The sequence below is a fragment of the Syngnathus typhle genome, linkage group LG8, assembly GCF_033458585.1.
Source record: "Syngnathus typhle isolate RoL2023-S1 ecotype Sweden linkage group LG8, RoL_Styp_1.0, whole genome shotgun sequence".
NCBI classification, from domain to species: domain Eukaryota; kingdom Metazoa; phylum Chordata; class Actinopteri; order Syngnathiformes; family Syngnathidae; genus Syngnathus; species Syngnathus typhle.
Window position 1 is genome coordinate 4,056,779 of NC_083745.1, and position 285,864 is coordinate 4,342,642.

The 285,864-nt window shown below is 44.6% G+C and overlaps 10 protein-coding genes and 1 long non-coding RNA gene across 25 annotated transcripts in view; 6 read left to right on the top strand and 5 right to left on the bottom strand.

Moving 5' to 3' along the window:
* The first annotated feature begins 23,293 nt into the window (after positions 1–23,293).
* On the top strand, positions 23,294–60,153 carry sorcs3b (sortilin related VPS10 domain containing receptor 3b). The gene is made up of 29 exons (XM_061285629.1): positions 23,294–23,332; positions 23,388–23,432; positions 33,804–33,935; positions 37,215–37,282; positions 39,956–40,055; positions 40,751–40,909; positions 41,005–41,078; positions 42,502–42,566; positions 43,170–43,288; positions 45,848–45,937; positions 46,113–46,292; positions 46,386–46,532; positions 47,743–47,845; positions 48,576–48,652; positions 48,741–48,832; positions 49,741–49,848; positions 50,113–50,230; positions 50,432–50,565; positions 51,016–51,129; positions 51,241–51,412; positions 53,979–54,165; positions 54,442–54,575; positions 54,810–54,933; positions 55,110–55,222; positions 55,854–55,988; positions 56,144–56,243; positions 57,031–57,136; positions 57,232–57,392; positions 58,969–60,153. Exons 1-29 carry the CDS (start codon positions 23,294–23,296, stop codon positions 59,031–59,033), a joined length of 3,261 nt encoding a protein of 1,086 aa, XP_061141613.1. The 3' UTR covers positions 59,034–60,153.
* A 2,949-nt stretch (positions 60,154–63,102) lies between these two features.
* Positions 63,103–122,980, bottom strand: LOC133158003 (VPS10 domain-containing receptor SorCS1-like). 2 transcript variants are annotated; one of them, XM_061284761.1, is made up of 28 exons: positions 122,839–122,980; positions 121,158–121,238; positions 115,588–115,695; positions 85,435–85,502; positions 84,719–84,818; positions 84,301–84,459; positions 81,724–81,797; positions 79,431–79,495; positions 78,925–79,043; positions 78,515–78,604; positions 77,383–77,562; positions 75,871–76,017; positions 75,684–75,786; positions 75,262–75,338; positions 74,664–74,755; positions 74,439–74,546; positions 74,058–74,175; positions 73,788–73,921; positions 72,307–72,420; positions 71,846–72,204; positions 71,442–71,575; positions 71,254–71,377; positions 70,803–70,915; positions 70,284–70,418; positions 67,607–67,706; positions 67,397–67,505; positions 65,639–65,793; positions 63,103–64,736 (listed from the first exon to the last, which is right to left on the bottom strand). In XM_061284761.1, the coding sequence occupies exons 4-28, from the start codon at positions 85,491–85,493 to the stop codon at positions 64,678–64,680; spliced, it is 3,027 nt and encodes a 1,008-aa protein (XP_061140745.1). In that variant the 5' UTR covers positions 85,494–85,502; positions 115,588–115,695; positions 121,158–121,238; positions 122,839–122,980; the 3' UTR covers positions 63,103–64,677. The 2 variants fall into 2 exon arrangements, with proteins under 2 accessions (XP_061140745.1, XP_061140746.1); XM_061284762.1 differs by lacking the exon at positions 122,839–122,980 and adding an exon at positions 121,611–121,726.
* On the top strand, positions 122,886–131,344 carry add3b (adducin 3 (gamma) b). Its single transcript, XM_061284764.1, has 14 exons — positions 122,886–123,074; positions 123,973–124,117; positions 125,594–125,745; positions 126,150–126,230; positions 126,462–126,611; positions 126,764–126,907; positions 127,249–127,347; positions 127,422–127,595; positions 128,037–128,297; positions 129,126–129,242; positions 129,362–129,451; positions 129,519–129,642; positions 130,051–130,146; positions 130,249–131,344. The coding sequence occupies exons 1-14, from the start codon at positions 122,886–122,888 to the stop codon at positions 130,473–130,475; spliced, it is 2,049 nt and encodes a 682-aa protein (XP_061140748.1). The 3' UTR covers positions 130,476–131,344.
* Positions 125,873–142,085, bottom strand: smndc1 (survival motor neuron domain containing 1). 5 transcript variants are annotated; one of them, XR_009715118.1, is made up of 16 exons: positions 141,931–142,085; positions 141,448–141,567; positions 140,999–141,141; positions 140,457–140,621; positions 140,221–140,374; positions 139,889–140,039; positions 139,596–139,668; positions 139,363–139,437; positions 139,266–139,293; positions 137,110–137,431; positions 136,754–136,817; positions 135,929–136,080; positions 135,457–135,637; positions 130,210–130,427; positions 128,316–128,404; positions 125,873–127,279 (listed from the first exon to the last, which is right to left on the bottom strand). XR_009715118.1 is itself a non-coding variant. In XM_061284769.1 (7 exons), exons 2-6 carry the CDS (start codon positions 141,565–141,567, stop codon positions 139,902–139,904), a joined length of 720 nt encoding a protein of 239 aa, XP_061140753.1. In that variant the 5' UTR covers positions 141,931–142,085; the 3' UTR covers positions 139,465–139,668; positions 139,889–139,901. The 5 variants fall into 5 exon arrangements, 2 of the variants coding, with proteins under 2 accessions (XP_061140753.1, XP_061140752.1); XR_009715117.1 differs by having other exon boundaries at positions 139,596–139,743; XR_009715116.1 differs by having other exon boundaries at positions 139,596–140,039.
* Positions 133,612–139,126, top strand: LOC133158007 (max-interacting protein 1-like). Its single transcript, XM_061284767.1, has 5 exons — positions 133,612–133,970; positions 134,949–135,054; positions 135,265–135,294; positions 135,993–136,107; positions 137,141–139,126. The coding sequence occupies exons 1-5, from the start codon at positions 133,742–133,744 to the stop codon at positions 137,555–137,557; spliced, it is 897 nt and encodes a 298-aa protein (XP_061140751.1). The 5' UTR covers positions 133,612–133,741; the 3' UTR covers positions 137,558–139,126.
* Positions 142,086–142,629: 544 nt separating the features above from the next.
* Positions 142,630–145,333, top strand: LOC133158006 (alpha-2A adrenergic receptor-like). Its single transcript, XM_061284766.1, has one exon. The coding sequence runs from the start codon at positions 142,965–142,967 to the stop codon at positions 144,057–144,059; it is 1,095 nt and encodes a 364-aa protein (XP_061140750.1). The 5' UTR covers positions 142,630–142,964; the 3' UTR covers positions 144,060–145,333.
* Positions 145,334–148,658: 3,325 nt separating this feature from the next.
* bnip4 (BCL2 interacting protein 4) lies at positions 148,659–150,826 on the top strand. Its single transcript, XM_061285197.1, has 6 exons — positions 148,659–148,847; positions 149,114–149,288; positions 149,365–149,422; positions 149,777–149,871; positions 150,043–150,192; positions 150,279–150,826. Exons 1-6 carry the CDS (start codon positions 148,802–148,804, stop codon positions 150,319–150,321), a joined length of 567 nt encoding a protein of 188 aa, XP_061141181.1. The 5' UTR covers positions 148,659–148,801; the 3' UTR covers positions 150,322–150,826.
* Positions 150,827–151,067: 241 nt separating this feature from the next.
* On the bottom strand, positions 151,068–156,283 carry ppp2r2d (protein phosphatase 2, regulatory subunit B, delta). Its single transcript, XM_061285196.1, has 10 exons — positions 156,053–156,283; positions 155,693–155,767; positions 154,322–154,419; positions 154,058–154,223; positions 153,881–153,993; positions 153,623–153,800; positions 153,334–153,498; positions 153,082–153,251; positions 152,848–152,939; positions 151,068–152,728 (listed from the first exon to the last, which is right to left on the bottom strand). The coding sequence occupies exons 1-10, from the start codon at positions 156,057–156,059 to the stop codon at positions 152,449–152,451; spliced, it is 1,344 nt and encodes a 447-aa protein (XP_061141180.1). The 5' UTR covers positions 156,060–156,283; the 3' UTR covers positions 151,068–152,448.
* A 12,671-nt stretch (positions 156,284–168,954) lies between these two features.
* On the top strand, positions 168,955–242,224 carry ebf3b (EBF transcription factor 3b). 9 transcript variants are annotated; one of them, XM_061285128.1, is made up of 16 exons: positions 168,955–169,091; positions 169,275–169,431; positions 169,533–169,596; positions 169,708–169,763; positions 171,173–171,246; positions 174,439–174,507; positions 215,144–215,225; positions 216,952–217,093; positions 221,622–221,755; positions 221,824–221,950; positions 231,785–231,873; positions 237,288–237,353; positions 237,550–237,721; positions 238,033–238,218; positions 239,190–239,357; positions 240,332–242,224. In XM_061285128.1, exons 1-16 carry the CDS (start codon positions 168,961–168,963, stop codon positions 240,361–240,363), a joined length of 1,749 nt encoding a protein of 582 aa, XP_061141112.1. In that variant the 5' UTR covers positions 168,955–168,960; the 3' UTR covers positions 240,364–242,224. The 9 variants fall into 9 exon arrangements, with proteins under 9 accessions (XP_061141112.1, XP_061141116.1, XP_061141113.1 ...); XM_061285132.1 differs by having other exon boundaries at positions 239,190–239,279; XM_061285129.1 differs by having other exon boundaries at positions 221,625–221,755.
* Positions 175,323–269,511, bottom strand: mgmt (O-6-methylguanine-DNA methyltransferase). 2 transcript variants are annotated; one of them, XM_061285139.1, is made up of 5 exons: positions 269,460–269,511; positions 267,519–267,667; positions 257,483–257,649; positions 252,994–253,133; positions 175,323–175,713 (listed from the first exon to the last, which is right to left on the bottom strand). In XM_061285139.1, the coding sequence occupies exons 1-5, from the start codon at positions 269,475–269,477 to the stop codon at positions 175,642–175,644; spliced, it is 546 nt and encodes a 181-aa protein (XP_061141123.1). In that variant the 5' UTR covers positions 269,478–269,511; the 3' UTR covers positions 175,323–175,641. The 2 variants fall into 2 exon arrangements, with proteins under 2 accessions (XP_061141123.1, XP_061141122.1); XM_061285138.1 differs by lacking the exon at positions 175,323–175,713 and adding an exon at positions 246,926–250,324.
* Positions 269,512–279,902: 10,391 nt separating this feature from the next.
* The window catches only part of LOC133158641 (uncharacterized), a 19,374-nt gene continuing 13,412 nt past the window's right edge, over positions 279,903–285,864 (bottom strand). The window contains exons 6-7 of the long non-coding RNA XR_009715259.1: positions 284,977–285,047; positions 279,903–280,051 (exon numbers count right to left, since the gene is read on the bottom strand). This is a non-coding gene — a long non-coding RNA (uncharacterized LOC133158641). The remainder of the gene's footprint in view (positions 280,052–284,976; positions 285,048–285,864) is intronic.

Consider the following 285,864-nt stretch of genomic DNA (forward strand, 5'->3'; position numbering starts at 1 on the left):
ATTTTGTGCCGTTAGCCTGTAGTCTGGGAGAGTACACTGATTTCTCTTAATTATTTTTTTGACCTTCACTTTATCTGCTCCAGGCTTCTTAGCGCAGCCCCCGTCACTTGTTTTAGCCACATGCCTGTTGTTGATTTGGATTGATTTAATCCGAGTGTGTGTTTACATGCGGCGATGAAGTCATTTTTACACTGTGAGTAAAGACAGATGTGCTGACGACAGATAACGTGGTGAGCATGGACGCGCTGGACGCAACGACGCCCTCCGCACCTCTTTCATGTTACACCGCGACTAGGAAAGTTACCAAAATGAAAATACTCTATTTTATGTGACTCGTTTAAAAGATAAGATCCTACACAAAGTGTGCGGGAAAAGATATTAATCACTGGAGATTTACATTAAAACAGATCAGATGTTTTGCGGAGTTAAAGGAAAACACGAGTAAATTAGAACAATGTGTGCGGATGTTTCAAATGATATTGCTGAAAATAAACAGTGTTGCTTCATTATAACTAGTGAAATGACCCCACAGGGTTTGGAGAACCAAGTGAAAAATGTCCATTGACCTCTGATGCATTTTGAAATGAATCGCTTTATGATGAATCCAGACCTGATATTAACAGTGTTTGAGAGCAGAGAGAACAGCTTGATTTTGACGTTTTCTTTTAAATTTCTCAGTCATTTAAATTTGATTTATTAAATTATTCAATTAAAAATGTCAAGAGTTTTATTTTCACTTAAGAGTGACTTTAAATGTTTGTGGCTATACTGTATAGTATGTAATTAAAAATATGCTGCAGGATGAAGAATTGAGACACAAATATCAATGAGGAAACTTCATTCAAACCTCTAAGATAGCCAGCCGTACTTGAGCGGCGGCGTATCTCCTCCAAGAGGTCAACTTCACAATCAGAATGTTTTTTTTTTTTTTTTTTTTATTATCCCCCCCCGGCAAAATGTGAGCATGGTCACTCAGGTGCTGATTTTCAGGTGTCTTTTACTATGAAATCCAATTCTGCTCTTCTGGCTAATGAGATTTTTTTCCCTCATCTCTCTCCCCATGGAAGGCAATTAAACAATATACCCTGTGCTCCTGTTCCTGCCAATATCCAGCAGGCACACATACACGTACGCACACTCAGAGAAGCACCAATTAGTTTCTTTCTTTTTGCATAGTGCCTTTTGAAACGCATGCAAATGAAGGTTGTGACAAATTAGCCGGCTCTCCCTCTTATGGCTCGCAGCCCCAAGAGGTACCAACCTGCAGCACTCTATCTTTTCTATTGGACTCATTCTTTCACGAAGCAGTCAAATTGACTTCTTTCTCTTTCAAAAGGCGCTCAGCTTGAAGATCTCAATCTGTTTTGTCCTGTTGTTTTGAGTCAATACTGTTCCCCCCCCTCTCTCCCAGTGACAGGAATCTGGTTCATGCAATGATTTAGCCCCCTCTAGTGTGTGAAAGGACGTGATGACGTCTACAATGCATTCTCATGTGACTGCTTTAAATGCTTTTATTCAGATTTTGCAAACACCACAGGGGGAAAAGGACAGTAAAGCACCATGAGCAATCAAACATATTTTTGGAAGTAATATTGGATTATGGCAAACATTTCATCTGAGTCCATCAGTGCCCCGAGGAGCCATTAGCCTCCCGCGGTTTTTGCTCTGCTGCTTTTTGTCACATCTTTTCCCTTCTCCCCACATCGTCGAAAAACACAAGGGGGCGCTATACAGCAACGAAGCCATTAGCTAATTAGTGGGGGCCTCGTAAAGGATTATATTTGAGCTTGGATAAAATTGAAAACAAACTATTTGGACACATATTTTCTTCTTGGTCGTCTTCTTCCAATTTGCCCTTGCGCCACTTTTCCCTTTCTCTTGTCTTTCTCACTCCGACTTGTGTGCAATATGCTAATAAGGCACGCTCTGGCAACTCCCTGGGTGAGGATCACTTATTAAAAGCATAGTTGGGAGGGTTTATGTAAATTGGGGCAAATCAAAGCATGCGCTAGCCCATTTCTAATGCAAGTGTTGTAATAGTTTATTCCTCATATTGCTTTTTGTTGTTGTTACTTTCTTTTTGCCTTCACCTCAGAGTGTCGCCAAGGCCTACTTTGAACGCTCGGATTTATGTCTGGCCGTGATGCAAACCGTTTGCTCGTCTGCAAAATGGAAAACTTTCATTTCCTGTCGAGTGGATTGACAGATTTGTTAGGAGAAAAAGACGGATAATATCCGCCGCGGCCGAAGGCTGCCACGAAGTAGTCTGACACAGACACTGATTAAGCCTCTCGAGATCTGAGGAGATTGTGGGTCTTAGTTGGGAGATGAGGGTGAGGGTTGAATAAAAAAAAAAATACAAAAAAAAAATAACAATAAAAAAGAAGAGGGCTTAGGAACAAAAGTGCAAATTGGATTGGGCAGGATAAAAAAAAAAAAACGTCCTATGGGTGGTCGCCTTTAGCATGCTGTGCAAACATCATTTGCGCTGATTTGAATCCAGACCATTAGGTAGACGCTTCTTTTTTTTTTCTGGATGTTTTTGAGGAGAACTGTCACTTCTTCCCAAATCAGCTCTGCTCAAGTATTGTAATGAAGGAATTAATTAAACCTCTTGACACGCATACGGGCTTATATTTATACCACTGTAATGTGCTTGGCCCCCTCCTGGCCCCTAGCTCACCTCGCGGCGCCCTAATTTGGATTGCAGAGGCCAGTCGGTCATGTTCCATATTTACATTTCTACTGTCGAGGAGCAGAGGTCAAGCCTCCCTCAGGCAAACGTGCACACTCGGCAGTCTTTGTTTGGGTGCTGAATATTGCTTGGTGGGGTTCTGCCCCCAACCCCCACCCACCAGCCCGCTTCGCCGGCCCAATTTTCAGACATTTAGATCGAATGACACTGCCTCACTTCAAACCGAGCGTATAAATTGATTAACTAGATTGAATTTTTGTTTAAAGGCGAGAACCAGTGCAGTAGCTCCCACGTGAGCAAAAATTGAGTTTACATAAAAATAACAAATGGATTTGTATTCGCATGCTACGACACGAAGTGATCAAATGAAATTTGCAAGTGTCGGCGATGAAGTGCTGCCTCCACAAGTGAAAATGCAAATCAGTTCAATTAGCCGATGCTGGCTTTTCTAATTATAGAGTATTGAGTATCTGCTCACTTTGTCGCTCGTGCTCCACCCCCAGTCGTCATGGCAACAAAACGCAACAGTATAATAAATAGATATCAGATATCCTGTCATTCTAATAACCTTTTATTTTATTTTAAATCGTTAACATGGATGCAGAGAATGTTTCATTCTTTTATCTTTGCGCTCTGACGGCAAGAATGTAATCTTTTACAAAGACGACAGTTCGAAAGCACACATGACTCCCTAACATGCATATCAGATAAAATAACAGAAACTCCCTGGAGAGCGCTTTCTTTTTTTTTCTGTTTTTTCTATACGTTTGAACGTACAGTCCATGTTCTAATGAGATAGCGTGAACCGCATCATGGCGTATTATTCGAGATGTAAAGCCTCCCTTGGGGGTGTTGCTGCTGCTATACAGACATTAAAAATGGATGACTTATAGTTGACACAGGGAGGGAAAATATTTAAATAAGCTTGCACGGGCCAACCGTGACGTGCTCCTGTAGTCCCGAGAGGATTTAGTGGGGAAAATCAAATGCAGTCTTTGTATATTTAAAGCGGGGCTATTGTACTTGGATTATAAATCACTTCAGACTTTGAGTGGAAATATCGCTGAAAAGTTGCAACGATTTTTTAAATTTTGGCCAAAACTGAGAATATTCCTCATAATCAATAATGGAAATGGAAATTTCCCAAAAATCGGCCAATTCATCAAGATTGCATCTTATCGGTTCCGCTTCAGAGTCCCAAAAAATTATTCTCTTGGGGTTGAAAATCGTGTCAAGTTGATTTTAGTTCCGAGTGATTCACCACAGATACCGCCAAAGCGTGTTAATGTCAAAAGTTTGGACTTCCCAGGAGAATTATTTGATAAAAATCTAAATGTATAACTCAAGCAAAGTCCCCCACTGGCTTTGTGAAAGAAACTGTGGGGGATTGCCAAATCCAGCCTGACACACAGAAAGACCTTTATGACGGGAAAAACGGAATCTGAGAGTTCAGCGGGGAGGGAAACTTCCCTGACGTGAAGTCAGAAGGCTTAATATAATTGTGATTCTAAAAATCAATTAGAGAGAGAATAGAAAATGATTATTTGCGCTCCTGCCTGCTGTCTTCCCGTCATTCATTCACTGGCTTACTTTCTATTTTAAATATGAAATGATCGTACTTCTCCGGCGTGCCCGGCAATCTGCGTTAATGAACTACTTTTATCATACACGCGAGTGTGGCATATTGACTGCACTCACGCTGATATAGTTACACAGAATCAGGCCGACGTTAGTGACAAACGCAGTTCAATAACGTCTCTGTCTGGATGAAAGCAGCCCCCCCCCCCATATAAAACCATCAGAGGGCAATCGATGCGCTTTCATCCCTGGGACGGAAATTGCACTCATAAGGCCGCAACTCTGTGACGCCCCCCCTCCCTATCCAAAGTCAAATCATTAACATCAAGCTCCCGGGGAAGAAATCAAAATGTCAGCCCGCTCCGGAGTCTCGGGGCAGATGATGATCGTCGCCATTCCTCAAACACTTTCATTCTCATCGCATCAGGCGTCGCAGCCCCCCCACGTTGCTGACTCTTAACTGTATTCAACGTGGCGAAGGGCTCCGTGCTGGGCGCGACGCGTGTTCAAGAAGTTTTTGAAGAATTATTGAACATAAGGCCCTCTGACGTTCCGCCGTACTCGGAGACAGGCGTTATGAATAATGGCTACGTATTCCCCAAAGGCCTCATTACTTTGACTCCGTAGTTACGTCACAATAAAGCAAGTCGATAAAAATGTTGCCTCTTGTTGACGGAAATGGAAATTACAGGTGCTTGGAGTTAGGTGGTCTTCCGAAGTGAACTTAGCCCCGTGAAAACGGTTAGCCCGGGTTCACGAGACCTATTTGCCCCGACGTTTCAATTACGAGTCGGGAAGTTATTCCGTTAAGCCTTGAGAATTCACCGCGATATATTTTACATGCTTAACGTTTTGGTGCTGACCCACTTTTGGGCTCTTTAATGATTCACTGATCCAGAGTTCTTGATGAATCCTGACAAACTTCTCCAGGCTGGTAGCAGTCTATTCAATTCGTTGCTTTTTATATAGTGTGCAGTAAAGGGAGGAAAGTTTTATTAAGGCCATTTTCATTTTCAGCAGTCTTAGGAGCATGTGACTTTCACACTCAAATGGACTCAACGGATCCTTAAAGGAGCAACCACAATAGGTGGACTTGTTTTTTAAATGCAAATTTGCAGTTTTCACCAAAATAAAATAAAAAAGGTTTTTAAATTGGTACCTTCAATTTGATTTTCAAGAAACCACCGCGCCCGAAGAACAACAACCAATGCGTGACTGACGAAGAATAAAAAAAGAGAGATTAAATTAGAGGACAACCAACTTCAAGCAACAGTAGCAAATGAAAAAATATTATTTTTGGTTCAAGCGGCAAAAATGCGAAACTGACTTCAACTGTCTAACCCTGAAAGCACAGTGTTAGCTTGATGCTAACAAGAGCATGCTGCTATTACTCACAGCCATATAAAACATGATCAATTCAACAATAGTTAATAGTTAAAGCCATTCCGAGCTGACATATGTAAGTTTGGAGCGAAAATCAAAAACCTCCCTTTGCCTTGTTGTTGTTTACTTCATTATTTGACACTCTTAACATGGCCATACGACATTTCCCATCTTTTAAATGTCAAAAAATAATCAAAAAGCCCAAAGGTCTCCTCCTCCCGATAAGCTTAAAAGCAATTCAAGCCGTCCTTTCTCGGAACAGCGCGAATCAAAGTCAAACCGCAGAATCGGAAAACCGGTTCATCATTGAAGGACACGAAGCTTACGAGTTGAGCAATTAAAATAATTTAAAATGTTCATGCTTTTGATCATCTGGCATTCAGGGTAAGTCCTATATAAGCCAAGGCCCATCGTGCATCCTACCAATATAACAATGCATGTACGTATAAGCGCTATAGACAAATATAAACGTGTCTCTGTGTTCGCTCCAATCCAAACACAACCTGCCACGCGCGCATATATCATTTCTGAGAACCCATTTGAACTGTTTACTGTTGCAAAAGCAATTAGAGGATCTAAAAACACCATCTCCTCCGCTCAACACACAGCAAGCAGATGAAACACAATTGCTGCGATTATTCTCCAGCAACAACTTGTAATTATTCTAGTAAATCTTTTCAGCATTATCAACTCGAGAGCCATTACGCAAAGGCGCCGATTTGAGCTGTCAATCTGGTGTTGCCTACGCGGGAAGATGCTACATATTTACTTTAGAATCACTCATTTATACTGCGCCGACATCATTTGGTGACTAGAACATGTGTCCGCGAGGATCCGGACCTCTCGGTTGGAAAAAGCCAGGAATAACACTCCACTGCGTTTTGAAGGAGAAGAAACTTTACAAAGCTTCACTAGAGAGAAGGTTGCAATAAAAGACTCATAAAATATTCATCACAGTTAAATCAGAAGAAAGGAAAATGAAAATTAAGATGCTATTTCTCTCAGACACAATGGAACTTAGTTGGGCAACTATATGAAAGGGTGACTTCTTTTTTGTTCATTTGGTATTGTTTGGTATTTGTTTACGTCATGGAGAAACACTGCAATGTGCATGCCAGGCCAGTAGGTGGCAGTGTAACCGATTTCTTATCAAAGACAAAAACGAATGAAACTGCTTGATTGACAAATATTTTGTTTTCCTTTGCGCTTAAAACTCAGAAACCAGTGTCTTCAAGCTAATGCTAAGAAAGTTAGCGTTACTTTGTTTTCATTGGGTGGTAGTGTGGCTATATCGGCAAACCTTTAGTGTACTGTGTATTTCGAGACTCCAAACAAAATGAAACATTTTTACACTCAAACACACAAGCTTGGCTTTTTAAATCAATGTTGACATGTTTTTGCTTCCAGAGCTAACGTCTTAAAAAGAAATAATAAAAAAATAAAAAATGCGATGAGCCGTATGAAAACAGCTCGGGCCTCAGAGGACGACCCGACCGCCGAAGTGAGGCGACCGGCTCTGCTCAGCGACCCGAGCAGCAAAATGGCAATGCGGCAGAGCAGACGGTGGCGCCGGCACAGCTCGATCAAACAGCTTGAGGACTAAAAGGCCAAGACGCGGGACACAAATTGACTTGGGGTGCTGGGGAGACCACCGCCCTCCCCAGTCGGCTAACCTTTACAGTTTAGGGAGGCGTTTTTGGAGGCGTGCCACTGCCATTTAAAATCTATTCACAGTGTTGATACCTTGTACCGCGTATAAGACTTGTGCCTGATATGGCAACGGGGTGGGCTCACCTTTGCACAGGTGGAAAAAGTACTCAGATTCTGGGGGGGGGTAAAAAAAAACACTGAATACAGTCGGGAGAAAAAGTCTACACACCTCTGTTCAACTGACAGGTTTTGGTCATACAAAAAATGAGACCAAGATAAATTCTAACGTTTTTATCCCATCAATATAATCAAAAACAAATTCAGAAAAAATATCGAACATTGAAAACATATATATATTTGCTATAATGCTGGAGGAGACTAGTTTTACATTGTAATATCACCACTCGCCACTAGATGGCAGGCATTTCTTAATTGCACTTACACTAGGTCTTATGCTGCCTAGTTTCCCCCCCCAGTATGATTGATGAAAAATTGCGGCCTCCTCCGGCATTTATGTCGCTCATCCCCATGCTAGAGACACTTATTACAACCATGACCATTGATTGAACACCATCAGCACTATTTTTTTTTTTTTAAACTGCACAGCCACAGGCACTTTTTGTACCAGTCGACTATTTACTGCCACTCAGAGAGCTGCGCTTTACATAACATTAAAGCGAAGCAATATGGAAACTGCCTGATAGAGCCTCATCCGTCTCCTTTTCCCCCACCTCCCTTATTTTAAGAGCGTGGGAGAGGTCCACGCGCAATTAATCTCATAAATCTAACAAGTTTACGATCTTTTTATTTTAACGACGCGTGATGCGGAATTAATGGTCCGGTGCACTTAAAAAAAAAAAAAAAAAAATGTTTACACGTGCGTGCGCTAATTAGCGCCGGAGCCATTTGCAATGTAAATAGCGCACACTTGTGGCGATGCGTTTAAAACGTCAGCCAGACGTACGGCTGCCACAATGCGGGAGAGAATAAAGCGCTAATGTGCCGGCGCAGACATCTAAATAAGACCTGCCGAGAGAACATAATCTTCCTCTGCCACGTTGCCTCATATATATTGTGATGCCTCGCCTTGTTTGTTTTGTGTTTGGCTGGCTGCTTTCAAAAGGGAAATGATGGCGATATTTTCTCGTCAAGCGTAATGACCTCCCATTTGGAAATCTTAAAAGTCTGCAAGAGGGCTACGCGCCGCATTGTGATAAGCCTCCGGGCTTGAGCGGGCTTTATTCTTCAAGACAAAACACTTTTCAGGCAACACAAGTGCAAAACAAATAGAGTATTGATGAAAGCGCTACAAGCAAACAATGAGGAAAGACATATTGCGCCTTTAAAACAGTCTCTGAATGTATTAATAAGTCTGTGCCCTGGTTTTCCTCTCAATAGCGCAAGGATCAAGAATTATGGCACACTTTACACCCTTTTTTTTGGTCTTGCTGAAGGTAGCTGATTATAAAGGAGCTGGTCCTGCCCATGAAATTGACAGACTGTATTTCCTGCTACAAAAGTGAGACTGGCTTTTGTTACCATGCAACTGGGGGCAGAGCGAGTGAGAAAGTGGAAAAACGAGCTTCGATGCGACGCATGCAAAATTCACAGTGGACATTAAAAGTCTACACACCCCATTCAAATGCTATTTTTTTTTTGATAAGCCTTTTTCACCATTAATGCTGATATAGCTCAAGTGTAAGTAAAATAACTGCGATAATGTGGTTGCATTTGTGTACACACCCTATTATAATAGGGGTGCACGTGAATATGATCTATATATTGTGGGGCGAGTTTGTTATATTTCAATGGAACCAAGGTTAAACCAGGCATTTGTACACTTTTTATATCAACTGCACTTGTTTATGTTCAATCTGAACGGGAGTGCAGGCCTTCCATATAATCATCTAATTGTATACCAGCCATTAAAATGTCAATTTTCCGTAAGTATGTCAAAAACATATCTCGTTTGTCAAAAATACTGTGCGGCCATGGCATTACAACAGCTCCCAGCTGAGCCCTTGTACTCTACCAAGTACATTTGGTTTGATTAATGCATTTGAGATGTTTTCCTGAAGAGAAAAGGAAGCGAGTCCTAAGATGAAATGGCTTGTCGACCTCCTGAGCCACCGAGATGGCTTTACCTCCGCAGATGAAACCACTACAGTTCCAATTGGACCATCCTACGGCCTAATTGCTGCCAGTAAATGGACTCAAGTCAACTGAGGATTGCTTTCTGATGATTTGGCTCACTTTGATGACAGTAGCAGCCGTATAATATTTGTGTGTGGAAAAAGACAGGTAGCAGAACTGTAAGAGTATCAAGTGCTAAAAGAACGTCATTGTTAAAAGAAAAACGTTTCGACACGGTCAGAATCATATTGTTCTTTTAATACGTGTTTTTATTTTATTTTATCCCTAATATTTCGAAGCGTCTCGCTTTTTGAAATCCACTCGAGCGCGGACACGTCAAGGGGATGACCAAGTTTGTTGCAGCCGCTTTTGGAGGATGAAAGGAGCGAATCCATTAATTGAACTTGGTGAAGCAATTATGAAATATGCATGTGGAACTTATTGCGTCAGTGGGAGAAAAGTCTATTATTGTCCCGGCTGCTGGTTTTAGCATTGACGTTTTAATTGGCGATTCTCGGCAAGGCGGTGGTGGAAATACACTGGGAAAGTTTCTAGGACATCTCTGAAAGAATGTTCAATTCTAAGCTGGTCACATATACAACTGCACACACGCACATAAATACCTTTCTAGCACTTGAGAGGACGTACAGCATGTTGATTTCAATTCTCTTATGCCCCCAAAAGTAAATGCACCTCGCTACAAGCCCTCGCAACAAAATGATGATTTATGTCGTAGAAAGTGGACTTTTTGTCCTCAAAAAGAAGGTGAGTCCCCGCCATGTGCTTGCGTAAACACTTTATTGTCCCCACTACATACGGAATAGCTGCTGCGAGCAAACGCAGGCAGAGTTATTGAAATGGAGTCGACCGAGAGAGCTCGGCGACGCCGTTGATTAAACATTAAGGAAGAGATATAATGCCATTTTACCATCGTGAGCTATCCCAGCCCTTTGTGCTATCATTTCATCTTTGCCCTTGAACTCCGAATACGCGGCTGTCTGACAGCGCGGAAGAAATAATGATAATGAATTATGGATATGTCGCAACTTGGATTTGTCTTCATTGCAACTTGTGGAAAGTTGAGCTGGAGTACCTGCGGGTGTTGTCATGCGCCTGACAGAATAGCCTAGCACTTGTTAAATGTAGCTAACGCATATAGCCGGTAATAATCGGAGGTGGGTATAGTCGCCCAAAACTTTATTCCAGTAAGAGTCGTGTTACTCTTACTCCCATTCGGTTCATAACGTTACGGTACCAGATCGGTACTTCCGATCTTGCAAATGATCGCAAATTAGTTTACAGCTAGCATCCTGCGTAAAGAAAACTCAAGTTATTTAACGTGAACAAATAAGACAATATGCACCCGATTGAGTTGCGATAAAAGCAAAATTAGAGCATTTGAGAATGCGTTCAGATGAAGGTCGGTGAAGGTCAAGAAATGGCATGTCCCGCTCAAGCAACAACTGTAGGGTTGTTTGTGACTTAAACCCATGATCAGCACAACAATGAATTTGATCCTTGCCAAGATGTCCGCCGTTAACGTTTGTGTGCTGAATAGCAACAAACCCGCTCCTTTGTATTCTGTGCATCCAGCACACAGGGTGTTGTAGAAGCTAATTCTGCTATCATAGCAACTTGATACAATGAAAAGAAAGGGGAAAAAAAAGCACACAGTGAGGCTCATTTCAGCTACCAACTATGTTATGGAAGATAGAAATCACTCCTTCACATTTCAAACTCGTTTTCAGGGCAGTTAGAGCTCAACTTTTTCTGTCCGTTCATTTTGAAGGGAGCAGGAAGCTAACAGGAAATTAATTCGCTAATCATTCGCAAGATCGAAACCTGGTGCACAGGCCTAAGACTCAATTAAAAGTGAAAAAGTCCTCCAAATAACTTATAAAAGTCTCTCGTGTTTAAATTGTTAAAAAAAAGAATGTGTTTTTATTAGTGGTATGTTTGTCTTTTAAAAGTGAGCAATGCTGGCACATTTGAATGTTCTTTTTTTTTATTTATTTATTTTTTTTATAACACTGATCCTGCTCTTGCAATCACTCTTCACCGTGCAGCGGCGTACTTATAGATGCTTACTTATTTATTATTTTTTTTATGGTTGCATTTTCATTTCTGCCAGACAGTAAAGAAAGCGTGGTGCAAAATGAAGCGTGTTCAGAAGGAGCAGCGGCAGCATACATCCGCAGCGAGGACACCGCAGCGCTGTCCTATTGATCGCTATTATCTTAAATTCATCTGGGTTGCCGTAGTCGTTACCATATATGCTAATCTGAGGTCAAGCGTGTCTTTTTCCATCCATATGAATGATGTCTAAACTACGATCCGGATGCAGTCGGAATAATGCAGAAGATGAAACTTTAAGTTGAAGAAATATTTTATTTAGACAAAATGCAAATGTTATGAGAATTGTAAACTAAGTCAGTGATTGTCCCAAGTGTGGCGGGATGGAGGCTAACGCTAGCGGTTAAAAAAAAAAAAAAACATATGTATTTGCAAAAATGTATTACTTTCAAAAAAAGTACTTTCAAATACTTTGGTATTTTAAAATACATTCAAATGTACTTGAAAATACAGTCAAACATAAATGGAAACTTCTTGTTTTTGGCTAGCGATGGTTTCCGAAGTTAGCTTACTAGCCTGTTTCCTCACCATCTTCAGTGGATGACTGCTCTGATGACTAATGGTGTTACGGAATGACGGTCACTCTGTTATTTTATAAAGTAGTGATTACCCAGACGCTGTCATTTTAGCGACGTACAGTATATGAGTGACTTATATCGTCCGTACTAAAGGGACGCGATATGAAAGTGTCAAATTACATGTTTTGAAAATACTTTTCTCAGTAGATATTCTTGGGAAGACATTCTTTGATTTGACAGACGACAATGTTAGGGTGGGTCTCTCCGTGTATGAATATGCTGGCTAAATTGACCCCCCCCCACACACACCCACACACAAATACACACACCCACACACAAATAATATGGAGCTTAATTAGCATAAGCAGCAACGGTTTGACCTTGCAAACTCCAAATGACTATTAGTGTCAAGATTGAAATGTCTGCTGGTGTGTACAGTACTTATTTGCGTGTACTGTTTACACTGATGTGGAATAACTCCCGGAGGCCATGTCCGCACTGCCGCGTAAAAATAAAATTAACTTCGCTAATTATGTGTGCGTCCATGACGGAATTAACGTACCGTAATTTTCGGACTATAAGTCGCGTTTTTTTTTCATAGTTTGGGTGGGGGGGCGACTTTCCTATCTTTACTCATTTTAAACTGCACACAGGGCTGTTTCTTTGCTGTTGTTGTTTCTTTTTTCAAACCAGGTTTGAAAGTAGTTCTTTGTGACATTAGGAGTGTAATAAACAACAAACGTCTGCTAATATTTATAAAAATAATTCCCATGTGTGACCTTCACATCTTCAGCTATTTCAAGCATGTTAGTTCAACATATTGAGCACCACACGTAAACCTTTCATAGCAACGCCTCGTCCTCACCACGGAAACGTCTTCGTAGAACTTAAAACGCGGTCGGTCATGCGAGCGTCTTTTATTCGCTTGCGCATAGGAAGCGCCTTGATGAAGTTTGCCCTCAAACTCAATTAAAAGCATAATCATGCCAATAGAACAGACACAAGTCCTTGATTATATCAAGGCAGAATTTAATAGAGTCCCAGCATGGGTGGGAGTGGTGGCTTGCTGTAATTTGTTACAAGACGCTACATGGAAGAAAGGGAGGTGGTGTGTGTGTGTGTGGGGGGGGCTCTGACTCAGAATCTTTTTATTTTTTTTATGCTCCCACCAAGCGGCTATCCTCTCCCTTGAGGTGTTGTTCGACCACTGTAATCACCCCCAGTGTGTGATCTTGCAAGTGTGTCATATAAATGGCGAGTAGCGTTTGTTGTGTGCTACCACCCTACACCCCATAATATATCAGGGATCTACAGTAAATCCTGCAGGCGTGTGCAGGAGAGCGATTGGAATGGGGAGAGGGAGGGGGGATTTGGAGACGGGTGACTTGCTAATGGTGTAAGGAATAAAGCCTGAGAACAACGTGCAAGGAATGCACAGCACACACACATGCACGCAAAAAAAGTTGAAACTGAAGGGGGGGGGGGGGGGGGGGCGTGCACTGTGACCCGCTTGCTTGAGAAGTGGTCATAAGAGAGTTTGGAGCTAAGGGGCGGGGCTTAAGCTGGAGTTTGATAGGGCCCTACTCGATGCTATTTAGAGTCATCCGCTGCGCTCACCTGACTCCAAGGTCATCGGAAAGCACATTGGGCTTTTCTTTCGAATGTACATTTATCATCTTTGTTCATCCGGCACCATCCGAGAGTGCTTCCCTCCTGCAGAGATGAGCAAGAACATGTCCTTACTTCCTGGAAGCTGTGCACTCAAATATAAAGTTAATACAAAAAAGCAGTCAGAGAATGCAGAATTTATTTAGGACAGTTTTAAGTTTGATAACATTATTGGAGATAATTGATGGTGGATTTTCACATTCTGGGAAGATTTTTGGAGAAATGACCGTTAATCATAAACCCATTTTAAAAATAACACACACACAACACAAACTAAACAAATTGAACGTTAGCATTGTTAATATAAGACACACTACAGTCCGCCTTTTAAAAGCCGGTCGACTTAAAAAAAATATATAAAAAATAAAAAGCCTTATTGATTGTTCCTGTCTTCAAAACCACTGCGCCACAACATCAATGAAACATTGATGTCATGTTTCTCAGAGAACTTAATAAAAGTAATTAAAAAATATACAGAATGCAGAATGACTCACAGCTATTGGCTGTTCTTCCTGGGAGGGAGGACTTTTAATTTAAATGTTTGTGTGTGCGCGCACGTGTGTATGCAGCTTCATTTTATTTGTAGGCTGCTACTAAAGGAGGAAAAAAAAAATTGGTCCTTGTGTTGAACTTGTGTTACGCAGCAAAGGCGGGACACAAACAGGTGCCCCTTTCGAGATTGTGCTCAGCCGAAATGAAGCATTTAGCAAATGCTTACCATGCCGTGCTGCTCCGACTTTGTTCAGAGTTTATGGGAAGTGCACCGTAGTCTCGTAAAAGTCCAAGGCTGGAAAATTAAAGTAAAATATATAATAAAAAAGCCATACAAAGATAAGTTGAACTACAGTTTGAGCATTTAATTCAGTGATTAATTTGTGTACCACGAGGGGGAGCCCATATAGCCATAATGATACGCAAGATGTTAACAATCTGGATACGAAATGTTTTTTCAAGACCTGAAACATCCTCGATCAATTGAGCCAAGCCTAAAAAGGTTTACGATTGCCTACAGATAGCGGTAAAGCACTACATTTAATGCTGTCGGCCTGACTAAATGAAGCCCTTCACCTCACTTCAACTTTCCTTGAATATCAACAGTCATCAAAGTATTTGTACAATTTCATGTGTTCACTTGAAGTAAAAAAAAAAAAAAAGTGTTGCCTTGTACCGCTGTACATTTTCTCCCCTCATATTATGCAAGACAAAGTGCGAAAAGTAATTTCACCTCTTCCTTTGTATCTGATATTTTCCGCTAGATTTTGATGGCTCCCGAAAGCAAAAGTGCGCTCTCCTGACTGACAGCATTGCACAACGGGAGAATGAGAGCGAGTGAACTGGAAGCAGAAGTGTGATGGAGGGAAGATGGATTCTGTGCTCTCACTGGAAAGCTGTCACAAGTGTCCTCGGCACCTGTAAATATGTTTCTCACACACACGTACACAGACACAAGTCCAGACAGGAGTTTCCACCCAAGTGTGTCACTTTTCGATCTCGCCGTGCGAAAGAGCTCAGAGGACGTTGAAGGAAGCGCCTTTCAAATTAGTCCGAAAGAAAAAGTTTTAAATATAGCCATTCCCGGCAGGAAGGAGAGAAAAGCCTCACCTCACACTTTCACTTCCTGTCGCATACACAAGTGAGGAGACGTGACCGCCATCACGTCCGGACTGAACTTACGGAGTCATCCAGAATGTTTCTTTTGACAATTTTTTATTTATTATTTTTATTTCCAATGCGTTTAGCGTGCAAACGTCTGCAGATGATTAATTGCGCAACGTCAACGTCTCACTTTGCAGGCAAATGAAATGTGATCTCTTATTAGCTGGTGACTTTTCAATTCCAAGCAAGCATGTTGGAGGCATTCAGCCATTGGCCGAGAAAAAAAAATCAGGAAGCTGCGGGCAAGGAGCGTGCAAATGGGGGAGAATTTAGTAGGACCATAAAAATAATCAAAATTAGAGTTTTGTGTTCAAAATCTATTTTCTATTTAACATTTTAACTACAGAGTGGTGTTTTTGTGGCTCTGCTAAAGTGCTCATTGGATGTCCTTGAGTATACATTAATGGATTTCGCCGGCCGCAAAAAGACTGCCAACGTCCTGTATTAATTTCCTGGGAAATTCACATGTATTAAGGCTAGAATTCAGCGAGGGAGCGTTATTTTTAATCGTATGTGTAGTAAGTCTGATTTGCGCTCCAGCGTTTTCCAGACTGCGAGCGTAAGAATTCCCAGGACCTGTGGGAACCCCATCACATGCGGGTGCCTATTCCGTTTGTAGCTCCTTTGCCGTGCATCTTATTGGAGTGTCTGAAAATAGAGGCGGCTTTATTTTCGGGGGATGAAGGCTGCGTCTCTCCATTAGGAGGAGCCGCATCATGAGCGAGTGCCTGGCGTGTCCTTGGAGGCAGCTGAATGCCAGACGGAACCTGCAGCTTCTCTCGCAAATGAGACGGCCCCCACTTCACAGGACTAATGGCGCATTTTTTTGTAAAGTCGCCGGAAAAGTCACAAGTACATTGCAGCGGGAAGACGCCCTTGCGGGGTCAACGCCCGTCGATTGTCTTTAAGATGACGAGCGGGCGCAGCGCTGAGTACATTTAATGTTGGTAAATGCTAGCCGTCTATTCATAGCTACCGCCTGGAGATTGACAGAGCGTGAGAGATGTGGGATTGCGTAACGTGATGTTTGGCAATTATGTTAGTGGTCCAATTACAGGATGCCAGTGAAAAAGAAATACAATTCACAAAGACCATCTAAATGTGGCAAGATCGGCCATATTTGCCAATTCCCCGATGAAATGATGCACTTTTGCCCTCTTTCCTTCTTCTTTTGGCAGACTTCAGTCACTACCGAGAATCTAAGTGTCAAGGCAGTGATGAAAGTAACATCAAATTCCTAAGTGGCGTACAGTACATCAAAGAGACGTTCATCGCTGCAGGGGGTCCTTAGTTTGCGACGGGTTCGTGTCAAAGTCTTGCCGAAGAGGCCACGCTTGGTTAGCTCCAATTTTTCATTTGCTTGTTTTAAAGATATATATATATATATTTATTTTTTTAACAAATAGTTTGGGTAACATGACATTTCGATTGTACTAGCTTGCGCCGTATTATTTCTTTTAAATTGTTTTATATCTGTGGCAGAAACGTAACATTTTGTAAGCAAGTCCGAATAAGCCGTCGCTAACTGACACACATGTAGGGGGGAAAAAATCATAATTATGGTAAATATCTGAATGAAAATACCATTATACAGTAAAAAAAAAAAGTTGTACACCGAGACCATGGAGAATCACGGAGCCCCATGTTGGTACAGGCGTCCCTAATGAAGTGTCTGCGACCACACCCAACAAAATAGCCTCGACGGGTTCACAATGCTAATGCTGACATTTCTCTTTTCAATAACCCAAGCACAAAGAATAAAGCATTAGTCAAGCATTTCTATGAAGCGTATCAAACTGACCTTGGCTTTAAAAAAAAAAAAAAAAAAGCCTGTCTGCTCTGCATTGCATTTCTACTCAGGTGCTGAAACACCAGAAAAGCTGGCAAACTTTATAATGTCTTCCTCGCATCGTTTTCATCCCGTCCAGTTTTACTACGGGTTTCACGACCTGTAAACACGGCAGCTCGGTTCTCCATACGAGATGTCGGGAGAATCTTTGGAGCGTCACTACTAAGCCGATCTCCTCGTCTGCTAGCCGCCACCATTTGTCAACTGCTCTGCATTAATGTGAAAGGTGGCATTGGGGCAGAGCCATGTCAGAAAGGATAATGGCACACACAAATGAAGTGATGAGATCCCAACCTGTTTTTTTTTTTTTTCTTACCTCGCTCACTTGCACTATATGTTCCTTAAGGAATGATTTCAAGTAGGATGAATGATTAAACCTTCTTTTGCGGCCCATGTTGAAGGCGGAAAAGCTCTTATCTCTAATTGTGATGCATTTTATTAGGAAGACAAAAAGCACTGCAAAATCAAAAGCAACATTGAGCTCCAATATGACTCAGCTTCTTGGCAGCAAAACATTTCACGCTAAAGAGCTTATGTTCTAACATTTTAACATTTACAAAGACAAGATTCATTTTAATTGGCTGTCATCATGTGAATGTTTATTTGGGGTGGAAAACTAAACTTTATTGTGCTAAGCTCTTTCTAATGTTTTGTTTGAAAAAATATGGCTACATAATAATCGTAACTAAAATTGCCAATGTATCAATATGATCAATGTTAACCACATTTATTTGAACATTTTCAACAACAAGTTAAGAAGTTAAAGATATCAAAAGAGAATTAAAACTTGCAACATTAGCCAAAAATGTCCACGCTGTAAAACCAGCTCACGTATTTTACTGCCTGGAAGTCTGTGAGACACAATAGTGTGTCTATTGACTCCAAATTTGGTTGGAATTTCAAATTGTATGATATCAGTGTTTTAAAAAAAAAATCTGACGGCTCAAAAACAACAACAATTGACTAAAATGTATGCACACTGCCGCTTTTAAATCATGCAATTACATCTCAATGCTGAATGAGTGATTCCGAGGTGTGCTAGCTCGAGCGCGGATGTTCTCACTCCACTCGTGCATCTCTCAGGTGTTGGGATTTTTCATTTTTAACCTAAATTATACCCAGTCGGCAATTGCGTGGACAATACATCTTCATCTAACACCGTGGTGATTTGAGACGATATATCATGCAATTCTGGACTCCTCTCTCTCTCTTTTTTTTTGCCAATCAAATTTAAGCCCCTCTTTTCTTGAAACATCTTCCTCACCCCCGCCCCCCGGCTGTCCTAAAAGCCACGCTGGATTTTTTGGAACTGTCTCCGACTTCAAAAGGGGTGAGATGGAAGGGTGCAGAACGAGTGGTGATACATCAGCTGGCAAAGAAGTGTGTAGAAATGGACTTGAAAGAAGATGGATAGACAAAGAGGTGTGAGTGTGTGTGTGTGTGTGTGTGTGTGAGAGAGGTAAAAAGGCCGCGGGTAGGGAGCAATCGCCTCCTTAAAAGTGAAGGAGCCGGGATCACGTCACCTTTGGAGGCCTTTCAAAGTGTTCAATAAGACATCTCAGAAAAAGACGCTGCAGAGAATTCGGAGCAAAGAATCGATCCCCCCCCCCCCCCCCTTTCTGTCACTGAGCGAGGGAAGCCACAAGGAATCACACTGAAAGTCAGAGGAAACCCAATGATGGGGCCAAATCCATAATGGGGGAGGCGTTTCTCCCCCCTCGCTGTTGTCAGTATAAAATATGTCAAGACGATAAAGTGATACAAGCGTTTCTTATTTATGATGGTGGGGGGAAAGGGAAGGAAGCCCTCACCCCCCCCATCACTTTTCATTCCCAACACGTTCACCTTGCCCTTTTAATTTTCCATGTTGCATTCTAATAAATCTGCCAAACATCATACGAAAGCTAACAGGGGGAGAAGCATAAAGAGTCCGTGTCATGCCGCTTGTTAATCTAATCTGCGCCTATCGTTACTTACCATGCGGCCCTCCCTGCAACTCGCGCGCATATATTACTCCCACGTTACGTTCTGTCATCCCAAGCAGCAGCAGCAGCAGCAGCAGCAGCACCGATGCCCTCGAGATGGAGCGTAGTCATGCAAGACGATGTCTCAATTGTTGCCTGCCTTAGTAATCAGACAACTTGTAGATTCAGTCCATGTGGAACATTGAAAGCTCCATATATACCGTAAATTCCGGACTATCCATATATACCGTGAATTCCGGACTAGAAACCGCAACGTTTTTCCAAAATTTTGAACCCTGCGGCTTATAGTCAGGTGCGGGTTATATAAGGATTTTTTTTTTCGTGATTTTTGTGATGACTTGATCACTTTTATACTCTGCGGTATCTTGAAGAAAAAAACAACAACAAAAATACTATTTTGAAACACTACTATGGCTGCTGCTTATTCTGGCTGTGTTGCGTGTGACTATTATGAGCTTTAGTAGGATTGCACGCTAGGTGACCTGCGTCAAAGGGCTCTAAACCCTTCGTCACAGGCAATGTTTAGAAAGACATGTTAAAGTATGTTATTAAAACTTTAAAAAGGCTTTCTGTGAACGGTCTTTCTTTGTAAAAAAAACGCGTGTGCACGTGCGGCTTATAGTCCGGTGCGGCTTATATATGAAAAAAACTAAAATATCCCACAATTTTAGCTGGTGCGGCTTATAGTCCGGTGCGGCTTATAGTTCGGAATTTACGGTACTATAAAATATATATATTAGTCTTCCTGCTTGCACTGTCATTGTCTTTGCAAATAAAGTTGTCGCCCAAAGTCATTCTTGAAGCTGCATTGTTTCACCTCAACGACGTCCTCTAAATTTCACTCTCCAATATACTAATGGAATTATGCTCAAATCTCCGCTTGCTTTCATTACACTTAAGCGTTTTTCTTTAGCAATTCAACACTGGCCGTTATCTGCCTAACAATGGCGGAATCCATTCAGTGGCGAGAAAAAAGGCGCTAACATGTCTTTTCCCTTGAGGGGAAGGAAAGAGAAAAGGCTCCCTCAACTGTTAGCGGAATTACGCTAACAAATTGGATACGGTTCAAGTGAGATTAAAGGTTCATTTATACAAGTCAAACTAACCTTTGCATAACAATCGAATGTGTGTGTGTGTGTGTCCCAGCTTAAACAGTCGGATACGTAGTATCATTTCCCAAAGTGGGTCAGAAAATGTACAGTGCTTTCGGAAGCAGATGGCGTTTGCTCTCCGCTGGCGATACATAAACATCATCATTAAGATTTAATGGAGCCGCTTTCTAATTATTTCATCCTACCTGTTGGTCTCAGTATCAAGCCAGGATGAGGTGAACGAGCATCTTTTCTCTTGTAAAACACTTGCGAACTTATCTGCAACATTATTGATAGTGCGCTTCAAAATACAAATCAAACAGAAAACATAACTAGCGCAAACCTTAAGGCAAACTTATATGTTTGTTTTAAATCTCGGAGTTGAGATTTATGTCGGATGACAAAAAACTGTGATTGACTGCCAAACTGTTCACCATGCAGCACTTGTAACAGTTTTTATTTTTTTACACACAGAAGAAGCAAGCTAACAAGACTGTCGACGGGAGATTTCAGCACCAGTCGCCAACCACTGCGTCCAAGTCCGGACCTGCATTTTCTCACCTTTGCCGATCAGCGCGGAAACAAGCGTCACCGGCTCCATCTGGGTCAGTAGTTGAGCAGTGGGATTGTTCTTGTCAAAATATAACTGATGCCTGTACAATTCTTCCTTGATTGTAACACGGATGATGGACTCGACTGAGGTAAGAAAATAAATCTCATGAGCTCACTACCCCTCCGCAGAAAATATGATTTTTGTCCAAGCTGATGTGCTGAGTCCCTCAAATCGCAGCAATTACTTTAACGTAAGCGAAGAAAGCCAACATGGCCAAGCTATAAAACTCAGTTCCAAGTTGTCATAAATTAACAGAAGAATCCTTGAGGCCGAGGAGCTAATATTATAAGGATGAGGTAATATGCTCACCCGAGTATTTGCAATCAAACGTGAAAAGCGTTTGTTTGTGGCAAAAGCGAGCATGTCACAAATGCCGCGCGGTCGCTAACAGGCCGCACTGAGGACGTTTACGCCTGAATGGCAAACGAACCGAAATGTAGTCCTCCCAAAGAGATTGTAAAAAGACTATTTTTCCACTTGCAATAAGAAAAAGGACATTTGCTCTTTTTAACAGCGCCGGTATCGCCATCGAAGCAAGCGCACCTGGCTGTTGATAACCGAGCCCCCCCCCCCCCCTCGTACGCTAGCGCAGGCTGTCGGGATGATGGCCATTACGGCTGGTGCTAGTGCCTCCACCGGGATCGCTCAAGTGTTGCGACTAACAAGCTCGGCAAGGCAGACAGCAGATGCACAAATGGGATTTTTGTCCGGAAAGCTTTCGAGTTTGCTTCACAAGAGTCGCGGGCGGCCCGCCTGAGTTATGCGCCACCAGAATGAGATGATTGCATCTGATAATCTTGCTAATGATCTACACCGGAGAGAGGAGCACATAAAAAAAAAAAAATGGAGAGCCAACCACACTGCCGCACACACTGCCTGATGCACTTTCATTTTCTTTTTTTAACTTTGTACTCCACCCTGGAAGATGTGCGATATTCCTTGTTATCAACATCAATCCACCAGGAGATATGGCGGCATTCCTAAACACACTTTTATATCTTTCATACACAAGCGCAGTCAGTACTTTACTGCCTTTCCCTCTCTCGCTTGCTTCCAAAGTTGAATTCGGGTTTTTACAACATGATTCCAAGCAGTCTAGTTCAGTTCACATCACCATGGGAAGGCTCAGTAGAGTGAAAATCTGATCCGGCTTTGGTGAGTCACCAACCTCAAATGACTCGAGACTTTTTTGTAGTCGAAAGTCGAGTCAATGACGATCGTGACTTTTTCAGCACGGTACCTGTCGGCAACATTTCTAGGACTGGAGTCAGTGATGGACGAGCATAAGAACCAAATGGTTCAAAATACAACTTAGTATGACTGTCACTGCGCCTGTTTGTCTCCTCAACAAGTCGGATGGTTTCATTTTGGATTTTGTTAAACCTCTAGCAAGTATTGGAACCATCACAGGTCAATTAAAAAGCGGCAAATTCCACACACTGAAACTGACGTGAGGCATATTGCCGTCTCCTCACACGTTTTAGGTAAGCGATGGATGGAAGAGGCTCGTCTTCCTTTTGACAGTTTGGGAGCAAGCCACTTTATCTTTGCAGCATAATGAGTAAACAGAGAGCGATCACTCCAATTACCCCCTCATTGGCGAGGCGTTCCGGCGAGGGGCGGCCTGCGGAGAGACTGAGCTGTCCGCCGTGTGGTCGAGGTACATCAGTCGCACCTGCTGCCCGCAGCCTTCGCTTTGGATGAATCTCAATTTCTTTCTACAGAAAGGGACTCCCGCAAACACAAGAAAAATGGTGACCGAGATATGATCCCGGCAGGAAGGACAACGGCAGACGGCGCTTTTTCAGTTAACTTGACTTTCTCTGTCGCCTGCAAGATTAAAAGGTGCCAACCTCGTGTCAGCTGTTTTGGACTGTGAGATTTGAAGGGCTGTGAATGTTCTTTTTTTTGTTTTTCTTTTCTTAGTGCTCGGAAGGCTAATGCTATTTGCAACCCAGAGTTCATTAACCGGGCAGTACAAAAGAGCCTCGGAGCAATTGAATGTAATTAAGACTTTTTACAGTACCCCAACCTCCACTCAAACAAAGCGCAATTGCACCACTGTTAAATGACCAGCATGAGAAGTTGCCAAAATCAAAGAAGCACACACAGAAATGTGTCTGGTTGATTGTCACAATGGGAATGAAGAAACTATTCTAAAATGGAAACCTCAGAATCTGCAGTTTGCAGGTAGGGAAAACCTTTAACATGTTTTTTTTTTTTTTTTTAAGTCATACTTTGTACACCACAAAAGTAGTTACCAACTGACCAAAATGTATAATTATGAAACAATTCCAAAATATACAAAGCTAAATGACAAATGCAATTAAACTAATGCAACATGTGCACCCCCCAGCCCGACACTTGGTATGACCTACTGGCACGATCTGATCGGTGGAGACTCACCTGGTGACTTGTCTAGAGCATAAAACCAGGAAGTGGAGCTTCAAAATCTGTTTGGATGTCTGGACCATTTTCAGGTAAGCCACAATAAAACAATTAATATTGTTGCTTTTATTAAGAGAACCTTTGCTTTACTTCAATAATACATTAATGCAATGTCCATTTTGAATTGAATTATAAAACAGTTCCCTGTAAAATGCCATTGGGTGGTGCTGATTTGAATTCCCTCTTACTGCACATGTGCAAGAGGATTGAAGTCTGTGGTCTGAGGGCGCCAGGTTCATAGCTGTCCAATTTACATGAGCTTCTTGTTTGTCTTGTGTGTCCTGGACTGTTTACACGCAGGGAGCAATCTACTAATTTTTTGACCGAGCTCTTGTACAGGATCTCATTAGATTGTGCTGTACTTAATCAAGTGCCCGGTGAGGGGAGAATGTGTTGTGTTCATTTGATGAACGCGACTCCTTGGCTGGAGCCTCTTCGGTCACGGCGCGACATTGACGTTACGTCTCAATGTGTGTAACTCGCTGTTGCGTTATAGAATTACAAACGGTTACATTTGTCATGGTGTTGTTTGTGCTTGTTATCCTTGAAGCACACGCGTTTATCTCTCACGGGTGGCTGACGCAAACATGTTTTCATTTCCATGAAGTAACCACAGGTTTTTAGAATAAAATCCGACCCTTTTAGTGACCTTTCCGGTCCATTAGGGCGAACGACATTTTGAACATTTTGACTTGTATACAAGTAATTGTGTCTCTTAAGTGCCTGGCTACCAATTAAAGATCTGCCATTTTGTGTTATGCCAAAGGCAAAAGCAATATGTCCGCTGCATGTCCCGCAAGCTTATTGTTTTCTTCATTAGTGTAAAATTGACATCCTGAGAGGAAAAAAACAAAATCTTTTGGTACCCACTGTAGATAAAAACTGAATTGTTTTTGAAATGATTTTCTATTGCTTACTCCAATTTCCCAATGTCAATTACAGTAGTCCTCTGAAATAGCACTCTGAAATCACTCTGCCAGCCCCTCCCCTATTGGATGCGCTTTCTGACGTCACCGCAACGCCATTGTCGAATAAATACGATCAAATTTGCCCCAATTGTCACTTTCGTGATGAAGTGTTGCCTTCACAAGCAAAATAACAACCGATGCTTTTACGGTGTTTGCGAGCGCTGTGGTTACTGTTGGAAAAAAGTCAGATCGGGGTTCAAAACAGCTATCTGATCATCATGGTAAGGAAAACCATACTGGCTTTGGAACACCTTGTTGAAAAGTGTGGGCCACTCAAAAGTGATTCTTGATCTTGATATATTTTGACCAGTTGTCCGCTATTTCAAACTGTGGGGGAAGTCTGCTTGAAGTCATTCTTTTGAAATTGCAGTATTGATTCAGAAAAAAAAAAAAAACTGGAAATAGGCTCATATTGGAAAAAGAAGACTTGTGATGCTTTGCACTGTTTAGTACCAGGAGTCACGCTCATGCGTGACAGATCATAGAGGGAGTTCAAAGCTCTTGTTTCTGGAGACTTAACAAGTCCTGGGGCTTTTAGTAGTACCGGTGTAATTAATTTGAATAAAAAGTAGATGCGTCTCACCAGGAAAGCAGGTGGAGAAGCACGCACGCATGGCTCTATACGCTTAGAGCCATAACAACGCCTTGGTCGCAAATCTGCAACCAGTTGGGTTCACTGAAGTGGATTTGCAGTTTAGTGACAGCTTCAAACGATCCTGTCACCACAATGAAAAGGGAACCATTTCACAAATGATTACGCGTGTTTGTACGCCCACCCCCCCCCCCCTCCTCGCATTTACGCAATCATGCACTGATGCGGCAGCGAGGCTTCCTGCGGGCGCTCCCTCCCTCCATCAGCGCACCCGCTTGACGCGCGCGCAGCAGCAGTAGCAACAACAACAGCAGCAGCAGCACCTCCCCAACCGCTCCGTCACTTTGAGCAAGTCCTGGATGACACGCAGCGGTTCCTTGCCCAATGGCTCCTCTTCTCCTTTCACGCGCACAGACGCGACCGTGAATATTTGACAAGTTGCCACTGACTCCCCGGGAGGAAGAAGCGAGCACAATGGGACTGTGGTCGCATCCTACTTTCTTTCTTTTCTTTGCCCTGCTTCTGAACGCCTTTCACGACAAGTTTGAGGCTGAAGCAGGAATAAGTTCTGCAGCGATCAGGGGGTTTGACCTGCTGAAGTCCCGAGTTGGCCGTGACAAAACGCACGCGGGAGTCTCGGTCCAAGTTTTGCACGATAACTCCGGGCAAAAGTGGCGTGAAAAGACACGACTCGGGACCGAGCCCATTGGAGAAGAGGCTTTTTCCGACACAAAATATGTATTTAAAAGGAGCGTCCAAGGGGTTGCCAGCTACCGAACCGAATACCGGCGCGCGGGGGAAGAAACCAAAGGTTCTAACCCGCGACAAAGTGATCCCTATCTGGACACCTCCACCTTTGCGCTGTCGGGAGATTCTGCGCACAACCAGGCGATGGTGCACTGGTCCGGACACAACAGCAGCGTGAGTTTCACTTGACTGCCACGCGTAAAAAAAGAGCATGAAATTACTATTTTAACGCGATTATCCTTACCGGGTCTTTACGCACGGTCCTTGTGCGTAAAAGCGCATTCGACTCCAAAATCGTGCTAAATTTCCCCCCGATACTGTCTTGAAAGGAGCAATATTTGTTGTTTTTGTTGATGCACCATTTAGTCGTAAACTGGTCGACAAATATGTGCGCAATGCGTGGTTGTGCGTAAAGAAAATTGATTTGGCCGCCATTATAATCTATTCCAATTTAACGTGACTTTAAAATGTCCACTTAACCCCGCTGGAGAATTTATGACAGCAGAGTTATGGGATGGCAGGTGTTTGGGAGGCAATCACACTCCATTAATTATGCATGGCAACAATCAAGCAGCATCTCTCACTGTAACTCTAATCAAGACGAGAAAGTTTGACCTTTGGGGCCGAATCAATCTTACTTGACACGCGAGTCTCACTTAATTGATAGCCCGGGCCCTTCTTGTACCCGCTGCGAGATTTGTGTTAATCCTTCAGAAAGACCTCTTGCACAAATGGGTAGGAGCTCCTCTGCTTTTCTTTTCTTCTCCTCAGGTAATCTCCAAAGATCACTGGGCACAACTGTGTGTGGCAGCAACATTAATCAGGGGCCACATCTGAATATATTGCTGTCCTAGAAATGGCAAAAATAGAACTACATTACCCCCCCCCCAAATGCAAATATGACTTCACAAGAATTGAAATATTATTTGAAGCCACGCTTGTTGTATTCCGTTTTGAGGTTGACGTCCTTTTTATAGTGCCGTTGACGCATTATTTTCCCGTCGATAAATCCCCAAATGTAACTGATATGATCTGATTTGTGGGCCACGCGGTGAAATATGCGGTTGCCATGAGACGTCTTGAGCAAAGATGGCCTTTTTGTACTGTGGGGACGCTGCTCACTGGATCATCACTGATGGGCTTGTCACTCTCTCCGCACATAATTTTAGATTTATACACTCGGAACTCTTCCCGCAGTCCCAAAAGTGCTCCCGAGTCTGCGGTGGGAAAATTGATGGCTTTTTATGACTCCGTGTTGGAGCTCGGGCTACATCCGATGTAAATGACTGATAATATTTCCAATCTAAGGGGGGACATTTGAAGGAAATGGCTTCATTGCGGTGGTCCGTTCTTTTTCTTGAGGGGGGGGGCTTTGCCTTAGAGCTAAGATGTGATAGCGCACTGCAGGGGGGGGGGGGGGGTTATGACAACGCAATGGAGAGATGCCAATCAGTGTGCAAATCAGACTTTGAGCACGGTTTGATTTCTGGGATTGTTGGACACATGAAAGCACTCTGACTTTAATTGCATTGACTCAGGCTTGATTGGGAGAATTGATCAAGAACTCCCCCGTGACTTCATGCTTAACTGCTTGTGTGATGTCTCACGTTTATGTCCATTTAATGTACAGTCTGCATTAATTGGACTTCATTGGGCCAATTATGAGCGCACAAGGTCACTCTTTGGAGCTTTTGCGGGTCAAAAATGGCACATGATCTGAAAAATGGCAAAAATTCACAAACAAGTAACCCCGGGGAATAAGAAATTTCGCCCCCCTAACTCCGCCACGACTATAGATAATAAAAAAAAAAAGGATATATCAATTTAAAACAAAGAATAACTGTTTCTTAGTCTCTCTGCCACTGGCCCCTACTGGAGTGGATGTGCAATTACACTTTTTCTTGTGTGGCAACAATATAGAAGCACGTTCCTTGTGGGTCACAATTTGTTTTTTTTTCAAACTTAATCAAGAAGCCTCCACTGTCTCCACCAGTTGCCTATGCCCTAAATCAATCAATCCATCCCTCCAGTATGTGTGTGTGTGCGTGCGTTAAAAACATAGTCCAAAGATTTATGCCACGATGTGAGCTCATGTGCGTCATTAAATGTGTCAAAAAAATAGGCGCCACTTGGCTGCAGATGTCTTGCTGCTTGAATCAATATTTCAATCTTCTGTCTCGCGCCGACGCTCAGGAGCAATGATATGACCACATGGAGTTGTTTTTTTTTTTTCTTTTGAAGCACATCAGCTCATGTGGTTCTCAGGGGACTTTGCTGACTGAAACCCACTCAAGTAACACCACCTCACACCGTCCGTGAGTCAGGCGATCAACACGTTATTGGCATGCGAGTAAATTGCCGCCCCTGATGGGACTCGGCCGCCTTTACTTCTGCAAAGTGGGAAGGCCGCGATACAGATGAGCCTTATTGATAGCCTTGCCCTCTCTCTTGCCGCAATTATACTTTTATGTCGCACTAAAGAACGTCCACATATCTTTCCGACGGAGGCTCTTTATATTCCCGCGTGCTGGAAATGTCTGGTTTTGTCCAAAGGTGGCGCGAGTCAAAGCAATCTGTCAGCTCTCTCGTCTCTTCCCCACGCCGGATGCCGCAAATCCAGATGAGACGGCGACGACGCAAGCATACCCAATCAGAGCCGGGCTGTTTTTTTTTTTTGCATGTAATCGCGTTCCTATGAATAGACAATAAAAGAAGGCGGGCAAATGGCAAGGCACCGGAGGACACCTGTGTTTAAAGCCCGCTTCATTAGACAGACGGGGCCCGTTCCATTTAACACGCCAGGCCTCCTTGCACGGAGACTCTTTGATCCGTAAAATCAAATGGAAGGCGCTCCCAATTCACACAGGCGTCTGGCCAGACTTTTGGGTGGCTAACGCGGATTATGAAAAGTGCATCCAACGCCAATGTGTTCGGTCACAGCTCAGCTAAAAACTGCCAGTTTATTATTTAAATGGACATCACTGGTATATTTTTACTTATTAATCCTGCCTAATGTGTGAACTTTTCAGTTTACATGGCCTGGACCTGAAACTAGTTTGGATTCTGAATAGTTGATAGAAATCAGTGAGGAGGAGTACTTTTAACATTTCATTCCGCTCCTGAGACATCCTGTATTGGAAAATTGCCTTCGTGATTGCCGTCATCACCGGGATAGATCGCTTCATATCTTGACAACCTGAGCTTCACCTCCACAAGCTAATGAGATCCGGTGTCTCGCATTGTCAACAACGCTCAGTCGATTGAAGAATATTCATTTAACCGAATTGCAGGCACTTTAAAAGTGTCCAATCGCAGCGAGGAATCGACGAAGGAGCCGAGGGTCACTCACAAGTCGCGTCACACGTCAGACGTTAAAAAAGAAAAAGATTGCTATAAAGATGGGTTTAACTGCCGCGGGCCGTGATGGTTCCCTGTGGGTTTGTGATCACAGGTGACACCGCTGACATTACACGGGGCCATTTGGCACATTATCATCACAGCTATTGATCGGAGTCGACTTCAGTTTCTAACCTTGCAGAACATTCAAGCTTGGTAGTCAGTGGCAATAAAAAGAACCGTTTAGACACGCTTAAATCTAATCAAAATAACTGCTAAACTTTTTAATTGTGCTTCAATTCAATGCACATGCTGCTGCTGCATCCTATATGAGTGCCTTGGCCACCAGGGGGCGGAGTCGTCACAAATCCTCATTAGGATCCACTGCGAGTCAGTCTTTGCAGAGGATAAAGAATATGCGCATTTAAAAGCCGCTCAAGCGCGAAGGTTTGCGAGTTTTTGTCACGTAGTTTTCATCACTTAAGGTCGCAAACAATATCAGACATTCAGTTTTATAATTTTAACGGGCGTCAAAAGGTTTTCGTGTCACATACAATGTGTATAATGATTGTGTATAATAATTACAAGAAAGAATAATTTTGCATAACATCCCTTGTTGCTTCCTGGTGGTTGGCTGACCACTGACTGAGTGCTTATTTAGATTTTTCGCGTTAACGTAACAATCGCCAACCACCGGATAAATTTAATTGCAGCTGCCGAAATCATGATCTCGATTAAGATTCGATTAACTGTCTAGCCGCAGTCTCCAGGTGTTTTATTTTTTTGTGGTCCTGATGCATTACAGTGCTTCCTCTGGGTGTCAGCACATCACACATGTTCATTTATCCTGCCGGCCGCCGTCGAGCCTCGCGGGGCCTCGCTGCCCACTGATGATTGTAAGCCGCTGATGGAAAACTGCAACCCCAAGTTTTGAGGGAGGCCGCGACCACAAGACGCCACCGGGGTTGGCTGCCATAATGGCTACATTTGACTTCGATGATGCGGCTTCGGGTTTACGGTGACCCGGCCTTGCTCCCCCGCCCCTGTAGAAATTATTCAAAGAAACACCACTTTTATTTATGCACATGCACACGGTCCCTCTTTTCATAAATCATTCGTGCTTGGGGATTGCGTGCACGCATCACGTCAACGTTGTCTGCACTCAGACTAGTTTTACCCCAAAGTGCATATCAAGGTCTACCTTCAATTTGATGTTCACTGCTTGATTTGCTTCCGCCTCTGCACACATACTCACAACTCGCACGTTTATGCTTCAATTAATTAATCAAAGCCACGAAGCAGGCGCGGGAGCCTATTTGACAAGAATGCATGTGATTAATTAGTTTAATAACGATTGCGCGTTGGTCGGCGCTAACTCTGTGATTAGGTTGCGAAAACAAATTTATGCATTATTTTGATTGGGAAACTTGTGAGTTTGAAAGTCACATCAGGAGATGACTTCATTAAGGCTTGATGAGTGCTTGGCTGCCGTGCTGGATTTACACTTCAGGGCCCAATTCCACTTGAATGACTGGATTTCATTTTCTGGACCGGCTAACCCGTGTACATTTCAATAGACACATATATAACCGTAAAACTCTTTGTTCTAGGCAATGTGTTCTAGACACACACATTTTAAATATATATATATATATATATATATATTTTTTTTTTTATTTACCCTGAAATAATTTTACATCTTCCACTTTTTTTCGTCCGAAAAATCCAATTTGTCTCATTTTAACCTTGCAGTGTGAATACAGCCTAAGTGACTTTTTGGCATTTGCTTCTGCCGTAATGTTTAAACATGGCTTAGAGTTCTGGTATACACTATTTTTTTTTCATGCCCAAACTAACAATTGCAGGGGAAAATAATACTTTTTATATGCCACGACAGGGTGACTGACCTTAAGTGCCGCACAAGGCTTTAAAATGGATGACAACGATGATGATGATGATAGAGAGCTTCCAAACAGTGATGCATTAAAAAAAAACAAAAAAAAAAAACACAAAAGTTCACTCAATAGCTTTTCTTGGCACAAATCCTTTTAAATGACAGGTTGCTTTTGCTTTGAAAAGCAAAATAATTCCAGTTTAAATGAGTGCTCATAGAGGATGGAATGAATATGGATTTGAGGTTACTGAGATATGATGACAAATAGTAAATCCAAAGCTTTGTTGGCGAACAGCACGACAGACGCATTAGCCTGATGAGCGATTATTGGGCTAAATGCGATCGAGTCTTCATCAACAGGGATGTGGAGCCAATAAGCCTTATTTAAATAGCGCAACATATCAAATCATATTGAACTTCACTCATCATTTAAAGTTTTGCTGTGCAGTACAACCTCGAGAGTTGAATCAAGGCCAAACTAAATGTAAAGGGTTAATGGAAAGGAATTTTACACCATCTTAAAAGTATTGTTTACCTATTCACACATTATTTGAGTAACTTTATATGCGTTAAGTGCAGAAATGTGCTGTTCCTGGAAATGTCACTTTTTGTCGCGTCACCGAGTGCGATTTGCGCGATTATGATTGGCGTACACGACTATTAAGAGATGTTGCGTTTCATGTAATCCACATAATCCATCCGATTACTTTTTCATTATTATTTTTTTTTAATTTGTAACTCCTATTTTTAATTTTTTTTCTGAAATAAATCAACCTGAACTTTTAATGAAATGAGCCCTATTATGCTCCCACACTGATTGTAGCCATTTAAAACGACTGTGTAAGGACACCACTTATTTGTGTCCTCAAAAATGAAAAAAAAAAACTGTCATTGATAATCCTGGAAGGAATACTTCCCTTGACAACGGGACCCTCAAGTGTCTTGTTTTTGTCATTTGGCTGTTTGTCTGCAGTTGTAGTCATGTAACGAGCAAAAAATGAAACATCACAGTGAAAGTGCCAAAATAAATTAACAGGGAAAAGTAGGTCAGCCTTTCTCAAAACAATCCCCCTCCCCCCTCCACCTCTCTAAATATTGAAATAATGTGACCATTGTCTTGTGAACTCGAGTGCTAAAACATTTGGAAGCACCAAGTCTGAATTAAATAAGATTAATTTTCATTTTTTTTTTTTAATTTTTTTACAGTCAAACACAAACCAAAAAAGTTGGATGATCTCATAATTTCAACGCAGGAAACTTGTTCAAATTACAAATTGGGCAATTCAACAAAATATACAAAATTATTAATCATTTCTGTCTCCCTTTTGTCCCTGAGAAATATGTGCAATATGACGGCGAAATAAACATAGCTTTGTCTTCAAATTGATTTTGCACCTTTTGTTCGACAAGAAAGCCACGCAAAAATCTTTGTGGCCATTAAACCATAACCACTTTTGGTCGAGAACGAGACGGCGCAATCACATTGTTTAATGGCAGACTGTGCTTTTATTGTCTCTTGTTGTTGTTTTTTGCCCACAATGGAGCTGTCGTTGAAGTAGAATCCTCTGATATTGGGACCATTTCATCAATGAACCCCCCCCCCCTCCCCCTCCCCTCCCCCCGCCACATAATGGACTGAATTAATTGCTGAAGCCTCTCAAACTCAACGCCTCCTCGCTCAAGATTCCTAAGGATGAGCAAACGTACGCACAGCAGTCTCGGCGTCATCTCCCGGGACGAGCGTGAGGCTTCACTTGATGGAAAAAGCGCCTTACCCGTGTGCGTCTTTACCCTGGAAAAGTACACTCAATCAATTTGGTCCAATTAGCCTCCCTTCGATCACGCCATTTCGGACGCCGACATTCGATCCCTCCCGACGTTTGCTGAGCGACCCCGTCAAAGTTTATTAATGAAATCTATGCAAACGGATTCATTTGGAACGATCGTGTGACTTGTTGTGATATTCTTCAGGTGTGCAAAAATTATGTTAATGAGCCAGTTTACTCGCGATAGCCAGCCGTTGTGGAGATTACTTAGCCAAGAGGCGAGTGAAAGGTAACACGGTGAGGCGAGCCATGATTCTCTACCAGCTTGTAGTGTGTGATAATGGACACAAAGGCTCTCCGAGGATCTGAATTATTTAGATAACTCCACTTTTTTTTTTTTGTGTTGAATTTATTATATATTCATCCTCAATCAATTCCCTGCTCTGAAAACCATCAGTGGGTTGCTATTCGGAGCGATAACCATAGAGAGTTGATAATTCGTTCTTACAGTGCCTGAAGCAAATTTAGATTTTTATATTTGGTCAAGCAGAACTCTAAATGGGGGCGGGGGGGATAATTGGCATAATTAGATTTTTTCAAGTAAAAACAGCAAAGGCTTGATGATTGTCTGTCAGGAAGCTCGTGATTTATTTTTTTCCCCCCCCATCTCCCGTGTGGACATGGTAATGTATGGCAAAAATATCTTCTGGTGGTTCCTCCACGGTTTCTAGCTCGACTGCACCTTGAAGCTGCTGTGATGGATAGAAATGGCCGTTTGAAATCGGTCATGTTTAATTCAGTCCAGTCGCTACCGCTTTAACTAACCCAAAGTCAGCTTACAAGCGGGGTTTGATTGGCGCTTAACAACTTGAGGATTACTTGGTAGTCATCTGCTTTTTAGAAGAGGGAACAAGCTGAAGGCAACCCCGGAGAGTCTCTCCTGGAATGTTTATTCTGCGCCGTCATATTCATATACAGTTGTGCTTATGAGTATTCATGAGAATGTAAATGTGAACTTTTGTAGACGCCACCAAAAGTAAATAAAGGTTGCCATGTTTTGAGCGCAAAGAAGCTTGTATCAATCTCTCATCTCAACACAGGTACTCGTCCCCTTGGAAATTAATTTAGAACCTCGAGTTGGCGCCTCCGGTTCGGTCGGAAAACGACACGAAAGTGGAAGCAACGTTGACCACGACTTTTCTGCTTGGAGAAAAGAGGCAAAGCGCAATCAGGTGTTCTTTTGCTCTTATTTATTTTTCACTAGATTGGCCAATTAGCCAGAATTGAAGCTTTTTGAGGTTCCATGTGAAGTGAGTTGTTCGAGAAAGTGCAGCAACATTTTATTAATAGTAGGCAATCTATCCGATATGATTCAGAGCTAAATTGCGAGCCGTGTAGGAAAAAAGTGGTGTTGAGATGCCTCTCACGTCCTACCCAAAGCACTTTAAAAATTTGAGCATTTCTGTTTGGAGGAAGAAAAAAAAAGAAAAGGATTGCTGTTGGATTTTTTTTTTTTTAACGAAAGATTTGATTTGGTCCAGCAGTCATTGTGTTGCAGTGCTGCCTCCATACTGGCATGTTTTTGTAAGATGGTTCGGATGAGCGGCTGCGACATGCTTGTTGCCATGGAGGCTCTCAGCCCGCGGGGGGTCAAAGTGCACATGACTTTGACAGGCCTTTCATGTTTTTTTTTTTTTCCTGTGCATGCGTGTTTGTGTATTCCTCATTGGAATTGTGATGCAAGCGAGGAAGAAAAGCTGGCAAAGAAAGAGAAAAGAAAAAGACCAGAATAGCAGATTTGGATAAACGGATGACTTAAAACCGAACTCCTTGGAGGCTGCATGAGGGATCCCATCTGAAGAAATGATTGGCTGACTTTCCCAGGGCAAAAGCTCCCTTCGCGCACATCAATAAAACATAAACATAAATAAATGCCCCACTTTTGCCCTCACCGGGTTCTTATTTAATTTCATGTTTGCAAGTGAACAACGCGACGCATTGGAAATGCTATTTACCTTGAAGCCGTTGCGATTATACCGGAAGCCATTTTGGATTTGTTTTTCTCCCTTTATTCACATAAAAAGCCAGGCTGCCACAAAAACCCGTAGCATTTTGCCACTAATTCGACTTCATTTGTCATGTTGTTTTGTAGGCGCTGCTGATGTGGCCCACTTGCATTTGCATATATATTAGAGGCTCCCCATTGACCGGATATCTACGCTTACGGAACCTTTCCGTAAGAGTTAAGACATGGGAACGGTCTCCAGCGATGTTCTCTTGATGTATCCACTCAGGGACAAATCATGCAAACAGTCATCTGCCTCACTAGTCTGTCGCTCTCCGAGGTGGATCGTTGCTGACCCAATTCGAAAGGCCTCCGCTTCCTAATGAGCCCCAAACACAAACATGATGGCAGAGGATAGGGCTGAACGATTTTGAAAATGAATCCAAGTGCGGCCATCACGATTCAACTCACTGCCAATGACGGCTATAGACGTCAAATATCCATTTCACTTGGGCTGGCAGGGCATGAGTTAATATGCGATCATTTTTATGCAAGGTCCTCTGCCCATGTATTTTTTATAACTAACACTAGCTTTAAATTATTACAATAAACAATGTCATATTTATGATTCATAACAGTTTTATTCTCATAGTTGATGCCTACTCTACAATGATAACAGAATATCCATAACTTAAGACAGTTGAGGAGTTGACACCCTTTTTCATGGCAAAGGCATAATGGAGGTATTTCTTTTATTTTATAAATTACCTGAATAATTTTATATATTTCATTTATTTCTATTATATATATATATATATATATATATATATATATATATATATCATTTCTCTGGATAATGTTTGGTGTTTAAAAATACATTTTATTTTTCCAGTGCATTTCAATGGCCTCAACTATACTAGCAGTACTAGCAGAGAGATTTTGGGTGGAAGCTATTTCTACTTTTGTTCAGCCAACTTTGCGCAACTTTCCATTAAATCCTCGTGATCCAAAGCTATAAACGTAATCGTTAACAGTCACTTAATTTGTTTGCCGCTCTCGGATCAAATCAATTCCGCTTTTACTTCTGCTGGTTGCACTTAGGAGACAAAAGCCATCATCACATCTTTCCTCTGTATCACTTTTCTCAAAGCGGGCGTTTAGGCCCGACATCACAGCCGTTTAACCGAGTCTTTACACCAAATTGATTCCGACTCGGGCCCTCGGACCTGGCAGACAGGATGCGTTTAGTTATGCAAATGCTTATCTGTCTTTGCGATTGGTTAATTAACCCGTAATGCGTCTCGTCCCGGCCGAGCGCACGGGCTGCGTTTGAAGGCAGCGTGGCGGGTCAATTGTCTTTTTAACATCTTCAAAGGCGTCTTAGAGACACGTCTTTTGTTCCGCCGAATGCGCCGCGGAATTTTTTTTCAGCTTTAATGAGTCGTTCGGCAGGTCCCGCAAGGTTAATGTGTTTAAACTAACTGTAATTGAGCTTGCGACCCATCTTCCAGGCTTTATGAAATTTAGTCTTGATATGCCATGTTTCTCCTCCCTGATTGTTATTCCGACTCCTTCCTTTCCTCCGGCCTCTCTGTTAACACCCCCCACCCCACCCCCACCCCTACTCCCCCAGGCTTGCACTACTTCCTAGGCTGAGTTATGATCATCCCCATGGGGTGGTCTTTTATAATATCATTGGAGTGACAATAATGTGTTTGCAAAGCATTTCAGTGCCCCCCTGCGCCTTGGCAGCCTTTTACGATCCACAATTCCGACTCCCCAGAAAGGCATTGTCCAGAGAACATGCACAGCGGACTGGACAGCCTCCAATTAGCCAAAAGCATCACGTTCGGCTACAGATGAAAAGTATATAAAAAAGCAACACGGAGCCATCTTCATTGTTCACTGAACAATTATGTTTTGTGCAGACTTTTTCCCAGCCATTCTAAATGAAGCATACAAGCCGCCCGTGGATTCTGTTCACGTGCCAGCACGCTGACGTCGCGTCACAACATGAGCGTGCCTTGTCATTGGGATGCACTTGGTGATGACACTCGATACAAAAGACGAGGGTTGAATTGTGAGAAATTGACTTATATTATCTTAAAACTACATCAAAAAACGAAACAAAAAACATTTAATATACAAAAAATATATATTTAAAAATATATATGAAAAATAATGTATATAAAACCATATATCAGAATCCTGTGCTTCTTTCTAAAAACACCCCAAAAAATTATATTGTTTTTCTGTCAGGAACGGATGAATGGCATTTCAATTCATTTCAATGGGGCCAAGTGATTTCTTATAGGCGTATCAAGAATGATCCAAAAGTTGTCACTTTAAACCAAACTGGTGGATTCATACTGGGAATTTCACCAGATCTCAAATTGGTTACAGCTTTACAGATGGCACAAAATCTCCAATTCATTGTTGGAGGATTCACACTAAAACGGTCATCAGACTTCCTCCTAACTAACAAAATGCCTCTCTTTCGTTGCAGGTGATCCTCATCCTGACTAAGCTATACGACTTCAACCTGGGAGCCGTTACCGAGAGCTCTCTGTGGAGGTACGTTGCCTTGAATCACTTGGACGCGCAGCGAGGTGACGGCGCATCGCTGCTTCTAATCCGATAAACATGCAAAAGCACAAAGCGAAGGAAAATATATTCATAGATCGGTGCGCCATCCGTTGTGATTTATAGCTCGCACACGCTCGCCAGAGGATGAAGAATGAAGATACATAGGGAGCCCACATGACATATGTTTTAATAAAGCCAAGCAATTTGCTCAGTGGCGAACTGTAAATTTGCGAGCAACTTTTTTTGGGATGACTTTTTCGTTTTACTCCAATTAACTGTACGCTTTGCTCGACACCTGATACTCTCTGCAGTTGAGTAAATAAACTTCTTGAAGTATCGTGATCTGTCAGGAGTCGTAAGCGTTTGAAATCGGGGTGCGCGTGGAGCAGCGGCGGCAGCGACGGCGGCAGCAGATGGATGGCAGCAGGCTTTTTGTCCATTTGCACATTAACTTTGCTCGCGGGACTGACAAAAAAACAAAAAAAAAATCTGCTTCGTAGTGTGACCGCCTTGCATGCTGCTACCAGCAGCGCTCACACATCTGTCTACGCAAAGCACAAAAGAAAACATTCAAATTTCCTTTCAGTCATGCAAGTGCAACATTGCTGACATTTCAATTATAAAAATGAATTAGGATTTTGAAATGCGAGTAGAAAATGGTGAAAAAAAAATGCTAACATCTCAACAGTCGAGCAAACTATTTTAATGAATATGGAAGCCATGCACTCAGCAGTCACATCATTAGGTACACCCTGCATGATTATAATTAGGATTCTGTAATTCTAATGCAAATGATGCTGATTTAATCAGTCAGCGGGGGTATTAATTTAAAAGAAACACATTATGCATTATATTTTTTTAATGCAATTTAAAACAGTTCTCAGCAATGTTCCCCCCAAGCTGTGCGTGTGAGCCAATTGCCCACAGAAAATGTATGCAATGCAGTCATAAAAATAATAAATCAATCCAACCTTAGCTGTAATATCCTATACTCTCCATATAAACAAAAATATTTGGCGCATGTGGTTGACTTCGCAGTATAGAAAAATTTGCCCCCCCATAAAAAAAAATGCAATTCATTTCTACATTAATTCCAAAGTCATTGTTTTACCTGAAAAAAACGATCATGCATTTGACTAAAATAATAAATAAAATAAAACAAAAATGGCATTACATCACACCACCTTTTTCCTCATGCTGTCTGCAGCCACCCATTGTCACAAGTAATTGCGTCACCACTAGTCATTGTGCGCTACCGCAATTATATCGAAGGGCACATTTTTGCGTGTGCGCCTGTCGGGCTCATAAATAAGAATTCATTTCATCAAGGATAATGCCACAGAACTCAATCCAGACTTTTAATATGACCTCCCTCCCTCCCCCCCTGCCTTCTCACAGAATGAAGAGAACTCATTTCACTATGAACCACATCAGTCCATAGAGTTTCAAATGAAGATTTGTTTCACTAGAGGCGCTGCAAAGATTTACACTGCCCCCCACCCCCCCTTGAGTACAGAAGGCCTCTTCCATCACGTAGGTGTCTGCATCGCAACCTCCAAGTAAATTACTGCGCACCTAAGGCGCTCGGTGTAGGTGAAAAAAACAACACAGATATGTTATGAAAAGAAGTGGGCATGCATGATTTCTGTGATAAGAGCGTGAGTGATTGATGGCCACAATAGCTTCCAGCCAGTCGGCGGCGATATCTGGATCGATGCGGCGACTCGCACGAGTCCTCTCGCGTTTTCAACCGACTGCCTCTTTTCTGCTAAATCAACTCGGTGGTGCGATATCGTCACATAGTTTTGTCTCCCTCCGTCATTCCGACGTGGCGTCCGTCTGAAGGCAGCACTTAGCTTGCACAAATGTGTTTAGGGGCTAAGTCTTGGAAAACAATGTCAACAGCAAATGGGACACTTCAGATTAATGCACAGACAATGATAGCAAGCATTGCTTGGATATCTATCCAATTATGTCGGGAAATTATATTTGCGGGCACTCAGGTAGAACGGATGGTGCGGATTCATCGGGGAAGGGGGGGAGCGGGGTGGGGGGGGATTTTTGAGCATTGGGATGACAAGCGCATTTACCCTTGTCATGGACCTATGCACATGGAAGGGACATGGAAAAGTGACAGGAGTGTGTGACAGAGCGAAGCCCGAGAGATCATTTGTTAGCTTTTGCATGGAATGTTTTCATAATGTCACCAAGGAAAACCAAGAAATCGATTTTCATAGTGTTTAACGCCACTTCCGGTTGTTTAGTGTCAAGCGAAACAAAAAAAACGGAGAAAACCACTAAAACAACCAAAGAGTGGAGCAACACATATAGACAGACAGTATAACAATATACACACAGAAAGTAATTGTGAATATTTCTGCAACTTTGCAATTGTTTCCTTCCTGGAGCAGTCCAATATCTCCTGAATTGGAGCAAAAAAAAAAAAAAGTAATATCATAAACAAATAAACAAACATCTAATTTTACATTCTTTACATTCAGAATATTTGAGATACAATTTTATTTTTTTATATATCAAGCATATATATTGAACAAATTAAACTTGTAGCATGGGCACCATAAATATTCAAGAAAACAGAACAAGTTTTGGAAATAAATGAGCTTGTTTATTTACCCGCAGCTTGTGTTTTTTTGTATGCAGGTCCAGCGACTATGGGAGCACCTACACCAAGCTCAATGACAAAGTGGGCTCGAGGACCGTGCTGAGCTACCTTTACGTGTGCCCCACCAACAAACAAAAGGTCGTCTCATCCTTTGTTTTCCCCATGCCTTTTTTTTTTTTTTTTGAACAATTGGGTGCCTGAGAACAAAAGTGGGCTGAGAAAGATATTAAGTTTTATGACTGCACTAAAATCTGTGGGATTTTTATCTGAATGATTTAGTACATGCTAATGACTATTTCTTCTGGATCTTTTTTTTTTTAACAAATTGCAGTTCAAATCTCTCTATTATGAATACCAATGAGTCTTACAAACACACCGATGCAGCAGCGCCACAGCACAGCTTTGACAGTCTTTATGATTGGTGAAGCCTGCTTTCACGAGGGCGGCCGTCTTGGAACTGGGAATCAAGAATTAAGGAACTATGGGAATTAAGACCAGTATTCATTATTATTTGTTTGTTGCGAGAGAGTTAAAAAATGATTGGGAAACTATGCTTTTAAGCTAGCACAATAATTTGGAATGAATATCTTAAATTGAATATGTTTATCTTCGGTATTTTTAACTGACTGTCGTGATATCAGTATTAGCAATCTACAATTTGTGATTTTTATTTATTTTTTCATGATGTCGTGTACAAGTAAATTGTCAAGGTGCACTTGAAAACGATTCATGCTATCAAGCAATCAAAATGACAGCAAAAGAATACGCCTTCTCTACTTCTCAGCAGCTCAACCGCCGTAAGACAACTGTCGCTTCCCTCCTCTGTACTTCAGATAATGATGCTGAGCGACCCGGAGGTGGAGAGCGCTGTTCTGATCAGCTCGGACGAGGGGGCGAGTTTCGAGAAGCATCCCATTAGCTTCAACGTTCTCAGCCTTCTCTTCCACCCGGCGCAGGAGAACTGGATCCTGGCCTACAGCCACGATAGCAAGGTGGGCGAATTTGCGCCGATTGTCACGCTTGATTGCGGCGCGGGCCGCCGGCTATTTACTTGGCCGTTGTTGTAACCGCCGCTATTATCTCGCAGCTGTACAGCTCCGTGGACTTCGGGAAGAGGTGGCAGCTCGTGCACGACAACGTGATGCCGGGTCGATTCTACTGGTAGGATCAGACACACGTGTGGCAGCTTTAGTATTTTGATTGCGCGTTTCATATAGTGTGTTTTGCTTTTTGTTTGCCATGTTGTCACTCAAGTGCATTGTTTGAGTGCCAATTTAATCCATGCACATGGTAATAAGGTACAAGTGTACCTTCAATGCATGGTTGTTTTTTTTTGCGCAGCCATTTGAAACAGGTCACCTTCTGTTTATTCTCCTTTTGCCTTGTTTGTCTCCTGCTTTACTGAATGGAGATGTAATAGGCCAGGGGTCCCCAAACTTTTTCCTGTGAGGGCCACATAACCTTTCCCTTCTCTGATGGCGGGCCGGTGGCAGTTTGTAACAGAAAAAGTGTGACGATCGTAGGGGAGCTTAAAAAAATTATTGTTTTCCAGAAAGCCACACATAACCAAATAACGGTTATTTAATAACCCTTTCCAGGTTCTTTACAGAAAAAAAGTCAGGAAACAAATAATAACACTATTAATGAAATAAATAATAACTAAACCCTCTCTGAGTTCTTCACAGAAAAAACAGGAAATAAATAACTAAATAACTCTCTCTGGGTTCTTCATAGAAAAAAAAACATGGAACATTAACTTTCTGTTGTGCCATGCACAATCTTAACAGATAAAAGTTCAGCTCAGTTGTCAGAGCAGAACCTCTCTGACACATATGAGCAGTCTCTTAAAGTTCTTGTGTTCCTTCCTTATAATCCTTTTGTAGGTTCCAGTAGGCTTGTAGACACTGCTGTCTTTTTTGTTAAAGTTTGATAGTGCGTCATAGTCTGGAGTAAAATTTGTTGTGGCAATTCTTAGGCGAGATCCGAGGTGTTGGTCCGTTTACCTCGATCTGTGACGGGTAGATGTTGACGTTCATGTGGCTGAACGTCACGTCGCGTACGTCGAGCCAAATTGGCAACTCTTTTAAACGCTCGGCACTGCTTTACTTGGGCGACATTTTAACGGAAGGATTCCAGGGGAAGGTTTGTGGGTGGCTTTAGCGCAAAACTGCATCTGAAAGCTCAGCGCGCAAATTACAAGAATGCTGTCGTCACAGCCCACGCTCTAAATTCGGGACTGATACAAATAGAGCGCGAGTGCGCCATGTCCGTACACGCACTTGTGAGTGTGCACCGAGCTTTCTGACACGGCTTCCGGTAGTAAATGCGCAGGCGAGCGCTTCCCCATCTACTGGGGAAACGCAGTCATTGCAGGCAAAATGAGCAAAAAAAAAAAAAAAAGTTTAATAATACAATTTATTCAGGGTTGGCGGGCCAGATTAAACGGTCCCGCGGGCCGTATCCGGCCCGCGGGCCGTAGTTTGGTGACCCCTGTAATAGGCGCTCATTTAGTGGTTGGAACAACATGTTTTTGTGGCTGATTGCGCAATTACAAGACTCTCCATCTTCTCTTACTTCCCGCCAGGGCCGTAATGGGGCTGGACAGAGAGTCAGACGTGGTCCACATCGAGACGCGGATCGCCAAAGGCCGTGAGTGGCGCACGTTGTGGCTTTTTATCCGGAGCGATGTAGCTAGCCCGCTTCTTCGCCATGCTCTCCCTGAAGTGTCGTGATGCAAAATGGGAGGGGAGGGGGGGGGACTTGTTTTTTTGTCCGTTGATAGATGATTTTTTTCCGACTTTAATCGTCCCCCAGCGCGTCGCCCTTTCAAAGCCGCACGGCGCGTTAATGCGCAGTCGCAAGCTTTGTCTTCATTGGGCAGGTAATGCTCACAAGCCACATGTGGCATCAATGTTTATTGTGGGAGTCACTGCTGCATTGTTCACTGTGTGCTGAGCTTTTTAATTGACATCCACTTTAGAACCGGCACTGAAAATGCTTCCAGAAAAGGTTGTCTTAAATGAAGCTAACATATAAATATTTGAAAGGTGGGAGGAGCTTTTAGCCGCGTGCCTTTGAACTGCGAGGGAACGGCGCTAACCACTAGCTACAGTCCTGTAACATTTCAAATGTGTGTTGTTGTTTTTTTGCAAATTGTTGAATTCTGTAACATCTCCTGTGCATACAAGCGCGACTTGAGGCGAAACATTCGTAATTTACTCCTGATTGATTTCCTTTGGCGTCATCTCGCAGCTGCTCAGTACGTGAAGTGCAGAGCCCAGCGCTGCACGGAGGCCAACAGGCAGTACCTCTTCCCGGGGCACGTGGACACCAATTCGCTGGTCGTGCAAGATGAATACGTTTTCACTCAGGTCTGCGTGAATTACTTTAAAATTACTTTGCTCTTTTTATCACACTCCGAGGTCATCTTTACTCCCCGCCGCTATCTTTTTTCCCTTCCGCTCTTCATCCAATTCATGCTTTTCCATCAAAATCCTCATAATGGCTTCCCGAAACACACCGGTTCCCTTCTGTGCCTTTTGATCATGTTTCAACTCATCACCAAGGCAGAGTGTGTTTCCACACACAAAAGTGAGAAAGAAGCGGGTGAATAAAGCATGCCGTGTCCTTAATGCCATTCAGTTAACGTTTGACTCCAATTAGACAGCAGCCGTCAGGGCCATTATTAGAATTAAATTTTCCAGATGACCTCTGCTCTCATTGATTTTCACCCTCCTGTTTGCGGGCTTGATGCGTTCACTCGCGCATGTTACGCTGAATACATGAGACAATGGAATTCTAATTTTCTATTACACAGTTTTGCTGATTTATTTTTTAGGTGGCAAGGGCAGTTTATACTTTTCTAGTCTTTAAGAGAGTTTAGGTTCATCTTCTTGATTATGCAAAACTGTTTATTCCCTCATCGTCATGGTAACAAAAAACTTCCTTGGAACTTTTTCCGGAAAAATATTCCCAAGTGACTTTGTCGCATTTGTCACCTATTCTTTATCCTTGTCGGCCGATTGCTGACTTTGTTTTTCGTTCGTTAACTTTGAATTCGATTTGCGCGTTATCGTGCTCCGTTGGTTAAACAAACTGTTAAATTGCTCTATTTAGCGAGTCTGATTCTGAAGAGGGGGGGGGGGGGCAAGATTTGGCGTTTACACCCCATTACGAGACGTTCGCTCTTTCGATAATTGAATAGAATTGTACGGTATTGTCATATTATTATTTATTTATCTGGCCGCAGATGTAATCTTTTAATTTAAAATGATGTCGCAGGAAACGACTGTTTTGAGCGCTGACCCAGTTTCACTTCATTCGCAGACTTGATTGGAATGTCTACATCATAAGACTGGGAGTAAATAAATAAATAAATACAACCACGGCGAGTTTCAGAAACGCTCATTCGATAAAATTGCATTTAGCCCAGATGAAATTGCCAAGGCGACGCCATACGCCGCACGACGACTTTCCTGTGACTTTCATTGCCGGCGGAAGGGAGAGGGGGGGGGGGGGGAGTGGTTTGAATTTAACTTGACAAAGAGTAATGAGGTTATCGATTGAGGCTACAACCAAAGAAGCAGTCTTCAACACCTGCACGCTCCCGGGGGAAGAGAAAGAACGCTCGAGTGCAACATCCTCAAAAATGTGGCCCGAGAAAAGGCAACTCATTGATTTTCGATAGATTATTCCATTAGAGCCCTAATGTAGTGTGTAGGGGGGACAAACACCATCCTTCTACTTGATTGGAAAATAAGCAAGCGGGGCCGCCGTTGGCCGGGGCCTCCCTCTAAGTGGATGGGAAAAGTGCGAGTGCATTAAGGTCCTCCAGACACGCTGTAGATAAAGTCAACATCATTTTCAGCGCCACTTAGCTTGGGACTAATTGAGATAATGATGAGCCATTGTGTTGTGCTTGCCATTTTCGCCTCGCTTTTGACACCGTGTGGGAATATTTGGAGAGGCCGTCCTAAATTGCGAAACAAAAATACAGTGCACCTCCTCCAGGAGACGTCTTCTGCTCGGCGCCCTTGTTTCGCGGCTGCCTGAAAGTTCTCTCGCGTATGTTTTGAGACAAAACAAAGCCTCCTGTCCCATTTCTATTTTTTTTTCATATCAGACAGCCTCTATAGATCCAAAGTTGTGTTCATGTTATGTCAGGTTACCCAGTGAAGACATGAATTGCGTCGCTGTCAAAAGTTTAGCAACGCTACAGTTGCCCCAGTTGTTATTGACACCTTGAAAGCATCGGCGTCTTGTTTCGCCTTTCCAGCGACTTCTTCCACCACTCTAACTGTCAAACCTGCACGTCTCAAAGGCGCATTTTTTGCAACCCTCGTCGCGCTTTGGCGACGGGGTTTGTCACTTTCCTCGACGAGATCGTCCTCACGTTGCACCCTCGCCTTTGTTAGGCACTCCCGTAAAGAAATTTCAACAGTGGAACTCTTCTCGAGGGGCTTTGTCGCATTCTGAGAATCTACAGACAAGAAAAAGATTCCTTAAAAAAAAGCTTCAATTATATATATTCTGCATTTATTTCTGGGTTGCCGTATTATAAGCGTTGCCATGTGTCTTAAAGGTTCCGTGAAGTGAAAATAAACGACTTAACCAATAAATAAAATATTGGTTAAATATTTAAATTTATTTAAAAATAAATCCCACAGAGCACGGTGTTCTTAATCATCCTGCCAAGTTTGAATAAAAAAAACAAATACATCAAATAAGTCTTCAAAACTCGGGGAAAAAAATCAAGCTGTTGTGGGCGTGTCCACTGACTGCATCTGAAATGGGATCCCACTCAGATGTTAAATGTCAAGAATGAAAAAAATTGGTATCTGACATCGTGGGGCTTCTTCCCCAAGCTGCAACAACATCTTCTTTCCCAAGAGGTTATTTGATCTTTTCTTTCATGCCTTTTTATTTTCAAGGTGACCAAGACTGGACGGGCCAGCTACTTTGTATCCTACATGAGAGAACCGTTCAGACGCATGCAGTTGCCCAAATATTGTCTGCCCAAGGTATGTGTCGATAAGAAACACTTCCGCTCTAATCATGTCTTGTGTTAGATGGCCACCTAATACCAAAAAGAATCAATCAGTTGTTCCTTCAAGCTGAAATGAAATCACTGAACTGAATTGAAATACATCAATTACCAAGCTAACACGGCTAATGCTATCCCGTCACTATGCACAGGACATGCATATCATTAGCACAGATGAGAAGCAAGTGTTTGCTGCAGTCCAAGAGTGGAACCAGAACCACACGTACAGCCTGTACATCTCCGACTCGCCCGGCGTCTACTTCAGCCTCTCGCTGGAGAATCTCAGGACCACCCGGGGACCCACTGGAAACCTGCTGGTCGACTTCTACAAGGTTGTCACTTTGCTTGATTATTTTATTCTTGATGCTTAGAATTTTTAATGGAGATTCATACAACAATTTTTCCGAATGTACGGTCGTGTCCAGGTGGAGGGGATCAACGGCATGTATCTGGCCAACAAGCTGGTGGACCACCGCGTCAAAACGTTCATCACCTACAATAAAGGTCAAACGTGGGCCCTGCTGCCGGCGCCCGCCACCGACGTGGCCGGGAACGGCATCCACTGCGTGACGGTGAGCCCAGCACGATGCGCTCGTTCAGGTCGCACGTTTCACCCTCGTGGGATGCGCTCTAGATGCTTTTTGATTTACGGCCCAAATTTGCCGCGATGGGCGGGCGGGCGCTTTGGCTTCACTGCCACCAACCTCCCTCTAAGACCAACGGGGAAGCTCGGGCGCTGGAATGGTTTTATTATCCGTGTAAGTCACACCGTGTCATTAGGTGCCGTTTCTGGGGGGGGCAGACTTTCCATTAACCCGTGTGACTTCAATTCACCGAATGCAGTTGCGCCAGGCTAATGAATGTTAGATTACACTGAATTATATTACGAAGAATAGATGTGTTGCCACCGAGTCATCAGCTGATATATGCAACTTATTTCCTTACTGACACCGTATGTTTGATTTTTTATTTTTTTATTATTTATTTTACTGCTTCGTCATGTGGTATTGTGGAATCTCCACACTAAAAAAAAATAATTGCAGCCCATCAGAAGAACCCAACAAATTGATTTTTGTTTTATTTTTGCGTGTGGACCAAAAAGTGCACTTTTTTTTTTCCCCCAGTTGACCTTTTTGCTAAGCGTCATTAGCTTTGTTAGCACCACAGCCCATTATTCGCCTAATGTTAGCGTTTTGGTTAACAAGCCAACAACAGCATGCCATTATTTGGACACTAATGATGCTAAATCGCTGGCTAAAGCACACCCAATGGAGTGCAACTAATCCAGCGGACGACCGATACGTTTTTTAATTTTTTTATTTCATTTGTGTCGTTGTTGGTTACAGGATTCTCCATGAAATATGTTGTGTATTGAATTTCACCCAGAGCTTTATTTCACATTTCACTTTGTTGCAGCAATGACCTCAATACTGACCCCCGACCCCTGCCCCACTCCCCTGCACAGCCTGCCTTCACCTCAGTGGCCCTATTGATGTTTTCCAATATGCTACATAAGGAGTGGAAATGATTTTCCATTTCTTAGCGTCACATCCTGAGAGACTTTAATTACACGCTTCTTTGCATTAAAAAAAAAAAAAAGAAAAATTTAATGGCCTGTATTTCCTCATTGTTTTTTTTTCTGGGGGGCAACAAACGTGGCTTTTGTTTCTTCTCTCTGCTGATGAAGGCACGGCCGCTTCCGGTTAATTGCTGAAAAATGATACATAATTACATCCGCAGGTGATGTGACACTATTGTTAATCTTATTGCTTTTGTTGACAGCCTTTTTGTTCACTGCATCTTCATCTGGAGATGTCGGAGAATCCCTACACGTCCGGACCCATCACTAGCAAAAAGTCGGTACCGGGAATCATTGTTGCGACAGGTTGGCTATTTTCTTCTTGCTATTTATTTATTTGTCATATTTGATAAAATATGTTTTCCTGTCTGCTGATTTTGATTTACATTGGACCTCCACTATTCACCAGGGACAAAAGTTACGTAATTGACGCCTGTCATAAAGGCACTAGGGGGGAAAAGCACTTTTTTTGAACCCTTCAAAATCATGATGAATAAATAATATATATTAGAGAAAATAGCAAAAAGCATATTTTTTAAATGTTTGAAATATAAAAATCACAAGTGTGTGATGGGTCCACTGTATGATCCTGTTCCCATTACCTTCATTAAAATCCACATTTTGATTTAAGTATGAATTACACATCGTTCTTCGTCTTTGTTTTTTTTAATGCTGATGACAATGATAGTCATAAGTATTATTTTCCTTTACCATGTCACATTTAAGTTTTTAACTTGACTATGCAATGCATTTTATTTGAATCGATTTGTATTGGGTTATTTTTTTGTTTATACTTTTCTTTCATTTAATACAATGTGAATGTTCTTCAGAAAGCTTTTTTTTTTTTTAACGCAATACCACGCCGCCTCATTTTGCCTTCAAGCTTAAATCTCCGTTGACATTCTAAAGTTGCATTAATGTGTCCTCTGTTGGGGAATGAGGACGTACAAAAACTCACCAAATAATTCACTATTTTATCAGTTGATGCTGCATTTCAGTATATCGTGTCTCCCCCCTCCCCCCCCCTCCCAACTAGGCAATATCGGAACGGAATTGTCCTCCGCCAACCTTGGCATGTTCATAACGTCTGATGCAGGAAATAGCTGGCGACAGGTGAGCGTGCGCACGCAAATGCACGCAACGTTGAAAAAATAAGTATATGTCATTAACACAACTATTGTTTTGCCGCCTTTATGTGTAGATCTTTGATGAAGAGCACAACATTTGGTTCCTGGACAACGGCGGGGCTTTGCTGGCCGTGCTGCACGCGCCCACGCCGATTCGACACTTGTGGTGCGTACAGCTATTACTCAACAGGATGACAAAAATTGCCAGCGCAGAATTTTTTTTTTTTCCTTTCTTTTGGGCTAGATAATTAGTTTAGCCCCATCGTACACGACATTCCGTGTCCTTGATATCTCGCTTAAGGTACACTTTTTGTAATACAATGCAACTAGAGCACTGGGGTGGCTGCGGGGGCACCGCTCTCCCTCATCCACAAATGCAAGAGTAGTCATTCGAAAGGAAAAACTAAAATGAAATAACAAAAAAACCAAAATCAATCAAATAACTACTTCTACTAGTGCGGCCTAGTTGTTCCATTTCTGTCCTTGATTGTCTTTGAGTGAGGAAAAACGGTCTTCTCACACTTCAACCGGACATGGAGGATACGGAATAAATACTTTCCATTTTGCTGCTCCTCAACTGTCGCAATCATTTCCAGCAGCGACAATTCAGTAAGAGGCAGCTGCCCGCGCTAGGATGCGACGCCCTGAGTGTTTTTATGTAAATCTGACGTCCAAGAAGGTGGAAATGGGACGTTAGGAACGGCCTCCTCAGTCGCTCACATTGCGGCAGCTTTGTAACGTCGTCTACTCTGGCGCATGCCCGCCCCCTTGTCAAAAGTGATTAAGCTGCTCAAGAGGTGATTTCCAGGACGGCCCAAATCTATTTCCACTGCTACAACCTGAGTCATATCTCCCTTTGCGGGCGTTTTGTCACTTATACGCGGGAGGAACATTTATCCTTTAGTTTTTGACTGTCCTGAAATGTTCTCACCTTGAGCAGCTTCCCAAGTACTTCATTTGTTTGATACCAAACAAAAAAGGCGTTGATCATCTTCCACGTCCCCCCCTACCCTCATTTCTCTTGTTGTTTGATGTTGTGCTCCTAAACGTCGCACTCTATTGTGTCACATGAAGGATCAGTCTAGACGAAGGCAAGAAGTGGGACCGTCACACTTTCTCCCTGGCGCCTCTCTACGTGGACGGAGTCCTGATGGAGTCGGAATCCGACAATCACATTATCACGTAAGCAACGGAAACTTCCGCCAGTGTAAACAAAACAACCTCACTTTAGCTAGCGCAGGCCTAGCTTTCTTGAGAATCACCAATAAACGCCTTATTAGATAAATATACTTTATTTCATTTTATTCTGGCCTTCTGAACTCTGCCTAGCAACAAGTGTCCAGGCTAACATTTCATGTGAGGAAGAAACAACCAAAAACAGTTATGATCCAATAGTTATGAAACGATTCTCCCCATTTTAAATACACTTTTCACATCATCCCGCAGTTTCTTTGGACACTTCAGCCATCGGTCAGAGTGGCAGCTGATGAAAATCGACTACAAGGGTCTGTTCAGTCAGCGATGCATGGATGGAGACTACCAGACATGGTCCCTGCACAACAAGGTAACAACAGCAAGACTTGAGGCATTAAAATACTCCTGCTAGGAGTCAAGCAGCAGCATTTTGGGGACGCGTGGGTCATAATTACTAAAGTCAATTGTGGCCACTCCCACAGCACTGTAGCCCTCCCTCTCGCAGAGCCGCCAGCCTGCACTTGTTTTTGTTATGACACTGTCAACACCTTTTGATGTGTTTTTATTGAAGGGTGAGCTGTGCGTGATGGGTGAAAAGCAGATTTTCATGAAGCGTCGGCCCGGAAACCGCTGCATGTTGTCCCAGGATTACTCCAGGATCTATTCATCCGAGTCATGCCAGTGCACCGCCTACGACTTCGAATGGTGACTGCTTGTTCGCCCCCATGAAATGCGTGCAAATCTCCCAAAGTTAGCGCTAATTGCTTCGTTGACGTGTTTGCAAAGCGACTCGCTTATCAAGTAGACATTAATTAAAGACGCGCAGATCCTTTTGCATGCATTAATACAGTATCAGGTTCCAAGAGTCGCAAATATGACCGCTTTTTTTGACTCTAATTATAGTGAGAACTTTTTGTCGCGCCGCTGCGATTTGCAAATAGCTTATTAGAATACAATTAATAATGAATTGGCCAATTAATTTTAAATGTCTGTCAGAAATTCTGTTTGATCGGGCTTGTCTGACAATCTTGTTGCTATTTATGGCGTTAAAATATGCCGCTATGAAACAATTATAAAATCTTCCTCGTGATGTTTGGGTTATTTAGCAGGCTTTGTAAAAGTTGTCCTTTTTTTTTTATTTTTATCCGTGCGCAGCGACTACGGCTTTGAACGTCGCACCGATGGGAAGTGCTCCCCCGCTTTTTGGTTCGATCCAAATGGCGCGGCCAAAAGTTGCAGCGCGGACCAGAGTTTCCTCAACAGCACCGGGTCAGTGTTCCCTTACATCAAGTCCATCAAAAAATGAATTAAAAAAAAATTGGAAATGAGACACGAATTCAGCACAGGTTAATCATCATTGTCATCGGTTTGCTTTCTAAGGTATCGCAAGGTTTTGTCCAATAACTGCAAAGAGGTCGGAAGGAACGTGTATTCACCAAGACGACAGGGGTGTCGCTCCAGACCGCCTCGAGGCCTCCGCTTGACCACCGGCAGCGGCGAGCTCAGCGCCCCCGCCGGAAGCAACGTGACGTTCATGGTTCATCTCCAAGACGTAAGTTGCCGTGTGACACAATTTTCCTTATTTTGTAAAAAAATGATTATAATATTAAAACATTTTTTTTACCCTAGTCACTACTAGAGGACATAATGCTCCTCTCACGTCTAGCTCTATTTTTTAGTGTTTAACCAACCAAATTTTTAAAACTAAATATATATGTTGTGGTGCCTGACGTAAAATACGAAGCACAAACACTTCAATAATAGAATATGCATTTAAGATTTTACAAGGTGACAGTAACCTTTTTCAAAAATCTTTCAAAGCAAAAAAAAGAAATGTTAGCTCTCTTGGACGGTGTTGTTGTAATGCAAAAATCCAGCCTAGGGGGCGCCAGATGCAACATATAGTATGATGTCTCATGTTTGCCCGGTTCATTATGCCTGTTGACAAGTTCTAATTACCAAGTGCAAGCAAATTAGAATCTCCGATTAGCATCGCTAATCAGCCTTATGCACAGCGCAGCTCGGGATGAGGTGCTTTGAGTTAATCAGGTCAAGTAACTTGTACAACTAGTAAAATGACATCTAAATACACACAGCAACGTCATCGGTCCATTCATAGCTCACCTGTGTTTTTGCTGACATCGGGCTGCTGCTACTTGATTTCCCATATGTGCCCAATTAGGACTCTTGAACGTTTACGTGAAGAAGATGAACGCTGTCACGTTTGAGCACTCCACGATAAATCTTGTCTTCATCAAAGTTCACTCCCTCCGAGCATTTACTATAAATGAGAGGGAAAAGGCAAGTTGTAGTCATTATCTCGGTGAAGGTCGGCGTGGATTGATGATGTGTAATTAAAGTGAAAAAACACCCATACACATGGTAACGCCATGCGGCTTTGTCTATCATGAATAAACATTAGGGATCTTTTTAGCAGCCATTGATTATATTTTGTCTGAAAGTAAGAGTAAGGAGCCGGAGCATGCGGTGTGAAATTGCTTTGTTTCCTTTTCACTTTGAAAATTTCGGCAGCATCAATGCGCAACATGAAATTTGGTAGACTTGTCTAAAATAACTAGAGTCACAAAAAAAATCTCAAGAACCCACACTTGGAAATATACAAATAATTATTTCTAAATGTGTTTTGGGGGTAAGAAACCCTAAAAAGCATCTTTTATTCGATTTTCAAGCATGTCAAGACCTACTAAATTAGAATTAACAAAGTGATGTAACTATTGCTTCTGTGACGACGACAACTAATGATTAATGTTGTTGTGTTGTGAGCAAGCCTTTGTTTGGCCTCTTGTGGAAACGGATCTGGTGGCAGACAACTGGTTCTTCCTTGTGACCGCATTCAGCGTTTTGATTTTTATCTAATAATCTTATTTTCTGGGATATTTTCCTTGCAGCACAGATCTGGCGATCTTTTTTATTTTTTTTTTCCCGTTTGTTTTGGTTCACTGTTCAAGTGTGCGAATATTCCCGAGATACTTGGGCGGGAGCGAAACGTCCCTATTTATTTATTTATTTGATTAATTTATTAAAGAGAATATTATTAGGGTTGGAGCTGTAGAGTTTGCCAAGGCCCTCTTCGAATCATGTTCTGATCAATGAATGGCCCTTTTTTTGGTTTGCCCTTTATTGAAATTACATTTTTGTTGGAGAATTTTCTTTGTATTTAGTGTGAAATTGAAGAGGAAGTCTGCCATTTTGGTTGGAAGCAACAATTTGACCAAACTGCGGGGCTCGTATTTTGACAAATTCCAACTCTGTATTTCACCCAAGCTAGCCCAAAATAGAAGCTGGGCAGATGATTTGACGGATGATTGACACTCAACTGCCAAGCGCTTTCCACCTCTGCCATCATCTAATGTGGAATGAGCAGGTCGGCAAAGTTTGATGATGATCATTTCAGGGATTCGCCAGTCACTAAATAGAATAAGGCCTGAAAAAAAAATACTACTGAACAATTAATCGAAATTGACATCATTCATTTGTTTATCAAAAAAATATATAAATAAAAAAATATGGGAAAAAATAATTGCATATTGTCTCACAATCACAACATATTTTCAGTTTTTTTTTTTTAAATGCTACAGCCTTGGAATAAATTAGATCCACACAAAACTGTTTGTTGAACAAGCAGCCTTTTGGGCACACTCCAAATTTTGTTGCACACGTAAATGAGCCACAACTGGAAGCAGGTACACCAGACAGATGGTTGACACGCAATTGCCAAGATTTTGACTTTGATTTCATTGGATGAGATTTTACTTTGATCAGGTGCTTCCAGGGCCCGTTCAGCTCTGTTTGCAATTTTAATTACTTCCGATACTCTGAGGGGGCAAAGGGGGAAATATTTCCTTGCTGCTGCTGATTTAACCGTAAAAGACAGCAGCGAATAATAAAGCCTTGAGATACTTGGAAAATACTCCAAGCCATTTCGAGTTGTATTTTCTGACTCGATTGCCTGTCATCGTGTGTGTGTTAGCAGCGACAAAGCCTTTGTGACACACCTGAAGGGACGACTCGGGCCGAGCACTTTCGCGGCGCAGCGCATGGACGTGCTCCATTACAAGGCTGACAGGTGTTGCAACCCCTCCCCGCCCCCTCCTCAGGGAGACTCGCCGAGGACCAGCGTCCAGCTCGACTTCGGCGACGGCATCCGGATCACTTACTCCAACCTGAGCCGGGCCGACGACGGCATCCAACACGCCTACCGAGCCACGGGGATTTACCGCGTGACGGCGGCGGCCGAGAACAGCCTGGGATCCGACAGCTGTGTGCTCTATCTGCACATCACCAGTACGCCAAAAATCAAATACTCACACGTTGTCTCTTCTGCTTTTCACTTATTCATGGAGTACTTTTCAGACTTGGGAAGTAGCTCCGGTGTGCTGTGAGATGGTAGACTGGCGCAAGTTTGGGACCTGTAGTGGAAGGCGCCATGTTATTTGATGTTACAAATAATAAATAAATGAGTGCGGGAGACTCACGATTACAAATACATATGACTGAATACTATTCACTGGAATAATATATATTCCCGGACCCTAATTTGCATATGTGTTGCTACCACAGGTCCAGTTGAGCGTGTGTACCTTTCAGTTCCTCTGGTGGCTTCCAGGGGCAAGGAGACCAATCTCACAGCGGTGGTTTGGCCGAGTCACATCAGGACGTTGACTTTCTTCTGGTGGATCGCCAACAGCTCAGAGGTGACAAGCTCCGCCTCTTTCTGCAAATACGTTCGGCCCGTGTTCAGCCGCACCGCCTCCCTTTGTCGTCTGACAGTATTAGGGATGTTTGGGGATGATATATTTTTTTTATTTTTTAAAAGCCTCAGACAAAGGTTACCCCATTCAGCTGCTGATCATGGTCACCCCTGGCCCCCCACATAGCGCCGGCCCTGGATGTGTTATTGTCTTTCTGTTGTCTCGTTTCTAACGCAGCCTATTATAACGCTGGATGGGAGTATCTCGTTCACGTTCCAGAAGGAGGGAACAAATAAGGTCACGGTCCAGGTGGCTTGTGGAAGCACGGTGCTGCAGGATTCCAGGGATATCACCGTTAAAGGTTAACGTGCAACTTTAATTGGTGACATGAATATGCAACACATGTGGTCTGCTCGCCGACGTGGATGAAATGTCACAGCGAGCACACAGAAAATCTTGATGCCAATTAACTCCACGTTTTGGGAAAATGAGTCAAATACTGGCGGAGAAAACAAACGGTTTGTTTTTGTTTGCTAGAGTTTTTCAGGTCGCTGCTGCTGTCCTTTTCGCCGACGCTTGACGAGCACAATCCTGACATCCGCGAGTGGCGGGAGGACATAGGCCGCGTGGTGCAGACAGCCCTGTCACAGGTACGTCAACTCCCAACCGCGACTCGCCGGACCAGCCGTACCTCCCTGGGTCATTAGTCTTTCATGGTCATGTGCACCATCGCTACAGCGCTCGGCGTGTTTCATGGGCTGTGACGGAGATCTTGCCTGTTTTTTGGAAGGCTTCTTTTCTTACTTTATTTGTGATGACAGCAAGCAGACGTTGGGTACATTTCAATGGCTGGCAAGTTGTGTACCAGCCAGCTTTTACCGAGTGAAACTGATGAGAGGAAAGACGCAGAAAGTCAACTTGACAAGCTAGCCAAAAGGAGGATGTGAGGCTAGAAGAGACGGATGGATGAAAATGCTGCGGAAGAGGTGCAAGAGGAAGTTTTTGCGACTTTGTCGAACCACAAAAATGCATAATTCAGTAAGCAGACAACTTTGATCAAATAGATCGAGGCAGCAAAAACAAACCAGTGCGACAACAGTAATTGTCTGCCAGAGGCTAAACTTGTTTGCTGTCCAATGGGCTGCAGAAAACATCAAATCAAAAAGATTAAACCGAGATTTTTCTTTTTGAGACAAAATAAGTGGATTGCGCGTGTGCCTCGCAATTTGGAGGTTTTGGGATTCAAAGTGCAAAATAAATGACGTCATTTTTTGTTGGCAGGTTGCTGGCGTTCCCACCAGTCAGTTGCTGGTGTCTTTGTCTCCTGGACTTCCAACCACGGCGGAGCTCTTCATCCTGCCCGATGTGCTCACGCCAAATGAGCACAAGAGGCAAACGCGGGAGGAACTGCAGACGGTAGGAGGAACATATACTATATTATTATTATATATTATTATATTAATATATATATTATATTATAAAGTAAAATAAATAAAAAATATATATTAATGCATATTAATACCACTCACAGTGCTTCACTTTTTTTTTTTTTTTTTTATGTTTCTAAACAGATATCTGACACTTTTGTCAGCCTCCTCAACCAAGGCCTGGTCCACTTTGAGTTGAAAGTTGGCACTCACGTCAGCGTCTACATCACTCAGCAAACTTTGGGTACGTGGCTCTCTGACGGCACGTCCGCATACTCGACTTTCAGCCGACACAACGTGCGCATCACCGCGCACCTCTTTCTTTCTTATAAGTCGTCGATCGATGACGTGATGGACGGAAAGGCGTTCGAGGTCGCGTCGTTGTTAGCATATCGCGAAAGCACGTGAACGAGGTCCTATGTGGCTTTACCCTTTTCATCCGCCGATGGATCTGTCTTCATTTGTGTCGCCGTTCAAAGGCCTGCATCGCCTTTTAAGATGATCCCCAAAAGGTCACGCTTCATAGTCCTTCCTTAAGAAGAGCGAGAGGAGGGGGACAAATTTTGAATATCGCACGTCAGCATTTAAAAAGCCATGACAGTGCAACATGACGGACCCCGGGGAAAGCCTGCGGACAGCCGAGATGTTCCTTTTGCACCCCGAGGAGGTCAAATGGTGTCCGGCCCAGAGTGACACATGTGATGAGTTGATGCATCCGTTTTTGAAAGTTTTGTTGTCGTTAGAACACCATCAATCTCATGGTTGTGTTGTGAAGATATTGCTGCATTTTCAAGCAATGCTGGAATAATCGATGGTACTCCCTCACAGCAGCCAGCGGAGAAAAGCAGATAGGGAAAGGGCTAAATGTATTTAAAAGGCAATATAAATAAAATATTACAATTATAATATTAAAAGTTGTAAAATATTTTTTTTAAAAATCTGCCATAAAGATGTTTCTAATTATTTCTGCTCATCTGCACAATATTATTGAAAAAATGTAAAAAAATACTTTTTTAAAATCTATTCTCTAGCGCCGCTAGTGGATTCCAGCACCCTCCACAGCGGGTCGGCCATGTTGGTGATGATCTGCGTGGTGTTTGTGGGCTTAGCGGCCTTCTTCATTTACAAGTTCAAAAGGTAAGCCCCCCACCACAAATTTGGAAATCTCATCCTCATCTCCTTTCTCATCAAATCCTCTCGCGGTCGTCCTGCTCTGTGCCCTTCCAAAAAAGGAAAATCCCTTGGATCCACGTGGAGACGGAGGACAGTCGGGAGAAGGAACCCGAGATGATCAGCACGGTCAGTCAGAAGGACGACATGCCCAAAGTCAACCTCGCCGACTTTCCCTCGGAGAAGGACTTCACGGAAAAGCAGCTGGACGCCAGGAAACGAGGTACACCTGTTTTCTCTTGAAACGCCATCACTTGGCGAACGACAGCGTGGACACCGACGTGACAGCGTGAAATGGAGTTCGGGAACGTTTGTGACACGTTAATATGGGATTTCGAGTGAAGCTGTCGCCGCAAAAGGCTTACGACTGTCATTTAGTCAAAGCGTGCTCGCTCACAAAGTACACCTGCTGACTCTCAAGCAGGGGTGCTCAAACGGTTGAAATTTGACCCTTGTAATCTTGACAGCAGTTAAACAATGTAACCAAGGTGGGATTTAAAAAAAAAAATCAATATTTATTACATGTTTAATAGGAAAGAAAATTGAAATCAGTTCTTATGCTCATTATGCACACAAAAAGGATAAAAAGTCTAGATATTTTATAGTTCAACATCAAAATAATGTAAAAGAAAATTGAAATGGAACGGACATGGAAAAGCAGCTCGCGAGAATGACTAAGAAGAAAAAAAGGGAAGGAAGCTTGGGTGCTCTCACCACTGAGGGAGACGTGCTAGGCATAAGCATCATGCCGCCCCATAATGATATCCAATACATTAAAAAAAAAAAAATCTTAGCAATGCTTACTTTTGATTGACAAAGGGATTCATTTCATTCCTCTCACATGACATGAAGGCTGCAGACTTTTTGTTTTTTCTTCACACCTTTTGTAGTGCTGCTTCTTTCTTTCCAAGCGGTCGCCAAAGTGAAACCAAGCGACTGTTGTTGACGAGATATTTTTTTTTTCCCAGGGTGGAAGACATTTAATTTTCCTTTTCTTTTTTTTTTTCTTTTCATTAAATCCCTCAAGTCTCACTTTGAGTCTGCTTTTGAGATGGAAGTGTTTCCAATCAGGTGTGCCAGGAGCGTCAGATCCATCATCGGCTCACGCGGTTGCGGGGTCGCCCCTCGGATTACTAGACGATTAATAGCTCAGACATCAAAAGTGATTCCTTTATTGCTATCATCCACAAGAAACAGGTGGATTTCAAGTGTATTTAAAAAGTAATACTAAATATTTTTTTAAATGGCATCTAATTTGAAAAAAATATATATTTAAAAAATTAACTTCACTGGCTATTTCACTCTTTTTTTTCCATTTTTTAAATCAGCATTCAAACACAATCAAGGACAGAAATATCTTCATGACAAACCACATCAAGTCACACCTCAAACTAAAGGTTAGGATGAGGAGCTCGGTAGATCTGTAATCATTTTTTAGTATGTACTCGCATGTTTCATGTTCCCCCCCCCCCCACACACACACACTCTGGCGTGACTATCTTTGTGCTTTTTATTTTATACGCTATTATTACAGTCACTTTATAAATCTTCATCCTGACCTTAAGTGTGCTCACTACTGCGAGATTGTCAAGTTTCACCTTTCAAATGCGCCTGCGTCTGCACAATCCCAACAGCCTCACATACATTTATCCCCCCCGACCTCACGGGCTCGCTTTCAGCGACTCGCGCTTTCGATGGGCCACGCCCCCTCTCCATTTCTCGTCTTGATGTGCGGGGGAGAAGTTGTGAGCTTCACCTGTAATGACTGTTGCGTAATTATTTGTCTTCCTTCTTTTCAGGATCGATGGGGAGGAATATGGACAGAATTGTAACGAGGGAATATCCAAACTGTACAAACGTCTAAAGACACACACACTGTAACCCAGTAAGTACACAATGTTGTGTTTCAATTGTGCTGCAATTGTGTGCTTTGTCGGCTTCTCTTTTTGATAATAGTTCCTTCATGCTGATAGTCGCAATCGTTTCGAGTCATGTTTTCACACTTCCAACAAATAGAGTTGAGTAACAACAAGTAATAAGGATTCATATGCCACGCGAGAGTGTAGAAAGTATTTCAGGGAAACAAGGTATTTAGTCGGTATTTAGAAAAAAAATCTTGTGGTTAGGGCTAACAAATATAGTCAAATTAAAATATTTATTGGGCCAAAAACGCACATGACAGTGAACCCCTGTTATGTTTTACAGAAAGTTTTTGTCTAAGACGCTAGCTCCCTGTTTCTAAATTAAGAGGCAAAATGTGTTCACTTCCAACTGTTTAACTGTTTATCCCCAAATACATAAAGCATAAGAGAATCAAGCATTGAATATTTAAACATCAAAATGTTCAATCGAATAATAACCCCATGTCTAACGCTAACATAACAAACAAAATTCATAAACCGATGTCGAGCGATTGGCTGCTAACATAGCAAAACTGATTTTTGTAAACCAGCTATACTATTCAATTAATTTTTGATAGCAGTTTTCTGTCAACGAATAATTCACCAATGTGAGCCCGAAGGCACTTTGAGGCCAAGTGTAGCTTCAACACACGTGGAGCATAGCTCAGCTGAACAAACATGACAGACATTTTGTAACTCGACAAGTGTACATAAAATCAAAAGAAGGAATGTAAATCTCAAAACTTCATTTGAACTCATTCATTGTCTCCATGTCCAATGTCTCACTAATCAACTACTGTCAGCATTTTTACACTAGCATGCCCTAATTAATTGTAAAAATATATGTATAAAATATATTTAAGAGTATATTAGGGTGAGCAATTGTTCTCTGTCGTAGTGATTTTAAAGCTTTCTTGGCACATGAAATAAACATTAATGAAACACCTTGTTCTATAGTCCACTTGTGCAATGGCCAAGCAACGTGCATGATCTCTAATTATTACCGATGACTTTTTGTGTGTGTCCTTTTTCTTACTGTGAGTACATTTTGAAACCGTTCAGAATAAATGTATTTTTATATGGCACCGTTTGATTTCCCTCTATCATGGTTCAACAATAATAATGTCAAAAATGTATTTGTAACAAACCACATCAAGTCACACCTCAAAGTAAAGGTCATGGTGAGGACTCTCCAGACCCATAATTGCTTTGTCAATATAGCCTCATGAGATGATGTGAAGATTGAAAAACATGTTGAAATGTTTTTGGTTTGTTAAATAATGACTTGTCTCTTTGTTTGCTTACCAACAGCAACCTGAAGGTGCTAACTGTTCTTAATTCCTTCCTCTTTATCAAAGGCGGCCCGGCCCGGCCCGGCCCGGCCCGGCCCCACTTCCAGCTGAAGAAAACTTTTTATGATCTCTTTAAAGTGCTACTTTCTTGTGTAATTTCCTGCTAAAAGCATCTGAATGATATGACTTGGAAATTACAGCACTCAACGTCAACTTTGTTTAGTCATCTAATTGGACTCAAATTTTGCATCTAAATTCAGGTCTATCCTTTATATTTCCGATGAAAACATTTGACTTCCCCTCCACAATTCCTCAAAATATTTTCCTCACGTCAAAAAGGCTAAATTAACTTCCACACCGAATTGCCCTGCAGCCTTTTGCCGTCTTGCCACTCTAAACATCTCCCACCAATCTTCATCATTCCCGTCTGCCATGTGCGCCCTGGGAGCTTCTCGTAGACACCCTTGCTCTCTCTGTCCCTCTAACTGCTTGGAGATGTGCTGGCAGAGTGCAATCTAATTGAACGGCGACAACAATCGCTAATGGATGCTCGGCCGCCGTAATGTCTCACTCGATGAAAGGAAACACGCTCATCAATTCCGCATTGTGGCGCCGGGCGATTGCTGCGGGTTATTGTGCGCGGGACATTAGTCATTCAAAGTGCGACTCGCAGACTTTCTTCCCAGGGAACGGGATAATTAATTTGTCGCGCAGCGGGAGAGTCAGTGGTAGTGTTGGCTCGTGAGTGAACGATTCGTTCAAAAGAACGTTCAGTGAACGAATCACTTCCTAAAGTGACCAGTAAGTGTCAGTAATGCGTATTAAAGCTGGTGCCACCTCGCCGTAAAACAAAACGAAGAAGAAAATGACGTCACTTCCCGTTCACGAACGAGTCGTGAATTGCATTTCCCGTTCACCTTTACTTTTCACCGTTAATTTAATAAACATTAAAACCTGTTAAAACTTGTCTGTCTTATTCCTTTTTTTTTAAAATGCACAACACATGCATAAATGTATTACTTACACCTGAAAATGGTGATGTACCTAATGGAGTGTCCGAATTACGACACTGATCATACAGCCAATCAGGAAGTTAGGATAAGGGTGGGTGTGGCACTTTTCACTTCCACTTTTTTCCCTAATGAAGTGGCCTGTGATTAGGTGACTGATTCACAATTTGGTTTTGTCTGATATCAGAGATTAAATAAAGAAAACCAACTGGCTGATTGATTTGTTTTAATTGAGAGGAAAAAAAAACAGCAAAAGCATTTCACTAGCTGACCAGGAGATGGCGACAGCGTGGCATCTGAAGACCATGGATTGTTTGTTCTGCTATAGCCTAGGTGACTGATTCACAATTTGGTTTTGTCTGATATCAGATATTAAATATAGAAAACCAACTGGCTGATTGATTTGTTTTAATTGAGAGGGAAAAAAACCAGCAAAAGCATTTCACTAGCTGACCAGGAGATGGCGACAGCGTGGCATCTGAAGACCATGGATTATTTGTTCTGCTATAGCCTAGGTGACTGATTCACAATTTGATTTTGTCTGATAATAGATATTAAATAAAGAAAACCAACTGGCTAATTGATTTGTTTTAATTGAGAGAAAAAAAATCATTAGCAAAAGCATTTCACTAACTGACCAGGAGATGGCGACAGCGCGGCTTCTGAAGACCATGGATCGTTCTGCTGTGCCGGTTTAAAAAAAAACAAAAAAAAAACGTAATTAGCTAGGGGTCAAAGGTCAAAGTTTACGGTTCAAAGTTCACCCAGGGGTCAAAGGTCGGTTCAAAGTTCACCCAGGGGTCAAAGGTCGGTTCAAAGTTCACGGGGTCATGTGCGCATTTTCGATTTTTAACTAGAGTTGAAAGTTCAGGGTTCAAAGGTCACCCAGGGGTCACCACGGGGTCACCACGGGGTCACCGCGGGGTCACCGCGGGTTCAAAGTTCAGGGTTCACTTTTTTTTTTTTTTTTTTTTTTTTAGGTTAACCTTTATTTAACCCAGTGCTTCTCAATTATTTTCTGTTACGCCCCCCCCTAGCAAGAAGAAAACTATTTGCGCCCCCCCTCCCCACCGTGACTATCCTAACTTGTCTTGTAAGTCGTAAAATGTTGCACTGTCGCAAACGTGACAGAAGTAACAATGAGAGCGCCACTGCCCCCTGCTGTAGTAAACGCGCAATTACACTTTATTCTAGTACTGCCAAAAAAAAAGCCTGTTCCCCAGGGTCACATGCGCCCCCCCAGGAATAGCACCACGCCCCCCAAGGGGGGCGCGCCCCACTATTTGAGAAGCACTGGATTAGGTTCACCTCATGGGCACTTCAATGGGTAGGTAAAAAAAAAAAAAAAAAAAAAGTGTAGCGAACGATTTAGTGAACGATTGTTTTTAACAAATCTTTTGAGCAAACCGATTCAGTTCACCTTCAAACTGGAATGCACATCACTAATACAAAACATGCATACGACCAATTGTTTTGATTGTTTGTGAGTTTTTATAGCCGACTGGGTGGTGACACGCGCTCTTGCTCGGGAAGACCTTGGTTCGAACCCAGGCATGATTTTTTGTGCTTTTAGAATTGGAACCTCGCTCTGCAAACATGCAAACAAATGCAAGTATTTATGTGTAAATACATAAGGTGGTCTTTATTTTTTGCAACAAAGAAAACCCCACCAACAACCTCACTGAATAAGCATCACTTTACTTAAACTGAATGCACCACTGAGAACTGAACAAACTGCAGCATACATTTTTAATGTAAATATTGCACAAAGCAGCAACAGAATACAACATATCATGCAAAAGTAACCCGACAAGTATTCACATGAAAGAACACAAGCAGAAAAGACTTCAGTGTTCATCCCACGATAAGTTCTTGGACCTCCACCGCATGATGGGAACCAAAAAAAATGTATTTGTTCATTTGTCTTACTGACACATAACGCTGACAACACTTTAAAATAAAAAAGGCTTGATAGAATTCCAGTATTCATTTCAAAGAGACGCACCACCCTCGGCCGCCGCGTGGGCTGAGCTAGCTTGACAGGAGATACGTCTTCGCCATGTCGGGCAACCTTTATTCCGTCGGCTTCTTGAAGGCCAACCTAGTACTGAGGAAAAGTCCAATATCCATGCTGGTATGTTGCCACGATCGATACTTTTCATCATCTGCTCTAGATCTTTTGCAGCTAACAGATACATGGTGGATTGGGGAACTGGGGCGTCCTCTGTGGTTGAGAAAAGATCCATAACTAAAGTGTCGAATTCATTATTTGATACAGCCACAAATTCTGATTGAGTTGTCTACTTAATGTGTCTTGAGAAACGGATTTTCTCTTAAAAAAATAAATTTAAAAAAAAGCTTTTAACTCATTCACTACCATTGACGGCTATAGACATTTGAACTGTGCTGGCAGTGAAGGAGTTAAGATGAGTGTGTTCAATGTAAAACAAACAAGGGAGCGTGTCAAATGAATGGAATTCCTAAAGGTCATAAAAACTGTCACTGGAGCCATTTGTGCCGCACAACAGCACTTGGGCTGTCTTAGCTAAAACGTACAACACACCATTCCCTCTATTGAGAAAATAAAAATACCACATTTCCTTGTTTACACGTCAAACAAGCTGTGAAACAATCCGTTTGTGCAGCACTAATGTCTTTTTGAAGACGTGTAATGTAAAATTTGCCGTCCACTCAATGGGACAGATGTCTGTCTCATCGGCACGTAGCTTTCATCTTCCATTCCGCTCGCACTTTTGTCGTGACGCGGAATAATTTGAGCATCAGGCGGCGGCGACGGAGCGCGCAGATGTCCAAGTGGCGGCTGTCCTTCCTCCACTGGATATTGCCAACCTTCATTTGATGGCAATCTCGCCGATAAGATCTTGCAGATTGCGACGGGCTAAATGAAGGCGCTTGCCTTCGCTGTCTTGGAGTAGCAATAAGACGCTTTCCAATGTTTTCCATCGACTGCCAGAAAGACGACTTTGTCTCAGTGTTCTGCCACTTTTTGGAAAGAAGCGCCTTTCTTCCATTCTCAACGGACTGTACACTATTTACATCAAAAGATGAAGGTCCTTTGAAAAATACTCTCCAGTCAAAAAAAGAGAGTCCCATTTGGAGAGCGGGGATGTATAAATCTGTACAGTCTCCTCGGATGGATTAGGCGGGCGCGGCGCCGCAGCGTGAGCCGCTCTGTCCATGCGTGGGTAGCAAAACACTCGAGAGCATTCATCGTGACCGCGCTGGAAGTAACTGCCGGCCGGGGAAGATGTATTGCTTTGGCGTTCCCCCGTCGACGCCGCACATTAAAACACATGGGGCGCTTCATCTGGGAGCTTGACGTCGGCACGCGATGGCAGGTAGCCTGGCGAGGGGACAAGAGAGGACAAACACAGGAGGAGGTTTATGCTAGCATTTGCATGAGAACCTTGTTGCCCCCCCTTAACCCTGACCCCCCCCCCCCACACACACACACACACACACTCACACACATGCGTGGAAAACACATTCATTCATCTTGGACGGGTCAACTGCAGCGGAGGCGAGTAAATCAAGCCAGGGCGGCGAGGATGTTCCTTGATGAAAAAGCTTTCACACTCTTCATCGCGCTCCCAGTGCACTAATTATTTTATTGGGACAAATAACTCACGTATCTCGACGCTTCGGCTCCCCCGAGCGCCGTTCCGATCTACCTGCGGCTGGCAGACACCGTAAACTACTCACTGAGTTAAGTACTAAAGTCAAACACTAAAAATATATCCGTGGTGATGTGTGCATTTCATAGATGCATACAAATGAGATAGATATAAGAAGAAAAAAAGAGATGTGCAGTTTTATTGGCCCATCTTCAAGCAAAGATTGATGACTGTGACAGTTTGTCTATGATTTTGCAAGCGTTCCTTTTTCCAAGCATTCTCTTTAGATGTCTTGATAATGTCGATTTATTTTTTCTTTTTGTCAACTGAATTTGAATGAAGCTTTTCAAAAGCGCCAACGCCAAGAGTATTACCTTCTACTTTCTGAATGGCTTCTCTTTTTATTCAAAGGTTAAGTTATGCACGCGAGTAATAAAGGAGCGAGGCCATTAAGTGTGAGGGATGCGAAGGTGTTTTGTTTCTTATAATGATGCTATCGCGTCGGAACATATTCATGGCCGCTGCGCCCCGATAACGCTAGCCTTGATGTTCTTTTCGTTAACGCTGCCTTTTTGACTTTTAGTAGTAGCTTCTTGTCATGTCCAGAATAAAATTTAAAAAAACAACATACCTCTACTTTTTGAATCCAGCTGTACATCCACGCGATCCAGTGAGGTCATCTTATCCGCCTCAGCTTTTGTGTCCGCCACGGAGGTGACGGTGGAAACGACCTCTTGTTCTTTGTCAGGCTGCTCCGCCGTGTACGTGTTGAGGCCTGGGATCTTCCTGAGGGGGCGGTAAGGGTCAAAGGGGACACGTTGTGGCAAATTGACTTTTTAAACGGCAGGCTTGGCCCGTACGGGCGGCGGACTGTTAACGGTCTAAAGCGCTAGCCGCCGTGCGGGAAGCGTGACGGTGACAGTTGAAGTGTTTGGCAGGTCATCTGAAAGAATGCGTGTTGTTTTCTGTATTTTGTTTTTACACCAACCAAACGAGTGTCTGTCTATTCTTCCTCTATCCTAACCACTTATTATTCGTTCTAGCTAGCAATGGTAGGCAACATTAGACTAGCATACAATGCTAACATTTTCAAGAAGGACTTGAGAGAAAAATACATCAAATATTTCAAAGTCAAATTAACTTTGGCGCCAACGGTTAAAGTCCTTAATAGTCTCAACCGAAAATTTCACCCAAAAGCAAGAGGCTCTTTTTAAAGAATAATAACATTGGGGGGGCACCTTAATGGAGAGCTGCCATCAAGTGCTCGGCGCTAATGCGTCTACTAAACATAATGCGCGGCACTCTATTTTTAAGGACGTCGGAGGATTGCTTGAAAGCGGGCGAACTGGGCCACTTTGCAGTCCACCGGGCATCGCACTTGCACTTTCCTATTGTTCACCTCCATCTTCAATCAATTTTTCATCCCCTCAGACGCACTCTGCCGTGCTGTCTCAAACTTTTTTTTTTTACATTCCAGAAACTCCCTTTGCATGTCTGATGCATTTTGGGTCATATTAGTGCCATATTTCCTCTAATGGCGGCCATTCTTTTAGAGATCAAGTGCACAATGTCCATCGAATTGAGGCGTGAAATCGACACGCACAATTTATTTTCTTCTCTTAAGTCAAACAAGCAAATTTCCACAGCTGAGTGACAATGTTTACTGTACACGGTTGACTTTGCAACACGTGTTGTCTCAGGACTTATCTCGTCACCCTCTGCTGCCATTCTCGCCTCACCTTGGGCGGCCGCGTTTAGCATTTCCTAAAGGTCAAGCCTCACATCGTCACGCAGATGAATATTGATAACCGCCGGCCCCCGACACCCATTTGGCACGCAAGGCCGGGCGAGAATTGATTAGGCTGTCATTGGCTGTAATATTGCGCGGATTGAGACGGAGGGGAATCGTCTAATTCCCGCAGCTATTATCGTGTCGCCCGTGTCCATAACTCGGAGATTTGTGGCGGCTAAATACTTGGGGGAAGTTTTGAGGGAGTTCAGCGGCGAGGTGCTTGCATGAATTTAAATGAGTCAATTATGACAAAATGGGCACATCGACAATAGCAGGAACTTTGCAATGAGATGAACGTTTGATAAAGTTGGCCTCACCGCCACTTGGCTGCGAGTTGCGTCACGGTTAGCATAAACGATTGTCGCTGCTGCTGCTGCTTGGTCATCTCGCACTCGTGTATTATACGGCGGGATGATTTATTTTTCGACTTCGATTTGAAATTCATAAATAAAGCACGCTGCCGATTTTTGAGGAATTTAAAGGATATGGAGATTAGTTTTTTTATTTGTTTCTTTCTTTTTTAAATTATACATATCCCAAATGTCATGAAAATGGCACCTTCTGTGTGACTTTACTGCTGCGTTGCTTGTACTGTACCTTTTAAATTTATAAATGGCAAAGACGACCAGCCCCATCAGCGCCACGGACACCAGCATTATGATGGCAGTGCTGCTGTGGCTGCTATCGCTGCTGTCCACCAGAGGAGCTTCAAAAGAGAAGGTGGAGAACAAATGGAAATGAACAACACGGCTGATGCGGTCACCTGAAAGGAACCCGTGCGTCCCCGAGGTGTGCAGGCGCGCTCACCTGGCGACAATCTGCTGGCGTAGACGTTCACCTGCACTCCCGCCTTGAGTGTGAACTGGACGAGGTCCTGGTTCAAAGCACTTAGCAGCACCTGAGAGAGCTGTGAAGGGAGGGAGGGAGGGAGGAGTGGCAAACGGTTAGCGGCCATGCTTCTTCCACCATCAATATTTCAGCCTTAGTCATTTCCTTCAGCTGCTTGAATTATGAATTTTTTCTTCTAACGGGGCCGGTGCATGTTTGATGCTGATGGAAGCCCTGTCAGGTAAAGGGCGTTTTGCTTTGGTGAGTCACTGACATTTGAAAATAAATTGATAGTTTTTGTCTTCAATGGTGACAGATGTGCTTTGTCTTTTGTAACGCATTTAAAAATCCAGCCAGCGGGTTAAACTAATAGAACAACTACCTTCAATACTATTGAGCTAAATTACAAAATTGGTTGCATGAAATTGTATTAGCGATTAAATCCCAGTAGTCTGTTCTTTTTTTTTTTTTTTTTGGTCCAATCAAATTTCAGCCTGTGTGTTGCCATGTTAATGTAATCTGCCCGTAATCTTCTCAGGCGACCACTAGAGGGCAGAGGAGGGTAGCGTAGCCACAAATTGTACTCGAGTACTGTTAACAAGGGCTGCTTCATTAAAAGAAAATGTAGCGGTCGCTACTGAGCCATTTTTGAAAAATCTCACATATCAAATATTTTTAAGTTGAGCCTTCAAAAATTTGCCTTCTCTTGGTAAGCTGCGGGTTGCCATGGCAACAGTGTTCCACAGCTGCTCAGAAAAGTTCGTGTTCTAAAATCGTGAAGGCCAAAACACGCTTCAGAGCAAATATGAAGTACCCGCTAGGAGAATAACCTGAAAGATTAAAACCGCTACCGCCACGATAAAAAAACGAGGTCATCACGCCTGGACTCTCATTAAATGTGTGAAATTTTGACAAGATTCTTGGTGTGCCGCTGTGTTGCATATGTGTAATATTTTGATGCTTTCTGTGATTGTGACGTGACAGTTGTGGTATTCAGATTTAGTCACCACTGAAGGCCCAGGTCCCAAACGCACGACCCAGCACAATTAAAGTGGCCGACACGAGGCCGTGGCACAACGAGAGAGCCCGTCGGCGTTGTCATCTTATGCCTCAATAAGTCCGTTTCGCTCCATCGGAAATCTTCCCACTGGTTAAAATTAGAGCACTCCACGCAGTATGAATAATTACTTTTTGTTCTCGTGGTATTTCAGGGTCAGTAAATCTATTACACTTTTTAATAAGCTTGCTGCACATCCAAACAGGAATGTGTGATTAGAAAATGTGTTGGGTTTCCATGTTTAGAATCAAGATAATTAAACTGAAGGGATGGAAAAAAATAAAAAATTCAGACTCATCCAACTTTGAGAGGCAATTTCTACTGAAATTGCACAACTTCTGTTTATCCCTTTGTCCTGATGTTTCGAGCAGGTAATCAGACAGGCTTAGGATAAATCCATCACTTTAATTCCCAATGCAGGCCTCCTGCCCCGGTTTGCCTCCTCGCTTACTGCCAATTATATGATGCATCAATGTAATTAAATACCTATTAACTTTGTTTGAGACTGACTGTGAGCCCCGACAGTCGTGTTTACTCAGGCCACACCGAAATCTAACCTGCTCGCAGGGTAAAAAATTAGCTTATGTCGCCATTCTATTGATCGCTTTCACAACAGAGGACGTCTGTAGAAGACTGGAATTACTGCTTTTACTATCCATCCGTTCATTCCCCATGGCGCTTGTCCTCATTGGGGTCACGGCCAATCTGGAGTCTATCCCAGCGGCTGACTTTGAGGTGAGATGCTGGGTACACCCTGGAATGGTCGCCAATTTATTACAGGGCACACACAGCCAAACAATATTTCACACTCATTTGCACCTCTAGACAGTTTCAATGGGCCAGAGCTGAGATTCGAATTCAGGACTAATAGTGAGGTAGAGGTCCTCACTATGAAGCTGTAATATTATTACTTGTAGTAGTATTATTATTCAAATTGTCGTCGAAAATGACTAAAATATGTCAACCAATTGTAATCGTGTCTGCGGCGTCGTCTCCTGTGGGTCTATATGGAACGACATTGCTCTCTAGTGTTAAGAAAGCGCATTACATGTGAATGGACAATTCCAGGTCATTACATTAGGGACACCTGTTCCTTTGAAATGCTGTTGAAATATTAATCAACAGATTGAATGAACGGAAGAAATGTGTTGGATGAATGACCACGATGTGATAATCATTTTGAATTAAAGCGATTATAAATTGAATACAATTGAAATATTTTCTTCTGGTTCTGTCATCCACGCCAGAACTCAATGTTTTTCCACTAATATGTTCTGCCTACTTACACAGGCATGATTGTTGATGAAGTCATTACGATTCAGGTACCTTGGAGTTTGCTAATTAAGCACATTGTTGGTGCAAAGCAGATGATCCCGATCCAAATTGGCTTTCTATGTTTAGAAATGCTCACAGAGAATTATTCATAAAAATACCTTTTTTTTTCTTCACACTGCAAACAGAAACGTGTGTGAAATGTAAAAGAAAAAAAGCATAATGGTGATCAGTAAGAAATAGAGCTGCTTGATTTTCTCGCCTCTTCACACACGTTTTGACTTTTCGAGAAGCTGCCAGACTTGACAATAAATAGGTAAGAAATACCTGTTCCAGGTGTTGGCGCTTTTCACCCCTGGCGTCGCCTCTGTTCCTCCTCTCAGGAACGATGAAGATCTCGGCCGTGGTCGGAAGACCTGGGAACACGTTGACCAGCAACTGGTCCTCGCTGATCCCCGTGACCTTTTTTTTTTTTTAACAACAACGGAAACTCATCCACATGTCGTCTTTCGGCTTCATCTCTCATTTTCCTAAGCACTGTCAAGTCCGGACGCACAAATCAGCGCAAACACGCAGGTTCAGTCTGACAGACTTTGCTTGGGGAAAAAAAAAAAAAAGAAGAAAAAAAATCCAGCTTTTAGTGCATTTATGCTTTAAGCTGAGATCTGCTGTCACGGTCTGACAAGACAGAAGGTCAAAGTGAATGTTTTATACACGGAGATATATTTAGAGCTTGCAAAGCAGGTTTTTTACATAAGCAGCTGTCTTTTGGACTCGTGTAACGAGCGCTGAAAAAAGATTTCCAACCCAAGTTGGAAAGAAAAAGACATTTGTGGGATTCCTGACCTGGACAACGGAGCGCTTCACCACCCTTCCGATGTCCGTCCGCCACTCAGACAGGCCGGGGTTGGCGTCATCCAGATTGGAGGAAAAGGCCAGAATATGTGACTGGAAATAATCTGTAAAGCAAATAAATACATTAATTCAACAGTTTGTGCATCAAGGTTTGTGCATCTGGTGTGTGCATCTTGGCCACCAGAGGGCAGTGTAATACAGGTGGACAAAACTACCCGTAGAAAAGTTTCTCAACTTTTTTTTTTTTTTTGCAGAGGCCTGTGAGTGGTTATATAGTCTGAATGTGAATTGCTGCGCGGTTTGCATTGCTTAAAGGGTGCAGTCCAGGATTAGCCCCGTCTCTCCTGGCGGCAGTCAGCTCGTATAAACGCCACCTCACAGATGACCTTGGACATAAGTGATAGAAATAGTTTCCCTGTCAGAAAGACGTAAAACAATTTACCATAAACTGCCACTGTCATGTGATCTTGATGGACGGTGTTCCCGACTGAAGCCTGAACGGTGACCACGTGACTTCCCTCCCGAGAAAAGGTGAAGGACATCCCTCCATCCAGACTCAGCAAAGGCTGAAAGGCCAACGAGGAAGTGTATGAAGGCTGTCACTGGCGTCCATTGAAAGGTAAATCTCACCTCTGTTTTGTTGTCAAACCACCAGTAGTACGTGACTGTCCCTACGTTGGCGGGTCGCAGCGTCGTCGTGAAGTTGACGGCTTTGTTCTTGATGGCCACGGACGGAGCGGAGAGCTGCACCTGCTCGAGCTGACCTTTGAGCAAGAAAACAAAAATGGATGATCCCAAATTGTGCTGATGTTTTGGTTAGCGACAGAGTTCAAACGCTATATTTGAGGGAATGCAACCAAGATTTTCATTTGCGGTCAATTTGAAGATGGATATTGTGTTTGGGCAAATCGTGCTGCTGTTTTGGTTAGCAACAGAGTCCAAACACTATATTTGAGGGAATAGAGATGTCGGTTCTATTCAACAGAACCCACAAATCACTCCTCCCTCATTATGAAGTTCTGCTCGTGACTCACAAGTGACGTGGAGGTAGAGCGTCACCCGATCAAAGCCCAGAACGTTGCTCGCTGTGGCAGAAACTTGGTAGATGCCAACTTTGCCGTAGACATGCTTGACGCCGTCCTCTATGGAGCTGATGTTGACGTAGGATATGGTCGTGCCGTCGCCAAAGTCCACCGTTACGCTCGTGGTTGAGCTCAGGCCCTCTTCGAGAAAGACCAAAAAGGTGACGTTCTTGTTGAGCGCCGCCACCAGCACGCCCTCGCTGGTGAAGAGCTGCAGGCCCCTGGGGACTTGACGGGGACACTTCTGCCGCCTGGGGCTGTACTTGAGCAGAGTCCCCTCCGTGCAGTTGTTAGACAACGCTCGGCGGTATCTGCCAGTGAAAAATAGATTTCCGACCAAGCGAATCTTTACCATCGGTGCTCCCCTCGCTACGGCTTGTTTGACGTGACAGCGGAATGAGTTCACATTGTACCCTGTGGAATTGAGGAAGCTCTCCCCCGTGATGCAATCTCTGGATGTGGCCGAGGGAACAAACCAGAACGCCGGAGTGCAGCTTCCGTCGACCTGACGCTCAAATCCGTAGTCGCTGTCACGTACGGAACACAGAGAAGAACTTTGATATTTCAATGATTAAACTCGGGGCAACAGAATTTTTTTTTTCTTCAAATGACAAGTAATTAAGACTTTACCAAGCCAGATTCACATTTTCTTTCACATTTCTTTTCATGGCAGAACTTGACGAGATGGCGTTGAAGATTGTTAACTACGCACGCCAGCGCCTTTCATTTTGCTCCCGATCAAAGAGAGTAAAAAAAAAAGAAGCAAGTACAAGACAGTCTTGACGTGAGGGAACCTGTCACATGATTCTACTTAACACATTAAAAGAAATAGCTCCTAATTAAGTCTTGTCAAGGAGCAAGTTCTAAACTATACACGAGGGAGGCCACAATACAGCGCTGTCAAACGAGCTCTTTTGTATCAGTTGAAATGATCGCCGCTTCTTTTCATCAGCTGATTACATGCTTCTTCTTGACTCACCATTTTAAGATGAGAATTGTTCCGTAGTTGAGCCCGGAAAAAAAAATTAACAGAGCAATGTAAGGACTGCAAAATTCTACTGTTGTGAAGAAAGAACGTAGACGGGCAAATGTTACCTCCGTTCAACGCTCCCGGGAATCACTTGAAAGTAACAAACGTAATCAGAAATCCAAAGCAAATCAAGACTCTCCTTTTGAATAGTGCTTGAGGAGAATCAGCTAAGACTGCATCATAATTTTTCAAGACGAAAAGTGAGCATAACGGGGTCAACGTCACATCAGTGCACATTGAACAGATTTTTCGATGAGCCTGTTTATGAACTGCCCATCAAAGCCAATTTCTGACTCCCAAAACCATTTTGCCGAGACAGAACCAGGACGTTGAAGTTTGATGGTATTTACTAATCCACTGTTTGTACCAAAAGAGCTTTTTCTTCACACGTATGCTATCAGAAGATGGGAGAATGTTTCTCTCTCTCACGCACACATTTTCATCCAACGCTACGCCTGCCTGGCATGACTGGACGACCGGATTAAGCGAGATGTTTGTAATTTCAGACATACGCGACGGTCTTATTTTGAAAAGGGCGCCGTTGTGGGCGCGAACACAGCCAATTTCTGTGAGGGAAGAGAACAACATGACAACAAAAGTGGGTCCTCTCATTAAATGAGCTAATGATAATCGCTGGCCGCTTGACGTGCTAACCTCCGTTTTTTCCTATTGTTTTGCACAAGTGCTTTTTTTTTTTTTATCAAAGTGAAGTTCCCAGTTGTTGTTTTGAACTTGACAAAAACAAAACAGGAGGCCCTGACTACTAAGTGAAAAGTTTTCAAAGGCTCCTTCATGTTGTTATTATGTGTTGTGGTTGAGTGCGAGTGTGTTTTCTATTGAAAAGGGGGGGGGGGAGGGTCTCACCACTCAAAGTCGGCCTCTGTGCACGGACAGGACTCTGACATCTGAGAGATGTACTGTTCTCTGGCCTTGACGCATCGAGCGTTTACTCGCAGTTTCTGGAAGATTCTCTTCATCCCCATGATGCAGACTTCTCCCTGCAATGAATAATGAATCAGAACCATCTCACAGCCTTCTTCTTCTCTTTGCGTCTTTGTCGTCTTCTTTGGCCCGCTTTTCGAGGCGAGAGCAAATCAAAGGAAGCATCGCCTGTCGGCCCAAAGACCGACGTACCTCGTTGTCCAACTGCCACGGCGCGTAATCTTCCGAAGTGCAGCGGCGTTGGAAAATGGACCGGAAGTCAATTTTGACCAGCTGCCACTCGGATCGGTGACTGAAGTGACCGAAGATCCTGCGAGTCAAAAGTGGAAGGCGGTGGGGGAAAGTAGGTCGGAACTTTTGCTGCACTTGAGATAAAAAAATAATTATTTTGGCCAACAGGCTGCTTTTAATCAATTGCGAGCGAATGGAAAAAAAAAAAAAAAAGAGCGAGACATATCTAGGGCAAAATTAAACGCGTTCACAGGCACTCGAATGGAAAAGTCTTCAAAGGCCGATATGTCATTGTGCCTCCATTAACAGCGCGCCAACACGCCAATGACTTTCATCTCTTACGTCATGATGAGGGTGTCCTCCCCGGGCTCCCCCAGCACCCCGTCCACATAGAGCGGCGAGGAGGTGAAGCTAAATTTGTCCCAGTTTCTGCCTTCATCAAAACTCAGCCTAAGGGAAGAAGAACAACAACAACGGATGGATCACAAACAGCCCGGCTACAAATAGAGCCGTGACGCCAGAGGAGCGTCTCTCGTCAGAAGATTGATGGTTGAGTGGGACACCTACCAAATGTGTCGAATAGGCAGAGGTGTGTGTCGGATAGCGACCAGAGATCCTCCTTGATTGAGGAAGAACACGCTGTACTCTTCCTGAAAAGCCTCCACACACACACACATACCGCCATCTTTATCTTAGTTTTTCTTACTTTTGAATTTATGCAGCAGCTGGGGAAGGCGTAACAGACTCGCATACATAAAACAAACGAAAGAAACAACAAGACGCAGACTCGTTCTCGCTTGTTTGAACTAACGAGAGCATCAAGATGGGTTGACTTAACAGACGATTCTGGCCCGTGGCAAAAAAGCTGTGTGTTTTATTTCTTGGCTTTTTGAAAGCGTCTTATTCTAAATATAAACGAGGAGTGACAAAGTGGAGGCTTCGACGCAACTTCACTTTTGGAAACTGACTGTCAGCCATCTTTTATTAGTACCCACAATATGAGTCATTGCTGGTGATGGGATGCATTTTCTATACACTCGAGGCCACGTCATCGTGACAGCTAATACAAAAGTAAAGAAACAGATAATTCAACCTTCCTTATTTGGCAGAGAGTAAAGAGCTAAGCTAACTAGTTGAGTAAGCGTTTATCCTCATCGTAGTCTACCTCTCTCCACGTGTTGCCAGCGTCAGATGTGATGAAGATGCTGACATTTGTAGTGGTGAGCTCGGGTCCAACGACACCTGCAAGTCAAAAAGATGAGAAAAACTCAAGGACCCAAGAACAAGATAAAAAGGTTGACTTTTTTTTTTTTTTTTTACCTAAAGAAAAACAGTGACTCGCAGGGGGATAAATCAATCAATCGATTCATAAAAGACTAAATAGATAAATAACTCAATAAATTAAATCAATAAAAGTAAGTAAGTAAATAAATTAATAAATAAATAAGATCAGGCAGATGGAGCTGTGATGGCTGTAATGTCTTGGCGTTTGCATGTACAGCTCAAGATGTAGTCATGAGGCTCCAAATATTAATCCTGACGCGAAAAGAGTGACGCAAAAACAGCTTATTTCAAATTCATCTTCACCTGATGCGACGATAACCCCAGGCGCCGTCTCTTTGCTGACAATGTTTCCAGAGGTGTAAGGATTCTCCGAAACGTGGAGGTGCAGATGTAACGAGCAGTACGGCTGCGGGGAAAGGCATTAACGTCTTGTTAGCGGATTGACTAAGAGCGAAATTTTGCTGGCAGCCAATGACAGCAAGCAACTTACTTGCTCGCAATCCGCCCGCTTGCCTTGGAGATCCGTCGCTGGAGCCTGCAGAAGCCGCCAGTCTCTGCCTTTGTTGTACGTGATGTAAGTTTTCACTTGGTTCTCCACAACTTTATTTGACAGAAACACCCCTTTAATCCCAGCAACCTGCAAGACATGAAACATAAGCGCAATGGGGTGAAAATAAATAACCTCCCTTTGAAAAAAGAAAAAAAAAAAGAGTGCGTTGGAGAGGGGGAGGATAAAAACAAGCATACATTATTGAAAGTAAAACAAAGCTGGAGCTAGGGTTTGGGGAGGAAGACATGTCACAATTAGACAAGATGTTTTCCTGACAGGGAGCACGATTTTGCACCATCTGCAGAATCAAAACAACATCTGGCGCAGCCCTGAGATTTCCAGACGTGTTATTTTTTTCAATTTGTGCGCAAAGAGATGACGGCTGGCCCTTATAGACCGTTGTCAAACTCAAGGCGCAGGGGCCAGATCTGGCCCACCAGATCATTTTATGTGGTCTGCTAACACCTTTACTGCCAACCATAAAATCTTTGTGAACAATATTTAAGAGAAACGAGCCTTTGGTGTACATGGGGGGAAAAGTTGGGACTTGCATTTATATTTTGTTCACTGTCATCAATTTGTTGGATTTATTTGTGAACATTTATACGATTTCACAGTCGGAACGGCCCTCTGAGGGAAAGCATAACGACAATGCAGCACCGTGATAAGAATGAGTCTGACAACCCTGCACTCGCTACTTTTCCTTTTAACACTCACGCTGCTGAGTCACGGCAGCTAAATGAATGTGGGCGCAGTGGTCAATGAATGACACGCTGACGGCGCCCAGCCAGGCACTTTAAGTGTTTGAATGCAAACAAGAATTAATCGGGGCTACTTAAACACACGCGCACACACGTAGAGCACACGCGGTGATGCGCGACCTCACTCGACATCTGTCAACACACATCCGCACGAAATCCAGTTTGCCAGCCTGCCGGCCCCAAGCGTCGCCGCTTTTGCTGGTGCCTGCTCGCTTACACAAACAGACTTTTTTTTGGTTTTGCTTCTTCTTTAAGTCAAATCTTGCGGTGCATCGGCATCTGTTCCATTATTGCGGAAACGATGTGGAATTGAAACGACGCTGTTGATGTTCGGCTTTTGTCAAAGACAGACTTGGTTTTTGTTGCCGCTTCAACCGGAATGTATTTTAGGAAAGTTATTTTCTTCTCCTGTTATTTGACTTCTCTACTGGGACAATGTTGAGAGTGTTTTTTTCTTCTTTGTACAGTGAATATCTGTATTGCGGTTCATCTTTAGCGCCGATTTTAAGTGATCTTTTGTTTACGATTTATAGGAGATGCAGTGTGATAGAGGACAAAGAAAACCAGCGAGAGGAGGCAGAGAAGGTCCCCAACTAAAAAAAATCAGGTCTCCATTTTTAGTTGTTTTTTTTTTTAAACAGTTAACCATGAGCACAAATATTACAATGAAAGCATCAGTGTTGGCGCCCACCTCGTAAAGGTCGATCATGATGTTGCCTTCCGGTCCGCCGCTGCTCACCACATCCTCCAGCATCAGCGTGAAGAAGAGACCCCGAGACTCGGACATATACAGGTTGTACGAGTCATTTTGGTGCCAGTCTTGGATAGCCGCCACCACCTGGTTGTCGTCGGTGCTAATAATCTGCAAGTCCTAAAAAGGGAGAGTAGGTTTCAGGTTGCTAAGTAACAAGGCATCAAAAGAAGAGGTACATTAACGTGCGCTGCGGCTTGTGATTTTTTATTCGATAACTAATGATAATTGAGAATAACACTGCCCGGTGATGTGCGTCCTCGACTTTGTGACAAAGACGGATGGATATGCGCAATAGTAGCCTGCAAATCCCTCTTGACAACCCTCACCCCCCGCTCGCCTTACATCTTCCCTCTTAATGCACAACATTATTCTCCACTAAATGGTGTAAGAACACGGCACTAATGCAAATGAGCTTTTCTGCCTCAAAAGTCTCCTTTGGAGTTGCGGGGGCCACACAAACACACACACGAGCAGAACAATTAAAGTCAAAATGAATTTCATTAAACTGTAAGAGGACCGCCACCATGCAGGTAGATTATGCGTAATTTTGTTCACGAATAAAACTTGTTGAGCTAAGATAACTTTGCTCCGACATAAAAAGGATATTGGATTAGATGCCCTACGGAATTTATGTGATAATAAATTTGTCAAGTGTTCTTTAACCAATCCGCTTTCAAATTCATCCGCCCAAAGCTCGCGAGCGAGCCATCCGATGACATCAGCATTTTTCTGTCCTCTGATTGGTTGATGAGAGCAAAACAAATTTTTCAAGCTAAACACATTTGTAGTCATCCAATTTGTGCAGACGACTTCTAAAAGCAGAAGAGGTCTTGACACAGAAGTAATCCTAGGTTGAGCTTTCGACTAATCTTCCCTCATATGCATGTCTCTGCTAATGCTGCTTTTGTTTTTATGCAGCTTCCATGTTGAGAATCGCAACCGGTCGACAAGAAATTTTCACGGATTTTGCAAATCAAGGCCAAATCCTTTCTAGTCCGGTCTGACGCGAGAGCGCAAACATCAAAGCAAGCCAACGGCTCAACACTCCAGATGCCGCGTGGTGTCTTACTTTGGGTAGAGTGTACTTTGGCAGCTTAACCGGGTAGAACGAGTTTCTTCTGTAGGACACGTAATGGACGGATCGGCCTCCTGTTGGCACCTGCAAACAGAACACAGGTAATCACATTTGCACTAAGTGTTGACAAACTTCCCTATAAATGTTTCCCGCCGTGTGTCAAACAAGTCACGCTGTGCTTAAAAAGGTGGGCCGATTAGCACTTTGCGCAATGTAGTGGAGATGAGCGCTGTGATTCTCAATCTCAGCCCCTCCTCGCCCCCTCCCCTCGCAGGATAATGGCCCCCTTTTATTTAATGAAAAACACAAGTGTGCATTAAGACGCAATTGAATGAGACGCTTTTTACGGCATTTAATTGACTTTTAATGAAGCCAGACAATGCAAAAAAAAAAAAAAAAAACACCTGGATGAAAACGTATTCGTCCTGCACCACCAGGGAGTTGGGGATGATCAACCCGGCAAAAGGCTTGCCCTTGTTTCCCTCGGAGCAATTTTGAAGCTTACAAGTGATGTACTGCGAACCTGTGGGCAAAGGCAAACAAGAGAGCTAAAAATACAACAAAGATGAAAAAAAAACAAAAAAAAACAAACAAGCTTGTGTGGGCTGCGATGAAGGTTTTAGCGGCGCTTAGGCGGAATTTTGAAAATGCCGAATTTTGGCGAGCCAGCGAGCCCGGTTCTCATGTGGAAAGTGGCGAGAGCTGTCCCGGATCGTTAGCGTCAGCCCGACGAGCCGTCCCCGGGGACACGACATTAACACGCGGCGGCCCAGGAAAGAGCCAAGTGGCAGCCTGGCCTTTGGAAAATAGATTAATAAAGCTCATTTCGAGCGGCCAGTGAACATTTTTAGTTCAGTGTAGAGCGAGTCGAATATTTAAAGGAATTGAAAATGAAGGTTTATGGACTGACGTCCTTCGGAGACGTTGATCTCCAAGTGGATCATTCCTTGCTCCTTGTCCAAGCCCAACCTGGACCTGGAACAGAACAACAGAACAGGCTGGTTCAATTCATTGACCGACAAAATACAACATACAGAAACATAATGGCTTCATGATCAAGGCTCGGCCCTCGTAACACTTTATGACTAAGTCAAAAAGAGGCTGAGAGCTTTCATTTCAGGACGTGGTGGCTCATATCTGAGTCAAGTTAGTTGAGTGACAACAAAAAAAACAGGCCAAACATACGACACTGTTACCGTGGCAACCGGGAGTAGTCTTTAAACGACCCCGAAAGAGAAAGGTGACAGCTGATCAATTTCCTGCAGCGTCACACAACAAATAAGATTCATGAAAATTATAAATATGAGCCACATATCTTGGTTGAGTTGGTGTACCTAATAGAGTGTCCAGTTTCTCTCACGCCGTAAATAAACCGAGCATTCGTTTTCTGTGGTAATAATAACGTGCTATTGTATTATGGATAATGTGTAAATAGCAATCTGCCATGGTTAGATAAATAATATCCGGAAAGGCGACACCATCCATATTTAGTCGTCACGCTTGATGATTCTCTTCGATAACGAGGGAGCACAAATCCGAACGGCGCCTCTATAAAAATGAGCGACGCGTGACCTGAAGTGTGTTTTATGGCCGAGGTGTATTTAGTCATTTGGCGGGGCTTTTAGTCGAGATTTTTTTTTTTCTTCCCCTGCCGGCGCTAATGTGGCGACTGACAGCAGTGTCCACTTGTTGTATTAATAGCGTCTGTTTTGACACGGCAGCGGCCGGCCGGCTCGGCTTCTTCTCATTTTCCGTGGCGGGCGCCTCTAATATAACAAGCGGGCGTCCTGCCTCCCTCAGCACTCTGTAATTGCTTCCCAGCTCCATCTCTTTTAATGGACTTTCTGTCCAATCCTTCATCCTATTCTATCAGTAAACAGCAGCCCCTTGCTCCGAGATGGAACCCCGGCGATGTTAAACTGCCCCCAGGATGGCAACTAATACACACCTGCGATACGCACACAGCGACACACTTACTGTATGTTAAAAGTGTTTGTGTAAATCATCTCTGTTGGGTTCTCTCTTGGGGGGGGGAAGATGCAGCCATGTGATTCCTTCGTAGGGACTTCAACGTTAAAGAGAATTTATGGGAATGTTCCCGTTGAATTTACTTGGCGAGGCGAAATCAAATGTAACAGGAAAACGAGGCTCTTCGTCAAGGTCGACTTCGGCAAGAGCAACAAATGGTGTGAAAGACTATTTTAGATCCCTGACCCAGACTTTAATTCGGACGCAAATTCTGGTTTCAAATCCAAATTTCAAATCTTGATTCAAAACCTTATTTTGAAGCCCTATGTGTGCCTCATGTAAAAACACCGCCATTTTGTTTTCAATTCAAACAGACTAATGGCAAACCCAAATGTCAATAATGTCTTCTCTTATTTACCTGACGAGAACGCAAACAGCACTGTCAGACAGGGCTTAACAGTTTCCCTCTTTTACAACATCGGGCTCAAATGTAAGTTTGCCGCCGTCTTCATTTAACACGCCGCCGCCGCCGTTGTCTTTCTTCTTAGCCGAGCAGCAAATCCACAAGTCGTCAGCTTCTCCCTTGAGTATTTCTCCCAGCGCCAACAATAAAAAGGCGTTTGTGATCAAACATTCATCGCGGGCCTTTTAATCTGGCTATTTACACTGATAAAAGCGTCGGCGTGCGCAGACAACGCCTCGGGTCAGCCATGAATATTCATCAGCTATCAAACCCAAAGCAAGGGATGGCCAGCGTATGGACGTGATTACTCGATATTTCATGAGTCGGATGCCTTCGCGGCATCAAATATTAACCTCGGCGTGTAAAATAGACGCCTGGTACATTATGCAAAATAAATAAAATAGAAAAAAGAAAGGGAGATATTCATAATTTACTCAAAGCAAGATCTGCCATCCTGGTGCCTCCCACACTTTATCTCATCATGAACAATTTTTCCTAAACGGTGTTTTTGTACTTTTTTTTTTTTTTTTAACAGATAAATGTCAGCAGATTAAAAGTCACAAGTTTCAAGAGTCAATCAATCACGACTGACACTTTTCTTCTGTAATGGAAATGGGCAGGCGGAAATGCTCCTCAGTGATGTTTGCCACCTAGTGGTCAAACTTGTTATTACATTACAATGTTATCAGTAGACAGTACCCAAAGGTTTGCCTACCATTGTAACAAATATTGCATGTTGGTTCACACTGATGTGCGGATATTTGTGGCTCACCAGTAGAATCTGTTGGGGACGACGTTGTCGTGCACAAGCTGCCACCTCCTCCCGAATTCCACCGAGACGTACAGCTGGAAAAGAAGAACATTCAAAGATCACATTTAAGACAAAAATCGAATTTGTTTGAGTCATCGTATTTAAGAAAGAGCTGCGAGAAGATGAAATGTGCCGTTAGTGCGAGTTTAACACGAAAGATGAAATGCTCGGCCGACAAGCGGCGCTTTTTGATATGCAGATCTGCTTCAGTATTTGAGAAATCTTCTTCCACTGACTCAGCGGCATTCCAGCTTAATTAGCAGGAGGGAATACATTATTTCTCCGTTATTGTAAACTTTTTTCCCCCGGCGCCTCTCACGCTGTTCTATTTTCAGGAGTGTTCTTTTTCAATTCCGAGGTCAGCGGTAGTGTAGCGGTACACACACTGAATTAATTCCTGCTTAATATGGTTGTGAATGGTTGTCTATCGTTACATCTGCATTAACTGGCGACCGATCCGGGGTGACTTTCGCCCACAGTCGGCTGGGAAAGGCTCCAATGTCCCTGTGACGCTTAAAAGGATAAGCCAAAGAAAAATGTCTGCTTTTAAATTCCAACCCACACTGTGCGACACAATGTCAGAGCTGACAGTTGGCACAGTAAGAAAGTCACGACTTGACAATATTCATTGTGCTGGTTGTTGTTCCATTTAAGTCCTGTGGGTGTCGCTAATATGCGTTTTCAGTTGCAGTCTTGAACTTTACATAAACATCCAGTGATGATAGAATTAAATAGAATGACAAAGCATTCAACAGTTTCGGTCACGCTACGTCAATTAAACAGGCACATATGTTGGCCTTGACCACCTGGGGGCAGTATATAGTAAGACAGATGAGACATTTCAATTCCAACTCAGCTCATGGACTAATGAGTCATTCTTCACAGAGGATAAAGAATATATGTATTTACCTGTCTACATGTTTTGCTAAGCTGTTAAGCTAAACTGAATTTACAAATGCATAATAAATCACAATGCACACCTTTTCAACACACAGACTTCACCTTCTGCTTCTAGCCTCATTAAAATTAGCTCCTGTCAAAGGGTGTTTCTGTGTTACACAAATGACACTGCAGGGCCAAAGTGGTTTCATTTTCCATGTCGGAAAACAAGAACACATGCTTCTTCACTTGTTTAAAAGAGATACTAAGCGAACAGAACATGTGCATGTTAAATTACGAGTCTGACACTTTCCACCTGGTTACATCATCATTATGATGCTAAAGGGACAAATGTAAATGGTTCATTTGCCACGCGGCTCGGATGAAGGTCGGACCGCTTTCTCGCTAACAACTAAAGCAAACCAAAGGGAGTGAGAAAGCACCCGTTTAACGATTCAGACAGTTTGCCTGTTAGCGCCAAAAGGCTCTTACGAGGATTCACATCATTTTTTTGTCTCGTTGCACCACTTGCAACTTTTAAAAAGACAAGACAAGACAATCGATAAATGGAAAATGAAACCAATCCAAGAGTAATCGTGCCGCGGGTGTGATGAAAGAAACGCTGAAATTGAGCTTTACAAAGACATACGGAATGACTGCAGGGCAAACTTGTCGAGTGCATCTTTATTGGGGCGGTGGATGGTTTGTCCATGAGGCTTTCATCTCCTCACCGCACCATTTATCTCACTTCTCACACCTCGCCTGCTCGGCTCTCTCAATATCAAGTCGCGCAATAGCCGGCTGGGGGGCCGCAGTTTGATGTCCGCCGCGCTGAGCGAAGCCGACAGCGGGCTCGCCGCCAACTAACGAAGGCTGCGCGCATCAATATCACATCACGTCGTTTGCAAGGTCGCGATGCGGTAAACCCCGCCCTCGTTTATTTTGTTTGTGATGTCACCGAGCATGAAGACCTGATTTGGGATTAACGGGGTCAACAGACACAAAGCGATTGTGGCGTGTTGTGAAAATATGACAACGTACCTTGGGGATGTGTGCATTGGGGCGTTACTATCTGCACTCAGGCGGTTAAATTTAAATGGGAAAAAATTGGAAAATTGACTTTTTAATGGCTTGCATACAAATGAGTGGGTCTCTGGGGGTGGGGGGGGGGTGCATCATGTGGGGAATGTTTTGGCCGTTTGGCATTTGCAAATTCGCCGAGTCACATATCTGGGAGGAACTTTTGAGCTCGGGTCAAAGCAATACAGGCTTTGCTTTGGAGCCATTACCGTTAAGCTAGCACTGAAGGCTAAGATCTGTATTAGTTTTAAATACACATCATGCGTTAGTATTAGCATTAAGCTAGCACTAAAGACTGTCTTAGTTTTATGTTTAGTTGACAGAGACTTCAACTCGGAGTGGCCATGAACATCTCGAGGCCTTTTTTTTGGAGAATTGTTGAGCCATTTCAAGGCACGGCAGTTTCGACGCTGTCCTCATAGTACCCGCGATGTAAACCCTGACTGAAGATTCACGTGGAACTAACAAGCGCACCATCAGCATCACCTTTTGCTCCCATCCAGCGATTGTGTTATCTCTGCCTTTTTTCTTTTTTTTCCTCCTGCAGTTTTGACGCCATCTGACAGCTTTGGGTGTTACCTTTTGGTCGTGGCTGTAAGCCAGGATCCAGTCCTCCTGCTCAGGGTGGAAAAGAAGACTGAGGATATCAAAGGCTAAGCTGTGCTTCTGATAGGACGCCCCCTCGTCAAGGCTAATGAGCAGGCTGCTCTCCACCTCCGGGTCGGTCAGTAGCATGATCTGAAATGAGAGGAGAAAGGAGACGGCGGAGATCAGCCGCCCGACCTGACAGCTACCGTGCTGGAGGGCTCGCTCGTGCTCACGCAGTGTGCTGCTCCCACTCGTGAACGTACACACTCGTGCCGCGGCCTCCCTCGGGGCTGCTTTGCAGTGAAAATGATAGCAACTCGCACGCAGTGATGATGAGCCCTGACAGGCGGGATTTTTATTTTTAACCCCCACCCCCCCTCTTTTTCTTCACAAGAGCGGGAGAACTTACCTTGCGTTTGTTGTTGGGACTGACATACAAATAGCTGAGGATGGTCTTGGGCCCGGCTTTGTCATTAAGTTTCTCGTATGTGCTGCCGTAATCTGTGGATCTAAAATTCAATTAAGAGGAAACGGTGAAGGGGAGAGAGAGCAGGAGCAACACCTAGCGCTTCGGATGCTGATGCTATCATTAAGCATGTCAGGCAGGCGGAAAATTGCAACGGCAGAATTCAGCAAGCAATTTGCTAGATGAATGGATATTTCTCTAATTATCAAAATAAACAAGACGATCCCGTGTAGCGTGCATACCGAGGGGATGACTTCTCATTATTGTTACAATTATTATTACTGTGCTTGCGGGGGGACATTTTTGTACTCGACTTTAGAGTTGAAAATGTTAAAGAAGAAAAAAAACAACTCCATCCACTCCATCTACGTGTACAAAAACATTTGAGGAAAAATTTTTAATTCTTGATTTTTTTTTTTAAAAGAAATTAGCAAATGTGCAAATCTGTAATAAAGGTAATAGAAATACATTAAAAAAAAATCAAATAAATCAAACAAAGAAAATCAATTATAAACTTGCTCGAGAAATTAATTCAAATTAACTGACGAAAAAAAGTCAAGGCAATATAAAAACTAACCATTATAACCCCCCACTGGTTCGGTCCCTTTTGGACCCAACTCTTTGACCCGATTGATCGGTCTGTTTGGAATCGGTCTTACCTCCATAAAGAACTTTCCGTCACTCTGCCCGAGCTGAAGTCGTAGTATTTAGTTAACATGAGGATCACCTAGAAACACACAACACACACATTTGAGTGGAGGCCCTTTTTTTCTTTTAATCGACATGTTACAATGTCATCCATTGGTGTCGTCACCGCAACGACACCATTATTCAAGCGCCATAGACAGCGGGCCTCGTAAATATCGAGGACATCTTTTTTAGTAAAGCATCATAAAAGCTGTCACGGGATGCACAAGCCTTTATTTTATAGGCGCGTAAAGCTGTCTATTTCCTTGTTCATTACTTACGACATTAATGGGAATAAATTGCAAATGGCCGACATTTCTTTGTCGGCATGGGAGGAGGAAGAGCCTAAAAAAGTCGGTGCGATTTTTAACACGGTGACATCGGTTTCCCTCCACCAGTCGTTAGAAAGTCTCAAAAGTAAGACGGAGGCGGTGCGTCGACACGCTGCCCTTCACCTTTTCGTACAAATTAACGTCTGGAGCGGGGACTCGTCTCGCGCGGAGCAATCATAAAATCTGCTGATGGCATCGCTCTCCTGGGTTGCCTTCCATTGTGCCTCCTCCGCTTCCTTTCTTTCTTTCTTGTTCCTCTTTTCTGATTATCAAGTGTTTCGACTGTGTGGAGAGCGTGTGATGTCCCACTCGAGACCAATGAGTCATTGTGTAAAGAAACAAGCCTGTAACTCTTTTTATTTACTTAAGCAAGCTCAACTTTTAAAGAATCATCTCTGGAACGTATAGCACGTTCGCGATGCCAGTATTTATTTATTCGTTCCCATAAATAATATGCCGAGCATCTCAAGCAACACCTTTTCACACCCTCCATTGCACATTTGCACGCGCGTCTGTTTGTGCAGTTGCTGTTTTTTCGCACTTCATTTACACATTTATAAGCCTATATTTGATGTCTATAAAGTGTTGACCACATTTTTCACTCAATTTATTTGTGTTTTAAATCAATATGAAATGGACTGAAATGTCAACAATTGGTTACAGCCACAAAACAATATTTTTTCAAAATCTTAATAGAACCCAGAAAATAGGTTGGACCAATTAACGTTTGCAGAGGTTTTTTTTACCTATGCATTGTAGTTTATAGCTATTACATTTCCACCTGTTGCTTTATTCATAAATACAAACTACATGAAATATAGTACATATTATATCATTGCGTTTGAAAGTTTTTGGACCCCAGCTTTGGGTTAGCCATCTCACTCAATTTGGGCTACTTTTCGCAGTTTTGAGAACGTATAAATCAAGAGTAGAATTATTTATATGTGTATAGCACAGCACAAGAATTCAAGCATTCAGAACTGAAGCCTGGAGCCTTTCCCAAGCTTCAAGCGACACATGAAAAACTGTGGGAACCCACTTCCAATAAAATGCCCTTTCCATCCTCCCCCGGTGTTGCTCCCTGATGGACAAGTCACGCTCATTGAAAAAAAAGTCACGCACCAGGACAAATCATTCAAACCCCCCCCCCCCCCGCAAGTGTGTCATTTATTTTTCTGCATTCATTAGGGCGCAATCCAGCCAAATGTCACTCGTGTGCGTCATAAGCAGAAACGTTCACATTGGGCTGAAGGCGTAGGGATGTTAAACACATCAATGCGCCGATGCATTATTCACTTTGTAGATGTTTGCGGGAGAAGCAGGTGTTTGAAGCAGCTCGGCAACATGGAACGACGCAACACAACAGGCACGGCACCGAATTCAAACCCGATGTCTTATTTATGAGCTCATCTTTCCCCTTTGCCTTGCAACAAAGGTGTCATATTTTCACGGCGGCGACCCTGTTACACGCGCCACCCTTTCAAGTGCGCCATCATCAACATATCCGCTGGATTACCCAACATCCACGAGCAAGCAAATACATTCGCTGCTCTCTAATCCTTTGTAAATCTTAAACCTAGGAGGTGAAATGCGCTGGGACGACCGCAGTCATTACACGGGAATGAATAGAGGCTTAATGGAGGTTTGAAGGGATTAGGCTGGAGTGATGACTAGCGTCAAATGAAGGTGTTGCGCGGGGAGAAGAATGAGCGACGTTTGGTTATCAATAAAGCACAAGGCGTGGGTGGGTGGTTGCTGTTGTTGGGGGGGGGGGGGGGTGGTAATGGGGGTCTCGCTTCTATGAGTCGAGTATGAACACCTGTGACAAATGAAAGCGGAGATGGTGAACCTATTAAAATTCATTACAACTCCCAGTAAGCCGCTGATCCGCTCTTATCAGCCATTGGAATGAAGTTGGCTCATCAATAAAAGTGGCATCGCGTTTGGCAAGTGAAATTAAACAGATGGATGAGTTCACGAAAGCAATCAGAGCGGGCATTGATGACGGGAATATTAATAAAAAAGACAAATATTTAGCGGGGCCTTGCGTGTTGGGGTGCATGCGCTACGACTGCTTTTCTACTTGGAACTTTTTGGGCCTTCTTTTGCAAATGCAAAGCTAAGAGGGTGGGTGGTGTTTTCTTTCCATTAGTATTTAAATAGGTGGACGCAGGTTGAAATGGGCGCTTGCGCCGTTGTGGGAGTGAACATTGTCACAGTCTTTTCACATATTTTTACATTCTTGTAATTGTATGAATTTTTTTTTTCGTTTTTCACAGATAATCTGTTTCCAGGATTTTTTTTATTTTTATTTCTTGCGACTACAATTTCGATTTCATTTTTGATCAATATTTCCGCCTACTGCGCGCGTACATTATATGAAAAGTTTGAGAAGCTCAGGTTCCACGGATATTACTGTGGCTTCTACTTGTTACCCTAAAACGACAATTCTGCAAGATCCAACTATAAAATCACAGACAATATCGACAAAACCTGTAGAGCTGGAATATCAATTATCAGGCCTGGGCCGACTTTGATACGATCAATCCAGTATTGAGCCATAGTTAACGCGCAGCAGCTTGGTTTAATTAAATTATTGGCACTTTAAAGTTTTGTTATGATTATAAGATTAAACAAAATAATTACCGGACCGCTTGAAATGCCAAAACAGGACATTGGAACATCATCCTGTTTGGTAATGGCTGGCCGTTGAACGTTAACGACATAGTAAATGCAATTTTAAAGGATGTGAACATCAACGAAGCACCGGGGACCGCATTGTCTATTTGAATGAAATTCCAATCAAATGATCACAACAAAATGAAATCACAGTCCCCAAAATGAAGACCCAAGCACCAGCACATTTCCTAATGCACTTTAATAACACCTGAATGGAACATTGGAGACTTTTGTCGAGCACATTACCACATCCAATCATTAGCAAAGGGTGATATTTTCAACACGGTGCTCTATTGAAGCACTCTTTTGATCTCGCACGCTTTCCCGCTGTGCTTTTCTTTTTTTTTTGTTAGCAGGTCAGCGCAAGCATGAATTATGAAGCCACTTCACAATGTCGCAGTGTAGAAAATAAAGTATTGATATGGCAATAAAAAGCTGATGCGGGGGTGCAGCTTCACGATGACGCCCAACATGCAAATAGGTTTCATAATCAAGTTGTAAATTAGGATTAACAGTAAGACATTTTTATTGATATTTTTTATAAGCAATATATCTTCTGCATTGGAGCCGTACACCATTAGTGTGCTTTTTGTTATATATGGTCGCTTTAGGGCAGCTAAAAAAAAAAAGCACTTATAATATTGTACTTGATTAAAACTTTAAGGGTTCTAAAACTGTCACTTATATTAGCATGTCAAGGGGTTTTGTTAGCATTAAGCTTACAGCACCTAAGTGAGGGTATTTGCTTTGTTTTGCGGTGATCATTCAGGGGGACTCGGGGAAATGCATGCTCTGTAGGGTTGAACGATTTTGAAAAATAATCAGATTATATTTTTTTCCCCTCAATATTGCAATTTAATGAGATTTTTTTTCCCCCAGATCCTCTTCCCGCAGTCCCACCATTTTTTCAAACAAATACAAGCAATCTGTATTACAATAATCTGATTTATCATAAGTGTTTGGTCTTCAAATTTACAAATATACAAGCCAACCAGTCTTTGCTTTTTGAAAATTGCACCCTAGTACATTTAACAAAATATTATCCAGCCATACTTTTTAAGTTTGTTGATTAACTCGGACCATAGTAGAACCTTCCAATCATTCCCCAGATGGGCACTTGTTTTGGCAGTGTGTTATCTTGCTGCAGGGCAGTTGTTTCATTCATTAAATTGGCAAGCAAAATGTTTCTATTGACTCCTGACTTCATTTTACTTGGTGTCAATCCCGCATTTTTTTTTTTTTTTTGGTCGTTGTTTTCATCGACATCAAAAGTAAATGAATTGGCCTCACTGTTCCAGTTACTTGTGGAGGGGAGTGTAGTACAAAGCACACCCAGTGGGTTGCACACAAACAAGATAATAAGCAGCAATACAAGAAGTCCACGCCACGACGGCTGCTTGTGACTGATAGTCTGGCTTCAATGGGCGAATGAAGTGAAAGCAGCATCCCCAAACGCAAACACGCTTGAGAAGTCATCCGAAACTGTTTGCTTCCCGCCTCTAAATGAGGACCTCGGCGAGTTGATGAAGCAACCTGCTGAGTGTGGAGACTTTATCCTGCTCTAGGGAGGCTTGATCAGTTCAGGCCAGATTAGACAGACAAACTGAAGCGCGCTGCCCACAGCGCCTACGTTTGCAAAGTCAGCTGGATGGAAATTACTGTATGCTAAATTGGTTGCATCTGGATCTCGGCGAGAGCAGATTCTGTTAAGGCGTTGATGAACATCATTACAGCAGCAGTTAAAAAACAAGCCGAACAGCAACTTCTCGCTAACCTGGCTGGACCACCTGTCTAGCAGAAATACAAATATACAGCTATGAATTGGAAGTCGGCGTGCCACAAAAACAATTTGGACTTTTCAGTTTTTGATACAGCGGCTCTTCTGACGCACACTTAGATGCTGACTGTGATTCCTGAGTAGTGCGCCATGAGAGTTCATTAGGTTTGAAAATGATGATTCATTCACGACAAAGAATCAACTCTAGATAGTGAAAATTATAGAAGGTAAAAATAACTTCCCTGTTCATCTGCTATGATTATCTCAAATAAGACAAATCTGTATTTTAAAAAAGTCAAATGTTCGACCTGAGTTTCCGATTACAACAATAACATTTAAAGCATTCAAGGACCCAAAAATAAATTATTACTAATATAATACTTTTGAAATTATTTGTCCAATTATTCAGAATATTTTTTCTGCCAAATATCCTAATCAGCATTGGCCTCAAAAAAGTCAGACTGGTCGAGCTTGAAATATTACTGCAGCTTACTAAATCAGTCATTTTTTTTTTTTTTTTGGGGAGAGGCTGGAACGGATTAACGACATTCCCATTCATTCCAATGGGGACATAGTATTCACACTCTCATCTCAAGGCAATACTTCATGTGCCTTGGCCCAACAAACATTGGAGAACACTGAGCATCATTAAAATGCACACCTACAACAAGAAGACAAGTTTACTTCCCACAGAGCTGAGTGTAGCACTACAGCACATGCCTGACAGTTTACGCGCTAACCAAATCATCCAAACCTGATTTTATGGAATTTATCTGCTCGGGTTTCAGCACGGAAGCGGGAGGCCCTTTGAGGGTAACACAGCTTGCCAATAAACAACACACACTGCAAGATGGCGAAATGCTCGGGAACCCCGCCGCAGGAAGGCATGGCGGCTTTCCGCAGCTGAGCTCGGCCGACCGCTGTTTCCAAAGCGGCTTTTTTGTTTAATTCAAAGCAGATCCCCGCCGACAAAAGTACACCCTTTATTTTCCCGTTGTCTTCGCCGCGGCCGCCCAGTCGGATTACCTAACTTTGCGAAATCAATGAATAAACTTGTTCCTTTTTGGCCGTCTTTGATGCGGAACCCTCTCCAGCCTGTCCATCGCAAAGACACCTGCAGAGGCCGTCTGTACTGTGTGCACATATATACATGAGCTTCCACTGGTCTGCGGGATCTGCTCACAGCAGGGAAGGTGAGAAGCATAAAATAATAAGAAGCTGATTAAGAATTAACTGGATAAACCTATGCATCATCTCCCCCTAAAGGCACTTGGAGATAAACGGGCTTTGCCTGGTTATGTCGTAGCGCTGTTTTTAGCATGCTGGGATATTACAATTAATTGGCTAATGAGATGGGGGAAAAAATGACTGTTTCCCTACAAATACATTTCCATACTGTATTGTTGAAAATATTCTTGGCGCGACGCTGAGACGTTCTTTGTAGCCTCTTGCACTTCATTGTGCTTTAAATCGACTTAACGTTGCATATGTTTAGCACTAATCATATTCCGCATGTAGTATTTTTCTTTGTCTAGCGCAGAGGGCTGAATGTATATCATTGTCACTGTATCTATAAAGCTTTATGCGCATTGCTGTCTCGGGCAGGAGCAGCAAAGGAAGCAGAAATAACTTAAGGCACAGAGGCTTGATTCATTTCGAGGCTTGGCATCTAGTTTACATATCGTACGTTCCAACGGAATTTGTTTGCCTAAAATTCAATCTGGTTTTGCACATCATTTGCATATTATTACGGCTGGAGTTTTGCCAGTCGACACAAAATAGCCAACTTTGCTGTGACAAAAAGAAGGAGAGAGGGGGAAAAAACTATTCTCGCAAATCGATGCTGCGAGTTGGCCAGTTCCTCGGTCAGTGGCTATACTTCAACTCGTGCTTGGCGGGTGTTTATTCAATCGTTACAAATAGCCTAGAGGTAAGCTGTATTGTTATCAACGGCTAATTTAATATTTTCTCTTAGTCAGCTAACATGATTTTATAGCATCAACGCTTCAGCTAACGCTAGCAAGTTCTCGGTTTAAAATAACGTTTGCCAAGTTATCAAACCAGGGATTGTTTTTACAGACAGTTAAAACGCATTTTTACTTTTTCAGGTATTAACGACACTTCATAATCTGTTCTTTTTTTAATCACCGACTTGTTTTGAAAATTCTGACCATGGGTATTTGCGTGGTGTACGCACAGCTCGCTAGCTAAATAAACACTGAAGTGGAAAAAATGCTCCAAATGGCAATAATCACCAAACTAAGTATAAGGGAGTTCTCTCCTTTCACATTTTCAGCAATTATCTTCAATTAATATATTTAGAAACGAATTGGTGAGTTCCCTTTTACGTAAACTGGCAAATGTGCAGCAGAATCAGCTTCCCCCTCTTGCAAAGTGTCACTCTCCTCCATGTCAGCCCTCATTACCGTCCAAGTTGCCTTCCCGAGATGATGTAAGACTAAAGTTCACGCGCTGCCATATATCACCCAAGCCAGTTGATTGCTTTTTGACATCCTTTCAAGCATGTTCTTGAAGAGTCAAATGTTGGCTACGTGCGAAGGGTTCAACATGGAGGTAACTGCCGCCTGACATTTGCATCCGCTCAGAAACATCCCTTCCAAGTGATCGTTCATCCTTGTTGGACAGTAGCTGTTAACTTTGCTGCTGAGGCATGAGAATCGATCGCCTAGCATTTGGCCTTTGACTGATTTAAAGTCAAGATATGATGTGTTTTGGAGCGTTCCGTCCGTGCAAGACTCGTAGAGACCATAAAGGTTTGGCTCTAAAAAGCTTACCTTGCATTAAAATATTGAACTTTTAAATCAAATCACCAAAAACTAGAAATATGCATTCTTTATAAAACAGTGGAATACATTTTTAATCGACAGAAAGTGGCAAAATGCATTTTTAAAGGCATTAATTGTTCGAAAATAATAAAGTTATCAAATTCATTACAGAAAAATATGAACTTAAGAAAAGCATCCCTTTAAGTATCGGTGACTGATATCAGCAGTCTCTATGAAGCGCGATACCTTAAAATAAAGCCATCCAATTTATTGACAAAAGTGGAATTAAATATTTTATTTAGCAACCATATCAAAAAAAAAATATGGCACAACAGAGTCATAATGAGATGTAATAGTCCCCTTAAGAAGGCTACTAAGAAATACAAAAGCTGCATCTGCATTATTTAAGGGCAATTTTGCAGCTTTTGATGATGAAACAGCAGCAAACCGACTTATCGTAGCAAACGAGACAGGTGGGAATGAGTCTGAACGCGGCTAGTTGGCACTAAAACTAAAAAAAAATTAGGATTCACAGCCTTGTTAGTGTTACACTGAATCCATCACATCACAAGACATCAAGCAGGGCTGAGGAGGAAGCCGGCAAGATTGGTTCTAATACAGACCATTTCAAATTCAGCACAGTAATTGAGGAGCTGAACAGCTCCTGAATGTTTAAGGCTGAAAGATGAAGGCAGCTTATTAAAATCTGGCTAGAGATTCCTCCAGGGTTGCTCGGGGCAGGCAAAAATATTTTTTTACTGTTTTGTACCTTCATGATAAAGACGCCAAAAGATGGATAAACCCATCAAAATATGCTGACATGAAAGTTTATAAGAAGCCACAAGCTTTTGAGATCCGCTCAATATTGAGATAGATGAGAATCGCCCTTTTGGCAAGAGAAGCAATGAAATGCGCTGCTTCTGGTAAATCATTTATGCTTAAGGCGGGGCCTCAACCAACCTACCCAACGCACTCACTCCACCCTCCATTAAACATTCTGAATTTAAAAAAAAAAAAAAAAGAGAAAATGCGTCGTGTTCTGCTAGCTCGCTTGTGAAACCTTCAAGCGTGTTGTTGATTACCGCAGCGACTATGATCTCATCGGATATATTTAAACGGAAACACTGGATGTGAGCAACAGGATAGATGTGCACACGCAACGCTACCTTAAAATGATGAGAGGTGAATTAAAAAATCAAAAGCAATCATCCCTTCAGCGGGGTGAAAATTGAACTTGCACACGCAAATAGTATTCTAATAGACGAGCAACAGAGTTAGCACTGCTCCAATCTCCAGATAATACATACTCTAATGAGATCCGATACAAGTCGAAAATTCAGTCTCGGATAACATCACTTCAAGGAAATGAGAAGAAGACTCACATGGTGCTCTGAATAAAATGACAAAGTGTGTTTGCTATTTATTTTAATACTAACAACTTTTATGGAATTTAGTTGGGAACCTTCGCTGCCTCCAATGGATTGAAATAAACTCTTGAAGGAGGACAGGCTGACTCCCAAATAAGGTGCGCTACAGTAAAGAAATGTCTTGCATATGTCATTCACTGCCAGCCCAGTTAAAATGGATCTTTGACGTCTATAGCCGTCAATGGTAGTGAATGAGTTAAGTTTTGTTTTTTTTAGGTATTTACAATTGCTTAAAATAACAATAGCTCGAGAGCAAGAGCATCAGATGAAAAAAATATATTGTTATGCTGCCTCATTTTTCCATTAATACTTGGGCTATTGGCGGGAACATTTTGAGAATCACCGAACATAGCCTTCCAACTCGATTCCGCTTTTAAACCAACATGGTCCGTCTCAGACTGTATCTAGCGAGGCCGTGTCAGTTGTAAGCGAGCAAGATGCCTAAAAACAAATTCATGCATATTTGAAGAGGCCTCGATAACCTAGTGCCCTTTTCACCAGTGTACACAAAAAGTCTATTAAGGGGGTTACCAGAACCTGCTGCCCTGACTCTGCTGCTTGGTTTCCTTACGAAAGACACCGAAAAAAAGAAGAAGAGGAAGAAAAGAGCAGAAACCTATTCCGCTGAGCCCGACTGTCACACGCAGCCCTTTATCTATTGAATTGATTTGAGCTGAGCTCCTCTACCGGCGTGAAAATCTCCAAGAGGCTACAGGGCAGCTTTTTGGGCCATCAACATCACTGAAACGCCTCGCTTTCATTCAAGTGGCCTGATGAATTATTAAAAGCACCTAATCACATGGACTGAATGGAAGTCACTGAATTATCAAAGGGTCTTCACCCAGGAGAATTAATACACATGGTCCACATCATTAGGAACACCTCCAATTAAGAACTCTGACACCGTCAGACAGGCATTCATTTATTTGTTGTAGTTTTGCATTCTTAGAGCTCAAATATGTATTTACAAATGTTGCGACTCTTTATACTGTGTTGCGCCATGACACGTTTTGGCTGGGAAACACTAGTTGACAAACATGTGCTGATATTTTAAATACAATCCAGAAGCGTCCGAACGTTTAATTCCTCTTAAGACAAGCGCGCATGATTATTTCTCCATTAAAAGTGTCAAGACAAGCCATGAGTGAGCACCCAATACTGCGTCAAAACAAAACACGTCCGTGCGTAAATTCCGAGCGCGTCTGGAACGGACACTCACGCTGCTGTTCTGGCCCGACCAGTGCACCATCGCCTGGTTGTGCGCGGTGTCCCCGGCCAGGGCGAAGGTGGAGCTGGCCAGCTGGACCTCCACCGAGTCGGCGTACGGAACTTCGTGCGCGCTATCGTCTCCCAAATCGGCCCAAGTCTCAGCGCCCCTCGCGCTTCTCCTCCTCGGGTCCTCATCCGCGGTTGAATCCACATCATCCCCATTTTCCTCGCTGTCCAAGTCGTTTCGGTCGTCAGGGAGGGAAAGTTCTGTCTGATCTTCTTCACAACATGCGTCTTCTTGCCACGCCGCTTGTGGCTCGACTTTAGCTGAACTTTCTGCGAGCTCAGCGGTGACTTCGGGGCTGGCTTCGCTTTCGGTATATCCGACAAAGTCCCCAACTGGAAGCTCTCCAAAATGCGTCAAATCTTGCCCAAGGAACTCCCGGGGGGTCGCGCTAATGTGCGCCAAATGACCCGAGGGATTGCACTTCACGTCCGGCGTGCAAGTTGGGGAGGAGAAGACACGCGTCCACTCGGAGGAGAAAATCAGAAAAAGGCAAAAAGCGAATCGCGGCGCCATGCTAAAACGATGTTAGATAGGCTTCATTTTTGGGGAGGTGCGCAACAGTGATGCGTTTGTGTGTCATCCACCTGGTGGAGTGGAGCCGGTGAATGTGCGGAGGGGCGGTGCGGGCGACGAGTGCGCCCCTCCTGATGAGAGAGAGGAGGAGCTGGAGGCTGGATTCTGCATCAGCCAGCGTGATTTTTTAAATTAAATCATCTATTTAAAACAAAGGTGACACAAGTACTGGCAGGTTGCACCCACGTATGAGTAGACTAGATACGTGTGAGAAAAATACTTGAACTAATTTACCTATTTAAAAGTAGGGGGGGGGGGCAGATAGAGGTGCACTGAAAAACATGGTGTTGAATTGACTAAATTTCATTTCGTCAAGTGGTTGCACAAAATAATTATCTTTGATGATGCCAGCTGATGCTGAATTTGCTAATGAGTGCAAATGGAAATGTTACCTATCCAGAAGTGGCTTGACATTAGAATTTAATTTGTTGCATGACCACACTTGGGACTCAAAACACTTCAGGGTTTTCCCCACGGAAATGAATTGAAATGCCTGCCTCTTACATAAAAACCGAGAAAGTTTTCATAAAAATAACCACACTAGTTCCTTACAAAACATATTGTCCGAACATAATTAAAATCCAACCGTTTTTCCATCACAATTGATTCATTGCATATCCTGTTGTTGTATGCAACTTGGCCACCGAGGGGCAGTATAAGAACTTCATCATGACACAAATGGAGAAGACTTACACAAATACTATAACGGACTCAGTCGACTGCTGTAAGATTAGTCATTCTTCGCAAAGGATAAAGTATACATACCTGTGAATATTGTTATATTATCTGCCAAGACATGTTGATGCGCTGTTTATGTTCAAATACCCGTTTGCTTATAAGGCTACGACTATCGATGCTATTCATTACCGATTAAATTTTCCAAAAGCCTCTTGAAGGGCCTGCTCGCGATCAACTGTGCCCCAGCATATCATGGGTGACATCATCATCGTCACACAAAATAATGAAAGACCTTCAATCAATCAATCTTCCTTTAAGATGTTTGAGGAACTATCGCTGAGCCTCTCACAGGTGTCAACGTGCCGAGTTTGTTTTCCATTAGTGTGGCTCTTAAGTAATCAATTTACTGTCAATTATGCCACCCAGGTAATGAATGAACTCGAGGCCACGGTGACAAAAACAACCTTTTTTTTTTTTTAAAACAGCACAGAGTATGTCTTTATTTCTCCTTAAGCAATGAAATTAAATCCGTAACTCCACTTGAATCTTTTTTCATACAAGTATCAGCACTTACACTAAGCACTTACACTGAGTGTGAGTAATATCGCCGCCTCTGCGTTCTATTTTCTATGTATAGTTTTGACTTCACGTTCGTGATAATCATGAGGAAATGTAGAGCTTCTATTTGTGAATAAAAATCTGAATAGAAATCATGTCATTTTTTACTCGCGGTCCGCTGAACCAGCCAAAATGGCTCACTTTTGGGTCCGGGACCCACGAGTTGAGAATCACTGCTTTAGGTTTATAGTGAGTGTCTCGTTGTTGCTTTGGAATGCAGTCAGACAGTCTTGGAATGTCTCGGGTCCCATTTTATGTTTTGTTACGTTTGCGTTTTTCTCCGCCTCATTTGAAAAGCACTGCTTGTTTTTTTTTTTACGCCCTGCACTCAGGTTATTACCCGACATAAAATAATAAGAAGTCAGAGGTGAGGATCATTTATTGGGCGAGGCGTTTCTGTGTAAAGCGTCCCTGTGTCGGCACCACCGTGGAAGATAATTGGGACGTTATTACGGCCAAAGAATATACCGTGCGCCGATATATTTCTCGACTTTGGGCTCAGTTCCAGGCACATCATGGTAAACCATTAGGAGAAGTGTGGCCCGTTTGCATCTAGTGATTAGATTCTATTTCTGGGCAACGTGAAGTCGATAGAGGATGCTGTGCTGTTGACTGCTGAGCGAAGCCGAGGAGACTCCTCACACTGAGTCGCGTTCTCCCCGTCGCTGATCCCGGTCCGCATTCGGGGTCACCGGCACAGAGATGCCTTTCATTGGCAGCCATTAGCGATGCAGCGAGCGGGAGCTGTCTCAATCTGTTTCAGTTAGCCCGCGCCAGACAAGGGGAAACCAGTCTATAATGCAGATTGATGGCTGACTTGGAATTTCAATCACGGAGAACACTAAGCTAAAAAGCTGGAGTCTTGACTGTAATGCGGCGCTGGGGCGGAGCTGGCCTATTAAAATGGAGATGGTGGCGTGCAGGAAATAATGACTTTTTACGTGTGTTTTTACCCTGCGCCGGTCGTGATGGCTTTCTGTCTCGCCTGTCGTTGAAGCTTAGACATGGATGGTTGTACACGTGCTGGCCGCGGGTGACCTGTTTTGACGATTTGAGCACTATCTTAACTCGTCTTTTTTTAATTATTTATAGAGCACAAAAAGAAAACAACCACGGCCGAAGTAAAGTTTTGCACATATATTAAATTGAAAAAAAAATAGATGATCATAATATTTAGAGTTTGACTTATTAATTGATTTTTAGCCAATTTTTTATTTTTACCACATAAGGTAAAGACAAACACTGTGACAGTGTCCTATCACTAGTGAACTATTTTTAGAACTGATCCTTGGACCATTCATGTTGTCCTTGGGGCTAACCAGAACCTTGCTGGCACCCTTTTTTGTTTGTTTTCTCATTTATTTTTATTTTTATGACAATGCACATTAATTATAGAGCAAAGAAAGATCTGTGTTTGCTCTCTCCCTCCTCCTCCGTGCGCAACTGCTCACCCCTCCCCTCGCTGCTCACTGAGAAGGAGAAAAAGACAATTCATTTTAAAAGGTGACTTGTTTGCTCAACTCTGACAATCATATCGTTTCCTGCTTGGAAGTCCCTTCAAAACTCAATAAAGAAACAAAAAAATAGTACCAAAAGAGACTATTAGCGATTACTGAAGTTACGGTAACCCTTCAAAACTCATCTGCAGGCATTTTTGGGCACTTAATACGAAAAATTTCAGTAGACATGAATTTTACAAATCTGCAACGATAATCTAACGTCGATTTACGTGATGATTTTTTTCTTTCCTTCAAAGAGATTCCAAGTGATTGTCATTATAACACATGCACAATTTGGAATGCCACAAAAATAATCCTGAAGGGGGAAGCCTGAAGACTGCTCGGGTGAAAAGATAATGCAAATAGACATTACTCAGAGTTATGACCGTTACACAGGGAATTCAAGTTTTGTCATCACGACATCAAATGATTAAATACGTAATCAAGCGGGCGCAACCTCTTTGTTTGTTGATCTAGCGTTCTGTCTGTCTTGCGGCCGCATTGGGAGGATGAAAAAGCGCAAGTAGGCTTTTACATTCACATCGCGTGCATTCCCGATCAAACAGCCGCGGTACGATCTCTTTTTACATTTATTTTATTCTTCTCGCATTTTTCAACTCGCCACAGCAAGGTGACAGATTTCAGGGCTGATGCCTGCAGCACATTTGTGTGCACAACATGGCAACTGTGGAATCATTGTCTCTCTCCAAAGACAAGATTGCTGCTTTGCTGCCTCTCACACAGGCTGAATACAAACGGTGTGCTGCTCCCCACAGCTCGTTTCTCTGATGGCAAACTTGTGGGCAAACGGTATGACGGTAGCGGTTAGTGAGGGACATGCGCAAAACAAACATCATGCAAAGAAATCAAAGGATAGTTTCATCTATCTGTATTTGTTGATTTCATCAAATCTAAAGAGAAGGAAGTCCTAATGACTCCGAGACGACAAAACGACTGCTGGCCTTCAGCTTGGAGCCATCAGACACAACAAAATGCACAGATTGAATGAAGCTAGAGCGTATTAGTCATTGCCTCACCCACAGGAGCATCTTTTCCCTAGCTTCCTCTTTGTCTGTCGTTATTATTATGAAGCCCGGGTAGTTAATTGTTGGACTCTTTAGATATTTTCTCAATGTCATCAGAAGCTGCCTTTGAGAATGACCTATTTCACCGAAAGATCATTTTTGTATGAAGTAGATGTTATGCTGTTTAAAATGCACGGATCAAGCGGACACATTTTTTAAAGAAAATTAAATTAACTGCACAGAGTTAATGTATGTGAGCCTGCTGACAGGGTGGACAGTTTTTAATGAGCACATGACCTTTACTTAGCAGCATTATTTAGTTAACAAGCCAACTGTGCACTGTTAAACATTTACAATTTCTGTTTGAATCCATTTGTGACAGAGTGGACATGTCAGGCTTGACAACATTCAGCAACACCCGATATGATGGTGTATTACTGGATGTACCGAATACTGGAGGTCATGACAAGAAAATTATTGCTCTTTTTTATTGTTCAAATTACATTTTTGTAATCACTTACAGTGGCTTGTATGTGTTTGGATTTGTGTTTGTGTCTATCCATGCCCCAGGTACATTGTGTAATTAAAAACACGAGGAGTTAAATTTTTTTTTATTGGAAACCTCTTCAACTGTCACAAAAGTTAATTAAGGTTGTTGTTTTTTTAAAGCCAGCAATTTAAATGAACAAATAGAAAAGCCATGACTGGATAAAATGTCTTTCTTAAAAAAATAAATAAATAAAATACCAGAAGAGTCATTAATACATCAAGGATTCTGTGTAAAGCAACTTTTCACAACTAAATGGTCGAAGCTCTAGTAGTTTGTTATGAAGGGGAAGAGGTGTTGGCAAAATGTGTCAAAACGTGTCATTTTATACATTTTGGCGTTAGTTCGAATTTAACAAATGAGATGGCGTGTTTGGTGGGGAAGGCTAGGCACTTGTCAGAGGTGTTTCGTCACCTCCAGGTAAAGTCGGGCTAGTTTCTTTCATCACGCATCCCGTTGGCATGCTAAGCTAAGCGAGCATGGCTACATGAGGGGGTTGAATATTCAACAGCTGACGCAGTATGGTGCAGCACTTTTAAATTGCGAAAAATTACAAGGAAGACTTTTTGGCAGCCATTTTTGTTGAACTCGTTTGGCCATTACAGTTAGTTATAGTTCTAAATCTCAATTTAGCCTAGCACTGCTAGCTATAGCTTCAAGCTAGCTAACGTGTGGTGCAATTGGGCTCCTACGTGGAAAACCTCGATAAAGTTTCAAACTAAGGAAAGTTTATTGCCTTACATTCTCTTTGATAATGATTTTAATTTACATTTAGCAGTGCCGTGCTATTACATTTTGTTAAAAACATAATTCAAATGGCCTTTCCGGGGAACTGGAAAAGATTAATGGCATTTACAATCATTTCCAAGGGGACGACTGATTTACTAGCTTGGCCAAAGAATGACTTGAACTCGAAAGTTAGGCTACTGTACTGCACCCTGTGAAAAGCCATTAAGAAAGCAATTGCATTAATAAAAAAAAATTAAAAAACGTGTAAATGATGGAATCCTCTTTCGCAGCATGTTAACTTTTGATTACACCGAGCAGTTGCCATGTTTCCCCACGCAAAGCAGTCATATTTCCCCCTTTCCCTCATCGCCTTTTGGCTTAATTAGCCAGGGCGTGAATGAGAGAAGGTCATTTAGGTAATTTAGCCGTCTGAAAAGAAACTTCCAGATCACACGCTGCAGGTGCGAAGCGGCCAGCGCTAATGAGGTCAGCGCAGCCTTTCCCTCGACGAGCGGAAAGGCCACGCGTGGCAAAACTTAAAAGCGCGGAACTTTCTCCACAACAACAAGAACGCCGAGAGGTGGATGGGGAGGGGCCGGCGAGGCTTTGCCAATTCCTCCACGGCGCATCAAGAATTCACAAAGTGCACTTGCTCATCCTGCGGAGGACCCCCTCTTATTTTCAAGAATGTCACTTTTGAGTCGTGCGAACGAGACGGAGAGACATCCTTCCCCACATCAATTATTAACCAAAGCTTATATCACAACTTCACGCAGATCAAAACAGAAATCTTGTAAGCGACTTGAGGGCATCTCATATATTTAGTGCTGCCAGAGAGACGTAAACGGAAGACAGTGAGGTTAGGCGTTTGAAAAGTGACGCTGAGCTCAAGAGCCTTTGTGATTTCCCTGACAGGTACGCGACGTGGCAGACGAGCACTGTAGGCTAAGGGAGGGGGTCTATCTTTGTAGCTCTCCATCACATGCGTAAGGATGCTGCTGCTGCTGCTGCTGCTGCCGCAGAAAAAGGGTTCCTGTGTGAATGAATATTTTATGACGTTGCTAACAGGCTACCATCGGTAGCATTGCATTTGCATTCCAAAACTGCCTGTTGTGCAGAAAATGAATCGGCAAAACTAAGGAGGGCGTTACTTAAGGGTCGCAAAAGATTCGTCTGTTTTGGGAGTAATAATGAAATAATAATTAAAAAGCAGGTAAATGTCTTGGGGTAATAACCTTAAGACTGGCTGACTCATTAGAGTTATATTTAGATGTCAGCGCAAGCTTTGTTTCATTGGGCTGCGAGATGATGTGAGGTGATAACGAGACTCTTCCTCTCTGTGTGGGCGCGTCAAAAAGTCAGGAGACACACGCTTCCTTCCATAGAAAAAAGGGAAAAAAAAAAAAAGAACCATCTATTTTTAGAAATTCAGGCAACTTTATCAGATTTTTCTTGTCAGCTTCTCTCAGGTAGTTGAAACGTCTCAAGGTGCTGATCTTGTTCTGCTTTGAGCACTTTGAGCATGCAGATGTTTTTTTCCCAACATATTTCTCAATCTTTTTTTTGTGTGTGACATGTACTCTTAAAAGACAAGCCAGGAGAAGAATGTGACAAGACAGGTGAAGAATATAGCGGAAGATTGTGATGTAAATCATATTTGAAAGTCTCCAGTTTTCTGCCAATAATTTGTCCACACGTGTTGTTAAAGTTTACTTTTATAGAGCAGCGTTTTGCAAACTTTTTGGATCTGGACAATTCTGCAAGGACCTCCTCGGAATATTAATACGGATAAAAAAAACAAAAAAGAGGCTTCAAGGTGTTTATTGCCACTCCCAGTTGAGGTTTACTGTCCAACTAAATATAAAAGAAAGAGAATTACAGTATTGCAAGCATCCTAAAAGCTTTAGCTTAATGTTAACAAACAATGCAAATTGCGAAACGCAATTGTGTGGCTCATGTCTGCCCCTCCCCAAAAGGAGCAGTACCATGTCCAAGGAAAAAATGTGGCAAAACTTGATTATTCAACTAACTCCTGTTTGAGGAGCAAGTTAAGACTGAATGAGACCAAGGCTACAAGCTGATATGTAAAACAAAAAACTGTTCGACGTATGCACTTTTATAAGAAATGTCGTCGGCTTTTCTATCTTTTTCAATCGCCACTTCTCCACTCAGTATCGATTCTCTCCCAGCGGAAAATGTCAGGTTATCTCGAGTTATGACCTTGGCAGCCAACAACAAATTCCTAAAGGGTATAGGTTATTGCTAAAATGTGAAAGTCAAGTACCAAGCTACCCCCTAAAGGTACTGATGAGTACATTTCTTAGGAAAGTTCACTTTTTGTCCAACAACACTATTAGGAATTTTGTACAAGTTGCATCCAGTAATAAGACAGCCCATCCCCAAAGTTATCCTCAACTCTGAGGCTGACTCCTTCGGATGACAATGGCACTCATGCTCGGCGCTTTCTATTTTAACAATGTCATACACAGAGTCACACTCAGCGATGTGAAAAGCCTTGCCTGTAAATCTGTGACTGTTTGAAAGTCAAACACAGGAATAACTCCGCCATCTCTACGTTGGCGAGCCCCTCGGGGAATGTGTCGCTCTCATCCGGTGACACAAACCGACCGGACCCACATGAGTTGCTCGGTGGTGATTTACATTTTCTATCAGCTTCCTTGGTCTGCCGCCAACCGGCATGTGGAGAGGGAAAAAAAAAAATGCTCCCGAGATATGCGATAGGTGATAGAAAGCATAGGCTCAATGTGAGGCTGTCTATATTGAGAGCTCATTAGCTGGAGAGACCCTGCGCGTATTGTTGCCGGTGTGCCGAGTCAGCGAGAGTGCCACTCATCACACGTTGCAATCTAAACTCCTGCACATCTGCTCCGGCGGCGTCAGGGTGACCTCGCGCACTCAAAATCGTAAAGTGAGGTTCACACAAAGGCTTTTAACAAGCTGCCGCTTTTGCATCGTTTATAGAATATGAAGAATTAGTTGATTATAATGACTGCAGGCACAATAGTATCAGTGTGCAGGAATAGGGTCGGACGGTTATTTCGGTGTGAGCGCCTGAGTGTGAGATGTGGCTTACAGCAGGTCCTTGCAAGTGTTCTCATTTTGGATTTTTGGTGTGTGAGTCCTGTTCAATATGTGAAAAAGGCTTTTAAGGAAATTAAGAAAATTGATAAGTAATTTATTCTTGCAGATTAATTATATGACTCAACTCACCTAAATGTACATACATTATCACTATTTTCGATAGGTGGGGTAAATTATACAAATCTGACCCAAGAAATTGCAAACCCTTGAAAAGTTTTATTATATTTGAATTATGAAGCCTGAACTGGTTGGAAATTAAAGGCGAAATGAGGTGGCCACTAATGTCCAGCACGGAGCCCAGACAATTTAAATGGCGAGTGTCCTTCCCATCTCATTTCGCTTGTCTGGCCGAAGTTTCGATTCTCTGTCCACTTATCAACCCGGCGTGATTGCGTCTGCCTCTGTCCTCTCACCGCCGTACACGGAACTTGTTTACTAATTTTACTGCACAGCTCATTATATACTGTCGATGTTAATGAAGAGTTGACCTGCACTGCGACGGTGCCTACTTTGACATGCACCCCCGCCCAAATAATGTCACGAAATGCGGGCGGCTGTCATGAGTGGCATATGATGAGATGGGGGAAGTGTAACAAATCAATCGGATGGCTCAGACAGAGGCCAGGTCTCTAATGAGAACGTGTCAGTGCGCATTCTCAAGACAGACAACGTTTTATGTGGTAGCATCATCGAGCACACGACTGAAAAGACAGATGGGGGGGGGGGGGGGTTAGCTGAGAACAATAGTGAAGAAGGCCATCTATTGACTGCATCAGCATAAAAGAAGTCTACTTTCATGTCTACGGCCACTGCTATTTCAAAAGAGAAAATTAATCAATGAGCCTCGCCGGAGCAGCTTTCATGAAAGCGCCATTCACAGCGAGCTGCCATTTTGCAGTAAGACCATCGTTTGGAATAACACTTTTCATTTGCCGGGTGCTCATCTTCTTTGAAACTCGCCAGATGTTGATGTGGTCACAGTGACATTGCCTTCATATTGGTATTCATTATCTGTCCTTTCAATATTCGACCAATGCCTTCTGCGAGTTGCTTCTCTTCTGAAGGTTTAGTCAGTTACAGTGGCTATAAAGAGTTTTTTTTGGCGCTATGTGTATTTAAAAAAAAAATGGAAGCCAGTTAAATCGTTTGAAGCATTTGCTGTTAGAGGAGGAAAGAAATGCCAGGAAAAAGACTAGTCGAAGAGGGTGTGCACAATTGTGCAATCACATTATCTATATGATTTGCATTCTCCTCATTATTTTTCAGTTGACTTGTACAGGTTATAGGTCGCATAAGTGATGGGAAAAGTCTTGAAATAATTTATCACGGTCTCCTTTTTCAATCTAGCAAAAGAAAATCGGGCGGTCGAACAGGGGTGTGTAGACTTTTTATATCCACTGTACGTCTGCGTGCTCGATGCATCGTTTTGAATATTTTGCTTGTCAATGAGAAATTTGTCACAAAATAAGAAAAAAAGTAAGAACCTATGACAATTAGGGATATCCCAATATAACTTTTCCACTTTCGATAAGATTTCGATAATGATCCGATGCAATATCAGCCTGAATCATACGTACGTTTTTATTTTATTTTGAAGTCTGGAATGTCAGAAACAAATGTTTGCGGGGTTGTATTATCTGGCAGTCGAGATCTGAAGGTGTGCACGCATCAAGTTGAAGCATTCTTTGATGCCGACTCGTCAACGTCACGATTCACACTGAATCGAATTCGCCACAAACGATGCCTTCAGATAAGATCTCATTGCCGTAAAGGGTCTTCTAAAAACCTTGTCGGAAGTCTGCTAATTAGCAAGAGTCTGACGATACCGAGCCATGATTGAGAAATAAATCAATCATGAGCAGCGTGAGATGTCTACGACGCTCGTCTGTCATGGCAGAGCTCGCCGTTGCTCTTGTGAAGATCCGCCTTAGTGAAAAGCGCACACAAAAGGCTTTGCGGGCTGCGGGCTGGTGTTTTAGCAGAGGTGCAAGAAACGCGCGAGGTTGTCAAGCCTATTAGAAATGTATTTATTTCGGCTCAGACGATTGCGTGCGAGACGCATTGTGACGCCAGCGGTCTATTTGCGGCGGCATCAGTATGCGGCGTAACCGCACACCCGGGCCGCCGCTGACACTTTTGTCGCTCACAAAAAAAAAGAATAAGAACAAATAATTTTGAAGGGGATATTTGCAACGTGGGAGAGAGCTCACTCGATGCTTAGAACATTTTTGATGTGACAGAGTGGAAATATCGCTGCCGTGTATTGAGCTCGTTTCCAGAGGGGAGGGGGGAGTACGGTGCAGACATTTCTTGACCTTCTGGGTTGTCAGTCCATTTTTAAAACTTTTTAAGAATGATTACTTTTCATTTTGAATGAATTACAGTTACCACATCTCAGCTGTGTATTTTGAGGTGAAAATTTAACAGGCGGTATCTTTTTTTTTTTTTTTGGCAGAGTGGCACACTTTTCAGACGTCATAAATAAAATATAATGTTCACGTGGGCGTGCTTAAGCAACAAAAAGAACCAATGTCTGAGTTGTTTGACAATGATTTCCAACAGATCTTTTCGCAAGGGTTGGTGGGGAAGGGGGAAAAAACCCACAAACAAAATTCATTGTCAAATTTAAAGCAAGCTGTTTCTCTTTTCGATGATCACGCCATCTCCCTGCCGTGTCAATCACTCGCCAGTTTTTTTTTTGCTGAAAGCTGCGAGCTGAAAGTGCTTTGTGAAGCGCGGTAACTTGATTCATGTCATATTAAGCAGGCCAGCCCGACCACGTCGTGGTTGTTTTCATGAAGCCATTAAATCGTCTCATCTAAGTGTCGTCGCTGGCGCACACACACCGCATGTCACGACAGAGGAAATAACAACGCTCTAATGAGGCACGCTCGATGCCCATTAAACGTCAAATTATCGAGTCACGCGTGGCCCGCTTTGACAAGACTCTGACTTAATATGGAATAGACGAGCATTACCACGGCTTACTAAAATGTTCTGACAGTCATATATTTTCAGATTGCGATCAAAAGTATTGAGACATTTTGTGGATTCATTCATCATACAGGACCCATTGCATTTAAACCATAAATATGTTTTATAGTATCTATCTTAATATCATGCAAGGATTTTAAAACTATATCTTATCATATATCATATCATATATTATATTATACATATATTATATATAATTCTGCTGCAGATGTCTTCTTGCTTTTATACAGTTTTTATATTTAATTGTGTATGCTATTTTATCTCTGCATGGCGACCTTGAGTGCCTTGAAAGGTGCCTTACAAAGAAAATCTATTATTATTATGTTATATTATAATTATATTCCATGGTGCCAAGGAACTATGTGAAATGAAAAAAAAAAAGAGAGAAGTTTTATCTGGACAAAAGTAGGGTTTTGCTACCATTTTGAACAATTGTATTCTTCTAACTTTTGTGTGGAATCATTTGGGGAAGCCGCTTTTCTTCTCCAGCATGACACCAAGCAGGCCATGATAGCATGCTTGGTTGATTCGGTGAGGAAGAACCTGACTTAACAACCGCGTCAAACACTTTTGGGAGGGTGCAGAGCTTGTGAGGCAGACCCTCTCATATGGATGAAAAGTCTCGCAAAAATTCATCCCCCAAAGAGTGAAAGCCGTTATATAATTCACTCTGCTCGAAACGGGATTGTCTCTTTGACATTAGCGGTGGGAGCTATATTGTTGCAATCAAGTGGAAAGTGCTCAAATGTCGACTCTTGCTACGTTGTGACCTCTTCCTCCAGCCCGTTGAAGGTCATTGCTTCCTGTCTGAAATGGCAGAGCGCCTGAAAACACAGCGCTTCCACACTACAGAGGCAGAAAAGAGGGGAGGGCATTATCTCAGGATGGAGCTGACCTTTCCACCTCATATCAAAGCTAAATAGACGGCAGAGTCTGCGAAACTTGGCGGAGTGCCGACGGGTTGTGTCCGACTGCACTCGATCTGTGTTTTGCTTTATTTCGCGGGGATTTTTCGGCCTTTTCCCCTTTCGCACTCCGTTCCGAAAAGGAGGCGTGGCCTCAACTCGGAGGCGAGACAAAAGTGAGCAAACTCACTGCCGAGTCATCACGCGTGTTACATGTTGTTAAAGACGCGCTGCTTGCTGTTGTTTGGCTATTAACAGCGGCGATAACTTCCTTTTACGACTTGAAGGAACGGCATTGGCGTTGTGCCCCCCCCATCATTGAAGTTAAGCCACTTTTAGTGTTTCTCTACACTTCTACACACTATCCATCCATCTATCTGTCGGTCTTAACAACGAGAAGCGAGTCCCAGCGGTGCACCGCTGCGAATTGGACCGTATGTGAGATTTTAATTCTCTCAGCGGACCAACACAACCCGGCCCATTAAAAGGAAAGCGTGTCTGTAGAAGAAGAAGAAGAAGGGCTTGAAGGAAAAATCAATGGTCACAACAATGCACTACGTGTGGGCATCTCCGTCAGCCGCCCTATGATGAATTCATTAACGTGATTGAAGTTGGTCCACGGTTCAAAACCCAAGACAGCGAGCTGACATGAATCAAAGCCATGAGAGTGAAGTCACGACCCGAATTCGGTCATTTAATCGTGTTCCGATAATGACTGTGACTTCCAACGCGCTGGTTATATTTCATGAACCGCCAGATCACAAAATGTCCGCGTGTAGGCTGTGAATTATGGGTAAAGATCCATCGGAGGTTTCCTTTTAACATTTGTTCTTTCTCCGGAGGGAATAACACAGAGAGGTGTAATAAGGGACCGCGTGAAGGCTGAAGTAATATGATTTTTTTTATTGGCTCGCCCACTAAAATCTGCAACATACGACAGGGCATGGCATGAATATAAAAAAATGACCACTCATTCACTGCCAGTGACGGCTATAGACGTCAAACATCCATTTTAACCAGGAACGAGTTAAGCGTTTGTTTGCTGGCTCGTGCTGACTGCTGAGTTTCAATTTCGAGAAGGGAAGTCCCAAATTTACATTTTATATTCCAAAAACGATTACAAATATGTTCAGCGTATCGTTACAATAAAGAGTTTCGATGTATACCTTGATTACATAATCAAAATGTATACATAATTAATTGAGTTTTACTTGCGCTATAAAATACTAGGACATCATTTCAAACTTCAAAATGAAGCTAGCCTGGCTATATTTAGCTCCTCGGGCAACATGCAAAGATGTTCATCTTGCGGTTATCACTGCAGCTACTACTTTCATAGCTTTGGGCATTTTAGAGCACAATACGGGGAAAAAATATAAATCGGTCAGTTTTTCAGTGAAAAGGGTTTTTTATTTCAGCACCCTCCTCCCACTTTGGTACCTACGGGCAGGACAGAGAGTCAGGGTAAGAGGCGTTAAAACGCCATCTTGGATGGCTAGCAGGGAAAAAGGCTAATAAAGTTTTGACTGCAGTTCCGTGTTGTTATATGTTGTGACCTTCTAATAAAAACTGCTGCTAGACTCTTCGGCTTCTGCATGTTTTTGTTACAATGTAGCTGTGCAAAGTGCTCCTCCGAGCTGTGTAAGTGCATTTCATTTCAAAAGTGGAAAAATATTCAACTTGATTAGAAATAAAGCTCCAAGAATGTAATATTGAATAGTTTCACATAATAAGGCTTGCTATTCATCTCTTGGTGCGCAGAGCAGTTTTGTCCCTGAGATTAAAAAATGTAAACTGCCAGCTGGGACTTAAGTCAAATTTTGAACTCAGAAGTCCCCGACTTCATTGTATTTTGACGGTCTCCGGCGCGCCGCTTTATGTGACTCCCGCTCGCCTTACACAACTCTCACTGCATTTAATTAGAAACCCCACGCCGCCGAGCTCCGACAGGCATTGCGGCAAAAGAAAAAAAAATACCACCTAGGATCATATATCCACCGAAAGCACACCAGGACCTAGACCTTGCATGGCACACTCGCGGCGGACAATGAGGCGCTCTGAAGCAATTAAACATGTACCCAATAAATCTCTATTCAAATTTAAAAGCTAACTGCTTTGGCCCAGTAATTTTTTTTTTTTTTTTAACTTCCGGGATCTTTACGTTTTAAAACTTTTTATTTTAGATTACTACTGCATGATTAGCATCTATATGTAATCATCTCAAGTCAGTGATCCCAAACACACGATGGAAATCCCATTTCGAGGTTCTCCAAGTTTAACAGTAGAGTATTTCAATTGAAAAACTGTCATCTCGGAACATTAAAAATTTCAACCCTCAGCACTAAAAGGTCTGAAAAACTCAATAAAGAGAAAAATCCAAATTTAAAAAAACCGCAAAGCTTTTCCAGTGCAAAGCGGTGTCCTTATTCTAAGAGGTCAGTGACATTTTACATTCTGAACTTGTTTTAGAAAGTTTGGCATGGGGAGGAAAAAAAAAAAGCCTCGCCACTTTAACAAGGCTGTTTAAATGTTGATGAGAAGTCTGTTCCCACCCACTGGCTCATCATCAAAAAAACATGCGTGATCATGCAAATATGAATTCAATTTCCGAGAGTGAATAAAAATGCCCCTGAAAGGTAGATGAAACAATTGCGCTTGGTGGGGAGAATAAAAAAAAAACAAAGCCAAAACAGTCTTATAAATCAATTCTGTTCATACGTGAGAATATTGAAATGGTGTTATTTCAAAGGAGCTTGAATCTCTCAAGGACGACCACCCTCAACATTATCGTCACGGTCATTAAAAGTCACGGAAAGTAACTTTTAATGACGCTTTTTCTTGTTACTTTAACGGAAATAAATACGAGATGATTAAATTTTAAAACGCAATCCGGAAAAAAGATATATCCTTTGACCTACAAAGTAGGTGTGAAAGACATTATATTTGAAAAAGTGGCTTTAGACATTTTATTACGATCCATAAAACTACCACAGCAAAAAAAAATATTCCGATAATGATGACAGTTTGTCTTTATGATCTTGTAGTCAATCAAGTTGTGACACAAGCGAGGAGCGTCATGCTAATTTAGAAATCGGCTTCTGTCAATCACCACTGACAAAATCCCTCTTCATTTCAGAACCTCAAACATATTCGCGCAATTGACTCACAACTGGTTAATTGGCCAAGAGATGAAGCGAGCAAAGCGAGTTGGCATCTGGCAGCCGTATCTGAAACCTGAGGAGATTACCAGGCAAGTGTGGAAGGATGTGGATAGATGTTTGAGGAAAAAAAGAAAGAAAAAAAAGCCTCAGATTTGGCCACAGCAACAATTTTGAAAGAAAGAGCAAAGTACACAGAGGACCGGGGAGACTACAAAAAAACGGAATGAGTGTCATTTTAAAAATGGATTTACAAAGAGATGCTTCAACGAGATAAAGGCGAGTTTGAAAAATGAAACATGGTGAAAGAAGCAGAAACTGGCAGACAGCAACCCGAACTCGTTAATATTGGTTTTCTGCTTATTTTCCATTGACTCCAACACTCTTTTCTCTCGACCCAAAGCATACCACAACAACACGAGGAGGGAAAACGGCAATTAAAAAGCCACAATGTTGTTATCTTTCGTTTTCTAACAAAGTGTGTTTTCTCAACTCGACCGAAACTTTGCGCTCGGATATCCACCTACACCTTTTGTTCTTTGGGTAATTACGTTTTGGTGGCGACACCTCAGGAGACACCCATGGCTCCCCAAACCAATGCAGCGGCTTGTGTTTGCGCAAATGTGCGCTTCAAGGTCGTTTCCGACGTCTGATGCCAGTGATGAAAAAAAGGAGCTTTTTTTTTTTTTTTAGGGCAAAGTTCAGATACGGGTTAATGCAAAGTACCAACGTTAGGAAAAGTGCTCCTGAGGAAACGTGTCAAAGCCTATTGGTAATGTCGCAGCTGATGAGGCGTAATTGTTGAAAATAAAGAGAAGGGCTATTTTTGTCTGTCTAATGGCAGTGCAGCAGGAAATGAGTGGCTATCTGAAAGGAGCATTAGTACAATTTCAGCGGATGGATAGTAATGCTGGATAATCTGCCCAACGCAGGTAATGAATCCAATTTTTGGTTGGTTGGTTGATTCGCCGCTTTGAAGAACTAGATCACACTGGAAGTGCAATGAGAGGACTAAGTCCAACATTGGCCGTAAATTAATATAATTGATTTAAAAAAATAAATAAAAAATTGTCTTGATCTTGTCGGTAACTGTTCCGTATTTTACTTTGATCAGAGTAAAGAAATGGCAATACATTTTCTCGCGCATTAAAACTACCACATTTTTATTATGTTGTTTTTTTTTTTTACAATTGCATTGAATTCTAATCTTGTATGAATATCATTTTCAAACTCAGCAGGGGTTACTGTTTAATTCGAGTACTTCAGGTCGAGAGAGAGAGAAGAGCGAGAGAGAAAAAGAAAAAACAAAAGCTCCCCACAAGCGAGTTCAAACAGGTTCAGTTCAATTTCCTGAGCAACAGATTGCTTGAATGAAGATTTTAGGAGACATGCCAAGTGCATATTTGCTACTATTCAATTATTTCACCTGCTTTGCAGAAATGATATTTCCTATAGATTTCCGACTTCTTAACGTTTACGCCGCCACATTTATTTTGAATGACTTAAGTGAGGCCAAGCGTGAAAAGGAAGCCGCACGTTATTGACTTTTTTTTCGGTTGGCAATTAACATCTCACCGAGGGCGGCAAGTTGAAAAAAAAAAAAAAAAAGCAGTCGCTCCTTGGCTAACCCTGGCGCATTTACATTTAAGAAATAAGACGCAATAAAGTCGCGTTCTAACTGTTAAAGATTTTATACATAATAAATTTCAAATTATGATGCCAATACGAACTTCGTCATACATATTTAATTTTGCCCTCCGCCGAAATTCATCTCCCGTCTGTTTATATCGCTGCCATTAACATCAAATATGTATGATACGTATTTCTCCAACTCAGCTAAGGTAAAACTACCTAACTGGGTTGCTTGACATTATTAAGCGGTTCAAAAGGTTACCGCATACCGGTATGCTTAAAAGCGACTGAACTGGTCGATTGGGAAAAAAAAATTTGCCGTCGCCAATTTCCTGCCGCACGTCAGGCAATTAACCCCTCGCACGCACACAAACTCAACCGGATTGCCCTGGCCGCTGCGGCTATATAATAAAACGACAAAGAAAGGGGGGGAAAATGCTCAAATAGGCCAAAGGAGAGATCGAGGGAAATGAAGACGATATTGACAGCCCATCCATCTGGGCTGCGCTCCCAAAAGATTCCACTTCCATCCATCCATCTACAATTTACAAATGGATTGCATGTCAAAGTCTCGACCAAAATGTCCTTGCCATTGGTCGGAGTTGGAGCTAGGATGGAAATGAATTACGTAAGAAAACAACCCGTAGCATTCCAGGAAAACTATCAAGTAAAGGCTTCGGCGAAATCCGTCGCTAAAACCCAGACCTTACCACCCGCATGGGTGAACCGGAGGGAAAGGAGAAGAGTTCCCGCGGTGAGTGTCAGCAGCTCAGACAGGCTTGCATAATAACATGGAGCATATTCAGAGAAGTCTGCCGCACGTAGCGAGAGAGTTCGGCTGCCATTTTCGTCAGGAGCGTTAACAAGCAAAAGAGGGGCTTCATAGATGCTCCTCATTACCGGTGCAAGTTCCTCATCCATCCCGATCCCCCTCGGACAGGCTCGTCCCCTCATGTTGGCGTTTCTGATCCAAAGGGACAGGGCTTGTTGAGCTTAAGCGGCCTCAAATACGCAATTGTGCAGATGCTGATTCGGTCGGACAACTCGACGGGTTCCATCTATTTTCAACGATAACCGACTCTTTGCAACTTTTAACTGGGTTTCCTCGCTGCTAATTAGCGATTAGCAGAACACGGCTACACTTTGACACTTTTCTAGTTTAGCGAGCAGTGGCAGTAAATTGCAGTGTGCCTGAAGGAGCACTGTGAGCACACCTGTCCTCGTCCGGCTGGACTTTATTTTGCAACGCCACTCTCCTTTCACCGGGGAGAGCGCGGCGGATGGAGGGATTCAATAAAGAGAGACTGATTAACATTCGGATCCAATATAAACGTGTCAGTTGGCGGCGTGGACGCCAAAAGCCACCGCGAGAACCGCACGGGAAAACTGTGCGCCGCCAAGGTTTCGGAATACAGACGAGCGAATTCGCCGCCGGGGAGATTCTGATTTATTTACATGGAGCCCAGGCCGCACGCTCGGGGGGGTGGGGGGTTTTGAGTCTGTGCCAAAAACACGAAAAGCGGCAACTGGCATCTTGACAGGAGGCAGCTCATTTATCCGACGCCATCTGCACTAGCGGCTATTAGATCATCGGCCTTGAGGTGGCGACGGTGAGCACGCCAGGCCTCTGCCGCAGTTTATGACTTTGACACCGTTGCGTCAGACAAGTGGCTGTCGCGAGTCCAGATGTATTCAAAAGATCCCCCCCGCTAAAACTCCATTGCGCGCCAAATTGAACGACTTTCGAGAGCGTTAAGGTCGCACCGTACTTGCAGTATAGTATTCAGACGACTCGTAAATTTCATGTACATATCTCAAGGTCATTTCGTGTATCAAAGTCAATGTCAGGTGAAAAGCCCAGAAGAGTCGTCGTCTCATCTTTGCAAACCAAACCTGATTATTTCCTTGCAGGCAATTTTTGTGATCATGTCGCTACTTTTCTCGGCGACCTAAAAGCGATCCCTGGCACTTTGAGAATATGTTTGTATTTGAATTCATGAATCGAGTACATCCAAAAGGGGATTTTCAAATCTATTTGGAAGTGGCTGTGAACATGCTTTATCCAAATCTGATGCACGACATCTGAAGGGCCCCACAGCTACCAGCCGGCCGCCACTTCCTCCAAACAACTCGTTATTGTCTTGATCTTTCCAGATAGCTGCCTCTGCCTCAGCGACATGACATGAACAAGAGTGAGTTTGCAGCTTGCAATGGAACAAGCTGTCTTACAATGTCACTAGATGGCAGTATTGAGCAGCACAAGTCAGATATGCGGGGTCGGGTCTTGATCATGAATGGTATGGGATGGGAATAGTGAGGAAGACATCTGAGCTACTCTTGTGCTCGGCTGTTTATTTTAATAAGATAATGTCCTCATGTGACTCTTACCTTTGACCTTGACCGGGGTGAGCTGGGCTTTCGTGAGGATGTCCGCAAATGATGGGGCGTGGTGGCTCGACCACTGCGGAACACTCAGGAAATGAATGTTTTATCAGTCTGTGTAAAAAAAAAAAAAATGTAAACAAGAGATGAGGGGGCGGGTGTTTAGCGTTAACTCAGTAAGTTGCCTGCATAACAAGCAGAACAGTGATGTAGTGGTTAGCATGCATGCCAAACAGTTGAGGGGTTCTGGGTTCGAGTCTCACAAAAAAATTAAATACATGGACGGGTCAGTGAAGGCTAGTCAAATTGAGGAAAACAAACCAGTCGAGCCAGACGCACTGCCGATTAGCGTGAAGAAGAATCATTTGCCTGTATTTATCGTCACGGCAACGGCGTGCATTGTGCAAACGCTTCAAGTGTTCAGGTGGTGGAGAGAAAAGGCAGAACAGCCTGTTCTGCTCACAGGAGAGTGTGTGGGAGGGAGGCGATAGCAAGCAGGCTGTACCTCTCTTTCCGCCGCAAAATGGAGGGGGAGAAACATTCTGCTCTTTTTTTTTTTTTTGCCGCTCAAAATAAACACAGAAAAGTCATCTCCACAACTGCTTTCAATCACAAACCATTCGGGGGGATACGTCAGGAGAAGTGCATCCATCCAATCTGGAGGCCTCCAATCTGCTCAACCTCTCCTGACACGTTTACTTGGCTCAGCGTGAGAAAAGGCAGCCGCCGTTGCAGAAGAGCTGAGGGAGTGCGGGAACATGACAGGCGCCGGCGCAATTGGCGCTCATCAGGGGGGGCCCCGTGACCCTCATCAAAGTCATCGTGTAAACACAATCGTGGGGAGTCTTGACGTGAAGGCTTGTCCTTCAGTAGATGAGGAGGAACCGCCAAATTGTTTCCTGGCTTTATTGAAGTGATAAAAAAATATTTTGGAAAAGAAAATCTGCGTTTTTTTTATTTTTTTAGCATAAGTCAACTTACAAATTGTGTTCTTCAAATGCCACCCCGTAAGGCACATGATAAAAAGTAATGCGGTTTGTAGATTGGATCCGCATTAAAATTTGATATTTTCTTCCTGGGCTCAAGCATAGTAATAATAATAATCGACCTGATATTTATGCGGTGGAAGCACAACAGGAAGGAAACGCTTGTTAACTTTCTTATTGGGACCGAGTTGCTCTGCTCAACTTATTTTTTACGATTATATATATAATAAATCCTTTGACAGCGTCCGGTGGGATACATTCCACTAATGTACCTTGTTTGGCTTCCTTCAAAGTTCTTTTTTTCTTGACAATTGACTACATATCCCGCTGTGTGTTTTGGTTTCAAAGCATTGATGTAATTTACAGTATGAGCAAGTTAACAGCCAACTTTATAGCACCTAACCGCCATTTTCGCAGCTGCTGAGGCCTCCAACATCTGCTTTCTATTAATGTCACCCTCGAAGAAACATTAGCCCAAACACGCATTTGTTGACTTAAGACGTGGGACCGGGGCCGAGCGGGATTTCATAATGCGCCTGCCTGCCTGGCGATGTGAGCTATCGCACTCGGAATCACTGGCCATGACCCCAACCGTTGCGAAAGACTCTTCCCGGTGCGCTCCGACTCCAAACGCTTACTTTTCAAATGACTCATTTTATGTTCGATGAAATTTTATCACTGGCCAATCATCACGTCCTAGCCTCCCCCCCCCCCCCGCTTAATGAATTTGATGATGAATGGCTTCTTTTATCGCAGGCAAATTAAACCTCCATTGCTAATGTCAGCTTTTAGCATAAGTGCTTACACCGTCGCAAAATTCAACGTTAGAATAACACGGAAGCGCGGACGCGAATACCAGGGCGGGCTTCGGTTAACCGGACATGTATGACATAATTACAGTGACACACACACACAGCTGGATCTTCACATTATGGAAACAATCCAAACACAACCGCAGCTGAGACTTTGCGGCCAACTCCCTTTCTTAAATAAACAAAGCCTGTCTCTTTTGCACGCTGCAGCAAAGTGTGTGTGTCTGATGAGGTGTGCGTGTGGTTCGACGCCCCAAAACGGCACGGATCCAACTGCAACAATGTAAATCGTTTCAGGTTCAAAGCGGCCTCTGTAGCTGGCGTACACCCCCGCAGCGCCGGTGCGCATTTATAGAATGCCGCGCACGTACATTTCGTCAGCGGGAACTTGTCAAAACAGTCGCATTGTTTTGTACCTGCAAAAAAACTTTTGCTGCTTCATCCAACTTTCCCGGCAAGGTCGCTCGCACGGGTTTTAAGGTTTGGCAACACGCTGACGTGCCGTTTGCAATTAGAATACTCCTTGAAAGCGTCAAGGGGGAGGGGGCAACATGGCGACGACATCCCGCCTACATGCTGTGGCTTTTACTTGTGTTTTTCAAGATGTTTGCAACCAGCTGGGTGTGTTTACAACACTTTCATCCTCCCAAGAGCAAAACACCCAGCGAGTCATATTCAAAGGTGAAATGAGCTCTGCGTGATCTTGTCCAGATGTTACGACGCGGGGAATAAGAACTGCGGAGAATTGCTCAAAATGATGACTAAATTTGACGTTTATCATGCGTGAGCTGGAAGGCGAACTTGATCGCACGCGGTGTTGATGCTTCATGATCCTTTCGTTTTAAGTGCATTTGCACCATCTTGTGGCATTTTTATGCAATTACAACTACTTTTCGCGTTTTTTGTTTTTTTTACTATTTCAGGGCTCGAAACTAACGATTGCCCGATTGCCCGGGGCAAGTAGCGATGGCAGAGGGGCAAGTAGAAATTTTTCCTCACTTGCCCGAACTTGCCCTGCCATAATACCATGTTTTCAAGCTGTAAAAACACGATTTTGTGCATAATTTCTCGCAACTTCTGCCGCTTCTGGTCCGACATTTTGTTTTCTAGGGAGCGGTTAGTTTCTCGTGTAAGTCTGCAATACATTGATAACGGCAAAGCGCTTCGTAATTAAATGCATGCTCCCTCACTCGTCCCTGGCTCTTCTGCGCCTGCGCACCAGCAGAGCTTGTTTCCGGTTGGCGGATACGAAGGCATATGAAGGCAAAACTTATAGTGTTGTCTTTTTTATTGCAAAAATGTGTCGGGCAAGTAAAAATCCACTCCAAAAAAATTCGGGCAAGTAAAATTTTGTTTCGGGCAAGTAAAATTTTCTCCAACTTGCCCGAGGGCAACTTGGGCAAAAAATAAGCTTCGAGCCCTGTATTTGTATGCCATCTTGTGGCATCTTTAAGCAATTACAACTCCTTTTCGCAAAATTCTTTTTTACTATTTGCATTGGCACTATCTTGTGGCATCTTTATGCAAGTACAACTGCTTTTCGCAGGGGGTTTTATTTTTACTCTCTGTGGCCTATGCACCACAAAAAGTTGAGGTCGACCATACGTCAACGTCGTTAAGTCATGTGAAACGACATCGCCAAAGCTGTAAAACCAAGAAATACACCAAACCGTGATTTCTGGCGCCTCTGGCACCGAGGGGGCGCTGAACTGAAGTTGCGTGTAAAGTCATCCGAGGTAACCGATGATTATCACTGTTGGCAAGATGCGATCTTATCTTTCCACATATGCACTGATAGCAAAACGCTTGTCTTCAAATGAGAGAGTGTAAAGTTTGGTTGCCATGACGACACTGCCGATGGAGATCTTAGACAAAGCTTCCCTGTTTTGCGGGAAAATGAATCATGGCAAGGATGAAGCCTTTTTGGCTCCGTTTACGCCGACTTGCCCTCGAGACGTACAATGGTTATTTTGTGGCCATTACAAAGCATGAACTGGAATGTTCCTGATTTTTGACGTCTTCCTTAAGCACAGACTGCGAGCGGGCGTGTTACGATACTACTTGGTGCTTTTTTTATGGATGGATTCATGAATACCCCCGTGTGTGTAGGCTTGGGGGGGGGGGTGCGTCTAAACCCTTCGAGCTCGTTACCTTGACACTCTAGCAGCTATTAAATATATTGTTGGGGGCCTGCCAACTCAAGCCAGTTTTGTTATTTCTACTTGATCGCACATACTGTAACATCTAGTTTGAATTGTTTAGAATGTTCAAATCAGATCTGAGCCTCCTAGGGGGAATGAAAATGATCCTGAACCTAACAAAAGGCTTTCAGAAGCTTCGTCGCACAGGTTTTTATGAAGGTAAATGAAAACCTGATTAAATCAGCCGCTATTGAAAAGAAAAAAGAAAAAGTTTAGTCCAAGAACATGGGTGCAAACATTCTTCAGCCAAGACTGCAAAATCTCATTTACCACACAAATAGATCTCAATTGTCCGGGGAGCAACCTGGGTGGACTGACCCTGCCCTAGATCAACAGCATAGATAATGGACAGATGATTGAATAGGCCCTCTTGCGTTTGCTTGTCTTTATTCGGAGGTTATTTCCAGCGGTAGCGTTGTGACAAGGCAAAAGGGCGGGCTCGGACATCGATATCTGATTTCTGTGCTAATCTGTACGAAAGAGCCATCCGCTAATATGGCTTGACGTCTGGGTCGATGCCTCCTGGACGAAACAAGCTGGCTGAAAACTTCAAACAGTCAGCAAGAATACGCAGGCGTCTGGGTGGGAGGATTTTCGACATGGCTGCGTGAGCTTGCGCGGCAAAGCTCATATAAGCTTTCGGCGGGAACTCGGCCAGATGGAGGGAGTTGAGCTATCTGGAGGTTTGAGGGGTCACGTCACTCCGGAGGCCAGCCAGTTCTGCTATTCATTACATCAAGCCATATGTCATTGTATCTGCTCCACCCAGCCAGCCAGCAGACTACGTTCTGTTCCCCGGAATTGTCAGGCAGTGACACAATCCTTCCATCTCTCACTCGCGCCAAAGTGTGATTGTGTACGAGTGTGTGATTAATTCGGAGCTGGCGGGGATAATGGTGCTGAGAAAGTTCTCAAAGTTGCATTCATCTGCACCGCTTTTTAATTAATTTATTTTTTTAAAAGAAGGAAAATCTTCGCAGAGGTTGACCAGCAAAGCGGAAAATAGTGTCCGTAAGGACGTGAACGAGAGCCCATTTACACGCAGGGGGAGACAAGTTCATTCAAGTGTTTTGGGTTTTAATTTGCTGTATCAGCGTCAACCGAACAAGCGTTCCAAGAAAACACATTTGATTAAATAGCAAACTCCTAGTGAATGATGCTTGCTCGTTAGCTTGTCTGATTACACCCCAACAATATGAATTATTCATGCCTCTTTGAGAGACATGATCCGTTTCAATCGTGTCATATTGAAGGTTGCTTTAAACATCATAACAGTCAAGTGAGTGCACGCCGTGGTTCCTAACAAGGACGCCATGTAGTTAACCGTGACTTTCATTCTGATGAACCATTATTTTCTCCGGTGACTTGTTTTTGTTTGTCAAACAAACAATGTGAGCAATGTGTCAGGTAATCTGTGCAGGCAGTCATCTGGTAAATAAATAGGCCAGAGATAGAAATAAGATAACCGTGGCAACACTGCTCTTGAAATTAATAGACACCCAATTAATAAATTGCATTGCAATTATTCCAAACCCATGTTACATAGATGAAGTCAAAGAATAATTAATGGAACATACCAGGCCGCTGCATTATGTAGACGTGTTTCTCACACTGGCATCAAGAGCTTCAGTGGGACCACCACCAGATCCAAAATGGTGCTGTGGTGAAATAAATACATATATTATTACATGCGAACTAGCATCATTTGAAATATTAGCAACTACCTACTTTCCCTGTCCCCTTTCTGCTGTTTCGGTACAAGTTACCAAGGAAACTGCATTGTAAACAATGAACATTATTAAAGTGTTTTTCACTGGACTAACATAAATTCAAAATCAGTCTGTACTTGAGGAAAGAAAGTGCGTACTTTTCCCCTGCTTGCGAGTCAGTGATAACATTAGCTCTGCTTATTTGTGTGATGAGGAGGCGGGGAGTCAATGAATCACACGAACAGATGGAGGGAAGAACTTATTCTTCGTGAAAAGGGCTTAAAAACAGCAAGAACTGGGAGCTAGTACGACTTTGTATACCTCGTTTGTGGACGGGGAAGTGGCGTGTCCGCCATGTTTGTGCGGGTTCCGAGGAGGCCTCGTGGGTGGATGAAGTCAAGTCACGTGGTCACTTTTTCTTTTCTTTTTTTTCCCCAATCCACAACCACCCACCCACAACCTCAAGCACCGACCTCCCCTCCGCTCCTCCCCTCCTCTCGGTCTCTCCGTTACGCGCGGCCGCCGCTCGCTTCCTTCTGGATCAAGTAGTGCGCGCAATGTATCCACAACAGGACTAAAATCCACTCGGCTTACTTTTATACATATTTTTGGAGCGTCTTCTTTTTTTGGGGGGGTAGGGGAAGAATTTGACTCCGCGCCGTCCGGAGAACTCGAGGTAACTTTTTGGGAAAGTGGCGGTGGGTTAGTTTTTTTCTTTTTTTTTTTTAACGATGACTTCACAGTGATTCTACTCATAAACATTAACGAGTTGAGTTTTATTCGGACACAAAACGTCGCTAAAGGTACACAGATTTTGATTTGGCTTGAGGAACTACTTCATGCGTCGTGGTTGTGATGTGTGTATTAATGTGTCCCTCCACCCCCACGTCCAGGTAGCCCTAAAGGTGCTAACTGCTATTCAAACTAACTCCTTTAAAAAAAAAAAAAAAAAAGACCCCCTTTTGTTTACTGTTAACGACCCTTGGCTTAAGAATGCAGAGAGCTTCTTCCCCCACTCTATTTGTGTAGAGGGGGGAAAAAAGTGATGGAGTGTTGAGAAATCCATGGGAAAGTATCATCACTTCCATTTGGTGCTGCTCTAACTTTTAGCAAGCAAAACATGTTTTGAATGAGAATGAAAATATGCATAAATTAATCCATACTTTTTGCTATCTAGCGGAACATCATCCACTTTTTCTGCCTGTCACTATATGTCGCCGGCATAGATAGTTCCACAAAAATAGAAAGTGAGGGAGTGGTTAGCACATCCATCTCAGTTCTAAGGTCGAGGGTTTGAATCCAGGCTTCCTCTGTGAAATTTGCATGCGACCCATATCTAGATTGGTTAGTCATAGATACGTAATTAATCATTTTCTAACAAATTATGCGAAAGCGGATGATTTCCTGCAGCACACCCGATGATCTCTCACTGCACACTAATGTGGTTGCGAAATATTGGTTTAAATCCCAGTCATTACATGAGTCACCATTGTGCCTGTTGCCTTGACAGCCTGAATGTAAAAAAAGTGCTGTGGGGTTTTTTGTGTACCATTGTCAGATTCAAGAGGAAGCGTAGGCGGCAGGCGCTGCTGGAGGATGAGCCTGGTGGAGGTGAGGCAGTTAGCGGGCTCGCTGACCCTGTCCCTGTCCAGCAATGACTCCAAGGAACGCTGCTGCGAGAGCGACCCGGACAGCCTCCGCGGCCGGGCCATGTCTCCGGACTTGAGGCAGGACTTCAACATGATGGAGCAAAGGAAGAGGGTCACCCACATCCTGCAGAGTCCAGTATGTAGAAAAAGTCAGGAAAAGCCTGCTAGACCATCTGTATTTTATTTGAGGTTTATCAGATAGTCGCAGCTGCGTGTTTGAATCTGAATGGTTCATTTTGAACACGCACACACACTTCTACTATAATATGCAACTACATTTTTATTGTAATTTGGAGAGTGCCACCATATTATACTAACGAGAGTGTCTATGAGTTTCATCTTAAAGTCATCAAAATATTACTCACTCCTTCAGTATGTTGCAGTGCACGAGTCATTCAAAACTAAGTATTGATATCCGTGTATTAACATAATTTTAGATTTGGCTCTATTAGATTAGGCGTGTTACCCAAAAGTCGATTGGTCATATTTGGCCTGCAAGACTATTTCATCCAGCCTGCTGTTCAATTTTAAAAAATTGAGCAGGTTTTTTATTTTTTCCCCAGAGTGCCCAAGTGATAAATCAATGTACAATAAAAAGCTAAAATGCATCATAAGAATCAATTCTTAAATGTCCTATTGGGTTCTGTGATAGAAAAAGAAGCCAAGCAGCTCAGTTCAAGGAGGCACAATGAGCACATGCCAGCCGAGTGCACAGAAATAAGTCCAGCCCACACTCCTCTGCAATTGCATAACGGCCCCCAACAAGTGGAACTTATCACATCGCCATGGTTACGGGGCTCGGATGAAACAGAATGCTGGCACTGGGCTGACTAACATAGCGCGGCTCGGAAGGTCGCGGCACCCCTGGGAAGCGAGAAAGTCCAAGTCGAGCTTAAATAACAGCACCGTCGCCCCCGAGGCGCTCGCACAAAAAGGTTTTCTAGATTTGTGGCTTGGAATAAGAAGGGCGTAGAAATGAGCCGCGGGGATTAAAGAGTTCCATCACGGTGTAATAACTCCTATTTGGTTTGCAGGTGTTCAAAGATGAGTTGGAAGGCCTGATTCAGGACCAGATGACCAAAGGCAACAACCCCACAGGTCTCCTGGCCCTGAGGCAGATAGCTGACCTGCTCATGGCCGGCACGGTGGGAGGGGCCGGGCCTTTGACGTCACCCATCAGTGAGTGTTCTTGTACGAGCCGGATGAATCTTCTTGTCGGCCTGAAACAGCAGAAAAGTTGTGGAGGGCATTGTCAACGCTTCCCGTTAAGCAACCCGCATGACCGCTCGAGCGAGTGAATCGCAGCCGATTGGAATGCTAATTATATTAGCTTAACTTCTGGACCTGGCAATTGCAGGCCGCTTTTTATTGACTTATTCTGGAAGAAGTTCGAATGTCAGCATCTTTACAAACTAGTCATGGTGTCAATAATGCATCCAGTTCTTGGACTTGATTTTGTCTTAAAGCAGTGGTCCCTAAACTTGGTATTGGGTCACACAGATATATATTTGAATTTTCTTTTTTTTTTTTTTTTTTACAGTAAAACAATTACACACATTGAATATTCAAATACAATAAATAATTCATTTTCATTACAAATTGCATTAGTAACATTTGCCACTTCTACTTTTCACATCCTCGTATGCACATGTGTGCACCACACTGCCCCTAGAGGCCAAATACTACATTGACGCCATTAATCCGAGCAAAAGAAATATCAAGGCCCGGCAAGCTTCCCCTTCTTAACTGTCTCCTGAAGCCTAACTGATTGCAAGAAAATCACTCGCAGAAATAACCACTACTAGTCTACCCGCGTTTCATTTTCCGCTCAATTCATTAGCCAAGTCCCTCAATAATCATGACGAACACAGACGGTTATCGTGATTGAATTTCCAAGTATATAGTTTTCTTTTAAATTCATTAACATGATCCCAAGAGCGGCTAACATCCATCTGCTGCTCTCGCTACAGCACAAGCAGTTGAGATGTGTTTTACTTGACTTGCACTCAAAGGCCCTGAAGACGACTCATCCTTTTAATGTTCCTCAAGAGAGCAGCTCCATTTGACGTTGTTTTTAATACACACACGTAGCCAGCACTCCATACAAAAACACACACATGCACCGTTCAAATCCAAAGGCAGGAACTCTGAGATGGGGTTGGAGCAACAATTTGAAGTTCAAATGCATTTCAGTCAAACTGCCATCCATATTGTTTTCTGGATTTTTTTCTTTTTAAATGGATATATCTTTGTTTTCCTAGTGAGTGACTCCCTCAACTCTGCCCCCTCCCCCCCCCTTTTTTTTTCTTGCCTGCAGGCCTCCTGTCTTAGGTTCCAGCTGGGATCACCTTGTTTATCTTCAAATTAAACGCCTTAATGTTCGCAAAATGGCTGTGAAGTCAAACCGAGCTTTGCCCTTTTTAAAAAGCTTAAGCGGCTGTAAGAGATGCCATCGTTAAATGTCCTTATACGGCCGCGCCGTCCCAAATATCCTCGCCGGGAATTTTCAGAAAGTCTTTTTTAAGGTTCAGATGCTCCCCGAGGGAGGCTTTAACTTTATCAGCGGTGAAGGCAAAGCCTGTAAACATCCTTGTTATGTCTGAAAGTGTAGTTAAATGCAAACTCCTTACAGGATGATGTGTTGTCCCGTCGCAGGCTTGGGAACGGTGTCCCCCATCAACGACTTGTACGCCGCCGAGACGCCATCCTTCGCCAAAGGCGAGAAGCCGAGCCGCTGCAAGCTTGCCGGCCTCTACAGGCTGGTTGACCTTTTTAGCTGGGCTCGTTGCACCGGCGCCTACATCACCGTGAGTGTTGACAACCCGTGCACGTCTTTCCGTCTTCATGAGCTCCGCCCCGGAGGCTCAAAGGGAGATGCGGCATTCTTTTGTGTGTGAGCTTCCCTAAAGAAAACTCCCGGGGACACAGTAACACACAAGATGATGTGTGGCCATCGATGACAATACATTACATGACTAATACGCTTTTTTTTTTTTTTATCATATTCATCATTCACAAAAGGTCCTGTCTCATGAGTATGCAAAGAAATATAGCAACATTACCCAAATAACATTTCTGAGCTCATACCCCCCCCCCCCCCCCCCCCCTAAGAAATAATGAACGCTTGCTGAATTTCAAACGCTTTGCCGCATAATCTTAACCCGAATAAGGTCAGTGGTTTTAATTGAAGCCGTGTTTCTTTTCATCGCAGGTGCGTGTCAACAAAGAGCAGGATCATGTTCTGATCAGTCCGAGAGGTCTGTCCTTTGCCGAGGTCACTGCAGCAACGTTGGTGAGTGAATCTCGTTTCTATTTAGGGCTTTGACTAAATCATTGAATATTTTATACTCGGTAAGCTATTGCCATACTGGTGAGCTCTCACCGGACATTTCATTAGTTACCTATGTGAAGTAACAGGAAATTTGGACTAGAGCTGCATTATAAATTCTGCCTTCATAATATTATTAAAGGGAAATTGTTTTGCTTCCTCCGGTGTTTTAATAATCTGTCATTTTGGTTTCAGGTGAAAGTGAACATGATCGGCGACGTAGTGGACCAGGGCTCGACCGACTTGGGCATCGACCACTTTGGATTCGCTCCTCACGCCGCCATCTACGCCATGCGCCCCGACTTGAAATGCATCATCCACATCCACACGCCCGCTACGGCCGCCGTGAGCTAAGCTGCCGTTTTAAAGGCTCGCCGCGATTCTCTTGAACGCAGTTTTTGCCGTAAACTTGAAAGCCAGGCTGTAAAAGTCACAGCGTGCGGCATTTTTATATGCGACGGCACAAACGTGTCTCTGTCTTTTATTTTTGTCAACAGGTGTCCTCCATGAAGTGTGGAATACTGCCCATTTCCCAGGAGGCCTTGCTCCTTGGAGACGTGAGCTGCTTCGGTTACCATGGCAGCCTGGCTAATAAAGAGGAGAAGGTGGAGTTTCAGAAAGCTCTGGGCCCGACTGCCAAGGTACTGTCAAGTTGAAAGAGTCCATTAGTGAAGGGGGCTTTTTCACAGCTTTCAACAGCTACCTTACCTTTCCAGTCCAGTCACACCAAGTACACCTGCACCAGTTAATGACATCTATTCCAAACAGCTCCAGCCACAATTCCACCTCTTGGCGCCATCATTTTTCATTCAGTCCTTACTAATGCAAAATGGAAATACTAAAGGTGTCATAGGAAGTGAAGAAAATGATTTCAGATATTTCTCATAATAGTACAAAAATTATACCAAAGTACCTAACACACCCTGATGTCTATTTTGAAGTACTGCATTTGTGTTGAACGAATTCTTCTTGTATTTTCCAGGTGATGATCCTAAGGAACCACGGGCTGCTTGCTTTGGGAGAAACCATAGAAGAAGCTTTCCACTACATGTACCACTCGCAGCAAGCGTGCGAAATCCAGGTACGTCCAGCGACATTGTCACGGTACAGTGAAGGACAGGAGTTGTCTTATGTATTCGTCGGGCTTGCATTTAGGTGCAGGCATTGGCTTGCTCGGGCGGCGCGGACAACCTGCTGCTCCTGGACAAGGAGAAGTTCAAACCTCTCACGCAGGGAGCGGCCGCCGCCGGGGTGCCCGTCAGCAACGACTTCAAGTGGAAAGTGGGAGAGGCCGAGTTCGAGTCTCTGATGAGGATGCTGGACAACCTTGTGAGTGACGCTTTCACCGGGCCGGCTATATTTAATCCCGTCTAATACTAGCTACCATCAGCACCGGCGTGCTGCTGATGGACAGCCGAGGCGGTTGAGCGGGTTGCAACCGAGCCAGACGTCCGCCCACCCTCGCGGATGACGAGCCTAACAGCGGGTGGAAGCAGCTGTGCTGTGTGACCTCACAGATTTAGCGAGGCCCGTTTCAGCAGGGCATGTAGTGACACTCTTGCGCCAAAAACGTAGATGTCCCCTGATCTCGTTCAAGCTACATATTTGGAATATTTTCACTCCCGCACGTTTACATTAGATTTGTCAGCAAAAGTACTTTTCTATGTTACTGTACATGCAGTGTTCAAATATTTAGACGTGACGGCAGTGTGACTTGGGTGGCCAAGCTATTTGCATTTGAGGGAAGGTTCAACTTCCTTTTCTCCACAGGGATATAGAACAGGCCACTCGTACCGAAACCCCATCGTCCGCGAAAAGCCCCGATCCAAGAACGACGTGGAAATCCCCGCCACGGTGTCGGCGATTATGTCGGACGAGGAGGGCGAAGCGGCGGGCCTGAGTAGCCCCTTTAAGTTCACGGCGCAGAAGCAGCAGCGGGAGCGGACGCGCTGGCTCACCTCGCCCAACAGTTACTTGAGGGTCAACGTGCCCGAACGCTCGCCCAGCGGAGACGTCAGCCCCAAAACCATGGTACGTTGACTTACTGACCTTTTCATGAGGAGCACAGTGAAGGAGTGGGTAGCACGTCTGCCTCACAGGCGAAGTGGTTCTGGGTTCAAGTCTTGGCTCAGAGCTCCCTGTGTGGAGATTGCATATTGAAGACAGATTACTCATAAATAATGGAAGTATATTTTATTTATTAATATACATGTACTTCACAGCGAGCAACTACAAAGTGCTTCACATATACTATCAGATACAAACATTTCACCTTTTTAATCTCATGTGCATTTGGGAGATTGAAGTAAAAAGCAAGTCAGCAGACTGCACTGACATAACAGGACAACGAAATGACTTCAACACGGAGGAGCTAGAGAATTGCAAATGTCAAGATGCGAGAGAAAACAAAGGCAGACAAAGGTGTGAATGTTGTGTAGAATTGGCTGCCAACCAGTACATTGTGTTTGCTCCCCCTCACCCTAAAGTCTGCAGAATAGATTCCAGCTCCCAGAAACTCTCAACATGGAAGGCTTGATAATAATCCAAAGGCTGAGGTCTTTTAGATTAGACTGACATCTTGTGGATAACTAGAAAATTGCTTCCTGTACACACTGAACAGCTTGACAGAAAACTTCAGATAAACAAGCTGTCAAAGCGACACACGTGTGAAATATTTCGAGTTTTCAATGAACCTAAACATGCGTGTTTTGGATGTGGCAGGAAACTGGAGAAGCTCTCAAGGCCACAGAAAGCCTTGAGCCAAGTTTCACTCCAGCTCTGAGCCAGACATGTAAACCACAACATATCTAAGTTACCAAAAAAAAAAAAAAACATTAAAATCATTTGCTTGTTTCTTAGTGGATGAAGTCATCAGAACCAGGCAAAAGCATGGGCACCCCGATTAAGATCGAAGACCCTAACCAGTTTGTGCCCCTCAACACTGACCCAACAGAAGTGTTGCACAAGAGGAACCGGGTCAGTCGCTGTTATTCTTTATTATCCTTTATTCCATTTATACTGTTCAAATTAACATTCCAATTCTTTTCAATTGGGAAATTTGATTTGACATACAATAAATCCTACTTTTAATTCAGATAAAAGAGCAGCACAGAGGCGACCTGATGACGTCAGGTCCCAAGTCCCATTTACTGGCGGGCATTGTTGTGGACACCATCCCGGGACCAGTGAGTGCACATTTCTTTTAATGTTGTCGCTTTGTGACGGATCAATCAATGACCAATCCTCGTGCAGGCTTTCATCATGGAGGACGAGGAGCACACTCGCTCCCTTCCACCTAACCCTTTCAACCATCTGACAGAGGAGGTACTGGAAGAGTACAAGACCCTGGTGCAGCGAAAGCAACTAGGCCAAGACGGTATTGAGAAAAGCCCACGTAAAAATGTCCTCCTGCTGTGTTTTTCCACTTCAAAGTCTGAGCGCACACAAGGAAGGCCTCGTTGCCGAGGTTTATATGCGCTTCAATCCATTTACAACAGAAGTGCCCAAACTTTCTTCTCAAGTTTCAAGAACATCATTTGTTAGAGGGGGGGAAAAAAGACCTTCACGACAGGTCATTTTTAATCTGGATTTAAAAGCATTTAAACTCGAGCTCTACTTCTGGTGTTCCATTTTTTGAGCAGCATAACAGCTAAATGCTGATGCACCGTGTTTGCTTTGAACTTTGGGCTCCAATAATTGACCTGAGTGTGACCCTTGACCCTTTGGGATTGTAATGATAAGCGATCTGAATGTAATTAATACGCAGTTAACGTGCTCTTTCCAGAAGACGAAGATGCAACGGATGCGGACGAGATGACCACGTTTGATGGCTCCACAATCTCACTCTCACTTTCTCCCATCATGACACCATCCAAGTTCGGTAGGCACTCAAAGGCGTTTTACGGTGTGTCTGAATGTATGAGAACTGAAGATTTAATTTTACCTTCTTTTTTTTCCTGACTGCGTTGCACCCCTCCAACAGACACGATACCCAACGGGAAGGACCATTTGTCCGATCCGGAAGAGGACCTGACCCTGGAGGTTTCCAAGCTGAGCGTGAGCGCTTCGGAATCTCTGGAAATCTCCATGAGCGCCAAAGACGAGACCCCGGAATGTCAGAGCAAGAAGAAGAAGAAGAACAAGTTCCGCACGCCTTCCTTCCTGAAGAAAAGCAAGAAGAAGGAGAAAGGTCAGGTGTCGGCACATTAATGACAAACAAAACTCGGTCGTGCGAATGAGGGATGGAAACCAGCCGAGATTTGAGTGCTTGTTTTTGTTTTGATGAATTGGCATTGGAGAGACAAACTTGCAAAGCTCTGAAGATGTTCCCTTTTGCACAAATCCCTCGTATGAATGTATGGAAACGAGCACAGCCGTCGTAATAGTGGCCGCTAATGCATCACAGTCAACGGACGAAAAAACAAGTACGATTTGTATCTTTAAGACCTTCTTGATTATAATCTCGTGTTGCTTTGCAGCGGGGGGGTGGGGAACCTTCAATCCAAAAAATATTGCCGGTTCATTCGTGTAAAACGAATCATTTCAAGTTCTAACATTGAACCCAGAAATACGGTTTCTAGGAAAAAGGTTCCCCAGCCCGCCACTTGCTGCTCTCGCCATTACATAATTGTGTACTTTTGTGAAATGAAGTTTGCCAACGTTTACCCACTAACACTTGTTCTTAAAAAAAACATGCTGTGAGAAATTTTATGGAAGTAATAATTGTCATATGCTGCTTATTTTTGTTCTGACGAAACTTAACAAAGCAATGAGGCTTTTCTTGTTGTTTGCAGTTTACAATGTGAATGTGCCGACCCAAAGGGAGCGAGGTGTTTTGTAAATACATTTTTGTTACACTAAAACTATGAAAAGGTTCCAAATGTGACAGTACAATCTTAATACAATATGTCGTTTTAACAATTTGTATTCTTTTTGTTTTTATATTCACATGTTCTGAGCAGGCACTGTTGTTTCTTTGTGTGCGTACATTTTGACAAGATCATACCACTTTTTGAAATGTATTTGTTGCCGGTAAAGATACAAACACATCCAGTATGAAATAAAGCTTTCTACTACTACTTTAAAGTTTATTTCAGTCATCTTAACCCCTCCCCGCCCCCCCCAAAGTATAAAGCCGCTCTGAAACTAGTGCCGAGTTATAACTGGCCGTGTGAACCCGCTGCCTTGATAGGAAAGCCTCGTTGTCATGGTAATTCAACTGAGAGGGGTCGGCAGAGACAAAGAAGGGATTTGGTGTCTCCAACAGGTGTTCCATTTGGGGGAGGCGAGGGTCTTCATACCCCCCACCCCTTCATGTCGATGCACAAAATGACATAAGAGAAGAGGCGACATGACGCAATTCAAAGGCAGAACGTCTGCTTTATGATCGCCAGTTTCTGAGATGCTTGATTTTGTGGTTAAAAAGAAAGTTGGGGGACACTTGGAGAAGACAAAAGCTGTGTGGGGAGCAGGTGACATGTCTGGACATTCGGGAGGGAAGGGGACGGACGGGGGAGGAGAGCAAACGCCGTCGTGACCTCGGGACAAAGTGCAGCCATTGTCTCCCGACGGCAAGATAACGTCTGGTGAGCAGCAGTAGATGCATCAAGGCTACTGTTTTATAGGGTGGATATAAAAAGTCTACACACCCCTGTCCCATAGCATGGTTTTGGTTCTATTAAAAGAGAGACCAATTACCTATACAATTCAATAGAAAAAAAAAATCAAGAGTGGAATAAATATATAAAAGATAGAAGATATAAAATAGAGATAAGGTGGTAGCATAAGTGTGCACACCCTCTGTTCATACCTGTTAACTCATGTTAGATAAAAAATGAAATTCAAAACTCGTACAGCAGAGCGCAAATTTGATTTTCCCTTGACGGATTCTAATCAGTATAATAAATAAATGAGATGACCTGGCTCGTCGGCCCAATTTAAAAAACAAATGTGGTCTTGGAGCACAAATATCCGCCTAACCCTATCACTGACATAATGGAGGTTAACTGCAGGTGTAATCTGCAGACTTGCACTTGCTGCCCGGCTGTAAGATTACGCTGATGCGGAAAACGAGCACTAGCATCGATAAACATTCATCAGGGATAGGCATAAATTTGAGTCACATGTGAGTTATACCGTGACACGTCTCCATGTTTGCATTTGTTTCACAGCTGTCCAAGACAGGAGACTGAAACGGATTAATGGGTCTCCATTCATTTCAATGAGGCGAGTTTTCAGAAGTCTGACAAGCAACCAAAGTCAACCCCCCCCCCCCCCCACACACACACACACAGTCTTTGACTTTGCCTCGTGTGTGACAGTCAAGCCACTGTTGTAATCCTCCACTATTTCAGATTACTCCACTTGGGGTCACATTCTACACCCATGCTGCGACAGGCAGCACACAGACCCAACCAGCCGCCTAGTACAAGACCCACCCCCTTTGCTACCCACAACTGCCCAGCACCCCCACCCTTCAGGGAGGGTGTCACTCTCTCACAGGCGTCCGTTACAGGGCGGGCCACATCTGCAGCAGGCCGGCCATCTGCACCTATTGTCTGGCCGGGACCACCACGCATGGCTGGCCTTGTAAAGACTCCCAGAGACAGGACCCCCCCCCCGCACGCAGTCTCCTGTCTCCTGTCCTCCCTCAGCTTCACGGCCAGCAAAAAGATGACTTCTTAATCACCACCCGAGTGTTTAGCAAAGACACAAGGAAGGCCTGTTCAAAGTTAGTTGCTTTGCAATTAAAGGCAAAGGTGACGGGTTCGACGTAGACGCTGCATGGTGTTTAAGTGCTTTTTGATTAGCATGAGAATGGGGGGGGGGGTCACCCATGACAGCTTGTGAAATGAACCAAAAGTGAAGAATGCTGTCAGTGAGTCAGCATGAAAATGAATTTCTGATGTTCTAGTAGGGTTCTCCTGAAATATTGTTTTTGCAGTTTTGTGCTGACACTGATAATTGTTATTTGGAAATGTTTTATGTTACATTCAACTGGATAATCTATTTTTATTTTTTCAATAGAAAAGATGCCCATTCCCAATTGACATGCAGAGCTTACAGGTTACATAATTTATTTATTTTTAACTAGTCAATACACGAGTGTCTAACAAAGGCAAGTGTACGAGCGCTTAGCCAGGATATCAAAGGTAATAGAATAAAAGCTTCAACCACTTCCGGCCAACACTATGTTTGGGGATAAATAAAATAAAAATGATACTAATTAATAAATTAATCCGTCAGCTCGCCTCGCTTTCTGCAGCATTGATCATGAGATGTGTTCTGTGGCCCAGTTGACAATGGATGCGGCGTGCACGCGTTTAGTGGGAGGGATTATCCACCAAGTAGGGCAAGTGGCTGAGGCTAAGGACTGCAATTCCATCCAGCCTCAGTCATCCGCTCAGTGCACACACGAACGACGAGCCAGGGGCCGACTCTTCGTCCCCGTCCATACAAAGAAGACCTCATCCGAAATGGTGAAGTACGTGGGACAACAACCCCAGGACAACGAGCGGAAAAAGCAGGAGCTAGTGTCGGAGCGCGGTGCGTTCACGGACCCGCGGGATTCGGGAGACGTGTCCGACTGCTCGCTGGGCGACGCGTCGGACGCCAAGTGTTCCGCCATGGACACGTTCATGAAGAACGTACAAGTGTTGCTCGACGCCGCGCACTACATCGAGAGCGTGGATAAGAACAGCGGAAGTAAGTGGAATATACGGGAGACACGACTGTGTGCGTGCCCTAAACGCGTCTCGGTCGGATCCGAGGGCAGACAACAAAAGACGCGACGCGCACGACAACACAACATAACCTTTTCTTTTTCCACGGTGCCTTCTTCTTGTGGGAGTAATAGCACACGTCATAAATAAATCACACTGGAAATGGTGCTAATTTCAGAGATAATGCGTCGCTCATGATCCAATTTGGTGCGTCTTTATTTGCAATCTGCCCCCATTTTAAACCGCAGGACACGAGCAAAAACGCACGAAGCGCACGTTTTAATATTCATGCATACACGCATGTTAAAAATATCCTTTTATATCTTTTTTTTATTTACATGCATGTGAAATACGACACCAAATGCCCCTTTTTATTAATTAACTATGTCGGTTCATCTGCTCCACCTATGTGTGGAGGTGTAAAAACACGAGACAAAACCCAATAATTTCCCAATGCTAAAATAACGTATTGTTACGTGCTTATTATCAATTATAAATGCCGGTTATTACTTTCAGGGCCGAGCTACCTTCTATGTATGTGTTATTCACATGGTTTCCACATGGAACATATTGCAGCCTTCTGATTGGCCTCGCACTCTTGTTCTCCACAGCCTCTTGGCCAATCAGATGTGAGTTCAACCGTGACGTTGACAGGCTACCGGAAAAAAGCATTATGGGATTTGTATGATTTCCCGCAGCGGCACAGAAAAGAATATAATATAAATACATGTATATTTTTGCATTTCTATTGACCAGTACATTTCAAATTAATGTCAATATAAAACATTTACTAACCTGTTAGAATTTAAACTTGCTGAGAATTTAGGTCAGGACACACATGCTAATGCCATTAGATAACTATGAAGGTGGTGGATATGTGCCAGACTGAGTTATATGAACTTGTAAACTAAAGTCTCATCATACGTTCTATTTTTTTTTTTTTTTTTTGTCCTCTACACAGAATGCGAGCATGGTTATGCTTCGACGTATCCTGCCAATGATCTGGCACTCCCACAGAAACATCGTAAATTCAACAAGAACAGGAAATTGGACAATATTCACAATAGGTGGGGGGTCAATAAACAGTGTACTGTTTTATAGTTTTTCATCAGCCAATTTTAAAAACAGTAATGTTATGTATTAAGTCATACATTATGCTGTATTATTTTCTACATTCTATTTAACATAAAAGTGCTTTCATTTCAGATAGCTATATTTCAGTTTTCTCTATCTTTGCCCATCATGGTTTACATATTTGTAATTTGTAATCATTGCAGGTCAGCCCACAATGAACTGGAAAAGAATAGGTGAGCATTGCAAGATTAAAGAGATTTTTATCTATGAATTTAGTTATTTTTTTCCATTGAGGTGCAATCAAAACATGTTTCTGCATACTTTTCATGCCAAATGATCACTGCAATGATTACATCCTTAACAAGGAGATTGCAGCACATAGCTTTTCAATTCACCTTTAATGAGGCGTAGCCTTTAGCGACGTGTTCACGCTGCCTTGCTTAGCAAGTGACACAGTTCCTGGAGGACTTGCAGACATTTCCCCAGTCAGCAAATGTGAAGCATCTGTTTCCAGACAACAAGACTCCTTCCTGAATCAGAGCCTCCTCCCTCTGCTGTGGGATGAGGCCACCGTAGCTGGGAGCGGACGACAAATGTCAGGATGCGTTTGTATCCAAAATTAAATGGCCTGTTAATGTTTGCTAAACAAATTAAGCATGGAGGGGGGGGGGGGGGTTGCTTTGAGAAAGATGACATAACAGTTTGACCTATATATATACAATACTACAATTATTCTTTAGGCAGTATGCGTTTTGGGTACCAGATTTTTACCTCATTTTGGCAACACAAGGCGGAAATCTGATTGGACAAAATTGTATATATTAATGGTATATTTTTAAACACTGCTGTGTCTAATATTTTGGTTACCTTATTTAGCTGCATCCGTGAAGGAGAAATTAACTTCCCGCTTGTGCGTTTCCTCCCGCCGCAGACGAGCGCATCTCCGTCTGTGCTTGGAAAGGTTGAAGTCGCTCATCCCTCTGGGACCAGACTGCAGTCGGCACACCACGCTGGGACTCCTCAACAAGGCCAAAGTGCACATCAAGGTGTGGTGGTGGTCTAGTAGTGGTGCAGTTGAATTGTGTTGAACACAAATGTTCAATTGGTGCAAATTGTTTCCGGGCTGATTAACTTCTCCATCCTTTGTATTCCAAAGTCATGAATGAGTGAACTTGAAGCACTTAAATCGCTACATAGTTGCCATTCATTCATTTATCTATGGCATTGTTATGTGTTAGGATTAAGCTAACGGGGCCTGCGTATTGTTGTATTAAGACCAAAGGCACGGCCAACCACCAATGTCGCGATGACACGATGATAAAAGACACGCATATACAATGTCCAACTGCAAGGAACATTCCATTTTTCCTCATTTGAGAAATGTGTGGCTTGCTTAGACAAGTTTATCCTAGCTGCTCACTGAAGAATTTCCCATGACCTTCCTGTTGTACACTCTTGCGTTCATGGCAAGTAAGTGCATCATCAGCGGGTACTTGGGGATGTTTAATATCTGATTTCCTGTTTTTATTTTTGCATTGTGGGGGGTTGAAACTTTTGTTTGCACAACAATGAGGGCACAAAAGGTTGCGTAAGACGCCATTCATTGTGTGGCGTGTCTACTTTTCTGGGGATGACATTGGGGGGGGCAGGGTTTGTGGTTAGTGTGGGTATTGCGTGTACATTATGAACTACCTCCGGAGGTCAACAGATGACTGCAGTCCGGGAAATGCGGTTCTGATGTGGTTTTAGGTGGAAACTGGAGCAGGTACAAACAGAAGAGAACAAAACAAACACACGGTGTTATTTCAGATTCAGGAAACGGCTCGGAAAGTTCTATAGTACGCATTGACAACAAATCCCAATCTGAAAATGCAATTGTAGCATATTTTAATATACCACTAAATGCACATGAGCACCCTCTAGTGATAAAACAAAGAATCACTGGATTACATTATATTGACTCCAACACATTTGTTGTATTTAACTTTTGAGTGTGGTACAATAGATGGGTAGAGATGATCTCATTCTCACACATTCCTTCCGCTCACCTCACACCTTCTCCTGATTTTCCCCTTGTAGAAACTAGAGGAGGCGGACCGGAGGAGTCAGCACCAGCTGGACACCCTGGAGCGGGAGCAGAGATACTTGCAGAGGCAGCTGGCCCAGCTCCAGACGCTCGGCGAAAGAGACCGCGTCCGCACGGACAGCCTAGGCTCCCCCACCGACTCGGACCGCTACGAATCGGACAGAGGTTGGGCTGCGGTTGTTGCCGACGGCAAAGGCGGCCTCCTTCGACATGTGTGGGTCACGGTGGTTTTGTGTGCGTTTGCAGAGGAGATCGAAGTGGACGTGGAGTGCACCGACTTCTCCCTAGTAGAAATGGACAGCGTCAGTAGCGGCGGGGCCAGCGACCTGGACGACCAGAGCAGCCGGCAGAGCTCGGCCAGCGACGAGGGCTACTCTACCTGCAGCCTCAAAGTGGCCTTCTCTGCTTGAGGTCCGCTGCACTGTGCTCCCCCCTAACCCCAAACACTACTCTCTTATGGCTTTAACCAGGGGTGGGGAACCTACGGCACACGCGGGACAGAATCGAATTCAGTACAATTCCCTCTAACACGGTTCACTTTTTGCAGCTTCACAGACAAAAATATTGCTTTCCACGTAAAAGCAGAGATTTTAAATGTCTTATTTAGATGAAAAGCAAACGAGTCCGAGGATTTTAATAATTTTATGTTAAACAATGGCTCAAAATTGTTACCGCAATCAAAAAATCAATGATCACATTCATCGACATTGATTCATTTCAACCACTAAAGAACATGTAGAAATTGTTAAATAATTGAGGGGATTGCTTAAGTGCTTTCGCAATCAAGTTTGCTGCTATTTTTGCTGGCACCAAGCTTTCGTAAATCGGGCCCAAGGACTCAAAATGGTCCCCAACACAAAAAAAAGGTTCCCCACCCCTGACTTGAACAATCACCAGCCTGCAGCTCCACAAACATGTCCACCTAAGAACCAGCCTTAAGCTTGACTCCAACCTAAACCTGAATGTCTGTTGTCCCGTGAACAGCCACAATCAAAAAGAAAGGCACTCAAAGGGTACAAGTCAAACCTTCAATCAAATCAATCCTCTTCAAAACCAGCAAAAAAGGCCACAAATACCAGCTTGACATTTGCTCCATTTGCCTTTAAAAAAAAAAAAAATCAGCAACTTAAAAACAAGTCGTGACCCTTTTACTTTCACATCAGCATTCCAAAATCTGATTTTAGTTAACAGAGCCACAGATTCAAATCTACACACATTAGTTGTTCTAATTTATTTTGCATAGTATTTATTATGTTTGTTATATTTAATTGTGCTGCAGCTTTTGTGGTGGAAAGATATCTGAAAATGACTTGACCTCCCTCCCCTTGAAATGCATCAGTGTGAGAACCTGTTCTATTTATTTTAACCCCCATTTAGAAAGTAATAAGCTAGCCGGTACTTGTCCCGCCGGCAAAAGGTGAAAAAGCAATAATGCATTTTATTTTTAACATTGCTTTTGTCCGTCCATGAGCTCTAATGTCTAAGACTGGTGATTTTAGCAACAAAAAAGAAAAAGTAAATGATTTTCCAAAGCTACAGTGCATGTGTTGAATGTTATAATGAAAAAAAAAAAAATGTCTGTAGCATGAACAAAACACTTAATTTTTTTTTAGTCCACATTGAAAAATTGACTGTTATGTCATCCATCATTGCACTGTTCCAAACCATCAACTACAATAACGTTGCCCATTTCTCTCCCCGCTAGTGACTCCATCAGCACCAAATTGTGTCTTAATGTGAGTGTTTGACTCTTGCACAAGTCCCTGCTCACCCAACCCACCCAACGTGTTTGGGGAAATGTAGAAAATGCACTATAAAATTAATAATTGTGCTTGGGGGAAGCACAGCCCTGATGTTTTCTAGTGCTTGATTAGGTTTTAATGGTTTTTTTTTGCAAAATATGCTGCTGGTGCCCTGCTGATACTTTGTTACGGTTCCTAACGACGCTCCCTGGAATCCTAATAAATTTCTTCCACCAACATGTGAACCCATTATGTGTTTAACTTGAGCAGTTTTCTGTGCCGCTTATCACATAGAGTGTCCTATAAAATCTTGTAGTATTAATTTGATTGGCCCATAAAATTTTCAAAAAATGACAGCTGAAATAGAAATACTCACCGTTAGATGTTTGGGACGAGGCGCATCACTGTAATTCACAAAAGTTTCATTATTTATGTTAGCATTTGTGCAGGTAGTCATATTGTTGTATGGTTACCATCACACCCTAGTTAGGCCATCAGATGCTCACTGACTTGAAGTCTGGCTTGACTCGCTGGCGTTCTCATTGATGCTGGTCCCAATGATAAGAAGGCAGTCATTTATAAAACTCAACAAACGGATGTTTATTTGACTTTTATAAATTACAGAAATCAAAAGATCATCGACACTGTTTTTGATGTTCTTACTCGAAACGAAAAGGAAAAACAAAAAATACAGCCCGACACTTACGGAGCAATTCTCAGAAGTGTTGAGCTTGAGCCAAAGCACCGTGTGTGGAATTAGGGCACAAGCAGCAAACTTCCTGTTGGTACATAGCAAGTGACGCGATTACAAAGCAGGGTGGCTTCCTGTCTAATTTGAACAGCTTTTCTTCTACCTGTACGACATTAAAAAAAAAAAAAAGCATCAAGGCTTCAATTCCGACACGTATATGTAACTCCAACTTTCTTTCATTCATTCATGTCACACAAAATGAACAACACTGTAATATTCAGTATACAACATGGGGGGTGAGTATTTACAGGAGATGCCGGGTCACTGTGGCATTAAATGCCTGACGTTGTATTTGGACGTGTCGTTGTACTGCGTCATGGGCTTGTCTGCGATGCCACACGTGCCCACCCCAACTTTCCCGTTGACGCTTTCTGGAGATGCAAATATGCTTCTCTTCACCTAAGGTAACAAAAAAAAAGACCAAAGACAAAAAGAATGATGGAATTAACAATATGTTGTGGTTAGCGTTTGCAATGGTGTAGGCTTAGATTCTTTGTGGTATTTTGTTCAACAACATCACATCTTGTTTAAGCGAGGGAAGTCGTGAAACTACTTGAAGAAATGATAGGCCTGTGGTCACCTGTCCTTTCTTGTTCTTTGAGTAAGCTTTATTGTTGAACTGTTGCCACTTGGACTTTTGGTCCTCTCTCTCCTGCTCTAATTCCTTCATCCTCAGCACCTTTTTCTGGGCTTTCTTCTTTTTGTATTCTCGCTGCTCGGCGATCTGCTCCTTTCTAGACCCCCGAAGAAAAGAAGAAAATGTAAAAAAGCCACTGCCGCGCAGACTACAGTAGGCAAAGCGCATTACGGTCGTACCTTGATTTGTTCCTGGACAAGCCGAGGTCGTCTTCGAGACGCCTGCGGTCCTCCACCGCTTTGAGGTTCTGCAGGGGGATGATTTCAGCGTTGCCGTAGCCAGTGAAGGTGACAGCGGCTGTGCTGTTCTCGTGGTCGATCTCCTCGATCTCGGCCTCATACACCCTGCAAAAAGCCACGTCTGTAAGCAGGTGAGTACGGTTCGCAGGTGGGCCAAAAAGGAATACTTGAGTGTACATAAACTATGTAAATATTCAGATGAACACTTTCAGAATGCATACTCCTACCTAATATCATTTCTTTTTCTATTCTTTGGTTCTTATAGAACATTCAAATTTCTTGAGATAATGGATTTGAAGGTTATTTTAGCTAAGATAAAATCACCAAAATGACAGATTCGAGGAAATATTCCTCTCTGAGTAAATGAAATTAATGAATGAGGTTTTCGACCATGGGTTTGAAGCACCCGTACATAAAAGGCACATTTCAAACCATAGAAAACTTGGCGCAGGCTTGCTTGCAGCAGTACAGGTGACACTCACTGTCCATCCTGACTCCACACGGACAAACACTTGTCTCCCACTTTCCAGATGTGCCTGATGGGTGCCGGCGCGGCACCATTGACACTGGGGGTGGCGTCTGCAGGCTGCGAGGCCAAGAGGTCCTTGGTCAGGTCAATGACTTCCTGAAGGAGAAATTATATCAGGCGTTGGGTCAGATGTTGTTCCCTAATTGATTACAGTACACACTTTGCTGTGAAAAATGTAATTCCTATTTTTCACATTTAACAATAGCATAATTTTATTCGATTAAAACAATAAAAGGTGCAACATTTTGTTTATATGCTCTGTTAGAGTTTGGGCTATTATAGGCACAGAGACCATTATAAACTCTTTCTGCAGAGGCTCTTTATCCTTCTCACGATATAGTGTAGTTAATGCGGGACTTGACACATTATTGCAATCAATCATTATGATGGACATAAACAAACCTGCAAGTCTTTCTGTAGCTTGAGGAGATCCTCATTTTCTTGGTCGGTGGACAAGGCAACTTCAACCTGCTGTAGCTGAGCTTTGTAGCTGCCGAGCTGCTTCACTAAATCCTCCGACATCTGCGAAAGGGCGCCCAACACACTACATTTGAGTCACTCGCCGTGTGTCAACTAGCTGCGTACGTTAGCACACAGTACGGTGGACGGAAAATAAGCCATTGAGGATCAAATAGACATGGTGTTTCCATTTCGCATAACAACAGCGACTACACAAGGAGCCAAAACTAACAATAAATATTAGCTAAGACGTCATAGTGCTGTAAATAGTTGCTTTGATCTGTTAGCTTCGGCCTTCATTAGCCGACGTTAACACATCGCGCTTGATGCTAATGCTAATGATTTAGCGGCTCGGGAGAAAACGACGGAAAAATGTAGTATAGCGTTCATAATTATAAACACAACGTAGTCCAAAACTAAACTCACCTCTGTATGGTTATGAATGATGTATAAGTTAAGTAAGCATCCAACTTTCGCAGTTTCAATAAAGCAAAAAACAATGCGCTGTTGTCGTCGACCCGTAACAAGCCTGTCAATGAAATCTCGCGATAATTGCGCAAATCTCGATTAAGCTCAAGGACGTCTCCAGTGGCCATGATATCAAACTGCCATAACCGAACACCTGATTGATAGTTCGTCTTTGTTCGAAAATCGAGTCAATTTTAAAATAAAAATAACTCCTTCAACTAAACTAAACGTCCGAACAAGACTAAATTAGTACCCGCAGTCCCAATGCGTGAATGACTGCATGCAAAACAGAGGAAATTCTCATGTTTACAGTCATTTGTGAGTTGGAATTATACATCTTTCCATCAATACCCTAATTTTCGACCACCAAGTCAATATCGTTTTGCAGCTGAATAAATAAAATATTAAAAACTGCTCCGTGTATAATACACAGCACAGTACTAATAAGCACATAGTTAGATTAATGGGGATGGGTGCTTGGCTCCATTTCCAAGATTTTCAATAGATACAATGAACAATGACTTAAATGAATTCTTGACTCACAGAGCTGAATTAACTTGGTAAAGGCAATATTTTTCCAGTAGTATTGGAGCTCATTAGAGTCTCATTCCGGTAACTAAATCTAAATATCAATCCAATACATCAAAATGACTGGCAATGTCATTACTAGTCTTCAGAGCAGCCTCCAGAAGCAGGAGGAGCCCTCCCACCCTCGCTTGTAGCGTCACATGCATGTGGTATAAAAGAGCCCCTTCTCCAGTCTACCACACCTGCTTCAAACATCTGCTTGAACTCCATCTGTGTGCTGAATGATTCATTTCAAGCGTCTATTTTTAAAGCGCTCGGATGCGGAGCCATGGGAACGCTTCCTCTTTTCAACGCAGTAGAATTCCTCGCCTTTTTTTCCCTGACCGGAAGAACTTGAACAACATGACGACTGCTTCCACTGATGCCAAACGCCGCTAATCGACTTCAATCCAATAAAAGTGTCAATGGACTGCCTGAACTTGACCAATAAGACGGCAGTGGCCCGGCACTTGTATGGCGCTCAGACCTCGGTACCTCTCACCCTCCTGGTGGGTGTCCTCATCCTGCTGACCGTCTTCGGCAACGTCATGGTGGTCATCGCCGTGACCACATGCCGTGCCCTCAGAGCCCCCCAGAATTTATTCCTGGTCTCTTTGGCGTGCGCCGACATCCTGGTGGCTACCTCGGTGATGCCCTTCTCCCTGGCCAATGAACTGATGGGTTACTGGTTCTTCGGCAAGGTGTGGTGTGAAATCTACCTGGCGCTGGATGTGTTTTTCTGCACGTCTTCCATCGTCCACCTGTGCGCCATAAGCCTGGACCGATACTGGTCCATCACACGGGCCGTCGAGTACAACTTGAGAAGAACGCCTCGGCGGATCAAATGCACCATCTTGATTGTTTGGGTGCTGGCGGCCATTATCTCCTTCCCGCCGCTGATCACCATGAAGAAGGACAAAGGCCAAGAGGACCGACCCGAATGTAAAATCAACGACGAGAAGTGGTACATTGTTTTCTCCAGCACCGCTTCCTTCTTCGCGCCCTGCGCCATCATGGTCCTGGTCTACGTGAGGATCTACCAGGTGGCCAAACAGAGGACAAGAGCCCCGCCGGGTGAAAGGTCACGAGAAAACGGACCCCCGGAGCGTGAGGACGGAGAGGTGAACGGGGAGCTGGCGGACGAATCATCATCGGACGGCTACGAAGTAACCTTGTGTTCTCTGAAGAAGAGGCGACCCGCCCGGACGGCCGAGTGGGGTCGCGAGAAGCCACAGGCCAACACCAGCCGCTGGAAAGGAAGACAGCGCCGAGAGAGACGCTTCACGTTAGTGCTGGCCGTGGTGGTGGGAGTGTTCGTCCTCTGCTGGCTGCCCTTCTTCTTCACGTACACGCTCACGGCCATGTGCGCCTGCTGCGTGCCCGAGACGCTCTTCAAGATGTTCTTCTGGTTGGGATACTGTAACAGCTCCCTCAACCCGCTCATTTATACCGTTTTCAATAACGACTTCCGCAGGTCCTTTAAAAAGATCCTCTGCAGAAAAACACATGTTGATTTATAAGAGGACACAACTCTGGAATGTGTGTTGAAATTTCAACTCATCGCTACTTATTGTATGTTTCATCCATCACTGTAATTTGTTTAGGTTCTCTGGAACTTGTGACTTAATAGGGAATAAATCCGGAAAAAATATCTGCAACACCAGAAAATCCCAGCAACTCATCCACAATATCTTATCGAAGCTCAAAACCTTCAGGCTTCTGCTAGAAAGCAAAACAAATGTTAAAAAAAAAACACGAGAAGCTCTGACATTTATTTGAGCATATTTAGAAAGCTCCTTTGGGGCTGACTCCCATTTAACAGGAATTGGAATTGGTTCATTTTAAACAGCATCATCTCAGTTACACTACGGTGTGCACACTTACGCAACTACAGTGGTTTGCTTTAAGACATTCGGACAATATCTGCAAAAAAAATTTTTGCCACTCAATTGTCACAGGCATTATTTTTATTTTAGTTTAAATCGTCACGGGCTTTATTTTTTATTTTACTTCAATCTACGCAATAGCAACAAGACTGATGATGGCAAATCTAATTGAAGCCAAGCGATGCCACCCTCACTCCTCACTTGTCTTTCCTAGGCCGGAGATGTTTCGATGAAGGGAAAATTAAAGCTAGGGGCTGCGTGGGCGACCACGGAATCATTGCAGGCAGCTTATCATGAATTATTGCCTTCATATCAAGATGTCATTAAATCCTCCCCTAGAGTCAAACACAAGAAATGGAAATAGGAGTGCCTTCTGCCGATGACACAATTAACTCTCATACACACACACACACACACAAGCTTATCTGTTTGCTACTAACGTCACCTTTTTCACACGTCAACAAATAAACATTTACGATCCCGCAAATCTGAATTAAAGTGAAAAGCGCTTCTCAGTCAAGACGGGGATGATTCCCAGGACTCATGTCGTGGAAATTTTTTGTTTGAGATTCCTGTGGTACGCATGTTTGGACTCAATCTGGTTGAAGGCTTAAAATATGACCGCCATTAGTCACCGCAAACGGTCATCAGTGCCGAATAAATGTCTCGATGTTGGAGTTCCCATGAACAATACAGAGTGAGAAAGATTGCGTTTTGACGTGTTGTACTTCACCCTGGTATGTGAAGCTCATGCATGCTATATATATATGTTGACACGGGAAACAGCTATGATGACACATGTCAAAAGGAATTACATGGTTCATAACAAAAGTCTACACCCCCTCTTTAAAAATAAAAGCTTCATTTGTGATACGAGTGTTATATTTAATACCCAACTGTGATATGTTTTAATAAAATGTCCTAATTGATTGTGTCCGTCTGACTTTATCCGACCGGGTCACAGTGAGCAGTGGAAATTTGCACCCAATAAAAGTAAAAGGTCAGTACATTTATTTTTTTTCTTTTTAGCATCAGTGTGAGGATGGAAACTGGTACGCAATGGTCTCAAACATGTGGCCCGGGGTCCATTTGTGGCCTGCCGAATGACATCCTGCGGTCCTCTACTTGACAAAGTTTAATGTTAGTGCTTTCAAACTTCTCACCGGTACTGATTTTTTTTATAGATTTACATTCCACAGCTCAAGCCCTACTGTCATTTTTCCAGCTGTCTGAAACTAGTGTTCTGTTTCGCCAAATGTTCCTGAAATATGGATGCCTTTCTATTTTATGTTCCTGCCAAGCGGGCTGATTGCGCGTGCATCATAAATTCACACATGTCCACTTTCACTGTGTGCAGATTCAATATGATTTATTCAGAGTGTTTAAGGGCGTCCATAAAGTCACTAAAAACGAGGCCGTTTGCATTTGTTCCCACAATCAGCCGTCTCCACATTCTGCGGTTTGCTCTCGTCCCTTTAAATTTTCTCGTCGTGTCTCTTAAAAGGGCGGCTGAACTTTGAGGGCAATTAAAGATCTCAGACTGCATCCCAGACATGTGGGATGATAAAGGCTGGCTCGCGGTGTCAGACAGAGGCCTCGAGACCATACTAATAAGTTTACATCATAGCCGGAGATGAATAGAGGAGTTTTAATTGAATGTTGGCTCATTCATTATGGATGGAGCTCTCGAGTACACCATACTTCCTCCTGCTCGGGTAATCAACTTTGATTCCACGGGATGAAGGCGGAGTGGCTATCCAACTTTATTTTTCAGCCTTTTAATTTTCTATTTCTTTTTGCTTTCCGTTCCACCGCTGATTGCTTGTTTACTTACTTCAACTATTTGTTTTTCCAAGATGTCAAAATGTGGAAGAAACCCAATTGTGTCAAGACGAAAATGAGTTTAACCCAGTTTACATGTTGGGCTCAGTGATGACATTAATACATGCTGTCATTCTGTGTCATGATTTAATTACGATATTAATTCATGTGTACATATTTGTTCATAAAATAAGGCCATTGGCTTGTGGTTTTGTGTGTGTGTGTGTGTGAGCAGAGCTATCCATTGCAAAACAAACCAAGGTTAAGGACTCGTGGGGGCAAAAGCCACACACATGAAGTGGAAATTACCAAATATAACTCTCGTGTTTATACATGTATGAGAAAGTGAAGCAATCCTTCAGGGATACTCCTTCACACTCGTTTTTTTCCCACTCTTCCCGATAATTATTCCACATTGCTTTTTACTGGCCGAAAGAAGTCGCTGTTGAATTATTCATCGCAAATTCAGTTATAAGAGAAGTCCTACTTAAAATAAAAATTGAGAATTAAAATGAGTTAACAGGAGTAGAAAACGCCGAGTCTCATTTATGGCATCTTATCTTAAGTTTAGTAATATTAAAAAAAAAAAAAAATCCAATATATGCTGCTAATGAGGATCCACAATAACTGGACAGGTGTGACAACCAGTCAAAAAATGTATGTAGCTTCTTATTAATCTGCGTGGCCAATAGACAGCCGGATATCGCCATTGGAGGATAATTGTCAGTGGTAATCAGGAATGGAACAGATGCTAAATGCCTTCCTGCCTTGCTCCAACTTCCTGCCGTCCCTCTTTCTACAAAGCTATTTATATGCCTCATCCAATCAACGATTCATATCCTTCTTCGACTGTTAGCTGCATTCAGTTTGATATCAAATATAAGACACTCGTTGCGTTTCCATTGCCGTCCGTCGCCAGAATGTGGAGATGAACAAAACGTCCATAACATTTAACTTAATTATCGTCACCGGCAACACATCCTGACAGCATCTTATGAAAATCGAAATGACTTACGCCAGCACAATGAAATTGTTTGCTTTGGGATTATGGCTTCATAAATGTTTTTTTATTTGTTTATTTTCCAGGACATGTGCATTGCTTATTGAATCAACAATAGGGACATTTCACGAGCAGTCAACATATTTCCATCTGGCCATATGCGCTAGTAGGCCGCTTTATTGTACTTTGGAGGAAATGGCCACAAAATTCCAGGTGTTAGACGTTCTCATTGGGGAATTATTGGATCTCTTCCATATTCAGACTTCCGTATTAGACAGATGGATGATACTAAATTGCAGAGTATATACGCTTTGGGTTATTGACCTTCAAACTGGAACATATTCAGCGCAGATGATTACGTTTCCAAAAGTAATATAGGGAGTAAGAATCCCAAATTGACAGCAATTGGGGGGGGGGGATCAAAAGATTTGGTTGGTTAATTTCACACTAACTTGATGAGCAAAAAAAAGTAAATTTTACACATCTCCCCTTTAAAGAGATATTTTAAGAGTGCATGATTTCTCTCCTCAGAAACAACACAATAGCACAGTGCAAAGAACCATTGAAGTTATATTGTTTGCTTCAAAGAGTATTTCAATTAGGTAGATTACAAAAGGAACAAGCTCGTATCTGGCAGGAAGAAGGACACATTTCAAAGTAATAGCTTTCCCTAAATTGCAGAAATAATTGAGTTTTCCCGGAATAATCAGTCACGCTAATCTCCACGCGAGGAAAACCTAATTTCATTTGCCCGTCTCAAATTTGAATTCGCCTCAATGAGATAGCACGTGCGGTTACTATGGAATTGTAATGTAGTCACAACAAGAATAATCATTAAAATAAGTTAATATGCACGGGTATAAGTCAACAATAAAAAAAAGGCAATTTGCTTATTTCAGTTCATAACGTAATACCGGACACGTTTTCTTAAATTTATGAATATTTCTTGGAGAAGTATGTGGAAAAATAAATTGACATTTTATCTGTATAGAAACCCTGCTATCAGCATTAATACAATAAAAATAAACTCAATAATCTCACAATTTTAACAGTTCAAATACTATTCTAAAAAGGGCAATGCTGCTTAATAATAATAATAATGTCCTTGTGAGGGGGTTCTGATCTTTTACTGCCACCTGCAGCCAAACGCGCAGAACTGCCTCCCACCATTGACCCACAATATTTATCCCGACGTAGTCTGTTGAAACATTTTATTTGTGATGTATCATATAAATGTCATGGTGTGTTGTCAAATCCCGGCTTGTGACATTTAGTGGACGCAATAAAGGAAGTCTGTTTACCCCTCAAGCGTGGGAGCGCATGCGCGGTCTAGCCCGGAAAGGCGGGGCATACATTTTACGTACCAAGCGCGCCCCCGCCTTATCCAATCAGCGTTGAGGTAAACACTCAGTTGCGTCATTGTTATTGTGCGTTGCTCGGAAGACGCTCCAGCTGGTCAACTCTAGTTAGAAATTTCGCCACTGCTTTTATTTTTGACACATTTAAATTTATTTGGGGTCAACGCTTAAAACGAAAGAGGAGTCCAAGTGGCGCCATGTCGATACCAAACGACGCTTCTTCCTTGGAGGAGAGTTTGCAAGGTAATGTGTTGAAAAGTCAGCTTTTGTTCGGAATTTTGGCCAGCTAGCATGAAAACTGTTAAGAAATCTTACTACAAGCGTCTAAAAATATGTTTCGTATTTATCTTAAAGTTTTGTGAGCGGGTCTGCAAATAGATGAGTAGAGAGCAAAAAAGAATGTCTGTGAGTTAAGGGTTTGCATTGTATTTTAAGTCAACTCCTTCAATTAAAAAGAACAAAAAGTGTTTCACCATCACTGTGTATTCTTTCCCTCATTATTTTTCCAGGTACGTGGGTGGAGTCACACTTCAGTGCTGCAGCTTCACAAAGCAACAGTCACCACGGAAGCCAGGAGCTCGTAATGCCCACGTCCACGCAGCAGGATGACGTGGAGAACATGCTGCTGGATGCCCAACGCGAGTCCGGCAGGAGCAGCTCAGGCGGCAGCTCGCAATGCAACAGGTCTGCTCCCGAAAAGGGAACTAAGTGGTTGTGAAATAAAGATAATCACACTGACCCTTTGCTCCCTTTTCACAAGCCCACGCAGAGCACTGACCCCTCTTGTATGGAGAGGCTCTGGGGGAAGCAGCTTGCAGGTAATATAGGAAGTAAGATCAAGATTGCCTTGATTTGACCAAAAGCAGAATGTTTAGCGCTATTTAGGCTTCAATTTCTTCCAGACAAAATAAAAGTGGCTTTAGTGAGAAAATGTTTTGGGACAACTGGTCATTAGGCTGCTTGTGGAGGTTCTCCAGTTCAGCCTATTGTAGTACTAAAGTTGACCCGTTAGTGGCAGCATGGTGCCAGAAGCCATAAGTCTATCTTCTAAATCTAGTCTAACTTTGAGTGTCTCTGATGTTATATTGCTGTTGCACAAACACTCTTTTTTTACTCCTTTAATTTTTCTTTTTTCTCCCCAATGTGACCAAACCCACATTATGTGTTTTTAGTCAGAAGAGGACCTTCAGGAACGAAGACAGGAAGTGGAGGTGATGATGAATAAAAACGCGGACTGGTGCAGTCGACCCGAGAACAATCCGCCAAAGTAGGCTTTTTACGTAACTATATTTACAAACTGTTACAAAAGTCAAATGGTGCCTCTTGTTTACAAACATTACAAAATGGTCAATGAGGAACTATGTTAATTTTCTGTGGTCGTGACCTTAGACAGGACCCCTGGTTGGCACCAATGAAAGTTTGATGTGCTCCTCTGCAGGGAGTTCCTGCTCAAACACCCCAAGCGCTCCACCCCGCTCAGCATGCGCAACAGCAGCGTCATGAAGAAGGGCGGCGTCCTCTCGCCCGACTTCCTACAGCTCTTCCTGCCCTCCTTAATCATCTCGCACATACTCGCAATCGGCCTCGGGTAAATTTCATACAACAAGTGCATGTGGATTGACTCAAACTAGGGTTCGGGTTTCAAGTCATTTGGCCCACTGTCTTTATTTTCAGGATATACATCGGGAAGCGCCTGGCCTCCCACCACACCTTGTGAGAAGCTTTGCGTTCGGACCTCCATGAGACATCGGCATGCCTTAACTGAAAAGAACCACTGTGAAAAAACAAGCGATTGTGAGGGGAAACGCCGGCCCCTCTGACACTCAGACCTCTCCTGCCTTTCTGCTGTTTCCTCCAGCTTGTTTTAAGATCCGTTCTACGCGTTTGCTTTGAACCACTTGGTCAGACTTGGTAAAATGTTTGTACTATTTTGTAATATTATTTGTATCCAAGGGATCATTAGCATACTGTGATTACTTCAATATAAACTGTGTTTTGATATTTGTAATATCAAATGCGATGCACAAATATGCAGAGGGGGCCATTTTACTAAAAGTCATTAAACTTTCTTTGCTAAGTACAGTCAGGGCATGCTGGTGGCTGGCTGCAATAATTTTAACTCCTAAAGCACCCACAAGTTTGCTTACCTTAACTTGAATCGCTTGTTGCATGTAGTCAAAGGTACAATCCAGGTGGAATAAAATGCACCATCCTAAAATCTTCACCAGCTGTTTTATTTGATGCTTTGGCCATCTTCTTCTGTCTTTTAGTGCTTGGTAAACAAATTGGTGCACTGCTGCCACCTTCTGAAATGGAGTGTGGGGCATGCAGCCTAAACCTATTCCTAAAAATAAGAACAGAAATTTAAAAATGAACGGTGCCCACCTCTGCAAATATTATCGGTTAATAAAAATTGAAAACACACAGCCTGGTGAATTATATGAAAGAAAATCGCTCAAAAGATGAACACAATTAAAATTTTATTGAACTTTGGTCAAAATAATAAACAAGTGAATACATTGCCACCATGTTAGGAATCAACGGACAAAGACAATGCCTTGGTGTGTTTTGTCTGAATGTACTCGTAACCGTCACGTCTGGATTCACGTGGATGTGTTTTGAAGAACTTCCCGAATTAGTGAGAACACGGATGAAGGGGGGCTGTCATCACTCCTTGGATTGGGAGGCACTCTTAAATCACCCACGTGTGACAGCTACACGTAGCAGCGGCGTATGAGGCCATCACGCTAGAAAATAGGAATTAACAAATAATGCACATGAGGTTTGGGGTGGGAAGGGGGGCATAGCTGTCACTCATAGAAAGTCGGAATTAAGGCTGCGGATTCCCTTTGTCCGTCTTGTGCCTTACCAGCCCGCCCACCCCCCAAGAAAAGCTCCAAAGTCAAGACGATCTTGATAACACACACCCGCACACACACACTTGCGCTCTCTCACACACGCATTATTAGCTTGTCCAACAGTGGTAGCCCCAAAATAGTAGTTCAATAAACACATTTTGCTTGAGATCTGCTCTCAAGAAAAGGAGAAGAAAAAAAAAAAAAAGACAGTGGTGCGACTGGACATGTTCCACCTCTCTACAACATAAAAACATGCAAAGCAATATACATACTTCTAAATTTAAAAACACATCTGTCGTTTTAGTTTCTTTTTATTATGTGGATGACAAGGTGTACTTGAGTAGATACAGTCAGTGAAATCAGGTCACTGTATTGATGGAGGAGGGGGGGGGGTTATGAGGCGAGGAGAGGGGGGGAGAAAGAAAAAGAATCGAGGCCACTCTCCAGATTCACAGCCACCTCCATCAGTGGACGCGCAGCGGACGGGAGGGAGGGAATGTTAACAGTTTGGCTATACGTGATTCCCCACCAGCCGCTAATCTGCACTTTGGTGCTCGGAAACCTTTCAGACGGTGGTACGACGTCACCTCTCGGATGGAGGGGGGGGCGGGGGGTTTGGCTTCCGAGCCTTTAAAACGGTGAAACGAAGGTTAAAAATGTCAACAAAAACATTGACGTTCAAGAGTTTGACCTCCGTCTATTACACCCGCATACGGCTTTCTGGGTCACTGGGGGCGAAGGGAATGAGAGTGTATGTGTGAGGGTGTTGGTGATTGCCCTGATGCCAAAAAGGCAAAAAACAATCTAAGCTTAGATTCAAAATAAAACAGACCTAGCGGGTCGGCCTCCAAAAAAGTAGACGCGTGCTTTCGAAAATTCTTCACCAGGAGGACGACGAGGCCGTTTGTTTTCTTCTTGTTCTTATACAGATAGACACGTAGTAGGCTGAACTAAAACGGGGACGCCCAAAGCCCGTCCCCGCTCTTCTAGTTGATCTTGTCCTGGAAAATGTACAAGTTGTTGGTGGCGGCCACGGCGATCACGTTCTCTTTGGGGTGCCAGGCTGTGTGCAGGATCTTCTTGTTGAAGTCCAGGCTGTCCACGCTGATCTCGTCCTTCTTCCGCTTGCCGCCCGTGGATACTTTGCGTGGCTTGAGCGTGGCCCGCGGTTTGCTGCTCTCCCGCGACGCCTCCAGCGTGATGTCCCGCCGGGTGTTGCGGTCGAACATTCGGAAGAAGTTGTTGTACGAGCCCGTCATGATGGCACTTTAAGAAAAAGGAGGTGATAGTTAAGGTGGTTAACTCGCACATTACGCCATCTGCTGGGAGAGCATTGAATTATTCTGCAGGCATGACATTGGCACGATTGACACAAAAGCACAAACCTGTCACTGCCATTCCAGCAGCACTCAAACTTGTCAAAGATGCAGTCGTTTTCATACAAAGAGCACAGTTTGCTGCGAAGGTATTCATGGACCTGAAGAAGAAAACAAAAAACCAAGCAGATTAGTGTATTGGACTGGAGACGACATTTATTCACACAATAAGATTTAATCAGACATCACCAAAGAAACAGACATTTCTGCAAAGAGAGCAGGATAGATTAAAAATAATTGTACCTGATACGTCTCCACTGGCCGGTTCTCCATGTTGAGGTCCCAAACTTTGACAGAGAGGTAGTCACGTGTCATCATGTAGCGCCCGCTGTGACTGAACTTCACGTCTGAGATGGACGAGATGATCTCGGAGAAGAAGGAGCGGCTGCTGGGATCCTCGGGCTCCTCGAAAACTGCAAACGAACGGCAAATACGCTTGAGACAAAAAAAAAAAAAAAAAATTGAACGGAATATCGGGCGGCGATGGCTCCTTACATTTTGAGTGGCGGTCGCAGAGCGCCGCCGCTCGCATGTCGCACAATCGGATGGTGCCTTTGCTACTGCTGTACACAAATACGTTGCATTGGTGGGGATGGCACTCGGCCGCTGTGATGACTTCTGTCAGCTCCTCCATATTAGCGGGCTTGATGTCTACAATATCTGCGAAGGGGCGGGGTTAAAGGTGATAACCGGCAGATCTTTAACAAGCAGGTTCCAGTTCCCTCAATTCAGGATTCTCACCAAGAAATAGCAAGAATCTCCAAAGCCGTAAGAAAAAGGATACTAAAACTTCTGTCTGTGATTTCCAAGTGCCATAAATTTATTCTTAGGTCATCTGCAGAGAGGTACGTTTCGTGGTCACTATTTACAGAAATGGAATTAATGTGATAGGTGTGCGCATTTGCAAAGATCCTCCGCGGGCTGGCTTCTACCATGAGATCCATGGGCATTAGCACCGGTACCTGCAAGGCAGCCACAAGGCGAGCGTGAAGGCGAGCTCAATGAGAAAAGAGAAAAAAAAAAAAAAAAGCCGTGGACGTACCCGTAAAGAGGTGATTCTAAAAGGGTCTATGAGTCGGCCATCTTCATATTTCAGGTTGTAGCCTTCCGCCCGCTTGTCTCGTTCACTTATTTTCCACAGTTTGATCGTTTTATCTGATCGGAAGAAAATTTGCATCAGTGACGCCATTTGACGGAGCAGGAAAAAGTGATTTCTTACCGTTTGTTGAAAGGAGAAAGTGAGCAGCATTCTGTTGGGGTAGCCACCGAATTTTATTGATTTTCTCCTCAATTTCTAAACTTTTCAAGTAGTCAAATTCAGGCTCGTGACTCTGAAAAGTGCTATAAACGTTGTACTCGCCACGCAGGTGAGGCCGATTTTTAGACTGTGAAGCAAAAGAGAGCAAACACAATTTGCTGTCAGTAATTCGTCGGATTGACAAATGCATCAAGCGCTCTGGAAAATTGGGGCGAATTGAAGTACCTCCTGCTCGTGTTGAAATATCACTACTCTGCCGCCCTTGTCTCCCGTAGCGAGCAGCTCTCCCGAATAGTTGAATTCAACCGTGGAGATTATGTCGGCTAAAAATAGACACAAGCTGTGATGGTGTGTAAAAATATCTGCATTCAGTTGCAGCGGCATGCCCTAAAAATCCCTCTCTTCGCAACAAAAACAGCTGGTCAAGAATAAACAAACAAGCATTATTTACATATGAAATTGTACATTTATGGTCGACGACAAAAATTGAACAACAGCAAAAGGGGTTGGAAAATGTATTCGTGTTTGACCTGCGTATCAAAATGATTCATGAAAGCAAAGAAGTGCAGTGTCAGCATTTTTCCGACTTTACAGCGATGGGATGAAAATCTCCCGGCCTCTACTGAGGTCAAACGTCACGTTCTTTTTAAGACAGATCAAAAGACAGATGACGATGGCAACTAGGTTGTATAAACGAGCAAACATCCTTGGACGCAAGCGTGGTCCATGTACAAATTATAGAAAGTTTTCCACTCAACTCCTGTGAGCTACCACCAAAGGAAATTGTCCAATTCCACTCAACTCATTTGAATTTCTCTTATTTATTTCAATGTTTCCATGTCAATGGATTTAGTTTAATGGATACACTTGACAAGACACCAACTTCTCTGCCTTTCTGCGACTCTTCCAGTCTCTCTTGCAATTTGCTGTGTAACTGTTGCACTTTTTGATTATGAGGAAATAACCGCTTCAAGCGCCACATAGACTGGACTGTATACATTTTACGGAACCACAGACAACATGGCGTTGATTTGTGCTTCATTAATAATTACTTGCTACAGTCCAACAGGCATTTTCTTCCTGCTTGCTGTAGATTAGATGTTCTTTCCCTAACTGTATCTATGGAACGTACATTTACTTCATTATGATTCTATGGCTTGGGTACATGTTTCAGTATTAGTGTTATATACCACGAATCTACCTTTTCCCCTTCTAATCCATATATAAAGCTATATGTTTGCTAGCTGTATACGCTAACAGACACATTACATGAATGAATGAACACTAACGTGACGTCACACGATTTATGGGCGCAGTGCAATGACGTCACGTCCACAGGCGCTCCCCCTTTAATAGCTTAGCCGCCGTGTAGCATCCGGCTAGCTAGCCGCACACACAGTAGTGACTCCGTTTCAAGACAAACGGCACCTCCCACACACAACAACACAAACGCACCCCATTCCGCCACCGTAGCCAAGCCGCGGCAATACCGGCGGATGCCTCTAACTAACCCGCGCCAAGTGTCCAAAGAGCGGCTGGCTGTCCTCTTCCAGCCTAGCCTAGCCTAGCTTAGCCAAGCTAATGTTAGCCACATACCTTCCGCAACATCTTCATCTATCGCTCCTTTCACTTGAGAGAAACACCATTGGAAATCATTTCCTCCTGCAACCCCTGGAAGGAAACAAAAGAGAGAAGCGTGTCAGCTTTGTCGTGACAGCGCGTTGCGTTTCAACGCAAAAATGACTTGACAGTGATAGTTTTGACAACTAGCACGCTAGTTAGCTTAGTCGGCTAACTTGCAGACACTCAGGGCCATCTCACGCGCGCGCACACACACACACAAACACATAACCACACGTACGCGCAAATACATAGATACACATTCACACAAATACACAGACGAGCTAAGCGAGGTGGTGGATCCTTTTGCTTCCCATCTCCCCTAATGTAGCTCACCCGCCATTGCTTCATTTAGCAGCGCTTTTGGCTGTACACGGCGCGTCCGATGCCCAAATCGACGCGCGCGGCTTGCTCTGAGTTAACGGTGAACATCCACGATGGCTGCGAAACGCCGGGGCTTCGGGATCTGTCAAGACCACACAAATTATCCGTGATTTTTTCCCCCTCCTCTCCCCCTTTCCAAAATGGCGCACAGGACATGGAGCGGTGACGTCATGCACGCATGCCACCCTCACGCGCGCGCATCCTACTCCAGCATCACCGAGGGAAGAAGTTCGCTTGTTTGGAATTTTTATTTTTTTTTTTAATCGTAAATTTGACGTTACCCCCAACACAGTCTTTGTTTACAGTTAATGAAAGTACGAGTGCACAAATAACACATCTGCATGAGAATGTGGTGACTTTTGTTACTACTACAGTACAACAAACAAACCAAATGTAACCACGATAACATGCCAATAACATACACGTTCGCGATTCAATAAATATTCTCAAAACAACTGTAGCTGTTATTTTGCAGTCAGCTTCCCTCCGAGTCAATCTGATGTATTGTTTCCATTCAAGAAGCGACAACGAATACATAAATATTATGACAACTTGCAAGCATTTGTAGTTTACGGGTCTGTTACCACCACCTAGTGGATAAAAAGAGAAATGGAGAATGTGTCCATAGTGATGACGGCCTCGGCCAGTGCACAAGTGCGCGCGCCTCGTCAGCTAGTTATTCACAAATTCAGCGCAAAACATGAATGTCAGATGAATACTGGAGTAAATAAAAGTTTAGCTCGAACTTTTATATGTAAATAGGGGCACTCTATTACTACACTTCTCCATACAAAATGACAAAAATGGAGTCAGTACACTCTCAGGGATTCAAATAATACACCTGCGTGAGTGATTATTAATAACATTTCAACAAACTAAATTTGGTCACTGGAGCACCGTTCAAGCGTTTGCATTTCACAGTCAATGAGCACCACCTAGTGGGGAAAATAAAACAATGCAGAAAATCTTTGCACATGGGGTGACGCTCCTCAAATGACCCTGAGGGCCTGAGTACGTTATTGATATGACGTCACAGCGGGAAAATTCACGATAATCACACAATAAAATATTTAAAAAAATATTTACACAAATCGTCAAGGTAAAGAAAAACATTCTGTGTGTTGTGTTTTATTTTATTACACAGAAAGAGTTCTTAAGAAAGGGTTATTAAATACTTTGAAAAGAATAGTGAACATTCTTTTTTTTTTTTATTTCTCAAGTTACGGTCCAGCTGCTTATCATCACTCTCTGAAATGGTATTTTAGAAACACAATAGGCTAATTGGTAAGCAGAGCTGCATTGCGTTTTGTCTGGTCCACAGAGTAGCGTTAGCTCATCCACTGTGTAAAATATACGTACATTTTAATTGACTTTCTACACTCTGAGCTCAAACGTATACACGCATTCTTTATCCTCTGCAGAGAACTAGTATTGCTGCCACACTAAAAGAAGCTGCAAAAATAAAGCATATAGTATATTTTAGCCAACATTTTCATTTTGACTCGGCTATCAAGAGGTCTGTAGTAAAGACTAGAAATGAGATTTCTCACTTGACTTGAAAGTCTGCATTCAATTTTGGCCGTGCACAAAACATGAACGTTTGCTTTGAATGTCTTTGCCCAAACAGAAGCCTCGAGAATCAGCACGGGGGCACTCGCAACCTTGTCTGAGCGCACTTTTTTTTTTTTTTGGTTAACACTTTAATGAGCGCTCCTTCCTAATTGCCGCCTCTATTGTATTTTTGTCCTCACTTTTCCCCAAAGTTCAGTGTGCATTGTGAGCGATCGCTCTCGCTGGCTCACTGGGCTGCCGCGCTGCAGCTTGATCAGGTATAAGGAGAGGTGTTGACTTTATTCCGAGCCTCCAGTAACACCACCGACTCTGATAGTTCCCGATCCCGGCGGGAATTCATTATAAGACAGCTAGAGGCTGCTTGTGGACGCTCCCCGCACTCGGCCGTATGTTAACGTGTCGCTGTGGCGCTGGGCAAACATGTGCTGCAGCTGCTTTCTCTGGCTGTGGGCAACCTGGAGAGATTGATTGGTGAGCCTTCTGTTTCATCCAGGATCAGGGCCACATTCGGCAGACACGACGCCTCCGGAGAAGGCGCCATTTTCCCAGCAAAATATGGCTCATTACCAGAGCGGGCAAAATGAAGGTATTGACTTTTTTTTTTTTTTGAAAGCATCTCTTAGACACAGCACACCTATTGTCTATGTTTTATCTACTGGCAAAAAAAAAAAATAAAAAATGCTAGCCAAGCATGTTTCACACGTTTCACATGTTTTATATTGTGTAGCTAGTTATTCAGAAAAACCAAACATAAGCGCTCTCCTACGAAACCACAAAGGTCAGTTTCTATTTGCCTTTTCAAAGTGGCAGTATGAACCACAAATGAGGTATGTTTGTGGTGCCTTGAGATACAAGTTAAATTTGTTCCGTGACCAAAAGTGTATCTAAAATCATTGTTTGCCATTAAACTGAATGGGAATGTCATTAATCAGTTCAGGCCTCTCCCAAAATTCAAATAACAGTATAATATTGTACAGTTTTTGCATCAATTCAATTGATATTGTGCTATGCCTTCTGGTGTCCTGCCTCACCCACCAGGGGGCAGTATAACATAGCCCTATGGATATATTCAACTCCAGGCTATTTGCTGAACTGGACTGACATGCGAATAGTGCATATCCTCAAATAATTGATGGGCATCGTAAATACACTGGAAAAAAAATCTTTTCAACTGAAAAATTCAATGCAATTTATATTAATTCTACAAAATACACTAGCTCCCCTTCTGTTCTTGCTTGACATACACAATTGTTCACATGGAAACTCACAGAGGACCTTGCACACACACAACACACAGACCCTTCCCTGGTCCATCAGACAGTTTTTAAAACTAACCATTGCTGCGCTTAGGGGCATGAAGCTGTGTCCAAGCACACACAAAGCAGAAAAAGACAAACACAATTAATTATTCAACAGTCTTGTTTTTTTAGATGATTTTGGCCGTGTTGTCTCTATAGCATCCGTCCGCCTTGGCGATCTGGAAGCCAGGAGGCCCGGCAGATGAGCATGCCTTGATATTTGCATGCGCAGACCACCGGAGGTCAGACGCGGAGGACGCACCGCTGCTTTTACCCTTCATGAGAGCCTTTTTCTTTCTTTTTTTCTACTTTCTCCTCACTCTGGCGTTAAACCGCAAACACAAAGCCAGGTGTGTTTATTTTACAGCGCAACCTTGGCATTCCAAGCCGAAAGTGTAAAAAAAACATCAATCTGACATCGTGTGTGATGTCACCGTATGGTAATGCTAATGCTAGTTGCCAACAAGCTAGCTGGTTTGTCACTTATGTGTATTGTGTTTTACGTCACACAAGCAGTTGACTTCTATTTTACATGTGCATGTTTGCAGTTATGAAAACTAATTTTTAAAAAAGTAAAAAACAACAACAACATTTTAACGTTATACTCGCGGTGAGTTTCTGTTAAGCATGTTTATATAGTTTTTGAGATCCAACTGATTACACCATTGAATGTTTAAAGAGTATCAACATAATATTTATTTTTACTTGTATCACAGAAGAAAGTGATTACATTTTTCATTTGAAAAATGCCGTTTTGCTGGCTCCCTCTAAATATTTATTCGACCTGTCAGATTTCACATCTTTCGGTTCTGATTAGCTCGTCAAAGCAAGACTGTTAACTAGCAAAACACATTTATAAAGATCTGCAAATATTAATATGTTTAATTTATGAATATATGATGAGTACTATGTATTAAACTAGAGTTATAATATTAGACAAATATTTATTTTGATTTGAAAGTAATAAAAGGTGTAATTAGGGAGCGTATTGTTGAATTGACTGTGACGTCATATTTTGCATACAGTGTGGTAATTTGTACACTAGATGGCAGTATGGCATTTATTATTATTCAACCGTCCTTTCACCTTCCTTTTTACAAGTTGTGATGATGACAGTGAAGGCCACCAACTTGTTCCCGATTTAAGTATCACACAGCGCCTCTTTGATTACACTTGACGTAACATTTAATTTAATCTAACTGTGTTTTTGTCGTACTGTGCAGCTAATCTATCGAGCTTTTCTTCATGTTGACTTTTTGTTTTGCGTCTACAGACTTCCACAGGCTTATTGGACATCACATCAAATATATTCTGAAGAAAAAGAAGGAAAAAAAAAATCAATAGATCACACTGAGGAGAAATATTAGACGCGGATCCTTTGCAGAATACATGTCCTTGTAAAACCATCACATTGTAAATAAGAAGGGTTAAATTGCACTTGTAGCTCGCTTTCCAACAGTCGGCCTATTCTCTCGGGGTACCGTTTGCTCGATTGGGGGTGTGTGTGGAAGTGAGTGCTGCACTCTTCCTTCTAATAACGCCAGCAGACAATGAGAATCCCGGTTCATAACGTATAACCCCCCCCCCACCTCGCCGCCATCCCCGTACGGAACACGTTTGGGGGTGGGTGGGGGCTTAGCAGCTAATAAAGTGGCAAGTCGTCAAATCCGTGTGAGAAGAGCGCGGCGCCACAGGGACCTTTCATAACACTTGTATGCGCGAGTTCAAGCGCAGTGTAAAGGTTACACGTCGGCATTGTACGCGAGCTCACCTGATGGCTCGCCGTAAGCCTCGCGCAATTTCCAAGGCCGCCTTTCTCATTTGAACCGGCGCCACTGAATAATTCCGCTCCCAAAGACAGCAGAGGCCTGATGAATGTTTCACAAGCGATACAAAATTGACCATGTTCGCGGCGGTTGTGAATTGATCAGCCTTTGTTGGATTTCCCGTTAAGACACAGAGCTTTTCGCTTTCTAATGTGGAATCAGGGCCCGGCCTTTAACCGAAAAACAGAGTGTCGCTAATTAGCTCGCATCGGTGGGCTCGGGGTCTGAAGCTGTCCTTCGCGGGAGCGCAGACGCTCTCCCGCGGCATTTCCACCCACTTTGTTCGCCGGCCTTTGATCCGCACGATTCCAGTTAAAGTTACAGCCATCGCCCTGCAAGTTGAAACTTTGGCCTTTGTCGCCGGGCGGAACCTTATACCCGTGGCGCCTTCTGGCTTTTGTCCCTCCCTTTTAGCGACGGAACTCTCCTAGCGTGACGCACAAAAGGCTACTCACGACACCATTTTATCGTCTCGCTGCCGATAGCCAAATGCTAACGCCGAACAATCGAGATATCGGGAGCAAACGTGAGCGCCTGATGCCGCGCTAGTGAGTAGAACGTGCTTAGCATCCAGAATCCATCTTGTTAGCAATTTCTACAAATTACAAATCAAGCCACACATTATTCTGTGTTCTACCTTTTGTGTAAACTACTACCAAATAACTAAATACTACAATATTTACAATATCGACATTACCCACAAGTTAGTCTGTGTTTACAGAGGACGCTTTTGTGGGAAATCCTACTCAGTAACCTGCAAATGAGTCGGTGTTTCGCTAATTATTTTTGCTAGGAAATTGTCAAAACAACCCTCTAATTAGTGTGTTTTCTACAAATTACTTTTTCACGAGCAAGTCTCATAAAGCCTCCAGTTCTCATGTCTCTATATTGAGGTTAGCAATTATCTCAACACCAGAGGATGACCACAAACACTTCAGCGTGCGTCGCCATCACGTGTGTGTGTGTTGTCATGGTTGCTGTTAGAGGAGCATGTCGCCGCTAAACTGAACGGAATGCTTTGCGGCGCGCTAATCTGGCGCACTTAAAGGCAACAACAACACGTCGGGTCGTGCGTGTAAAGTGGCGCTCTCCGTATAATCGGCATCGTGCCAGTGAAACATTCATGGCGCACTCAATCGGTTCAATATTTCATTTCTCGACAAAGAGTACACGACGGAACAGATGCTCAAACTTTTCCTCAGGAGAGTCAAAGTCACTTTCACGCACGTCGTGGCGCAGAAGACCAAGTGGAATCACTTGCTCGCGCATACACAATAAAGTATATCTCGATATCGGTGGTGTCCAAGCTACGGCCTGGGGGAGCGGGCCGGCACTCATTTAATTGCGTGATACGCAATTTAGAAATACCTGATTCAAATACTCCCTTTGCATACTTTTATAGTAGTTTCTTAATTATTTTCCCAACTAAAAATGTATCATCTTTTAAAATAATCAGACCCAAAGATGGACTACTACATTATAAAATGAACCTTCAGTCATCTCTTTCTGTAGGCGTAAAAAGCAGGACGAAAGAGGATTGCCATCAAGATTTTTTTTTTGTTTTTGTAAAAAAAAAAAAAAAAAGGCATTTCTATACATTTCTGGGGTCATACTCAAGGCAAATCTAAAGGCACCACTGTCTAGCTTTGCTCAGCGCATCCATACCCACACGGATGCATTGGTTTTAACGTGTTACTGGAAATAAATAAGTTTGACTACGTCTGACGTACGTGGATACGTGATTGTTTACATCCAGGGGCAACCAAAAAGTCAAGCCCTTTAGCGATCCGCCAAGGTCTCCCCCTTCGACTCGGTGTCGCACGCACGCTGAAAACCGGACTCGGCGTGTTTACGTTAGGATTTCTTCATCTGCCTTTTAAAGCCCGATGGGCTCGCTTGAAGGTGAGGAGAGCTAAGATGATGATCCCCTCTTCCTCCGAGGAGCTTTTCCTCGCGCGCACCCTCGCAGATGTCGACATTTGGTTAGGCGCTGTACACCAAGCCCCAGATTATCAAGACGCTCCTCGCCCAAAGTCTGTCGAGTCAAACTCCATAGCGCCCCCACCCCTCCCCGTGGCCCGCCCGTCCCACCCTTTCTCGGCCCGGGTGTTGCGTAACACGAGCTGCCACCTCAAGACCCGGACGAGCGTCAGCGAAGACCTGTCGTGTTATCGACCAACAGGCAGAGCAGATGGCGTGCGCCGCGCGTTCTAATGCTGCTCAAATCCAACAGGAATTGACAAGTGAAATCCCGCGCTGGAGTTTGGCCGCCTTTTTAGCTCGGCCGTTAAGCTTCTGTAGGATTCTCAATTGCAAAGTCAAACAAGAATGCCAAGGGGAGGGTCGACAGTTTAAGGACGGTACCGACGTTTTGAGGTCAAGAGGTTTGTGTGGTTTGGGATCTAATTTCTGTTCTCCATTGTTTTATAACCTGGATTGTAATTATGTGTTAACCGCCACAAGATGGCGCCAAAGAAACACACTTATATTAAACAGGGCTCTGGTTGTTGGGAGCGTGAAACCAGCAAAGAATGTAGAATCGGTAAATATTGAGTCTACAAATTATTTGAGTCAGTATCTGACTTTATACTGGGTTAGCTTCGAGATAGACGACATGTCGAAAGTAGGCCCAAATTTTTGGAAATGAGTCGTGAAATGAGGCCAGGAAGCAGGAACTCGGGGAAGGTCGACCACGTTGACTCGCATCACTCTCCCTCGTTTTCCCAGAGTGTACGAACATCCTCCGCACTCTCCCGCGGCCGCCCCTCCCCGGAACGGAACGGCGCTCCCCTTCCCACTGGAAAGTAGGCCAAGTCCAAGTGAGCGCCAGGGCTTTGCTTTTTTTTTTTTTTTAAAAGATGATCACTTTTTCTATGAGTGTTTTGGTGTGTGTGTGTGCTCACTCAAGACAAGAAAATTCACGTGGCGTGTAAAACAAAGAGCAGCATTATACAATTTGTGGGGGGAAAAACAAGGCCTGTTGAAACAAAGACAACAACAAAAATGCAGCTTTCCAATTCATTGACTTCCTCTTTTTCCACCTCTTGGAGAAAAAAAGGTCCCCTGCTACTAAAACGACTCTGCAGGATCATTGTGTGCTGCTGGATTATTTTTAGCGTACACTTGTCTTTTTTTTTTTTCCAGCGCAGTTTTCACCTTGACTCCTGCTCTGGTGACATCACAATTAACATTTCTGTTAATAAAATGGCACCTCGGCGTTTGGCGCTGAGTGTTAGAAGTCGTGCTACATCACCGGAAAACACACACACACACAGGAGGAGGCAAGTTCAATAGCACCACATTACTGTTAATGATGTATCGAGATGGAATGATGAATTCTTACACAGGAAGAGAATATTATAGATTCACTGTTACGTGAATGCCATTTTAAAAAAAAGGCTCTTCATAGTGTAAAAATGAGTCAACTCAAACTTTAAAGATAAACTTCAATTATATTTTAAATTGGGCAATTCAATAAAATATTGTGAAAATTCCTTCTCCTATATTTCACAAAATATAAAAGCTTACATAACTAATTGTCTCTTGCATTCCCCCTCTACACAAAAAAAGAAGTAAAATCAACTCAGCAAATTGTTTTGGAGCAAACAACTTGCTTGCTTTGTTGTGTTAACTAACACGGTTTACATAAATTTCAATCATGTATATTTTGGAGTTGGCCAAAATTAAATTACTGTTTTAGCCCCCCCACCAACACTATAAAAAACACAACTCGTGTTTTTGTGCCATTAGGCTCACATTTTTGTTTTTTTGCCAACCAAAAACCTTTCCATGGAGGGATCATTAAAAAAAAGTGTCATAAATCCATTTGACTCGCTTTCAAGACGTAGAAGGTAGGTCAGAATAGTTCCAAGACAGAGTTCAAATCCAAACTACAAGTTTTCCCCTTAGATCATAACGCATCTTGCCAGCCTCATTTCATGCACTCCTGCAAGAATTCATCAGCTTGACATTGTCAGCATCTTCAAAATGGCTCCCCTTGAAGATCCGGAAAAAGAATGTTTGCTCTGAGCATGTTCTTCTTGGTCTGGAGGTTCACGTCCCTTTTTTTTTTTTTTTTTTTTGCAATTGCAAATTGAGAGATGCTGTGTATTCCAGATAACGTTTGAGGTTTGTTACATCCAATAGATGTGTGACCATAACCCCGCCCACCCACTTATGATTATTTCAATTTCGACCTTCCTCATTTGGCCTTCAAGTTAATATGTTTCCACTTATGGCTGAATAATCACTTTTTATTGCCTTCTCCCTCTTTGACATCACTCAAGAAACGCACCCAAGTTTTATTTAAATCAGTGCCGGATAGCTCCACAAAGCCTTGATGGACACCACCACGATTGGATTGGTGTGGAAGTTTGGGAGGGGAGGGGGGGGGGGGGGGGGTGAGGAGGGAGGGCTCTGCAGGAGAGTGATGGCACCCTGGGTATTTTTTTTTTTCTTCTGGTCATGTGTATTTCGGTGGAAATTTCCAGGGGATATTTTAGATGTTAATAGCCCTGAAGTGGTCTCGGTTTCTTATTTAATTTCTCTCGCCTTCTTTTAAAATGTAATTCGCCCACAGACTGCGCCGCGAGGCTCGAAAGCGCGCGCGGGTTAAAAAAAAAAAGTCTCTCATCATTTCCACAGCAGAATGGAAATGGAAATGCAAATGGCGCGCACGCACACACACTCATGCCCTTGACACAACTCACGAGTGCACACAATTAAGTTGGTCATTGAGTGTGACGTCACTACAGAACACATGATTATTATTATTATAGTTATTATTACTATTGCTATTATTATTATTAATCCCGATGTGTGTCGTCCTGGCCTCACTAAACACAATAACGCTTTTTTATTGTCCAGCACTCATTTCAAACAGGCGTGCCGCAATAATAATAATAATAATAATAATAATAATAATAATAATAATAATAATAATAATAATAATAATAATAATGAAAATAAGCTAAATCAACGCCAGTTTTGGACAGGCTTTTATCCCTCACTAAAAATCCACGGCGAGATTTTGGCACCTCATGGAAGTGGGAGGGGGAAAAATGAGTGTTGCCAAAGAGGGGCGCTGTCCGTCTATCAGCGCAACAAAATCGATCCCATCGCGCCTTATGGCTAGAACACATTTTTGCCATCCTCCCCCAAAAATGCCCCAAATAATCCATAATTTGTCCTTTTTATGTCTCCTTCTAATGTGTTTTGCGCGTGTGGAATTGGGGATGCTTTCGTTTTAATTGTGAGCTCAATGTGAACGCATTTATTTTAATGAACAACAACAAAAAAATAGTTTATAGTCAGGAAAAAATGATTATTGGTAATAAAATGTGTTTGTGGTGAAACAAACACGGGATCGTAATTATTAAAATTCACATTGTAAAATAAGAATGTTTTTGGGGGGGGAAAGCAGCATTGCGAATGATTAGATGAGTAAAATATGTTTTGCGTGATATAAGACGTGAGAAGTCATCATCGCAACGCAATCGAGATATTAAAACTTACATTTAATGAAAGAAACGTGGGGAAAAAATTAGGAATCAATGCAAATGTCTGAATCAAAATATTTTGGGTGAAAAAAATATCATGACGAATGTATAGTATAAACCGCGTCGAACATTACGAATCAATTAAAACGTGTTTTAGTTAATGAACGTGGGAAAATAAAAAAAGTGTTTTTTGGAGAAACAAAAAAGTCTTCGAGGGGAAAGAGGAAATATTGCTTTATAAAAATCACGTCTTTAGAATCATAATCAGCCAATAACAATGTTCGAATGCTTGTAATAAAATAAATAATTATTTATGAATCTTAAACGTCCTTTCCAGTCAAAGAGCTATAACAAAAATATAGTTTTAAGTGCAAGGAAATATGTACGCTTGCTGCGTGGGCTCCTTCTCTAATCATTAAGAATTTGCAAGGCATTGTGGGCGTGCATGTAATTAATAATTAATCGACAAAAGATCCCTTTAATAAAGCCAGCCAGCCTGGGATGTTTGCACAAAACCATCCGAGCAAACATCACAAAGCAGGTGAGATCCCTGCAACAAAAAGTGCCGTAAATGTATTATTATTATTTTTTAAACATATATATGATCTTAATGTATGGCCGCGCGTGGATGTGGAAGTGGGCTGGACAGCTGGGCAGCGGCCGGCTGATTGACTTTGCCGTGACATCTGGGAGGCCCGCTGGCCCCTGGCACGCGCGGAGGCTGATGTCGGCCATTTACATGCAAATTTGGGGGAGATCATGAAGGGCCTCGCCCCGTAAATTCAACACACGCACACACACACAAAGGCACAGGGGTGCATGCGCACGCCGCGCGCACACGCACGCACGCACACCGGAAGCCCTCATTGGGAGTTTGATTTGATATCAGTAGAGGTCAATAGATAGAAGAGTGAGTGGGAGACACTAGTGAAAGCGACGCGTTACCCCCCCCCCCCCTATGGCGCATCTTCTCACCACCCCTAAAAATAATAAAAAATAAAACATGCTCATAATTACATTTTTATTCATTTTTGTTTGCTATGTGTGAAGACCACCACAGTACAGGGGGCTCAGCTGACGCCCCTCTCTCCGTCTCTGCACGTCCAGATGGCTGCAGCACACAGATTTGCATTCATTTCCACCGCTAATATGTCCACAACGAGCGGGGCCAGCTGCATTTGTTGTCAAATACGCTTTTAAAAAGACGCCGTCGTTCCACCGACACATTGTGTGTATACGCGCGCGCGCGTGTGTGTGTGGCGGCTTCTCTCCAGTCAACAGTATCTGATCTCTAAAGAGGATTTGCCTTTTAAAGAGAGTGAGAGGAAAAACGCGCATCAGATTTAAAAAGGAAGGTTAACTACTTAATAAGCAAAATATCGTCATCATTTTGGAGGCGCTCTTTTTTTTTTTACGTTTTGTTTTTTTGTGATTTTAGCGTGGCGCAAATGTGCAAAGCTCAATTTGGCAATAGATTTGCGCGGAGGTGAAAGCAACAGCTTATAATTCACTTATCTTTGGCAGCAGCTATTAACCCTCAGCACCGGCTAGATAGATTGCTCAGGATGGAGCAGGCGGCCCTCCTCCTCCTCCTTCTACTCCTCATCCTCCTTTTCACCACTAATGAAGCAAACTGCTCGGACCGAGGAGCATGCAAGACAGCTCGTGAGAGGAAAAAAAGTGTAAAAAAAAAAATAGTCTTACGTTATTATTAATATACATCATTTATTACAGATTGTCCAGCATTTGCATGTAACAGAAGACGTCATAACAGAAAAAGACATTTTACAGAATGATGGCACTTAACATAATTTTCGAGCTTCAATTTGTTCATTTTTAATGTTTCTTTTTCTTGATGCCGAACAAAATATTTAAAAATGAATAAATAATAAAAAAATAAAAATAAAACTCACCTCTTTTGAGGGGCCTACAATGGAAAAGGTGGTGAAAAAGTGAACGAGGCAAAAATCTCCGTGCTCGGCGCTTTGGAAACAGGCAAGCGTCACGCCTCCGTATATGGTCAAAGCCCCGCCCCTTCCCCCGCGTCATCCCGTGACGGCTCCTCTCCCGTGGGTTTAGAGTTTTGGCTCCCGGGAAAGAGTGCAGTCCTCGGGGAAAGAGGGCTTAGTTTTGCATGTTCCCATCCAGCGTGCGCCACGCCGCCGCCACCTCCACGCCAACGGGGCCCCTCTTCTCCTCCGCCAGCGCCGACACTTCCACATCTCGCGTGTAGCGTGGAACACCTTTCCACTGGCGAGCAGTGTTTGGAGTGCTTTTTCTTGAGTGGGGCTTTCTCTTTTTTTTTCGTCAACTCCTGAAGGTTTTGGACGCCGGTGCTTCGGGGATGTGTCCACTTTGAGAGCAGCATCACCCACGAACACAATCATTTTTATTCCTCCACGCAAAGAAAAAAAAGAAACACAATAATATCGCATTTTTTTACGCTCGCGTGTGTGTGGATATCTCTCTTAACCCACTCGAGCACTTTTGAGAATTGTTCACAGCGGACGGAGAGAAGAGGGAGAGCGGACCTGTGTGGACTTTTGGACGGATAAGCCAACACGCGTGGCGTGGACCCTTATTCCCCCAACTCCCACCACCGCCACCTATATTTTTTTTATTATTTTATTTTTTTATAATCTTTCCCACCTCACGCAGGAGGCTTCATGTTTGGGATTCAGGAGACGATACCGCGGGGCGGCACGACCATGAAGGAGGAACCGCTCGGCGGTCTCAACTCGGTGCGCTCATGGATGCACACGGCCGGGGTCGTGGACGCCAACACAGCCGCGCAAAGGTATCACCATTGTGACACCACCACCACCACCAAAAAAAAAATCATAGTGGAACTTGAATCTCCGCAATTGGACTGTTTTTGTTCGTGGAAGCTATTCCACGAACAAAAAAATTCCAAATGCCGAGATGGGAAGTTTGAGGAACCAGAACGACACTCCTCCGTGTGTCCTTGTTCACCCCGCAGTGGAGTCGGCCTGGCCCGGGCGCACTACGAGAAGCAGCCCCCGTCCAACCTCAGGAAGTCCAATTTCTTCCACTTCGTGCTCGCCTTGTACGACAGGCAGGGGCAGCCAGTGGAAATCGAGAGGACGGCTTTTGTCGACTTTGTGGAGAAGGAAAAAGTAAGAGCACCCCTCCTAATTTATCCCATCTCCAAAATGTCAATTTATCCACTCTTTTATTTTTGTTGATTGCTATTTTGATTTTTTTTTCCCCCTTGCAGGAGCCAACCAGTGAAAAAACCAACAATGGGATACATTACAAACTACAGTTATTGTACAGTAACGGTAAGTAAAGTCATTATTATAATAATGCCACCTGAATTGACATTTATAGTAATCATGATAATATTTATTGAATTACTTACGAACTAAAATCAATTTCCTGTGTTCATCCAGGTGTCAGAACAGAACAGGATCTTTACATTCGGCTAATTGATTCCATGACGAAACAGGTAAGTTGCATGGCTGAGAACCAAAGAAAATTCAAAATAACTAACGCACCAACAACAGCTAATATAATAAGCAAACGATAATAAGAAGCTGTAACGTGAGAATAGACTCACTTTGTCCGACCATTAAAAATTGAAACACGTCTGCTGATCCCCTTTCTCGCAAGGGCTCAGAGGTGAAACCCGTGTCAGTAAAAAAATTAAAAAAATAAAAAAGCGGAAAAATAAATGCAGCTCATATATTCGTGTTGTAATTTTTTCCAATATATTTTATTTTTTAAAGAAGGAATACACGCAGAAATGCCCGCCGTCCATTTCGTACGAGAAGCCAAATTACGCTGTTTGATATTTGGTTATTATTATTTTTTTTAATTGAAGAAATAGAGCCTTGCCGTGACGTGACGTCCAACGTTCACACACACTCGCACGCGCACACACATTCCCGCGCCAATGATCCGAGTCAATGACGCAGAACAAGCAATTTATGGATTTCTGTTTCCTCGGCTGCAAAATGGCCACATCAATCAAAAGCAATAGGGAGAAGGGAAAAATGTTAAAAATAAAATTTCAAATAATAATCGGTCGCGATGTCACAATTCGCCACCAAATTAGAAACAATTTAGTCGCAAAACACGTGACGCGAATTAACGCTCGCTAATTTTTTATTTTTTTTATTTAATCTATATTAGATTGATTTCCTTTTAAATTTTAAAAGGGCGCCGTCCGTTGGATAATAGGTGAGTCTCCTTAGAAACGGGAGGATGAGGAGGATGGTGAGGATGATGAGGAAGAGGGGGAGGAGGAGTGAGGGAGGGCGGCAGAAGTGATCGCTCCACGCCATCTGTTTCAGCCAATGCTCAAAAATTACTCGAGCGTACACCGCCAGACAGCCGCCACCGCCGCCGCCGCGCGCGTTTTATCCACAGAAAAGATCATTGTTAGCGGCTCAAAAAATAAACAACAGATTGCCCATTAACACTTTCCCCCAAATATCCCCAGATTATAAGCATATTGATGACACTTCTATTGGAGCGAAAATGCCCCCCCCCCCCCCCCCCCCCCACACACACACACCCCTGTCAGTCTGTCCGTCTTAAATGGATTAAATGGGAGGGAAAACAATACACATTGGAATTATTAGTATTTGGAATTTCATCAATAAGATTAAAAAAAGTGACGGAACACAAAAATAAATGATGTGATAAACTGATACAGTATTAATATAATATTATATTTATATATAATTATATATAAAATTTGTCATTGTAAAATGTGATGCCAGAAATAATTTCAGTCAGAATTAATATATATATATATATATATATATATATATATATATATGAAACGTGTGTTCATATTGATTCGTTCCTGCCGTCTTTCTAATGTTCAAATGTCAATTTTCATTTCCAAAGGCCATAGTTTACGAGGGCCAAGACAAGAATCCGGAAATGTGCAGAGTTCTTCTGACCCACGAAATCATGTGCAGGTAAGACTACATGCCACTTTTGCTTTTCTTTAATATTTAATCTTTCAAATCTCTTCCTCCGTGACGTGTGACTCAACATGCATCACCAAAGAGTGGGCGCCAAGTTTTTCAACGCTGGTTGAAATGGTTTCTCTTTCTTTTTTTGGAGTGTGCTCCACTTGATGTGAGCTGTCAGCGATGTTTAGCGAGCCTTTTAGCGCTTTGCGCACGCATTTTTGCCTCTCACGTTGCGCTGCCATTCAGGCGCTGTCACCGATACCCAAACGCCTTTTGTTGTTATTGTCGCGAAACCCCCCCCTACTCCCCCCCGCCGCCCTCCCTGCTAGCGATTGCAAGCACTGAATTCAGATACTCGTTGCTTGACCCCCCCCCACCTCCTCTTTTTATTATTATTGTTGCATCGTTTCAATTGAAAAGCGCATGCATCATATGCTCTTTTTATGCCCCCCCCCCCCCCCCCCTTGTAGCTCAAACTCATCACTCACACTCAATTTGCACGCGCATCCATCACTTTGTTTTGTCACACTCGGAATATCCGGCGTGGACACCGCATTAGGAACGACACACGTGCTCAAATGTGCACCGCGTCATACTGAGAGTTGTTCCTAATATTTTGCTCTTTGAAATAAGATGCATGACCTGTAATGAGAGTAGTCGATTATTTGATACTAGTCATTTGTATGGGTAATAGAAACGACAGCTGTTTTTAATATTTAGCTTTCTTTGAATTGATCAAATCAATACGAGGGCAGCTGTAATATTGAAAATAATTAGTTGACTGTATTTTGCAATACTTGCACAAATGCATTGCATCATGCTGAGAGCTGTTGCTAATATTTTGCTTGTTCCTGTATTTACTGTATGGCCAGTGATCCCATCCAGAATAGTAACTGATTACTTTTATAAACATGACTGTCTTTCTCCTTATTGTAGTTTGTCCTAGTTTGTAGAAGAGTGTATGGCTGTTCCTAATATTTTGGCTGCCCACTGTGACTGATATAAATGTTTTGATTAATGTTACATTGCTCAATTTTGTTAGAGTAGTGAGATTACTTTTACAAACAGCCTCAAATAGCCTTTAAAGTGTAACCGTGCACCCTTTTGAGTGTCGCCTCATTTAGGAATTTGTCAATTATTTCACTTTGCAGTGTTGTCAAAGTGTTAACGGACGAGACCGACAGCTGTTCCTAATATTATGACTGGCACTTCTATATCATTATTGTGACTGACTTTAGATGAACCCTCCATGTAACAAATATGTTCATCACTGTTATGCTGAGAGCGGTTCCTAATATTTTGGCTGCCTCTTACGACGCATATTATTGATGCATTATTGGTAAATTTACATTGACGTCATCTTGACTTAATTTCCCAACACAGCACGTCTGTGTAGCTCGCCGAGACTTGTTTTTGACGTGTATCGATTCATGCTGAGAGCTGTTCCTAATATTTTGGCCGCCCATAATTATCGCTATTAATAACTACATGCCCGGCAATGCCGCGGGCTGGTGAAGTATATGCAGAATGCACCGATGGAGTTTACAAAGGTGCCTTTTGACCAACAAAGGTTGGAAGTATATTATGTTTATAATCGGAGTTTGAAGTGCATGGTTGTATCCAATCATGTACGTTCATACACACAATATGAACGCTCACTTTTGATTGACAGCTATGGGTTCTTGATTGTGGCTGTTGAAGTGTAGTGAGTCTTTCTGTGAGTTGTTGAGAACATTTGGGAGAAGCTATTAAACGTTAGATCAGCGAATGATAATTAAGGCACACCTGCACAAAAAAAACTCAAACAAAAAAAAACCACCCAGATACAAAATGCGCCTTTGGAAAGATGATTGAGCAATATTTGCAAGATTTTCTTAGATCATTACAGTAGTTTTTGTGTAATTTAAACTAAGTGGCCAATCCTTTAAAAATCTTTTAGTCACCTAAACTTTAAAAAAGTGTCTTATATATCACTGTCTTTATTTTTTCCCGTCATAGATTCCTTTTCTAAAAAAAATTTGGTCTCTTGAAATGACGCGTTAGCATGATTATTGCTGCTGTAAATCAGACATGTTTTTTTAAATTTTATTTTAATTCCCCCCCCCAAGCTGAGCGAGCTCGACCGACAGTATCTTTGCACAAATCTTTGTTTGGTTTCCTGCACCATATGGCGTAAATCAATCTTATTCTCAAGAGTTTTCATTTCAAATGCAAGCCCGGATGATGAATTTGTTTATTTCAGTTTTTTTTTTTTCCCCTTTCCTAATTCATGTTCAAATCAAAGGATGTGAGAGTCAGCTAGCTGCAAGCTCTGGATTGGCGTGGTAGAACGGAGGGGGGGGGGGTTATGAGGGGGGTGCGTCTGAAACATGTGGTGGAAGATAGATTAGTGCTTTTGAGGCCATAATTGATAAATGCCTCGCAGAAATATTGGTTGAGGGTGGCACCTTGCATCTCCCTCAGAAATAGCAGCTTGGCAATTAGAGGTAAACAAAAGCTGAAGCTGTGAAAAGTGACTCCCCTGCCTCCGCCCCCCTCCCACCCCCGTGCATCCCCTCCCCTGCAACGCTATAAGCCAAACAACACAACATGTTGTTTTTCCACATTTTTTTTTTTTTATCTATCAGCATCAATGCAAGCAGTCAAGCTAGCCACATGCGTGGTCGCCACTCGATAAACGCACGCTGGGCTTGGGGAGCTTTTGTGTTTTCAGCGCTGTTGCTGAGCGAGCGGGACAAAAAGACTTTGTGGCAAGTGAGTCAACGAGAGTCGGCCAGGATCATTTTGAAATATATACATAAATATTCACTTTTGAATCTTTTTTTTTTTTTTAACTTGCCCCAATGACATCTGTACAATTTCTTTCGACACAAGACGGGAAGAATGAGATGTTACATCACACCCTTGGACAAAATGTAGTCTTACGTGTTAGCCAATTATGTAATTTCAGAGAAGTTAAAAAGAAAAAGTATTTTTTAAAAATATGTATCCGTTTAGATTTCCCTCAATTTCTTGACAGCCCTTTTCACACAGAGATCCAGCAAACGCATTGGCCCAGAAGACCACACAAGTAGCTTGCTGGCCTGTTCTAAAAATAGCTCATCAATTGCCAATTTAAACATTTGCAAAGATTTTCTGTTTTGTTTCGATTTTGTTTCTGGATGATTCTGACCCGTCCCGTGTGTGTCCCGACAGCCGATGCTGCGACAAGAAAAGCTGCGGGAACAGAAACGAGACCCCGTCAGACCCGGTGATCATCGACAGGTAGGACCCCCAGCTTGCCTTCTCTCGTTAGGGTGGATGGGAAGGGAGAGGGGGGGGGGGAGTCAAACGAGCGACAAAACGGCCGAGGGGATGCGAGCCGGCGAACAAACGAGCGTCCTTCCCCTCCCTCGGCGCTGCCAGACGGCGCCGGCTCGGGCCGACTCGCATCTTCTGAGCGGGGGGGGGAGGCGTGGGAGTGGCTGGGGGGGGTCTTTCCCAGCTACCTGTGTGCCGAAGGGGCGGTCAACCACCTGGATGGTGGCGGGGGTTGTTTAGTCGCAGGTGGTTCAATCACTAGAGGATCACGCTGGGAATACACCTAATTAGCTCGGGCAACTTGGTGTTTATTTGGCTGGTGCACCCCCTTTTGTTTATCACGCCGTCAGACGCTTTTTTTGTTTGCCAGTGATGATTTTGTATTGTGGAAAAAAAGTTGTATAAAATGACTCCCAATTGCTAAAATAGATTCACATTTAGACTTTTGCACAGTATCGTACCGTACAGGCCCTTTTTCCGAATCTTAGCAGCAGGTGTAAAATATGATGGAATTTTTTTTTTTCTCCCATCACCTTGGGGGAAGTCTGCGCTCCTGTGTATCTCCTCCTCTTGTGCTGCTCGCACCTGGAGGGGAGCCGCCGCATATCTGTGACCTTCCCTTTTCCCATCCAAAGTGGGCGAACAAACGCGTCGCTCCCCCCGCCGTGGATAAGTCATGCTGAATAATATGTCTTGTGCACGTTAAGGAGGGGAAGAGGTGTGTGTGTGTTAGGGGGGGATCTCAATGTAACTTTCAGCATGTCGTAGAAAGAGATGGATTATTTTGTTCCGTTATTTTATTTCAAATTTTTCTTCAAATTTGTAATAGACTCTTTCATACATATCAAAGCTGAACAGTGGTGTCTTGAGATATTCCAAAACCAAATTCCTTTTTCTTTTTTGTAAGACAAATTGCACTCAATAGTATTGTACTGTAAACACACTGCAATCATTTCTGCCCGACAAAGCCGGATCACGTTGAGTACAAAACAGTACCTCGTGTCTTGTGCTTCTGTGTTCTTCAACTGTGGTGTCTATTGGGCGCATGACTGCCGCCAACAGGTCATGTACGTGAATTGGTAGCAACTGGATGTTGTTTTATCTCTTCTTGTCTCGAGGCAGAAGCGTAGTCGCGACATCTTTCCAATGTCCGGCGAAGGCGGGAAATTTCTGGAATGAGACGGCAATGACATGAATACTTGGTCAGGTTGAACCTTTCCGTCTTGAACACCCCCCCCAAAATGGCAAACATCAGATATTCAGTCAGATTTTCACGAAAACAAAACATGCAAAAAAAAAAAAGCAACAATACAGATGTACTATTTTTCAAGGACTCAAACTGCTGTCAGCCACTGCTCTCACCCAGACACTCCCGCCACCCGTCTAGGTCCCGCCTCTTAAAGACACATGACACTGCGATACATATTGTATTTTCTGTCCATTTTACGCTGGCAATTACTTCTTTTAATACTCAAATCCATTTACAAGTCATGCTGAATGCATTTTACGCGGCTTGAGGAGGTGAGGCGGGGCGAGGGGAAGGCTGCGAGGGGGGCATCCGAATGTAACTCTCACCACGTCGTAGGGAGAGACAGCAATGCTAATGTTTGACTAGGCGGAATCACTGTTTGCTTAGCGGCGAATGCCTGCTATCTGACAGAGGGGACAACTCTCTTATTAGTAATCAAATCGGGCTGAGCAGTTGTTGCTGCCACTCCACTCCAGCCGCTTCTCATGCATGGGGAAGTAGGAGCCGGCTGCCCTGGGAGCCTGGATGGATTACCGCAGCTACTGCTGTCTGCAGGGCAAACTCACACACACACACACTCACGTACAAGGACACAGACGGCGGAGGGGATGCTGCATGCAAAAAAGCGGGCCACGGCGCTTTTATGTCGCCTCGGCGTCATTCAAGAGTTTCGCACGCGCGTTGTTCCGCAAACGGACGGACAAAACGTGTAACTTAAGTACAAGGCGAGCGGGATGAACGCGAGGGGAGGAGGAAGAATTAAAAGTCAAGCAAGGAGAAGGGCTGGGAAGAGAAAAGGAATAGGAGGGAGTGGAAGAGAGAGAGACAGGGGGCGGGGGGTATTGTAAGCTAGACCGGCTCAGGGAAGGGCTCGGGTTTTCATTGTGGCCGCTCTGAATGGGAGTGGAGTATCCCTTTCCTGGCACAATGAGCGGCTCTGTTGAAACACAAAAGCATATGTTCCTCATTAGACCCTCCCATTGTCTCCATGTCGTAACTATGAGACTGTCAGTGCGCCCTCGCGGACCCTCGCAGGTTCCCAGTGACTGGGGGAGCCTCACTATTTAAAAAAAAACAAAAAAAAAAAAACAGCCCAAGCGGGACCGGGTTATTCCCCCCCCCCCCCCCCCCCTTCTTGTCCTTTTTACGCCGGTGTGTTAAATTATTCGCCGCGGCTGGTCCAAACTGGCGTGTTTTACTGCCGTTTGCGTTACATGTGTCGCCCTCGCACGCACGTCATTACGAGGCACCTGCGCGAGGCCGCCTGATTACTTCCAATCCACTTGACTGACATAAGGTTCGGCCGCCGAGGTCCGAGAGCCTGAATCAACCGCGTCTGCGTACAATTACAGTGTGGAAACCCAACCTTTGGAAACACAACAGCTCCGCTGGGAATTTAAACGGGGAGGGGGACGGGGGTACAGTTAAGTTGCACCTGAACTGAGTTTGAACTGGACGATTTTCCAAAAACGGGACGGCCATTAAATTCCAAGGCCCCGAGAAACAATGGTTGCCACATACATGGTGGCTGTGACATGAGGAAATGAGACTTTGCCACAAAGACGCCTTCAGTCCAGACATTTTGCACAAAATCCAGCTTTTCCTTTGAGTTAGAATTGATTTATGCAAGCAAGACAGGAAACTAAAGTTTTCAATTAAATGTAGCGTGTTACTTTTTCATACAAATAATTTTCTTTCAGGGACATTTAAAAAAAAAAGTTGTATTGAGTGTTGGAATTCACATATTAATACATTAAATATAGGATATTTGTTTTTAATCAACTGATCATTTAAGTGGGTCAGAGGTTAAAAGTAGGGCAGTGTTGTTTAGTTACTTTTTGTACACAATCCTACTATTTACACTAAACACTTAAAATGGAAGGGTTTAAACTTTATAGAATGTTAAGTTGGCTAATTCAACAAAACATTTAAAGTTTTGCTATTGTGAAATTTGCATTTCACAACAAAGAAATACACGTAAAAAAACGGCTTCAACGCAAACAACTTGCTTGCTTTGTTATGCGAACCAACATTGTTGCCATACAAGTTAGTAATGTATATTTTTTAAAGTTAGTCTTCCAACTTAAATTATGATGTCATGTTTATAGTTATATGGAGTTACTGGGTTGGAGTCAGGGCACATCTGTTCCATAACGTGACTCATAAAAATATTTGGGCGTCTGCTAGTCATTCAGAAAATGTCCATTTTCTTTCTCCTAATTAAACAGCATTACTTTTCATACAACATCTCACTACTAATGGTGTCATATTTATAGTTTTATTATAGTAAAGGGGTTAGAATCAGGCCACATCTGTTCCAGTCATAAAAATATTTGAGGGGTCTACAAGTCATTCAGAAAATGTTCATACTCTACAAAGTAAAAGATCAACAATTTTTGTCCGAGATGAGTATGTATATCCTTTTTTTTGGGGTCGAAAATCATAATATTTATGCGCTGTGTAATTGTAGTTCTAAGCAATTAGGGGGTTACAATAAGAACATACGAGCCATAAAAAAAGTTTGGGGTCTGCTAGTCATCCAGAAAATGTCACTTTACTACTAATTGACGTGTATATGCAGTCAGGTGGTTCGCTCGCTTTGATTTCGCGCGTGGGGGAGGCGCCGAGCAAAATCCAACTAACATTGCCATTCATTTTGTGGTTTGGAGGTTGAAGTTGGAACACATTAGTCCCATGTTTGCGGATAACCCAGAAAATGTCACTTTTCTCTTCAGTGGCTTGCTTTATTTTCTTCTTCCCCCCCGTACAAAATCTGAGTAAATTCTCGTGAGAACAGGCTCCTTGGACTGTATCATTGATGGCGTTCACGCACTGTAACATTTTCCCAGATGGTAACGCGGGGGCGGAGGGGAGGGGAAAGGGAAGGGGAGGCGTGTGCTGCTAGCTGGCATCGAGCGAGACATTAACTGGCGTTCCCATGGATCTGGCATGTCCGACAGAGTTTGGGAAACTTATCATTCCAAATGTGTCCTATTTTCCTGCGGTCAGGCCAGACATCTGTTTACCCTATTTTCCCTTGGAGTACTAATACTTTTTTTTTTTTTTTAAGAGGAAGGATTCTCTTTTTAAAAAAAAACAAAAAAACGTTGCTGCGATATACTAGAGAGCCAACAGCTGTCCCATAGTTTCAGCACTGCTTGCTCTTTAAATATTTCAACAGTTAAATTTGATGCCTTTGCATTATTCAGACACGTTTTCACATGAAGGGAAGTTGCGTTTTTGGTGGATTGGTGACTTTTTATATCTTCGGGGAGCGTCGGTGCTCTGCGAAATGAGCCGTTTCGATCGTGCCCTCGTTTCCTTGCGAAGAAAATAATAATCAAACACTCAAATCTTGGCGCTAGCGTGGAATGAACGACTCTTTTTTTTTAAGCGAAGTCAAATCAGTGTAATGTTTTTTTTAATTGAATTTGGTAAAAAAATAAAAAACAAATGAGATGACCTTGCAAAAAAAAATCACGTATTAAATCACAATGGCAATATTGGGAGGACTGGCGCAATTAGATTATTTTTCCAAATGATTCCGTCCACGAACACAGTTGGGTAATAATCGTGCGCGGATTTAGCAGATCCCCGCAGATGTCACATTTCTAAGTTAATGGTGCCTTAAAGTAAGTGGGGGTGTCGCTTTATTCAGTGGGTAATTTGAGTCTTTAGAATGATAGTGATGAGATAGCCAATATGTGATTAGATGCGTCGCCAGTCTACAGTGCGCGCCGAGCATGGCGCGCATAACTCAATTTGCCGCGACTGGGGCGCGCTTGCTAGCCGTCCTCGCTCGCTCGCATATTGACTTTGTCTCCTCGCGTGTGAAAGATTAGACACGTTGTTGTGGCTCACGCATGGATTTTGTAATAAGACAACAGCGTGCCGCTGAAAGACGAGAGAAAATGACTCATTCCCGGCGTCCGGGTTCAAAGTTCACCTTTGACTCAAGAAATATGCGCTCAGAAGAGGGGGGCGGAGCCAACAAATTATTTTTACTGGGGCGACAGCGTATTATTCATTGGCCTCTATCTACACATAATAAAAATGAGTGGCTGTCATTGTGTTTATATATATATTTTTTATTGTGAACAAAGACTTTCTTTATGCACCAGATAATTCACTTATGCCGCAGTATAGCGCCACCTACTGATAAGGAGGAGTTGCACAACGGGTGCATGTGTGTTAAAAAAAAAAAAATATGTATACACACACACATGCATGCAAACACACACACACGCAGGCACATGTGTGAGTCTTCTTGGGGGAATCCAGATGATGTTAGCATCCGCGTATACTGACCCACCCCGGATCCAAACCCACGCCGCCCGCCTCCTTTCATTCCGGCCGTCGAGGCACTCCCTTTCACTTCCTGTCACAAAAGGTCAAAGAGCAACGACCTCTGGAGAGCAGCCCAGCCGTTGAATAATTCATGACATTGACTTGTTATTTTCTCCCCTTGTCTTCTTTTTGGTCAGCACACGCACACAGCAATGAGCTTGCGGGCGTGCTGCGGGAGGCTTTTATTCATTTAGCTCATTTATAAAGGCCTCAGCACACCTGTTCTTGTGTTAATGCAATTACATTTTGGCCTAATGTACATTTTGCTTAGCCCCCCCCCCCCCCCCCCCCCACACACACACATCGTCATGTCTCTCATTAGCTGGCCTGTATTTTCCAAATGACTTTGCATTCTCGTTCATTTGCGTAACACCTACGAGGTCATTTCCCAGAGTGCACTTGACTTGTTGTCAAGTTGTTTACCAGAAACATAAGGTGGCAGCCCTCGGACGCCTCGACACCCCCCCCCCCCCACACACACACACTTTACTGTCAGCGTCGCACAGACAAAAATCTGGGTAAATTTGCGTGCTCCCCATCTGTTTTTTTTGCAAAAGTGTGATTACCTCCAAAAGCTGAACAAATGCCAGTATTTATAAGGTCAGGCCTTTATGTGGAAATGTGATGTAAATGAGAATCAGCGAAAGGGGACATTAAACAAAATTAAATTCATTGTCTCCGTTAATGTCATTTACATTTTTGGCTCTGTCAAAAGAGGATTTCTAAAACCATTTTAATTGCGCGATGGAGAGGAGGGCGTGTTTGCGGCGGGCGTCTTGATAACCTGCGTCGACCGTTCTGTTTATGAAGCGCCTAAATGACTTTTTTTTTTTTTGCGCACCGCATCTGCACGGAGGCAATTAAGATGGCACTCAGTCGCCGGTGATAATCTGCTGCCTCCTTAATGAAAATCATAAAAGAGGAAGGGGTCAGTGTTGTCGGGGATTGCGGCAGGTGCTTTCTTTCTATATTTACACACCTGCGGGCACTAATGAACTCGCCCCGCAGGGTGTCACGTCGAATTCAATTTTTTAATATCTAAATATTTCATATTTGAATACAAAATCTTTGATCATCCACCGATATCGAGTACCGATACTTAAGTGCTTTTGCCAAGGAAGTATCGGCAGCTTACCCGATAAGTAAAATAAAGCTGATTATCAGCCCATCCCTATAAAAGGCGGGGCCTAACGGGCTTGGTGTGACGTCAGCGGGTGTGTGTGAGTGTCTGGGTGTGAGCTGTGGCTGACAGCAGTTTTACTGTTCTTCCGGCGTGGCTCTCCTTTTGCTAGGGCAACACAGTAAATCGTCAGGAAAAAAATAAATACAGAAACGTCAAGCCAAGCGCTGAGACGGGCAGGGCCGCCGAGGTCGGCGTGACGTTGGAGCGAAGCTCGTCTCCTCCCGTGCCAGAGCGGCGAGTGCAGGAAGTGTTGAGAGCGAAAAGCTGTACTTGGCGCGGAGCCGTTGGCTCGCCGTTCGGCGAAAAATGAAACCCAGACCCTTTTCACTTTCTCTCTCTTTCTCTCCGCGAGCCAGAACCTCCGTCCCAGCGCTCCAACACGCGGGATTGGGTAATAGTGTTTCGCTAAGCAAAACATTACCTCAAATTATCCTCGCCCTGTTTTCTATTCCCTCCTCCCTCGTGTCAGTTTTATCGCAGTTTGTAAATGTCAAGACGCGCACAAAAGACGCACGGCGTGAAAGGATTTTTTTTCCCCTTTCTCTTCCTCCTCTTCTTCTCCTTCCAAATTACGCTCACATGTTTGGGTTCGCATGAGTGGCGGTTGCACGTAAACGCGGTGCCTGGCGTTCCCCGGGGACGCCCACCTCACCGGGGTAGCGTTCCCCAGTGGCATCAGCTAATGGCAAGACTTGACAACAGCAGAGGAGCCGGGGGTGTTGTGTTTTACTAGCGCTGAGCAGGGGTGATGACTTTAACATGTGTGCGCACAAGGAATGTTTGCGTGTGCGCGCGTGCACGTGCGCTAAAGAGAAGCGAGCGAGGTGCGCACGCGAGCCAACACAGCCACGGTTCGGCTTGATGGCAGTGAAAGACGAAACATGGTTCCACATGTGTTGAGAAAGAGCAGTCCATCTGTCCATGGAGACAACCCCCCCCTCTCCCCCCTCCCCAACTCACCACCCACTTCTCTTTCCCCTTCGTTCCTTCTCTTCCTTCCTTCCCTGGCTTTCGCTGCTGACAGAAACAAAGCCAGAGTTGGGCTGATGGGACGGACGCCGGCGCCAAGAGCAACACGCGTTGCATGAGGGGAATAAGAAAGGCTTAGAGCGACTTATTACCTCCACCAAGGAGGTTTTTGCTAGTGCGAGGGTGTGAAAAAAAACACATAAAAAAAGGGGGCCGTGTCTATCTATGACAAAAGAGTATCTGGAGTTGTTGCAATGACATTATCGTTTGATTTTTAAAGATAATTGAAAATAGATCAATAGCTTAGGTGGCTTTTTTAATTCAAAAATTTACAATTCAGCTTCTCAGGAGTGAATATTTTCCAATTTCTGCCGTCCTCCATTAAAACCAGACTTTGTGTTGAATAAAAATAAAAGATCTGTATTTACTTTCGAAAACAAGCAACATTTTTGCCTATTTTTTTTTTTTATTTTGGCAAAAGGGACAGATTTTTTAAATTCTTAATAATCAATAAATCCACAAAACAATCGACATATGAATCGATTCAAACAATCGTGAGTTGCAGCCCTACTGCATAACCTGTGCTAGACTGAGGAACAGAGTACCATGTCATTATTTTTTATATATTCTTATATAATCATATTTCATTATTCATGTCTGTTTTTCTGGAACATCAAAACATTCCAATGCATTGACAGACGCACGCACGAGTGGCGTTGCGGCGCTACGTAGCTACGTAGCCATATGTCTGTTTGTTTTGACTCCTGTCAGCCATTTGGTGACATTTCCCGCCACCTCTCAATGCACCGAGCGCAATTCCTGCCAACACGACGCGCAAGTTCTCATAGCCGCTTGTTAAAACTTGCATCCGCCGTCTCGTTGTTGCGCTTGTGCGGCTTTCTCAGCGAGGGCGAGTGATTTATTGGGATATTATGACAGAAAACAACCGATAAAAGACTCCTTCCCCCTCGCAAGCGAGTCGACTCGACTGGAAATGGTACATTATTGAAATTAAAGCCGGAGTAAATAAAACATGTCACTCTTCCTCAAATATTTAGCGCTGCTGTATAATTGACGGCGATGTCGTTTGGTGGCCTGAAGCATTAATGACGCTTTGCCAAACAGAGTCTGTAAAGAGCCACCGCTGTTTTTGTTTTTCCCCCTCCATGTTTTTTTTTTTTTCTTCTCCTTTCCTTGGCGTGTTCTCGCTCCCATTCTGTCCCTATTAGGTTTCCCTTAATTGTCAAACAAACTGTTGGGTCAACCTCAGTCGTATCTGGCCGTAAAACAACGGATCGGGCCGAGTTGAGGGATATATGTGGTATTTCATGGGAGGCGGAGTAATGCTGGGGTTTTATGGTTAAGTACCAGTTCACGCCCATGCCATTTGTTTCGCATTAGACTGGAGGTTTTGTAAATCAGATCAATATGTTCGCCGAGATGCGATTCCTCGCCGGGATCTCCCGACCTGTTCTTTCCTCAAGTATTTTTCTTGAGGGGGGGATAAGGAGGGGGTTGCTTGTCAATGAGAACCTCTAACCCACCCACAGACCCCCCCCCCCTCCCACTACCCACTTTCTCCCATGCGTTTATTTCCTCTTTCTGATTTTTTAGCGTGTTGTGGTTTGTTAACAAGATGATGTACAATATTTTATGAAAACAAGCCGACAAGTCGGTAAAGAAGTCAGGCCAGGATGAAAAATGAAAACTAAGTTGTGGAAAAAGTGCAATTGGAGCTGTCTGGTTCCTTTTAAATGGGGTTAAAATGTGTTTTTCTTTAGATTTTTTTTTGTATGCATCCCACAGTTATCATTTGAATATTTTCTATGTCCACATTAACATTGCTTATAAAAATAAAAAAACAAGTAGATTTTTTTTTTTTTTATAGTAATGCACTTGGCCTTTTTTTCCCCCACTCTAAACAGTGTTTAAAAATTTGGCTATTTCGAACTACACCCCAAAAACTGTCATGCAGATGAGGAACAAATAAATTCCATCAAAAATATAAAACCAAATATACATGTATTTTTTTTTTTGTCATCATTGGACAGCAAAAAATTGCGCAAGCCTTCCTCCCATCTCCGTTTCCCCTTCGCTCCATCTATTTCCATTTTCTGAATGTTGCAATTTGTAGCGTGACACGGTTGAGATTAGGACAGGCCGAGCGGTCGTAAGATTCCATCGGACATGCTCCTGCTGGCGTGAGGTCACGGGACATGCGATTGTGCGTGCGTGTGTGTGTGTGGGGGGGCTATTCAGCGAGAGGGTCATCAGTTACCTCGGGGAAACGAGCTGGTCCGCCGGCTGCTCCGCCCGGGGCCCCCAGGGGCTCCCGGGATGTATCGGAGCAGAGGTCCCGGCGGAAAGAGCCCTGAACCGGTGTCATTTATTACAAGTGACAAGTTATTTCTAACTATGGCCGTGTTTTGATTGGTTTACAAGGCTGTCGTTTGGAACGGTAACCACAGCTCCCTCCCCATCCGCACTCACAAATCACAAGCAAATGATGAATGAAGCTGAATTAGAACAAAAAGTTGAAAATAAAATTCAAGCTAAATATTTTCACATGGCTTAGTTCTCGCCACGGGACATCTTCCGCCGTGCATGTCGGCTTCGAAGCATTACATCGATGCTATTAATGGTGTGTTTTCACAGCGTTTGACCATTGCTCTGCACAGAGGGTCACCGGGGTGTTCCGCACAGCACCGCCCCCCTCCCCCTTCTTCTTTTTTTTTTTTTTAACTGCCGACCCCAAACTGCGTTAATGATATATGACAGAAATTTCCTTGTGCTGGTTCAGTGGCAAGAAAGGTCTTGGCTAGTCTATATCAATCCATCTGACTTATGTTCCCATGTCTTGAATTACCGCTTGATGGAAACCTGCTGCGGGCTTCTCTTGCCAATTGAAATCAGATCTCCTCCACAGCCCGGTGTGATATTGATCCATATTCAACACCCAGGCTGCAAATCGATCACTATTGATTTACAATAAAAAAACCTCCTCTGCTTGTTCAGCATTGCGGTCGATGCTTTAAAGCAAAAAAAAAAGGAGGGGGGAGGAGAAATGAAAAAGAAGAGGGGGAAAAAACTGTTTTTTACAGCCGAGTCGTGGTGTTGAAATAGCGAAAGGAAAGGAAATGTGTCATTTCATTCGACAAGGTGGCGGCGGGGGTGACGAGAGCGAGTGAGCAAACCTTGAACCGTGAGCGATGATGCGAGCCCGCCGTGTGAGACCGAGCAATAAAAAACGCTTTTACAGGATGACACTTGTATAAGGACTCATTTACGGGAGGGGAATTAGCGAGACCCCCTCGCTAAAGCTGTCATCCACCAAGTTGACGAGCAAACGTAATGACGCCTTCCTGCCTGCCTGCCACCCAGCCAGTCCCCGTTAGCGGCGCTGGAACGGACTGAGGCGACCCCGCTCACTTCCAGTCCAGATCCACTTTTATTCCTGTCACATCTTAGTCCTAATCTCTCGGACTTCCTCCCCTCCGCCAAGTAACTGTTCCCATCCAGCAGGTCCTGGCGCCGACATCTGAAAGTTATTATCCCCAATCTCTGACATCCAGGAGTTTACAGTTATATAATGATGGGGAAAACCACATGTCCCCAGAGGCAGAGAACATTTTTGAGATGCCTCTCCATCTGTTTTTAGGGGGGGGGGGGGTGTAAACCCTTTTCGGGCCAAAGTCAGAATGGCGAGTTGTTGTTTTTTTGGAACCAGCCAGGCTGGGAGTCATTATAAGGGGTGATAAAGCAAATCCAATTGAGTCGTTCCCCCCAATACAGTGCTGGTGGCACCGGCTCGGCCCGCCTCCCCGTAAGTGCTGCTTGTTTGTTTGTCCTAGAGAGGCTGGGCCGGGGGACTAATGCGGGCCTGGGGGCCAGCCGGGTCGGAGGCGGCGGGTGAACCCGAGCCGCCTGGTGCAGCAGTCAGCGTTCTCTGGCTGCCGGCTCACTCTTGTTTGGACTGCAGCTCCGGTTTGCTTTCTTAGAGGGAAGCTGAGCCTCCGTAATCATTGAGCCCTTTTGCCCGTTGAGGAGTGGGGGGGGTGGAGCGGTGATGACATCGGTCTGTGGCAGCCTGGTCCGATCCACGACCCCTCCCTCGCCTTGCCCAGCCCTTTGCTGCTCCTCACATATTTATTTTCTCTTCTCATTGTATGCTAGAAGTCACAGCGTATTATGTTCGGACCTCATGCGCATGCATGACGAGGTGCATGGCGTAAAGCTGTGGGCTTTGTTTTGACTAATAACGTCAGGGATTAGTGACGTGCTGACCTCGGTGTAATCTTTATTAGGCCCAGAGTGAGCAAGTGCCCGGGTGGAACGTCCCCAAAGTCGTCCGATTTGAAATTAGAGCAACATTTCAAAGGGAAAATATGCTTCTGAAGTCCACGCTTAATCTGAATGACAAGACGAGAAGCAAAGCGCTACAAGACACTCTGGAGGACACTTAGACCAAAATTGAGCGCTGGTGTAGTTCATCGGTCCTAAAGAAGGTAGAATTTTCAAGAGCGCTGAGAACCTTGAGGGCGAGTTCTGTAGCGCTGTTTTTAAATTTCGACCAATTAAAAAAAAACTTTCATGGATAAGACAATGTCCTATTTTTTATTTTTACAGATAGTAAAGTTTTTAGTAAAGTATCTCTAGTTTTATCATTTTCTATGGGAAAAATATGTTGGACTTTTTGTATGCTAATGATGTAGCACCACTAACTTGGCTGACTGGCAAAAAGCCTACAAAAAAAAAAAACACGCCGTCCTTTTGCGTAATACCACATCACAAGAACGCCATTTTTTCTTTTCATGCAATCATTCCGCTATCATATGGAGATGTTTCCTCTTAAGTGTTGGGAGCCCCTTCGCTGCCTCTCGTGCCCCCCCTGGGCTCGCCTTCAAAATGTTTTATTCAACATCACCACTCTGTTCTGTTTTGTTACGTTATTGAAATGGCTTGTCGATTCGAATAGAGTCAACCCTGGTGGGCCAATCTCATTGTAGCCAGTGGAGAGTGAAAGCCATCACTGCAGCATAGCCCCCCCCCCCCCCCCCCCAAAACACACATACATACACACACAGATTGGACGAGGGGGGGGGGGGGGGGGGTAGTGAAAGCGCCTCCTCCAGATGGAGATGGCAGATACGACAGGGGGAAATGTCCGGGCTATTTTCCAGGCTTTCCATAATGGCAATCTAGCCCTTGCTTGCTTATTAAGTTGTGCACACAAGAGGAGTGGAGGGGCGAGATGGAGAGCAGAGGAGATAAGAGTTAGGACAACGGGTGAGGCGGCTGGGGCGGGCGGGGCGGTCACCTCCACATTGTAGGTGTCAAGCAGACCCTGTCGGCGAAAGTGCGGGTCATGTGGATAGATGATTGTCAAAGCGTTGATATAGCAACACCACGGAGCGCGTGATAAGATTTGTTTGTGTTTTGTGCGGGAGAAAGTACCACACAGGGGTCAGGGAGGTCGACTCGGAGGGGTCACCGGGTCCTACTCGGAGACGAGGGGGTGGGTACCTGAGTAACCTCGCATGGGGAAGCCATTTCTCAGGTTCCTTAGAATGATGTAGGGAGGGGGTCGCACCGGAGGGTGATCTATCAGATGCACAGACAACATGGCAGCTACCGCGGCTAAACCGAGTGAGACGGATAGGCGGGAGTCCCTCATACGTAACGGCGGCAGCTTGAAGACGACAACGTTGAGTGTTATGGATGCTTGACATTGACCCGCTGTACGGCGCCGGCGTATTCATCACCGCTTTAGCACACAACAACAACAGTCCATTTGAAGCAGGCGGGCGGGCGGGCGGGCGGACGGAAGGGGAGAGCGCTACTTTGCTTACACTGCGCTTGTCATCTGTGAATATCAGAATAAGGCAGCTCTTTTCAATTTTTTTTTTTTTTTAAATGTTTAAAAAGAACGTCCTTTATCACAAACCTGAGCAAAATTGCATTTTGGGGGGTCTGGAATAGATTAAGAGCATTTCAACTCATTTTGACGGTTTGGTCACGCTACGAATGGAACTCGGCAAGGTATCACTTTATCTCCTGCGGGAATAATTATTTGTCTTTGCTCAGCGCGTGTATTTGATAGGTCATAAGTCGAAGCTGTGATGTCACACCGAGTTTCATTCCGATCTGATCCAGATTGTGCATTTGGCAGCAATTTGAATTTAAACACGGAAAATCCCATTTAACATGTTCAGGCGCTCAGGTTGTAACTTCTCATGACCTCATGCGGGGATCTTTATGCACGTGGCTCCCTCGGGTGTAGAAATAATTCCACATCCGGACGAGACCTCACTTTCCCCTCCCGGACTATTAACGTACGAGCGGTTCGCAGGTGACAAATGTTTTGCGTAGCTTGATTATTTTTCGCTTGGCCTCTTCTTTCTGCTTCTCGTCAAGGCGATTGCGTTTTGAGCGGTGTCGCAGTTCTATCGAGCCGCATCCGCTTCGGAGCGGACGAAAGGCTCTGAAGCGTACATTTTTCTGCGAAGGAAATATTTGTTTACACGTCGGCTTGTCACACCGCGCGACGACAGTCGTGATGCTTTTATTATTCCTCTGCCGTCGTCACCCCCTTCTTCTTCTTCTGGGTAAAAAAGGCTAGTCTACAAAGTGGCTTTTTGTCGTTTGAGAGAAGTAAACTTCATCAGGTCGACGGCGAGGTGCGCTTCACGTGTCACTCAGCGGCGCTCGCGCCTAATGAAATGCCGCATACAGATTTCTGCCTGCGGGCTCGGGGGGATAAAACCGCGCTAACAGAATGAAACAAACCCATTCCCATCGCCTTCACTCACTTCACGCGCACAAACACACACACACTTGCTGGAGAGCATCCATGTAAGGAGATCCAAATCTGCAATTTATTCAAATATTGATATTTCCACATGTCACCAGAAAAGGTGCCTTGAAATTTCCTCAGAGTACGGCTGTCAAAAAAAAATAGCGGGAAATATGTCAGATAATTCATAAATGGAGTTCAGCGCCGCAAAGTCAGTTGGGAACGGCAAAGGGGGGGGGGGGGGGGGGGGATAAAATATAATATGCTTGTCAATGAAGAATCGCGGCAATATTACTGAAGCCGCCGTTTGTTCTTCCATCACGTCAATGCAAACAGCCCCACGTCGTGTATTTGTGTACGTGCGTGTATGTTTGCGTACGTCTGTGTGTCCAAACATGTTGGTGTATATTTATGCATGCGAATGTGTGTGTGCTTTGGCCATGTTGTGGCTTCTACTTAGATGTGTTTGTTATCTTTCCCCACCAACGCACCCCAGTTCCCATCCCCGAGCGGCCAATGGGGAGAAGCGCGTCCTCCTCCCGCAGAGGTCCGCAAACCGGACGTCGGCCGGCATGTGTTTTGAATTAGGGCCCCCGAAAAACTGCGAAGGACGCCTCGGATGACGTGAGGCCGCTCGCGGAGCAAATTCCATTCTGCTGAACGGCGGAGGAAAAGAGCTCTCCGGAATCCTTCGAGATTTTTTTGGCCATAGCCCTCGCGGCGATTAAAATAGGGCGGAAACCAATAAGTCATTGAGTCATGGAGCAAGGTCCCATGAAATCTCTCCGTGCTGTGTCACACCCAAATCAGCTCACGGTGATTAGTCTTTTTTTCCCCCAAAAATGAAGAGAGAGGGGGGAAAAAAAAAAGTTTGTCCAGAGAACACCAACAAGGCCATTGTAACTTCTGATGATCAGCACATTTGCTACCCGGGCCTTCAGTGTGGACTTAATCCACGGCATCTAAAATATGTATACACAACAAGGGCAAAATAAGCCAATGCAAGTGTTCCAGGAAGTAGTGCACAATGACAAAAAGTTTAAAAAATCCACAAAATCCATCATAGATACATATATCGAATGCATTAAGATCACTACGGCCTTGTTATGCTAGTCAAACTTAGCTTTAACAAGTTTTGCTCCTGCCAGCCAATCAGAAGACAGAAAAATGCTGATGCCAGGGGACGAATCCAAAACACGAGTGGTTTAAGAAACAGTCAAATGGCCGTGCACACTTTTGGCCAACGGCGGTTTGGGTTATTTATTTTAATTCCACAAAGGCGGGCACTTCTAACATTCCCACATTTAGACAAAAGCAGTGATTTGCCACCATCTTTTGGCCTCCATAGATAATCGTAAACCTTTTAGGGGGGCTGTCAATTACTCAGGTCAGTGCTTCTGGTAGTGTTTTGGCCAGCCTAGAAGGCCTCCCTTGCCCTGACCACCCGCCACCGCCAATGATGCATGGGCCAACGATGCGCTGCCAAGACGCGACAGAATAGCGGCGCGCATATCTGCGGCGGTCATGTGATGCCATAGTTCACAGCAGCTGATGAGATGCAGTTTGGCACAGCTTGGGACCCATCTGGGAGATGGAGATACGCAGACAGGGGAAGTATTTTACGGCCACGCATCTGCGCACTCGAAGAGCTATTTAGCATATGCTGCCGTAGAGCAGAGGAGTTGTTTTGCCGCCGCCAGCTGCAGCGGGCGTCGTCATTGCTCAAAAAACAGCCGACTGAGCGGCTGATCCGTCGTACGGCGAGCGGGATATTGTTTTACATTCGCGCCACGCGTCACAAGACGCTGCCTATCATCACTGATGGAATGTCGCGTCACGCTAGCTGTCGGCAAGTCGGGAGTATTAGCCTTTGAGTCAAACAAACATGACTGAGAATTGAATGAGCACGTGGTTGCTTTGGCTAGCTGTCAGCGGCAAACACTAGGGGGAGCTTCATTTGCGACAGACTTCTGCTTTTTGTGGGTGATGACCTAGCTTGAAAGCGGCGTAGCCTGTCGCTAAAATATGCTAACGTAGAACTCGAGAGTAAATGTGTATCGAAAACAGTCCAAGGACGAAGAAGTCTACGTAAATAAGGTTCTGTAGTTTGCTAGCGCTGATAAAATGAAGTTTGAAGTGATGTAATTGTTAAGTGTGGATATTTTGCCACAATGTTTGTTGTGACCCCGTTTGAGTCACACACAGCTTGCACATTCAAACAATGTGTGCGCTTACAATTGTGGGACACAAACTCCGTGGTGGGAACGAGTTGCACATGACTGCGGTCGGTTCGTTGCGCGATAAATTTGGGGAAGCCGGCAACCACATGAAAGCCGTGTTTTCTTTGCTTTGACTCATCCCGAGCGCGTGGGAATTTGTATCTGACGATCCTGCGTAACCTTTGAGTTTAAAACTTGGAACGCGGCAACACCGAAATTTTAAACACAATCTGACCAAAAATAAAAACACTGTCGACATAAATCAAACACAAACGTGTTAAGTATGACACACATTCAAGCAAACACATGTGACAATGTTAAAAAAATACGCTTTGCAAAGTTTTTTTCTGCCAAAAATCAGCATAGGCCTAAGAAAAAAACAAAAATCAAACAAAAAAACAAGTCAGGTATCTTTTATTCATCACACACCCCTACCAACTAGGCTCCGCCTCTTTAAGGCACACGTGCAGGCAATATGCACAGCACTTCCTATCCATGTTATGGTTGCAATTTATGATCAAATATAATTCCTATAAAAGTATATTTGAAGTTTTATAGATAGCCCTGCCCACTTTGTGGTCAAAACATGACCAAGAGTCTGAGCGTCTGATATGCGAGGCCATCCGGGGCACGGCAGGCGTTTGACAGTCCGTGCAGCCTGTCGAGCCCCGCGCGACATCTCCACACAGTGTGTCCACAGCGGGGGCCCTTGGCGCTGTCATCTGGGCCCACTATGGCCCAGTGCTCTGCTGACAGTGAGAGGGTAAACGTTTACCACCTCAATCCCCCATTAACTCGGTGAAGGCGCTTCGATCCGCTGTGAAAATAATGATATTGATCGCCGCTGCGGCTCTACAAACCAAACGCTTGCAACTAAAAGAGGGATGGGCCTTTGCATTAGAATACGGGATTTTCCAGGATAAAAGAGTGTTTGGATCTTGTTATATTTCGCCTCTCGTCCATCTACACCCCCCCAGCACCCCCCCCCCCCCCCCTCGTATCTGCAAAGATTAGCCTTGCCTCTCGCCTGCAATCTCACAACAAATGACAACATCATTGCTCGGGCCCCTTTCGAATACAACACAAGAAGTGCGTTGTCGCGACATTAACTTGCAACAAACCCCCCTAATAGACCCTTGTGGGTGCAGCATCTCTCCCCCGCCCGCCCTCTTTCCTTTTGCTGGGCTGTCACCCGCCTCCCCCCTCCCCTCTCCTTGCCTCCCAGCGCCAGCCTCCGAGCCTCGGTGGAGATCAGGAGCTCCCTGTCGGAGGTGCTTTGTCACGTAGCCCGGGGAGCGTGGAACTCACCCAGAGCTGTTGAACAAACACAAGCGCCGGGCCTGTCAATAGCAGCTCCGCAAACTAATTGCCTGTCAAATGAACCACCCTCGTTAAGCTGCCCTCACACACACACATACACACACACACACGCTCTCTCACAGAGCGAGAGAGCGCCGTCTTGATTCAAGGCGCAGTGATACCTTGTTAGAAGAAAAGACACACGAGTGGCACTTTTCCGTTTGCCATCTTGTTGCTGCAGTCGTTACGGGCGCGCGTGCGGCGCACTCGCCGTGTGATTGCCTTTTTTTGTTATTATTAAGGAGGAGCACAACATGCGATATGGCGTGGCTGATGTAACCCCCGGCACATCAGCTGCTGCAATATTTCAGCTTTTAAAAGCACTCATTAGATGGTAGTAGAGATCCACGCGCCAAATGTTATTGTTTGTTTTTGTCCCCCCGCCCCCCTCCCGCTTCGTCTTCTTCTTCTCGCTTCTGTAGTCATTAGGCGCTCGAGCCCGCCGCCTTGTCTGGGTGCCTGTAACAGTGCTGTCGGATTGACACAGCTGGGGAGAGCAGCTTGAGGCTGCACGCTCAGGAATACACAGGGGTGTTCAAAGCCCCTCTCTGAATCCTGATCAGAGCGCTGCCCCGGCCAACTGATGGCCTATTAAATATACATGCGCAGAGGTCAGAGCTGGAGGTCCCGGCTTCCTCCCAGCCATGTGCACTTAAGCGGAAGGGCCGGGCAACAATGAAAACCTCCCCGGCCCGCCCCGCCTCTCCCCCTCCCGACGGCCTCACCTCCGCGATGTACGTCAAGCGCGCCGCTCACCTGCCCGCCTTCCGACGCCCGCCTTTTGCGAAAAGGCCAAATGATGCATTTTTTACATGCTCATTATCTATTTATATTCAATAACACCCGGGACAGCTCTTTGCGTCTGTCTGTCTTTTTTTTTCTTTCTTCTTTTCCCCGGCAAAAAAAAAACGAACAGCCCGGCTCGACCCCTCAGGTGAAGGGGAAGGAAGCCCCATAATGGCCGCTCATGATTAACATATTCAGAGTGACACGCTCTCTGTGTTCCTTCGTTAAGCCCGCTCTGTCTGACTAATGAAGTGGAGCGGCAGTTTATCAATTAACCTAGCACCCAGCCGTTGCCGCTAACTCTCTCTCGCTCTCTCTCGCTCTCCTCGGATGTCACACCGATCCGCCCTTTGACCTTTTGCCAGTGTCCAACAAGGCGGGACGTGGTGACAATGACAACCGCACACAAACACGCGTACAAGCTAGCATGCGGCAAATGCGATTTGAAGGCCACCACGCACGAAAAAAAAAAAAAAGAAGCAAGTGTCAGATTGATCGGGTAATGGGATCACGGAGAAAGATGTCTGACGTTGGCTCTTTCCAACATGGCCGTCGATCATAGCAAACAACTTAACGCCGCTGTCTCTATTAAAAAAAGGCCTCCCTCGCCATTATGGTTCCCCCCCACCGCTGCTTTACCTCCATCTCACATTGTTTGTGTTCATTAAGACACGAGCGACCTGCCTTATCCACACATCAGAGGCGGCTCTCAAGAGTAATTGCGATGCTCTCGCAGAGGATAATGTGGTTTAAACTCACTATGGCCTGTCTATTAGGAGAGACATGATGGCGACCACAAATAATAAAGAACTATTTATTCCTCTCTCCGTGACGCTAACTAGGTAACATATCAAGGCAGCACCACTAAGGGTCTCTCTTCCTGTCAGACGTGGCACCCTTCATCCATTCCCGACGGACCCCCCCCCCAATCCCCCCACCGCTTCATTTCCAACATGAGCTCGGTCATAAATGCACACGTGCCCTCATATATATTTGATAGTTAATATTTATCTTGGGCAGGGGAAGTGCACTTTACATGTGGTAACATACGATTACCTGCAATTCTTATAGCAAAGAAACAAAATCGATATGGATATATAATTCATGGCGGAGGGGCTATCAGTTTTTATGGCTCTCTATCCAGCCTCATTAAAGTTTTATCATAATTGACTGCCAGCACGAGTTTTTGAAGGCATGTTTCTCCTTCACTTTCTACCTTTAATAATTAAATATTGTTTAATTGGTTGTATTTTGAAGCACCTAGTGGGATGATAGGGAGGCTGCAGGATTCACAAGCATGAATTATGGAGTGATATGTTATGCATTAACCTGTCAGTTTGTTCATTTGTTAAGGCGGAAAAATGCGAATCTCCAAATCGAATGCGCGAGGCGCGGCGTGAACGTTGCCCCCCCCCCCCGGACCCGACCCCTCCTCCCTCCTGTCTCTCAAGGCCGTGTTAATGTGGCGACGCGACGGCTGTCACTCAGGCCGACAGCCCCGAATCGACTCAGCTGATTGGTGGTCAACTTGTTCTCCTGACGGGAGATTGACAGACGGAAAATTGCACTCTCAGATTTCACCCTTCATTCGCCGCAGTTGTTCTTCCACTCGTCAAGCCCTGCGCCGTGGCCCAGACAGACAGAGGCTTTATCCATTAGCTGCCGGCGTGGCGCTCGCTCGGATGGACGTGCGGGTGGGCGGGTTAGATTGAGGCGGGATGCGAGGGGAGATGTGGGGGGGGGGGTAGGAAGACAATCCTACATTTGAGCACTCTGAGGGAAAATCAATCATGTCATCATAAGTGAGAAGTATGGATGAATTTCATCAGCTGGCTTGTGTCCTGTTCGCGCCGTTGGCTCCCTGACTGGCCGGCCCCCTCCGATTGGCTCCCTCAATGACCCTTAAATCCAGAAAGGATGGAAGGAAGGGGGGGGTCGGAAAACACTTTAACAAGAGAAGCCTACTTTCAAGGCTGCACTTCCCCACTTTGCCTGGGAGAACCCTCAAGTGGTTTCCCTTGACAGAGTGGTAATAGATTTACCATAGGATTGTACGCCAAAGCACCATTTTGTAAGAAAATGTTTCTCAACTCCATTCTGTCCTCAGTTGATATGATGAAGTGTTACAAAGGGCGAGGAGCACTCCGCCAACCAAAAAGACGTTCCGTAACCCCCCCTCCCCACACTCCGCCCCTCCCGTCATCTCACGGCGGGGTCAGCGGCCGGCGTGCCGACACGGGGGTGTGAAGCAATCAGAAAGCGGATGAAAAGTGAAGACATGGAAATCACAGGACGAGAGATTGCGCCACGTTTACGGCTGAGTGACAAGAGTGAGGCGGAGGAAGTGAGAAGGCGAGCCGAAAAGAGAGCGCCGACGGGCGGGAGGGAGGGAGGCTGGGCGACGGTAATAAATTTAATGGCAAAATCAAATACAAAACAAATTCATTCCTCCGGACTGGACGGCTCGCTCGGCATCCCGCGCTAAGCCTCGGAATAAACTGTCACTCCTTATCGATCGCATCTGAATTGTTACCGAGATTTCTCAAAAGTAGTCCTGACACGCCCGCCCCCCTTGTCTGAGCCAAACCCTGAATTGTAATCTAGGGAGAGGAGGAACACGCGGACCGAGCGGCGGATCTTTCTTTTCTTTCCCCAAGACACTTTGGAGAATTCCAAAATTTCCTGTGATGAATATCGTCTGCTGGTGTTTTACGCAGCCAGCGAGCGTGAAATGTTGCTACATGATTTGTTTGCCATTTGCGACGGAGATGACATGATGAAAAAATCAATGGGCCTCACGTTTGATTTCCCGCCGAGTCGGCTAAATGACTGCTGTCGGCGAACGCCGGCTAGCGCTTGCTTCTATTCTGATGGCGTATTAATTACGAAGATGGGAGCGGCCGCCGTGGGGCTCGGAGGAGGCGGGAAAGCCGGCCTCGTATCCACTCATCTCTCGGGCTGACAGGCCTCGCTCCAGGAGAAAGGGATTTCTCCGGATTGACTGCCATTTTCTCTTCTTTAACAAGGAAATTAGTGTGTAAAGGAGATCTGTCAGGATAAAGTGCAGCTTGACTGCCGCCGCCCTCCTCCCCCTCCCCTCCCCTCCCTCGCCTTCCTGTTCCCGCCGCGTCCCACAAACCGGCTCTCCCTCCATTTCTCACCCTCCATCCATCCATCCATCCATCCATCCATCCATCCATCCATCCATCCATCCGTCCGCCCGCCTCTCTCCTTCCTTCGCCTTCCACTCGATGGCTCCCTCAGGGGATCTTCCTTGAGCATTAGCAGAACACATCCAATGTCTCAGCTACATGATTTCATGATATGATTTGTACGGGGGATTTGCAATAATCCGCAAATAAAGTTGAAAGCGAACGACTCCCAATAAGAGGCGCGACGGAAAAAAAAACCTTTTTAAGATTTTCTTTATCGTCGGCGGCACGAAAAATTGTCACCGCGCCGCGTGGCGGCAATTTAGCGGTGCGTTGCTGTTTTTTTTTTGCCTTTTTATGATCATGATTAATTCGCACGCGCAGGAAGTCGGCTGATATACATAATACATCGTTCCCCTCGTTTAAATGTTGAGTTCCCGCCTGCTCGCTCGCTCGGCACATGTGATCGACATCACTGCTTTAGCAGGATGTCACGCTTTGACCAGGTGATTAAAAATCACACGAGCGGCGGTGGAACTTTTCCAACGCCGGGAGATGGACAGGCCAAACCTGGCGCATTTGAAAAAAAAAAATCACATCTCGGGTTAATTTGAAATGCACTCTGCATCTTTGATGGGAGAGGGGCTCACAGGTAAGTGAGGGAGACAATTAGAGAATATATGTGAGTTGAGGAGCTGCATAATAAAAAAGGAAGCGGGCGTGGGTGAGGGGGGACAAAAGAGAGCGCGAGAGAGAAAAAAAAAAGGTAAATCACTATTTCCCCCATCTGGCCCCTACTGCGTCGAGAACTGCAGCTGAGGTCCGATTTCAGCCGTCAATCAGAGGCGGCGGCGCGGCGGGGTGCGCATCCTGGTGAGCGAGGCTACCCTCAAGTCATTAGCGCACACACTGCAAGTGTACGGGAAGGAGGGAGGGAGGGAGGGGTGGCCGGCCGGTCGGTCGGTCGGCCGGGATCGCTCCGCTCCGCGCCACGGTTTAAATATCCCCAGCCTGTGACAGGATCAGTTTAGCGATCTGTAGGATTGATCTCCTCTTTAAAGTTTTGCCTGAGGCGACTCTAATTGGGAACGAGGCTGCCTCCGACTCCCCTCACTCCCTTAACTGTCAGTCTTGGCTTTGTTTACTGAGGACATGCCCAAACCTATTTACTCAATAATGAGGAGACATGGTGGGGATGCTGCTGATCACATTCACGCTCCCAGCGGGACTCCGCCATGCCGGGAGAGGGCGGAAACATCATTTTAGACTTTTTTTTTTTTTTTGCTGCTGAAAGTTCACTTAGAACGCAGATGAAATTTTCATCTGTCGATTTGTGGGCGAGAGACGGAGGTACAGACAGAGAGAGAGAGAGCTTGTCAACCTTCAGTGCTTTTAACATTGTTTTTCATCTGTCGTGGCGCTCAGTTAGCGTAAATAAATCATTCTACTCTAATGCCCTACATATGTTCTGTTATATTCAAGGCGTGTTATTTATAGAGCGTCAAATCGCAAGAAAGGGTCCACAGGTTCTAGTCCGACTGAACCGGCGGATGGCGGCCATCTGCCTTGGCAGGTTGTGGGTTAAAAGAGCAAGATGGAGGCTGTTGGCACGGAGAGCGCTCATCAGTTGTGCAAAATATTATCTACTACATATCACTACATTTCAAAAAATTTATTTATCGTACAGTAAGGTCTAGCACTGTTATTTGGCCTGGCCCAATAATAGCCAAAATTGGTGACTAATTAAAGCCCATTGTAATGCATTGGGGAGGAAAGTAATGACAAAATATAAAATCAGTCCCCAAATGCTGCTAGACATTAAACACAGCTCCCAAAAATTGGGTGGGGGGGTGTTAAACTTTTATCGATTAATCGGCAAAATGGAGCGCACCTTTTGACTCAACTTCTTTAAGCTTCTTTAATTGAAAATAATTATAATGAATTGAACCTGTCAAATGTTCCTTACTAATTAGTATAAATAACCATAAAAATGACAATTGTAGAAGCACCTATACGAGAATCAAAAGCCCTCTATGAACACGATCGCTCGAGAAGGGGGGTGGGGGGGGGGGGGTTGAATTTCCTGTCACTTTATGTGAATTCCTCAGATTGTCCCTCTCATTTAGCTTGTTTTCATTTGCGCCCAGCGACAAAGCCTTTGGTGTGGATGGCGTCGCTAAGGAGTCCATTGATGCCTACTGGGATTATGGATGATGAAGTGGAGAAGCTGGTGCTATCACGGGGACACAACGCTGCTCTTAATAGAAAAGCATTTAGGAAAAGGCGATGGGGAGGGGAGGGGGGGGGGGGGGTCTTTCTGACACTCCACTGATAAGAGGCAGCTCTTCAGAGGTGGTTGTGTGTACAATGAAACACGCTGATGGGGATACAATGACACACATGTTGCATGTGACAGGTGGTGATTTAGATGTGGGCTAAAAAAGGCGGAGGAATCATAACACACACACATACGCACACACCAAAACGGACGGCGGGAAGTGAGAGTTACACGACGCCTCCGTGTAGTATTTCCTCACTATGGTTATTTCCCACTACTTATGTGTTTGATTTGAGGCAAAACGCATTGTCATTACTCATATCCGGGCCCTGACAGGCTGCGGAGGGATGGGAGGAGGAGGAGGGGGGGGGAGTGGAGTTAGCGCACAAGTGGCACGGGAGTGGAGGCGAGATATGCAGAGTGGGAGAGCTGTCAGTTTGAGGAATGAGGCTGATAAGAGGAAGGGACTCGGCAGATGGGCACAAGAAACGGCAGCACACTTCTCAATTAAACATGTAAATACCACAAGCAGGCGGCGGCGGCGATGAGAAAACGTTAAACAAACACGGCGGCGTGCTGTGATTAGCGGCTCAAAAACGCAACCACCTTTTTTTTTTTTCGGATGCTTTTCAACTCCAATGAAGCGCTTTAATCCTGCTCAACTCTTGCTTTCTTGCGCCTTTGCTTTTCCATCATCATGCCCGGCGGCCAAATGTAGTCACGCTGGGCATGATTCTTGAAGACCTTTTCTGACTGTGACCCAAATTTCATATTTGGCTGAGACCTCAAAAAGTATCCAATGACAAATTAAAATGTATACCACAGTTTATAGGAGCTTAAACCAGGTGCGGCAGCTAACAAAACTTAGCTTTCAACAATCATGCCCAAAAATATACATCATCGTACAATTAACCTATCGTCACTTTCCGTAGACATAAAACGCAGGATGAAAGAATTTGACATTCAACAAAACAAAATATTTCCTGTTTAAAATTTTCTTTCAAATTTACACCGCGTAAACAAAACAGTACAACTCCATCTAGAGGTCAAGGATGGAATTACACTCGAAAGAGTATCTCAGGTACTGTTACCAACCCATCAAATTTGAATCCCAACATCCTATGACCAAAAAAAAAAAAAGCCCTATGAATTTCAGCTGAGAAACCGCCAAATGATAATAAAACCCCATTTGCTCCAAAAATTACGAATGGCTACGCAGGACAGACTAATCAGCCCATCTCCTTTTAATTGCCCTTTTTAATCACGTTCCTCCATTAATATTTCATCTATTAATTGTCACTTTGGCACAGGCGTCCTCCTTGAGCGCAAACGGCGGGCGGTATCTTAAACACCTCTGTAGGCAGCGTGGCTGACATTAATAACAATGAGATTGGCATAAACACCGGCGCATTCTCAGGCAACATTCACAGTTTGACATTCAGGCCAGATGCTATCGCAGCGCCTCGGCGTACGGCGGAGGCGGCGGCGGCGGAGACAGACATCTGTCACTTGTTACCTTTGAAGTGAATGAGAGGAGCCGCGGCCAAAGTACACGCCGGACAAAAGGCCATTCTGAGCGCGGACCCTCGGTGTTTACAAACGGAAGAGGGCGAGTGACAGGGGAAACTCAAGATGAATGGATCACCGCTGTTGATCTCGCCTCCTCATTCCGTGTGCTAAATTATTCCGTGGCTGCTAACCCTGTGGGTGGGTGGGTGGTGGGGGGCTACGCGAGTGGGGGGTACAGGAAGTTGAGAGAGGCAGACAGAATGCCTGAAGGACTCCGGAGGAGCAGAGAGCTGCAGCCTGCATGGGAAAATCAAACTCCCCGACAACTGACTGAACACTTCTCTAACCGGAGGTAGCAAACACTGCACACGCAGAACCCGCCGAGTAGATGATGCTACATTAGGGCAATATTTGCAATCGGGGGGGAAACAGCCAGGCCAAGCGCGGACAGTTTCGGAGGAGTTAACGATGAGTTGAACATCTCGGCACGCGGCGGCAATGCTTGCATACCACGCAAATCAGCGTGCTGTGTAAGGTAGCATTTTTTTTTTCGGAATGTAAGTGAAAAAAAAAAATACGGTTTGCTATTCTTTTTGTTCTGGCACAGCCCAATTTTTCAATTTTTGTTTAAACAAGCTCATGTCCTACAATCCAGTTGATCTGAAACAATTTTCCCCAATTCCGAATTTGATTCTATTTCTAAAAGTGTATCGTTCTAGCAAATATTTCCTGTGGCAGACTTTGGCGCAATCCGACTTTTGGTGGAAATTCTCTATTTCAATACTTCCGGCGCCATTGGAACAATGGCCGTGTATTAATTCATCTCTTGTCAAGCCTCCTCAGACCTGCTTCTATTTCAGTCGCACGTCAAGTGAGAGCAGCTATATCTGGCTGGCAATTAAGCCGGTCCTGCCTCCCCTTGATGCTTGATTAGTCCGATTGATGGAGGAGGCCATATGTGGCGGTGTCAAAACTTGGCAGACGAGCGCCATCCTCTCAAATGAGAGGCAGGCAATAAACAGGCAGGCTGCCCAGAGTGGGTGCACGTATGCGGCACCCTCCCCCCTGGTGTTTCCTCCAGAGGGGTTGGCGGTGAGAGACGGGCGGGGTCTCGCACCACTCCAGCCAAGTTGTGGTCAGTCCACGCAGAGCAGAGGTGGTGTCACGAGCTCTGGGCTCGCTGTTTGTGTCTCCTCGGGGGTGGTTGAAGGGTGGGTGGCGCACGAGGCGGTTGGTTGGGGGGGAAGGGGTGTTCCAAAGATATGGCCCCCTTCCCAATCTCGCTCGGAGACAACAAAAAGGGAATGCTTGAGAAGGGGAAGCAGCGGGAGGAGAGCACAAAGACAAAGGCGCGGGCAAGGTCAGTGTAGCTAATGGGCCTGAGCTGCGGGCTGCCTGGGGCTAGGCACACTTCTGTTCTCGCTCGCACGCCGGGCCTTCAAAGCGCCTTCAGTCCGGCCCCGCTCTCTTCCTCCCCGCTCCTCCACTCCTCTCCCGCTCTTTCTTCTTTGCCCCGCTTCCATTTGTGACACTTCCCCTCTTCAAAAAGGCGCCGCCGCGCAGGTGCCTTTAAAGACACCCCCCCCCCCACCACCACCAAATGCCTCACACGCGTACTGTATCAACAATTAATAGCGCTCCGACGTGGAGGAATCGTCGTACAACCAAAGAATAAATAAACGGCCGGAGGGATTGATCAGGTTGGCCCACCGTTAAGGCGGGCGCCCGCCCGAAGGCGCGGCTTTGGAGGGACGCCGTGCTCAGGTTGGCCGGCGTAGCTTGGCTCCACTCGAGAGCTCCTTTAATGTGCAGCGGAGTAGAATAAGTGAGTGGCCGCGGGCACCAGCTGAGCTCGCCGGCATCTTCGCCGCTGCCACCTGACACCGGGCACCGGCTCCTCTTGGCAAACGTGGCACGGCACACATGTCCCCTCATTTGGATGGAGATTCAGACGCAACACACAAAAGCGGCGCCCGAAGCTCGCCCCCTGTTCCCGCCGCTACTTTCTGACGGCGTCATAATAATCTGCGTATCTTCTTGATCATGCCCCCGTGTTCCTTTTTTATTTTTAAATCCCCCCCCCCCCCCTTCGACTTCTTCCTCATCTTCTCCGAGACGAGTTTGAAATTGCCTGCGTCAGGACTTTGCTAATTAAAGTCATACTTTCAAAAATGCCATAATAACTGTTAATTAGCTTGATGCTATTTTCAGCATAATTTGCTAATTAGTGGAAAACCTGTACAGCGTTTCTCTCTAATTACAGTATGGCTCCGCACGGCGCATCTGTGCCTTGACTCCAAATGATACCATTACAAAGTCCCGTATTACGCGTTCTCTCAAAACAGTTAATTGCCGGCGCGGATAGTGAGATACTTCAGTCAGCTGATTTTTTATGGTAATAAATGGACAGACACAAGCTTCCTCCTCCTCCTCCTCCTCCTCCGCTTCATGTTTATGAAATGCAAGGAAGGAAAACAAGCTCCTTATGAGATGCGCGCCCGACATCATCTCGTCTTTCTGTGATGATTTCAGCGCAAGACTTGCTTTTTTCTCTTCTCCTTTATTTTTTTTAATGAACTTTGATTTATTTAGCGTTGCAACCTGGCCAGGAAGGAAGCCGTAAGATTGCAATTAAAGCGAGCGAGGCGAGCGCGGCCCGTGTAAATACAAGCGGCAACATAATGCGGCGGCCGCGCGGCAGCTTATTACCGCCAATGTAAATATGTTGTTGTCCCGGCGAATTACGGACATGACCACAGGATGAACCCCCCCCCCACCCGGCTGGTGTGTGTTGCAACGTGCATTATGACTCATTACGTGCGGCGAGGAGCGTGATTGGCACGACCCCGTGACCTCCTGCACGTCAGCCGTGCCCACCCCTCCTACCCGCCCTCCCCTCGCCCCTGCTCTTGACAGCCACCAGTCTGACAGCGACTAGCGCGGGCGCCGGCTAATTAATGCGCCACTTCAGAGGCCCTTTCATTTATGGCTTCTGAAAGGCATTATTAAATTAATTAAACCACCAAGAGTTAGTCATTATGAAATCAGGAGGTTTACATGGATGACAGCGTTTATGAATTAAACATCCCCAAAGTTCCTCGCAGGAGATACCCTGAGCTTCGAGCGGGTACCTAGCGCGACAGATGTTGCCCCCCCCCGCGCCGTCTCCCTCCTCAAGCTAACCTGTATTGCAAGCGATTTAGGTCTCATTTGGGGCTTTGAAAAGTGAAAGCGGCGGAGAAAGAGGTTGAGGATAGCTAATGAGCAGAGAAAGAGAGGGGAAAAGGAGGTCAGCGGCTCTGTTCGTGTGTAGACGGTACAGATGGTTATGTTTTATACCCAACAACAATGGCGAGCATCAATTTGTTGTTTGGTAATAGATCGCTACTCTCAGATGAATTTGCCGGCTGGGACGGACCGTCTGTGTCGGGGGGGGGGGGGGATTCCCGTCGAAGGAGTCTACATTTATAGCCTGCAAACATTTATAAAGCTGTTTTTAAACTCGTGTGATGTGAAGACTACAAATGCCGCGTGAGAGGGAGCCCGTAAACTTGGGCTAGGGGGGCTCCACCACGGACGAGACGATCACGATCTCCCTCACTCCCTCCCTCCCTCCCTCGGCTCGGGAAGTTTGCCAGCTTGCCGTCTTTGTTTACAAAGCTGAGGGAAAATGTCAAAATGGCTGCGAAAAATACCCTTCCAATATCTCCTTTTTCATTCTCTTACCTAACAGTTTACTGAACTTGATAAGTGTCCTATCAACATGCTAATCAAATTACTTCGGAACCAAAATTGACAGTTTTCATTAATTATACAAGATTATTCTAATTGCGATTCAAATTTATTCACTCCGAACAGAAGGTATTCAGTAATATTTTACAAAATTTGCATATTAAATGGAGGGAGTTGTGCATTATGCATGGTAATGTATGCACACTTTCTTATTTTTAACTTAGCCGCCATATGTGGTGCCGTCGCCGGAGCAGGTGAAAAGTCTAAGTGTGTTTAATTTGCTTGACAAACATGCGGCTGGAGCTTGTCAGGGGGAGTATTGTGAATGCCAATCTTTATTCCCTCTTTATTGATTACCCCCAAACTGGAAACATCTGGAGGTAAATGGCACGGCGCGAGACGCACCGAATCGCGGGATTAGTACCTTCAATGGCTGAATCACTATCAATTACTTCAATGGCATAATTCAAGTGCGCCGCGCACAAAGCTACAGTACCTCGCCTTGAGCCGGGATTAATATTGCAATTTAACGTAACAATGGAAGCATGGGAACGAGGTGGATGGCGTCCAACTTTTTTTCCTCTCCCTCTCCTCCCCCTTCATTGACGTCGGCGAGCTAATGCCGTTATCTCAATTGGAGTGTTTTTAATTCTTAATTTGAGCTTTTGTTTGTCAAATGAAAAGAGCGCGGCGCATTAGCGGCCGCACGCTTCAAAAAAGGTAATGCATTCTGTGAGTAAAACAACCTTATTTATTCACTCAGACGCAAAACCCCCAATTTGCTCTTTGTTTTTATTTCCTAGAGCGGGCAGTCAAGTGCAAACAGCTTACTGGGAAGCTGTTTACTACTGTATATGACAACGAGCATGGCGGGGGGTTTGGGGAGGGGGGGTTCTGGGGGCGGAGCCTCCTCCAGCTCCACAGGCAAGGTCTTGTGTTGTAATGTGAGCGTAATAATTATCAAACAGCATCGGGGTGTTGGATGGGGGGGGGCTTTAACAGGGGGAGAGCATGTTTGATATGTAGAATGAGCCCACAGTGCATCCAGAAAGGGTGACTAAATCGCACGGTTCACGGATCACATTAGTATGGCTCTGCATCCCGCCTCACGCTATAGGTGATTTCCATTTAGACACACATTTCCACACCAAGATAAATATGACTTGAATCCTAATTTCCCTGAAGTAAATATAATACAAATACAACATAATACAGTGTCAGGCCGGGCAGGCTAATAGATTACTAGCGTGTTTTCCATTTGTATGGTAAGTGGTGAACCTGGGCGCTGGTCCGGGCGGCTAACAAATTGAATGTTTAATCCATCGGCGTGTAGATTGAGGGTATCAGAAAGATCGTAATCGGCCGCGGTCTCCTGTGACCGCCGGCGTATTAGATGTTTTGACTTTTAAGGGGCCAGGAGAATGTTGCGGGATTAGTCAGAGGTGCAAAGTGGACGATAAACACCATATTGTTGTCTCAAAAAATGCTTCAGGCGCTCCTCGGCTCTCAGGCAGACTATAAGGCGCACGTAAAATCGTTTTATTTCTCAAAAATCGATGTGCCGTAAAGTCGGAATACTATGGTAGCCAATAGAATGATGAATTTGTAATTAATTTAATTTAGTAAGTAATTTGTTCCATATTTTAGTAGTGTAGATATTTCTGTCGAGGGTGCTTCATTTAGGAAACCAAAGCAACTGATAAAAGAAATTGTTTTCCACTTGTACCAAATGTCCTTGGTTTATGACGTTTGCAAATTCCCAATTAGTTTGCAGAAAAACACAGATACTGTTACACTACTCTGTTTACATTATACAATGAAATATCGAAAGGTGGGCCAACACAAGTTCATACTGATTAAATCCAAATTTGTTCCATATTGGCGACGGAGGCAACCGTCAAATATTGCTGTAAATTCCGTTGAAAGAACTAGACTTTATTTTTCGCTCTCCAACTCGGGATTGTTGAGCCTTGGAGGAGGTCGGCAGTCTCCACTCCATCTGTAAATGTTGCCATTGTGGAAACACTTCATAATATCCTCCAGGCACATATTTGTATCTCTTAAAGCAACGTACTTATTGAGGCCTTTTGGAGAGGCAACATTAGCGCCAGCTGCACGGCACCTCGTAGAAAGTGTGACAAATTGCTAGCTCCATATAGCTTAATCTGTTTACTTCCATGCTTGTGTGTGTGTGCGGAGTTATTACAAACTAATTAAAGAAATCTCTTTGATATAATTAGTCAGATTTCAGGAAGCTCATTAGTAGTAATTTGCATGAAAAATAGGCCCCGTAGTGACGCTTTTGACCCAGCTAGCCGATCTGCTTTTTTTTTCTTCTCCCTCTCCTTATCTGGTTGCACATCAACCCCCATTGTTTGTTGTCGGAGGCGCTCTGAAGTGGCCCGCAATATTTGCAGTCATCGCCCCGAGAAGCGGCAGGGTGTCTTTCAACAATTTCCTCCCCTAAAGCCACCCAACCTGGATGTGGCGGAGGCAAACGCGTGCCTCGTGTGTACACGAGGCGGGGAGGAGTGAGTGGCAAAACACTGTCTATTTATGTGTCAGTTTCCTGACAAAGAAGCGAGCTGACAAGCGAGGCTTTCCCTCGGCGGCGCAGGGGGGCTTTTATTCACCGCACTTACATGCCCGGTCTATGCCCACAGACTCATGTGATTTGCAAATCACACTCTTTGAAAAGTCACAAACGGGGCGAGACGCCGCGCTACGGCTTTGTCAGGAGTCTTCACACAGCGGCTAGCTGTATCGCTAACAGCGCGCTTCGACACGGAAGCAGCTTTCTCTTAGCATTTGCCTGCCTGTCACTTTTGGGCAACGCTTGCGGTCGGTGCCTCCTCCCTCTGAGGCTTCGCTATCCTCCTCCCTTTGGACTGACAAATACATTGCTGCTCAGAAGAGTGTTGAAGAAGAAAAAAATCCGGGTATTACGTCATGCTGACAGATTGTGATGACAAATGCTATGCTAGCAGGAATGAGCGACAATCGCGACAAGCTCATGTGCTATAAATGTCTGATTTGTCATACTAAGATGAATCCTTGACTCATGGAGAAATTTAGCTCTATAAACAAAATGACTTATCTGTACTTGTAATAAATAGTTGAAATAAATCTAAATTGAAGATGACTTTTCAAAAGACTACTTTTATTTTAACCATTAATTTAATCTTTTTTATTGTGAATGCAGAGTATGCTATTTTTTTAATTTATTTCTACATTTTTTAGAAAAATGAAGTGTCTCCAATTTTTTTTAATGATTCCCAAACACGATACTTTTGACACAGTGCTCTTAGTCGGAGGGCTACAAAACCAACTTCTGTTTATTATCTTTTCCCCCTTTTTTCCCACCGTGGACAAAATCCTTCCCCCCAAACATGGGCACAGAGAGTCACTTGTGTGACGCTGATGTCACGTAGCCCTACCTGGCCCCCCGCGCACAAAAGCTAAGGTATCATTACGAGGCGCACACAATGACCATTCAAGCAAGTCGGGGCGCTCCTCCGGACCGGCGAACAATGTTATTTTTTGTCCCGGCATTATAAAGAAAGAGTTTTTGCAAGAAACCTGACAGACAAAACCCTTTGGAGGTAAATGCTCCAAGTCAAGTCAAGTCAAGTCAAGTTTATTTGTATAGCCCTAAATCACAAGCAGTCTCAAAGGGCTTCACATAGACAGAAATTGACAATTATTCTCAAAGCATCCCCTGATCTTAAGCTCCCAAAAGGGCAAGGAAAAACTTAAAAACCCCTAGCAGGGGGAAAATGAGAAACCTTGAGAAGGGACCACAGATGGAAGGATCCCCCTTTCAGGATCACCAGGTTGAAATGGATGCAGAGAGGGCACGAATGATACAACATGAAAATCAATTAAATAAAAAGTGGATCTCCATGTCACAGCAGAGGGCTGCCGAAAGGAGCCCTCAATTGTCCTGGCAGTGCTCTTCGAGGAGGTTGAGCTGCAGTTCCCCTATCCTGAATTGGCCACGAGAATCCAGATAGCCGCTGTCAGCATGGGTACCACCTAACCACCTCCCCGGCCGGGGAGGGGGGAGGGAGGGGGTGGAGAGGGAGTTTCTCCAGGCGGCTAGTGGGTTTAATCTTTTCCCATTAGCATTTAGCCCCCCCAACACACAAAGAGCATATTTACAGGGTCAAAAGTAAAGCCGAGGCATCTCAAGAGACTTTCTTTATGCTGATCTATAGTATTTATTGACAGGACTTTGCTCTTTCATTTGTTGCTAATTAATTTTGCAAAGGGCTAAGGACAAACAAGCCCCCCCCCCCCAAAAAAAAAAACCTGGCAGAAATTGTAAACATATTTGGGATGGCAAAAGCGGAAATACAAATTCCTCTCACCATGCAAGCATATTAAATACCATTAAGCCTCTAACACGGGGTTTTAGATCATATAATAGTTGTAATGTCAACAATACAACATCTATGTTCGAGTCGGGTCGTGCTGTGCCCGCGTGTGTGCACAATCACTTATATGTTGTGTGCACACAAATGGGTGACGTGCTTGGTGTGTATGTGTGTGACTCCATGTGTGTGATTCATTCCAGGGCAGTTTTAGTCCTTATAAAATATTCATTTTGGTTGTGCAGGGCCCTGTAATTGCCATCTCTCACCCTGAATTATTTATACCTCGCACAGACTGACAAAGCTTCGCCATACGGCCCCAGATGAATCAGAAAGCAGCCATCTCTGCTGCCAACAGCACTGGGCTTTCACACAAATATGGCAGCCACGTCTCTCTGCCTGGCCTCTCTTAATTTGACATTTTCTTTCCCCCCCTCCTGCCTTTGTCCTAGGTGCATCGAAAGGTTACCTGTTAGCTTTAAGCGCCCAGCCGCTCGCTGTCTTTCTGTCTCTATTCCCCCCCCCCGCCTACATGACAGTCCAAACGCAACCCCCCCCCGCCCATCTCTTCTGCGTTAATGTGGCGGCAATGTCAAAAGTGGCTGCCTCATGTTTTATGATGGCTGACCAGTCCTGACAGCCACTTTGGATGTATGTATTATACATTAGTAATAATATGTCGTCGAAATACACTCATACACGATTGGGCATGCATGGATGGACAGCTGCAGCAGCAAGCAAAAAAAAAAAAAAAAAAAAAAAAAAAAGCAGTGACTCACGGGACCAGAGCGCATACAAGAGCATGCAAATATGATCAGCATTCCAAAATAGCTGCTGAGTAAATGTCCAAAGCCCCCCTGCCGGGCTTCAGCGTACAGCTGCGTTCCTCTGCTCATGCCCGGGCGGGACCGAGTGATCACTCCCAGCCGTCGCGGGAGACCGGCGCTGTATGGCTCTCATTGTAAAGCCTTCCAGAACCCCCGCGTCCCACACCCTAAATACAACTATTCACCGGGGCAGCTCACTCCAACACGTGCTTATCTCCCGTCGGAGAAATGCGGCGAGGTGCTGACTGGTATTTCCTCAGGGCCCCGAGCTCCAGAGCTGACCACTAATCAAAAGCACCATATTTTTCTGCTCTGGAGCCCAAAAAATAAGCGGGAGGAGCCTCTTTGCTTTCCAGCTAAACAAACCATCTACAGTGCTCAAATGATGTCCTGACAACGCCATTCGTACATTATTCCAACATCATCGTTTAGAAAGCGATATAGCAAATACTCCTCACAACTAACTCAACTAAAGCCTTTGCACAGATTTTTTTTATAGCTGGGCTAGGTATTGGCTAAGGAAGAACCCGACGCATTTTGGTGCTGATCCAGATATAGGTGTTTGTGAATAATGCATGGCTGTTAATGACAAAATCCAGGCATCTATTCAGAAGGCGGGAATTCAATTTGGTGGCGATCCAAATGAGACTTGCTCAGCCTTGGCAAGAGGTGTGCATGCCACTGACTGACAGCTGATCATTTTAATTGGCATCATCATCATGCGCTATTTATGGATGAATACTAAACACCTCGCAGGTGCCGTATCAACGGCAGCAACCGGAGGAATTTTCCGCTCCGGCTAAATCGTGCGGAATTATTGATGTTCTTGCGTCCCGTTACATTTTGTCGAATGTCAAAACAAAGAGCAGCGTGCGACGGTAACACAGCCTCGGCAGTGTCTCCCTGCGACGGCGCAGGCGTACGGGGTTGCAGCGGCGCGAGCAAAAAGAAGTCCAGCGTTAAGCTCCTGATGGATACTTAGCGGGAGCTGTGCCTCTTTTGTTTAATCGGTGACACTAAACCCCGCGCTCAAAGCCTGCGAGGGAGCTAGCAAGAAGCGGGCCCTTACACCGAGCTATTTGTAAAGACAAGCCATTCTCTTAAGTAAGAGACTAACAGTGTCCAGAGATAGAGAGAGAAGGAGGTGAGAAGGATGACTGAAAGCGAGCGAGGGTGTTTCCATAATGAGTCCTGCAGCCATGGAGTAAATGAAGAGGGATTGACAGAATGAGGGATCCTCAAGTGAAATAATGTCAATGCCACTCTGCCCATTAGAGAGGAGAAGAAGGGGGTGGGATGGGTGGAGGAGGGTAAAGAGGGATGAATGGAGGGACACAGCTACATCTACAGGGCGCGCAGGAAGCGCATCAATTATTTGTGACACCCCCCCCAACCTCTCTCTCCGCCATACACGCGGCACTGAAAAAAATATGAAACAACAAAATGAACTGACAACAGCAGCACGAGCAGAGAGGAAAGCCGGGGGTCGGGGGGGGGGGGGACTCGAAAAGATCCAATAAATTGTAGCAGATACGCAGTTGAGATATTTGATGTCGAACAATAATAATCACAGCGACATCTGCCGCCCCCGTCCTGGTAGAGCTGCCGGCGGAAGGGGTTAATCTCCCAAACCCAATATGGTTGGATAGTGAGGCACTTGTTCGCTGATAAAGAAGCGATAGGATCTACTCGGGTCGCTCCCTGGGCGCTTGTACACGGGGTAGAGCAAATATTGTTAATGTGCCGCAGCGCTCCACTCGGGCTAAGGCGAGGGAAATACGGCCCGACCCGAGCCAGAATCGGCAGCCTTACCCAACCCGGCCTCCCGCGGTACCTCGGGGTGCATACGTGAGTGTTCAAGGGTGGGTGGAGATTAAGATCTCAAAGTGTCTCTATTTCTTCTTTTTGCCTTGTCACAACAGCGATGCGAATGCAGTTGAGCGCAGCGCCTAATAACCGGAGTGCTAGGTAGGCAAGGCAGGAGAGAGGCTTGACATTAAGACCCCGCCGTTTTGGAAAGCCGATACGCTATTGACCGGCGCGCAACTATCTCAGCGCAGAGATCCGGTGTCAGCGGATTGTAGCGGGAGCTGTTCCTCCTGTAACAGGGGCCCATTGAGTCTGGGAAGGCAGCTGGGGCCCGATGGGCCGGGCCCGGCCGGTGATCGATACTCGCCACCCTGCAACGGATGACCTCACTGTCATGGCTGCCGGCTGTGGACACTGCGAGCTAGTCATTAGTGGCGGGAGCTTAGCCTTGTCAATACCTGACTCGTATGGATACTTTGGGCCATCTGTCCGTGTATTGTCTGACAGGGGAGAGCTCTTGTTTTCTTTCCTTTTTTTTTCCCAAACGAAATAAATTGACGGTATTGCGCCACTCGCTCAATAACGCAACACAATCCTTATTTGCCTTCGTCATTTCCATCAAAGGGGCGGACGTTTACGCCGCGGGCGACATCAACCCGGCAATTAAGTTGGCCGTATAAATGAGAAAAAACCCTCATCACCTCGTCTGTTTGTTTTTTTTCTTTTTTTAGTCACTTTCTCTCTTTTTCCCCCCCCCCCCACTCTGTTTGATGATAGGAGAGGGCGAGCTAGAATTAGGGCGATGGGTCTTCCTTTGAGTGTCAGCCTAAAATGATCAGAGTAAAGATAAGAGGGTCTAGCAGCCCTCAAATCAGTCAAAGTGCCAAAGTCGGCCTTTTTCTCCTCAATTACCGGCCGTGTGAAGCCAGGGAGTGGAAGGCGCCGAGCCTGCTGCATTACTAAAGAGACAATCTATTTCCCCTTTGACCAGAGGGAGAGAAATCATTATGGCATGATTAGTAGCTTCGGCAGTGGGCGAGCACGGAGGTACAACGGGAGACGCGTATTAATTGCCACAGACCGAGCTGGATTCTTGGGAGTGTTGATTTGCCCAGCGCCGCCCTGACTGGCGGCCAGACATAAAAGCTGATGTCAGCTCTTAGTTATACTGGCAAGCTCCATGTCAAAATGAGCTGGAAGTCTTCCTCTCCATTGCCATCTCGCTCTTTGTAGGACGCCGGCCCCCGTTTTCTCTCTCTCTCTCTCACCTCCAACTGATAGCTGCCCAGGCCGATTATTTCATCCGGCCCGGGTCCGCCGAGAGCCTCCTCTGCCGGCTTTGGAAGAGCTTTAATTAGCCATGTTAATATCCCCTTCATTGGCCTTAATATCACTCAACACCTTCCTCCATCTCGGCGGCCACCAGGGCCCCGCTGTCCTGTCAGAACAGCTGATTATTGAGAAGGATAGCTTTAATCAAAGCTAATTGCAGTTCATTCTTTCTCACTATCCCCCTTTGCCCTCCATTGCCAACATCTAATGGCAGCGACGACTTGATATCCCATTAAAAAACAATTAAACAAGCTCCTTTTGTCTCTGTGCGTGCCAAAACAAGAGCACAAACTTTTGTAGATATTTAAGAAGTAAAAGAGCAAGAGAGAGAGAGAGAGGGGCCTGCTCTTAATTGCTCTCCTTTCCACCGAGGACCAATTTGCGCCGCCGCGCTCATGGAGAATCTTAACCAACTCAAACGTAATGGATGCTATAGGAGCGGCGCCGCCGCCGCGGACGATGAAAATTAAGCTTATCTTTTTAGCGGCGAAATTGAGCTTAATTGCCTTCATAACAGTAAACATAAAGGAGCTTCTTTATGCGCCACATTTCTCCCGTTTATTGTTTTGTTACTTTTTTTGCACTCTGGTAGCGGGAACAGTGTGTAAAGAAGAAGAAGAAAAAAAAAAAAAAGAATCCAAGAAATGTCCAAGTCGCAAAGTAATGTGTTTGTTTTATGAAGTCAGTGCATTGTTTGGCAAATGTATTCCATCTCTTGTTCAGACATAAATTGTGTGCGTGAACGCAAACACACAACCCGCCCGGCCTTACCCAATCTGTATGAGAGGCGACAGACAAATAAAAGTCGTATTTCAGGTCTGCTTTCCACAGATGTCTGCTGCTCTACATTATGACTCTTCGGGGAAATAAAAACAGGGTCAGGGAATTAGAGTACATAATGGTCATTTTGATGATCGGCCAACAGATGCAACCCGAAAACACGGCGAACACAATCAAGTGAAATGCTCTAATGACAAGTCAGCTTTTTTATGGCCTCGCCGCACACCAACAGGCAATCAGCATCCTGGCACGGGTTAAAACGTCTTTTATTGATGTCCGAGCCAAAGCTTCTTGGACGTGGAGGGAAAATATTTTCTCACCTCGCCTCTCTCCTGTGGGGCCGAGTACAAGGTAGAAGGAGTCTATCGAAGAGCGCTTGGAAATGACCGGCGCGAGTGTTAATGCGGCCGGGGTTAGGAGGGTCACTCCCGATGCTGATTTACGGCTTGGCCCGGCCGCCGCAGCAAACGGGAAGTCTTAAGTGTTGAGAAAGCGTCCAGACGAGCCACCGTATTTAGCCGGCGATGAAACGGCAAACGCCATCTATGGTAATCCGATGAGCCGCCGCCGCCATTGTGCAAGGACAATGGAAACCGCACTCCGACACAATGCGAGCGGGTTGGAAAGTAAATAAGGCAGCATTTCTGACAGCAATACATCAGTCACTCTTCTGCGGCGGGACGTTGCGCAAAGCGAATCCATTGCATTGTTTCTTCGGCGCAGTTGCGCAACGCGGCACAAAAGCCTGTCAAGGGGGGAAGCCACTCTCTCCACCATCTTTAACCGTTGCCACGTGAGAAGGGCGCTTCATCGATAAATTCTGTCGTGAGAACCCTCGCGCGAGGCGGGCTGACAAACCGGCCCGGCCCAGATCTCAGTCAGACGTGACATTTGTTCAGAGACGATTAGCCAGGTTGTAATTTGTGGCGTAATTGCCTCACCCACCCACAAGTGCACAGGGTGTGTGCATGCGTTAAGCGTGTGTGTGTGTGTGTGGCATACGGCGGTCCCAGGAGTGTCCGCCTAATTGCCTGACAGGACTATAAGTTTTGTGGCGCGCTCTCACCTTGTTAGGTCCTTTATCCCTGATGCTCTTCAAACAAGACCTGGTCACAGGTGGGCCTCATTTGCTTCCCTATTGAACAGGAGAACTTTAATTGCACAGGGGTGTCCTGGGATTAAAGAGGTGGGCGGAATATCAAGTGACTTTCCGCGTCTTCGTGGCAGATGGGTGTTGGGAAAGACCCGTGAACTCGGGTGAAGGCGACGACAAAGAGACTGATGGTGTTGATTTTGAGCGGATAAATAATGCATCGATTTGGCCACGCCGCTTCCAACGGATGCTCGATCGCGCTGATCAACTGCCCTTGCTGGGGACAATCTAATGAGATGCAACTCAAGAGCTGTAGCAAAAAAGAATTTTAAAAAGAGATTTTTTTGGGGGACTATAAAATCATTTCATTTGCTTACAAATCGAGTTCCAAGAACTTTTTAGTTCATCAATAAATCGAATTCTTTCCTGTTACACCACAAAAACAATCTACGGGAAAAGCAAAAATATGATCTAACTTGGGCCAAATCTAGTCTTGACTTATTTGCTGTAGCGGTTTATTTCCCCTAATGTGCCTTATAACCCCGTGTGGCCGATATATGGGAATTCCCCAAAATAAACCCGTTCAGTGAGACGCCGCCTTATAATCCAGTCCGCCTTATGGTGCGAAAAATATGGCATTTGGGTGACCTTATGCAGCCGAGCAACAATTTTGGATGCAGTGCAATTCTACGCATGGAGATAAACGATTTTTTTTGCTTTCAGGTCTAACGGCTCCGATAGACGCGAAATGTATAATCCGAGAATCTGCACGACTAAACGTCCTTCCTCCTGTTGTGTTCTCTCTTCCAGATTCTTCCTTAAATTCTTCCTCAAGTGCAACCAGAACTGTCTGAAGAATGCCGGGAACCCACGAGATATGCGCAGATTCCAGGTGACTGACTGAAAGCCACTTCGCACATCTACCGCCGCCTTCCCGTACAAATAATATACTCACGCATGAATCTAAATCTCTTATTGGCACTCGGGGAGGTAAAAAAAAAAAAAAAAAAAAACACAACCCAGGCCGGGGAATTGTGTCATGCGCTCTGGACGGAATATTTATAAGGGAATCGCATCTGACACAAATAAAGATATAGGATTTAGCGCTGCCATCAATTGTCTCCCTGACAGCTTTCTGAGCCTCAGCGCAGGGGGGGAGGACCATCCCGGCACATGTAACAACAGTGTTAACTCACGATCTGTCTGCCGGCGGAAATTCATACCTGCATGTATGCGTGAGCATGCACACATTCATATTTCCCCTCCGACGGGCGGCCTCGCTCACATATGTGCGCACTTAAGCCGGCACATGTGTAGCACTTACAACCATCTGAAAAGCATCATTGTTGCGGCCAGGCAACAATGTGGCGATTTACACCGAAAGGACATGACACCGAAACGCTTTTAAGACTTCTCTAAGTCTTCCCGACGTCTGACGTGTCAAGTGGTCCAGCCTTGAAATGATCGACCCCCCATGGTCAATTTGATAATTGGTTTATCCCAACAGTGGTGGGATCGGGTTTAGAGCCTTTTGTGCCATCAGAATCAGGACAAATGAGGGAAGGCCGTGTCGGTGGGTGATTGGCGCTCAGGTTGGATCCAGGAGGAAGCCCAGACATGAAGACAAGGGTGTCCCGTCCGGATGTCAAGCGCCATCAGGCCTCCTGGCGAATTCCCCAATGTGGAGTGATGCGTGACAGACACCGCATCTCGCTTCTGTGTCAAAGGGTCCGCAAGAAGAAGCTGCGCAACACTTTTTCCGAGAAGCAAAAAAATGTACATCATGTCTCCCTTGTCCCGGGTCCAACAGTTAATATAGTGTTCTTCCTCCCAAATAGATTTGCCAGATGCTCCTCCATAGGTGTTTCTTTGGCCAAACTTGTGTACTCGGAACGGCTTCGACTCCACTTATTACCCCCAAAAACCAGCTGGAGGCCAGAGAGGGCCCAATCCATCATCCTCAGCTTGGCCCAGCTCTGAACCTGCTCCAAAGAATGGAGCTCTTTCACTTCCCCTTCTCCCTTTACCCCCACCTCCAGCAGTCCCCAAAACGACACCCCCTCCCCTGACTGCGAAAAAAAAAAAAAAAAAAGCATCCCCCTAAATTCCACCGCTCCGGCGAGGTCACTTACCGGCGAGGCAAACCTGAGAGGGGCTCTCTGTTTCCGGCTCAGACACACTTTAGCCATTCACATGTGGCCTCACTGTTTGGAGATGTGGTCGGCAAAAAAACAACAACAAAAATAAGCATTATGAAATATGGAGTGTGGTTTGGAATCCGATCCTAGCAAAATGTTTGCTGAGTGATGGGAGAGAGCACGGTTGGGCTACTAATGACTCCAGTAATATTTTAAAAGGGGGGTGGGCCCCCTCCATCTCCAAACAGATGCACACGCTGATCAATAATTCTGAGCTTTGAGCCGTGATGACAGTTGGCGGAGTGGCTGAACGGAAATGTATTTTAGAGGCTCAAAAGTCAATTAGCCGTACACAAATGGCAGACACCGAAGAGCAAAATGGCCGCACGCCGTAACGTGATACGTCTGAACAAAACACGCTTCTGAAAGCACCAAAAACACAAATACGTCCTAACGCATCTCCCCTCCTTCCTCTCGCAGGTTGTCGTATCGACGACCGTCAACGTGGACGGCCACGTACTGGCCGTCTCTGACAACATGTTCGTACACAACAATTCCAAGCATGGGCGAAGGGCTCGCAGACTCGACCCTTCAGAAGGTACGCCTCCTTATCTGGAGAATGGTAGGCACATGTTTTTTGGCATCTTTTGTTTGCTCACCCTCTCGCTGTTTCTTTCCCATCTTCTCCCATCCACACCTCCTGTAGCTTCTAGCACATTAGCATCTCTTAGCTCCCCCCCCCGCCCCTTCCATCGCTTTCACAATTAGACTCTTTTAGATATCTTTGTGCCAAGCCATTGCCATGTTTGGAAATGTATTTATTGCTTCAGAAACGGTTTGATAATACGACCCGTGGTCTGCTAATGCACCTACATTTGTCCTAAAAGCTCATGTGAAACATGATCAAATTGCTTAAGAATTTGGCTGTGAGGTCAATTTCCTGTCATTGGGTTCTGCAGATTTAGCTGTGAGAGAGCAGAAACAGAGGGGAGGAAGGAGAAAGGGTTGGGAGGGGAGGGGAGGGGGGGGGGGGTTAGCATGTGTGTGTGTGTGTATTGGGGTGGTGGTGGGGGTGACCTATGAGAAAAACAGAACTTACTGTTTTTCTTCCAACTGATTCCATATGATAGACTGATTGCCTGCACAGCCCAAAGAGCGAGCGAGAGAAAAAGAGAGCGAAGGACCACCAAACCATGGGAAATTCAAAAAGCAAAATGCACAAAACATAACCCCGTGACCTGCGCGCTTTCCACCCGCATACGGTTGAAAGCTTGTTGAGAAAAAAAAAAAACCGAACAAAAAAAAAAGTATAAAAGAAAAGAGGAGCGAACAGACTCGAAGCAATTGTGCAAATTGCTTATCTTCACATTTCAAGGGCCAATTATGGCTGGTGCAAACAGTTTAGAGCCAACGGAGCTTCTCGACACATTAACGGCCATTAATGCTTCGACCACCGAAAGCAAATGTAATGTTTAACACAACGACGACGACTAATAAACTATATATTAAAATTAAAAACACACACACACACGTGGTAGACAATTAATATATCTCGGTGCACTCGGCAGTCCTGGTGGGGCAAAAAGCTAATCTATTTGTTTTTGTCTTTATTAATGACTCCTCTACTGGAGAACAAAATCAAATAATTAAAGTCCTGCCCGGAGCAGCAAAGTCATTATGTTCGCTGACGTTCTGTTTGTGTGTTTCGCGTTTATGACACGATAGGTGTGGATCGCCTAGCAACCAGTTTCTTAATGAGGAGAGCAATTAAAGAGGTTGAGCCCTCGCCTCCGTGTTCCCCCACTCCCCTGGGACGCCCCCCACCCTACATTGTGTGCGTGTGTATGTCAATGTATTTGTGTGTGTGTTCTTTACAGGTTAAGCCAACCCCTGCTTTTATTCCTCTCCTCACCACACTCTTCAAAGCAGCAGAGTGACACCCTGTAAAAGCGAGAAAAGAAGCGACTGTCAACCGCGCAGTTGAACACGTCTTTTGTCTAATAACTTTAACACACCCTCCTGATGCTTAGCTGTGCGAGTGTGTGTGTTCTACTTCACAACGCTACCCCCTCCTTCTTTCTTCCGTCGCTCCGCTAATATAAACCGCGGCGGAAAAGGATGGCTCGCTTTGTTTCTCTGAGACTCCCGCCATGTCCAGAAAGGCGCCGTGACACTCGTGGGCAGGCAGTTTGGCTTTCAAGATTTTTTTTTTGGGTTGTTGTATAAATAGCAACACATTCTTCCTCGAGAGTTCACTAAAGGCGAGAAACCTCAGATGTGTGGCTGGCACGGCGACGGAGCCTTGTGTGGCTGAGGCAGAGGAGCATCAGTCTCTCCCTCTCCCTGTATCATGCATTGATCAAGAGGTGCTGCCCCCTATTGGCACAAAGGCGGCACAGCTGGCGTCTCACCATGTGACGTTTTTTCCAGCCCTGTTTAACGAGCTTACCCCTTTCAAATAAATCTCAAAATCGAGTTAAAAACGGCACTGAATGAATCGGAAAATATGACATCAAAATCGAAGTGAGAAAATCCACACTTTTGGACCGAGTGACAAAATACGAACGTGATCCATCTGCCAAAATATTCGTAGCATCTAGCCCAGTGGGGTACAATAATTAATCTCGCTGACAAAATCCAGACCTACGGAGGAGGTGGATATCTCGGAACAATTTGGTGCCGATCCAAACAAGGACCGTCGGGCCTTGGCGGAGGTCCTTTGCGCTGCTTGAGTGCTATTCGAGGAATCCCCCCCCCACTTGCGTGCACTGTCACACACCACGCGTATTATGCAAACACACACAAACGAGCTTTGGGGTCACCTGCCACTCAAACATGTATATAGATTCAGCCCTAAAGATGCATAACCATACTCACAAATAGTATTGCACGCACGCACGCGGCGTCGTCATCATCCCACACGCACACACACATTATAGAGCCCCAGACAATATAGGAGACTCAGCGTAGAGCCTGAAGCGCCTGCCTCATTTGCATGCCAAGTGGCTGTAATGCTGTTAGGGTTTATGCAATAAAGACAAGTGAATCCAGACTGCTGGGCCTAAGAGGAAGAAAGAGAGGGAGCAAAGATGGAGAGAAACCAGAGGAGGAGAGAGGCTGAGCGGCAGGGAGAGAGTGAGAGAGAGTCAAAGGGAACAGATGGCCCAGGGAGAGGTAAAAGGTATAATCCCATCAGCTGCACTATCAACCGACCATCTGGACATCCCACAGCACAATTACAACACATTTCAGCAGGCAGAACAAAGGACGGCTTTACGGGGCTACATCAGACCTGTTTGAGTGTCACAATACCGGAGGCGCGACCTCCCGGGCTCAGATCTCGGATGGGTTTTGACGTCCTAGCGCGGCTCCGCTAAGAACTCTGGGCGGGATGGTTGGAAGTTATAGGGGGGCGGAGACAGGTGCGTTTCCTGTCTGGTAACTCAAAGTTTCCACTTGTGATGCCTGTCATCTGCCAAGGCTGGCTTTATTGTGCGTGTCTGTCATCAGATCGCCGGCACTGACTGTGTAATCCACTTTGCCACGGTCCCCATTCAGCACATGCTCCCCGCTCTGTCTGCGCATTGAGATGTATGCAAATTTGCAGGCAGAAGGGCGGCCGGCTTAGCGCCCCAGTCGCCGTGAGTGCGCGTGGGTGGCGGCGTAGGTGCCTTTGTGTGCGCGCGCATTCGTTTGCGCGGCCGGCGCTCGGCTTTGGGCTGCAGCTGGCCCCGAACGGTCACAGTCGCCATCGGGTCCGCCTACCTCCTCCTTCTCCTACAAAGCCCCCCCCCGCCATCCCCCTCGCGCTTGCTCTCATCCCCAAAGTCAATTTGTTTACAGTAATTTTGAAGGGTGAATTATTTGCTGTAATCGTCCGCACTGATGAAGGTCAGGCCCTCAGAGGGGGGCCCCGGCGCGCCCGCCGAGGCTTGCTCCTCTTTCAGACGCCGCGCTTCGCAATTAAGGAAAGCAAATGTCACTCCTCCAGGCCTCACAAATGAAAATCTGTACGAGGTGATTAGCATGAAGTCAACAGCGCCTGTTAAAGTCACATTCCCTGTAGTACCCGTGTGTGCGCGTGCACTTTATGGGCCGGGAGAGACGGCAAACATGACCCGAAAGGGCCCAACAGCAAGGCAAACAAAGGGAGATGTCTTGTCGGAGGCGATCCGTACAACCGGGGGGGGGGCCGACTGTGATTTACTCACTGGATGGAAAGGATAATAGAGGTTTAGAAGCCCGGGAAGAAAAAGAACCCGGCCGCAATCGGGGAAGGCGAGGCGTCGGCAATTCATTGTATATTCAAAGATATTGACGGGAATAGATTAAATCGGATGTGGCTGCTTTATGGATAGCTGTCATGCTTTTTCTGCGGTAAACACGGTGTTGTGCCGAGCGCCATATTAAGGTAATGCATCAAATGACAGCGGATGTGAGGCGCCGGATCACTCAAATGAGATTATAATAACAACTCAGACGCTTGATGTATGGCGGAGCCGTGTCGCCGGAGTCACGCCAGATGAAAAGCATTGTAATAATAAACAATATGAAATGGATTGAATCGATCACCAAAACAAAGGGCCGGGTAGGGGAGGAAAAGCCTCCGCGTGAATAATTCACCGGTGCCTCCGACGTTATGAAACCCGAAACTCGACTGCGCCCGCCGCGTATGCAGAACAAAAGGTAATGAAACAACGTGAAGCGGCAAAGCTTGAGCTTGTCATTCCCACTTTAACGGCCTCTACTCTTGACTAATTTATGACGTGCCTCCGACTTTGAAATCTCAACTGTACGCGCGGGCGCGCGCCTAATCAATTCCGATGGCTACATTTGCCCTGACACATCATTTGCAACATCAAATCATTTTCCTAGCGAGCCCGGCGTTTAGCCTTTGTGAAGTCAACCATTTGAAGGGTCTGCTTAACTACACCACTCCGCCGCGCTGATAAATGATTTTGATTCTGCTGCCGTAAAGGACAAATCCATCATTCTATCTTCCTAAGGGGGAGGGGGGGGCAATCTCCGATCTCCATCTCAGCTTGGACTCGGAGCTGACGCGGCGACATACGTGTGTGTCTGTGCGGAACGGGCGAGCGGTCTCGAAGCTCGGGTGCTGAATTTGCTTTTCTCTCTTTGTCTTGGATAAGCAGCCACCCCGTGCATCAAGGCTATCAGCCCCAGCGAGGGATGGACCACTGGAGGAGCCACCGTCATCATCATAGGGGACAACTTCTTTGACGGCCTACAGGTGGTCTTCGGCACCATGCTCGTATGGAGTGAGGTATGACGTGGTAAACCTTCTCGCCTTGTTCTTGCGGAGGGGCTCATTATTTCTTCTCTCTAATCCAGCTGATAACTCCCCACGCTATCCGCGTCCAGACACCACCTCGGCACATCCCCGGCGTGGTGGAAGTCACGCTGTCCTACAAGTCCAAGCAGTTCTGCAAAGGTGCCCCCGGGAGATTTGTGTACACTGGTGAGTCAAAATCTCTGGTCGTCTTGTCTTCCCTCGCCGGGGTATGGAAAACCCTCAGCCTGGCGGTAATGAACTAACCAAGGTCTTGCCTGGCTGAATGTAAAATGTGCAAGATCTGCACTGTTTTAAAAGCAAAAGGCTGTTTGACGGAGGGGCTTCGAGCGGCGCAACCCGATCCCCTTCTGACCTTCTGTCGTACAAGGTCGCTGCCGAGCTCTGTTAAACTCAAGCTGTCAGGATGACTCATTCTGCCAATCGTCTTTAGCAGGATTGATACGAGACAGATAGAGCTTTGGGTTTGCTAATCGTGCAGATTTTGCAAAAGGAAGAGGGGGACCCGGGGAGGTTATGTTTTTGCTGTTGCTTAGTTAGGAGGATTACGCTAAAGCTAACATAAAACCTTGTGGACGGCTGGGGAATGGGCCAAATAAGCTGCCATTAAATTTTGGTGAGGATGAGGATGAAGGTGCGGATCCAAGGATTCGTCGCACTTTATTGAGTGGCTATCCGGTTACCTCTGACAAGGAGGTTTGAAATGCTGCTTGTTTGTTTGCGGGGAGGCAAAGGCACTTTTGTGAAATTTTTAGGGGGGAATCTTAATGATAACATTCGAGCACATGCAGGAAATGAGTCTCAATGAATGTTTTTCTTGGAGGTGGAGGGGTGGTGGGTTGATCCAAATTATGATTATTGGTCCCTTGGTAGAAGTCTTCATAAGCCATTCCAGGTTTAAGAAATGAGACTGGTAATGCAATAGTTTGTTTGGTCGACAGCGGCGTGGAAGTCGTACGTAACAAGACAAGCGCACAAGAAGGTGAGCGTGATCCACTCACAAGTGAGAGGATGTGATTATCTTGGGCAACAGAAGGAAGTGGTGCTCTTATCTGTCATCATTGCTGAGGAGACAGAGGTTGTGGGGGGTCACAGCCTGTCTGACCTGGAAGCCTCTGTCTGTTGCAGCTCTGATGGACAGAATGAAACGGGTGCGTCAAGGCACTCTCACTAGAACCCCCTTTTTAAAAAAAAAAATACTTCCCCACCCCGCCGCCAGCCCCCCTGGCCTCAAGCGCAGCCCTGGCCTTGAGTGCCGCAGAATTGCAAAGTGGGGGCCGCCACCCCCTCACCCAGATCCCTCCATCCTGGGGCAGCTGTTTCTCATCAAGACCCTTCCCTCCCTCCTCTTGCTCCCCAGACCCCCCTTCTTCAGCCATGCGTCCCCTTCTCCTCCAACCGTGCAGTCTGGCCCAGCTCTCCTGCATTTAACCTCCCTAGCAGGAGCGGAGCAAAGGCCAACAAGGCGGCGGGATAATGAAACAGGAGTGCAGTGTGCCCGCGATCGTGCCTGCTTGCCTGGAAGTGCGTGCATGCGTGCGTGCATGTGTGTGTGTACATGTGTTACCACGCAGCCTTGAGAAGGTGTATAAGTTAAGACATTAATGGCTTCTATAGCGCCCCGGTGAAAGTGGCAGGTCCCTAAAGAACAGACCCCATTAGTCACAGAGGCTAAGCGGATTGGGATGATTACCATCAGGTTTTACCCAGGAAACGTGCCCCCTTTACTCTATCTTTGTTGATTTTCTTTTCTTCTTCCCGTCTTATTCTTACTCCATCTTGCTTTCAGTACTTACTCACTTCCAGTTAGTATAAGGATACAATTGCCCCTGGAGGCAATGGTGGTACAATTGATTAGAGAATTAAAAGAGAAAGTCGCCAATGAACAGGTCCAGCTCTTCGACGACTCCTGTCGCCTGACAGCTCACGAGGATTGACACCGCTTGATTTTTCCCAACCGACTCCACTAATTGTTCGGCTTGCGCATTGAAACTGCAGATGGGCTTTTGGCTCCTTGTCTTCGCCGATGTCCAGACTCGATGAAAATGGTGAGGGGGGTATAGCGAAGGTGTAGATGTCTTACGGCCCCATCTGCGCCTTTTTTCATGCTTCGGTTTCCAAGTTGGCTCTTCTCACGCCGCCTCCCTAATTGTGGAAATGTAAGTCACCCAATTCAAAGAAATTACCACAAATTACCCCGAGTCAAATCGAATAGCGGAGGGGCACGTCCTCACTCGGCTTATTACCCTGAAACCACTTCCAAAACTCACAATCCATTCTCCCAAAGAGAGCGCCCCGCAGTGTCAAATGTTCCTGCTGGCATTTCCTCTTGGACGTTTTTAACGCTAACGAGACAAACAGACAAAAGGTATAAAAGTTCACCATGTTTCTTACATCTTGGAGGAGCTTGTATCTCTCCTGCGATTGTTTTGAAAAGAAAAGTCCTGCGGGCTCATTTCCAGGCCATCCCTTTTTAGCTTCCAACAAAGTGTTATCCCTTCGGAGATTGCCAGCGTGTCCTCTGTCTAATCCATGTATTGGTTATCCATTGGTCAGGACAGGACCGGTAGAACGGACTGTCAGCAAGGTTGGAGAAAATCAAAAGGAGAAAGTCCGAGCTGTACCTCCAGTCGATATTTTATTAAGCTCTATCAAGCGCTGCAGAGAGAACAGCCTGGTGTGATCAAGTTTTTTTTTTTCTTTCTTCCCTTTGTTTTTTTTTCTTTAAAAAAACATTTTCAACCTCATTTGCGGCACTGTAACCTTTTTACGGAGCAGTTACCTCACTGTATCAACGAGGGCATCATAAATAAAAACACGACTGTACAATTTATCCAATTTAATCTCCTAATTGCATCAGAGCTTTTGGTTTTCTATCACGGCCAAGTTTTCACGAAAGGCTCCCCTCCGGGGGCAAGACTGCAGGCAGGCCCGTGGTAATATGGTTCTGCAAGCGGTCCTAACACACTCAGCCTCTATTTATCCTAATCAGTGACATCCATATAAACCAGGATTGCTTCAAATGAACCCCTTCCGCGCCCTAGAAAACGCACATTTACCAGGACCCCATTTGTCATGGGTAAATTGAGGGTCAGTAAACTTGGGCTGTATCCTCCGGTGGGGATCCGAGACATGCATCATAACGTTAGGAGAGGATGATTGGCGAAGGCGAGCTGTCACACATTTGTCAGGGGGAAGGGAACATTATTTGCTAATTTCCCAAGCTGGGCACTGACAGGGTGCTTCGTCTTCAGACCTTTGGTGACCAGCATGGCTTCCCGGCTATTAGTACAAGTCAAGTGTTTTTTGTTTTTTTCCCGCTCCCCTCCTCCCATTCTCCCATTCTCACTGTAGAGCGGTGGTAATAAGAGGCGCGATTCGTTCGACCTCACAGGCTGGCGGGCGCACTGGTTGAAGGATTTTGGATGGAGCAGATGCCCCATGCAGCGAGCTGCTCTTGCCAGGCCTTAGTTGAGTCCAGACAGCCTTGAGGGCTGATGGATCACAAAGTTTACTCGTCAAGGTGACGCTATCGACTCCGCTGCACCAAAATCTGACAAAATGGGTATGAGGCAGTCATTCATCAACATAAGGACAAAGGGGTCGTGTGTGCTTCATTCGATAGAGGAGGGGATCAGGAAATGTCAGGCCGGTGAAGGATGGTAAAGCAAGTTGGGGCTACGGCTGACATTGAGGACGGACATAGTCTTGATTTATTTTTTTAAAAGTAATTAGTGTTGGAGACATTTTTATTGGGAGTTTTTCAGAGCTAGCTACAAGGAAAATACTTTGGACAACTCCAATTAAGCCTGCTCCAGTCTGAAACTTGCTGCGGTCTTGGACAGTGCTCCAGTTTTTATCTGATGCCGTTGTGTAAATCAGGCCGATCCTTAGGACTCCTCTCCACCCTGCTGACACTTTGAAGTTCCAGATTCAGCCAGCTGATCAGATGTGGAGTTTCCGTTTCATTTCCCGTCCTGCATGGGTTGGGTTCGGAACCCCATCGGACGCCGCCCAAAGAAACGGGGTGGGGCCTAGATATGCCTCAATCAAAGGCATTCAGGAAGACGTGTAAACACAACTCTGTGAGGGGAGGGGGGGTCATAATTGCATTTACAATATTATTATTATAAAAGTTGACTGGAGGCGATGAACTGCTGCCACGAGAGCGGACTGAACAGGCATTTATAAAAAGTCACGGCCACAGCCAAGTGGGTTGTAACCATTTGGCACCGGCCTAGTAGCATGTGTCAAGCCGTGTTATCCAATGGCCATACCTGCCTGTCTCATTACAAGCGGGGTATTTAGCAGCGGCTCGGCGGGAGCGCGGCGGACTCCGACTGCCAAGCGAGACGGCCGTCGTTTGAAGGCCCTGTGAGCTCGCGTGGAGCGCGACAAGGTCCCGCAGAGGAAGGTCCTCGTGTCCAATTAGGGGGCTGACGTGACACGTGGCCGCACTCCCCCACTGTCAGCCAGCTTGTCAGGTAGGCTTTGAGAAGAACACTGTGGGCATTATTCCACCGCATGTTATCAGCAAGTGACCTGTGAAATCCGACTCCAGGAAATTGATTGAAAGAAGTACTTGGCCGTGTATCCCCCTCCCCCCCACCTCTTTTTAATACATCTCCGTGCGAAATGCATTGTGGGAGGAAAATGAAAGCACGGCTGTATGTTTTCTCCCACACTAAAGGATGGTATTCATTGATTTCATTTTAATTGGACACACTTTTTGTCCCCCGGTGTCGTTGGAGGTGTGTTTTGTAATGGCGCCGAGAATGGATTGTCCTCAGTAAGTCCTGGCGTCAGTCGCCTGCCACTGGAAAGACAGACAGGGTGGGTGGTGGTGGGGGTCTTGATAGACGAGGATCTTTCCCCTTCTCTTCCTCCTCCTCTTGCCCCATTTTCGGAGCGATCCACACCCAGAGGGCTTTAAAAGAACTCCACCTCCCTCCTTCCCTTCCACCCTCCCTCCCTCCATTGCCGCATTTTGATTGAAATTCATCGGCAAGTTTATTGAGAAATGAATGAGGGAGGCAGCGTGGTATTGACTTTGGGAGGAAAACACAACTCATCTTGAATGAGGGGGAAAACGCAGTCGTAATTTAGCCGCCATCGATCGGCGCCCCGTCCATGTATTGATCTTCATTTTACAATATTAATTTGCGCTTGCAATCAGCTGTGAAGGGAAGCCATTTGATTTCTGTTGGCCGGTAATGTGCCAAAGTCGGCCGTTATCCTCAGAGAGGTGGCACGCGTACTTGAGATGTCATTTAAGGGGATTGAACAGGTGTCTTTGGCCCTTTCTAATAATACGAGAGAAATGAAGGCAGCGCGAATATTATGGATGTGGCAATCCGCACCGTTGCTCCCTTTTAACCGTGTTAATTACATTTGATCTGTTGCAGGAGCAATATCTGCAGCAGAGTGTAACTGTCTCGGTATTTCCATCTGTATCGGCTCAAAGTTCATGAAATTTCAATGAACATTGATCTCTCTCTCCATTGATTTATCTTAACTCCAGATCTTTGAAATTTTAATTTCCTGTTCATCTCGAGGCCCGCTGGAGGTGGAATCACTCAATGATAACTGGCAACAGTGGATGGAGATGATGGAGATGGTCAGTGAGGTTTGCTTGGCTTTGCGTGGGTGTGCAGTGAAGAATTCCAATTTGCTTTGCTTTCAAACGCCGTTTTCATCTGCATGCGTGTTTTCTGCTCTCTCGACTCCCGCCGAGTTCCACAAAGCAAGCCGTCCGGATATCTTCTTACGCCCGGCGTCCGAGAGAGCCTATCGGGCCGGTTTTGCCGACGAGACGCGATCTAAGGTTTGCTGACGCTGCTCTCGAGCCGGCCGCATCCTCTGGAACAGATGCGCAGGTGCCTCCGAGGCTTGGCTCGCGCCGTTTGACGAGTCGCAAATGCAATAACACTTGAATGAACTTCTGCCTGTGCTGTTTATCTGGCTCCCCCTTTCCAACTCCCACTCCACCTCTAATTTGTGTTAAGGGGAAAGAAAAAAAAATAACTGCTCAATGGTGTAGGAGGAGTGCAGATAAGCTCGAAGCAGTTAAGTATAATTAGCGAAAGTAATAGCTGGCAAATGGCAACAAGGCTAGGTTTTTATCTCCTGGAAAGATAGAGTTATCGTAATAAGCTGTAATGGCTGGCAGGAATGCTAGGACGCGGTGCAAGCTTCCATTCAGGCTCGTAGACTTAACAAGGAACAATTTCCCTGAAATTTACTGCTTTGCTCAAACATTTCCCCATGTTTATGTCCCGATACTGTGGGTTGAAACATGTGCTCCATTCGACTCCATATGGTGCGTCGGCGTGTCAGCGCTTTGCGTCGGCCACGTCGCGCCGGAGAGCGGCAAAGCCGATTTGTCTTTTTTTAGTACTTTGCGAAGGAAACGTCCGATCAAAACAAGATCGGGAAGTGCGCATTCCTGTCTGAGGAATTCCACTGGAGCCCGTCCACCGGGCGCTGGTCCGCCTGCGCGGCATTGAAAATTGGAAGCGATACGGTCGCAGCTGCGCACCGACTCATGCATTCCATTTCTTCACATTCTGAAACTTGATCGGGAAGGTCAAAGAACTTTTGAACAAAACAGCATTCCTCAAAGACGCAATCATCGGAAACGTCACTTTGTTAATAATCTGCCCAATTTGACCGACGTGTTCTAATCTAATCATCGCGGGATATTAAAGTGTGGAAAAAAAGCGCTGTTAAACAATTACATCTCTTATCTGGAGCGACTAGCGAGGGAACAAAACAACACCGACGACGTAATTGAACAGACCGTGTAACCTGTCGAAATTTGAACAGAAGATGAGCAAGAAAATGAAAATTCTATTAGTCCATAAAGCCGCCCCCCTTCCCTGCGCTCTTCATCTGCTTTACAGAGTATTCAAATGCAAGTCCTGCCTTACCTCCCCGTGTCTCTTTTTCTCTAATTATCCATGAGGTCAGTAAGCAAAATGGGGAAGAAGCCAGGAGATCAATACAAATTATCCCTGAGCAAACCAGTGCTGACAGTTTGAATTGCAGCATATGTTTACCCAAAATCAGGCAATTTATCTTAATATCAGCCGAGTAATGCAGCAGGGGTGAGAGGTCACACAATCTCTCCACCTCATAATTACCCACCTCTAAAACAGGAAAGTGGTATTGATTGGCCGCGGGCCGGGAAGCGGGCGTGACTGGAACGTGCCAGCAAAACACCCCCCCTCGCCCCACCGCCGCTAAACAATCCACCACCGCCACCACCCGTATCATAGCTCCCCCTTCTCTCCTCTCCCCCCTCCGCTTGGCTAGACTCCCCACCCAGGGAAGGATTTATGGGATGTCTGTGGAGGGTTTCATGTTTCCATGCAGCGATTGAAGGCTCTCACAGTAACCGGAAGGAGGGGTGGGACAAGATGGGCTGAGGCAATAGCCCCCCTCCCGCCTCCCCTTGACCATATTATGAAAACAGACTTTTGGTCAATGAAATCATCATATGGTAAAATTATGACAATACGTAATTTGGTTTCTTTTAGAACTGCAATGGGGAGAACAAATACTCAAATACTCTTTTGTGCTTTTTCCAGATTTGACAGATTTTACTTCCGTTTTGAGTATTAAGTGCAATTTTAATAGACCATTAAAGCCTTAACTTTATAAAGACTCTGTTGAAGCCTTCATTGTGGACCCACCCCCAGATTACATCCAAGTTCACAGGTAGCCTTTCCACAAAAAAATCATAAAATTTGGTTTTGGATGCAAAACTATTCCAAAACTCAGGCGAAAAGGACAGAAAAAGGAAGCCAGAGGACTACTCAGTGAGGAAGGAGGATGCTGTCACAGTGTGTGGCATTCCGAGTAAAGCCCACAATCATTATGAAAGAAAATCTTTGTACAGAAGACAACAATCTGCGGCACGGACGCTAGCAACGTGCAGCGAAGGCATTTATTTCCCCGGCCGGCAGCGTCCAAGTACTCAGTATATATCATCAGCGGCTCTTACAGGATTATTGACATTGTCTGTCTGTCTGCGCGGGTGTACATGCGGCGACTACAAAACTGTCAAGTCATCAAGTGACAGCGCCGTTTAGCGCTAATGCAAGTCTCCATCAGCTGTCACAAGCATTTGCATGAAATCAATAGCAGATGGTGCTCCGTGTCACCAATTTCATTACGCCGGGGTTGTTACAAAGATCATCTCCATGATAGATGAGAGCGTCTCGGCGGCACCGGCCGACGCCGAGCCCGACCGGCTCGCCGCCGCGGATTTCCATTCACGCTTAAGCCTCGGACGCATTCTTTAAGGACATCCCATCTCGTTGGGGCATCGTTATCATCGGTAAAGGCGCATCGCAACGAGCCGGGGTCCGCGCGCCGTTCCGAGCGTGTTCCCAGCATGCCTGGCGGCTGGGAGCGGGCCCCAGCTGAGGCGGAGGACAGGAGAGCGTGATGTATCACCCCGAGAGCGCCCACTGACAGCCTCTGATGATGGATGGCCTGATTATGGAGTGCTTTTTACACATACACAATTTACATCACACTGAGCGGCGGGGTCCGGCGGGGCCGCGTACGGGCAGGTGCGCGTGCGTGCACAAACACGCGGACAAGAATGAGGTTGGAAATAACAAAGGAAAGCTTGCAAATTCCCGGCTACTGCCTTGTCATGTACGATCAATACGACCAATCAATCCTTTATTAAGGGGGAAGACGGCGTTTGTCCACTCGGTGAGACGGGGGCCATTTTGTCGCTTTGGGTACGCATGATGAGCTGCCAAATTAGATTTGCAGCAGTGTATGTTACTCAGGTGAGCTGAGAAAATGAGGCGGCGTACGACTGTACTCTCGTGGCTACGCTAGTTCCTCGCTATCGATTAGCTCCCCTGCATCGGCTATGCTTGAACACATAATTTCTGCGTTTGATCACGCTCGAGCTGGCAATTACTGTAGCCGGCCGGGTTTCTGGAGCGCAAAGGTACGGTGTTGTGTATTTAGATTGGGGGCGGGGCGACAAAATGAAGCGAGAGCTGTTCTTGCCGTGCTTTCCCTTTTCCGTGGCAGCAATTTCAGCGAGGTGTGCGGCGTCAATGTCGAAATGACATGCTGAGGGATGAGCGATGGGCCAAATTAGAGGCTGAACAATGAATAGAGGCAGACACTTCTGATTAGTCTCCATAGAAAGTCATTGATTTATGAAGCGCCTTGCTCGGCCGACTTACTCTCCTGAAAATGATATCTACATTGAGACGTGATGTTCTCTATTAAGTCATTCCTTCCCCCTTTTGCACCGTTCGCCTCTCTCCCCGATTTAACCCCCCTCCCCTTCTCGCCCGGTCCTGCCTAGTAGTGTACACATGATTGTTTAGAACCAGGCGGCGCTGTGAGGAAGCCTTCAATTACCCATTAGGACTGTCAGACATAAAGCGATTCCGCTCTCACCAAAGTCTTGGTTATGATTCATTTACTTTGTGCCCTTGATTCATCGCCCAATATGCCCGGCGCTCCAGATTACTATTTGAGGGGTGGGGAAGATTGATGGCTCCGTGGGATCCGCCGCCGTATTTCACGGGTGCTCTGTTGCGGTACAGTCGGTGGCCAAGTGTGAGATGACAGCGGCTTACACTAGATCAATGTGTGGACAGCCTTTCAGAGATTATTAAAACTCTGTTAGATTAAAAGAGGCCCGCTATGTAGTTTAGCTAGAGTCAATATTCTACAGTAGATGAAGAAGAAAAAAAAATGTAGGTCATCACGGCTGTTAATGGAATAACACTCGTGTCATTTTCCTTTGCCACCCATGAAGAAGCCGCTGCTTTTTTTTTTTCCCCTTTTCATGAACCGATTTGACGCCCCTGAGGTTTTGTCGAAATTAGCCATTCCGAAATGACTTTTGTACTGTAAACGCTAACAGATTGCTCAATTACTTTCTTCCTGTCTGTGCAAAAAAAACCCAGAAAACCCAAAACGGGCCCGCCGCTAACGCTCTTCTCCTCTCTCGCACAGCCCTCAACGAGCCCACCATCGACTACGGTTTCCAGAGGCTGCAGAAGGTCATCCCCAGACACCCCGGCGACCCCGAAAGGTTACCCAAGGTCAGTCCGCCGACTCCCCATCAAAAAAACTGCTTTACGAGAACTCGGTGCGGTGAACGAAAACAAAGCAACATTAGCGGTGCTTTAGATGGAACAGCTTTGCCTCGCATATGTGGCTTAGCCACTAGCCAGCGTGGTAATTGCGTTGGTTTAGTGCGAGGAGAGAGGCGTAAACTCTCTGTGCGGTAAAATAGCTCAATCAGGCGTTTTCCTCTCCAGTAGTCTGTGGAGATGGTAATCTGGTCAGAAACGACGTCTGCGCCCTCATTACCCCGCTCATGTTTTCCTTTCATTTTCTGCAGCTCGATTTGGTTTTATCTTTTGTTTACAGAACCCTGTGCCGTAAACCCTCTCGTCTTAGCGCCGCTAATAGACAAAGACCGCGTGTTATTATGCCGCGGCTTTCTTATTGTTTTCTTTTGAACCCGAGCGAAACGGTTGAAAGCCGCGTCAAGTTCCGCGACGCTCTCGCAGAAACGGATCGGGCTATCGACGGAAGGAAGATCATTCTCCCGCTGAGAAGAAACTCTTTGATACTTTTTTTCCCCCCTCCTTCCCCGTCTTTGATTCTCTCGCTCCTTCCATTTCCTATTGATAAAATCTATCTCTGAGCTGGCACTAATTGCTACCATGCCGGTAACCATTTGGGTGACTGACGTTCCAAACGTGTCAAGTGTAATAATATGACTGATTAGTCTATTCAAAGTAGCGGCGGCCACCTTGGAGTTTTAATAAGAGCGTAAAACCTTTGAAGACCTTATCTATTAAATCCCAGCATGCAACACAGCAATATCATTAACGTCCAACGGCCAATTTAATAAAGACCCGACCGCGCGGTGGCTCGAGACGTTTGACCGAGGCGCCGCCGAGAAGTCGAGCATCGCGGCTAGCCCTCGCTCGCCTATATGAAGTGTTTCAATTAGACCCCGGTCCCCGCGGAGACGGGACGCAACACCTTGACATGAAATGTGACTCTAATTTTAGCTAGTAAACCCCGACCATAAGCTAAAGCACCTTTAATATCCACTTTCTCCAACGCGGCGGCCATTCCCGGTCAATGCGGCTGCACTATTTCTATTCTATAAAGTCGCAGTGTCTTTGCAGCAGCAAAAAAAAAAAAAAAAAAAAGGACAGGCGCATTGTTAAACACAGCTTTATTACGGAGAAAGCAGACTTCTTTCCATGAATACAAAGTGTTGTTGGCAGTGAGACAGCTCTTGACACCGGACCCGAGATTAGTTTCCTGGGCGCGTGTATACTTAATATAGCCCCCGCTCTGCCAGCCTTTGCATGAAACAATCACAGAGTGAGATGAAACCCTGCACTTCCAATAAACAACATAAATATTTGATTTGCTCTCTAATGGACCCAAATATGGGGTTCAGGGGGCATGTAAATGATCCCGCCGAGTGATTCGTCATTGTTAAGCTTGCCATCCCGGGGTCAGCGCTGAGGGTCAAAAAGCACATTCCCAATAAAAGAGCCGGCGGCGGCCGCGGGGCGTCGGCGTGTACGTTCCGAATGAGATCAGAAACGGCATATAGAGAGCGGCCATTACCGGGTGCAGGTGAGCTAAAGGTGGGGGTGAGGGGGACTCTATAAAAAGGAGATAAAGCTAGAGGACGCAGGGCGTGCATTAGCAGAAAGGCAAATCGACACCCGGCCCACTCGCCGCCCCGCCCATGACTTCACCCTCCAGTTGATAATATTACTGCGCTATTGATTTCCACCAGCCTTCTCCCTGGGACCAGTAAGACACGTGGTAATTGTAAGGAGACAGAAAGCCAATATGGGAGTGCTCATGGATAGCGAGGGATGCACGCTAATATTGTTGCTACACAGAGAAAAAAAAAACATGGAGGGAGAGTGGTGGTAGGGAGGGGGGGGGGGGGCTGCCTCTGATTGAAGTTTACCTCGTAATTCTAAGACAACATCGTAGATGACAGTCTGACCCTGTGGGAGTGCAGATATAAAAATTCAATGCAAAGTCCAGGGTGAATATGAAAGTAATAAGTGTGAGCAGTCAAGTGATGAGAAAGGAGATTGGTTTGCGGGCATTGCGTTAAGTGAAGAGAGACTTTGGAATTCACCCCCCCCTCGTTTTCCCCCCCCCCGTTCTTAAGATCTTGTTATAAAACAATTTTCTGTTCATAATATAAAAAAGACAATTTATAATACCATTTTGTGCCCTCTGGCAGTAATGGACAAATAGACTGGATATCACATTATATCACACTCAATTTCTCTCTTCTGTAACAAATTAGATTCATTATGAAATTAAAAGTGGAAACTCAATATTGTTTTATTATTAAGCTGATTGCTTTGGCTTCTTTACTTTCCCCCCCAAAATGAGCATAAGCCCATTCTTTTCCGATTGCCGGCGTAATCCGCCAGGAGAAAATATTACAAATGTGCTCATGTCAAGCAATTACCCATGTATTTAAATGAATCTCTCTTCCTGTGCTCTTTGAAGTACCTCCATCTAATGGCCCCATGCTTCTAAATGCATTCATTACCTCGGGCTAGAGCTAACAGAGTAATTGCCTTACACTTTTATAATGGCATTAGCACTCGCAGCTACATAACCTAGGCCCTCTTTTATTAACTGCCATCATATAAATACAACATCCGTGTTAATCTAGCGCTCCAAGAATCACACTCGGCCCGGTTGCTCGAGACCCCCCACTTTCCCGCTTGTTTTATGACAAGGCGTCATTTGTTACGACTTCCCCGCCGAAAGCGGCGTCTAAATCTCGGGTGATCTGTCACGCCAGCCAGCCAGGGAGAGAGCGAGCGAGCGAGCGAGCGGCTCCCCTCGTCGAAACAGTTGTCGAACACGAGACCTTTTATGCAAAGCGAGGCGGCGAACGGCGCAGAATCGGTCACGCGTTTGTCGGCGAACAAAAGGAATCATTTGAGGCCTTTAATTGTTTCAATTTAGCATGGCGTGTTCTGATATGTCTCCATGACATGAAAGCCAATTACACTTATTCTGGAGTAGCATTCAGATTTACATGGAAATGCCCCCAGAACACTATTCGCCGCTAATCGTATTCACAGCGTGAGCCGATCCGCATGAAGGCGTCTCGTCGGGAAGACAACAAACTTGCTCCTTGATTGGGTGCGGCGCTTCTCATCATCCTCGGATATGACCGGGCCGCCACTTAAGCGTAGCCCCGCCGGTCGGCTCGGTTAGTTAAGACGCCGCGCGGTAAACGACAGATTAAGGATGAGAGGCAATATCGTTTCCTCTCCTCCTCCTCCTCCTACATGTTTTCTTTTTTATTTCCTCCTCCCAAGCTGTCCTTATGCCACCGCCGCAAAAGTGCCATATGGACAAGGAGCGAGAGGACGTTTTACAGGGAATGAAACACGGCTCGCCTACGAGTCGCTCTTAATTGCTTTAATTGTTGCTTAAAATTGAGAGCCATGTCGGAGAGCTCGAAATATGATGGAATAGATTATTGGTAATTATTAAGCGCAGACAAAAAGAGAAGGAAAGCCACTTTATCTCACTCAGCGAGCGCCGGAGAAATCTGTTCTGCCTGATGAGAACACATCAAGACAGCTGGTCCTCTCATTTAGCCTACCTGCCTCACGACAAGCGTAATTCTTTATTTGTATGCAAACTAGATGCATGCCACGTTGAGCATACACACCAATTTCAGAGGTAAATGCCCATTCTAAGAACCACCCATCCGGTAACTTGGGGTTGGATTAAGCGATATGTTTCTATAAGAAAGGGCGGCGGGCGGAGGGACGGACGCTGGAAGTGGCTTCCACAGCGATTCATCTTGATAAATCAAGGGCGCTACGCGAGATATGCTCCTCTGGATGAAAGGAACCGTAAACACGCGCTCGCTCGGTACGCCGCGCCTTGCCAACGCGGGCCGAGGCGTCGGAGGCCCGTCGTTTGAAGGCACCCGGCTTGTGTTTACATTCATTTACGGCAGCTGCCGTCTTAATCCCGCACGGCTATTGCCAAGCGATGGAACACTTCAGACAAATTACCAAGGCCCGCGAAAGAAAACACAGTGAATGTGGGAAGACAACAAGCGCCATCTGAGATGTTTCTGCTGACAGATTTGCATTGCTTTTAAGCGGGCTTCTAAGAGCCCGGTCAACAAATCTCCGCTTTTTTTTTTACAGCAGGTGACAACAAGCGTGCCTTTTTCACAAGCCGCCCCTCCCGCCGTTCGCCTTTGTCGCGCCCAATGCACTCGAAAAAGGGACAAGGGGGTTTTGCTTTCCGGCATATTGCCTCCCTCGTATTATAAAAGCAAAGAGAGCAGTCTGCTTTGCTTGAGAGGGATTTAATTGTAAGTGGCAAATTCAAAGGGAAGATAAAGACGCGACAAGCGGGCCAAACCCCGCCACCTAGCCCGCAGCTCGGAAGAGAGCGACGGGATCCGGGGCCAACTCATTTTCCGTGTTAAGAGCCAAAGCAACACGGCTAATCCGCATTGTCGAGCCGGGGCGAGCGTGCAGACATGGATAAGACCACATCCTGAGCATCCGTGTCCCCAAGGCACGGGCACCCAGCTCCTGCTGGATGGGAAGTCATTTGTGAAGTCCTTTGCAAGCAGCCAGTCAAAGAGGTTAATTGAAAAATTCCTTAATGTCATTACAACAGAACTAGATTAACCCACAGCTAATTCACTTTATTGTTCTGAGGAGAGGGGCCTCCACGCTGAACTCCGGAAGCCCGGAATCAGGCGTGAGGTGTTGTTTTTAAAGGACTATGCCGGTTTAATTAAGATAGGGAACATTATTCACCGCTCTGCATGCATGGAAGGAGTAAAGTAGTGCTTAAATGAAGGCGCGGTGCCTCTTAAAACAGCAGCGCTCCTCATTTTCGGCAGATAGGAAAACCCGCTCGGTGGGCAGCTCGGGGCTCGAAATAAGCGGATTCGCACGGCTGTTTGAGGGTCGAAATTGATATTTTGCGACATATTGAAGAATAAGATGAGGCTTTAAACCAAGAGAACCAGCAGAAAAAGAACCACTAAGACGGTCTCAAAAAGCTTCACTGGGTAGTCCGAGGTAAAGGTGCGCTATTCATGCTAAAGTGGCTAGCTAGCAACCGTTTCGGCGAGTTACTAGTGCGAGTCAACACGCAGCAAAGTCGCTCCTGAGTGAGAATAAGCCACATGTTTGACAACGATCATGCTCATGAAAGGAAAAAACAGCGATGCTAAATGCGAAGCTAACCGAAGAATAACGCGGACTGCTTGGATTACACTTGAAGTGACGTCATACAAAGAACATACAAAGTTGAAAAACAAAATGGCAGCACAACGTATGAAAAATATTTCAAGTCTCGCCTGCCCTTGCAACGTTTCCGATACCCTTCATTACTGTGTGGAATCTGAGCATTTTCTTTGCCTTTCTTCCTTCCTTCCTTCCTTCATCAGGAGGTGTTACTGAAGCGGGCGGCTGACCTCGTCGAGGCCCTGTACGGGATGCCCCACAACAATCAGGTCTGCACCCGCACACCCGTGCGCTTAAATAAATGAGAAATTTACCGAGAGCATCACCATAGGGGATTTCCGCACCACTATATCTGGAGCGAGATGCGAGCTCAACCATATAGCCGCAAAGCAGGCATCAAAGCGGTGGCGCAGCTTTAAAAAAGGAAACTCAAAAACCTTTGCCTTCCCTCGCCGCGCTTCTCAGGAGATCATTCTGAAGAGGGCAGCTGACATCGCCGAGGCCCTGTACAGCGTTCCCCGCAACCACAACCAGATCCCCTCTCTCGCCAACACAGCCTCCCACGGCATGATGGGAGTTAACTCCTTCAGCAGCCAGCTAGCAGTCAACGTGTCTGAGTCACAAGGGAACGACCAAGGTATGCGATTGCGCCACTCGTGCCTGAAAAAGGTTCTGCGGCAGGCATATGCCGACTCCTTTCTTTTCTCCACTCATTAAAAAGATAAAATGGATCGAAATCCACATTTTTGAGTAACTGCTCCGACTCCAGAATATAGGCCGTTAAAGGCCCCCTCATTAAGTTCCAACCTCTGTTCTTATTAAAGTGCCATCTGCAGTATGAGCGGATATAAAAAAATATATAATTTTGATTGCAGCTGTAAATTTCACCGGACAATGAACAAACCGTCCTTTTGTTTCTACCCCGCCCACCTCTTGGTCGTTACGCAGTGGGTTACAGCCGGAACACCAGCAGCGTGTCCCCCCGGGGCTACATCTCCAGCAGCACCCCGCAACAGTCGAGCTACAACACCGTCAGCAACAGCATGAACGGCTACGGCAATGCCGGCATGAACCTGGGCGTGCCAAGCTCCCCGGGGTTCCTCAACGGATCCTCTGCCAACTCCCCATATGGAAGTGAGTAGGCTTGCCGTGGTGGCGCTAAACTGCCGCTGATTGAATTCCAGGTCCCGCGTTCGGTTTTGCTTCAATGAATCATTGGCGACGGGGGTTAGAACGTTGCTGCTACCGCTAATGTATTGCTATGCCTGCGGCGGCTCGCTCCAAGCGCTTCTCGGAATACACGTAATAAAGATTAGGATGCTTTTTTTTATTGATTGGTTTCTACGTGATATGCAATGGGCGAAATTGGATGGTTGGTAGGTTTACAGTTGGATCATTCAACTGTGAGTTCCTACGCAAGTCTCGGGAGTCAAATCTCGGGACCTTCAGCCACAAGCCGCGTTCTTCAACCGCTAAACCACAGTTGCCGCATAATTAAGTCAAGTGAGGAAGCCGTGTTTGTTTTGTTATGGATTACACAAAATACGCTTTTCCGTGAAATTCTGTGTGGCGTTAACCGACGAACTGGATTTTTCTTTTTTTTTTGCTGCTTTACTGTATTTTTAGGACTAGGGTCTGGTTTTGAGAAGTTCGCATATATTGGGTATGCTAGCTGGCTTATAAGACAAATGACTGCACATTAGCAAAACAAACAAACAATGCACGCAAATGTGTCAAACTTTATTCAACTTGAATTCGACATGCGTACTAAAGGCCCACTGAGGATCTTCGAAAAAATACAACAAATCTAAGTGCACCTTATAGTCTGAAAAATACAGTAATTCTAACAACCCAAATCAACTATGTTTGCAAGGTAAGTATTACTCTTGTTATTCCAAATTTGTTCTGCCAGACAAGTTGTGGATGGTAGGAGCCTGTAAGTACTGATCCTGTCCCCCCCCCTCCAACTCCCTGACCCGACCCCCCCAAAGTAACACTCGCCCAGCCTTACCTCAACTGCCCTCTGCCTCTCTAAGCACTACTCACAGCACGTTCTCACTCTCACCCGCCCTCCCGCAATCTCTCCCTCCCTGTCGTCTCCGCAGTTAAACAAAAGAGCGCCTTCGCCCCTGTGGTCCGACCCCAGGCCTCCCCACCCCCCTCCTGCACCAGCGCCAACGGCAACGGACTGCAAGGTGAGCCCCCCTCACCCCCTCATCCTTTCCCTACGGACTACTGGTCAGATACTGCTGCTCAGGCCTCTGTCCGGTTTGGTGAGGGATTAATCATTACACATATATGCATTTTGACAGGCCAATTTACACATCACACTCACTTGCATACACGCACACACGCACACACACACACACAACTGACTCATCTCACACGTGGGGACCCGACTCGAACCCTCGCCGTCCTTCGCTAAGGACGATCCCCGCCGCCGTCAAAGACGCCTGGCAGAATTGTTTTCGGTAATTATGTTTATTAGGTTTGCGAGGGAGCGCGCGTCACCGCCGACGTGATTGCTTTGAAAACAAGCAAAGCTGTCGCGTGCGCGCCCCAAGATTAATAACATTGGGCTTAATGAAGTGGGAAATTAAAGTTCATCTCGCAACACGTTCATACTTATTAATACATGTTGTGCAGAAATTAATGAGCAATGCCTCGCCATCATCTGCGCTGGCAAACTTAAAAGCACTCCAAGCATGACTCTACAAATACACTCCCAGCAACGTAATCATATATCATTCCCGGCACTTTGGTAGTCGCCTAATTGTTAAAACGTGTAAAAAGTGCTACGTAGATAAACTCCAGTCGCTAATGAAGCCCCGAGCAGATGGTCGGGCTCCCATCTACGGAAGCTACCTTTGATCGCGGCTAATCTTTCTCGGAGCGCCTCGACCCGCATCGAGAGGAACGTCGGGGCGACGGCGCCGCTTGGTTTCCCCGGAGCGTCGGTCGCTGTTTGCTGTCGCCCCGAATGCCCGAGTAGAAATATCACACGTTAAGCAAGGCCGGCGTGCTGGGGGCTGAAATGTCAGAGCAGGAGGGAGCTTAACAAAGTCTCGCCCACTAGGAGGGCGCGCAGCTGCAGGCAAACACTCGCAGCGGTGGCGATTAACACACGCACACACACACACACACACACACACCACACACACACACTTAGAAGCACAATTTCATTGCATTTATTTCCAAAACTATTTGAGGCTTGGTAGACTAATCACCTCTTTCTTCTTTTTCTCAGCCATGTCCGGCCTCGTCGTCCCACCAATGTAAATGCACTTTCGTCATCTCAAGCACCAGTCTACCACTTTCACAGGACACGACCCCCCAACCCGCCCCTTGGGCACACAACAGCAAAAAAAAAAAGTTAAAAAAAAAATAGGCGCTCGTGCCATGTATAGTCGACTGCTTGTTCCGAATCTTTACGAAATGACTTTAACAACCCCGCAGAAGAAAAAGGATCCGGCGAGGAACCGTATTTTTTTCTTTTACCGTGGGACGTTTGCTTTGTTTTTGTTTGTTTCCCCGCCCCCTCATTGCATCACCCTTGACCCTGGAGGACACAGGTTTATTTTGTATACCTGTCGGCTCGCGCTCCGGCCTCGGATCCGTCCGATCGACCACACACAATACTGGAAGGGACTCTGTGGACTCACCGTTGTACAGTAAAAACACTGATGTACAGTACATTTGCCAATGAACTTGTTTGCCTCAGAAAATTCTTTTTTTTTTTTTTTTTTTTCTCTCTTCCTGTTCCGACTCTTTTAATAGATCCACACACAAGAGTTGTGCGTCTTTATAATGTGACTTTTTTTGTATTTTTAAATGTGAGGAAAAAAAAACATACACACAGGGGGCCAAGACAGTTTCAACTGGAAATTATAAGAGATATATAATGTAGTTAATTGATCATAAAATTACAAGGGAGGGAGGGGTGGGGGGGGCGGTGAAGTTGTACCATGTTTCATTCCTGCATTTTAACTTAAATTTTGTAATTTATTGTAGCTAGAAAAAAAAAATCATCTTCAAATGGTTAAAAAAATCCTCTTTGACTCAACAAGCACACTGATGTGTACAAAACACTGCTCTGTTGATGAATATGATGTACTTCCATGTCTAGAGCTTCCTTTTAAGCAAGTGTGTTTTGCCATGTTTTTCAACTTTTTTGCTAGCACTGTATATTAATGCATTCCTAGGCTACTGTGAAGTCTGTTTCTTGTTGATGAGGAGCAGTCTCTCCCTTCTATAGCTCCAACTCCCTTATGTGTTTTATATGTGGTAAAAAAAAAAAAAAAAATGGTAGACTATTGTGATATTGCCAAACTTGTGCTAAATATTTATACATCTGTCTTTTTCATGTTCTTTTAGATCAACACACAAAAAAAAGTAAAAAAAAAAAAGAAAAAAAAGTTGAAAAAAAAAAACCCAAACGCAAATCCATTGAGAATGTAGGCGTAAAGTAGTTCATTGTCATATTTCTGTTCCAACACACACTTGGCTCACTGAGGGAAATTTTGTAACATATCAACTATAAATAATGTATTTATCTCTGAAATTTTGTATATTGCTTTTCATTCTGTATGTATTAATCGTCATTGCCCTTAATATAGTGATGCAGCACAGATAATTCAGCCAAGAACTGTTGCCTTCATTTGTTTCCTTTTTTTGTATTTGATGAAATGCAATGTGCATATATTTCACGTGTATCTTCAAAAACTTGCGTTACTCCGCCGACTCTATCGTCCTTTTTTTTTCCTTTTTTCTTTCTTTTTTTAAAGGGGAAGTCAAACTTCATTGTTTATTTTTATATTGATTTTAAATTATCTATACAGACCATTTTGGAGAAAACTTTGTTGGTTGTATTGTCAAATAAATTGTTTGTGACCCATATGATAGTTGTTAAGATCCAATAGAGACTAAAGTGCATGAGGGACAACCTTGGAGATAAAAAGCAAAAGCAGAAACAAGCAAAAAAAAAAAAAGCAAACAAAAAAAAATAACAGGCTCCATTTGTGGTTGTATTATTTTCTGTTTTGTAGAATGTAAAGAAGTCATTTTTACTCACCACTTATGACTGCCACATAGCTTACACGTGTTTACAGGGGAGAAACATTAAAAATGTCAACATTTGGAATGGAAACATGATGTTTTATTAAAAATTACCAGTAAAAAGAAAAGGAACGAAAAACACGCACACTTTTGAGGCTGAGCGACCACCAGTGAAACGATGTCTCCCACTCACTGACATTGTCAGCTCCTCCTGCCGCTTCAAAGCTCCATTGTAGTCATTCATAAACAACAACGGCTTTTTATTCAAAGCACCCCAAATGGGGCTCATTGAAATCCCTCATTTCATTGCATTAAGCCGCCTCGTTAATAAAGAATCGATACATTGAAAGCGCAAGGTTATCCTTTGTCTATAAGAGCTGCTATCGTTTTGAACCCCTTTCGAGTTGAGAGGAGGGGGGCCACCACTGTGAAATCTATACTCATCAAGTGGGTCAAACAGAAGGAGACGAGTGTTTCGGGGAGGGGAGGGGGGGGGGGTTGAGTTTTCCCTAAAAACAAGAGCGCATCTTATCTGGCGTCCTAAGCGCGCAGCGAGAAGCAGGTCACAAAATGTCAATTTCCCATCAAGGCAACATTGTCCGCCGCCACCTCTCCTTTTAATGCACAATTAAGCGGCGGCAACCTGAGTGCCAATCAGCATATCGCAGCTTATTATGTCGAGGCGGCGTGCGCGGCCGACGCTGCGCAGATAGTCGGGGAGGTGCTGATAGCGCAAAAAAAATAAGGGACAGACGCCCTCAAAAGAGCAATTTAATTTTCAGCTGCGATCGCCTCCTAGCCTCAAATCATTCCCTCGATAATCCAAAGTGTCTGATAACAATAGCAGCCTGACATTGCATTATCTGTTTCGGATACCGATGGCTTTGCTTACCTACCGCTTCCTCTCTATTATTCATGACCAAAATCTTGCCCGGCCAGGAAAATGCACAAACTGTACATTTAGCGGAGGGGGGGGGCGTGGTTGTAAATTAAAGCCCGGCCACGGCGGGAACAATAGCCGAGCGGAAAAAGGGAGGAGGCAAAAAAAAAAAAAAACAGACAAGTTGCGAGGGTCAAAGTACAATCAAAAATGACATGTTTGCTCAGTTGTTGCCAATTTTAAGCGCTCGCAGGCAAGGCTGGAGGTGCACTCGATTGTCTCAGCAGGTTTCCTCTCCGTGTCCGGCGAGCCGGGCCGGGCCACGCCACTCAATCATTCTGAGAGCCTCTTTATTGGAGAACTCTAATGGCCACCCTCTGCCACGCTCTTAATGTGTGCATTAAATATTTATAAATCCTGGGTCAATAATGCCCCATAACCAGAGCCCCCTTCCCCGCCCGGCGTAGCGTGCGGCCGCCTCCCTCCCTCCCTCCCTCGGCGAAAGGTGAAGGGGTCACGCAATCAAAAGGGAGCGCGGCTCGCCGTACGTTGGCCGCTCTTATCAAGATCGGCCTCAGTCGTGCTTATCTGTCAAAGGAGAGAAATATTGAAAGCAATATCGATCTTAACTCGGCTTGCCGAGGGGCCGCGCTTCAAACGTCTGCTCGTGGATTGTTATATTTGAAAAGGAAAAAAAAAAAAAAGAGAGAGTTTAAAATTTGTAATTTGGAACAACAGCCAGCGCGGCGGCAGATTTATCCGAGCCGATCCGCGACTGTAAATATTTCTTCATTAGCGGGGCGGGTTAAACGCGGCGTCTCGGCGGGTGACTCGGCCGCTCTCGGTGACCGTCGGCGGGGTGAAAGATTGCGCTCTGGAGATAGCGCGTGCAACAAAAGGGCGGCCGGACAATGAGCCAGTCGATGGAGAGCGCCGGGGTGAAAAGAACCACAAAGAACCGTGCATGCTGGGAATTGGGCCGGCTGATAGAAAGGAATGAAACCTTCAGACCGGGCCATGGAGGACAAGCATTCAGAAGAGATTTTTTGTTTGTTTTTTTCCGGGGGGCTTGTTTGCCGCTTTATCAATCTGCACTTTCCCAGGAGAAAAAAACAATTCCAGTTGACCTTAAAAGCGGAATATTAGCTTACGCATGGGCTCGTTATTGAGGAGGTTATAGGTTGACGTTTAATGGATGTTGCCGTGGTGGTACCTTTTGTGCTGGCGCGTGTCCGGACAAGGGCCCATCAAACTAAAGTGGCATGACAATAGTTTATCTTGGCCCGCCGGTGCTGAGGAGGTCTTTTTAAGGGATCGGCCGTTAACTGCTGAGCGCGGGGGAGTCGAGATACTCGAGCGGCGCTTCGACCTGGGAGAGCGCAACTTTGAGGTCTGACCTTTTTTGAACAATCCCACGTCAAAACAAGAGCTTTGACGCCCTTTTTTAAATAGTTGGCGCGTGAATGGGGAACATCTGATAACGCGGCGGTCCCCTGCTACGACGCCACAAAGCGTCTTCCCGATCCGTGCGAAGATTTCGACTTCGCTCAAAGGGTGAGCAAAGTATGGCGGCCATTAAACTTGAATTTGGCTGTCATTTGATACTTCATGAATGTTTCAGTGAATTTCAAACCGGCAAGATTTAGCCTCGACGGGAGCGCCGCCGCCGCCGCCGCCGCCGCCGCGTTCAACCTATTTTCCCTTTACGAACTTCGCCTAGTCCCCAAAACGACTCCCTAAATGTTGGGAGCGTCGGGCTGCGGCGATAAAATAAGCGCCGCCGTCTCGCCGTATAGAGTTGCTTTCATGGTGCCCCCTCTGTAGTGCTTTGTCCAGTACTTCTGGATATGATATCATCTATTAATAATGTATTGGCAATGGATTACATAAAAAGGGAGCAGAAATAACATCCAATATTCATGCCCCCTGAGCTCGACTGTGTCCAATCCGTTTGGCCCATAAAACCTTCGCCCCATTTCCATATCCGCTGCGGGTCACGACAGGTCCGCCGCACAAAGGCTCGCAGAACAGCTCCGCTCCGGAAAAGGGCAGTAAAAAAAAAAAAAAACGTGTGGGTTTCTGAACCTATATGAAGCAGCCCCCGCTAAAAAAAAAAAAAAAAATGTATTTCAGCGCCTGTGAGAAACCCGGTGCTGCGTTTCCCTCTTTAATTGTGCCACTTGAGAAATTGCCGTGCCTCCGAAACATGGCATGAATCTCGCAGTTATTGCAGTCCCCTTGGCAGGGAATGTTGATCCAACATCTGCATGCTATAGAAAGTAATGGAAGTAGCAGAGGTGGCAGCTGCAACTCTACAGGAAGTGTGCCATTTTCAGGCAGCGGCGCTGCGAGAGCCGCTAACTGCCAGCCTGGTCTTGCAGGCGCCTCTGATTGCCAGGACACTCTGACAAACAGGCTGGGGATGGGAGCGCCGCATCCTGGGGGATGACAGCTTCTGTTTGATTGTCAATAAGGCTCATTAGCAGGAAAAATGGCAAATGCAAAAGCAGATTAAACGGCGCCCCGCCTTGTGTTTCATTTCTCCAACCGACTTTTTTTTCCTTTTTTTACGAGTGAGGCAAAAATCTTCACAAAGACGTACGATACTTTCTTGAAAATCTCGCTTTCGGATGTCCTCCCCCCCCCTCTTCCCGCTTTTCAGGCAAGGAGCGGCCAACAAAGCGGCGTGTAAGGGCCTTTCCCTGAAGAGTCCTTGTCACGCGGCGCCAAACCTCTGTGATTATCGTTGTTTTTGCAGAGAGTGTCCACGCCTGCCAATACCGCTGTTCCATAAATGAATTTGGCCCCTCGTCAACGAATTACCTAACACGCAGAACTGTGTATGTGTCACATCCAATTCCAACTCACCGGCTTTGCTGGTGCGTGTCAGCTGGAGGACTTAATCATCAATCGTCAATCATAATAAGCGAAACACATTGATAGGGCGTCTCCTCGCTTCTCCCCCCCCCCCCCCCTCTCTCTCGCACAGTTAAACAAAAGTGTAAAGTGAGAAGTTAAAACTGACCTTGTTAAAAATCAGGACCACAATTTATATTCCTAATTTAGTGTATGGATTAATTAGTCTTGGCAAGTGCGCGTTATCAGCTTCCATCTTCGCCTTGACATCACACGGCGCTTTCAAAAAAACATCTCTGGAATGATTTCTGTCAATGTAATCTGCATATGCCGTGATGTGTTATTTATTTTATTTGGAATATTTACAGCGCCACACTTTTAATGAATACTTAATTGGACAATTTATAGAGAGGATTTATTCCGGCGTTAGCCTCTAATCAATAGCCTCCATCTCCCGTCATGCAAAATTAATCACTCTGACCTGTTATCAGTGCGGCAACGCACGTGTGTGTGTGTGTGCGCACGTGCTACCTATGATGCTAACTGCTAACTGGCACGCACAAGGCTGAGGAATCTGGCTCATATTTTCCCCCTCCTCTGCCTGATCCAATCCTCGCCGTCGTATAGATGGCGGGGCCCAGAGGCGCTGACAGAGCCCAGATGCTCCCAGTCTGTCTGGGGGGACTGGAGAGACTGGTGCCACGGGGTCCCGGAGCCTCTGAAGTGCCGCCCCCTCCGTCAACAGGACCAAGGCTAGACCTGCACTTTCTCCAGGCTGAGACACTCGCCATAGCACGCTCAGATTGATACGTGCCGGCGGAGGCTCCCACGTAAGGGGGAACGCTCGTCATCAGCCGGTCTTAATTAGAGAACGCCGGTTCTGTTCTCGGGTTCAGAAGGTTACCATGACATACTGATGCAAGGTTACTGGCACGCACTCACACATCGATAGCTCTCAATCTTTTTTTTTCCTTTCATTTTCTCATTTACTGCATTAGTCGGACCATAAGGCGCATTACTACACATTAAGGGAAACAAACTAGTCCAGCAAATAAGTCAAACTTTATTCGGCCTCAATTCGGTGCAATTGCTAAAATGTTTAGACAGAGTTTTTGAAATGATGACAAACCGAAAAGCCAGCATTGAACATGCAAAAACGAATTCTACAAACGTTCAAAATTGAATGAAAGAAAAGCAAATCATCAGATATCAGAAATCTAAGCTGTTTACATTTTCAAAGGGAGGAAGTACAAAAGAAGGTATCGGGCCCCGTCGCCTTTGTTTTCTGTCATGTTTCACACACACTAGCAGGTTATTTATAAAACCTGATTATAAGGCACACTATCATTTTTGGAGAATATAAAGTGTGCCTTATATTTTTGTAAAAAAAAAACAAAAAAAAAACAATCCTGCTCAATCTCGTCACGACTGTCTGAAGCAGAGCCTACAAGTCTCCAATCGCTTTCCCCTCGTCCCTCTCCAAAGATGCCCGCCGCGTGTGCGATGATATTGCTCTTTGCGGTAGCAGCGCTTGCGTAGCATAGCGGCGGCGGCATCTGAGGCTGCCGCCGCGGCAGCTGTCGTGGCTGGCTGCACGGTGCCTCGCTGTCAGGGCCTCCGAGGCCAGCCGGTCCCGGCAGACAGACAAGAGGGGGAGGAAACCCGATAGTGTGGCCAAGCCTCGGTCTGTCTATGCGAGCTATCTATTCCCGTGTCTGTCTGGCTGACTGGACTATCTGCATAGCAAACACTCCTCCGGCTTGCCGGCGGCACTGTGCCCATCTCAGCTTGCCTCACGTGCTCCCCGGAAAGTTTCCAATTCTTATTTTCTAAAGCCGGCAAACTTCTTGGAAATAATAAAAAAGCCGCTATGAATGAATCACTGATGTGGCTGCAGGACCCAGTTCGCCTTTCTACCGAGGAAGGGGGGGGAGTTGCGGAGTTATGATCCGACACGTATAAGGAGCAGGACACGGAAGCGTGGAGTGTGTTTGTATTTGATGTGGGGGAGAAAATTGTTCTATAATGAGGAGGGGTGCCAGGATACGAGATGGGAAGCGGGGAGTTGCAGACAGGATGTAAGTTATGGGAAGGAAACCAACGTCGGGGCCGCCGTCGTCGCCGCCGCCGCCGCGCTCAAATCTTTCGGCCGCCAGTGATGAATGCAACCTGGCCGGGTCAAAAGTATGAACTGGCTCACGCTAGCAACATATTCTTTGTGGGGAGTGTATGTCATGTGTGTGGTGTGAGAGAGAGAGCACATGCGAGGGGGGGTTAATAAATGTTGAATCAAACGCCGCACGAGACACTCACACTCCTTAAGGGTTGCCCATTAGCGCTGTGTGGGTGCATGGGGAGTTTATCAGTGTCTGGGTGATTTATGAAGTCAGACTCAATATCATCCACTTCACCCACACACATATGGACGTGCACATGTGCGCACATGAGCACGCGTGGCCGCACGCTCGTGCACCCACTGAAACCGGAGGGGGGGGATATTAGGGCAAAATTAAAGCTTTGGCGTAATGAGATGGACTCGGCCTCTTTTAATCAAATTCTGTCTGTTGGATATCCAAAATGATAAAACACCAATAATACCGCGAGTACCAATATATCGTGGGGTATGTAAAAAAATAAATAAAAATTTAAAAAAGGTGTGAAATATTTAATATAAAGCGTTGCCTAGGGTACCTGAGCAATTACACGGCCAATTACTGGTGGCTCGGCGGACGCTTTGAAGCTGGACTTGTTTTCAGCAGCTCCAGACGGCAGCAACTCCGCTCGCTAAATTTGTAGCATTCCGCTGAATTTAGTTAGCCACGAGCAAAAAAAAAAAAAGAAAAGAAAAGGAGGGTGCTTACAGTGCACTTCAGAGTGCGCCGAGCTTAAATGGGACCCCTTGTGGCTGTGTCACAACTCCCTTCGTTAGGGGGCTGACTGTAGCCTGTAGTCACCACAGGCATCATTAGCCCTCTGTGAAAGCGCAGACTGGCTCTCATTCTTCATCTGCCTGTCTGCCGCCTCCACGTCCGTCCGCGCTTACCGACGGCAGCATTGCTCGCTCCGCCGGCGCGTCGCAATTCAAAAATGCAGCGCAAAAAAAATCAAAGTTGAAATGTATTCAAGGGGAGGGCCGCTGGAATTGGATCAGTAAAGGTTAGAGTCGAGGTTATTTTTGGAGGTTGGATTATTAGGCTACCTGTGCTGCACAGAGGAGGAATAACTATGGACATGTCAGGGTCACTCTGGAATTGCATTAGACGGTGAGGAGAATCAAGAATTTAATAAGGGGGAGAGAAAAGAAGCAAAGCGTCAACGCAACAAAAGATCCTTAAGGGGGGGGGGGGGGGGGTAGTACTGGAAATGTTCACTCAAACCACACACACACACACACTCCCCGTTGCCCCCTCCATATGGTCCTTCCGAGATAAAACAATTGCTCTCAAAAGGGATTAAACGCGGTTGCGCGGGGAAATGGAATAACATATAAACACGTAAGTTGCGGATCAAATGTGCAAAGATGAATTCCAGGTTGAAATGTTGGGATGTCAGTTTTGCCGTTCTGCACTGCCCTCTAATGGAAAACGCTTGGCTCGGAAAGAGCGAGCGAGCGAGCGAGCGAGCGAGCGGGGAAAGCGAGAGAAGCGGCTCTGCACAGACTTCGTGAAAGACACGCGGCCTAATCGCTAATGAGCCCGAGGCGGTCAACTTTTTATTGTAAATAAACGCAATTAAAAATGATGAAAGGCTCTAATTTGACAGCGTGGATTTGAAAAGGCTGTTGTATATAAAATGCATCGGCGAGACGGCGACGAGAGCAAGCGACGGCATCTAAATGGAGACGAAACGAGCGCGCGGCTACAAAGCTTTGTAGCTTCGGCAAAATTTCCGAGCCTTTATCACTGGATGTCGAACAAAGCACTCGCTTGGCAGGAAATTAAAAAAACAACGAGAGGTACAAAGACTAATTCCGCTCTCAGGAAAAATACAACAATAACAACAACAATACAAGAGACATATTTTTAAGGGAATAATAACGCTTTAGAAAAACCATTCCAAGCGCTTTCTGGCAAACGCGGCAAAGGCCCACGGGAGCATTGCAATGTTTGTAAATCCGACTCTTCTCTGTTTAAGTTATTTTTGTACGTTCTAATTCGGCGACGACTCGCTAGCGCATTAACTGTGCGAGCGTCTCTATTCTTAGATTTAAAAAAAAAATTGAAATGGAATATTTACGTTTGCACTCAACTTTGCGCTTGTGTTTTATGTGTTTGTTTTCCTTTTTTTTTTCTTCTTCAGTACTTGATCGAGTTGACGTCGGTCGTGCGTCAGCCGTCGCCCCTCGTGGGCCAGCAGCCATTGTTTGAGGCGGTCGCCCCGGCCGCTCATGTACGGGCCGCTCTGGCCGCTGCTCGAAATGACTCGGTGGCAGGGGATGATGAGCGGAATCTGGCACGGGCAAACAAAAGAGGAATTCATCCCCCCAGGAAGCGGACGTGCAACTTTTGCAAATGTTGTGCAAGCACATCTTTTGATGTCTTATCTTTTTCTGGAAAGGTACAATTATCTTCCCTGCATTTTTTATTTTATTTTTTTAAAACGCCTCAGTAATACAATTCACTGCAGAGAATTGAATTTTAAGAATAACCCTATGAAGTGTAAATACAGTCACATATCGGAAAAACAAAAAAGTGGGAGTGGCTGTCTCTTGACAAGCACTTCCTGGTCCACATATATTATGGATGTAAGCGTAAACAGCGCAACTTGAAAGTAAGCGGCGTGCAGATCGTGTGAATCCGCACTTTGTGAGCTCAAAACAAACAAAACTAAGTGCCACAACAAGAAACGTCGGGTTTGATGGCGCCCGATCGCACATTGGGGTTGATGGCTTGAGTCTATGGCGATAAATGTTTTTTCCCCCTGCTCGTTCAAAGTGTAAAGCAAAGAAGCAATCAAAAATTAATGGGCAAAAACACCAGCAGGATGAATATTCAATCGAGAGGGTGTCAACATTAAGATCTGATAAGCCTGTGATCATTAAAAAGAGGAAGTCGGTGGAGCGTTTACTCTTATTGCCGACGACTGCCAGGGGGGTCCCGGGTTCTTTGTAAACTAAATGGCTGGAGAAAGATTAAACAAGCCAGCCTAAAACGCTTCGATCATTGTAAATTCCGAACAAGAGCGGCGCCGATGCTTGCCGTGAATCACTGCAATTATTTCATGTCAAACGCTCCTCCATTGATTGGTAAAAAAAAAAAATGTCGCTGCTAGCAGGGCAGCGCCGAGGCTGTAATTTCTGGTTGATCATAACTTGACGGCTGCCGTTGCATATAAAAGTTGGATGTTCTTCGGATCCATCATTAAAGCCGCTCCCAGATCAACAGCAATAAAACTTTCCGAGCCCCGGATTAACCTTGCGGACAGAGAGATACTGCTCCGGTATTCAGATCGATATTGTTCCCCGGGTTCGGAGGGAGAGCGGGGTACCCTCAAGGCCTTCGGATCTGCCTCCTGACTGTGCGGGTGGGGGGGGGGTTGCTGCGCCGTGGCGGGGGCGAGCGTGGAGGGGGGGGTGGGAGGTTTAGCAGCGGATATGCGAGGACGCTCCACACCGGGCTTATCGATACTCAAATCCTGGCAAGGAACGAGAAGGCGAGGATCGATTGAGCACACTGAGCTTTTGGCGGGCCGAGCTGGAGCGGCTGACAAGTAATTGACACTGACAATCTGACTCTGGATCAGTATCACTGGCTCAGGCTCTTACCCTCCCCTCGGCAAAACTGACGAGAGAATACGATTCTGCCCTCTAGAAGCGACGCCACTGGCGAATGTAACTAATCAAGTATGTAGCAAAATAAATGTTACATAATGTGAAAATATAAGACGGGAAGAAACTGCCGGACTGGGTTTGTGTATGAGAGGTGCTCACAGCGCTACACGGGCACCGCTAAACGGCCTTTGATCAGAGGGTTTGATCAAAACGAAGACACACCACTTGCCCTCTGGCCCTCCGTTCGGTGCAAAGACGTGCGGGGCCGAGCTTCCTCCGTGAGGTAAAAGGTACGGAGGGGGCTTAACATCGTGTAGACGACGCCTTTTCCTTTCCTCTCATCCGCTGAGAGGGCCCCGGACAGGATAGGATGCTTGTTAAGTAACATATCCTGCATGAGGTCAAAACCTTGTCCCAGCAAAATAGTCGCAGGACTCCCAAATGGGCAGATTGCATCATCAAAGGCCATTTTCAACACTTTCATTATTGGACAAATCACGGGATGGACTGACCGCAATTTACCAAAATTGTAGCTTACAAAGGTTCGGCCTGATGCCGGAGGAATATAATATTATATATTTTATAATAATCTACATATTTTGGACATGTGTCCATTAGCACTTTGAAATTCCTCCGAATATAAAGTGCGTTATAAATATAATTTATTATTATTATTGTTTTTTTTTTAATGCTTTTTACACTTTGTTTTGTTTGTGGATGCTTTTTAAAAAACAAAGCATAAAGTTTTATGAAGGTGCATAGCTGTGATATTTTGGAGGTGTGATTTATTTATTTTAGGGGTTATAAATAAAAAGGGGATTTGAGCTTTTTTTTTTTTTTATAAAGTATACACAAAGTTAGGGGCCCTTTGTATTATTAATCAGTACTCGGGAGCTAATACAGCTCTACATTCCTAAAAGTATTTGTCTCATTTATGTATTATTATTATCACTAGTAGTATGTATTTGATCTTATTTAGCTAGTATACAAAATATTTGAAACATTTCACAAAAATATGAAGCAATACACACAACAATGGCAGTGGAAATGGTTCAATCAATACATTTCATGAGTGAGCACATTTTTATGCATCATTTGTGCATTTGTACCTTAATGCTAAAGGTGTGTTTACATTGCAACCATGTTTTTTAGCACAAACTAAAATGACATGAAATAGACAATGAATGGAAGGTCTCATTTGTGCTAATCAATCGACTTACCGTGGCTGATGATTTAACACTGCAGGTCAAAATGTCTCATTAGCACTCATTTTCTTTTCAAAGCCTAACTGTGCTCACTTCTATAATCACATTTGAAAATGTGTCGGAAAAGCATCAGTGACACCTACCGGGTTCTTCCTCATGGCCCCGCCTACCGCCCGAGCCGCTCGGGGGTTTCCCGCCATCTCAGCCAGTTGTTTGTAGGAGACCGTTTCTCCGACTTTTACGTCTCGGAATAGGACGTGCAACACGCGACTGGTGAACGTGTCTGTTGGGGGGGGGGGGGGGGGGGGGGCAATTATCAATCAGAGTGACCGTTGACAAGAAACGGCTGCGTCCGAGTACACAAATGCAAAAATTGGACACGTTCCTCTCCGTTTAATTGGCTCCCCGTTTCCCCGCTAAATACACGCAAGTCCCTCCATTTGACCTTAGCGCGTGTAATAATACGGTACAGTAGCTGAAAATTATTTCCATGGCGAAAGGAGGAGGAGGAAAAAAAAAATCTAGGTTATGCACTGAAAGGTCACAGCTAAAATTAAAAAAGTTGGCTCCTTCATTTAAAAGGATTAAGAGAGGCCAAAAAGACGGCAAATCTGCTCCAGATTTTTCATAATAATCATTTGAATGTTGCATACCATTTGTGGCAGCCGGATGACTTTGAGGTTAATCAGACCAATTTGTCCTTTTAATTGCTTTCTATTCAGAGTAGATTCATTATATCATGGCCACTTAAATGGCAGAATTCTTCAAATCATCCGCAGCTTAAGCGGCCACATTAACAGCTCTGATTTCATTAGCACTTCAGCGCTAGCTTTATCTTTTTTTCCTTTCCACCTCTTTCTTTTTCGTGGATTACCAGGCGAGGCGTGTTTGTCTCGGGCCGCGGTTGATAAAAGAGAGGCGTTTGAGGGGAAGGGAAAAAAAAAAAGAAAAAAAAATTCAAACGCACCGCCGAGCTTTTGTGCGCGAGCGAACAACACTTTGCGCGCGAGAAGCTAACACGACGCGGCAACAATGGTCTCGTTATCAAGAGGGGCTGAACTTTGTCTGGTACACACGCAAGTCATGAAAATTCAATTAGTGATCTCCCATTCTCTCTCATTTATATGGTCTAAGAGAGCACATGACAAGTGATGGAGGAGAACTCCCGCCTAAATTGGCATTGTGTGAAAACATGTCACACCCCTGTCTCACTTCTACAGAGTGAACATCCTTTTGCTCCCCAGGCTCCCTCGCTAGCTCAGAGTCACTCTCGGCTACACAAAGCCACGCCGACGAGGCAATTTGCCTAAACTGGGGGGAATAAGTGTAAAACCTAAAGGGGATACGTTTGATTGATGCGTACCCGTGTGACTTCTTTGTCTTCAACCAGGCCCGTAGGTACTGTTTAATCATTTTTCAGGTAATAATCACGCTGTCAACGAGACGACGGGGCTCTTACGCAGACGGAGCCCGTGTTATGACGAGGGAAGAGACGCCCCCTCCCCAAATTTCCTTTATGCATTACCCCCCGCACCCAAAAAAAAAAAAATAAGTGACACGACGTGCATATTGATATCACTTTGTCACTGATGTGCCGACGGGTTTGCCCAGCGACGACGATTCCCGCGTCGACCCGGCAAATAACACAAAGTCGACGTTTGAGCGTGAACGCAGCAACAAGCACTTCCTGTTGTTTACTTTTTTTTTTTTAAACCTCTCACGACTAATTCCCAGCAGGCTTCCCGGCGACAAGAAGGTTAAAGAATGGCGCCCTCATCAGCGAGAGGCTTGGCCGAGCCTCGGTCGTTTTCCCCCGGCCTCATACTTCATAAAGAGACTAATATGCTGTTGTCTGAGGTCGGGACCCTCTTTAGATGGGGCGCGCTGATGTCAATTGCGTGAATAAAAGTTGAGAGGAACCACTTCTACGTCTACAGACGTGGCCGTAATGATGTCACGGGCGCGGGAAGCCAGGCGATAGGGCGGATTCGCCGATGATGAATTTATCGACTCCTATGATTGATTTCCTCATTATTTGAGATATGAGGGCAATTTGAACGGAGGTGGGAGGAGCCAGGGTGTGTGTAGTAAAAGTGAATTCCATCTAATGACAACTTGAGCGCCATGACTCGCAGCTGACAGTCACCTCATCGCGCGTGCATGCGAGAATGGAAAAAAAAGGTAGAAAAGAACGACAATGGTGGAAATGCAGCTAGCTCATTATCCTTTGTGTCTAATGGAGGGGGGGGGGGGGAAGACTTTGACTCCCAGTCAAAGTGTCTCTGGAGTCTTGAGGGATCGGCGCGTTTGAAGGCTGACGGGGTGCTGATGATTCTCTGATTATTCGATATTCTGAAAACGTTCATTTCCCTAATTCCTCTCCACATCACACGGGCGAGGCCTGGTGAGTGTCTCATCTCGCCCTGCGCTGCTCTGCGCAGGGGGGGGGAGGTTCAAGCTCCTGCAGGAACGCAGTCATTTGGGCTTTGAAGAGCGCCCCTGTAAGCCACCCCCCACCCACCCCCAATCTCAGCTTCTCGCACGTTCCCCGCACCGCTTACCGAGACTAAGATCCTCTCGTCTGTTACATATGGATGTATAATTAATGAGATAAGAATATGCATCGTTTTAAGAACCCACGATGGTGTCTGTGTTTTCCTGGAGGGGAAGGGGGGGCTGAGAGCGTGAATGACACACGCGCACACTCGCCACTGCCGTTACCTCCGAGGACCAAACTTGCGTGTGATGTTCCGTCTGACAATCAGTCTAGGAGGCGGGCGGGAAAGCGCCAGCCACCTCGGCTTCTCCTTTCATGTCACCTCGGCGGCTGCGCAGGTATACGGTGACAGCTAATATGAAAAGTGGCTTGTTTTGTCACAAACGTGTAAATAAACATGGCAACACTTCAAGCCAAGGTCACAACTCAATATTACATGACAAGTGTAGCTGTCGCTCCCCTCTCGCAAGATAACCCGGCAAACGAAACTTGCCTGTCGCGGATCGTAATGACCTGATTAAACTTGTTTTTTCGCTTTTGCCTCCGCGCTTGCAAAGCTTTATATTTATGAATTAAGCAGAAAACAACAACAACATCTCTATTGTCCTCCCTCAAAAGACAAATCCTCTGGATGCAAACATTTAACATTTCTTGGGCGTGGGCCCGTAAGCCGCTATTTACCCGGCCCCGAAACAACAGGCGAGGGAGGCAAAGTGCCACGCGGCACAATCACCTATTCAGATCAGGTACTAATGAAGAATTCCATCTATCCTGAAATTTAATTAAAACCCCAAAGACTTGAGATGAGATGCGATTTGAAAGAGCCCGGGGCTGGTACACAAGCACTCGGTGGCGAAGGGAACGGCGCTGAAAGGTGATATCGTAATTGGTCCTGATGTATTTCTGCATCGCCTTTGCGGGAGCGCGGGACTCGGCGGCCGCGTACGCCGGGGGTCTCGGCGGACTACCTGCTCATTGAAAATGCCATCACTCAAGCGCTGCGGCTCTGCATGAAATTAGAGGCAAAGTGAGGCCTGATTGCAGGGGAAGGCGCACGCAATTGTTAAATGCATATATTAGAGACGGTTTTTCCTTTTGGGCTTTTTCTTTTTTTTATCCGTGTGTAGGTGTGATTATGCGTCAAAATGAACACTTTGCCAAAGTGTTTCATGCAACAAAGCCTGTAAACTTTGAGGGTTCAAAAGCGTCGACGTGGTTTGCTAACCCGTGAGGGCGAGTCGAGAATTTTGTCCAGGGGTGCGCAATCATTTAATATCAAAATGTATCGTGATACAAGCTGGAGCGATATCAATAGAAGTGATATTGATGGGGAAAAAAAACATTGGGAATCATTCAGATGTTTGATTTTGGCCAAAAATGAGCACCTCATTTGGAGCACAAAGATATTTGGGATAGTATTTTTCCTTTTGATTTTTTTTTTCTTTAATAAAGTGGGTTTTAATTTCATCTGGAACCAATCCAATTGTTTTTCTTATTTTAAAACGCCAACAAGAAAGTTGTTTTAAGCTCTTATTTAAGTTTATATCGCCTCAATTTTGTCCTTTTTTCTTTCGGGTCCTTATATTGAGGAGTAAAAAATAAAATCATTTTTTGGACCATAATTCACACTTCATATTTCAGCCCTGCTTATGTCTTTATTTGGCGACCCACACCCAGCGAGAAAGGACCCTAATTGTTCTTTTTTTTTTTTGTCATTCCGAGGTGGCTGCCCGGCGCCGACAGTAAGCTCATTCAAACTTTACCACCGTTCACATGTTCTCATTAAAAAAGAGTGACGGGGGAAAACGAAGAAGGGGGCGGGGGGGAAAAGCCGCTTCCTGTCAAGAGTGGACTTCGATCAGTTTCAAAGAATGTGCCAAGAATCATGGGAAAGCTTGCCAAGACTAACACGCGTGCTAAGAGCCTCGGCAGATTACTGAAGCAAGTTACAGCTCTGTGTTCTGTTCAGTTCTCCCCTCGCTCGCTGGCTCGGCCCCTCCCTCCCCCTTTTCTCACAGCTATAAAATACTTCATTCTAAACACAGAGCGCCAGTGAGTGTAAGTGATGTAACTGACAATTAAGAGTGAAAGGCTGATCCCGGCCACGGCTCTGAAAATATTTATCCATGACAGACCTGCTCCGAGGGCGGGGTGGTGAAAGGCGGGCGGCGGCGGGAGAGTCCCAGCGCCGCTTGGATCGGCGAAGTACGCCCGGAGCCATTCCAGGCAACGCCGCAACTCGGGGCTCGTTTCCGCCGAGCCGCCGCTGACCGGGCGGAGGCTCGGGGGGCCCTCGCCGCTCCTGCGGAGGGACGAGGTGGGGGATCAGAGGAGCAATCACAATACGACATTCCTGCTCAAATACGCCACCGGGGTGTAAGCGGATGCCGGCGGGGTCGGGCGCACCGTGACATAATTCGCTGAGTGAAATCTAAGTTGTTACGGGGGACACGGTGGAATACAAAGTTACACCGTTCTTCTGTCACTCCACTTTAGGTGAAGGATAAAAAAAACAAGCATGGGAAAATGTCAAGACACTTGGAACACGGATATTTTGAACAATGTACATATTTCATACGGCCATGAAGCCGGAGGGATTCGATGCCTTGAGTCACACAGCGGTCAATGGCGACTCAAAATCTGTTGATTATTTTTCTGCTTTATCAATGGCTCCATATGTTAAATATTTTTTATAATAATAATCAATTTCATAATTAATTATCTGATTATTCATGCTCCTTTAAGTTTCACATAAGTCAGCAGAAAAAAGAAAAAGTGTCTTTTTCAGGTAATCCTTTTTTTTTTTGCCTGATTCTGATTGGCTAAGAAAATGTTAATAAGGGTCATTAGGCACATAGAAATTAAAAAATAAATAAATAAAAGTACAGTCGCAGGCTTAAGGTTGTTGGATTGTTGTTGGAAGAAGTCAAGACATCCAGCTTTTGGATAACAAATACTTTTCGGTCTTCTGCTCTCTCGTCCAAAGTGTAACTATAGTTGAAGTGACAGAAAACGTCACTTCACCATTTCTTTTCCAGGAATGACTTTCTTTGGGATTTCGTTCCAAATGACCTCACCATCGACACATTTTCTTTTCATCTGTGGTGGGGAAGGAATTTGCTTTTAAAAATACACTCGGGTATTTTTAACAATGTATACTTTTCAATGTTTTGGACACATGCAGACTGCGGTTAGGTCACTCAAAGTTGTTTTTTTTTTTTGCAAAACTCCAGCCATGGTGTAGAAACACCGAATAAAAATTAAGGTACTACTAGTTGTAGCTTTTTTTTCTATTTGCATATAGCCAGATTGTTTATAACACTTGAAGTTTTTTTTAAGGTGTGGAGCAAAAAAAAACAAAAATCAGTTTGAACTAGTGTGGCCCTACCCTTAAGTTAGAGTATGACGGAAATATAAAGAAAACATTCTTCGGCCAAAAGGAACAATCTGCAATAGTTTAACAACATTAAGGAAGTGGAGTCATTTCTGTGGGAGGGGGCGAGTCGTGCAGCTGTTTGAGAGGAAAAAGTCAAAGAGCTCGCCATTAACAAGAGTTTCAACTCTTCCTATGTGGACTCGAGAGTTCATGACAAGAATAAATTGATTTCTTTTTGGGCTGCAGCCACGCCGGCGAGCATCGCGCCACGCTCGGAGGAATTTGCCGACGGTCGAGTTGGCATCGCTTAACAGCTGAATTTCTCTCTCGCCCGCTGACCACCCCCTAGGTCAACGCGAGCAAACCGACCCATATTTGACACTTAAAGACCCAACTGGGAAGGTCTTCTCTCTTAGCCGAGCATTACGGCAAAGTGGACCTCAAGCTGTGATGCGGATCTTCAAGCGGGCCGCCGATTCCATTAACTGCTGTTACGGCGCTTATAAATAAATAACGTCACCATTTAAGTGCCTCTCTTTCAAAATTGGCTTATCCTGTACGGTATTAATAATAGACATTTACTTTGTTAAACACGGCGCGTCCCCTTTTCCCGCTCGCTGTAGTGTCTCGAACACTTCGGCAGGTCACGATGCGTCTTTCATTGTTGCTAGTTAGCGAGCGGAATTATGCAAAAATGATTTCGAAGAAACTTCAGGCACGGGACAAAAAAACATCCTGTTAAATTTCGCCGTGGATTTAATTTAACGGGCCCCTCCCCAATTTGGGTCGATACAACTTGAGGGCAGATTCAACCACGTTTGGTGCTGATCCAAATTGGGTTTGATTGACAGAGAGGTCCACTGGCGGCATTCTCGACATGCGACGCCGGGCTTCGACTGCAACTTAAGCGATTAAGCATTTCCGGCTGCTTGTACAGTTTGCGGCCGCGCCGTGAAAAGCCTCCCGGGTGCCGTTGAGCGGCGGCTGCAAATACAGTCCGAGGTGTGACGACTCTCATTTCGACATCAAGCGCGCTGCGGTTTATCGTTAGGAACTCGCCGGTGGGGTCCTGAGGCGAGCGAGCCCCTCTCAAACAATGGCCGCGGCTCATGGCAATCTCCAGTCGGCATGGGTGAGTGGCCAGCCAGCTCCTACTTGTCATTGTCTCTCTTCCACCCCCCCCCCCATTTCTTCCTCACCAATGCAACAATTTTCAGGCCACCTCTCTCTAACCGCCCCCCCCCCCCCCCCCCTCGCTCTCTTTTCGAGAGGATGTTCCAGCCGCTGCACACTGACAGCTCAGGGATATCGTTGTGTGGAAATGTTCCTGTTGGACCCGCAGGCCCTTACAATCTACCGGACAAAGGCTAGCACACCTTTGCTTAAGGCGTGTCACCTTTGACCCCTCCCCCCCGGCTCGCACATCACACTTGTCACCGTGGTTAATTCGCCCCGCCCTCTCTCATCCCACCCCCCTGGTCCCGTCACGGATGCGCCCCGCTTTGGTGAGTGATACAACATTGACAGTAGTAAAAGTTAATGCAATGCAGCACATGTTATGGCTGGTAAACAAGAGGCAAATAAATAAATAAAAGCGGGGGAACAACATGAGTGGAGCTGAAGTCTGTCACCTCCAGGTGCGATGGGGGATTGTTTCCAAAGAGCACCAGGGCAGTGGAGATGTATGTTGCACGCAGGCAACATTTCCACTCTCCTCGGTGACTCATAAATTAGTCTGCAACACAACGTTGCCAAGTGTAAAACCACTCCGGGGATGGTTTGTCTTCATTGAGAGTAAAAGAGTAACCAAAAGAAAAAATAAAATCTTGAGATTTAAATGGCTTGACGATTAATCGGTCAGACCCGACGCTCCAACATTTAATATAACATTTCTGACCTGGCCTAATTCAAATGATCAAAATATATTTATATAAATAAATTAATATTTATAGTCAAAATATTATTTATTTATTTATTAGTAATACAGATTAAGAGAAGAATACTTCATCAAGTTTTGATCAATTTTGGTATATGAATTGACACAGCAAATTCTTTTTTTTTTTTTTCAACTACATTTTCCAATTTGGCCTCTTATCCATATCCAACCTGCGATTGAGGTCACGGAAAATATTTTTACCCCACAAAAATACAGTAATTGCTTCCAAAGTGCTACTCCACTTTTTCTTCTAGTCAGACAAAGAAAACTATCTCCATCTATACAAGTCTTGCGGCCAGTTATCATATTTTGACTCCATCACAGGTAATAACAAATAATTCAGGGCTAGCCAGGATGCGCTGCACTAAAAAGAATATTTCCCTTGATAGCAGATTGTGATTCCAGAAAATTTCTAATATTGTGCTCCTGTCACAATCAATTTCCAATTACCATAAATCATTGCTGCGCAAAGTGGGAGTCATTTGGAGCGCTGCCTATTTCCTAATATAAAGAATGAATTGCACATTTGTATAATATCGCCGCTTATTTTATTCATCCAGGAGGAAACAATCAAAGGAGACAAAAGACGGCCAAAGAACCGTTGACTTTCGATTTGCCAATTTTCTCAACTCCACTTTCTCGGCTCTCCGCTCACCCAAGTCTTCAGTAAGACTTTTTCTATCAAGTGCGGAATGAAACAGGTTAGCCACACAACATCTAATTGAAAGGAATCTGGCGAAGGGTGTAATGGTGTGCCGCACAAAAAAGGGAAAGGAAAAAAAAAAAAAAGAGAAAAAAAAAAAACCCTCATGCCTCCATCCTGTGAAGCGTGATGGCGCTCATCCTGACTCGATCGGCTGTCACTCTTGACACAGGCTGCCAGGGTTCTCCTTCACCGATCATGGGTAACATGGCGGGTCAGAGGATGAAATAGAAAAGGCCAAGCGCCGTCCGATATTTTCCCCGGCCTTATAACGGCACATACTTAACTCGGAGACGTCAAGGACTCAAGAGAGCATGAAAGAAGCCTAAAATGACTGTCTAAAAAAAAAAAAAAAAAAAAGGCAGGAGGGGGCGGCGTGAGGGGGTTGGGGCAAAACACAGCATGTCTCTATGAACGTCAAAATCCCGACGCTCTCCGAAGCCGCGATACGATCGCGAGCCGCTTTCTCAATGCGGCTCGTTCAACCATTCGAGCATCATTCAGATACCGATCGAGCTACTGCCGCATTAAAGTCGAGAGCTTTCCGAGTGGCAAGGAGATGCTTCCAGTTCCTATTTTATTGAAGGCAACTGGGCCGGATAAACGGCTCTCTAGCTATCCGAGTCGCTCCTATTAGTGAATGACCACCATGGACTGGACGCCGTGCATAAATGGCGGCGGCAGGTGCAGAGGAGGCAACAAAGCACACAACAATTAGGCTTTCTCCCAGCAGGCGAGCCACAGGAGTCAGTGAAGGCATGTAATACCACCGCCTTAACTCTTCCTCCATTATGTAGCGTAGCCGCAGCCCGACGCCGCCAATGTTTATCTACAAGCAGTTTCAAATCGCATTTTTAGCCCCTATTCTCAAGTGCCACAGTAAAAGATTCCAATTACCCGAATGGTAAGGAGCCAGCGAGGGAGGCATAAAGTACATTAGGGATCTCCCCCCCTGTAACTGCGGGGACCTTTTAGAGGCAAAGCTGAAGAGGGCCGAGAGACTCGGCCGGGGAAGGGGAGGCGTGCGCCGGAGGGGGGGCGGACGCTGACCCCCGCACGGATAGCCTCTGTCAAAACTTGACCACGTCAAGCACAAAGGCATTATGGGAATCCAGTGTCACCAAGTCCTAATTACTGTCTGTGTTCAGAGCAAATTACTGTCTTGTTCCTCTGATTAGCGAGGAGGCTAATCTTCACCTGTGCACGCCAGCACTGCCGAGGGCCCTCGAGTGTTAGCGCTTCGTCTTCTGTAATTTATTTTTAAATCAGTGCCCGCTCCCAAGAGTTTTGAGTGTTTTGTTGTGAACCGCTTACCATGATCCCCACCGCCGCCCCCTCACCCCTAAATCCTTGACTAAATCCTTGTTTGGTGCCGCAGTAAGATAAGCAAGAACAACACTTGGGCATAATTGACTCGTACTCCTCTCCAAGATGTCGGAGCGAAATCATCTCTCTGCATATTGCTTTAGTATGTCGTGCGCAGCGCGCTTCTGCGTGTTGCAGATGCAGAATCCAATCAAGTTGGAAAACAAACTGGGGAAAGAAAAAAAAAAAAAAAAACTTCCCGGTCTACAGCAGGGGGAAAGAAAGGGGAGGGGGAGTGCAGGGGAGCTGATTTTAGCTACGCTCGCCGCGCCTCCTGACTTTACCCTGGAGGTAAAAAAAAAAGAAAAAGCAAAAACGCAACATTTGCAGGATTCTGTCAGTGTCCCGTCCGTCTGTGCGTGGCGCGTCACAGGTAGTGTTACACAGGTGCTGCTCTGCACAGGAAGTGGCACACGGAGCTTGATTGGGACGCTCCCGGGAGAGGGCGGCATAAACATAGTGCGCAGATGGGGCCAGGGGCCAGTGGGAGCAGCACCTTAATGAATACACAGCTGAGTACTACACTTCACAACATGCAAAACAATATTCAGAGGCCACCGCCGACGTGAGGGGGGGAAAAAAAAAAAAAGGGGGGAACAAAAAAAAAAAATGATCTGAATATCATTACGCTATGAATTATTCATGGGCCTTTCTAGGGAGACGGCGTCAAAAAGTCCCTGGGCCTGCCGTCTGACGGTTTCATTGGAGATCTCGGCAGATATCCGTTTGTATGACAAAGCAGTTTAAGTTACAAATGTAAGCGCTTTATTTAGGGCACAGTTGGGTCTCGGGCGTCGTAATGATTACGAGTGATTAAAAGGGTGAGGAAAGATCGGAGGGGGGGACATACGTTGTTGATATGTTTCCTCCCGGCGTGTGAGCGTATCATGTAAACAGGGAAGATATTTAGCGTGGTGCTATTCAGCGTGAAGCGGAACGCGAGTGTGAAGAAGAGAAAAAAAAAAAAAAAACGATAAATGCATCGCCTCCGATATTTCACACCGGCAGTCTGTAAAAAAAGCTGTTGTGACAGCTCGGCGATTGAGGCTCGCGTCGGCATGGAGGACGCCCGGCTGCGTACGGATGCCAAATGCTCGCGGGGGTGACGGCTTTGACGGAAAAACACTCTGCCTCGGAACAATTAGGTGCCCCCCCCTTTGGCGATAATGGAAAGCTGTGAGGATAACTGGTGATAAATAGACGTCCTCCTTAAAAGCAAGGCAGGTCCTCTCGTATGCTTAGCTAATCATGACCGCGGCCGGCAAATTCATACAAAAGACTAATTACTGTTGTACTTCACTGGAGTCTCCAAAGGCCTCTTATAGAAGGACTTGGGGGTTCTCCTGCTTCTTTTCTCCTCTTGATGGGTATTTTTTTTTGAACAAGGAGGGCCTGGCGCGAGACAAAAGCGTTTAAAAAGCGCCGATTGCTTTCATCCGCTTTAATTACATTCAGAAATGGCATTTCTGCCACATAATACGCCCCTATTGTTTCAGAATTATCTGGCTCGGGGAAGGAAAATCTACAATATTTGACGAGGCTCCCGAGCTAAATCGCCCCTTGAAATTGAAAGATGCTCTGGAAATCCAAAATAAAAAGCCAGCCCCGCGCCGCTGCTTGGCATTCTGTGCGACGCCATTATTATGCATATCCAGGTAGAAAGTTAATTAACCCAAAGCTTAAGCTAATTATGGTAGCAGAATGCTATCAAGCGAGCGCTTTCAGTCAGACAGCTGTCCGGAATTTCATTTGCTAATCATTTGTCTTTTGCCAGAGCATATGGTACGTTTCCGCGCTATCACGGCAACAACAAACAGATGAAAATCATTAACTAAAAACAATGGGCAATGTGAAAAATCAGACACAGATTTATGTGGCTTTGTGTGTTGATGTTGTGTGAAAAGGCGGATTTGCGGCGCCGTAAAGTACAAAGATAATTTTTTTTTTTTTTTGGCGGAAGCCACTCAGGATTTTCGGAGGATCACGTGACCCGACCGAGCGTGCTGGGAATTCAGATGCCCAAATATATTGTTTATATCTATATGCAAATGAGGACGAATATTTATCCGTGTTAAATTCATCACTTTTCTATAGGAGCTTGTTACAGATTTTTAGCCTCTAGCATACACATATTTTATCATTTTCTTTTTACGCCGTTAAAAGGAATCCCTGAGCTCGGAATTAAATCAATTATTTTTCGAAAAATGTTTCATGCATCGCCCCCCCGCCTTTTTGCTCCTGCTCGCGAAAACACATCACAGAGGCTGTTTAAGGGTGATTGATATCGGCATTGCCTTGCGACATTATCAGGCAATAAAGGCTACTCAGGTTCTAATGCAACATGTCATACACGGGCTCCTGTAGTACATTTCTATTGAGGACCTCACAGGCTAAATTGCTTCCCCCCACCCCCACTGCCGCCTGCCCACCCCTTTCCTCACATTTCAGCCCGCTTGACAGAAAAATTGATCAAAGCATTGTAAAATAATATGCTCACAAAATGTCTCGGGGCACGAGTCCGGATTTTTTTCCCCCCCTCTCTATTTTTCTCTCTAATAAAAAAAAAAAAAAGAGCAGTCTGATTTCCTCAGTGTTACGTGTGTGTGAAAGACTCAAGCAGCATAATATTTCATATACTAGTAATATGCTGTAAACAAAATATGAAGCATTATTTTACGTCAGTGTGGCCATGTTAAAAACCGCAGGAAAAAGAAGGGGGGCAGGGGGGGGGGGGGGGGAGTCTGGTTAGCAGGAGGCTGGTACGTCAGGCCCCAACTGGGGTTGTTGGAGATGTAATGAATTTGTTCATGTGATGGTGCCTTCAGGGCTGTCGTTAAGACTGGCAGAGAGGAAGGTTGATTTCGGCAAACGTTGCGAAGATCAGTTAGGGAGCAAAAGGGGCTCGAGACGTTTCTATTACAAAGAGCTGACGGTCATGGTGCGTAAGCAATACTTCAAGGGCGTTTATGTGGCTATAATGGCCGTTATCAATAACTATCTATCAATGCCACCGGCGCGCTTTGCCGCAAATTTAGCAGCCGGGGAAAAAGAAAAAAGAGCGGCACGCTCACTCGTCTTCTCGCTATGCATAGATGTATTTGCCTCATCCAAAATATGGCCGTGGAGATCATTCGTCAGGCCGACTCGCTGAGCCGGCCGCGCCGCGCATCCAAAGCTGACAAGAGCCTTGTTTAGTATGTCATAAATAAATCCATGGAAATGGCTGATCCCCGCTATTAAAGCTACAGGGAGGCTTTGGCGAGATCTACATAGCTAAGCCGTTATTTTGTCACTTTATCGGACTTGCCTTAAAGGGGAAGTCGAGTCAAAGACGCGTTTACAAGCCCACGTTAGTCTAAAACATGCTTTTCTGGATTAGTATTGTGGAATATGAAATTGGCGGCATCCATCTCGAGGGGCGGCCATTTTGTCTTGTACTGCCACTTGCTGATGACATCACAGGGCCCAGGTGACAACCAATCACAGCTCACCTTTTTTCTGAGCTTGGTCATGTGACATTCATCAAACTACAAACAATATTAATCAGAATGCCATGTTTGGAGCATAATTAAACAATATATCAATAAATAAAATAAATACTTTTTTTTTTTTTTTTTACTTAAATTCACCTTTATTGCCGCTGTGCTACCGAGGACTCCTTTTCGCCAAAACGTCCAAAGCCAAACATTTTCTTTTATAATTTCCGCCCGGGCACCTTTGAGAACGCGATCGGGGCTTCACTTATGACCGACACCGCAAACGATATTAAACCGGGCGATGATCTAGTGGTGCGAATCATTAAATCCATTTGCATATTCCTACTGAACCCGAACGTGCAAATTAAAGGGTGCTCGCGGAGGACGGGAGAAAGGTGCCTGGGCATGGTTCTAGGACATCTCCCATCATCAAAATTCCATATTATTCATCTCCTCACTTCAACTCATTAACAACAAGTGGAATGTTTTTACTGCTTGATGAATTTGAGGCCGTCGCGCAACACGTGTTGAGGTAGAACATACAAGGTCATTAATGGGTTTCCATAAATTAGAATTTAAACATAGAACTTCCTATCCGGGTGCGTTTGGAAATGGTTTAATTTCCCAAACCATTCAAGGTTATCAAATGCGAATCTGTGATACATGGATATTTAATTCCAATCTAATCACAACTAATCTGCGACGTCGAGATGCCGACCAGCAGAAATAAGGAGGAACTACGTATTAGCGCCGGGTTTAATCAGTCTCAATCGCTCCAGTAAGACTGTCGACATTTTGACAATTTTGAGGGATGGCCGGGGCGTGAAATGCAATTACATTTGCCGCCGCCGCCGCCGCAGCTCCGCACTCCAAAAGTGCCCGCGATCAACTTGCTGGGAAACATAAATAAACAGGACGAGCGGCCCCACGTGCGTTTGGCGCGCTCCCCGACGTGGCCTTTTGCGACCCCCGCAGACACGGTGCTCTAATCGACTCCCGCGTGAGTAATAAACCGGTTTACTTGGGTGAAATTTCAAATGCGGGGCGGGAGGAAAAAAGAAAAGAAATCACAAGCGGGCGCGGCGCCGGAAATCCAATTTCCAGGCCGATCCGATTCTAGTGGCCCTCATATTTCTGGCGCCTCCTCATATTTGCCCAACTTTCTTGCGGGATATTTCTTGTGGGATCTACAAAAAGCCCCCCCCCCCCCCCCCGCTCACGATGAGCGATGGCGTCGCTCCATCACACGAGTGGATACTGTCTCGCCTGTAAATTTCACACCTTTGTTTACGGCGGGCCGTCTGTCGTACGGTACCTTTCAGCGGGTGCGACATCCATTAGGAAGCGGATGGCGTGCACGCCTTTGTCGCAGGCGTCGACTCGGATGGTCCCCAGGGGACTGAGCCAGGCGAGCGTCTGGAGGGCGCACGGCGGGCTTTCCCTCCGCTTCGTCATCGGGGCGCCCTGCGAAAAGAAGCGCAATTTACACCCGGCGTCGTCGACGTCGGCCACTCGCCGCAATTTCCCACACGCATTTGCATGGGGTGATGTATCGCCCGGCCCGGCCCGGGCCGGCCCGGCCGCCCGACAGATGATGGCTTACATGTTTGAGTGCCTCGCCCCCAAACATTGTCATGATGTGGCTTGATCCCGCTATGGCAATCCAATATTTCTTTGGTGCATGGGAAGGAATACGCCTATCTAACCAATAAATCGCCCATTTTTCCTCCTCTTTCTGTTCTATATATCACATAAATGAGAAAAACAATGCAGTCTGTTCCCTTGTCTGGTGGGGGATTCCCAAGATAGCTCGACATTATTTTCAATCCGTCATTTTTGGTTGATGGCCGGGATGTTTTTCTAGCATTAAATTTGTTCCTTGGGGTGCAACTCCGATGGGATTCTGCTTTCCAGCCCTTAACAACAGCAAAAACGTGCAGCTTTTCTGACGACTGAGATGGATACTGGCAATAACCAGACAGCAGTTGCTTTTTTATTTTTACTTTGAGGGGGAAGCGGGAGATGATTGACTATGTTATATGTGATTTTTTTTTTTTTTTGAGGGATGGGGGTAATGACAAATAAAGGTCACATTGATTTGAAGGAGTTTTAACCAAGGAGACCTTTTCCGTCCAATAACCTTTACTTGGGAAGTTTCTAAAATGTGGAGAAAACATATTTTTATTGTTATCCACTCAACTTGGGTTTATTATTTTACCCTTCCATAAATGTTCAAATCAAAGAGGAGGGCAACAAGACATTGGAGTTGCATGGTCAACATTTGTGAAGCATCTATTTAAAAAAATAATTTGTTAATAAGGTTGTAACCCAGAAATTCACATTTCAAATGTCAATTTGGGTGGGGGGGGGGAGCGCCTTATACTCTGCCTCATCATTTTTAACTAATGTACTATGGCCCAGGAGGACTTAAATAGGCAGGTCCAATGCTGAATCCAAGCTTAAACTGTGCATGTTAACACTGTCAAATTAATTGTTAAAAAGATAACTTTCTTAATTAACGGTCCTGCATGAGAGAATGCGCCATATAGTCTGATTTATGTTCATTTATCGGTGATTTTACTAGAAGAGGCAATGTCTTATTATATAGAGACTTGCAGAGCCTCCCTTCCTGACACAAACACACACATCTGTCATGGTATGTGATCACAAGTCCGTGTGTGTTTCAACTTTCTTGTTTCTACTATTCTTCTTGCAGCTCTCACAAGGGGTTTGCCTGCACTGACAATAGGGGCGAGCACATTTCTGAGCCAAACAATAGTACAAGCGTGCACTTTGGATACGCACCGAGCAGAGCCGCCTGCCATTTAGTAAACCGCTAATAGACCTCGCAGGAAAAAAAAAAAAAAAGAATAATGGACTTTGGCAATTATGTCCCGGCTAATAGTCTGCTCTGATTAAAAATAAAGCCATCACGTCGGCTCGCCGCTCTGCAGACGGCGGCGGAGAAGACCCTTTTTGTTTGTTCACGGCAAACAAAAGACACCATGCGTCTTGTTTAACGTCACCGCCGGAGTGCCGCTTGCTCGTCGATCATGTTGCTGCTACTCGTTAAGACAAGCTGGAGTTGAAAGTCAACGCGCAAGTGCACGCAGACGCAACATGTGTCCGATTTGGGAGAGGGAAACAACGTGCGCACACAAAATGTCAACATGCTACCTCAAACGAAGCAGCGCTACTACTTGCATGAATTGCACGTGTTTAAAAGTGACAGTAACACAGTAAACAAACTCCTTACAATGACGGGAGCATCCATGCTGGGTGTGTGCAACACAGTTCTCCGCGCTTCCGGCTTCTCTGCGCGCATGACAGAGTTGACCAATCACAGGAGGCGAAAGTTGGCTCTGTTCAGTGATTGGGCAACATCTCCTCTAAGGATCCCCCAACGGAGACAAACTATACTAAGATACTCAAACGGTCGCGTCAATTCCATTAAATATTGAGAAATGTCTATTTACAATACTTGAACAAAAATATTGATATGCACGTACATTCCATCTGTTTTAGAAACGCGCATATAGAAGCCGAGCAATTGCAGAATTTGGCTCCCTTGCAGTTATTGGGTCTTCTTCGTCCCCATTAAAGAAAGCCAAATATAAAAGAATAGAATAAAAGAAAAACTTTTATTGTCATTATATGTTTCATACAGTGACGTTGGGCAATTAGAAATGACGAGAGGATTTCATCCAGACTTCATTCTTCCAAATACTGCACTATTAGAAAAATGAAAATTGTTAAAAATAGAAACACGCCCATGACAACCCTTTTCAAAATTAATTTGAAGTATCCTTTCTCGTAACTTCCCATGATGAATTATCCCACCAATGACAAGAGGCAGAAATCAGCTCTCCTTCAGAGATTGGCCAACATACTGATCTAAACCCCGCCCATGTCACAAACAAACCCGAGGCTTATCGAATATGGCTAATGGGTCTCAAGTTGGGATTTGGCGTCTTGCAGGGGGGTCCCAGCACACCGCAGACAAGTAATAGTAATGATTTAGATATTTGATTTGCTTGATAGTTTTACAGGAGAAATACGATTATACGTGTATCCGTATTCATTTTAGACATGTTATAGTCCCACTTATAGCAAAGACATTTATCCAGTTCACTGTCTCCTGTGGCTGCTCAGTGAGGTCTATGGGGGTCCTGCGGATAATGCCTGCGAATAAAAAAATATCCGCGTGAATGCATGTATGCATGACAAACTAGTAAATCTGACATGGCGCTATAAACAACACACAAGGCAGCGCACGCTCATTTTATTATGGTTTTTATGCAGTCTAAAGTGGAGCGGCCTTTTCTTGTGTCCCCTGGAGCAGTCGTACGTTTAACTCCAGCGCAATATTTCAGTCCTTCTCCTATTGTTTAAAAACGTCTTTTGTTCTCGGCAGCCTTATTTTGATTTCGGGGCTTCTTTCAGCTCTCCGCACGCCTCCGTTTGGAATGTGCGGGCCGGTGGCCCACACCCCATCTCAGTGGTGAGGGGAGGGGGGAGAGGGGAAGGGGGGCGCCACCCCTGCAGAGACCATTTTGAAATCTGTGAGGATTTCTGTGCCATCTGGACCCGCTGCCAGTCTGCCCCAGATAGTAAGGGTTGGCAACGGTACCCGACGGTGCAATATGGCTCTCTCTTTAATGAACTACTAACTGTCCCCCGTTTTAATTGATGTGACATTTGAGCCATTTATCTCTGACATTTCAATGAAGGATGATTCTCAGCCTTGCCATTTACTTTTTTGGTGCTATTTTCTAAGAGCCATTTGCATTTTTCTTGCTGGAAAGAAAAAAACGGCTTTTTTGTCTCTCATTAGTTAATTAGAGAGCAACATGCACAATTAATAAAAATGAACATAGCCTAGTTTGATATAGGCTTGATGAAGGCTCGTCGGGAAAAGGCTCTTTTCTTTATGTCCATCAGACGAGACGCGAAGGGTCGCCTCCGCCGGAAGGTGACCGGAAGACGCCCTGCGTGACCTTTTAGCCGCATACCACCACGGAGCCTCCGGTGTGGTGCAACTTATGTTCCCAGCATGGGGAGAATCAGGCCCAATTAATCAGCATATGATTGCAGCGAGCAGCCCCCTCTGCTGGAGCCTTGGAGCCACGCTCTTTGAAATCATTAGGAAGGCTCTTCTTGGCGGCCAGGAAAAACCACCATATGTGGCAGAAACAATTCTTGTCCCGATTGCGATTTAATGATGGAATAGTGAAAGGGGAGTTTTGATTATTTATTTATTTTTAAATAAGGGGCAGGATTTACCGAGACAAGCATGCAGTTCACATGTATGACAAATTGCAGAGCTGGGAATCGAACCGTCGACCCTTTGGTCACAAAAGCACTGAACAAAACGGCCGACTTGTTGGAATGATACAAGTTGCTTGACTTTTGAAAGTCAAATGAATGAACGCAATTACAGCAGATGGGTCCCATCTGTCCACCTCCGAAACAATTTGTTTGTACAGTAAGCATCGTTTGTCTTTCACGACAGGAACCAGCTTTTGTACGTGTGAACGACAGGCAACGAGCCGTATCTCAAAGAGTCCGATTGTTTTGCGTAAAGCGGGCCACATTTAAAGGTTTTTTAAGATATCCTTTCAAAACAGGACTCGAACGATGACGACGGTTCCTTTGATTGTGAGCCGCATCATTGCCAAGGTGTGGTTGCCTGTCTGCGCTGATCTCTTTTGTGTGAGACTCGCCGAGCTGCTTTTCCTGCTCACTATTTTTGTTTGCGTCGGGTGCTGACGGACTTATAGCTCGCCGGGCTTCCTTTTGGCATATGTCGCCAGATGTTTGCGACAATAACAACCTCCCCGGCTTTTTTGGTCGTATATTGATAATAAAGGCTTTATTGGCACCTTTGTCCGACCGGTAGTGAGCGGTTGTCGTGTGTCCTGTTCCCTTTTCCTGTTCTTCTAAAAGCTATCTAAGTTAACAGATTGAAATGCGAGACGCTCTACGCAAGATCCCCTAAAGAAAAAAATAATAATAAACGAGTGCTTACTGCTCGTGTGTGGAAGGTTTAAGATGAGACGCAAACACTTCACAAAATTCCCACACACAATTGCGAGTGCTCTGCACCAAATCCTACTTTGGTCAATACCGACACTGACCAGTGAGAGGCAGTGTGGTTCCACAGAGAACAAACAAAGAAGAAAAAGTAGTTAGCAAAGGAGAACTGCTAACTGTTAGCTTATCTGGTAGCGACATTGCAAACTATATTCCTCAAATGTTTTCACGTAAATTGTGATTGTAGAAAATATCGAACAAATTTGATATTCACGAAAAAGATAGGTCTTTATACACGTAAGATAATCAGTCAATCATTTTTTGGGAGGCAATCTAACAATCAGGCCTTCGCTAAGTTTGATCGGAAAAATGTGTCATTCCACAAATGACCTCTCAGGAAAGCTTTTAGAGGCCTTTGCCGACTTTGATTGGAAGATTCCCGAAGTGTGTGTACCCTGCTAAATCTGGCTTTCATGCTGCCTGGCTTGGCAGAGTTGAAGCCATTTGATAAAGTCCTGACAGCTTGAGCTAGCCATGCTGTATTAGCTAATGTGGCTCTCTGGGCCTCCCACTGCACATCTGGGCTTTTTTTCTGGCATCCACCAAGTGTGCAATAGCCGTTATGCCCTCCGAATCCAACCTGTAAAACCGCAACATGTTCCTTTCTTCCTTTTACTTGAACACTTTCCTCGCCGAGTCCTCTCTAAAGAATTAGCCTGATGGCCACAAAGAGGCGGCGCATTTCCCGCGTCCGCCTCCAGTGTCCACTTACTTAGCGCGCCTGTGTCCCTCCATGTCTGATGTGATTTTTACCTCCCTTTATTTTCCCGTCCTCCCCCACCACTGTTGACACACCGGCGTCCGCTGTGAATGCGCGAGCACTTTTGCAAATGAAGAGGCTTGAACTCCTGACAGGCGGTGTCGCCGACGCCATGACACGCTGGCCCGCACATGCTGCGCGGCATAATGATGACATTAGGATCCAGTGATAATATCAGGACGCACTTCAGATAAATGACTGATAAACCAGGGGTTGTGCCTCTCGTATTACACGCTTGACAGAGCAGCTAATCAGTGTCCAAGTGACTGCTATTACATAAATCATGAGCTCGACTTTGATGCATATTCCAGCCGCGTTCCCTATTCATCACGTCATCTGAAGCGGGCGGGGGAGGGGGGTCGGCGGCGGGGGCTGCCCGGCCAACACACATTTTAAGAGCACATTATGTTTTCATTAGAATTTGATATGATCCATTCCTGTGTTGATTTGATTGGATGCACTCGGGTCATCGGATAGGAAGAGGCCATGGAAAAGGTGTACGGTTACCCCCGCGTAAGCACAATTCACATTTACAGTAAAGGTGCGTTTTAATTGCATCACTTTATGGATTTATTGGGAATACACCTTCTTAGCGGTGGACATAAAACAGCTGAGGTGAGGCTTTTCTTTTGTTTGGCTCTTGCAATAAAAAAATAAATAAAAAAAGGCAGCCACGGAGAGACGGATGCTCAAGTTAGCCACCGCGTACGTTTTTTTTTTTATCCGGGACTATTGGGGTCACAAGATGTGAAGGTGGGGGTGTTAATTTAATCCCCGTTCTTACCCAGAGCATGGCCACGCTCTCTAAGGAGCTTTATCTCTGACAACTGTGTCAAATTAGAGCGACCGCGAGCCCCTCATAAAGAATATGTCTGTCAGGCTACATTGTTCCCGCCCCGTGAAATATACGGCCGGTGGAGACAAAAATAGAGGATAACGCCGTGGTGGCCGTCGGACTCCGTCATGATGAAATCATTTTCCGGCCACGTGATCCTGTCAGCGAGACAAACCCGCTAATAAAAGTGACGCGGGGCCTTCGATAAATATGTCTGTATTATGTGGCCAATTATATCATCTGCGCATGCTAATAAAATGCTCGAAGAGAATTATTTAGAGAGCGTTATAAGCCGCTAATTTGTCGTAATTGTGCCGGCCCCGCACGTAATTGATGGGAGTGTAACATTCCATTAGGCACGCTACATAACTCCAGGTCGGTCTACTATGATAAGTGCCCGTCATTTATCTGGCCGCTATGGTAGCTGTCCCGCAGTCAAACATGTAAAACAACTCTTAATGTTCCCTCCCCGTCCCCTTTGGGTGTTCCACCCTGTTATCTCCGTCTCTTCAATTCTACGGGGACTTCCTTGGGAGACAACATTTTCACGGACCTTTTGACCCGAAGCATATTTTCCATTTGAATGGTCCGACTAGTGAATATTTACAAGCGCCTTTAATATATAATAGAGCTCATCTGCGAGGATCAGGAGCCATTTTCTGCTCAGTCAGCTCGCCGTTGGCCTACCCCCCCCCCCTTCCCGTACGCTGGAGGTAATATTGACCCCTTTTAAAAAGCAAATGACCTACGCCTCATTTAGGCCAAGTTGTATGCGTACGCTTTTTCTTTTTGTACAAGTCCTGAGGGCATACATGTTTATAACAAGGAAGCACTGGCTGTCTCCAATGTAAACATCTTAGCACTGTAATATTGTATCAGCGCAGTCCCAGAAGGTGGCAGATTTAATAATGTGGGTGGATTATATAAGAGAGAGAAATAAAGTAGTAATTTGAAATTGTTTGGGGACCTTTTGTGTCAGTGGTTATAGAGGCTAGGGGACAATTCCCCTCCCTCAGGCCACTGTTAAAAAGCCAATGACTTTTCCTGTACACGCGCAGCATTTTGGAATCTACATGCATTAGCGCCACCGCGGGCTTTTATCAGGCGATTAGTAATGCATAATACATTTGATTCTATTATCTTGCGATGAATGAAGACGAGTGAAAGGATGGAGTGGATGAATAGGAGGCCGCTACGCAATATATATTTAATAGTGAAAGCGAGCTTGTTTCTCTTTTTTTTTTTTTTTTGCTTGTGCAACAACAAGCTTTTTAATCTCTTTCTTGCCCATGAAAGTCGCAGTAATTGCTATATTTCCTTTTTTGTTTCAAGGACCTTTGATGATCCCTTGGCTTGCATCAGAGGGCAAAGTCATTAGTGGAGAAATGAGCTCAAGTGAGGAGGAAGAGATTGCGGGGCTCCCAGCGTGATTGGGAACTTTGCTTCTTTGCCTTGCATCCTCATTTGGAATGCGCACACGCAAAAAGTGATCAGGACGTTGACATAATACGCACTGATTTATTCGCCAGTCTTGGCCCGTAGAACGAGGGAGGAAAAATAGATTCGGGCTGAATGATTTTGACAAATAATGGATTGCGGGTTTTTTTTTCTCACCTCAATATCGCGATTTACAATTTAGTCTACTTGAATTTTTTGTAGCAAACTCAAACAATAATCTGCATTACAATAAACACTATTAGACTGATGCTTTGATCATATATACATGTATATTAAAAAAAAAGCTTAATTTTGGTCAGTCATAACCAAAATGAAGCAGTTTTTTCCTTTCCTTTTTTTTTTTTTAAATAAATTGCAACTCCACCATTAAAAATTCACCTCACTGTTCAGCTCAACCTGTAACGCGGAGAGGAGGAGTTGCATTACACATAAGTGGGAACGTGATAATATTGCCGCAGTCGAGTTGTTCTGTGTGTGTGTGGGGGGGGGTGTTCGCGCAGGTTGGCTGCATGCGGAAAACATGTGAAATCTGAAATGCTGTCACTCAAGCGGCGGTGCGCACTCTTGTTGCGGTTGGGTGACGGTGTCGCTTTCATGTAAATCACAGGCATCGGAAATAAAAGACGGGCCTGTTGACTCGTTTCATGCTGCGAATCGGCGGCCCGGCATGTGTTGCTCGGTCTACGCTCCACTCTCCTGTGGAAGCGCCGTCCCCTGGGCCCCCCCGGCCCCACCCAGCCCAACGCTGCTCCCAAGGGTGCACTGCATATAATTACCCACAATCCACCCTGAAACAGCTCTCATTTACAGTAATCAACAGTCTGTACTTCAAAAGATTCACGTGGCATCAAATAGCGGGTGCCAGCGTGTGTTAATACAAACGATGACGACTGCCTGCCGCTTACCTAGCCACACCGGAGCTAACGACGAGGTTAACTAAGGAGAGCAAACGAGATTTGCGCATGTGTGTTTTGGATCAGTTTAAGATGACATAAATACGATTTGCTACGAGGGGTCGGAGAAAAGTCGAAGGACGGATGTCACAAAAAATATGTATATTTTAAAACCAAACAACTAAGTTTCCCTTTTGTGTACCCCTGGAGGGATTCCTCTGGGATCCCCTCTATGCCCCCTTAAGGTTGCCCCAGCATGGGAATATTCTTCTTGGCCAGGAACTGTCAGATGCTCATCGTGAAATGATTTTCTCACCGTTGTAAATGAAGTCTGGGTTTAAAATAAATCTTTTGTGACTCTCCTCATATCGGCGTTAACTGAATAATGAAGGGAACTTCATTTTTTTTTGGGTGGAGGAGACAATTTTCCACAGCACACTAATGTGCTGCAACACAGTCGTTGGGAAGATGATGAGGACAGCACTGAAGTGAAATGCGCTGATAACTTCAAAAGCAGTCTTAGTTCAATATGAGGTCTGAACACAAGCAGCAGACAGAGTTAAAGGGGGGGGGGCGAGTGTCAAGGGCTTTAATTTAAATGACTAACAAATTCACACACACTAACACGCAAGTGAAGAAATGAAAGCTCATTTTGATCATTTGGCAGAACTGACGGTGGTCGGCGTGATAATGGTCATTATCATAAACTGGAGCCATCATTAGGCTTGATTTCAGATAATGGTCAGTGTGCAAACACAAAGAGGGGCCCTCTGGCCATTAAAGGCATATTAAGTGAATTAACTCACACCCAGTGTACTGTTGCTTGGGACAATAATAACACGCTTCTCGTGTGAAGTCATTTCTCTTCAACCCCCCCCCCCCCCCCCTTCTTTACCATTTACATTCATAACAATTTGCGGGCGCCGTACTAAAGTATTCTCGTTATCTGGGAAGAGTAAAAAAATGACACCGGACCCGCTCCTCCCAGGCAAACATTTGCCGTATATTGTTTACACACAACACAACGTTTGGCGATTATTTCCAGATGGCGCTTTGTATATGTTAATTTAGTCATTACATGATGTAAACATCATATAAAACATATGTGCTGCTAAACGAGCATAATTGTACAGCTAGTAAATAACGCAGCTCTAATGTCGTGTCAAAGCCGCCGCTGTAATTACGCAGAACAAAACACGAGCGTCGACGTGTAAATTGCTTGACGCGTTTCGCTACAGATTGTCTTCGAGTTCTTTTTTTTTTATGGTGACACTGTAAAGTGGCCATTTTGTTTCGATAAGCGGATAAAAGTAAGAGTGTCATGCGCTGGCACTGTAGTAAATTTCTGTTGCAGGCTCATTGCGGAAAAGGAGACGGATTTTATTTTTTTTGTCGGACTAAGTCTCGTACGAGTCTTTGTACAAGTCTACATACCTTCATTATAGATGGACAAGGGAAAGTATGTCCAAATGTACACGACATACCTCAATGATTCTCTAATTCAAAGATTGGTCTTCCATTTACCTCATGGCCAAAAAAAAAAAAAAAAAAAAGCCTGCCTGCCTGCCTGCCTGCCTGCCTGCCTGCCGCGTGCGTGTTGCCCCACAAAGAGCGGCGTCAGACATGACATGCTCTGCTCTTCTCTCCAGTGGGAAGGGAGCAAGCTCCTCTCCTCCACAGAAGCTGCCTCTGACCCTCTGGCACCGTCGGGCCTCATCATTGCCGCTCCATTAGGGATGCAAGGAGCAGGTCTCCGAACGGGAACGGCTGCACCGCATTACTCCTGCTGGCGGCTCCCCTAGTGGCCGGGTCATGTCATGGCGTGGGTGCCCTGTGAGTGAGCTTGTAGCAGCTCTGCCCTTGACACGCCCCCTCCCCGGCCCTGTTTTTACTGCCTCCCCCCCCCCCCTCGGCAGACCGTCCGGATGGGGCACTGGGGGTGCCAGCTGGTGCCAGCTGCGAGGGGAGATATCCAAGGTGGCGGACACCTGTCCTCACGCGCAGCCCCCACAGCTCCCACAATGCATCTGGTGCGGCCCCGCAGACCCATCGTGGGGAAATGAGGCGCTAACCTTGAGGAGAAATGCTCCCAGCGTCGCATTAAGAGAGGCCCTAATTGCCGCGCGCCCGCACTGCCAAATGGCATTAGGAAGTGCCGTCGTTTACTTTAACATAATGGCTCAGCGGGTTTTTTTGGCCAAACTTGCGAGGCTTCTCCAAAGTGCGGCAACGCTGGACCGCGGTCACGCGCCGAAGCACTCCGGGACCATTTCCGAGGAGGACGTTTCCAAAGTCATTTGAGACTTTGAATCCGCTGAAAGGTGGAATGTAGGTACGCCAGTGACCTGGGACTAACCTGAAACCTGAAATTGATTGATATTCCAATAAAGAGTCTTACGATCTTGGTCATGGAATAAATTAAAATCTAAAGTCATTTGAACCAGCAAAGACGATTCTGAACATACTGGACAAATCTGTTTGGCAACACAATGAGGTTGATTTCTGATTGGCTAAAAACAAAAATTCTACCGGAAGCAGTGCAACCAATAAAAATGCTACCAAATACAGGAATTAATTCATAGAATTTCCTGAAACAAATATTTAAATTTATGTCGTGAATTAAAGTCAGCCACGTAAATAGCGTCCATTTGTGGCGAGTGCATTAACTCTACAAGTCGGCTGGCTGAGCGATTGTATTATTCATTGGCTTTTGTATCGGACTTTGTCGTTTCAAAGAAATACTGGCGCGGTCCACTCAGTGTGATTAAATTAAACAAGCGGGCTCATTACATTATGCATACTGTATCAAGAATAGCCATGACCGGTCTGCAGCCGTGCGGCTTTCCCGTCGAGAATGATCTCGTTTTGCCGCTGTGCTGGATTTTGGGGCAGCCATTAGCAGAACAAAAATCACCTTTGATTTAATGAAAGGTCCTCATTTGCTTAGCGGCGCCGCTCACTTACGGGCACATGGTTAAATTAGGCAGCCAACCCCCCTCGCCATACTCTTGTCTTTGCCTGTGTTGGAAGGGTCCCCTCTCGTTCGCTATAATGCCGCCATGATCCTATGATGTTCTGTTTCAAGTCCTGTCAGGAATCCACCGCAAGGTGCTTCTAATTGCAGATACACCTCAGCACTTGAAAGTAATGAATGTGAGCACGGGCAAACCTCTAAGGATCAAACGCTAGTAATACATCATCAGTTCTGAAAAGGGTAATTCGTTTCCCTTCGCCAAGCAAAATATTAGAAGTTCAGATAGGGGTTTTATTATTAATTTATCCCCCTCCCCGCAATACGTGTTTTTGTAATTGAAGAGCTATGAATAAAGTAAGCCATATATCTTAGCCGGCCGGCCACGACGCGTCCCGTTGACGAGACGTGGGATTTGACTGTGTAAATGTTGTTTGTAGCGAGTGGCGACAAGGATGATTCTTCCTCAAACACACTTTGGTGATATGTTTGATTGGATTTTTGAGCCGCGTATTTCCCAAGACCGCAGCTAATCATATTTTATTATGTCTCATCCCAGATTTATGGAGTCATTTGGTGTACTTGGGCTAGTCCTTCTTGTTTTGTTCGGATAAAGGCTGGCGCTGTCGGCGGGTCTTAAAATGAAGTGTTTGGTGTTAAATGGACTGACCTTTTTCATTTTGCGCCAATCCGAGATGGTATTTGCAGCCTTTTTCCCGTTCCCACGAGCCGCACGCAAACGGCAAACGTTATTGGGAAACTTTGCCGCTTCGCCGGATGCCTCCGAACACCAGAGGTGGCAAAAGTAGTCACGCTTGGCAGTCAAGTAGAACGCACACTGTTGACACGGAAAAAAAAGGAGACAAAATGATTTCCTGTACCTCAGTAAAGTTAAAAAGTACTAAATTGTGTTTAAGTACAGAAGTCCAAATGTGGCATGAATATTACAAGAAAGAAGTTGTAATATTACGAGCCTATCTTGAGAGAAGAATATTTTGAATATTTTTCATTTTAGTTCTTTTTTTTTTAAAACAATTTCCTTGTCTGTTCTAAATACAGATATGGTACTTTCAATTAGTATTTAGAACAATTTCTTTCTTTTTATTTTTTCATTTTAATGTAGTTTTTATGAATTTTAGGTTTAGCTTTAGAGAAAAACAAAAAGTGTAACCTGTAACCTCTGTAAGCTGTGTATATATAAAGTCTATAAAGTAAATGACAATCTAAAACTTCCTTATTCTGCATGGATGTTTAAAAAAACAACAACAACATTTTAACTTAAATTTTATTTCATTAACAAAAAAAAAAACTATTTTTTTCTTTAGCTTTGATAACCTTGGTCCAGATATCCTGTATAGCACCGCTACCGGCTATATGTGTACTTAAGTATTTACTCGGCTGAACGCGGCCACTGCCGAAAAGTAGCAGCTCGCTACGGTGCCGCGGGGACTCAGTCAAAACAGCTTCGGCAGTTCACCAAAAGTCAGGCCTCTCATTGCCGCGTGACCTTTTGCGGCCACCGAGCTGTTGACCCCGGGAGCGGCGGGGTAAGGAGTTCAAAGCCCAGCTGTCGGCGTGTGATCCACTCGTCCGGGCCACGGTGGCCTGCCGCGGGGCCGCTTCCCCCCCGCCGCCCCAGAAAGCCGAGCTCGGGATACGCTTTGCACCTTCAATGGTGCTCTAAACTGCGCAGACTCAGCAGAGCGCGGCGTTGTTTGCGTGTTGGCGGGATGTAATTTACGGCCCCGCGATGAAGGTGTTGCGCGGGGACCGGCGTGGCGGCTGCTCGCGGCATCTGCTCGCGCGGCCGCTGAGGAGCCGGCATAACAATGTGCCATTCACGGGCCAGATGATGTCCAACTGTGATGTGGAGCTTGGACAGGAAGGGCAGGAGAAGGGCAAAAGAGACAGGTGAGCCTGATGGACTTTTGCGACTTCCAACTATGTGACCTGTTTCTTTTATACCATCAAAAACATGGATGAGTGACGAGTTCACTCGAAACACGTCTCTGTTATAAAAGGGTGTGCATACTTGTGCAACCTTTTTTTGCCGCCTTTTGTTATTTTTACTTTGCTTCTCCATTTCTATTTTGTTTTTAGTTGTAAAGATTATAGGTCACAGAGCTATCTTAGTCTCATTACATTATAATACAAAAGGCATATTAACAGGGGTGTGTAGACTTTTTATATCCACGGTACGTAGGAACATTTTGCAAAAAAAAAGTGAAAAACATCTATATACGTGTTCACATCCATGAAATGACCACATCAAATGATGAAAATGATTCCTCAAGTGAAATTCTTATATCTCGGCATCTGGTTGACTGCCATATTCAATTCCTTGTTATTCCGGGGAAGAAGCAGAAATCGGAGGGGCGCGCTGTGCACTTAAGGCGAAGGTCTCAGCGCCCTGTCATGTGCACTGTTCAGTTAGGAGGTGACTAACCCCTGGGGGGAGGAGAGAGAGCGCTGGGGGGTCCGAGGTGTAAAAACGGAGCAAACCGCGAGCTGATAAATGAGCCTCTTCCGAGCTGCATATGGTATGTGTTTTAAAAGCGACTCCCCTTCGGCCCTCCTCGTGGCCGGCCATCCATCCTTCACGAGCGTTTCGGGGGCCCTCGGCTACGCGCGGGGGCCCGGGCTTTGTTGCCAAGACAGGCCCCCTACACGGGCCGCATATGGGACGAGAGCCCGGCCAGGCTGGGTCGACTCGGAGAGGCTGTTAGGGGAGCCCCTCGCATCGGGTCATTGTTAATTTACACTGACTTTGTAAGCTATTAGTTTGACAAAGAAAGCGGTTTGTCACTCCGGATGTCCACCTGCTACCTGACAATAACAGAAGTAAGATTGCATGGCCGAGGAAGTCAAAAGGCGCGCGAGCAAGTGACAGCCAGTCTGACGGTTTTGCTAATGTGACAGTGAGGCAATGGATGGCGCTAGCAAAGTCCGTCTGCGGATTTTTTTTTTTGGCCCGCTGCATATTCTCAAAATAAAAGATGAGAGTCGATATAAATAGAAATGCAACAAAAATTTAAGGATACAGAATAAATCGCACTTTTTCATTTAGAAACGTTTCAAATGTTATATTGTAAGACTAATACTGGTAAAAAAATAGCACTATTTTTTTTTTTTAAACAGTAGTCAGAATAGTGAATCGGCTATTAGCGTGTTTTTATAAATACAAAAGTTACGTTTTTTTGAGTATGGCCTTAAAATATTTTACGACTCATACAGATGAAGTGATTTTTAAGACTAGGTCGGAGTTAGCTCATGAGCTAGCGCCGCTCATCGTGCTGTGTAATGCATCAACTGGGATATATTCCAGCAACTGGACATTTTCGTCAGATAGATGTTTGTTGATGAATGAAGTAGCAGCCATTTTGCAGCTAATAATAATGCTACATGATTGACAGCTACGTGGTTTTCTTTTAGCTAGCCACAATTGAGCACAAAAACAAGAGCAGAATTTTTTTTTATGGCGTTGAAGCCTCATTTGAAGTACTTGCCGATATCTTTTAACCCCCAACCATTCCGATTCGGCAGGGTTGTGATTAACGCTCTTCCCTGCGGTGTGTCAAATTTACAAGACACATTTATTTTCATTTTACACGGATTTGAAGAGTTGTCCCGTAGCAACCGCAAGAAGACTGCCTATAAACAGCGCCGCTGCGTTTCGAGTAAATTTCAACACGTGACAATAGCCCTTATAGATTGAAGTATCGCTCATTTCCACGCCGGCCTTTATTGGCCCGCCGTCTTTCAACCGGCGCGCCGGACACACGTGCCCTCCGGTAATTCCGCAGCACCTTTCCCACCTCGCCTTATAATAGCAAGCGGCTCGCGCAGGCTGCCCAACGTATACTACTCATTGTTTACTGTACATGCAGGTCCAGAGTAATAATAAATAAGGAGCGTGTGTGCCGTGCCAACATGATTGATTACGACAGGGAGGCAAGGTCAGGATGGAGGAACAGGCCAGGGCTGTCCGACTCATTGAGTTAACACTGTATCCGTATTGTATGAATGTCACCAGCGATCCGGTGATTTATTACTACAGCCACTGCTCAATTCTGCTTTTCTGCCTCCCCCTCCCAGCCCGCCCGCTCCGCCCGCCGGCACACCTCCGCCGCCTCGCTTTTGCTTCCTGACCGAGATACGGCGCGGAAAGCAAAGTGTTGACAAAAATTCTGCATGTCAGCACGCAGGTTACGTCTTCACGTGGAATATTTATTCTCATTTCTATCAAATTAGGGGGCTTGCTGCTTTTTCCCCCCCCCCCCCAACTCTCTCGCCCGCCCGGCGCACACTTCTTGGCAAACGTAATACGATCCGGTGCAAGAATTGCATCAGAAATTCTCCGACATTAAATGGAGTGGAATAATGTGCGATGCTCGGTTATGATGGGCGACAATGTGTTTATTATTGGAGTGTGCAGAAGCTAAGCTGCATCATCTCGAAGTGTTTTTCCTATTTTTCCTCCTCTAAATCTGAATAAAAAAAGCCAAATACGAGCAGTGATGCAACCCGTATCAACTGCAACCACAAAACTATTCCAAGGAACAATTAAGACTGGCCGAATAGCAAGTTAAAATAATTTTTTTTAAACTTTCTTTTCTTTAGAGACATTTTTCTTAAGCAGTCAGCTTTTTCGAATATAAAACATGCGCCTTGGTTCAATAAAGGCTGATGTTCAATACCTTGGAAAAAAAAAAAGTCAACTGAATTGTTTATTTGCTTGAATAACACCTACCTTCCCCCACACACACACACATGCATGGTTAAAAAAAAAAAAAAAAGTCATTGTCACTTGCAACAATATATACTGAAGTGGACTTTTCCTTGCAGAAGATCTAACCTTTCGTCTCGGACTGAATACACAATGCCCCGGTGGACCTGTGGACTGCTCACTCTTTAGTGCATGTCAAAAAGACACCAGTCTGGACTATTTCCTCTGGGAGGCGGGTAAGCAAGCGCCACGCTCTGTCAGTTAGCGTAAAATGTTTCAGACTGAAGATGGATGGAGACGACGCGTCACTACGGCTCAAGCGGGCTTTCACCGCTGCCATGGCCGTGTCCCGGTCACATCAAGCCAAGCGACCGCATCGCCACCACCCGTCCTTCCTTTTGAGTTAGCATACGCGCCGCGCGACACAGCTTGTGGCCTTCACTCACTCGAGAGGGGGGAGGAAAAGCACAATCACGGGTATCATGAGAGGTTGTTTTATTTTGTTAGCTAGCAGGATTACACAAAATGATTATGTTAGCGACAGATCTAGGTTTATTTTAGAAGGCATGATTATTGTACATTCTAAAATATTGATAATGTTAGACTGCACAATATTTTTGCCTCATCCATTGCTCATTTCCAATGTAGTAAATGTTTTTAAAAATGTTAAAATCTGATATCTATTTTGAAATGTTTTGCTATCAGTATTACAGCACAATGAAAAAACGTGATGCAAGCACGCTTGACCTCTTTTTTTTTTTTAGAAGAAGAACTACGCCAACAATGGCAAACTGCAAAGTCCCCATTAGGGTTGCAGTTGATCTGGAGCCTATCCCAGCTGACCTTGAAGGCGAGGAAGGGGAGCAGTGGTGGCCAGTAAATCGCAGGGCACACATTTAGAATCAATTTCACACCTACGGACAGTTAAAAGTCTTCAATGAACTCAACATGGCTGTTTTTGGAATGTGGGACGAAACCCACGAGAGCGCAGGGGAAACTTGAACCGCGGACATAAAAGTCAAAATAAAGCAACTCACCACTTTGATGGATTGCGATGTCTTGTACGCCATCGGCGAGTCAACTTTATGCGTTGTGCTGGACAAAATGTCTGCAAGTGTAAGAAGAAGTAAACATAAAAATGATTTCAGTGGTAAGGACATTTACGGCAATATAACGTCAACATGTTTCAGCATGTTGCGTTCAAAATAACACGTCGTCCCAGACTGCAATAGCAATTTAACTAAACCAAATATTAGTCCAGTAATTCACGGTACAGATAAATCTTTTCAGTTTAGAAAGTCAATGTTTGAGTTTGGCACTTGTATTTCTTTTTTAAACAGCCTCTATTCCCTTTTCTTTACTCTCCGCAAAGGAATAACAAATGTAATGCATTTTACATTATGTTTTGATTTGGACGAGAATGTGCAGTGTTCCCAATACGAGAAAGAAGAACCGTCGTAAGGATTTGGAGATTTGCTGGCTTTTTAAACACAGAGGTATTATTCTTAAAGAGATTTTCATACAAATAATGAATGGAATTTTGCGTCGGCTCGTGATAGATTAAGGCAAATTGTGATTTAACTCAATTAATTCAGATTATGTGTAGAGCACATTTATAAAAATTAAAAAAAAGAGAGAGAGAGTTGAGCACTGTGCTGCACATTTCATTCCAAGGACCTCAAGGTTTACAACATTGTAAAACTACAGGACACAAAACCAATAAAACACAATATTGTGTAACATCAATAAAAACTAAAACCAATCATAGAAAATAAATAAACAAAACTAAGCTAGTTTTTAAGCTATCAAAACAGTTAGTAAAATGAATTCAATTGATATATTTGTAATTTTGAATGTATTTTTTTTTTTTTTAATAATCTAACTTTAGGGTCCATTTTAAATACCCTAAAAAGATACTGTTGGCT

Bases quoted from the DNA above. Each gene is read 5' to 3' on its own strand.
- ppp2r2d (XM_061285196.1), bottom strand. The intron at 153,994-154,057 runs GTAAGAAATCAC...TCTTCCGATCAG, and splicing joins CTTTCTCCTTTCAACAAACG to ATAAAACGATCAAACTGTGG. The intron at 152,940-153,081 runs GTACAATTATTT...TTTCTTCTTCAG, and splicing joins GGCCAGTGGAGACGTATCAG to GTCCATGAATACCTTCGCAG.
- LOC133158007 (XM_061284767.1), top strand. From the start codon at position 133,742: ATGGTGAAGTACGTGGGACAACAACCCCAGGACAACGAGCGGAAAAAG. The intron at 135,055-135,264 runs GTGGGGGGTCAA...TAATCATTGCAG, and splicing joins TTGGACAATATTCACAATAG to GTCAGCCCACAATGAACTGG. The intron at 136,108-137,140 runs GTGTGGTGGTGG...TTCCCCTTGTAG, and splicing joins AGGCCAAAGTGCACATCAAG to AAACTAGAGGAGGCGGACCG.
- smndc1 (XM_061284769.1), bottom strand. From the start codon at position 141,567: ATGTCGGAGGATTTAGTGAAGCAGCTCGGCAGCTACAAAGCTCAGCTA. The intron at 140,622-140,998 runs GTGAGTGTCACC...GGCTTTTTGCAG, and splicing joins GTGTGGAGTCAGGATGGACA to GGTGTATGAGGCCGAGATCG. The intron at 140,375-140,456 runs GTACGACCGTAA...TCGGGGGTCTAG, and splicing joins TTGTCCAGGAACAAATCAAG to AAAGGAGCAGATCGCCGAGC.
- LOC133158003 (XM_061284761.1), bottom strand. From the start codon at position 85,493: ATGTTAACTAAATACTACGACTTCAGCTCGGGCAGAGTGACGGAAAGT. The intron at 78,605-78,924 runs GTGTTTTTTTTT...TTCTGTTTGCAG, and splicing joins ACGAATACGTTTTCATCCAG to GTGCCAACAGGAGGCCGATC. The intron at 64,737-65,638 runs GTATGTTGTTTT...TCCCCTCGCCAG, and splicing joins GCTGGATTCAAAAAGTAGAG to GCTACCTGCCATCGCGTGCC.
- mgmt (XM_061285138.1), bottom strand. The intron at 253,134-257,482 runs GTCTGTCATGGA...CCCCCCCAACAG, and splicing joins CCACCCCGCCCTCGGAGCAG to ACACGTTCACCAGTCGCGTG. The intron at 250,325-252,993 runs GTAGGTGTCACT...TGCCCGTGCCAG, and splicing joins GGGCCATGAGGAAGAACCCG to ATTCCGCTCATCATCCCCTG.
- add3b (XM_061284764.1), top strand. From the start codon at position 122,886: ATGAGCCTGGTGGAGGTGAGGCAGTTAGCGGGCTCGCTGACCCTGTCC. The intron at 126,612-126,763 runs GTGAGCTAAGCT...TTTTGTCAACAG, and splicing joins ACACGCCCGCTACGGCCGCC to GTGTCCTCCATGAAGTGTGG. The intron at 127,596-128,036 runs GTGAGTGACGCT...TTTTCTCCACAG, and splicing joins TGAGGATGCTGGACAACCTT to GGATATAGAACAGGCCACTC.
- LOC133158006 (XM_061284766.1), top strand. From the start codon at position 142,965: ATGGACTGCCTGAACTTGACCAATAAGACGGCAGTGGCCCGGCACTTG.
- ebf3b (XM_061285128.1), top strand. From the start codon at position 168,961: ATGTTTGGGATTCAGGAGACGATACCGCGGGGCGGCACGACCATGAAG. The intron at 169,432-169,532 runs GTAAGAGCACCC...TCCCCCTTGCAG, and splicing joins ACTTTGTGGAGAAGGAAAAA to GAGCCAACCAGTGAAAAAAC. The intron at 237,354-237,549 runs GTCTGCACCCGC...CGCGCTTCTCAG, and splicing joins GGATGCCCCACAACAATCAG to GAGATCATTCTGAAGAGGGC.
- sorcs3b (XM_061285629.1), top strand. From the start codon at position 23,294: ATGTGCACCCCCCAGCCCGACACTTGGTATGACCTACTG. The intron at 33,936-37,214 runs GTGTTCTTTTGC...CTTTCGTTGCAG, and splicing joins AAGAGGCAAAGCGCAATCAG to GTGATCCTCATCCTGACTAA. The intron at 51,130-51,240 runs GTCAGTGTTCCC...TTGCTTTCTAAG, and splicing joins AGTTTCCTCAACAGCACCGG to GTATCGCAAGGTTTTGTCCA.
- bnip4 (XM_061285197.1), top strand. From the start codon at position 148,802: ATGTCGATACCAAACGACGCTTCTTCCTTGGAGGAGAGTTTGCAAG. The intron at 148,848-149,113 runs GTAATGTGTTGA...TTATTTTTCCAG, and splicing joins CTTGGAGGAGAGTTTGCAAG to GTACGTGGGTGGAGTCACAC. The intron at 149,423-149,776 runs GTAATATAGGAA...ATGTGTTTTTAG, and splicing joins CTGGGGGAAGCAGCTTGCAG to TCAGAAGAGGACCTTCAGGA.